Source organism: Pleurodeles waltl, chromosome 9 (assembly GCF_031143425.1).
Source record: "Pleurodeles waltl isolate 20211129_DDA chromosome 9, aPleWal1.hap1.20221129, whole genome shotgun sequence".
Taxonomy (NCBI): domain Eukaryota; kingdom Metazoa; phylum Chordata; class Amphibia; order Caudata; family Salamandridae; genus Pleurodeles; species Pleurodeles waltl.
Window position 1 is genome coordinate 415,843,977 of NC_090448.1, and position 288,358 is coordinate 416,132,334.

General features: G+C 44.9%; 1 protein-coding gene across 1 annotated transcript; it reads right to left on the minus strand.

The window, feature by feature from the left end:
* Nucleotides 1-90,670: 90,670 nt before the first annotated feature.
* Nucleotides 90,671-230,015, minus strand: LOC138259451 (estrogen-related receptor gamma-like). Its single transcript, XM_069207202.1, has 7 exons — nt 229,858-230,015; nt 183,166-183,548; nt 146,809-146,925; nt 135,593-135,712; nt 131,142-131,303; nt 118,801-119,070; nt 90,671-95,536 (listed from the first exon to the last, which is right to left on the minus strand). The coding sequence occupies exons 1-7, from the start codon at nt 229,893-229,895 to the stop codon at nt 95,292-95,294; spliced, it is 1,335 nt and encodes a 444-aa protein (XP_069063303.1). The 5' UTR covers nt 229,896-230,015; the 3' UTR covers nt 90,671-95,291.
* Between the last annotated feature and the right edge of the window lie 58,343 nt (nt 230,016-288,358).

Genomic DNA, 288,358 nt, shown 5'->3' on the forward strand with positions numbered 1-288,358 from the left:
GAGAATGACAACGTTCTAAAAGTATAATTTCAAAATAGTGATATATAATCCAACTTTACAATTAAGGTGTACTTCATATTACTGTTACTGGAAGCCCTTGAATTATGTTTCTAGCTGCTCTCAAATCAAAATTAAGCATTATAGGTTGTTCTGAAATTAAGCATTACAAGTTGTTATAATGTAACCCAGTGTTCCCATATGGAAGAGCCAGCCTTGCTACAATGAAAACAACTTTAGAGGGTTTTCAATAGCAGTAGATGTAAAACTTTAAATGTACGTGTCCTCATTTTTAAATACCATGCACCATGCTCATGTCTATGAGGGCCTACCTTTGGGGTGACCTTGGGCCTGGAAAAAAGTTTCTTTTGCCAGGTTGAAACAACAGTTCAAAACTGCCAAACCCAGGCTGCAGTGGCCGACCTGTAGACATGTTTTACATTGCTACTCTACTGGGCGGCAACAAGAATTCTGAAGTCCACTAGTAGTGTTGAATTTACATGCCATAGGTACAAATAATACCATAACCTAGTGACTTATAAGTAAATTAAATCTGCCAATTAGAAATATGCCAATGTTGTCATGTTTAAAAGGGAGAGCATGAGCACTTTACCACTGGTTAGGAGGAGTAAAATGTGCAGAGTCCTATGGCCAACAAATGTGATTTCAGCTAAAGAAAGCAAAAAAGCAAAAATCTGGGAAAATAGCACGCAAAAGATGGTCATTCTCAACAGAACGTAATTATAGTTTTGGTCTCGATTGTCAGATTAAGTTCCAAATTGAACTTTAGTAAAATGTAAGTTAAAGTTTGAATTGATTAGCATGTAAAGAAACACGTTTGTGATTAATAGATGTTGAAGTGATAACTTTTTTGTTATTCTAAAACCCACTTCGAACTTGAAAAAAACCGTTGAGCGTTAATAACTAAGGGGCGTATTTACAACAAAGCTGCTCCTACTGTTGCTTTTATTACTTTTCCTTTTCTCTACTGATAACTTATGTTTCTGTCATGTCTTCTGCTTCAAAAAAAAGTACATAATGCTGCTCTAAGCAAAAAACAAGTTTGCCTGGAGACAATGATCACTGTACTTGACATTTCCTCAAAAAAACTGTCTTTCCTGATTGAGAATGCGCAAATTAAATTCATGGTTTCCTCTGACACCAAGGGAAGGGGCATATTTATTCTTTGTTTGTGTTGAATTAGCATCATTTTTTTTACACTAATTCAGCACAAACCCAACGCCATATTTATATTTTGACGCTAGACCCGTCTAGCATCAAAATATTGCTGTTAACGTCATTTTTTGGATGCGTGAAACCTCCTTGCACTAATGAGATGCACGGTAGGCGTTCCTGTCCAAAACAATGACTCAAACACCCTAGCGCCATATTTAACCACTGGGGCAAAAAAGGTGCACGGGTGGGAGGCGGACTCAAAAAATGACATTAACATCGATTTGTATAAAAAGTTAATGCCTGGGTCAGGGCCGGCATTAAAATGAGGCAAACACACCACTACTTAAGGAAAACACACAGAAGCAATATTACAACCCACAGGAGAAGATGGAGGTGATACTGATACATCTTACAAGACGGCACAGAAGACAGTAACACTCCAGCAATCACCAGCACGACAGCGCGGCCCACAAAGGCAATGCAGAAGGCAGGAGAATGTCTTCAGAACCAGGACAACCCTCCTTGGCTTCAGGGGCCTGGAAATAATTCATACTTATAGACTCAACCGGCAAGCCATACTACACCTGCTGCACCTCACTGAGCCACAAATTGGAGCCAGCCTGCAGACCCCACACAACATACCACCTATTACAAAGCTGCTCACTGTCCTGCACATGCTGGCAAGTGGCTCATTCCAAACAACAGGTGCACTGGTTGGTGGTGTCTCATAGCAGTCGTTCTCTGCATTCCTGCCAAAGGTGTTAGACACCATCATCTCCCTGACACCTGGCCACATCAGATTCCCCAAGACCCAACAAAAGCAGCAGGAGAACAAACAGGGGCTCTATCAAATCCATGGTTTCCCGCATGTGCTAGGTGCAATTGACTGCACCCATGTCCGGCTCATACCACCTGCAGCAACAGAACACCTAAACCGGAATCGCAAGCACACGCATTCCATTGACTCCTACATATTCCAGCACAGTACGATCAATGAACAATTCCAGGATGGACAATTTGGAAATGGCCTACTTGTGGGTAAGTCTACAAATCTAGTAATGTACACAGAACACCCCAACCCTCTCAGACACACAAGACATACACCACTACAGGAACATATGGCCAGGGTTACACATATGTGCAGGTGATAACACATATGCACAATGCTGCAGTACAGCACAATCAGTGCACAACACCAATACATACAGCCACATGTACGTAACACACCCGCAACTTGACAGGCACACCACAGGAAGGACAGGTGCAGACATGTACCCTTTGAAAACAACAGAACTACACAGACAACCACAAGTGCCCTCAGGTTGCCCACTATGTACACATCACACACATTACACAAAACAAACTATAGCACAGGCATGTTAAAGGCATACACCATGCCCATGTCATGTAACTTCAAAATAGGCACAGATGTCTCAAGTCATGCTGTGCATATCACTGCCAGAACAAATATCATACACAACACAACTTGCTCCTATATCAACTGCATCTCATGCATCTCATCAACACATACCTAACTTACCTGTAGTGTACACAGACATCTGCCTGACGCATTGGCTCACACACATAGGAATACAAGATCAATGCCCATCACATACCATGTGCCAGATGTGTCAGAAGTGGAACCACAGTTACTGTAGTGCAACTTCACATGCAACACTCACTGACTCACAACACCATCATGTCTGTACCAGATATAAGAAATGGCTTTACGGGGACAGAGACACAGTCAGGCTTGGTAGATCATGGATGTCATAGTGGGACCCAATAGGAGACAACAGGACAAAACTGACCTCACATGCACTGTGCCAAGGGACACATTTGCTAAGTAGCTGAGCTACATTCCATAGCCTGCACTGTGCATGTGTCAGCAGTAGAAATTCACATTAATGTTTTGGAAGATAGGAGAGACACTGCTAGTGATGTTGATCATCCTGTGACAATGGGATACACACCCTTGGACACCTCACAGCTGACACAAACATTAGCCGCCACTCAGGAACACCAAGGGAACAATGAAATAGCTCACAGTTCTATAGTCATGGCCTGCACTGTATGTACATCTTGTCAGATGACCATTTCATCATTACTTAAAGCCACATTGCATATTGGCCACCCTCCCATGCTGTATGTAGCGTGGAAGGGGTGTGCAATGTTTCTCACTGCAGGTCTGTCACCACAAGATACACTGTTTGATGGTGCACACTCCCATGTAGCTGTCCCCTACAACCTGAGGAACTGCCAACAACAAATACCACCCCAGGGGTGCAATATGCAGGTTGCGAAAAGGAAGTAAACTGTGCTATGAATTCAGATGAATGTGGCACAAGTGCATGCTACACATGGCTGCACACACAGAAAGAGGAAATTAGCCATCAAAAAATCATATGTCCAGGGCGGTGTACCGTCCTGCACAGATACATCCACCTCCACAAGGCAGATAGCCAAGTACCCTGGTGTAGTGTAGGTAGCTTTGTTGCACAGCTACACATGAGCAACTGGTTCAGGGGACAACAAAGGGTTGCCAAGCAACATGTCACACATGGGGCATTCTTGCATAGTTAAAATGTTGCAGGACACAGCAGCCAATTTAGGAGACATGTAGTGCATTTACACTAACCAATTTCATAGGCCCTAAGAGTCACACCCCATCTGCAATGACACATGTCAAAAGGGATGGGATGTCTAGGCGCTGGAGTGCTATGTCACTTCTCCCAAGTTAACTCCCCTCCCTCCTCTTTTTTCTAGTTTTTTGTGGGAATTAGGGGGTTAGTTGTAGGTTAGAATAGGTTAGTGGGTTAGTTAGGATAAGTAGGTTTGGGGGTGGGTTTTCTACTTCTAATGTCTTACTATGTGGGTGGGTGGGTGCGGGTGATGTTGGGGCTATTATATGTTTATAAAAAATAAATATACAAAATAATTATTTAAAAAAATAAAATACTAAAAAATATATATTTGTTTAGTCATAGTTAATAAATGTGTAGTTTAGTGTATGTTGTCCTGCATGTGTCCTGGGGTGGGCGGAAATGTTTAGAGTATGCCATTAAATGTGTTAGATAAGTGTATCATAGAGTAGTTAGGGTCTGTTGTGGGTTATGTATAGTTAGGATAGGTTAGATTAGGATAGGTGTTAATAACTACTTTTTTTTATTTATTTCACTATCATAATAAATATTATTGGGTACTCCCTTACTGTATGTGTCATATGTTTGGGTCTAAGGGTCTTCCCATGGGTGTACAGTGCAAATTGTATGTTGTCCTGGGAACTCCGTCCTGCATCCAAATCCCTCTCTTGACATGTTAAACACGTCCTTATGACTGAGCTGTCACATTGGCAGCTGCAACACATCTACTTACCTGTGCACCTGCCATCCAGTGTTCCCACCACTCGAGCTGACTATGTTGACCATGTATAGGGCAAGATATGTGTGGGAATTCAGCTGGCATTGTATGGGTTTTGTTGTGGAATGTTGGCCACTGTGAGATATTTTAACACAGCCTACATATCATTCATATCCTGCTAAACTGAGCAGTGGCAATAATTGATGAGTTTGAGTCCCTCTGTTTCACACCAATGTGTTCTACTGGTACTCCCAGATGACGATATTGCACGATTACTGTTTCACACCCATTCTTGCAGTATGTAGTGAGTGTAGCGTACATGTGTTCAACATGTATCACATATTCAGTGAATTGCTTGTAGGGGATGAGGACAATTTAGACGTACAACATGTAGGTACCATATGCATAGATATGTGCCCACATATTCATGCACTCTTGTACTGACACTCTGGGGGTCATTCTGACCCTGGCGGTCCATGACCGCCAAGGCCGGGGACCGCGGAAGCACCGCCAACAGGCTGGCGGTGCTTCCAGGGCCATTCTGACCGCGGCGGTAAAGCCGCGGTCAGAAAAGGGCAACCGGCGGTTTCCCGCCGGTTTACCCCTGGCCCAAGGAATCCGCCATGGCGGCGCTGCTTGCAGCACCGCCATGGGGATTCCGACCCCCTTACCGCCATCCTGGTCCTGGCGGTAAATACCGCCAGGAACAGGATGGCGGGAACGGGTGTCGTGGGGCCCCTGGGGGGCCCTGCACTGCCCATGCCACTGGCATGGGCAGTGCAGGGGCCCCCTTACAGGGCCCCATAATGATTTTCAGTGTCTGCATAGCAGACACTGAAAATCGCGACGGGTGCCACTGCACCAGTCGCACACCAGCAACTCCGCCGGCTGCATTCGGAGCCGGCTTCATCGTTGCTGGGGCTTTCCCGCTGGGCCGGCGGGCGGCCTTTTGGCGGTCGCCCGCCGGCCCAGCGGGAAAGCCAGAATGGCCGCAGCGGTCTTTTGAGTTCTTTCCGGGGTTGGAATGACCGCCTCTGTGACTTGAGACATGTTACATACATCACAAACAATAGGCATTTTAGAAATGTCACAACACACATAAACATGCTGGTTGTGTGGGTGATGTTAATTTACAAGTGTAACAGTGCTAAATCAAATCAAATGAAATCATTAGCATTTATAAAGCGCGCTACTCACCCGTGCGGGTCTCAAGGCGCTAGGGACAAAGGGGGTGGTTATCGCTGCTCGAACAGCCAGGTCTTTAGGAGTCTCCGGAAAGCGGAGTGGTTCTGGGTGGTCCTGAGGCTGGTGGGGAGGGAGTTCCAGGTCTTGGCCGCCAGGAAGGAGAAAGATCTCCCACCCGCCGTGGAGCGTCGGATGCGAGGGACGGCGGCGAGTGCGAGGCCAGAGGAGCGGAGGGGGCGGGTGGGGACGTAGAAGTTGAGGCGTCTGTTGAGGTATTCCGGTCCCTTGTCGTGGAGGGCTTTGTGTGCGTGGGTGAGAAGTCGGAAGGTGATCCTTTTGCTGACTGGGAGCCAATGCAGGTGTCTCAGGTGTGCGGAGATGTGGCTGCTGCGGGGTACGTCGAGGATGAGGCGGGCCGAGGCGTTTTGAATGCGTTGTAGGCGATTTTGGAGTTTGGCTGTGGTCCCGGCGTAGAGGGTGTTGCCGTAGTCCAGGCTGCTCGTGACGAGGGCGTGGGTCACGGTTTTTCTGGTGTCGGCGGGGGTCCAGCGGAAGATCTTGCGGAGCATGCGGAGGGTGAGGAAGCAGGCGGAGGACACGGCGTTGACTTGCTTGGTCATGGTGAGAAGAGGGTCCAAGATGAAGCCGAGGTTGTGGGCGTGGTCTGCGGGGGTCGGTGCGGTGCCGAGGGCCGTGGGCCACCAGGAGTCGTCCCAGGCGGACGGGGTGTTGCCGAGGATGAGGACTTCAGTTTTTTCAGAGTTCAGCTTTAGGCGGCTGAGCCTCATCCAATCTGCGACGTCCTTCATACCCTCTTGTAGGTTGGTCTTGGCGCTGGCGGGGTCCTTGGTGAGGGAGAGTATAAGTTGGGTGTCGTCGGCGTAGGAGGTGATGATGATGTCGTACTTGCGTACGATGTTGGCGAGGGGGCTCATGTAGACATTGAAGAGTGTCGGGCTGAGTGATGAGCCTTGAGGTACGCCGCAGATGATCTCAGTGGGTTCTGAGCGAAACGGAGGGAGGTAGACTCTTTGGGAGCGGTTTGCGAGGAAGGAGGCGATCCAGTCCAGGGCCTGGTCTTGGATCCCGGTGGAGCAGAGGCGGGTGATTAGGGTGCGGTGACAGACGGTGTCAAAGGTAGCTGAGAGGTCGAGAAGAATGAGGGCGACTGTTTCACCGTTGTCCATCAGGGTTCTGATGTCGTCTGTGACTGAGATGAGGGCAGTTTCAGTGCTGTGGTTGGTTCGGAATCCGGTCTGTGAGGGGTCGAGCAGGTTGTTGTCTTCCAGGAAGGTGGTCAGCTGTTTGTTGACGGTCTTCTCTATTACTTTGGCTGGGAAAGGCAGAAGGGAGATGGGGCGGAAGTTTTTCAGGTCGCTCGGGTCAGCCGTAGGTTTCTTTAGTAGGGCGTTGACTTCGGCGTGTTTCCAGCATTCGGGGAAGGTAGCAGAAGAAAAAGAAGAGTTGATGATGGTCTGGAGGTGCGGGGCGATGATGTCGTCGGCTTTGTTAAAGATGAAGTGCGGGCAGGGGTCCGAAGGGGCGCCGGAGTGGATAGAGTTCATGATGGATTTGGGTTCTTCCTTGCTGATGTGGGTCCAGTTGTTGAGGGTGATGGTCGGGGATGTGGGTTCTGTGGTGTTTGGTTGGGTCTGGTGTCCGAAGCTGTCGTGGAGGTCGATGATCTTGCGATGGAAGAAAGTGGCGAGGGATTCGCATAGATCCTGTGAGGGCGTGACGGCGTTGGCGCTGGGATTGGAGAACTCCTTGACGATGCTGAAGAGTTCTCTGCTGTTGTGGCTGTTTTTGTCCAGTCTGTCGGTGAAAAAATTCCTTTTGGCAGCGCGGATCAGGTGGTGGTGTTCGCGGGTAGCGTTCTTGAGGGCGGTCATGTGGTCAGCGGTGCGGTCCTTGCGCCAGGCTTTCTCAAGTGCGCGAGAAGTTTTCTTTGATTCTTTGAGGGTGTCAGAGAACCAGAGGGGTTTCTTGGTGTTGTTCTGTCGCTGCGAGCGTTTGAGGGGAGCAAGGTTGTCTGCGCAGTTGGAGATCCAGTTTGTGAGGTTGAGGGCTGCGTCGTTGGGGTCGGTAGTGAGGGTGGGTTGGTTGGCGGCGAGTGCGGAGAAGAGTTGCTCTTCAGGGATCTTGTTCCACTGTCGGCGAGGGATGGGTTGAGTGCGGAGGTGGCGGGTCTCGCGTCGGAATGTGAAGTGGACGCAGCTGTGGTCGGTCCAATGAAGGGCGGAGGCGTGGCTGAAGAAGACGTGTTTGCTGGCGGAGAAGATAGGGTCGAGTGTGTGTCCGGCGATGTGGGTGGCAGTGTTCACCAGTTGTTTGAGGCCGAGGTTGGCGAGGTTGTCGAGCAGGATGGTGGTGTTGGGGTCGTTGTTTTGTTCCAGATGGAAGTTGAGGTCGCCTAGGAGGATGTAGTCCGGTGAGGCGAGGGCGTGCGGGGAGATGAAGTCGGCGATGGCGTCGCTGAAAGGGGCGCGAGGTCCGGGAGGACGGTAGACGAGGGATCCTCTGAGGGTGGTCCTCGGGTCGGTGCGAATCTGAAAATGCAGGTGTTCAGCGGCGAGAGGGGAGTCTTCAGTGGAGGTGGTGACGCTGATGGAGTCTTTGAAGACGATGGCGATACCTCCTCCTACTTGGTTGGTGCGGTCTTTCCTGGAGATCTTGTAGCCTTCGGGGATGGCGGTGGCGATGTCTGGAGCAGAGGAGGCGTTCATCCAGGTCTCCGTGATGAAGGCGACGTCCGGTGCTGTGGAGTCTAGGAGGTCCCAGAGTTCAACGGCGTGTTTGTGAACGGAGCGAGCGTTGACTAGGATGCACTTGAGGTGGTTGATGGCGCGTGGGCTTGTGGTCGTAGTTGTTGCGTGGTGGAAGATGCGTTTGCAGGAGTTGCAGGCGAAGGGTCCATGGGTGCGTTTGGGGTGAGCTTGGAAGCAGGTGTTGGAGCGTCCTGGGTTGAGGGCATGGAGGGTGGTGGGGTCGTAGCGGATCAGCGGGGCTTGGGAGAGCTGGGGACCAGGGGTCGTGGCGCTGGGCGCGGGCAAGGCGCGGACGGGCGCAGACGGGCTTGCTAAGAATATAGAATGTCCAGGTCTGTGTCCCCATTCATGGAATCCATCCAATTGGAACACAACACAAGTCCAGGGTTGAGGGACATGTCATGGGACATGTTTGGGTAAAGTGTCTTTCCGTGCAGGAGAACATAAATTGCCAAATGGACAGTTAGGGACAATAGCAGTCCATAGCAGAACGGTCAACAGTGTGTTGAGGAGGAGTGCATATCTGTCAGAGTTCTAACACTGGCTTTATGTCAAGCACAGGACTAAGGAAAAGACTGCCCATGTGGCATGGACTGGTGCTACCGGGAACTCCTACAGGTGAAGATGATCTGTTCCACATCTTCATCCTACGATGTGTGAGGTGCCTTCTCTACCTGTGATGGTGGTAGTGGGAAGGTAGAGGGGACACACAACCCTCAGTGGTTGCAGATGTGGACACCCAATTCCCTGCAGCTGCCATCTGCGGCACTACATATGACATCACTGCAGCAAGGAGGAGCTGCTGGTTTTGAAGTATAGCTGCAACATCCCTGTGGTAGGCAGCCAAGTCTGCCTTGAGGGAGACCATTTACCGGTTCATGGAGTCCTTATTGTCCTCAGGCACACTGCTGCCAGTTTGGGGGAGCAGTTGTTGTGGCCTCTCCTTCATGGCAGCAGCTATGTCCCTCAGACACTCCTGGACTCCATGCATTGGGGAGTGTGTGCATCTGTTGACTGCAGTCTGTTCTGTTGCCCTGACCACACATGTTTGCATCCCCTCCAGCTGGCTGCCATCATTTGCATCCCCACCCACACCTCCTTGGCCAGCTCACGCTGGACTCCTACCACTGTCCTCTCAAAGCTGGTGTCTGGGTCCTCGGAGTCCTCTGCTGTGTCGGTGCTGGCAGGTTGTACTATTGGGGTGCTAAGTGGGGCCTGTGTGATGTCTGCTACTTCAATACTCCTCCTGGCGACTGGAGGTGGTGTCTGCAGGTTCACAAGGACTTCTTGGAGGGTCTTTTGGCTGATAGTTGCCAGCTGATCATCCAAGTCATCAGGGCACTCCAGCACAGGCAGATCCGCAGAAGAGCCATCACCCTCTGCAATGAGATGGTGTTAAATAATTCTAGCTGTGTTGTGGCAGTTGACAAGTCACGTCACTGACTTGATATTTGAGGCTTATTGTCATAATAGGCCCATGTTGATGTAAATGTAGTGCAGCACAGTGCTGTGCAAAAACGATCAGTGCTGCATTGCTTCACTTTGGTGACACAAGGATGTACTGTATGTAAGTGAATATGGGCCTCCCCTGTGTTGTCCCCCATGCAAGATTCAGCCGCCAGCGTCATCACAGGCATCCTTGCACCATCGTGCAAGGATGTATGCATTGAGGGGTGTGACTGTTTATGTGCATGAAGGTGTCCATTCCTGCACATTAAGAATCACCAATGGTGCTTTGGCACTTCTGTGTGAGCTGTAGAATGCAGCACTCTCAGAAGAGCCAATTCGTCATTTACATATGATTGTCTGTGAGCATGAAGGAACACCTTCATGCTCATAAACAATCATTTCTGGAATTTTGCTCTTCCTATGCATGCTGCAGAATGCAGCACACAGTGGAAAAGCAGAAATGAAGGAGCTATTAATATATTCCTCGTCCATGCACCTTGTTAATGCCACCCTTGGGGCTAGGGTAATAGGTTTGGCCCTACCTCAAGTTTACAATATTCCATCTGAGGCAGCATCTAAATTTAATGTGTGTTGCTGTGGCACGCCCACAGCAACACCCATTGCACCACCTTCCACGCACAGTCATGATCAGGAGGCTACGTATTTACAAGGTGACATAATGCCACAAAAAGTGGTTTAATGCTATCTTGTCAATACAGCGCAGTGCTTCGCACCACAGGAGCATTACTGAAAGTGACGCTCCATTGGCACTAGGGGCCTATGATGCACCCATTAGTTCCAAATGATTGTTCCAGTACATCATAGCTGCAGTCGACAGCCCTATGCCCCACCTGCATGTCACATGAATGGAAGCCCAGTTGCCAATATTGGCTGCGTCATATCTTCTAAGTGTGTTGTCTATTGTTAATGTGTCTTGATGCCCTCCTATCTTCTTCTACCCTCCCTTTGCATCAATTTGAAAGGTGAGGCCTTGCAATGTGTGTTGCTGTGCTCATGCCACAGCACCACACGTGGCAATTTTCACCTGTCCCAGTCTTTCATGTTTCACATACACCCATACTGTGCTGAGACCTTGCACCACCCGAGGGACGGCATAGTCAGGACACTGGGCTCTTGTTGCCATTGATGTCTCATCATGTTGTCATTTGTGTGTTGTGTGCTACTTTGCATAGCACTCATACACCTGGCAGAGTGCTGCTTCAACTCCTGTCTGTGTAGATTGTTTACCTTACTAAACACCTATGTCTTCCCCCTCAATGCCCTCTTTGCACTATGATACATGAGTGCAGCATGGTGACAGCACAGCTCATGTGACAAAAGCACAGGGTTGAGCCTAGGGTTGGGCAATATGTGTATGACATTTCTGCTGTGTACATCATTCTGTATGTGACAGTGCCTGATGGTAAATGTGTCTATGGACACTGCCAATTCACAGGGCTTGTGCTTAGGTCAGGGCCTGAGGCAAGTTCATATTTCATGTGCATCAGTGCAAGTGGCACCTAACTGCCATTGTGAAATTGTTCACCCCCTACAGCACAGGTGCTAGTGGCAACTGTTGTCAATGTGTAATGCACCATGGGCCAATGGCCTAGACATGGCAGGTTACCAGCAGCTTAAAGACTGCCTATGGCATCTGTCCTGTGATACCAGACCAGTGATACGTTCAATACTACCCTCCAGGAATGTTTACACATTTCCTCCAGCCTTTGCATGGCGGTGTAACCCCCATGAAATGGTTGTTGGTGAAGTGGTGTGGTGCGCCCCTGTGGGCCCATGCACAGCCCATGCACTTGGCATGGGCAGTGCAAGGTGTCCCATACCGTGGCCCTTTGCCCTTTCCTCTGCCTGATTTGCGGGCTTAGTAAAGCGTGTCCTGTTGCACCCAATGCAGGCCAAAACTGGCACTAACTCTGTTTAATTCATCTACAATGTCTACTAAGTGCCCCACAGAGCTACCATGTGCAGACATATTATCAGCCGCCATCCCGACGTGTGACTCATACTGCCAAGTGCAATGGCTACACTGCACTGGCAGTCTTACCAACACCGGACTTGCCCATGCACCATCCCTCACCCGTTGATATGGAATTAACCGCCATTATGTGACAGCCATACCCCATGTGTTGTACCTGTGTGTTTATTTCCCCATTCCCACGTGTCTGACATGATTGTGTCCAAATAATCGTTGGCTCAGCCTGTGACTGTTGTGACCTACTGTTTGCTATATGTGGTGCATATATTCTGTGGTGGCACATTTCAGTTCAGCATCTATATGTGTGGTTGACCACAACGTCAGTTTAGTTGGTCAAGGTAGTGGCATGTTACCAATGATACCAGTCCAGCCTGCTATTCCCCCAGCACCTGTTGAGTTAATTGTTCCATACACCCAGGGGACACCTTGACTGCGTGATGTAGGGATGGCTGCCTCATGTGGATGTGTTGTCTAAGTGTGGTGTCGTGGTGCTACTGGCACATGCCTGGGTACTGTTGGAACAGTTGCAATGACTAGTGTGCTGTCTGAAAGCCCATGGGCGAGTCCTGTGGTGCTTGTACCAAAGCCTCACTGAAAAGATGGAAAAAGGGAGATGAGGTTTTGTGTAGACTACAGAGGTCTCAATCAGGTAACAAAAACTGATGCTCACCCTATACCCAGGGCAGACGAGCTCATAGATACACTGGCATCTGCCAAGTATCTAAGCACCATTGATTTGACTGCAGGGTATTGGCAGATCAAATTGGCTGAGGATGCTAAACCTAAAACTGCATTTTCAACTATAGGAGTGCACTACCAATTTACAGTGATGCCCTTTGGTTTGAAAAATGCACCTGCCACTTTTCAGAGGTTGGTGAACACAGTCCTGCAAGGGTTGGAGGCTTTTAGTGCAGCATATCTTGATGATATAGCTGTCTTTAGCTCCACCTGGGATGAGCACCTGGTCCACCTTTGGAAAGTTTTGGAGGCCCTGCAAAAGGTAGGCCTCACTATCAATGCCTCAAAGTGCCAGATAGGGCAGGGAAAGGTGGTTTATCTGGGACACCTGGTAGGTGGAGAACAGATTGCACCACTGCAGGGGAAAATCCAGACAATCATGGATTGGGTTCCCCCTACAACACAGACCCAAGTGAGAGCCTTCTTAGGCCTCACTGGGTATTACAGGAGATTCATTAAAAACTATGGCTCCATAGCAGCCCCTCTTAATGATCTCACTAGTAAGAAGATGCCTAAAAGGGTATTGTGGACAGCTAGCTGTCAGAAAGCTTTTGAGGAGTTCAAACAGGCCATATGCTCTGCACCTGTCCTAAAAAGCCCATGTTACTCCAAGAAATTCATTGTTCAAACTGATGCATCTGAATTAGGGGTAGGGGCAGTCTTATCACAACTGAATTCTGAGGGCTAGGATCAACCAGTTGCTTTTATCAGCAGAAGGGTGACCCCTAGAGAAAAGCGTTGGTCTGCCATAGAGAGGGAGGCCTTTGCTGTGGTCTGGGCACTGAAGAAGTTGAGGCCATACCTGTTTGGCACTCACTTCATTGTTCAGACAGACCACAAACCTCTACTTTGGCTAAAACAAATGAAAAGTGAAAACCCTAAATTGTTGAGGTGGTCCATATCTCTACAGGGAATTGACTATACAGTGGAACACAGACCTGGCAGTACCCACTCCAATGCAGATGGACTCTCCAGATATTTCCACTTAGACAATGAAGACTCATCAGGTCATGGCTAGTCTTGTTGTCCTTCGTTTGGGGGGGGGGGTGGGGGGGGTGTAGGAAAGTACCATCTTGCCTGGCATGTTACCCCCATATTTCACTGTATATATGTTGTTTTAGTCTATGTGTCACTGGGACCCTGCCACCCGTGCTCATAAGTATGTACCCTGTATGTGTTCCCTGTGTGATGCCTAACTGTCTCACTGAGGCTCTGCTAACCAGAACCTCAGTGGGTATGCTCTCTCTGCTTTCCAAATTTGTCACTAACAGGCTAGTGACTAAATTTACCAATTCACATTGGCATACTGGTACACCCATATAATTCCCTAGTATATGGTACTGAGGTACCCAGGGTATTGGGGTTCCAAAAGATCCCTATGGGCTGCAGCATTTCTTTTGCCACCCTTAGGGAGCTCTGACAATTCTTACACAGGCCTGCCAGTGCAGCCTGAGTGAAATAACGTCCACGTTATTTCACAGCTATTTACCACTGCACTTAAGTAACCTATAAGTCACCTATATGTCTAACCTTCACCTGGTGAAGGTTGGGTGCAAAGCTACTTAGTGTGTGGGCACCCTGGCACTAGCCAAGGTGCCCCCACATCGTTCAGGGCAAATTCCTCGGACTTTGTGAGTGCGAGGACACCATTACACGCGTGCACTGTACATAGGTCACTACCTATGTACAGCGTCACAATGGTAACTCCGAACATGGCCATGTAACATGTCTAAGATCATGGAATTGTCCCCCCAATGCCATTCTGGCATTGGGGGGACAATTCCATGATCCCCTGGGCCAAACTGCCTTTCCGGGGTCTCCACTGCAGCTGCTGCTGCTGCCAACCCCTCAGACAGGTTTCTGCCCTCCTGGGGTCCAGGCAGCCCTGGCCCAGGAAGGTAGAACAAAGGATTACCTCTGAAAGAGGGTGTAACACCTTCTCCCTTTGGAAATAGGTGTGAAGGATGGGGAGGAGTAGCCTCCCCCAGCCTCTGGAAATGCTTTGATGGGCACAGATGGTGCCCATCTCTGCATAAGCCAGTCTACACCGGTTTAGGGATCCCTCAGCCCTGCTCTGGCGCGAAACTGGACAAAGGAAAGGGGAGTAACCACTCCCCTGACCTGCACCTCCTAGGGGAAGTGCCCAGAGCTCCTCCAGTGTGTCCCAGACCTCTGCCATCTTGGAAACAGAGGTGTTTGTGGCACACTGGACTGGCCTGAGTGGCCAGTGCCAGCAGGTGATGTCAGAGACTCCTTCTGATAGGCTCTTACCTCTCTTGGTAGCTAATCCTCCTTCCTTGGTAGCCAAACCTCCTTTTCTGGCTATTTAGGGTCTCTGCTTTGGGGAATTCTTCAGATAACGAATGCAAGAGCTCACCAGAGTTCCTCTGCATCTCCCTCTTCACCTTCTGCCAAAGGATCGACCGCTGACTGCTCAGGATGCTTGCAAAACCGCAACAAAGTAGTAAGACGACTACTAGCAACCTTGTATCGCTTCATCCTGCCGGCTTTCTCAAATGTTTCCAGGTGGTGCATGCTCTGGGGGTAGCCTGCCTCCACTCTGCACCAGGAGCTCTGGAGAAATCTCCTGTGGGTCGACGGAATCTTCCCCCCGCAACCGCAGACACCAAAAGACTGCATCACTGGCCCTCTGGGTCCCCTCTCAGCACGACGAGCGTGGTCCCTGGAACTCAGCAACTCTCTCCTAGTGACTCCCACAGTCCAGTTACTCTTCTGTCCAAGTTTGGTGGAGGTAAGTCCTTGCCTCCCCACGCTAGACTGCATTGCTGGCTACCACGTGATTTGCAGCTGCTCCAGCTCCTGTGCACTCTTCCAGGATTTCCTTCGTACACAGCCAAGCCTGGGTCCCCGACACTCCTTCCTGTAGTGCACAACCTTCTGAGTTGTCCTTCGGTGTCGTGGGACTCCCTTTTGTGACTTTGGGTGGACTCCGGCTCACTTTTCTTCTAAGTGCCTGTTCAGGTACTTCTGCGGGTGCTGCCTGCTTCTGTGAGGGCTCCCTGAGTTGCTGGGTGTCCCCCTCTGTCTCCTCCTCCAAGTGGCGACATCCTGGTCCCTCTTGGGCCACAGCAGCAGCAAAAAACCTCCACTGCGACCCTTGCAGCTAGCAAGGCTTGTTTGCGGTCTTTCTGCATGGGAGCACCTCTGCAAGCTTCATCGCAACGTGGGACATCCATCCTCCAAAGGAGAAGTTCCTAGTCCTCTTCTTTCTTGCAGAACTCCAAGCTTCTTCCAACAGGTGGCAGCTTCCTTGCACCCTCAGCTGGCATTTCCTGGGCTCCTGCCCACTCTCGACACTGTTGCGACTATTGCACTTGGTCCCCCTGTCTTACAGGTACTCAGGTCCGGAAATCCACTGTTGTAGCATTGCTGGTGTTTGTTCTTCCTGCAGAATCCCCCTATCACGACTTCTGTGCTCTCTGGGGGTAGTAGGTGCACTTTAAACCTACCTTTCAGGGTCTTGGGGTGGGCTATTTTTCTAACCCTCACTGTTTTCTTACAGTCCCAGCGACCCTCTACAAGCTCACATAGGTTTGGGGTCCATTCGTGGTTCGCATTCCACTTTTGGAGTATATGGTTTGTGTTGCCCCTATACCTATGTGCTCCAACTGCAATCTACTGTAATTCTACACTGCTTGCATTACTTTTCTTGCTATTACTTACCTAATTTTGTTTTTTGTACATATATCTTGTGTATATAACTTATCCTCATACTGAGGGTACTCACTGAGATACTTTTGGCATATTGTCATAAAAATAAAGTACCTTTATTTTTAGTACTTCTGTGTACTGTGTTTTCTTATGATATTGTGCATATGACACCAGTGGTATAGTAGGAGCTTTACATGTCTCCTAGTTCAGCCTAAGCTGCTTTGCCATAGCTACCTTCTATCAGCCTAAGCTGCTAGGAACACCTCTTCTATACTAATAAGGGATAACTGGACCTGGCACAAGGTGTAAGTACCTCTGGTACCCACTACAAGCCAGGCCAGCCTCCTACAGCAATGAGGCAAGGCTGTTGCAAAATGTTACAGCAAGGGACACAACTATGTAGTAATCAGTGCTTAATTTGTGCTTCTTGTTTCCGGTGCTGAGCACCCGTACTTATATTTGTGGGCTGGGACTTATTTTTCTGCCTCAAGCATTTGCTGCGAGCAAAAGACACATATGGGAAAGACAGAGGAAGGAAAAAACTAAAAAGCGTCATAAGGGAGAAAGTAGAAAGCTGCTAGAGTGAGCTGAAGAGAAACGGAGTGGCTTTATATGGATTGAAGAGGCCCGAGATGGCTTCAGGATTACGCTGCCTCAATATTCTGTTTTCGCGCATTTAATTGCAGCAGCCGCATGTTTAAGAGGAGGACTTTGGGCACCGGCATGTTTTTAATTTACAGATTAAGGACTGGTAGTAACCCCAGGAATTGTGTTGACTGACTACCTGGTCTCTGAGGTCTTGGTCGTGTTAGTGGTGTTGATGTGAATACATGCAAGGGATATTGCGATGTCACAACCAGTGGCACAGTGATTATACATGCCATCCATCCCATGTGCTGCATTTGTACATGTAGGTATTTAGGCCTGGTGTTCTTAAAATGTCTAGGTTGTGTATGTGTCAATGGTGCATCGCACTCCCAAGGTGAAGGTACATAGGTAAGCTTACGTTGGCATGGTGCAACTTGCTTAATGTGCATTGTATCCCTCTGCGCTCCTTTGACATACATTGTGTGAGTCCTATGTGCCTCCCCCTTCTTGCACTTGACATTTAAGCATATATTTCCCCTATGCAACTTACCAGTGCTTAATTTGTAAATAACAAAGTGCCGGTGCTCAAAGCTCTACTCTTAAACACGCGGCTGCTGCAATTATATGTGGAAACATGGAATATTGAGGTAGTGTAATCCTGAAGCCATCTCGGGCCACTTCATACCATTTAAAGCCTCTCCCTGCCACTTCGTCACACTTTTGCAGCTTTCTGCTTTCTCCCATTGTGATGCTTTTTCGTTTTTCTCGTCCTCCGTCTTTCCCATATGTGTCTTTTGCTTGCAGCAAATGCTTGGGGGCGAAGAACAAGCGCCGGCCCTCAACAATAAGTGCCGGTGCTCAGCACCGGAAACAACAAGCACAAATTAAGCACTGCAACATACCCTGCATTTGTGGTATTTCCTGATATTCTGCGCTGTCCTGTCCTTGTATCCCTGTGATGATTTCTTCCGGTATGACTGCTGCAACCATCTCGTCCATCTCAACCATGTCCTCCTGCGGTGCTGGACTCCCACTTCCTGTTTGCAGTGCTGCCTTCCTGTGCCATTTTTTCCTTGGTCCTTCTCTTGCAGTCATGCCATTGTTTCTTGCACTTAGTCACAGTTCTCCTGTCCTCTGCCACACTGTTGATCGAATCCACAATCTGCTGCCAGATGCCTCTCTCCTTCCAAGTGGCAATTTAAAGATGATGAAGAGTTAATTTTGATGCTCTGTCCCCTCTCTCACCAGTATTTCATTCTCCTCTGCACTGAAAAGACACTTCCTCTTTTTCTTCTCCCTCCCATGGATCTTGTCTGTGTCCTGCTGGCTGGTTCCCGGTTGAATGGGGTCTCTCCTGGCTTCTGGGATCCATTTTGGGGCTCCTTTGCACTGTTTTCTTCGTTAGTGTCTGATTTTGACACTACGGCGGGCAAAAATGGCGCATTTCCGTTTTGCGACGTGTTTACATGTCGCAAGCCGTACTAGAGTTATTTTTCCTCCGTAAACGTAATTTTGCCTTACGACAAGGCGCAATGGTTAATGTGGGAAAAAAATGACTCTAAACAATTTTTAGCGCCACCCAGCCTATTGCAAACAAGTTTCCATGAGAGATGAGGCAACTAACTCATCCCTAAATTCTGGGCTAAGCACCTGGGAGGAATGGCATTTATTGTTAAAGATCTCTACTAAACATCAGTTGGTCAAAGTCACTAGTTTACAACAATTGTAAAATGTAGTATGAAAACTTATGTCCACCATGAACCTTTGTATAGTGTGGGTGTGATTCGCCGACTTCACTGAAATGAAGACATGCACCGCTCAACCTAAAGACAAGGAGCAAATTCCTGAGAAATTTAAGGGATGAGTGAGAAGAAAGAAAGGGAGGGAAATGGTGTTACCATCATGCATTGGACAAGGGACACAAATAGAAAGAAAAGCAAAGAGATAACTCAAAGACAACCCTAGTTGGAAATGTTCACGGTTTAGAGACACAGAGACTCAGTGAACTTTGTCTAGGATGACCAGGCATCCCAGTTTTGCATTGAGGTCTGTCCCAGGGGTTGCCAATTTCTAATAAAAATAGACTTCAAGGCATCAAGCGTTGTTAGCCAAGCCTTTGACAATCAATGCCCTCAATTCACTACTGAACTAATTTTATTGTGTGGTACAGTAATCTCTAGGGTTTTCCCTTTCCTTTCCCAACATTTCTCATAATCTTCTCAGACTACAGTAGTAAGGAGGCATACCTTCTGCCATCATGCAAAAAGTGACAGCTATCCCGCCCCCGGAAGAGATGTCACTTCCGTAACTCGGACTTCCAGGCCCCTGCGGGCCCTCCACCGGCAGTGATGTCACTTCCTTGGGGGTCACGTGACTGTGTTGAGTCCCGTGTATTATGACAGCATCCTAACCATGCTCTAGGACAATGAGTATGGGACTAGGGCTGTGAACCAGACATCTCAATGAACCAGAGCCCCTATAGATCAAGTGACCACGATGTGTTGTAGAGGAGTATGCCCCATTTTTTAATGCTTAGAATACATATATGGAGCTCCTAAGCAGCCTATGACAAATCCAGGAACCGCTCTCCAGAAAGAGATCGCTCGATCATTATGAAGAGATACAGCCACCTCATTAAAAAGACGTCCTCTGATGGTGGTTTGAACATTATTGATAGATATTATTGTAGCCTGACACCAGTGGCAATGGAGCAGAGTGCGCAGCAGAGCAACCTTAAATAGGGTGGTCACAAAGTCACTGGTTTGATGAGGAGCTCTGCCAGGGGATGGAAACGCTCAGCCTCAAGGATTTGACACAACTGATATCTTCTGTTAAGGATTCCAGCAGCAGCAGTGAAGCCTCGAGTAACGAAGCAAATGCTGGAAACAATTTCATCAACATGGAAGATAGTGAAGAATCTATAACAGCTCCTAACTCACTGGTTTATGAAGATATGGGGTTTCTGGAGGAATCGGCTGTGGATGCTATCGTCGTGCAACAGCTGCACGCAAACTTTCACGCCATTCATGCCTCAATGGACCACAGCGACTCTCAAGATTTCAGAGCCGCCGCTGAGTCGCACGTAAATGATGAGGTTACTAAAAAAATGTATATACACTTACTTGTACCGTACATACGGCTATATTTTATTTTTAACTAATAGTCTGTCTTGTTTTTTGAAAGCATCAGCAAAAAGAGCTGTGGTAGAGGGGACATCGCCAAAGGTTAAAGCAATAAATATTTACTGCTTATGCTGTTCAAAACAGACAGTTCCACAATCCAAAACAAAAAGCTGCAAATTAATTGTGTTTTTACCCATAGTATCACAGATTTTTAAAAGGAAGCTCCAAGCGTACCCTACGAAGACATATGGGTGGTCATTCTGACCCTGGCGGTCTTTGACCGCCAGGGCGGAGGACCGCGGGAGCACCGCCGACAGGCCGGCGGTGCTCCAATGGGGATTCCGACCGCGGCGGTAAAGCCGCGGTCGGACCGGCACCACTGGCGGGGTCCCGCCAGTGTACCGCGGCCCCATTGAATCCTCCGCGGCGGCGCAGCTTGCTGCACCGCCGCGGGGATTCCGACCCCCCCTACCGCCATCCAGATCCCGGCGGTCGGACCGCCGAGATCCGGATGGCGGTAGGGGGGGTCGCGGGGCCCCTGGGGGCCCCTGCAGTGCCCATGCCACTGGCATGGGCATTGCAGGGGCCCCCGTAAGAGGGCCCCTACATGTATTTCACTGTCTGCTGCGCAGACAGTGAAATACGCGACGGGTGCAACTGCACCCGTCGCACAGCTTCCACTCCGCCGGCTCGATTCCGAGCCGGCTTCATCGTGGAAGCCTCTTTCCCGCTGGGCTGGCTGGCGGTCTGAAGGCGACCGCCCGCCAGCCCAGCGGGAAAGTCAGAATTACCGCCGCGGTCTTTCGACCGCGGAACGGTAACCTGACGGCGGGACTTTGGCGGGCGGCTTCCGCCGCCCGCCAAGGTCAGAATGAGGGCCATGGTCTGTTAAAGGTGTTGCTGTGATAGTTGTGAGTGCATGTGTCAAATGTGGCTATTATAACCTCTGTTACAGCCATAAAATTAACGATCCGGAGGGCGTGGCCAAGATGGCGCCCGGACGGGAGTGAAACTGCCGAGCTCTGCCGCCGGGCGGGGGTTTCTGGCAGGGGACGGGCCCCCTCTGCACCCCTGTGGGGACAAAAGTTACATGGAGCATTGCTGGAGGAGGGAGGAGAGCGGACAGCACCAAAAGAAGGGCACCAAGCATCTCCTACACAGCAGCTGTGACTGCATTCCACATTGCGCCATACCCTAAAACGGTGGCTGGCTGGCGGTAAGCATGATCGGAGGTCTGCTGCCACCGATGGCGTGCACCTCGCTTAGAAACAGCTCCTGAGCCTGCACACCCCTGAACACCATGGCAGGTCTGTCCTTCCAGGACCAAGCCCTAGAGAAGGCCCCTCTGAGTGGAGAAGGGCGGGCCCAGGGCGTCCAGTGACCCGAGACTTCACCGGGCGAGAGGCATCGAGGACAACTAAAAGAAATAAAGGTATCTGAGGTGGATTGAAGTCTAGTGACCAGGCTGCAGGACAGAACATGGGGGCCCACGCTCCGATAAGAAGGATGTCTCCATTAGAGACCTACTCACAAAGATGCCAATGAAGAAAACGGACCGATTAGAGGAGGCCACGCAGCCGGAGAAATTGATCGCACTAGATACCGCTGTGTCACCCAATGACACTGAACCGGATACCCGCACCTTCCTGGAGGCCCTCTTTGGAGCACTACTCTCAGATATCACTACACTTAAGCAAGACCTCACCAAAGACATCCAGGGCCTCACAAAAGACATAAACGAGCTGGGGGACCCTCGAGCGAACTGTGATGCCCAAGGGGAAGAACTGGACAGCCACAGACGTGAAATCTTGGAGCTGCAGGAAGAAAACACGGACCTTCAATATCAAGTGGAAGACCTTGAAAAACAATCCCAAAGGGCCAACATTAGAATTAAAGGAGTCCCAGTAGGAGCAGCTGGAGGGAATCTGGAGGACTATACTCGTAGACTTATCCACTCCATCGCACCGGAACTCGCACCTCAGGAGTTCACCATAGACAGAGTTTATGGGGCTGGGAGACTGGCTAAGTCCCCCGGGCAACCACAGGACATTTTAACATGCTTACATTACTATAGACGAAAAGAAATCATCAGGCCAGCAGCACGTGATCGTCAACACATAGACTTTGAGGGTAACATGATCTGGCTCTATCAATACCTCGCTCCCATGACTATACAGCGATGCTGCCAACTACGACCGGCCACGGAGTTCCTACAAAAGCAAAAAGTAACCTACAACTGGGGCCACCCCTTTCATCTCACCTTCGTCTGGGACATGGAGACCCACATCGTGCACACACTGAAAGAGGCACAAGCAATATTGCCCTTAACCAAGAATCAAAACGAGGAAGAACTGCATGTGCTGAAACGTAACTCACCCAATTAATCAGCACCCTCCAGATGCCCATCATGAAAGAAGAAGGGGAGAACAGATGGGACAACTGAACAGGAGAGCCGTGGTGAACGGGCAGCACTGTTTAGACAATTGGACTGCCAGGAGCAAACTTCCAATGACTGCGAGATACCACGGCAACACTGAACCAGCGACAGACCGAATGCGGACTGTTCCACTGCCCTGTGAACGCTATCTGAGGAGGTGGGGGGAATCTGTCTCCTGTCCTTAGGATAACATAAGATGGCGGCGGGCCTTAGACCCCATGGAGGAGGACAGTGCTTGGATGGGGATGCAGTACCATGGACCCCACCTTATTGGTTTGAAGTGGTACCGGTGAAGACAGCATTGGTTCTTATTTATGTTGACATGTTTGACCTTCTTTGCTACCTCTCTTTACCTTTCTTTCTATCCACTATGCAGTATGATTATTCATTGGTAGAACCTAGCTATACACAACACACGGTGGCTACCCTCCAGCGACCAGGGGCATACCCCACAACCACTCATTTGCACTTAGGCTCCAAAATGATACACATTATTAGTTACAACATCAAAGGGCTCAACGCACCTGAAAAACGCCTAACATTTTTATCCTTGATCTGATAATCTGGATGTAATACATGCCTAGTTCAAGAAACACACATAGTGCAAGCTTATTGGAAACAATTAAGATCTAAATGGTTTGACAGGCAATATTTCTCTGGTACGGGGACAAAAAGCTGGTGTGGCTATTTTGAAAGCCACACACTTTCCAGGAAAAGTTACCCAAGTTCAAGCTGACATCCCTGGCAGACTACTGGCACGTAACATCACATTACACTCTCACACTTTTATGGTAGCTATAATATATGTGCCTAATGACCACCAAGAGGCCTTTATACTAAAGGCCTTAGGCAAAGTGATGGTCATGACAGATAAGGCTGTGCTCATTGGAGGGGACTTTAACTTGGTGCCCTACACCAATCTGGAAGATAAGTGCAACGTGTGGGACAGACAGGGACTTTCTCTAGGCAGAGCTTGGAGACATTAGCAGATTATGGGTTAACAGATGTCTGGCAGCACTACCATCCTACAGAGAGGTACTACAGTTTTTACTCTGCAGCTCGACAAACATATGCACGCATTGACCTATACCTAGCTACACTGCAGTTTTGGCAGTTTTTCACACAAGTAGACATAGGTACAGCAGCACTATCAAGTCATGCCCCGCTACATATGACTATATCCTCTCCTGGACCAGCCTCTCTTCGACACAATTGGCGTTTCAACATCTGATGCCTCACCAGTGAAACACACATCTCCGAATTGGAAGGCATCATCATTGACTATCTAGAGCATAATGATTCCCTGACACTCCCACAGCAGTGCTTTGGGATGCCCTAATTGGAGGATGGCTCATTGCAGCAGCAGCCTGTCTTAACAGAGACCATAGGGAGAAAAGGGCAGCGCTTGAACGACAAATAAAAGACCTAGAAATGGAATATAAACGATCAGGATCCCACAAAATATGCATACACTTAAATAGGGCACACAAACAACTATGGGCACTACATATGGATAAAGCAACGTATGCTCTGATTCGCACAAACAAAAATGCTATGTGGGGAGTAATAAAGCTGGCTGTCTTTTGGCACATCACCTACGGCCCCAGGCAGCATGACAAAGGGTGGAGGCATTGATGGGACAGCGAGGAGAGCGCATACACCACAATGATCAAATAGTTCAGGCTTTTGAGCAATTCTATGCTCAGCTCTACACTGCGATCTCACGCCTCCAACCTGGCAAATCCCCTGGGAGAGATGGCTACCCCTCTGAGTTTTATAAACTATTTGCTAATTAATTGGCCCCAATCCTTACACGCTTATATAACTCTTTTAGCGATACAGGCTCACCCCACAGATACCATGAAACTTGCAGCGATTATGGTCCTACCTAAACCAGGTAAGGATCCACTGCACTGCTCATCATACAGGCCAATTTCATTAATCAACGTAGATGCTAAAATCTTTACCTCTATCCTAGCACATCGACTGGCTCCCCATATGCAGGGTATTGTAGACCCAGACCAAGCTGGGTTTATTCCTGAGCACAACTGCAGCGATAACAGAAGGAGTATATGCCATTTGCTAGATAAAACACAGCGCTCTTGCGTACCAGCACTAATGCTATCTCTAGCGCCGAGAAGGCGTTCGACAGGGTGCATTGGCCCTACTTGTTTGCAGTGTTGCAGAGGGTGGGCCTAGGTGCAATTTCTTGCCTGGATCAAGTGTAGCTACAATGGTCCTAAGGCAATGGTTGGAGTTATCAGGCTAATGTCATCTCCTTTCCCGTGACTAGAGGCACCCGGCAGGGCTGCCCACTGTCTCCACTACTTTTTGCATTATATATGGTACGCATGGCAGAGCGTATCCGACAAAACCGCCTAAGAGTGGGTATCCCAATGGGGGGACAGGAATATAAATTAGCGTTATATGCAGATGATGTAACAGTAACACTGACAAACCCCCTTCAATCCTTGCCTTCACTGTTGGCGGAACTGGAGGTATTTGAAAAGGCTTCTGAGTTTAGGGTAAATTTACAAAAGTCACAGATCCTAAATTTAACACTTACTGCAGTGATGCAGACAGATCTACAGCAACAATTTTTGTTTGCCTGGACCACGGGGGTGTGGGGTACTTGGGGCTATGCATTCACTCCACTATGGTCCAAACTGCTGTCTCCAGTTACAGCGCCTTATTAGTGAAAACACGCACTGACTTACTAAATTGGAAGACTTACGCACTTTTCTGGTTGGGCCACATCGCAACAATAACAAGCATTTACAATGCAATGGGTCTTGCGTTTGCTCATGTTAGAGCTGATCGCGTTGTAAACTCCTAACCCGACTTTTCACCTATCGGGCAAAAGTGCATTTATGTACATAACCCGAAAAAGTGAAATTAACTATGTAAAGCGATCGACTTCTGCCAAGCGAGATCACGCTCATAAAGTAGAGAAAAAAGAAGTCCACGAGCCCGATAGAAAACAGCGAGCCTCGCATGTTTTCTGTACTTGGTCGCTGCGCTGGAGGAGGGCTAGCCACCAGAAAAGGCATGACCTATGCATGCCATTGACTAATGAAAGCAAGCAGATTTTATTAGGCAAGCCCACGAACCAATAAAAAACACTGACGTGAAGTTGACAGGGCTCCGAGCCCTTTTCTAAATACTAAAGCGTCTCACTGCGATACGCATGCACGAGCGCATGCAACGCAGGCTCGACACTAAAAATGACCCTACTACCCAGAATCCTTTATGTGTTGCAGACATTGCCCCTGGCCTTTTCTCCTCAAATTTTAGTTAAACTACAAAGACGCATTGAAGAGTTCATATGGGAAAGGAACAAAACGCGTATAGCCAAGAAACAGACCTACTTACCAGTGGCGATGGGGAGCCTGGCGATTCCACACCTAACCCACTACTAACAAGCCACCCAACTGCGATGTTTTGTGAAGTGGAGCAGATCCCACACGGAAAAACATTGGTACTTTATCGATCAAGCAATTGCTGGTATACATATATGGAAGATACCATGGCTCCCTAAACCTCATAGGCCACCAGAAGTCTACACCTCCCCTATTTTGAGAGCCACCATCGGGGTATGGGGCAGAATACAGATAAGTAAAAGACTTTCCACACACATCTCCACTCTGACACCAATTATAAAAACCCAGAATTTCCCCCTGCATACCAGGCTTCTGGCTACCTGCAGTGGCAACAGGCAAACTGTAAAAGAATTGGGGATCTTGTGACGAATCAGGCTTACTAACCTATGCCCAACTGCAACAACATTATGGGCTGTCAGAAACTGCCCAATGGCAGCATCTTGCCATTGATCACTGGGTTGCACAGCTCTCTGTTAAGCCTCACATGAACCGTCCGCTGCTCACGTTTGAGAAATGGCTCCTAACTAGAAATTCTGATAAACGTATTCTCTCTGACATATACACCATCCTCAACAATATACCACTTTCCTCAAAACGCTCCTTTACAACTCAGGAGTGGTCAGATATTATTAAACGGACGGCTTCCTCAGCCCGAAGTGTTGCGGGACAAGAAACCTTACTAAACAATTGTGCATTATTGGTACTATACACCAGCAAGAGAGTCCAAATGGAAGAGGGATGAGGAGGTATGCTGTTGGCGGGGATGCACACAAGAGGGGACACTGATTCACCTCCACTGGAAATGCCCGAAGCTACATCGCTATTGGACCGAGGTCCTGGAAGCCCTTGATAAGATGTATAAGATACAGATACCTAGGTTTCTAAGCTATATTCTTCTAGGCATACCAGATGTCCTACACTACCCATTGGAATCAACGCAGGGACAAGACATTATGCTAGCCCTATGTGCAGCCAAACAGGTGTTATTAGCACGATGGGGCACAGACAATGTGCCCACACAGTTGGACTGACTGCACCGATTATGGGACCTCTAGCATGGAAAAATTAACAGTTACAACTGAACAAAGAGTCCCACAATTTGACAAAACATGGGGACCCTGTCTGTCATTCCTCTCACAAGAATTTGTAGAACTTACCTACGTGGTACTCCGCCTCACTCCTATAAATCCAGTTTCACCTTAGCTCCACTTACATCAGATTGAGACCCTGGATATATACATACTATGACACGAGCACTAGTCACATGGTCCTAGTTAACAGCTCTACAGCATAGACACCGCATCCTCTACTTTTCTCTCTATTACCAGTGTTCTCATTCTCTCCTGTTCCTCATCGGCATGCGGTTGTAGGCGACTGTTTTGTATTGTTATATAATCTACATAACATAAATAAAAAAGATTTAAACCTAAAAATTAATGATCCACAACAGACTCATACATTTCAAGAACAATCCATCATATATGTAGTTTGCTAGACCTGAACAAAATATATAAACTTTTAAGGCTGGTGTAAGGTATGTGAGAGGAAAAGAAAAATGTCCACCCTGATATGATTAAGGTCTTGTCGAACACGCTCAAAGGGATCCGATGTTCGAGTGAGCCATGCTCAAAATTCAGTTGTATACATCGTTTGTGTACGTAGTAGCAGTAATAACTTTATTTTGACTATAAGCCATAAAAGTTATACACACAATCAGCAAAATATTATAATAATATATATATATATAAAAATTAAACATTTTTAAATAAAACAATATATACATAAAAGATAATCTTCCAACGATTACTGCAGGAGCCTTGCTTAAGTTTGATGTTGTCTTATAAGACAACTTTTAAATAATTAAAAGTATATATCAATTCATATCGACCATAGGAATCGTCAGATATCAATAATTTACATTATATCTGACCGTATAGCTTGCATTATGCCAGAAGTATTTACAGATTAAAATTGTACAGGCGTGACTACTTAATAATCGTATCTCGTGGGCAGAAGACTTTTGCTCATAAGTTCCATGTCTAAAGTAAATAGCATGAGATGGAAAACACTATTTGCTCCTTTGTGTTACTTTTTAAGATCCTCATTGACTCCCAATATTGTCTGACACCCACAAGTTTGCAAACTGCGATGATCCATTTAGTCTGTGCTAGTCGGTAGTGGGGGCAAAAGAGAAAGAAGTGAATCTCCGTCTCTTCGACTTATGGGCAATGGCTTGTTGAGAAGCCTGAACTATCCCACCATCCTTGATGGGAGAATACGACATCCGATTTGGACATATAAATACTTTGCTTGAAAGAGAAGTATTCTTTTAATGTAGGGTTCAAAATCGTGTAGATAAAAACTGTTATACTCCCTTCCGAACAATCTTTCCAAAACTGTTGTACCACATTTTCCCAAAACAATTGCTTCACTCTCTGAGTATCGGTTTTCATTATCTCTCCTGAGGCAGTCCACAATTCACTTATTCCCAGCTCAACAAACAAATCTCTAAAATGCTTCAACCAGAGGGTTCGGGCTTCCTTGTCAAAGGCAAGTAGCTCCTTTAATGATTACAGATAAGGAGCTAACTTCACAGTTGATCACAGCTGAATCTAGTATGTCAAGGGTTTGAGCAAGGTAATCAGGTAAATGTGGTTCAAAGCTAGATCAAATCTTACAGGTATAAGAGGGGTACTCACTGGTAGATTAAAAAGGGCCCTAATTAATTTGTTTTTGGCCTTTATAAGAATATCTCCATCCACATAGCCCCAGATCCCTACCCTATAAACAGACACTGACACCACTGCAGCTTTATATACAGCACGGGCAGAGGACACTGAGACCCCTTACATTTCCTCCCAAATGGAGATACCTTCGCAGATATCTTCTGATTCGGAATAGTAACACTTTTCTTCAGTCGGGCACCCCACAACAGGTCATCAGTCAGTCTAACACCCAAATAATCTAAGTGTTTGACCTGCTCAAAGGGGACTCCATCTACTAGCATTTTCCCTCTGAAAGATCGATGGGGATTGATTGACATAAAGTTAGATTTAGCTGAAATTAGGTTCTAAGCCCCTATCTACACAGAAAGCTGAAAAAGCTTCCAATTCTGACTGCAAACCTAGTGGAGTCCTGGATAGCAGTAAGGTGTCATCAGCAAACATTTATATAGAGACTGGAGTTCCAGTGGACTTGGAAGCGTCATGTCTGCATTTATATAACCATTAGACCACTCCATTAATATAGAAGCTAAAAAGCGTGGGGGTAAGGATGCAGCCTTGCTTTACTCCTTGATTAATGCTAATCTGTCGGTCAGTTCTCCTCCTGCATTCCATCTCACCCTAGCTTAAGTTTCAACATGCAGAACCCTCAATTTCCGAAGTAGATCACTTGGAATCCCAAAGTCTTCTGGGACCCTCCATAAACTTTCCCTTGGCACCAGGTCAAATGCTGCCCTTAAGTCAACAAAAGTGACTTAAACATAGTCCTGTTTCAAGTTCACATACTTCCAGCATATAGTCTTGAAGCTCAGGACCTAGTCAAGGGTGATAACCTTCTTCCTGAAACCTGCCTGCATATTATCAAGTATATGGTTCTCGCTAATTCACTCATGGAGGCTGATAACGACCTGGCGACAGAATTTTTGTGACTGTTATCAAAGAGACTTATAGACCTGTAATTTGAGGGAACATCCCTAGGACTCTTTTTGTAAATGGGAATGATGATGGGTGCAGCCCATGAGGGAGGAACAGGTGCACATTCTAGGGATGGCATTACTCAAAGTATTTAGATACTGGACCTCTATATCTGGCTTGGCTAAATAAAGGTCTCCTAGAATGCCATCTAATCCTGGTGGCTTCTCTCGCTTCATCAGTTTAAGCCGTATCAGCTAAACTAAAATATCTAATCCCACAAGGTCCTATATTTGGACCAAGTTGCCACTGGAGGTAAATTCCTCTGTACTCCTTCCAAGACCCCCAACAGCAGATTAGAGAGGCTCATTTTGGTGTCCTGCTGCTTATAGAGATTCTGAAAGTGCTGTATGCAGCAATCCGGTGAGATTACTGCTTCTAAATGATTGTCATTTACACGTTTGTGTACATATTTTGCCAGAAGAATGACTGAAAGGGCTGTAGTAAGACGTATGTGTGATATTTATTTTAAAAATAGATGATTCGGCTCTTTAGCCCCTCCAAAATTGTTTTGAAAATTATGAGTCCCCCGGTATTGTGTCATTATTGTATTATTTATTGTTACGTACTTAATCACTTTTAGGCCAAGCATCAGAATGTCGGTGTGCATGATGCTTCTGAGTTACGTCCAGGATACATATGTATTTCAGATTGGTATATGTGTTACTTAAAGAAAGAATAGCTGAAATACAACCTCTAACTTTGTACTTTCTGAAGTTTGGTGAGCCACCCATGGCGATGCAGTGTGACAGTTCTACGTGCACAGCCAACTGGTGTATCAGTGTGTGGCTACCTACAACAGATAAATGCTGGAGCACGTACAAAAGCCATCTAAAGGAGTTAATACTATCACAATGACCAGTTTACATATCGCCGTGGAGCTTCTGACCGAAGATTATTGCAGAAATAAAGGTTTTGTATTGTACGAAAGGGAATTGTACGATCTTTTGAATGCCGTTAGTATCCTGAGTGTACAAAGTTATAGGAGGGGTGAGCGGGAAGTCCTTTCTAAAGCCTTTGAGTTTATAGCTGTAAAAATATCAAAAGTTGTGACGCAGAGCCCCTGGTAATGTATGTAGCATGTGTCATATTATGTATACTTAGTGAAAAGCCAGCATGCTGTCCAACAACAATAACAAGACATGTATCATGAAACTGTAAAGTATACTTTGTTTATGTGTTGCTAACATTCTTTATTTTTAATAAAATGCCCTTACACAAAACTACTGTCTTTGATTACATGGGATGCAAGAGCTGATAACATGTCAGGTGGGATAAGGAAGCTTTATTACAATACAAGCGGGGTCGCAAGCTTCAGAAGCATTGAAACTCTGTTTAGAAGTGCTATAGTTGAAAATGAGCCGGTAAACAGAGTACAGGTGAAGAGCTGGTCACTCCACAAGCCAGCCAGGAGGCATTTTAGTAGGGCTAATAGACAACCCTTTGTCAAATGGGAAGGGTAGCCTGAGAAATTTTACAGTTGGGTGCTGGACAGCTCACTGCAGGGTGTGTGAGTACGGGGGGGGCTCTCTGAAGGCTGCAATATGGAGGCAACGTCATTTTACATTACCTTGCCATCCAACGACTCAAAGGACATGTTCCTGGGCAATCAAATTTCTAATTAAACCATGAAACTGGCTAAACCTGCAGACCTAAAACGGGGCTCTAAGGTAGCCCTCACCTAAATCCAATACCCGAGAACATGGGATACATTTACAATGCTCGAGGCCAAATTTACTATAAAACATGATCAGGACCCTTTGATCATCCACACTGGCTTTCCTCATGGCTATTATCCCAGCGTTGCTACAGTGGTCGAAGCCATCAACAAATCCATAGCCAGCATAGAAACTTATTGGAATTTTCAGCTAGTATTAGATGATCTTAGAAGGAAGGTGTTTCTTAGAGTCCAATTGCAAAACACAGTTTAGCTGTGTGGGTAAATTAAGAAAGGTTTTAGGCACAGTACAACATATAAGAAGCCAAGTAGAGCCAGACACTACGTGCCCCTATATTAAAGGAGGGTTCTATACTCTCTATGTATATAGCAATATTGCAGAGCCACAGAAGGCTGGGGTATCTATGTACCATTGTTAAGATGGGTCCAGGTGGAGGGGGAAAATAACATGGTGATTAATATTCAATATATCAAACCCGACTATGTTGCAATTTCTAAAAAAACATTTTTACACTATGTCGGTCACGACCTTCGGCAATAAATCTGAGCTGGTGTCCTTTAAATACAGGAAAGTTATTGTTAAGCTTCATTTAAGACCATGACGGGACAGCGAATATTAGGAAGTCATTATAGTGATCATAAAAACATACAGCAACCTCGCTCTGTACAGGGACTATTACAGACACGAGGCATGCTATGGAGGGCCACTATTCTTTCAAAGGGGCCCTGTTATGTATGGGGCAGGGCTTGTTTTTTTTACGTAGTTTGTTTAGAAGAGCTATGCCTTTCTTGAAAAGAGGCTACAAAAATGCAAACCCCCACGTTAAAGGGGCAGCCTCGAACATTGTACAGAATGTGGTGGAATCCGTGACTTCTGCTGTCGCTAAGTGCATGAACAAACAATCCCAAGAAGGAGCGGGACTCATCTACTGGCTAAGCACAAGTATTATAAGGAAGCAAATGTATTTGAGGCATAAAGATCTGCCTGCACCCCATAAAAAAGAGGCACTCTTCAAAAAGCGCTCACAAAAGAAGATCCGTAAGACGGAAGAGAGCCTTGAAGAACAAGAGAACACTGAATAGTATAAATATTTTTTTAAACACTAAAACCTGAAACATGGTCTTCATAAATTGCGCATCATGAGAACAGATAACTTGAAGGGTGTTTTACGGGTGATTGTGCTCACTGATTCCCACCAAAGTCATATACCCAAATTCTTGGAAGGGGAGATCACCCTATTCCTCCAATCCCCCAAAGGGGTATTCAATTAGAATATAAACCAAGGCACAAATTCCAAATCAAAGTCAGTTCAGTAAAATAAATAGTACGTAGTTCAATTACAGCTTTTGTTTATTTCAAGCTTGTGGTGTTCTCTTCTGGCAAACAATTCACATTCCTCACAGTTGTCATTAACGTTCCAGCCAACACGTGTTTGGTCAAGCGAACATAATCGCTGCAACTTCTTCAGGGCTGAAAGGTGAACATAAATATTTCCCATTGTAACTTTCCAGACATGTACATTTAATTTGCTCCATTTCTCAGTCCTGTGTCAGAAGTATGAAAAAGTGCAGCCATGTGTGGAAACCCGAACATTTAATCAAACCAAAGCATAACACAATAAAAGCATTCAGTAAGTCATGTGCATGCGTTGTGCCCAATTTACAAAAAATATCCATTTGAGTATACAGAGCATCCAATTTTAAAGGATGGGATGAGTCGCAATCGGAAGAAAAAAGATAAAGTAAAGAAAAGAACAAAACTCCTAATGTGCTAGACCCATTTGGGAAAGACAAAAAACAATCACCATTTATCCGCATGTGCTAACATGCAAATATCATCACTGATAGTGACAACCACCAAAACTTTACTTGCCTACTCAATGTATCTTCTAAGATCATTAGTCCTTAATATGCATTTTGCCATGTGTGTTGCCTCCTTTCCTTATTTGTGTAAGTCATAACCAATAAATGGAGAAAACAGAAAGAAAGTAAATCAACCATAAGAAAAGCTTTAATCATTACAACCATCTTAATATAAAACCAAAAGTGTTTATTATGTACAGCCACACTGGCAGCAGTAAGCACTTGTATGTACATATGCAACACTTATTAAGTCCAAAAATATACTCAAATCGCTAGTGCTGATGATACCTGCTAACCAATATCCAACATAAGCAATCACTTAAACCAACGCTTGTACACACACGCTATTCCATGTCACTACATAAGTCTACAGATCACACGTTAATTGCTAGTACTACTGATGGCTACTCCCCGACATCCAATATGATCACTCCCTTGATCCAACGAGTGTGCGCCAACGTTATTGAAAAGAAAAAGCACCCATTTATACTTCCTTGTCAACTCTAGCGGAACTGTGCTCCAAAAATCAGTCACAACTGCTACATTCCATTTATATCCTCAGTGGACTCTATAAGAGATTACGGTCCCCGAAATAATATTGGCATCCCAAAACAGGCGCATACGGGCGCCGTTTTTGTCCTCATTTAGCCCAGTAGATAAAGAGGAAGGACAACAAACCGGCATAATCATCCGTCATATTGAAAGTATGTCATTCCGGGCCTCTCCCCACAATATCCATGTATAATAGCCCCAACAAACTGGCATAGTCTTATGCCATATTGAAAATGCATCATTCTGAGCCTGTCCTCACAATATCTACGTATAATAGCCTCATCCTTTATAACTTAACTATCTAGTCCTAGTCCTTTGCAAATAATAAACAAATCCTTGTCCTTATTCAATCTTATGATTCCGGTCCCCGAAATATTATCTATGTACCAATGCAGTCCGTAATTATCCCAGTGGACAGTGAGAAGGTCCAACCTACCGACATAATCACCCGCCATATTAGGAGTACACCGTTCAACTAATGAAAGTCAAATTTAAACTGTCACAAAAAATTAATGGCAGTGAGCACGATCAATTTATAAAGAGCACATTAGCCCCCTAAGCATTGTTTTGGAAAATCAGTAAGGATTCAAATTATTAGTGCCCAGCGTACCCTGCTAATATGTTAATACTTAGCTGGCAAATCATCACCCATATCTATGTGCATTATCAGATATCCTGTTGGGCAAGCATAAGACGACTCCAAAGTTTGTTATACAAGATTATTATGTAAAAATTCATTCAGTTTAAACAGTGCACATTTAAGAAAAACACAAATGCATCTCCACATATTCTATTACATATTCAAGTCCTTACTCCATGAACCTTTGTTGTGGTTGTTACTTATTTCTTGTCTATCACTACACAAATTATTAACAAAATCATAATCATATTAGTAGTCTTCTCCTGAAAATAACATCCATCAGGTCCCAGGATTCTAGTCCCCCAGAAAAAAATCTAATTCATGATTAGTATTAAGACCATCCTCCACTGCACTCACTCATAGAATCCCAATGCATTCTCTTCTCCTTAAAAACAATTCCCTATTGCCCCCACGGTGGTCTATTGTTACTTGTTCTATACCAAAGAACCTGAAGTTTCTAATAGGTCCTTGTGCCAGGCATTGTTTTATATGTAAAACAATAGGGTATCTCACATCATCCCGTCTTAGGGCTCTATAATGTTCACTAATTCCCTGTCTCAAAGCCCTGATTGTGCCTCCTACATACATTCAACCACATTTCCATACAATCATATATATCACAAAATTGTTGCTGCAATTAATGTTAGAAAGAATATCAAATTTGACCTTTCTACTATTTTCGAATGTACGTATATCATCCTGTGCCCATCCGCACACTCCGCAGTGACCACATTTGGGAAAACCTCTTGTAGATGCTGTTAGCTAGTTCTTAATGGGTTTCTTATTTGAGTAACTGGGACATAACATATTTTTAAGGCTGGTGCCCTTATAGTATGTAAAGATAGGTCTATGAGAGATATGCTCCTTCAGACCTTTATCCAAAAATAACAGATGATGGATGGAATGCAGAGCAAATCAAACATTCACCCCCAGTCACAAAGATCTGGGTTTAATCCATTGTTTTGTTGCTCACCACACCACCCCAAGTTGGACCCAGCCATATGCAAATCAGTCTTGACCCTGTTCCTCAAGGGAACAGTCCAGCCTGAACTGCCAAGCCAGGTCCTCCCTGGACCGGAAACAAGCATCCTAGGACCAGTTTCAGGACATCACCCTACATCAGCTAGGCTAGCTTGAATTGAGTGGTGCTGTGAGCACGGGACCCACGTCTGGGCATACCCTTCCCACTTGGGGTGACAAATGCGAAAAGGACAGATGATGGACAGAATGTAGAGCAAATCAAACATTCACCCTCAGTCACAAAGATCTGGGTTTAATCCATCATTTTTTTGCTCACCACACCACTCCAGGTTGGACCCAGCCATATGCAAATCAGTCTTGGCCCTGTTCCCCATGGGAACAGTCCAGCCCGAACTGCCAGGCCAGGCCCTCCCCGCACAAGTGAGGTATCATTTTTATCAGGAGACTTGGGGGAACGCTGGGTGGAAGGAAATTTGTGGCTCCTCTCAGATTCCAGAACCTTCTGTCACCGAAATGTGAGGAAATTGTGTTTTTTTAGCCAAATTTTGAGGTTTGCAAAGGATTCTGGGTAACAGAACCTGGTCAGAGCCCCACAAGTCACCCCATATTGGATTCCCCTAGGTCTCTAGTTTTCAAAAATGCACAGGTTTGGTAGGTTTCCGGCTGAGCTAGGAGCCAAAATCTACAGGTAGGCACTTTGCAAAAAACACCTCTGTTTTCTGTCAAACAATGTGATGTGTCCACGTTGTGTTTTGGGGCATTTCCTGTCGCGGGCGCTAGGCCTACCCACCCAAGTGAGGTATCATTTTTATCGGGAGACTTGGGGGAACCCTGGGTGGAAGGAAACTTGTGGTTCCTCTCAGATTCCAGAACTTTCTGTCACCGAAATATGAGGAAAATTTGTATTTTTAGCCAAAGTTTGAGGTTTGCAAAGGATTTTGGGTAACAGAACCTGGTCAGAGCCCCACAAGTCCCCCCATCTTGGATTCCCATAGGTCTCTAGTTTTCAAAAATGCACAGGTTTGGTAGGTTTCCCTAGGTGTCGGCTCAGCTAGAGGCCAAAATCTACAGGTAGGCACTTTGCAAAAAACACCTATGTTTTCTGTCAAAAAATGGGATATGTTCACGTTGTGTTTTGGGGCATTTCCTGTCACGGGCGCTAGGCCTACCCACACAAGTGAGGTACCATTTTTATCGGGAGACTTGGGGGAACATAGAATAGCAAAACAAGAGTTATTGCCCCTTGCCTTTCTGTACATTTTTCCTTCCAAATATAAGAGAGTGTGTAAAAAAGACGTCTATTTGAGAAATGCCCTATAATTCACATGCTAGTATGGACACCTTGGAATTCAGAGATGTGCAAATAACCACTGCTCCTCAACACCTTATCTTGTGCCAATTTTGGAAATACAAAGGTTTTCTTGATAGCTATTTTTTACTCTTTATATTTCAGCAAATGAATTGCTGTATACCCGGTATAGAATGAAAACCCTCTGCAGGGTGCAGCTCATTTATTGGCTCTGGGTACCTCGAGTTCTTGATAAACCTACAAGTCCTATATATCCCCGCAACCAGAAGAGTCCAGCAGACGTAATGGTATATCGCTTTAAAAAATCTAACATTGCAGGAAAAAGTTACAGAGTAAAACGTAGCGAAAAATTGCATTTTTTTACCTCAATTTCAATATATACTTTTTTCAGTTGTTATTTTCTGTAGGAAACCCTTGTAGGATCTACACAAATTACCCCTTGCTGAATTCAGAATTTTGTCTATTTTTCAGAAATGTTTCGGTTTCTGGGATCCAGCATTGGTTTCACACCATTTCTGTCACTGACTGGAAGGAGGCTGAAAGCACAAAAAATCGTAAAAATGGGGTATGTCCCAGTAAAATGCCACAATTGTGTTGAAAAATTGGGTTTTCTGATTCAAGTCTGCCTGTTCCTGAAAGCTGGGAAGCTGGTGAGTTTAGCACCACAAATCCTTTGTTGATGCCATTTTCAGGGAAAAAACCACAAGCCTTCTTCTGCAGGCCCTTTTTCCCATTGTTTGAAAAAAAAAACTTTTCACTGTATTTTGGCTAATTTCTTGGCCTCCTTCTGGGGAACCCACAAAGTCTGGGTACCTCTAGAATCCCTAGGATGTTGGAAAAAAAGAACACAAATTGGCGTGGGTAGCTTATGTGAACAAAAAGTTATGAGGGCTTAAGCGTGAACTGCCCCAAATAGCCAAAAAAAATGCTCGGCAGAGGAGGGGGAAAAGGCCTGGCAGCGAAGGGGTTAAGAGTGCTTGGTCTTGGGAAGCATAAACTCAGGATTCAGAATTTAACACAGTGGTTAGAGTTGACTTTACTAATACCAGTTTATTGCTATCCAAACACACTATTTATAGCAAATTCAGGATAATCCAAGATTGGGCAAAATCATGGCTTTCTAACCTGTACCTTGCAGTTGGCATGCAGCTCTTTGAAGGCATTTCAGAGCTCACTCTGCTAGATTATGGTTGCAACTTATGAACTGCACAGTAACAAAAGGAACTATGTGACAAAAGCAGTATCCTGCTGAGCTATGCGCACAAAATGTCGTTCTGTGATCTGTATAGTACACGTTCTTTTCAGTAGGCATATTAACCTCCTATCTACCTTAGATGAATCAAAACTGCCACTAAACAAAACCTGATCTCTCTCCAGCAGGTACATTAATCAGCAGAGCTATCTTGGCAGGTTTACCATTGCCTGAAAACTGTTGGACATACAAAGAACTGTGCAGTGCTTTTAAAACTGTTGCACTGCTACAAAACCGGCCTGAGTAGCAAAAGCTTCGCCCTACCCTTCCAGCTTCCCAGGGAAATGCCCGATGCCCGGTACAGCCAGTGTGGCCTTCGAAGGAACAGATGTTGCTCCACTTTTTACACTTTTAGGTACAAATGTTTAAGACATACACATAAATCTTGCAACACAAAAATACCATCCACAATCTGGGGAGTGGAGGGCCTTAGTTTAAGGAACTGAGCACAGTTTCAGCCAGAGATCTGATAGTCTACGCTGCCAGGAGTGCATGAAGAATCTCTTCGCCTCCAAAATGCAAATGTCGCCTTCCAGATGTGGTGCTGATATTTGGTGCCTTGCTTGAGTAGGGGTAGAATGCAACGTTAGGGGTCTCCCTGTTTAGCTGCATCTAACACTGTGCTGGGAACCCAAAATGCCAAGCACATTACCCTGTGGCTGTAGGATGTGAGATCTATGGGATACACTACACCAAGTGAGCCAGCAACAGGTCCATCCCACAGCTGATTCCACAATGCTGGGACACCTGTATTAAAAACAAGATTATAAATATAAAAGATAGGTGCTTTCGACCAAAGCTTTTCTTAGAAGCATTCAGTAAGTATTGCAGAAAATGCGGGGGTTGCTCAGTACTAAGACTGCATGTCATGATTCCTCTTCACCCCTCTTGCTTCCTCTCTTTTCACTTTCTCTAGCGTTTTCTCACTTTTGCAGATTGTTTTCTATCCCTGCTTTCTCCCTTTGCCACAGGTTTCTTGGTTGCTCTCTCTCTATTTTCTGTTTTTCCTTCAATTATCAAAATCTGTCGAAAATAGATCCCAATAAATGAGTGCCAGTACCCACCACCAACTGTGACTGGCACAAATTAAGTACTGAAAGATACTGAAAGAAGAAAATGCTATGCCTCTGTTTGGATGAAATCCAGTTGCCAGATGAGAACAATTAGTTCTAAAAAGATGGCCAAAGCTGCTACACTACATTGCATGAAAGAGAAAGAGCAGATCAGCACCATATTTTCTGAGATATGGGGCTGTATCTACCATTGTGCTGGTGCCCTTCAGGCTGCCTTGAGCCATGCACACACCATCGCACTACTCGGTAAGGGTGTCCGTGTCATGTCCCGCGTATGTTTTGCACTGGAAGCCTTAGACATAGTGTAAAACATTTCCTAGTTTTATGTGTAATGTACAGAACACATGCAAAGTTGGAAACATTTGAAAATAAAACTTTTCTCCAAAGTTATTACTGCACCAAGGAGCCATACATTGTTGGCTAACCTGTCTACCTTATTTAGCAGATAGGGCCCAGCATCAAAAACCCTGTGTAGTTGCATGGGAATACCCATGTATCACCTTTGGTATGCCCCACATGACTCAAAGTAGCACATCTCTGCACCTGTCACAACCTTGCATTAATTTAAGGCTACTTTTAGGAGCAAGACAAGTTTTGTGATGGAAAGTAAATACCACTTCAAACTTTGTTCTGGTTTGTGTCACCTTTGATATGCAAACCCAGCACAATGTATAAGAACATCTGAGCCTCTGTGTTTTTTACCTCATCTAGGAAGTAACATCAGTTGTTCACATTGAGCTATAGGCTCTTATTGTTTTACAAAATGCCTACTTTCCTAAAACATGACTAGTGTAGGAAGGAAGGAACAAGTGTAAAATTAAAAGGTTCTTGACATCCTTAGATCTAAATTAGGCATTTTAAGATCTTTAAAAGAACCCTGTTCATCTCTTTTTCTATAGAAATATCCTAGAAGGATCAAAATGGCATAGCCAATCAGATAAATATTTCAGTTGCAACAGCATATAACTCCCTTTTCATTCCAGCTATTAGGAAGTAACTTGTGAACAATTTGGAGTATTAGTTAGAAGAAGTGAGAACCCACCTCAAATAATATTCACAATCCTTGCAGAGTGAACCACAAAAGTCACTAAATAAACCTGTGTTTAATCCCCTGGTATCCTGGCACAAAGCAGCCAGGCTTAACATAGAGGCAATGTGTAAAGTATTTGTGCTGCATTCAAACAGTAATAAAGGTGAAACACAAAACAAGAAAAATCACAAGCCATTTTAGAAAAATAGAAAATATTTTAACCAATAGTATAACAGCAAATGAACAAAAATTGAAACAATAGAACCAGAGTTATGAATTTGTAAAGTTTAAGATTCATGAAGCATTAAGTGCCAGCTGCGGTCAAATGGCCGAGCTTCACCGAGACAAAGTCAAAAGTTAAGGTAGACCATGATGGAGTGCAGGCCGAATCCAGGGACCAAATTAATCCCAGTGAAAAGTTTTACCTTTGGAATTAGTCTCTGGAATACAAGTCAAAAATCCTCAGTGGGGTGAGGCAGCAGGCTGTGGCTGAAGAGGGTTCCATGTCATAGGATAACAGCTGGATGCAGTAATGGTCAAGCTGTTAACATATGGCCAGAAAGCTTGAGCAGGAGAAACTTGAATTTCATGCCCAGAGAATGTTCTTCAATGGCTGGGTACTTTTTGTTCCCTTGATCAAGATTTCTGTCCTTGGACTTAGTCACTTTTTTAGGAGCTTGGATTCTTCCAGAAGGGCAAGACTGCAGTCTGTAGCCAAAGAGGACTCCACGAGGCCGGACACATTCTCTGCAAAGTCCTGCTGGATCAGATTTACTGCTGTGGAGAAAAACGTAGTGGGAGCAACCAGAATGTTTGGCCCAGTGGTGATGCACCTTCGCTGATCAGCTTGGCAAGATGGTACTGCCCCCTTGCCACCCCCAATCGATTCTCAGTGCAAAAAGTTGGCAAAACATTTCTAAGTGCTAGGTTTCAGGCAACTTTAAGAAGAGCACATTGATATCAGCCAGGGGTCCAGGACTTTGGGGACAGAACTTGGGGGTCAAGGCTCACTCCAGCACAGGCCAGCAGCAGCGTCCAGGGCAGGTCCAGTTTGAAATGGTCAGCTGGACAGTTGCAAGGAAGGCCTCTGGAAGCTTGTTGTGTCTATGTCGCTCTAATAGAAGTCACTCAATTGATTCTCGAAGTCACTTCTCGGCTCCTGGGTTCAAGGCAACAGGTACAATCTTCCTTCAGAATTCAGACAGGAGCGCATGCCTTCTTCTGATCTTCACAGGTCCAGGAGTGTACTGAGAAGGATACTGGGAATGCTACTTTTATGCCAGTGCTGATCTGCAGGCCGGCGAAACTCCTGGCCACTCCCTAAACAAAGGACTAAAAGTTCCCAGGGTTGACCCTGTCCACTTTTGCAGCTGTGTGTATTACTGTAAACTATCCCACAGAGCCCTTCTCTGCCTATATCCAACATGGTCGAACCCTTTGTTCCCTGGTCAGAACTCCCTGTACTCACCCCGAGGTGTGGCTATCATAATAAACAAACCTTCCCTTGTGGTCACTCAAAACCAGTTCTGGGGCAGCTCCCCTCTCCCACTGGGTTTGGAGTCAAGCTGTCTAGGAAGACAAAGAGAGGCAGACCTAGGTGTGAGATACATCTGCCAATGAAGGGGTAGGCATCCTCTAAATCCAGGGAAGGGACTGGGGACAACCCCCCCAGGCCATCCTGCTCAAGGAAGAATAACAGCTTTTCACCCCAAAGCCTTTGGTCCACTGTCTTGGAGCAATCCACAGTTCACCACAGGGATGCTATTCACCAGTCATGTGATACTAGACACTGGCAGAAAGACACAGTTGACTTAAGCAAGAGAATGAAAACATTCTAAATGTATAATTTCAAAATAGTGATATAAAATCCAACTTTACAATTAAGGTTTACTTCATATTACTGTTACTGGAAGCCCTTGAATTATGTTTCTAGCTGCTCTCAAACCAAAATTAAGCATTATAGGTTGTTCTGAAATTAAGCATTACAAGTTGTTATAATGGAACCCAGTGTTCCCATATGGAAGATCCAGCCTTGCTACAATGAAAAACAACTTTAGAGGGTTTTCAATACCAGTACATGTAAATTTTTAAATGTACATGTCTTCATTTTTAAATACCATGCACCATGCCCAAGTCTATTAGGGCCTACCTGAGGGGTGACTTTGGGCCTGGAAAAAGGTTTATTTTGCCAGGTTGAAACAACAGTTTAAAACTGCCAAACCCAGGCTGCAATGGCCGACCTGTAGACATGTTTTACATTGCTACTCTACTGGGTGGCAACAAGAATGCTGTAGTCCACTAGTAGCGTTTAATTTACAGGCCCTAGGTACAAATAGTACCATAAGCTAGCGACTTATAAGTAAATTAAATCTGCCAATTTGGCATATGTCAATTTTATCATGTTTAAAAGGGAGAGCACAAGCACTTTACCACTGGTTAGGAGGAGTAAAATGTGCAGAGTCCTATGGCCAACAAAAACGATTTCAGCTAAAGAAAGCAAAAATCTGGGAAAATAGCATGCAAAAGATGGTCATTCTCAACAGAACGTAATGATAGTTTTGGCCCCGATAGTCAGATTAAGTTCCAAATTGAACTTTAGTAAAATTTAAGTTAAAGTTTGAATTGATTAGCATGTAAAGAAAAACGTTTGTGATTAACAGATGTTGAAGTGATAACTTTTTTATTATTCTAAAACCCACTTGGAACTTGAAAAAAGCGTTGAGAGTGATACCGCCTCCAGCGTTAATAACTAAGGGGAGGATTTAAAACAAAGCTGCTCCTGCTGTTGCTTTTATTACTTTTCCTTTTCTCTACTGATAACTTATGTTTCTGTCATGTCTTCTGCTTCAAAAAAAGTACATAATGCTGCTCTAAGCAAAAAACAAGTTTGCATGGAGACAATGATCACTGTAGTTGACACTTCCTCCAAAAAACTGCCTTTCCTGATTGAGAATTTGTAAATTAAATTCATGGTTTCCTCTGACACCAAGAGGCATATTTACACTTTGTTTGCACTGAATTAGCATCATTCTTTTACTCCCCCTCAATGCCCTCCTTGCACTATGATACATGAGTGCAGCATGGTGACAGTACAGCTCATGTGACAAAAGCACAGGGTTGAACCAAGGGATGAGCAACATGTGTATGAAATCTCTGCTGTGTACATCATTGTGTATGTGGCAGTGCCTGATGGTAAGTGTGTCTATGGACATTGCCAATTCACAGGACTTGTACTTAGGTCAGAGCCTGAGGCAAGTTCATATTTCATGTGCAACAGTGCAAGGGGCACCTAGCTGCCATTGTGAAATTGTTTACCCCCTACAGCCCAGGTGGTAGTGGCAACTGTTGTCAATGTGTAATGCCCCAATGGTCAATGGTCTGGACATGGCAGGTTACCAGCAGCTTACAGACTGGCTATGGCATCTGTCCTGTGACACCAGACCAGTGATACGTTCGATACTACCCTCCAGGAATGTTTCCACATTTCCTCCAGCCTTTGCATGGCGGTACAACCCCCATGATATGGTTGTTGGTGAAGTGGTGTGGTGTGCCCCTGTGGGCCCCTGCACAGCCCATGCCCTTGGCATGGGCAGTGCAGGGTGTCCCATACCTTGGTCCTTTGCCCTTTCCTCTGCCTGATTTGCAGGGCTTAGTGCAGCATGTCCTGTTGCATCCAATGCAGGCCAAAACTGGCACTGACTCTATTTAATCCATCTACAATGTCTAGTAAGTGCCCCACAGAGCTACCATGTGCAGATATATTATCAGCCGCCATCCCGACGTGTGACTCATACTACCAAGTGCAATGGGTACACTGCACTGGCAGTCTTACCAACACCGGACTTGCGCATGCACCATCCCCCACCTGTTGATGTGGAATTAACTGCCATTATGTAACAGCCAGACCCCATGTGTTGTACGTGTGTGTTTATTTCCCCATTCCCACATGTCTGACATGGTTGTGTCCAAATAGTTGTTGGCACAGCCTGTGACTGTTTGCTATATGTGGTACATATTTTCTGTAGTGGCACATTTCAGTTCAGCATCTATATGTGTGGTTAACCACAACTTCAGTTTAGTTGGTCTGGGTAGTGCCATGTTACCAATGATACCAGTCAAGCCTGCTATTCCCCCAGCACCTGTTGAGTTAATTGTTCCATACACCCAAGGGACACCCTGACTGCGTGATGTAGGGATGGCTGCCTCATGTGGATGTGTTGTCTAAGTGTGGTGTTGTGGTACTACTGGCACATGCCTGGGTACTGTTGGACAGTTGCAATGACTAGTGTGCTGTGAGATGCAGCAACCATGTGTTAGGGCAATGAGGCAAGGCTGTTGCAAAATGTTACAGCAAGGGACACAACTATGTAGTAATCAGTGCTTAATTTGTTCTTGTTGTTTCCGGTGCTGAGCACCAGTATTTATTTTTGAGGGCCGGCACTTATTTTTCTGCCTCAAGCATTTGCTGCGAGCAAAAGACACATATGGGAAAGACGGAGGAAGGGAAAAATAAAAAAGTGTCATAAGAGAGAAAGTAGAAAGCTGCTAAAGTGAGCTTAAGAGGCAGGGAGTGGCTTTACATGGATTGAAGAGGCCCGAGATGGCTTCAGGATTACGCCGCCTCAGTATTCCGTGTTCCCGCATTTAATTGCAGCAGCCGCGTGTTTAAGAGGAGGACTTTGGGCACCGGCACGTTTTTATTTACAAATTAAGCACTGGTAGTAACCCTAGGAATTGTGTTGACTGACTACCTGGTCTCTGATGTCTTGGTCATGTTAGTGGTGTTGATGTGACTACATGCAAGAGATATTGTGATGTCACAACCAGTGGCATAGTGATTATACATGCCATCATCCCATGTGCTACATTTGTACATGTAGGTATTTAGGCCTGGTGTTCTTAAAATGTCCAGGTGCATGGCACTCCCAAGCTGTAGGTACATAGGTAAGCTTACGTTGACATGGTGCAACTTGCTTAATGTGCATTGTATCCATCTGCGCTCCTTTGACATATATTGTGTGAGTTCTATGTGCCTCCCCATTCTTGCACTTGACATTTAAGCATATATTTCCCCCATGCAACTTACCCTGCATTTGTGGTGTTTCCTGAAATTCTGCGCTGTCCTGTCCTTGTATCCCTGTGATGATTTCTTCCGGTATGACTTCTGCAACCATCTCCTCCGTCTCAACCATGCCCTCCTGCGGTGCTGGACTCTCACTTCCTGTTTGCAGTGCTGCCTTCCTGTTCTGTGCCATTTTTTCATTGGTCCTTCTCTTGCTGTTATGCCAGTGTTTCTTGCATTCAGTCACATTTCTCCTGTCCTCTGCCACGCTGTTGATCGTATCCACAATCTGCTGCCAGATTGCCTCTCTCCTTCCAATTGGCAATTTAGAGATGATGAAGAGTTGATTTTGTTGCTCCATCCCCTCTCTCACCAGTATTTCATTCTCCTCTGCGCTGAAACAACACTTCTTCTTTTTCTTCTCCCTCCCCTGGATTATATCTGTGTCCTGCTGGCTGGTTCCTGGTTGAATGGGGTCTCCCTTGGGTCTCTCCTGGCTTCTGCGATCCATTTTGGGCCTCTTTTGCACTGTTTTCTCCGTTAGCATCTGTTTTTGACGCTATTGCGAGCAAAATGGTGCATTTCCGTTTTGCAACGTGTTTACATGTTGTAAACCGGACTAGAGTCATTTTTCCTCCTTTAAAGTCATTTTGCCTTACGACAAGGCATAATGGCTAACATTGGAAAAATGACTCTAAACATGTTTAGCGCCACCCAGCTTCAAAGTATAAATTTGACACCTGAGTGGCGTTAAAAAATTATGCAAGTCAGCGCTAACCTTTTTGACGCAAACTGCGTTAGCGCAGTTTTGCATTAAAAGTATAAATCAGGGCACAAGTGCTCTGATAGTATGGAACCTATTGCAAACGAGTTTCCATGAGAGATGAGGCACCTAACTCACCCTCAAATTCTGAGCTAAGCACCTTGGAGGAATGGCATTTATGGTTAAAGATCTCTACTAAACATCAGTAGGTCAAAGTCACTAGTTTACAACAATTGTAAAATTTAGTATGAAAAATGATGTCCACCATAAACCAAGTGTGGGTGCAATTCGCCGACTTCACTGAAATGAAGACATGCACCATTGAACATAAACACAGGGAGCAAATTCCTGAGAAAATTAAGGGATGTGTCAGAAGCAAGAGAGGGACATGGTGTTACCATCATGCATTGGACAAGGGACACAAATAGAAAGAAGAGCAAAGAGATAACTCAGAGACAAACCTGGTTGGAAATGTTCACGGTTTAGAGACACAGAGACTCAGTGAACTTTGTCTAGGATGACCAGGCATCCTAGATTTGCATTGAGGTCTGTCCAAAGGGTTGACAATTTCTAATAAAAAAAGACTTCAAGGCATCAAGCGTTGTTAGCCAGGCCTTTGACAATCAGTGCCCCCAATTCACTACTGAACTAATTTTATAGTGTGCTACAGTAATCTCTAGGGTTTTCCCTTTCCTTTCCCAACATTTCTCATAATCTTCTCAGACTACAGTAGTAAGGAGGCATACCTTCTGCCATCATGCAAAAAGTGACAATTGTCCCTCCCCGGAAGTGATGTCACTTCCGTAACTCGGACTTCCAGGCCCCTTCGAGCCCTCCACCGGCAGTGATGTCACTTCCTTGGGGGTCACGTGACCGTGTTGGGTCACGTGTGTTATGACAGCATCCTAACCATGTTTTAGGACCATTAGCATGGGACTAGGGCTATGAACCAGACACCTCAATGAACCAGAGCCCCTATAGATCAAGTGACCATGATGTGTTGTAAGGAGTATGCCTCATTTTTTAATGCTTAAAATACATATACAGAGCTCCTAAGCAGCCTATAGCAAATCCAGGAACCGCTCTCCAGAAAGAGATCGCTTGGTCATTATGAAGAGATACAGCCACCTCATTAAAAAGACGTCCTCTGATGGTGGTTTGAACATTATTGATAGATATTATTGTAGCCTGACACCAGTGGCAATGAAGCAGAGTGCGCAGCAGAGCAACCTTAAATAGGGTGGTCACGAAGTCACTGGTTTGATGAGGAGCTTTGCCAGGGGATGGAAATGCTCAGCCCCAAGGATTTGACACAACTGATATCTTCTGTTAAGGATTCCAGCAGCAGCAGTGAAGCCTCAAGTAACGAAGCAAATTCTGGAAACAATTTAATCAACATGGAAGATGGTGAAGAATCTATAACACCTCCTAACTCACTGGAAGATATGGGGTTTCTGGAGGAATTGGCTGCGAAGGCTATCGTCGTGCAACAGCCGCACGCAAACTTTCACGCCATTCATGCCTCAATGGACCTTAGCGACTATCAAGATTTCAGAGCCACCGCCGAGTCGCACAAAAATGATGTTACTAAAAATAATTTTATATACTTACTTATACTGTACATACGGCTATATTTTACCTTTAACTAATAATCTGTCTTTTTTTTAACTGTAGAAAGCATCAGCAAAAAGAGTCGTGGTAGAGGGGACATCGCCAAAGGTTAACGTGATAAATTTTTACTGCTTATGCTGTTCAAAACGGACTGAAAGTTCCACAATCGAAATCAAAGAGCTGCAAATTAAATGTGTTTTTACCCATAGGACCACAGTTTTTGAAAAGGAAGCTCTAAGCGTACCCTACGAAGCCATATGGCCTGTTAAAGGTTTTGCTGTGATAGTTGTGAGCACATGTGTCAAATGTGACTATTATAACCTCTGTTATGGCCATAAAATTGACGATCCGGAGGGTGTGGCCAAGATGGCACCCAGACGGGAGTGAAACCGCCGAGCTCTGCCGCTGGGCAGGGGTTTCTGAAAGGGGACTGGCCCCCTCTGCACCCCTGTGGGGACGAGAGTTACCTGGATCACTGCTGGAGGAGGGAGGAGAGCGGACAGCACCAGAAGAAGCACCCCAAGCATCTCCTACACATCACCCGTGACTGCACTCCACATTGCGCCTGACCCTAAAATTGTGGCTGCCTGGCGATAAGCACGATCGGCAGTTTGCTGACGCCGATGCGATGGCGTGCACCTCACTTAGGAACAGCTCCTGAGCCTGCACAGCAATAACTCCCCTGAACACCATGGACCCCAAGCGGGAGGCAGGTCTGTCCTTCCAGGACCAAGCCCTAGAGGAGGCCTGACACAGGTCCAAGCTGGCAGTAGCCGCCGTTTGTCACCACCAGGGACCACATGGCAGAAGCGGGTCGGAGATACAGAGCAATTGAGCGGGCGCCAGAGGGGGATTCGGGCTGGTAACAGCTGCACTCCAGAACTAGCAGGAGCAGTACTGGGCATAGAGTGAGGCAACACGCACGAAAGTTGCGACCACTGCGGCATTAACCGATCCCAATGAGATCGCAGTCTTTAGGCCCCTGTGAATGAAGAAGGGCCGGACCCAGGGCCTCCAGTGACCCGAGACTTCACTGGGCGAGAGGCAGTGAGGACAAAGAAAAGATATAAAGGTTTCAGAGAAGGATTTAAGTCTAGTGACCAGGCTGCAGGACAGAACATGGGGGCCCACGCTCCAATAAGAAGGATGCCTCCATTAGAGACCTACTCACAAAGATGCCAGAGAAGAAAACAGACCAATTAGAGGAGACCACGCAGCCTGAGCAATTGATCGCACTAGATACCGCCGTGTCACCCAATGACGCTTAACCAGATACCCGCACCTTCCTAGAGGCCCTCTTTGGAGCGCTACTCTCAGATATCGCTACACTTAAGCAAGACCTCACCAAAGACATCCAGGGCTTCACAAAAGACATAAACGAACTGGGGGACCGGGTGGATATCCTCGAGCGAACTAGTGATGCCCAAAGGGAAGAACTGGACAGCCACAGACGTGAAATCTTGGAGCTGCAGAAAAAAAAACGCGGACCTTCAATATCAAGTTGAAGACCTTGAAAACCGATCCCGGAGGGCCAACATTAGAATTAAAGGAGTCCCGTTTGGAGCAGTCGGAGGGAATCTGGAGGACTATACTCATAAACTATTCCACTCCATCGCGCTGGAACCTGCAACTCAGGAGCTCACCATAGACAGAGTTCATGGGGTTGGGAGACCGGTTAAGTCCCCCGGGCAACCACAGGACATTTTAATGTGCTTACATTACTATAGACAAAAAGAAATCATCATGGCAGCAGCACATGATCGTCAACACATAGGGGCTCATTCCGAGGGGAAACCGCCCAAAGACCGCACTGCGGTCAAATGACCGCGGGGGTCATTTTTACTTTCCCGCTGGGCCGGCGGGCGCTCTCCAGAAGATCGCCCGCCGGCCCAGCGGGAAAGCCCCTTCAACGAGGAAGCCGGCTCCGAATGGAGTTGCAGGGGTGCGACGGGTGCAGTAGCACCCGTCGCGATTTTCACTGTCTGCACGACACCTGTTCCCACCATCCTGTTCCTGGCGGGTTTTACCGCCAGGAACAGGCTGGCGGGAAGGGGGTCGGAATCCCCATGGTGGCGCTGCAAGCAGCGCCGCCATGGAGGATTCCCTGGGCCAGGGGAAAACCGGCGGGAAACCGCCGGTTCCCCTTTTCTGAACGCGGCTTTACCGCCGCGGTCAGAATAGCCATGGAAGCACCGCCAGCCTGTTGGCGGTGCTTCCGTTGCCAACCGCCAGGGTCGGAATGAGGGCCATAGACTTTGAGGGTAACAAGATCTGGCTCTATCAAGACCTCTCTCCCATGACCGTACAGCGACGCTGCCAACTTCGACCAGCCACGGAGTTCCTACAAAAGCGAAAAGTATCCTTCCACTGGGGTCACCCCTTTCGTCTCACTTTCGTCTGGGAAATGGAGACCCACAGCGTGCGCACACTGGAAGAGGCACAAGCAATATTGCCCTTAACCAAGAATCAAAACGAGGAAGAACTGCATGTGCTAAAACGTGACTCACCCAATTCATCTGCACCCTCCAGACACCCAGCATGAAAGAAGAAGGGGAGAACAGCTGGGACAACTGAACAGGAGAGCTGTGGTAAACGGTCAGCACTGCTCATACAATTGAACTGCCAGGAGCAAACTTCCGATACGGACAATAACTGAGAGATACCGTGGCAACACTGAACCAGCGACAGACCATATGCGGACTGCTCCACTGCTCTCCGGATGCTACCCGGGGAGGTGGGGGGATCTGTCTCCTGTCCTTAGGATAACATAAGCTGGCGGTGGGGCCTTGGTCCCCATGGAGGAGGACAGTGCTTGGACCGGGATGCCGTGCCATTGACCCCACCTTATTGGTTTGAAGCGGTACCGGGGAACACCGCATTGGTTCTTATTTATGTTGACATGTTTGACCTTCTTTGCTACCTCTCTTTACCTTTCTTTCTAACCACTATGCAGTATGAGTATTCATTGGTACAACCTAGTTATACATAATACACTAGGTGGCTACCCTCCAGCGACCAGGGGCATACCCCACAACCACTCATTTGCGCTTAGGCTCCAAAATGATACACATTATTAGTTACAACATCCGGGGGCTCAACGTATCCACAAAACGCCTATCATTTTTATCCTCGATATGAGAATCCAGATGTGATATATGCCTAGTTCAAGAAACACACATAGTGCAAGCTGATTGGAAACGATTAAGGTCTAAATGGTTTGACAAGCAATATTTCTCTGGTACGGGGAAAAAAGCTTGTGTGGCTATTTTGATAGCCACACACTTTCCAGGAAAAGTTACCCAAGTTCAAGCTGACATCCCTGGCAGACTACTGTCATGTAACATCACATTACACTCTCACACTTTTATGGTAGCTACGATATTTGTGCCTAATGACCACCAAGAGGCCTTTAAACTAAAGGCCTTTGACAAAGTGATGATCATGACAGATAAGGCTGTGCTCATTGGAGGGGACTTTAACTTGGTGCCCTACACCAATCGGACAGATCAGTGCAACGCGAGGGACAGACAGGGGCTTTCTCGAAGCAGAGCTTGGAGACATTAGCAGAATATGGGTTAACGGATGTCTGGCGGCACTAACATCCTATAGAGAGGGGCTACACTTTTTACTCTGCAGCTCGACAAACATATGCACTCATTGACCTATACCTAGCTACACAGCAGTTTTGGCAGTTTTTCACACAAGTAGACATTGGTACAGTGGCACTATCAAGTCATGCCCCGCTACATATGACTATATCCTCTCCTGGCCCAGCCTCTCTTCGACACAATTGGCGTTTCAACGTCTGACTCCTCACCAGTGAAACACACATCTCCGAATTGGAAGGCATCATCATTGACTATCTAGAGCATAATGATTCCCCTGACACACCCACAGCAGTGCTTTGGGATGCGCTAAAATCAGTCCTTGGAGGCTGGCTCATTGCAATAGCAGCTTGTCTTACTTAACAGAGACCGTAGGGAGAAAAGGGCAGCACTTGAATGACAAATAAAAGACCTCGAAATGGAATATAAACGATCAGGATCCCACAAAATGCGCAGACACTTGAATACGGCACGCAAACAACTATGGGCTAAATATGGATCAAGCAACATATGCTCTGATTCGCACAAAACAAAAATACTATGTGGGGAGTAATAAAGCGGGCTGTCTTTTGGCACATCGCCTACGGGCCCAGGCAGCATGACAAAGGGTGGGGGCATTGATGGGACAGCGAGGAGAGCGCATAGACCACGATGATCACATAGTTCAGCCTTTTGCGCAATTCTATGCTCAGCTCTACACCGCTAACCCCCTATTAAAAGAGGACTACACGTCCTATCTGGAACGAGTGCCATTAAAAAGACTATCCAACATAGCTGCTCGACAATTGGACCAGGACATAAAATTGGATGAGGTGCCCTCAGCGATCTCACACCTCCAACCTGGCAAATCCCCTGGGAGAGATTGCTACCCCTCTGAGTTTTATAAACTATTTGCTAACCAATTGGCCCCAATCCTTACACGCTTATATAACTCTTTTAGCGACACAGGCTCACTCACAGATACCATGAAACTTGCCGTGATTACGGTCCTACCTAAACCGGGTAAGGATCCACTGCACTGCTCATCATACAGGCCAATTTCATTAATCAACGTAGATGCTAAAATCTTTACCTCTATCCTAGCACATCGACTGGCCCCCCATATGCAGGGTATTGTAGACCCAGACCAAGCTGGGTTTATTCCTGAGTGCAACTGCAGAGATAAAACGAGGTGTACATGCCATTTGCTAGGTAAAACACAGCGCTTCCGCGTACCAGCACTAATGCTATCTATAGACGTCGAGAAGCCTTTCGACAGGGTGCATTGGCCCTACTTGTTTGCAGTGTTGCGGAGGGCGGGCCTAGGTGCGATTTCTTGCCTGGATCAAGTGCAGCTACAATGGTCCTAAGGCAATGGCTGGAGTTAACGAACTAATGTCATCTCCTTTCCCGGTGACTAGAGTCACCCGGCAGGGATGCCCACTGACTCCACTACTTTTTGCGTTATATATGGTACAATGGCAGAGCGAATCCGACAAAAAACCCTAATAGCGGGTATCCCAATGGGGGGACAGGAATATAAATTAGTATTAAATGCAGATGACATCATGGTAACACTGACAAACCCCGTTCACTCCTTGCCTTCACTGATGGCGGAACTGGAGGTATTTGGAAAGGCTTCTGAGTTTAGGGTAAATTTACAAAAGTCACAGATCCTAAATTTAACACTTACTGCAGTGATGCAGACAGATCTACAGCAACAATTTTCGTTTGCCTGGACCACGGGGAGTGGTGTACTTGGCGCTATGTATTCACTCCACTGTGGTCCAAACTGCTGTCTCCAGTTACGGTGCCTTATTAGCGAAAACACGCACTGACTTACAAAATTGGAAGACTTACGCACTTTTCTGGTTGGGCCACATCACAGCAGTAAAAATTACCCTACTATCCAGAATCCTTTATGTGATGCAGATGTTGCCCCTGGCCCTTCCTCCTCAAATTTTAGTTAAACTACAAAGACGCATTGAAGAGTTCAGATGGGAAGGAAAGAAAGCGCATACAGCCAAGAAACAGAGCTACTTACCGGTGGCGATGGGGAGCCTGGGGATTCCACACCTAACCCACTACTATCAAGCCGTCCAACTGCGATGTTTTGTGAAGTGGAGCATATCCCACACGGGAAAACATTGGTGCTTTATCGATCAAGTAGTTCCTGGTATACATATATGGAAGATACCATGGCTCCCTAAATCTCATAGGCCACCAGAAGTCTATACCTCCCCTATTTTGAGAGCCACCATGGGGGTATGGGACAGAATACAGATAAGTAAAAGACTTTCCACACACATCTCCCCTCTGACTCCAATTATAAATATCCCAGACTTTCCCCCTGCATACCGGGCTTCTGGCTACCTGCAGTGGCAACAGGCAAACTGTAAGAGAATTGGGGATCTGTTTGACGAATCAGGCTTATTAACCTTCGCCCAACTGCAACAACATTATGGGCTGTCAGAAACTGCCCGATGGCAGTATGTTGCCATTGGTCACTGGGTTGCACAGCTCTCTGTTAAGCCTCATGCAAGCCGTCTGCTGCTCACGTTTGAGAAATGGCTCCTAACTAGAAGTTCTGATAAACGTATTCTCTCTGACATATACACCTTCCTCAACAATATACCACTTTCCTCAAAATCATCGGCACAACGCCGATAGGAGAAGGAATGTGAACGCTCCTTCACAACTCGGGAGTGGTCAAATATTATTAAACAGAAGGCTTCCTCAGCCTGAAGTGTTGCAGGACAAGAAACCTTACTAAAAATTCTGCATTATTTATACTATACACCAGCAAGAGAGTCTATATGGAAGAGGGATGGGGAGGTATGCTGTTGGCGGGCATGCACACGAGAGGGGACACTGATTCACCTCCACTGGAAATGCCCGAAGCTACATCGCTATTGGACCGAGGTCCTGGAAGCCCTTGATAAGATGTATAAGATACAGATACCTAGGTTTCTAAGCTATATTCTTCTAGGCCTACCAGATGTCCTACTCTACCCTTTGAAATCAATGCAGGGACAAGCCATTACGCTAGCCCTATGTGCAGCCAAACAGGTGTTATTAGCACGATGGGGCACAGACAATGTGCCCACACAGTTGGACTGACTGCACCGATTATGGGACCTCTAGCATGGAAAAATTAACAGTTACAACTGAACAAAGAGTCCCACAATTTGACAAAACATGGGGACCCTGTCTGTCATTCCTCTCACAAGAATTTGTAGAACTTACCTACGTGGTACTCCGCCTCACTCCTATAAATCCAGTTTCACCTTAGCTCCACTTACATCAGATTGAGACCCTGGATATATACATACTATGACACGAGCACTAGTCACATGGTCCTAGTTAACAGCTCTACAGCATAGACACCGCATCCTCTACTTTTCTCTCTATTACCAGTGTTCTCATTCTCTCCTGTTCCTCATCGGCATGCGGTTGTAGGCGACTGTTTTGTATTGTTATATAATCTACATAACATAAATAAAAAAGATTTAAACCTAAAAATTAATGATCCACAACAGACTCATACATTTCAAGAACAATCCATCATATATGTAGTTTGCTAGACCTGAACAAAATATATAAACTGTTAAGGCTGGTGTGTGGTATGTGAGAGGAAAAGAAAAATGTCCACCCTGATATGATTAAGGTCTTGTCGAACACGCTCAAAGAGATCCGATGTTTGAGTGAGCATTCTCAAAATTCCGTTGTACACATCGTTTGTGTACGTAGTAGCAGTAATAACTTTATTTTGGCTGTAAGCCATAAAAGTTATACACACAATCAGCAAAATATTATAATAATATATATATAAAATTTTAAAATTTAAATACAACAATATATACATAAAAGATAATCTTCCAGCGATTACTGCAGGAGCCTTGCTTAAGTTTGATGTTGTCTTATAAGACAACCTTTATAAAATAAAAGTATATATCAATTCATATCGACCCTACGAATCGTCAGATATCAATAATTTACATTATATCTGACTGTATAGCTTGCATTATGCCAGAAGTATTTACAGATTAAAATTGTACACGTGTGACTACTTAATAATCTTTTCTTGTGGGCGGAAGACTTTTGCTCATAAATTCGATGCCTAAAGTAAATAGCATGAGATGGCAAACACTATTTGCTCCTTTGTGTTACTTTTTAAGATCCTCATTGACTCCCAATATTGTCTGACGCCCACAAGTTTGCAAACTGCGATGATCCATTTAGTCTGTGCTAGTCGGTAGTGGGGGCAAAAGAGAAAGAAGTGAACCTCCGTCTCACCGACTTATGGGCAATGTGGGCAATGGTTGGTTGAGCAGCCTGAACTATCCCACTTTGAAGTATGCATCCTTGGTGGGAGAATACGACATCCGAGTTGGACATATAAGCACTTTGCTTGAAAGATAAGTATTCTTTTCATGTAGGGTTAAAAACTGGGTAGATAAAAACTGTTATACTTCCTTCCGAACAATCTTTCCAAAACTGTTGTACCACATTTTCCCAAAACAATTGCTTCACTCTCTGAGTATCAGTTTTCATTATCTCTCCTGAGGCAGTCCATAATTCACTTATTCCCAGCTCAACAAACAAATCTCTAACATGCTTCAACCATTGGGCTCGGGACTTCCTTGTCACAGGCAAGTAGCTCCTTTAATGATTACCGATAAGGAGCTAACTTCACAGTTGACCACAGCTGAATCTAGTATGTCAAGGGTTTGAGCAAGGTAATCATGTAAATGTGGTTCAAAGCTAGATCAAATCTTACAGGTATAAGAGGGGTACTCACTGGTAGATTAAAAAGGGCCCTAATTAATTTGTTTTTGGCCTTTATAAGAATATCTCCATCCACATAGCCCCAGATCCCTACCCTATAAACAGACACTGACACCACTGCAGCTTTATATACAGCACGGGCAGAGGACACTGAGCCCCCTTACTTTTCCTCCCAATTGCACATACCTTCGCAGATATCTTCTGATTCGGAATAGTAACACTTTTCTTCAATCGGGCACCCCACAACAGGTCATCAGTCAGTCTAACACCCAAATAATCTAAGTATGTGACCTGCTCTAAAGGGACTCCATCAGCATTTTCCCTCTGAAAGATCGATGGGGATTGATTGACATAAAGTTAGATTTAGCTGGAATTAGGTTCTAAGCCCCTATCTACACAGAAAGCTGAAAAAGCTTCCAATTCTGACTGCAAACCTAGTGGAGTCCTGGATAGCAGTAAGGTGTCATCAGCAAACATTTATATAGAGACTGAAGTTCCAGCGGACTTGGAAGCGTAATGTCTGCACTTAGATAACCATTAGACCACTCCATTAATATGGAAGCTAAAAAGCGTGGGGGTAAGAATGCAGTCCTGCCTTACTCCTTGATTAATGCTAATTTGTCAGTCAGTTCTCCTCTCACCCTAGCTTAAGTTTCAACATGCAGAACCCTCAATTTCCGAAGTAGATCACTTGGGATCCCAAAGTCTTCTGGGACCCTCCATAAACTTTCCCTTGGCACCAGGTCAAATGCCGCTCTTAAGTCAACAAGAGTGACTTAAACATGGTCCTGTTTCAAGTTCACATACTTCCAGCATATAGTCTTGAAGCTCAGGACCTAGTCAAGGGTGCTAACCTTCTTGCTGAAACCTGCCTGCGTATTATCAAGTATATGGTTCTCGCTAATTCACTCAAGGAGCCTGATACCGACCTGGCGACAGCATTTTTGTGACTATTATCAAAGAAACTTATAGACCTGTAATTTGAGGGAACATCCCTAGAACTATTTTTGTAAATGGGAATGATGCCGGGTGCAGCCCATGAGGGAGGAACAGGTGTGCATTCTAGAATGGCATTACTCAAAGTATTTAGATACTGGACCCATATATCTGGCTGGGCTAAATAAAGGTCTCCTAGAATGCCATCTAATCCTGGTGGCTTCTCTCGCTTCATCAGTTTAAGCCATATCAGCTAAACTAAAATATCTAATCCCACTAGGTCCTATATTTGGACCATTTCCCACTGAAGGTAAATTCCTCTGTGCTCCTTCCAAGACCCCCAGCAGCTTAGACGGGCTCATTTTGGTGTCCTGATGCTTATAGAGATTCTCAAAATGCTGTACACAGCAAACCGGTGAGATTACTGCTTCTAAATGATTGTCATTTACATGTTTGTGTACATATTTTGCCAGAAGAATGACAGAAAGGGCTGTAGAAAGACGTATGTGTGATATTTATCTTAAAAATAGATGAGTCAGCTCTTTAGCCCCTCCAAAACTGTTTTGAAAATTATGAGTCCCCCGGTATTGTGTCATTATTGTATTATTTAATGTTACGTACTTACTCACTTTTAGGCCAAGCATCAGAATGTTGGTGTGCAAGATGCTTCTGAGTTACTTCCAGGATACATATGTATTTCAGATTGGTATATGTGTTACTTAAAGAAAGAATAGCTGAAATACAACCTCTAACTTTGTGCTTTCTGAAGTTTGGTGAGCCGCCCACGGCGATGCAGTGTGACAGTTCTATGTGCACAGCCAACTGGTGTATCGGTGTGTGGCTACCTACAACAGATAAATGCTGGAGCACGTACAAAAGCCATCTGAAGGAGTTAATACTATCACAATGACCAGCTTACATATCGCCTTGGAGCTTCTGACCGAAGATTATTGCAGAAATAAAGGTTTTGTATTGTACGACAGGGAATTGTACGATCTTTTGAATGCTGTCAGTATCCTGAGTGTACAAAGTTATAGGAGGGGTGAGTGGGAAGTCCTTTCTAAAGCCTTTGAGTTTATATCTGTAAAAATATCAAAAGTTCTGACGCTGAGCCCCTGGTAATGTATGTCGCATGTGTCATATTATGTATACTTAGTGAAAAGCCAGCAAGCTGTCCAACAACAATAACAAGACATGTATCATGAAACTGTAAAGTATACCCTGTTTATGTGTTGCTAACATTCTTTATTTTTAATAAAATGCCCTTACACCAAACTACTGTCTTTGATTTCATGGGATGCAAGAGCTGATAACATGTCAGGTGGGATAAGGAAGCTTTATTACAATACAAGCGGGGTCGCAAGCTTCAGAAGCATTGAAACTCTGTTTAGAAGTGCTATAGTTGAAAATGAGCCGGTAAACAGAGTACAGGTGAAGAGCTGGTCACTCCACAAGCCAGCCAGGAGGCATTTTAGCAGGGCTTATAGACAGCCCTTTGTCAAATAGGAAGGGTAGCCTGAGAAATTTAACAGTTGGGTGCTGGACAGCTCACTGCAGGGTGTGTGAGTACGGGGGGGGCTATTTGAAGGCTGCAATATGGAGGCAACGTCATTTTAAATTACCTTGCCATCCAACGACTCAAAGGACATGTTCCTGGGCAATCACATTTCTAATTAAACCATGAAACTGGCTAAACCTGAAGACCTAAAAGGGGGCTGGGAGGTAGCCCTCACCTAAATCCAATACCCGAGAACATGGGATACATTTACAATGCTCGAGGCCAAATTTACTATGAAACATGATCAGGACCCTTTGATCATCCACACTGGCTTTCCTCGTGGCTATTATCCCAGCGTTGCTACAGTGGTCGAAGCCATCAACAAATCCATAACCAGCATAGAAACTTATTGGAATTTTCAGCTAGTATTAGATGATCTTAGAAGGAAGGTGTTTCTTAGAGTCCAATTGCAAAACACAGTTTAGCTGTGTGGGTAAATTAAGAAAGGTTTTAGGCACAGTACAACATATAAGAAGCCAAGTAGAGCCAGACCCTAAATGCCCCTATATTAAAGGAGGGTTCTATACACTCTATGTATATAGCAACATTGCAGAGCCACAGAGGGCCGGGGTATTTACGCACCATTGTTAAGATGGGTCCAGGTGGAGGGGGAAAATAACATGGTGATTAATATTCAATATATCAAACCTGACTACATTGCAATTTCTATAAAACATTTTGACACTATGTCGGTCATGATCTTCGGCAATAAATCTGAGCTGGTGTCCCTTAAATACAGGAAAGTTATTGTTAAGCTTCATTTAAGACCATGACGGGACAGCGAATACTAAGAAGTCATTATAGTGATCATGAAAACATACAGCAACCCCGCTCTGTACAGGGACTATTACAGACACGAGGCATGATATGGAGGGCCACTATTCTTTCAAAGGGTCCCTGTTATGTATGGGGCGGGGCTTGTTTTTTTTTCCGTAGTTTGTTTAGAAGAGCTATGCCTTTCTTGAAAAGAGGCTACAAAAATGTAAACCCCCACGTTAAAGGGGCAGCATCGAACATTGCACAGGATGTGGTGGAATCCGTGACTTCTGCTGTCGCTAAGTGCATGAACAAACAACCCCAAGAAGGAGCGGGACTCATCTACTGGCTAAGCACAAGTATTATAAGGAAGCAAATGTATTTGAGCCATAGAGATCTGCCTGCACCCCATAAAAAAGAGGCACTCTTCAAAAAGCGTTTACAAAAGAAAATCCGTAAGACGGAAGAGAGCCTTGAAGATCAAGAGAACACCGAAGAGCATAAATATTTTTTAAAATGCTAAAACCTGAAACATGGTCTTCATAAATTGCACATCATGAGAACAGAAAACTTGAAGGGTGTTTTACGGGTGATGGTGCTCACTGATTCCCACCAAAGTCATATACCCAAATTCCTGGATGATTGTTTCTGTTCCGGGGAGGACCTGGCCTGGCAGTTCGGGCTGGACCGTTCTCATGGAGAACAAGGTCAAGACTGATTTGCATATGGCTGGGTCCAAACTGGAATGGCATGGCAAGCAAAAAAAACTGATGGATTAAACCCAGATCTGTGACTGGGGGTGAATGTTTGATTTGCTCTGCATTCCGTCCACCATCTGTTGTTTTTGCATTTGGTGCCCCAAGTGGGAAGGGTATGTCCAGACGTGGGTCCCGTGCTTGCTGTGCCACCAGATTCAAGCTAGCCTGGCTGATGAAGGGTGATACCCTGAAACCGGTCACAGGATGCTTGTTTCTGGTCCGGGGAGGACCTGACCTGGCAGTTCGGGCTGGACTGTGCCCATGGGGAACAGGGTCAAGAATGATTTGCATATGGCTGGGTCCAAACTGGAATGGCATGGAAAGCAAAAAAACTGATGGATTAAACCTAGATCTTTGACTGGGGGTGAATGTTTGATTTGCTCTGTATTCCGTCCATCATCTGTTGTTTTTGCATTTGGTGCCCCAAGTGGGAAGGGTATGCCCAGACGTGGGCCCCGTGCTTGCTATGCCACCAGATTCAACCTACCTGGCTGATGAAGGGTGATACCCTGAAACCAGTTCCAGGATGCTTGTTTCTGGTCCGGGGAGGACCTGGCCTGGCAGTTCGGGCTGGACTGTTCCAATGGGGAACAGGGTCAAGACTTATTTGCATATGGCTGGGTCCAAACTGGAATGGCATGGCAAGCAAAAAAACTGATGGATTAAACCCAGATCTGTGACTGGGGGTGAATGTTTGATTTGCTCTGCATTCCGTCCATCATCTGTTGTTTTTGTATTTGTTGTCCCTATTGGGAAGGGTATACCCAGACTTGGGCCCGGTGCTTGCTATGCCACCAGATTCAAGCTAGCCTGGCTGATGAAGGGTGATACCCTGAAACCGGTCCCAGGATGCTTGTTTCTGGTCCGGGGAGGACCTGGCCTGGCAGTTCCGGCTGGTCTGTTCCCATGGGGAACAGGGTCAAGAATGAATTGCATATGGCTGGGTCCAAACTGGAATGGCATGGTGTAGGAGGCTGGACTGGCTTGTAGTGAGTACCAAGGGGTACTTACACCTTGCACCAGGCCCAGGTATCCCTTATTAGTGTAGAGGGGTCTCTAGCAGCTTAGGCTGATAGAAAAGGTAGCTTAGCAGAGCAGCTTAGGCTGAACTAGGAGACGAGTGAAGCTCCTACAGTACCACTAGTGTCATATGCAAAATATCATAAGAAAACACAATACACAGATATGCTAAAAATAAAGGTACTTTATTTTTATGACAATATGCCAAAGTATCTCAGTGAGTACCCTCAGTATGAGGATAGCAAATATACACAAGATATATGTACACAATACCAAAATATGCAGTAATAGCAATAGAAAACAGAAAACCTGTGGAACAAGGGGACCAAGTCCAAAAGTCACGATCAAGTCGGGAGTGGGCAGATGCCCAGGAAATGCCAGCTGTGGATGCAAAGAAGCTGCCACTGGATGGTAGAAGCTGAGGATTCTGCACGAACGACAAGGGCTAGAAACTTCCCCTTTAGAGGATGGATGTCCCACGTCGTGAAGAGTCGTGCAGAAGTGTTTTCCCGCAGGAAGATCGCAAACAAGCCTTGCTAGCTGCAAGGGTCACGGTTAGGGTTTTTGGATGCTGCTGTGGCCCAGGAGGGACCAGGATGTCGCCAATTGCGTGAGGAGACAGAGGGGGCGCCCAGCAAAAGAAGGAGTCCACTCAGAAGCAAGCAGCACCCGCCGAAGTGCCGGAACAGGCACTACGAAGTGGAGTGAATCAGTGCTCACCCGAAGTTGCACAAGAGAGTCCCACGCCGCCGGAGGACAACTCAGGAGGTCGTGCAATGCAGGTTAGAGTGCCGGGGACCCAGGCTTGGCTGTGCACGAAGGAAATCCTCGGTGAGTGCACAGGAGCCGGAGTAGCTGCAAAACACGCAGTTCCCAGCAATGCAGCCTGGCGTGGGGAGGCAAGGACTTACCTCCACCAAACTTGAACTGAAGAGTCACTGGACTGTGGGAGTCACTTGGACAGAGTTGCTGAGTTCAAGGGACCTCGCTCGTCGTGCTGAGAGGAGACCCAGAGGACCGGTGATGCAGTTCTTTGGTGTCTGCGGTTGCAGGGGGAAGATTCCGTCGACCCACTGGAGATTTCTTCGGAGCTTCTAGTGCAGAGAGGAGGCAGACTACCCCCACAGCATGCACCACCAGGAAAACAGTCGAGAAGGCGGCAGGATCAGCGTTACAAGGTCGCAGTAGACATCTTTGCTACTTTGTTATAGTTTTGCAGGCTTCCAGCGCGGTCAGCAGTCGATTGCTTGACAGAAGGTGACGAGAGAGATGCAGAGGAACTCTGATGAGCTCTTGCATTCGTTATCTGAGGAATTCCCCAAAGCAGAGACCCTAAATGGCCAGAAAAGGAGGTTTGGCTACTTAGGAGAGAGGATAGGCTAGCAACACCTGAAGGAGCCTATCAGAAGGAGTCTCTGACGTCACCTGCTGGCCCTGGCCACTCAGAGCAGTCCAGTGTGCCAGCAGCACCTCTGTTTCCAAGATGGCAGAGGTCTGGAGCACACTGGAGGAGCTCTGGGCACCTCCCAGGGGAGGTGCAGGTCAGGGGAGTGGTCACTCCCCTTTCCTTTGTCCAGTTTCGCGCCAGAGCAGGGCTGAGGGATCCCTGAACTGGTGTAGACTGGCTTATGCAGAGATGGGCACCATCTGTGCCCATCAAAGCATTTCCAGAGGCTGGGGGAGGCTACTCCTCCCCAGCCCTGACACCTTATTCCAAAGGGAGAGGGTGTAACACCCTCTCTCTGAGGAAGTCCTTTGTTCTGCCTTCATGGGCCAAGCCTGGCTGGACCCCAGGAGGGCAGAAACCTGTCTGAGGGGTTGGCAGCAGCAGCAGCTGCAGTGAAACCCCGGGAAAGGCAGTTTGGCAGTACCCGGGACTGTGCTAGAGACCCGGGGAATCATGGGATTGTCTCCCCAATACCAGGATGGCATTGGTGGGGCAATTCCATGATCTTAGACATGTTACATGGCCATATTCGGAGTTACCATTGTGAAGCTACACATAGGTAGTGACCTATATGTAGTGCACGCGTGTAATGGTGTCCCCGCACTCACAAAGTCCGGGGAATTGGCCCTGAACAATGTGGGGGCACCTTGGCTAGTGCCAGGGTGCCCACACACTAAGTAACTTGGCACCCGACCTTTACCAGGTAAAGGTTAGACATATAGGTGACTTATAAGTTACTTAAGTGCAGTGTAAAATGGCTGTGAAATAACATGGACATTATTTCACCTAGGCTGCAGTGGCAGGCCTGTGTAAGAATTGTCAGAGCTCCCGATGGGTGGCAAAAGAAATGCTGGAGCCCATAGGGATCTCTTGGAACCCCAATACCCTGTGTACCTCAGTACCATATACTAGGGAATTATAAGGGTGTTCCAGTATGCCAATGTAAATTGGTAAAATTGGTCACTAGCCTGTTAGTGACAATTTGGAAAGAAATGAGAGAGCATAACCACTGAGGTTCTGATTAGCAGAGCCTCAGTGAGACAGTTAGTCATAACACAGGTAACACATACAGGGCACACTTATGAGCACCGGGGCCCTGGCTGGCAGGGTCCCAGTGACACATACAACTAAAACAACATATACAGTGAAATATGGGGGTAACATGCCAGACAAGATGGTACTTTCCTACACACGGCAAGCAAAAGAACTGATGGATTAAACCCAGATCTGTGACTAGGGGTGAATGTTTGATTTGCTCTGCATTCCGTCCATCATCTGTTGATTTTGCATTTGTTGCCCCAAGTGGGAAGGGTATGCCCAGACATGGGTCCCGTGCTTGCTATGCCACCAGATTCAAGCTAGCCTGGCTGAGGAAGGGTGATACCCTGAAACCGGGCCCAGGATGCTTGTTTCTGGTCCGGGGAGGACCTGGCCTGGCAGTTCGGGCTGGACTGTTCCCATGGGGAACAAGTCCAAGACAGATTTGCATATGGCTGGGACCAAACTGGAATGACATGGCAAGCAAAAAAACTGATGGATTAAACCCAGATCTGTGACTGGGGGTGAATGTTTGATTTGCTCTGCATTCCGTCCATCATCTGTTGTTTTTGCATTTGTTGTCCCTAGTGGGAAGGGTATACCCAGACGTGGGCCCGGTGCTTGCTATGCCACCAGATTCAAGCTTGCCTGGCTGATGAAGGGTGATACCCTGAAACCAGTCCCAGGATGCTTGTTTCTGGTCCGGGGAGGACCTGGCCTGCCAGTTCCGGCTGGTCTGTTCCCATGGGGAACAGAGTCAAGAATGAATTGCATATGGCTGGGTCCAAACTGGAGTGGCATGGCAAGCAAAAGAACTGATGGATTAAACCCAGATCTGTGACTGGGGGTGAATGTTTGATTTGCTCTGCATTCCGTCCATCATCTGTTGTTTTTGCATTTGTTGCCCCAAGTGGGAAGGGTATGCCCAGACGTGGGTCCCGTGCTTGCTGTGCCACCAGATTCAAGCTACCCTGGCTGATGAAGGGTGATACCTTGGAACCGGTCCCAGGATGCTTGTTTCTGGTCCGGGGAGGACCTGGCCTGGCAGTTCGGGCTGGACTGTTTCCATGGGGAACAGGGTCAAGAATGATTTGCATATGGCTGGGACCAAACTGGAATGGCATGCCAAGCAAAAAAACTGATGGATTAAACCCAGATCTGTGACTGGGGGTGAATGTTTGATTTGCTCTGCATTCCGTCCATCATCTGTTGATTTTACATTTGTTGCCCCAAGTGGGAAGGGTATGCTCAGACGTGGGTCCTGTGCTTGCTATGCCACCAGATTCAAGCTACCCTGGCTGATGAAGGGTGATACCCTGAAACCGGTCCCAGGATGCTTGTTTCTGGTCCGGGGAGGACCTGGCCTAGCAGTTCGGGATGGACTGTTCCCATGGGGAACAGGGTCAAGACTGATTTGCATATGGCTGGGACCAAACTGGAATGGCATGCCAAGCAAAAAAACTGATGGATTAAACCCAGATCTGTGACTGGGGGTGAATGTTTGATTTGCTCTGCATTCCGTCCATCATCTGTTGTTTTTGCATTTGTTGTCCCTAGTGGGAAGGGTCTACCCAGGTGTGGGCCCGGTGCTTGCTATGCCATCAGATTCAAGCTAGCTTGACTGATGAAGGGTGATACCCTGAAACCGGGCCCAGGATGCTTGTTTCTGGTCCGGGGAGGACCTGGCCTGGCAGTTCGGGCTGGACTGTTCCCATGGGGAACAAGTCCAAGACAGATTTGCATATGGCTGGGACCAAACTGGAATGACATGGCAAGCAAAAAAACTGATGGATTAAACCCAGATCTGTGACTGGGGGTGAATGTTTGATTTGCTCTGCATTCCGTCCATCATCTGTTGTTTTTGCATTTGTTGTCCCTAGTGGGAAGGGTATACCCAGACGTGGGCCCGGTGCTTGCTATGCCACCAGATTCAAGCTTGCCTGGCTGATGAAGGGTGATACCCTGAAACCAGTCCCAGGATGCTTGTTTCTGGTCCGGGGAGGACCTGGCCTGCCAGTTCCGGCTGGTCTGTTCCCATGGGGAACAGAGTCAAGAATGAATTGCATATGGCTGGGTCCAAACTGGAGTGGCATGGCAAGCAAAAGAACTGATGGATTAAACCCAGATCTGTGACTGGGGGTGAATGTTTGATTAGCTCTGCATTCCGTCCATCATCTGTTGTTTTTGCATTTGTTGCCCCAAGTGGGAAGGGTATGCCCAGACGTGGGTCCCGTGCTTGCTGTGCCACCAGATTCAAGCTACCCTGGCTGATGAAGGGTGATACCTTGGAACCGGTCCCAGGATGCTTGTTTCTGGTCCGGGGAGGACCTGGCCTGGCAGTTCGGGCTGGACTGTTTCCATGGGGAACAGGGTCAAGACTGATTTGCATATGGCTGGGACCAAACTGGAATGGCATGCCAAGCAAAAAAACTGATGGATTAAACCCAGATCTGTGACTGGGGGTGAATGTTTGATTTGCTCTGCATTCCGTCCATCATCTGTTGATTTTACATTTGTTGCCCCAAGTGGGAAGGGTATGCTCAGACGTGGGTCCTGTGCTTGCTATGCCACCAGATTCAAGCTACCCTGGCTGATGAAGGGTGATACCCTGAAACCGGTCCCAGGATGCTTGTTTCTGGTCCGGGGAGGACCTGGCCTAGCAGTTCGGGATGGACTGTTCCCATGGGGAACAGGGTCAAGACTGATTTGCATATGGCTGGGACCAAACTGGAATGGCATGCCAAGCAAAAAAACTGATGGATTAAACCCAGATCTGTGACTGGGGGTGAATGTTTGATTTGCTCTGCATTCCGTCCATCATCTGTTGTTTTTGCATTTGTTGTCCCTAGTGGGAAGGGTCTACCCAGGTGTGGGCCCGGTGCTTGCTATGCCATCAGATTCAAGCTAGCTTGACTGATGAAGGGTGATACCCTGAAACCGGTCCCAGGATGCTTGTTTCTGGTCTGGGGAGGACCTGGCCTGGCAGTTCCGGCTGGTCTGTTCCCATGGGGAACAGGGTCAAGACTGATTTGCATATGGCTGGGTCCAAACTGGAATAGCATGGCAAGCAAAAAAACGGATGGATTAAACCCAGATCTGTGACTGGGGGTGAATGTTTGATTTGCTCTGCATTCCGTCCATCATCTGTTGATTTTACATTTGTTGCCCCAAGTGGGAAGGGTATGCCCAGACGTGGGTCCCGTGCTTGCTATGCCACCATATTTAAGCTAGCCTGGCTGAGGAAGGGTGATACCCTGAAACTGGTCCCAGGATGCTTGTTTCTGGTCTGGGGAGGACCTGGCCTGGCAGTTCGGGCTGGACTGTTCCCATGAGGAACAAGGTCAAGACAGATTTGTATATGGCTGGGTGCAAACTGGAATGGCATGGCAAGCAAAAAAACGGATTGATTAAACCCAGATCTGTGACTGGGGGTGAATGTTTGATTTGCTCTGCATTCTGTCTATCATCTGTTGTTTTTGCATTTGTTGCCCCAAGTGGGAAGGGTATGCACAGACATGGGTCCCCTGCTTGCTATGCTACCAGGTTCAAGCTAGTCTGGTTGATGAAGGGTGATACCCTGAAACCTGGCCCAGGATGCTTGTTTCTTGTCCGGGGAGGACCTGGCCTGGCAGTTCCGCCTGGTCTGTTCCCATTGGGAACAGGGTCAAGACTGATTTGCTTATGGCTGGGTCCAAACTGGAATGGCATGGCAAGCAAAAGAACTGATGGATTAAACCCAGATCTGTGACTGGGGGTGAATGTTTGATTTGCTCTGCATTCTGTCCATCATCTGTTGTTTTTGCATTTTTTGCCCCAAGTGGGAAGGGTATGCCCAGGCGTGGGTCCCGTGCTTGCTGTGCCACCAGATTCAAGCTACCCTGGCTGATGAAGGGTGATACCCTGAAACCGGTCCCAGGATGCTTGTTTCTGGTCCAGGGAGGACCTGGCCTGGCAGTTCGGGCTGGACTGTTCCCATGGGGAACAGGGTCAAGAGTGATTTGCATATGGCTGGGACCAAACTGGAATGGCATGCCAAGCAAAAAAACGGATGGATTAAACCCAGATCTGTGACTGGGGGTGAATGTTTGATTTGCTCTGCATTCCGTCCATCATCTGTTGTTTTTACATTTGTTGCCCCAAGTGGGAAGGGTATGCCCAGACGTGGGTCCCGTGTTTGCTATGCCACCAGATTCAAGCTACCCTGGCTGATGAAGGGTGATACCCTGAAACCGGTCCCAGGATGCTTGTTTCTGGTCCGGGGAGGACCTGGCCTAGCAGTTCGGGATTGACTGTTCCCATGAGGAACAGGGTCAAGACTGATTTGCATATGGCTGGGACCAAACTGAAATGGCATGCCAAGCAAAAAAACTGATGGATTAAACCCAGATCTGTGACTGGGGGTGAATGTTTGATTTGCTCTGCATTCCGTCCATCATCTGTTGTTTTTGCATTTGTTGTCCCTAGTGGGAAGGGTCTACCCAGACGTGGGCCCGGTGCTTGCTATGCCACCAGATTCAAGCTAGCCTGGCTGATGAAGGGTGATACCCTGAAACCGGTCCCAGGATGCTTGTTTCTGGTCTGGGGAGGACCTGGCCTGGCAGTTCCGGCTGGTCTGTTCCCATGGGGAACAGGGTCAAGACTGATTTGCATATGGCTGGGTCCAAACTGGAATAGCATGGCAAGCAAAAAAACTGATGGATTAAACCCAGATCTGTGACCGGGGGTGAATGTTTGATTTTCTCTGCATTCCGTCCATCATCTGTTGATTTTACATTTGTTGCCCCAAGTGGGAAGGGTATGCCCAGACGTGGGTCCCGTGCTTGCTATGCCACCATATTTAAGCTAGCTTGGCTGAGGAAGGGTGATACCCTGAAACTGGTCCCAGGATGCTTGTTTCTGGTCTGGGGAGGACCTGGCCTGGCAGTTCGGGCTGGACTGTTCCCATGAGGAACAAGGTCAAGACAGATTTGTATATGGCTGGGTGCAAACTGGAATGGCATGGCAAGCAAAAAAACGGATTGATTAAACCCAGATCTGTGACTGGGGGTGAATGTTTGATTTGCTCTGCATTCTGTCTATCATCTGTTGTTTTTGCATTTGTTGCCCCAAGTGGGAAGGGTATGCACAGACATGGGTCCCCTGCTTGCTATGCTACCAGGTTCAAGCTAGTCTGGTTGATGAAGGGTGATACCCTGAAACCTGGCCCAGGATGCTTGTTTCTTGTCCGGGGAGGACCTGGCCTGGCAGTTCCGCCTGGTCTGTTCCCATGGGGAACAGGGTCAAGACTGATTTGCATATGGCTGGGTCCAAACTGGAATGGCATGGCAAGCAAAAGAACTGATGGATTAAACCCAGATCTGTGACTGGGGGTGAATGTTTGATTTGCTCTGCATTCCGTCCATCATCTGTTGTTTTTACATTTGTTGCCCCAAGTGGGAAGGGTATGCCCAGACGTGGGTCCCGTGCTTGCTATGCCACCAGATTCAAGCTACCCTGGCTGATGAAGGGTGATACCCTGAAACCGGTCCCAGGATGCTTATTTCTGGTCCGGGGAGGACCTGGCCTAGCAGTTCGGGATGGACTGTTCCCATGAGGAACAGGGTCAAGACTGATTTGCATATGGCTGGGACCAAACTGGAATGGCATGCCAAGCAAAAAAACTGATGGATTAAACCCAGATCTGTGACTGGGGGTGAATGTTTGATTTGCTCTGCATTCCGTCCATCATCTGTTGTTTTTGCATTTGTTGTCCCTAGTGGGAAGGGTCTACCCAGACGTGGGCCCGGTGCTTGCTATGCCACCAGATTCAAGCTAGCCTGGCTGATGAAGGGTGATACCCTGAAACCGGTCCCAGGATGCTTGTTTCTGGTCTGCGGAGGACCTGGCCTGGCAGTTCCGGCTGGTCTGTTCCCATGGGGAACAGGGTCAAGACTGATTTGCATATGGCTGGGTCCAAACTGGAATAGCATGTCAAGCAAAAAAACTGATGGATTAAACCCAGATCTGTGACCGGGAGTGAATGTTTGATTTTCTCTGCATTCCGTCCATCACTTTTGATTTTGCATTTGTTGCCCCAAGTGGGAAGGGTATGCCCAAACATGGGTCCCGTGCTTGCTATGCCACCAGATTCAAGCTAGCCTGGCTGAGGAAGGGTGATACCCTGAAACTGGTCCCAGGATGCTTGTTTCTGGTCTGGGGAGGACCTGGCCTGCCAGTTCCGGCTGGTCTGTTCCCATGGGGAACAGGGTCAAGACTGATTTGCATATGGCTGGGTCCAAACTGGAATGGCATGGAAAGCAAAAAAACTGATGGATTAAACCCAGATCTGTGACTGGGGGTGAATGTTTGATTTGCTCTGCATTCCGTCCATCATCTGTTGTTTTTGCATTTGGTGCCCCAAGTGGGAAGGGTATGCCCAGACGTGGGTCCCGTGCTTGCTATGCCACCAGATTCAAGCTAGCCTGCCTGATGAAGGGTGCTACCCTGAAACCAGTTCCAGGATGCTTGTTTCTGGTCCGGGGAGGACCTGGCCTGGCAGTTCCGGCTGGTCTGTTCCCATGGGGAACAGGGTCAAGACTGATTTGCATATGGCTGGGTCCAAACTGGAATAGCATGGCAAGCAAAAAAACTGATGGATTAAACCCAGATCTGTGACTGGGGGTGAATGTTTGATTTTCTCTGCATTCCGTCCATCTTCTGTTGATTTTGCATTTGTTGCCCCAAGTGGGAAGGGTATGCCCAGACATGGGTCCCGTGCTTGCTATGCCACCAGATTCAAGCTAGCCTGGCTGAGGAAGGGTGATACCCTGAAACTGGTCCCAGTATGCTTGTACTATGAATCCAGTGGTCCTTTATGAACAATTCAACATCTAAAAAAACATTTTAATTGGGCTTTGTTGACATGTTAACCTTATATTAGACAAATTTAAGTTTAAATATTTGAGGAATTAATCCAGTTCCGACACACTACCGGTCCAAATCATAAGGCAATCGTCAATGTATCGTCCCCAGTATAGTATTGAGTCATTCCATTGTGCAGCTCCCAAGCCCTCAAATATGTTCCTCTTCTAAGTGCCCCATGAATGAATTTGCAGAAGACGGAGAAAATCTAGAGCCCATGGCTACTCCTTGTTGTTGTTTGTACCACTCATTGTTAAAAAGAAAGTAGTAGTTGTGTAAAATTAATTCAGTCATAGTCAATAGCATTTCTGTGTGTTCCCATAGACTTGCTGACCTTTTGTTCAGAAAATGTCTCAATGCAAAAATACCAAGATCATGTTTAATGCTAGTGTATAATGAAACAACATCTAGTGTCACCAAGATCATCCCTGGGTCCCATTGAGTATCTGCAAGAATACTCAATATGTGTTTAGTGTCCTTAATATTTGATGGGAGATTCTGCACAAGTGGTTGTAGGAAAATGTCCACAAACTCTGAAATTCTTTCTGTAGGACCTCCTATGCCCCAAACTATAGGCCTCCCTTGTGGAAAGGGCAAGTGCTTATGAATCATGGGAAGGGTATATAAACATGGATATCTGGGTTGTGTCACTCGCATATACATATATTCATCTTCATCCAATAGACCTTCCTCAAACCAGCCCTTTAATAATCTATTGATGTTACTCGTTAGATCCAGTATTGGATTGGAACACAATTTTTCATAGCACGTGGAGTCTCCTAGTTGGGTATATACTTCTCGTTCATAATCTGTCCTAGCCATGATTATAATATTACCCCCTTTGTCTGCTTCTCTACTAATTATATCATCATTACTTTGTAAGTCTTCAAAGGCAGTGTATTTCCATGAGTAAGATTTTTCTTGCGATCCTGATTCTGTGGGTTACATTTTGATTCCATTTTGTCAAGGTCTCTACAGACAAGTTTGTGACATGTGTCAATTGTGTTCCCACTTATTAGGTTTGCTGTCCATCTAGATTTTGTTTTTAAACCACTAACAATTGTGTCGGATTGTATATCCAATTCAGAAAGTACCTGAGGAATTTTGATTGAATCTTCCTGATAATCCGTGATGGACATTAAAGTAACTTTGTCATGTATGTCCTGTATGGTAAAAGGACTATATTCCATTTTAATCTTACTAGAGTTATTGTCCCTGTTAGTGGTGATATTTGTCTCAAAAACTGTTTTGTGGAAGTATGCCTGTAGCTGCTTTGATGCCGTTGGCGCTGATAGTTTGCTGTGTCAGGGTACACGGATATGTATCTGGATCTCAGCAATACTCTGCTGCATCTTGTTTGTAAAATCGTAAAAGCGAACGGTGCCAACTTTCCGTTCGCGGCTAAAGTGGCGACGATCTCTTACCCCATAGGGACCATTTTTATTCAGGGGGGCATTACCCTTGGCGATCGACTCATCATGCAAAGTGATAACATGTATGTCTATAGAGCCTACATCAAGAGTATTCTAAATTACAGCTGTGTAGCCCTGGACATGAGCTTTCGGCGTGGCTCTTCTACAAGGATAGTTAGGCACATTTTGAAGACAAGGAGCTAGATGTTAACAATCAAAGTTTTATAAAAAGAACAGGCTTTGTGGCCGATTGTAGACTGTTTGACCTCCTTGGGCATTCAGACCTTTTCTTGCAAGATAAACTGCTCATCAATGGTATCGATCTTGAGATCAAACTTAACCACAACAAGGACTCTTTCTGTCTCCTCAGCGGGGATGCGGAACAGTATAAACTGGTCATATTGTCCGCTAGTTTGTTTTTAAAGAGAATGAAAGTGTCCCCAAACGTCAGACTGGCTCACGCCAAAACTTTACTGCTATTGAATGGCAAGTACGCTTTTGAAAGAGTAGCTCTGAAGATATTCAGCATCCCAGCTGGTACCAGATTAACACAGCAGCAAAATGTATTTTGGGGGCAACTACAAAATTGTATTATAATAGGTTTTGTCGACAACACGACTTTTAGGTGTCTCTATACCTCAAACCCTTTCAATTGCAAACCCTACGACATAAACTACGTTGTGCTGATCTAAGAGGGTGCTGTTAGCTTTGGAGACGCAAATTTTATCAGCGAATATCTGGGGCTGGTTTAGATAATTGGGAAGCACCTGCATGACTCAGGAGTCGTTGTGTCAAGGTAAGGATATGGGACAGGCTACAAGCTGTTTGCTTTCGATCTGAACCTTGACATGGAAGACGGTGATGACTACAGCTTGTTCACAAATGGAAATCTTAAAGTATAAATATGTTTTACTCAGCCCTTGCGTACGAATGTGAACATAGTTGTATTCTCTGTATTCCACAACGTCATTCAGATCAACCACGCCCGGCAGATTTTGTTTGACAGTTATTAAAATATTGTAAAATGGACACAGTTTGGATTTGGGATTTCTTAAGCCATCATAAATACACTAAGAAATACCATTTGGGTGTTTTTCCAAGCTACACTTTACCTAGTGAAATAGGATCGGAAAGACCCCACATGCTCATCTTTAACCCAGATCCGCACTACATGGAAGAAACTCACTGGGTGGTACTGTTTTTAGATAAAGACAAGATTACAGTGTTTGACAGCACAGCGGCGTTCCCTGATCATAGCATCTATACAAAACATATATAAAAGTTTGTAAAAAAAAGCTGCTGCCATGTTGGAGTTACAGGATTCTCTCGCCTTCATATGTGGTGAGCGTTGTATATATTTTATTAGTAAAATATCTGAGGGTATGACGATTAGACATTTTTTTAATCTATATTTGAACAACCTAGTTAACAATGACAGTACTGTTGAAATATGTGAAAGAAAACTTTAGGTCTACATCAAACGCTGTTAAAACAGAATACGCAGTTTGTCAAAAGTGTATGGTCATGTAACACATCTTATATGTAATGGTGACTGTCTAAAATAAAAGAATTAAAACCTGAATGCAGACTCAGTATCTTTATTCTGACGCAAGGACACACATTTAAAATGTTTTTAAAAAAGGACAGACACACTTTGAAAAGTTAAAAGGTTTATTTACAAAACAGTTTTTTTCCGTAGTACAAGCATCACACTGATAAACGTCAAAATGTTAACCATACACACAAACGCAGGTACATAGGTCCAAACGTCAGAAGAATATGAGACATTTCCCACGTGTTCATTTTGGACACTGTCTTTTTTTAATATTCTAGAGGTGGAGCCGCGGTGCTCCAAGATGTGGATTGCCGGGTAAAGAAGGGGAATGCTGTCATCTTAGGGAGGGGGTTAAAAACAACAGGTGTTGGAGTATGTGGGGGGCTTTAAATCGGATCTTTCAAACTTTCAAGCAGTTGCTTGTGTTCGACATTACCAACGATCATCGAAGGAATGTTGAGTTCCGCAGAGACTCACAGAAACAGTTCCCAACCTCTAAGTACTTTCTGAAGCGATAATGTTTTGGGGTGTGTAAGACCTTAGACACAGATGGAACATTAGCTTACCACCAACTCTGTACGGCAGTACGAGGAAGTAAAACCTCTGTGGTGGGTAGACTTCACTTTTAACTAACCCAAAGTATTTATCTATGACTTTAAAGGCCCTATATATGATGCTGGGGGCCTATGGGGTATAACTTCATCTGATTCACAAATGGATACAGACTCGTGAAATAGTAGTAATGTATTTTCTCACTCTCTCCCATGGCCCTGTACAACTGTATAGCATTTGTATGACAGCCAAATAAGGTGTTGCAGGGCTCCAAAGGTTTGGGTAAGTCATTGCTCTTAATGAAGGAGCAGAGCTCTGCATCTGATGTTAACATATCTTGCCACTCATGCTCCCAGAGGGATCGCAGAACAAAACCACAGTTTTTAACATATTGTGCTTTTAATAGAGTATGGCTGTGCAAATGTTCAAATTTGGTACCCAACAGCTTATTAAACTCATGTGGTTTATAGCAGTGGGGACAACCGTGATAAAAACAACCATTGTATTCGAAGGCTGTTGGCACACCGTTAATTACAGCGTACCCACCTGGGAAATAAAGGCCCACACAGTATTCACCACCCTGTAAGGCGTGTTGGATGAAGAGGTTTTCCTTGTCAAAGTTGTTGATGAGTCATTGAATAGAGGAGGTAGAATAACTCTTCTGTTTACCGTTACTGGGGTCGGATGGCACTAGAGCTATGCTTTCAGATTGTAAAAACATGCTTATAGATAGACATACACATGGAAGCCAGCGTGACATGTTGAAAGGGTCGATGCACTCTAAGGATTTTGTCATCTTTGCGGTATTGGGTTTCATAACCTTTTCTTCTTTTGTCATCTCTACAACAACATGTCTGAAGAGATTGCAAGATTTCCTCAAGATTATTACATCTGCCTGACTCAATTTGAAAAGTAAATTTATTTTCCCAGTTTTCACCATACCACTGTAGAAAACTCTCTTTCTCCTCCGGCATCATATACTCAACACCACAGCTGTCAGGAGGAGGCATGGGACCCTCATAATTCTGATTCGCCCTGGTGTTGAAAAGTGGGGGAAATAACCTTTACAACCTGCAAAACTAAAGGCTTTTGGCAACTTTCTCAATTTCCTCAACAGAAAATTCAAAGTATCTACGAACCTTATATGTAAATGTACAGACATTAGCAGCATCAGTTTGGAGCCCTGGGTGATGAGTTCTACAGGCATCTTTTCACAAATCATATTTTGCAAAATAAAGAACGAGTCATACGCTTTTGAGCTATGGGCCATCAGGGTATACCCTTTGAATTTTGTCTGAATGGATGTGCTAAGGAACTTGTTCATGCAAGAAAGGCCCTCAAACTCCCAGTTTTCATTGGAAGTTAGATTGTGCATGAAAATATAGTTAGGCTGGTGCACTCGGGTCTCTTGGGTACACTCTATATTGAATACTTTGTAGTCCGTTTTAGTCTGTGATCGGCCTTTAGTCATGTAACACATGTGTTCTGTTTCCGGAGGAAAAGATGCCTTCCACTGGGGTGATTCAATACCTTTGCATTTGTGATCGGCGGCTGTGTAGCACCCACAACCCGCACAGTCTGTTTCTGGGATGCAGTGAATAACTCCAGTGTGTATGCTCAAGCAGTTTTGCGAGCGACAGAATAGATTACATCTAGGACATCACACCTTCTGATCATCGACTACGATGCAGCCGTCCCTTTGACACATTTTACAATGCATTTCACAATGATGAGCTGTCTTTGTGTTGTAGATGTGATCACAATGGGTGCAGATGTACTTGGCTCCTAGAAAACCCTTCACGTTCAAGATTCCATAAAAGTGATTTTCTTAATGGAAAATGTAAACTGTCTTATTTTTCACCGGCTCTCCAGATATGAAGTACTTCCACTATCCGCTGCAGTAAAGAACTTTTACCATGACTGCAAAATAGTTCTAAAAAAGACCCAGTTCTCCAAAGTTTACAGTTTTATAGGAAGTATTTCAAGCACAGCATGGGCTTCAACCGCTCTAGACAGGACCACAGCATCAGTAGTGCTGCAATCCATTAGTAACCCAGCGATGCTACCTACCAGACACATGTTGATTGCTCTGGTGTTTAAGTTAAGCAACCACTTCTGTTTTTTTTCAATTTCTTTACTGTAGGAGATACTCTTTAAAGGTTTGGAAATACCCCCCTCATGACCCCGAACAATGAGGATGACTCTTCTGAAAGTCCCAAATGTTGCTCTTCCTGCTTTACTTTGTAAAAGTTTAGAGAGGTATACTAAAAATTCATCAGTGTCAAACACATTGTGGGGCATTTGTCTGGTAAACAAGGGGATGTCAATACCCTGCCTGTGGAAACGGCCCTGAAAGAAATCATTCAAACCCACATTGTGTAATAGCCGCTCTACGAACGTTTGTACAGTCTAGTGAATAGCTGAATACCCCTGATCATATGAGTTTATGCATTCTAAGTTATCAAACTGGAATTCTTTGTAATACTCTCTAGCGTTAAATCTCTCTACATTTTGCCGGTACCTTCTGACGCTCTCTAAAAACACCATCTCTGAATCCTCAGATTGGGGGTTTGCATTGGATGTTGGTCTCTCCTGGAAATATTTTGGGGAGGAAGTCTCTGATTCAGAAGCAGCATATTTGTAAGCCTCCTTGTAGTGCAAATTCTGGCTTTCTTTAATTTACTGATTAAAAGCCTACATTGCTTAGCACTATTAGCTCACTTTTGTTTCTTACTCGTCCACCCATTTTTAGGCAGCCCCCCAGAGCTAGTTTGAACAGTCTCGGGAGTATTGGCTGAAGATGCCCTTCCCAATTCCCCAGCTACAATCTTTACCTCAAGATCGTCTTTGTGTTTGGTGTATCCGGGTCTCCCAGCTTTGACCCATGAACGCTTGAAACACCTGGAGCGCCTGCAACTCTCTCCTAAATTTGTGTTTAGGGTTCCAGTCCGTGCCATTTTAGGATGCGCTGTCATGGTATTTGGAACTTTTAGGCTCTGTCTGCGGGGTTCTAATGGCCGTGCAGACTCGAAAGAACTGTTGTGCTTCAGTAAGGATGTCATGTACCTTCTTTTTATATTTAGAACTTTGGACTTAGTTAGTAGTAAAGCAGGAACCCTGCTCTTTAGGGAGTGCCGCACACATTGTTAAGATGAAATAACCTCTACGTCTGCAACAGCTGATTTGCAAGATTGAAACACCTCTATTCTACACCTTTGTACCCTCTAGATTATCTCCCTCTGTACATCCCTCAAGGATCAGTTCTCATTTCTGTCTTCCACAGTTTTATGGCCTTAGATTTCAGATTGGATTTTAGTTTTCTGGCAACCAGGTGCCTGTCTTTTACACATGATCCTAGCACAGCTTTTTGGGCCAAAAACCCATATTCTGAGGCATTATGTGTTAAAGTAGAGGTGGGGCGTATATGTCACCCTGAACCTCCCCGAGCACCACTCTGGGGCTACCATCACTAACACCGTTCTGAAGGTCTGGAATTGGGGGGATCAAAAAAAGCAGTTGCCAATCCGAACACCCAGACGAGTATCAGACAGCTGCTTCTGAGGATGCCTCATCACTATACACTGTTTCAAAGCTCTGATTATGACATCTGTTCCATTCTGAACTACTGGCAAGGTATGTGGAGGAGGGTGATGGAGGTTTTACACTAGACACGAGGCTGTTGGGATCCTACATGCCTGGAGGTGTATCCAGTGACATAGGATATGATGAATTTAAATGTTGTTTATAATAGCTCTGCGCGTTAGAGTATTATGAAATGCTGGGGCTGGGAACAGGTGGCTGCTGCACCTCGGGTGTACATTAGAAGGGACACTGTGAACGGCTGCGGCTCCGGCTGGTGTTTCAGACTTCGCTGGCTTCCCTGTCAGACCCTTGAGAAAATGAGTATCTACATAAGGTGTGTCCGTATGGAAATAATTGTTTTCAAGCCCTTCATCAACTAGGGTTCGTAAACTTTTTATATGTGGTTGTGGCTCACCAATTAGGCACTGAGAAGCCCTACACATGCAAAATACTGGGTCGGGTCGGGTGATTGTTTTCAAGCCCTTGGTCCCAAAGGCTATGTGGGATATTTACAGTCGGTTTTGGGGATCCTCTGGGAAGCTCATCAACATTCACCCTCACAGCTTAGAACATTTATCTGCATACAATTTATGGGGACCTGGCTACGTTGTAACTGTGTTTGTAAGGATAGATCTAAAGGGATGGTTTGTAGGTCTGGGGCCATAGGTTTCTTATTCTTCTTTGAGGAAAGATGACTCGATTTTGGTTTGTTTAGTGTGAGATCTACCTCCTGGTTTTTACATGACCCTGGCTATTGTATGTCTGCGGCTGGAAGTGCGCACCCTTTGAGGTCTACACCTCTAGCCAAAAACTGGTCTTCCTGTGTGTTCACTGTGCTGGTTGTGGGTTTTGCTGGTAAAGCAGTGTAGCGGCTAGAGTAACGAGTGTCTCTAAGGCCTGCATTTGCAGAGTCCCCTCACGGTTTGTTATGACGCACTGGGCATCTCTCACTGTTTGCTGGTGTTGGGTCGTTTTGACAGATCTTAGTGATGTCCTTTAGCGGCGTCGATGTACGCTTAACCATTTGTGGTACTCCGATGCCAGTCTTTTGTGTTGGTTCTACGATGGAAACAAAAGAAATACACATTAGAAAAAAAAGCCTAAACAACTCTTTACAACCTTATGATTGTTACCGCTTGTCTTACTATTGCTTTAACTTTTTTTATTAGCCCTTACTAGATGCAGGAGGAACACGATGCTCGAGACAAAAATACATTAGGGTTCTTTTGGCACTAAATTTTGTAAAACACACCTGCTTTGCCCCTTTGTGGAACCCCTTTCTTTATAGCATGTCCGTCTATAGGCCCAGAGGACTTACTTTTTTAGAACGATGTTGCTACCTTTCCAGGACTCGTTAAGTCACAGGCCAACACTTTTTCTCAAGGATCTACGTTTTGCTGACGTTTGGCATAATTGTGAGATTCCAGGGGCACTGAAAAAATGAATCACTGCCACATTTCCAATATAATATACTGCTTTAGCACACTCTCTGAGAGCACAATGGAATCTTGGGGGGGTTTTGGAATGTGAAAAACTGTCCCCACTCCTAGGGCTCATGGGGAAATCTTGACACATCATTTATACTAGTCCACCCCATATTCACCTGTAATGGAAGGGCTATGCCGTACGCTGTCTGATGGGTATTTTAGACTCTAAGATTTGCTTTAGTGTTTCAATAGCTATTTGCACTTCCTCCTCATAACCTGTAAAAACACACACACAAGAATAGATTAAAAAAAATAATCTACGATGTTGAGACGTTAGGAATGGTCTCAGAACTATAGCGCTCTAAATATTTGTACCTTGCTGAAATTCAACCGTTTCCTCATGGCTCCATGTTAATTCTGGGAGATCCTGTTTGCAGAGCAGACAGGTTTGCTTTGAAAAAGCTGTAATAAACAGCACGTCTTGGTTGATTAAGTAATTTAAAACATAATCTAGACCTGCTGTTTTACAATAGAATAAATCTTGTAAAATTGCTGGAACTGGCATTCTTATTGAACTTTGTAGCACAAAGGACTAATGAAGGCAGGGCTTTGAAATGTTGATAAACACTTCTGGTATTTAAGCACAGGGGCTGCGCTAGATCTTAACTCAAACATTACAGAATTGTCAAAGCATATTAGAAATAATTCCTAATCAAAGCTTTCACTAAACACATACAGTTTTTCTTTCTACACCTTTGCCCCTCCTGCCCCAAGGTCCTGTTGTTGGGGCTTTTGCAAACACACTCAAGGCATGTTGCTGACCTTAACCCCTGGCAAACACTTGGTTTAAACAAAATATTTTATTTTTACTTTTTTGTAAAACAAAGATTTTCACGTAAGCAATGCACCACAATGAAACAAATGACATGGTTCAACTATCGTGCCCTCAACCGCAGCAGAGGTCCTTGAGCCATCAAGAACTGCCTTGTCAAAATTTTACACTTTTACATAAGCCTATTACAGAACTGCTCAAAGCATATTAGAAAATCAACACACATTTTACATTAGAGCAGTCTTCTGTGCAAAAAATAAAACACAGCCCTTTCATTTTTTAAATCCTTATATTTGCAGCTGTTTAGGAATGGTACATGCAGGCTGCTGTTTCTCAATCATAACTGCTCCAACCCTTAGAACTAGCTCAAATTTTACTAAAGAGTCCTATCCTGTTCAGCGCTGCCCTGAGGCCTTTGCCACAACCAGCGCCTCAAGCCGCGGCCTGTCGCAGCCAGCATTGCAGTCTGGTTCAAAGTCTGCTGCCGACTTTAACCCCTGGCAAACCGTAGTTTAAACAACAGATTTATTTTCTACCCTGCAGCCTCTTGAGTAGATGCAACACAATGAAACAAACAACATGCTGCAGTGACAGTTCCCTAAATTGCACCAGAGGTTCGTGAGCCCTCGCCATTAAAAGAAATAGCTGTCACTCTGACACCCCAATTTGTACTTGCATTATCCTAATTACAGGCTGCTACCAAGGACTGCCTTGTCACAATTTACACTTTTACATACGCCTGTTACAGAACTGCTCAAAACATATTAGAAATAACTCCTCGTCAATGCTTGCACTAAACAAATACAGTTTTCTTTCTCAATCGCCGCTCCTCCTGCTCCTAGGTCCTGTTGCTCAGGGCTTTTGAAACCACATTCACAGCATGTTGCTGACCTTAAATGCCATGACAAATCCTTGGTTTAAACAATAGATTTTATTTGTACATTTTTTATAAATGCTGATTTCCACGTGACCTGCAGCATGCTACGCTAAGCCATTAAAAGGTTAAGCTAACAAACAGTTTTTTTTCAAACCATAAAAGAAGCAGACATTTTTCAGACCAGGAAAAACAGAAATTGGGCTTCCCTATGCAACACATTGAATGAAAAAAACACAATTTAAAAGCTATATGCTATCATTATTTTTACCTGCAGCAGAAGTTGCCTTGTATCGCCCGGGTGCTCCCTGCAATTCAGCTCAAAGCTTTGCTCCATCTTGCTTGGGGCCCCTTAGCCTTATACTCAGTGTTTTCTTGCTGCTTCTGATTGTGTGTGTGTGGCCTTTGGGATGGCATTTTATACTGAGTACAGCTCGCTAATTATGTATGGGTCCACTTTGGGGAGTTGAGGAGTACCAGCCATTGGCATATTGATTCCATTTCATAGCAGTTGGATGCTCTGATTGTGTGTGTGCGGTCTTTGAATGACATTTTATACTTGGCAAAGCTTTCTAATTATGAGATGGGAGCACTCTATCTGTGTATGGGTTGCATTTCATAGCAGTCTTGATTCAGGTATGAATTTGTCTAGACATTTCTAGCAAAAGACCTTTTTGAAGTCAAATATGTACCGTCCAAAATAAGACAGATGGGCTTAGTGAGACAGTGGGACCCTGGAGGGTGATTAGAGACTCACATATTTTGCACCCCAGAGAGTGTTGCAAATTGGCCTGTGACAAAGCCCCAGACAGGGCAAAGGGGGCCCTTACCTGTAATGACAGCATCCTAACGACATTTTAGGACCATGAGCACGTGACAAGCACATGACCAGGGTGATGTCACAACACACGTGACCCAACACAGTCACATAACCCCCCCAGGAAGTGATGTCACTGCTGGGGGAGGGCCCCCATGGGCCTGGAAGTGCTGGTAACCAAAGTGATGTCAGATTGGGGACAACTGTCACTTTTTGCATGATGGCAGAGGGTATCCCTCCTTACTACTGACTTCCACACTTTCTCCATCCCATTATCTAGATTTCTTTATATGGCAGACTCTGATCAACTTACTATAAGACCCTTTTAAGAACAGACAAATAACTACTTATATTTTTAATTCACACTTTTGCTATTTTAAAGCACTTTAAATAGTGGGCACCAGTAAAACCCAAATTACCTACCTCAGATGGATGCAGGGCTGAGCGAGCTTCAGAAGGATTCAAATTTGTGACTTACAGATCACAGCAGATGTAATTTTTATCCCATATTTCTTTCATTGGTTTTCAGCTGTATTGCAACATTAAAACTTCACAGCATCTCCCTGACCTCCCCCCAGCCAAGTAAAGGACCATGCCACAGAAGTCACATTTTGTCATCTGATCAGTATGAATAACATTTAAGTTCAACTTGTAAACACTTTGCACCTCATCATTCCCAAGTCCCCATCATTCAAGTAACAATCTGCAAGTTGTGCGCCTTCCATTTCCTTCTGTAAGCAAACCTCTACCATGACCCATTCCATTCTGCCCCCTTGATCAGTCCCATTATACACCAAGCTGTGTTGTACCCCGCACTTGGCTCTTGCAGATTTCCACAGCCATTATTTTCAGGTGGGCAGTTGGTTTGGCGGCCACCTCAAAGCTATGCATTTCTTGGGTGCAGACAGCCCTAGTTATAGTACCTTCTCTGCATATTACGGGACAGTTATACGACTTTTTAGCGCAGGGCAGCTCAGCAAGTAACCTTGCTGTGCTGCTGTGCTTCAAAGGGAAAGAGCAGAAATGCGCCATATCTATGCTATACAGTGCACTCCTGTCCTTTCCCCCTGCGCTGGTGCCATTTTGGTTGCCTAGCACCAACACAGGCATCCCTGTACCATGGTGCAAGGGTGTCTACATTGCAAACAATCCTGGGAGGCTTTTTCCTCTTTGTATGTGTGCTGCAGAATGCCTTGGGAGGTGTAAAGTTTTGGTGCATTCCAGGTCAAACATGGCCTTGTAAATCTGGCGATGCGCCAAAATCCATGGATGTTGTGTGGGTACACCCACTACAAAGCAGAGTAAGGCAATGCAGAGATTTGCGCTGCCTTCCTATACAACATATCTATGAGGCCAATCAGAGCCACACAAAGTGGCTTTGCATGGCCTCATAGATATGGTTGAAAGGTTTGCGCCACCATTGCATCACTTTTAGGTGCAAGCCCCTCATAAATATGCCCCCAAGTGTGTTTGGCTCAGATCACCAAGCCCAATAAACAGAGCTGGATTGTTGTCTGTAGCAGTTGCTCAGTCAGTTGCCTCAGTGTCTTGACCACCTCCCCCAAACTTCCCCCACTCCTGGGCATGTCCACTACATGTGTATAGAAGTCTTAACTGGGATCCTGCTTTTGGGGCATTGCTCTGGTTTGGAGAAGTCTAACCTGTGTAACCACTGCGTGTGACATAGACGGTCATTCTGACCGCGACGGTCGGCGGTCGCCGCCCGCCAAGCGGTTCCCGCCGAAAGACCGCTCCTTGGTCAAAAGACCGCGGCGGCCATTCCGGCTTTCCCGCTGGGCCGGCGGGCCACCGCCAGAAGACCGCCGGCCGGCCCAGCGGGACAGCCCCTTCAACAATGAAGCCGGCTCGGAATGGAGCCGGCGGAGTTGAAGGGGTGCGACGGGTGCAGTGGCACCCGTCGCGATTTTCACTGTCTGCACAACAGACAGTGAAAATCTTTGTGGGGCCCCCAGGGGCCCCACGGCAGCCGTTCCCGCCATCCTGGTTCCGGCGGTGGACACCGCCAGAAACAGGCTGGCGGGAAGGCGCTCGGAATCCCCATGGCGGTGCTGCAAGCAGCGCCGCCATGGCGGATTCCCTGGGCCAGCGGGAAACCGCCGGCTCCCCTTTTCTGACCGCGGCTTTACCGCCGCGGGCCGAATCGCCCAGGAAGCACCGCCAGCCTGTTGGCGGTGCTTCCGCCGCCCTCCGCCATGGAGGTCATGGACCGCCAAGGTCAGAATGACCCCCATAGTCTCTATAAATACACTTGCAATGAATCAGTTTCAGTTGTGCATTGCGTGTGACCCTTCTACAGTTGCCCAATATCGATACCGAGTTGCGTTCCCTCAATTCCACACCCACATTGCCTTCCCACTGTTGCTACAACTTTGCCTTGCGAGTAGCAGTACATAGTAACAATAATGCATATATTCATGTAATGAGTTTGCCTTCTTCTCCATGCCTGACAACGTTTTGTTTAAAACTTGCTTTTCTTGCTCGTGTAGAAACCCTACCCAGGCCTTATGGATAGTCACTGCTAAACCCGCAGATGCTAGGAAGCATCCACCAGCCAGCCCCATCTGGCACAGAAGTCTGCATAACCCACCAGCTGACCATCCTCACAGAGCTCTCCTAAGATTTGTGGTATATCTCCATCTACCCTGCACCTTTAGAATACAGGCAACCTACGACTAATCCCTCTGTACTAAGGAGCCAGTTGCTGTAAGTAGATATACTAATCTCTGTCTATCTTAGATGCCTGCCCCAGACATCCAGGAAGGTCCTGACCTGCAGTGGTAAGATAAGTTTACGCTGTCCTTCCAGGTAACTAGAGGTAGCACTAGAATCCCTGCAACAGGGTCAGTGCCCACCACCCCCAAAACCACAGTACTATGTGTTGCAAGTGGGCAGCCCAGTAGTAAGACCTGAGTTAAGACTCTGCAGCCCTCATCCATCACACAGTAGTTTTAGAACCTCCAGGCTAATATGTGCCCTCCTGTGCCCCAGTAGAGCACCCTGAACAATTCGTCCAGCCGGCAAAAGCATAATTCTGGGATGTGCATTGGCATGGGTTGTAGCACATAAAGAACTCTGAGCAGCATAATAATGTTACTTATAGCTATGCGCCCCATCAGGGACATTTGAAACCGCAGCCCTTTGCACACTCTCTGCTCTAAGCCATCTCTCAGAGTACCCACATTAGAGTTATAGGTTTCAGTTCATATCAGAGCTCAAATAGACCCCCAGGGGTCATATTTATACTTTTTGGTGCAAAACTGCACTATCGCAGTTTTGCATCAAAAAGTTTTGCACCGGCTTGCACCATTCTTGTGCGCCAGCCAGGCACCATATTTATGGAATGGTGCAAGGGTACACTAGATTAAAAAAAAAATTATGTTAGCTTGGTGGGGGTGGAGGTATGGGAGAAGGGATTTTTGCACCAAAAAATGACGTTAGGCAGGTGAGAGTAAAAGAAATGACTCTAACCAGCCTAGCTTCATTTTCTGATGCCAAACCATCCATACCATATGCCTCCTGTCTTAGAAAAGATAGGAGTCATGCCCACCACCCCAATGGCCAGCACAGGGGACCAGGGCCCCCTGGGCATGGCCATTGCACCCAGTGCCATGTAGGGGGGCCCAAGTCAGTGCCCCCAATGGCACTTAAAAAACATAGTTACTAGTACTTACCTATACTTACCTGAGATGGAGTCCCCCTTCCTCCACTGTCCCTCTGGTGTGGGTGGGGGTGTCCCTGGGGCATGGAGAAGGCACCTGTGGGCTTATTCCATGGAAATAGGCCCACGGGTCCCCTAACGCCTGCCCTGACCCAGGCGTTAATTAATGGTGCAAAGCACGCTTTGCACCATTATTTGACCCCTCCTCCCCCGTGCTTGATTTTGGCACTGTGATAAATATGGCACTAAGGCCATAGGGTCATTTTTTGCAATGGAACGCCTACCTTGCATTTCGTTGACGCAAGGTAGGTGTCCACAACCAAAAAATGACTTTAACTCCATAATTCTGGTGCTAGACGGGTCTAGCTCCAAAGTATAAATATAGAGTTAGTTTTGCACCAAACTTGTGTAAATAAAATGATGCAAATTCAGCGAAAACAAGTATAAATATGCCTCCAGGTACTCAACTGGAGTCATATGAACTCTTAATTTAGGCAGATCCCAACCCTCGACCTGGGCCGCCAGCATGGAGTAAAGCACAGATTTGTCTACATTCACCTAACCCCCCTGAACATGCCCCCACCTCAGTGATTGTATTATTGATTGCATGCCATGTAACCTACGGGTTCCTCAGGGTCAGTAGGATGTCATCTGCATATAGCATCCTCATGTCTAGCATACATGGCCTGAGCCAGAAGTTTAATGACCAGAGCGAAGATCAATGGGTAGAGAGGGCACCCCTGTCAGCTGTCAGATACTCTATGATCCACTTTCACTCTCACCCTGCTATCAGTGTAGAGTAATTTTACCTATTTAAGGTAATCTGCTCTCAGATCATAACGTCTCAGCTCATTGTCCATAAACGTCCAATGGACAGTATCGAAGGCATTATGGGCATCTAAACTGGCAAGAGCACAGGGTTCCTCTTCTTTTACAGCCTGATCTATTACTAGGAGTGCCTTCTGTATGTTAGTAGAGGTAGTACAGCCCCCTACAAATCCTGCCTGATCTGTGTATTATCCCCTTGGTCACCTTTGCCAAGCGTTGGGTCAGTATTTCCCCCAGAATCTTTGCATCAACATCGATCATCGACAGTGGTCTATATGATTCACAGTCAGTGGGGTCCTTTCCTGGTTTAGGTAGGACTACTATGTTTGCTTTCCTCAGTGATGTTGGTAACACCCCAGATTCAAATGCCTCAAATGCCTCCTCATACATGGCCAGCAAATGGTGCACACAGGAGATTCACTTATTTTGGTAAAAATTCAACTGATAACCCATCATTACCTGGCGCTTTCCTTGTGATCATATGTTTAATAGCTCATCTGATATCTGCATCATCAATCGGTGTGTGTTAAAAAAAAGACCATGTATCCTCATCCACCCTCGGTAGTTGCACATCACCCAGAACTGCAGTTATGCCTGACACATTGCTCCAACCCAGTTGCTCAAACAATGCTTAATAAAACTTTACAACCGGCCTAAAGTATCCTGAGCCGTGAGGGTCACCCCATTTCCATCCCTGAGGGATACAATTGCATCTCCCCCTTCTCCCTGTTAACCTACCATGCCAGTAAACGACTAGGTGTATCACCCTGCTCATGCTGTGTTTCCAAGCATGTTCAATAGTCATGTTTCCCTAAGGTGTCCCGGGCCTCATCCAACTCATCCTGAAACCTGTGCCACGCATCCCAGGTCACAACAGTGTGTGGAGCTTGTCTATGTATGTCTGCTATCTGTCGTTCAAGGCTTGTTACTGTGTACCAATGATTTTCACACCCCATACTTTGTGGTCAGACACTTCTCTCGTATAGTCACCTTGAAGGCTTATGATACTACTCCAGTAGATTGGACCGATTCTGATTACAGTGAAAAACTCCTGCACTGTCTCCCTAATTTTTTTCCTAGATGCTTGATCATGCAGCACCCACGGTTAGAAGTGCCACTTCTGCACTGGCACCACGTAGGCCTGGCCCAGAAGCCCCTCCGCAAGTGGAGCATAATCCAACAGTGTACGGTCCAAATACTCGACTGCCTCAAAGTGTGTGGCCTGTTCTAGGTGTACAAACATGTAATTGATTCTGGAGAAGGTCCCATGCAGGGGAGGATAAAAGGAGTAACCCCTTATCTGACCGTGCCTTCTCCTCAAGAGCTCAAGTGTCCATACCCTCTAATAGTACCCTAGAGGACCTGCCCAGTGGCCTTGCAGTGAGCCTTGAGCTATCCAGGTTTCTATCTAACACACAATTTCAGTCTCCCATCCATATAATTTTGTAATGTGCCTGTGGTGTCAGTAGGCACACCACTCCCTCAAAACGGTGTGGTGTATCTATGTTGGGTTCATATGTATCAGCAGCACCGTAAGTTTGTCACAAATTTCCCCCACCACTCCCATATAGTGGCCATCAGCTGCCTTCAATTCCATGTCCACCTTCAGGGGGACACTGGCATCCACCCATAATAACACTCCGCACCCTGATTAACTGAAACTGGCATGCTCTGGTTTGCCCTCCCATTTTGAACATATTGACTCACGTTTCTGGGGTAACATGCATTTCTTGTAGGATCACTATTTGTGCCTGTTGCTTGCATACATATTGCCATACTCTCTGGTGCTTACTTAGGGTTCTGTATCCCCTTATTGTTCCAGGATAACACTTTCACCTTCATGTGTGTAAGATGTGCTCCTCTCTTTTCCAGTGCCCTGCCTGTGCTGTTGAGTTACAGTCATGCTGATAGCATAAGTTCCTCTCCTTAAAAACCAAGATCTGTACTGCCCCCACCGTGTAGCTCACTCCAACCTGGCCTCCACAAGCAACACATATGGTGTCGACCCAACCCCACCAAAGAACAGTCAAACCTCTGCAACATAGCACATTGCTCCCATGGTCCCCAGGTGTGGGGTGCCTAAAGAACAACGCTACCAGTATCTACACACACATGCTGAAGAGCTCCTCTATACCTAGACACAACCCCTACCATGTACGACTCGAGTAACATTCTCACTCAACTGATAAAAAACTCCCATCAGTTTTGTACAGATTGTCATCCACATTTCCACACCTCATTGAACGGTAGTCCTGTGTTCATATGTGTCTACCCTCCGCTGTCATTCCGTTCAATGGCTCTCGAATTGCATAGTGTCATCAGCATGGTCAAAAAAATGCCTCTTCCTCTGCAAATCCACTCTGAGACATGCTGGAGGCAACAGCGCATAGGCCAGTCTGCGATCTCTAAGTTTCCTTTTCACCTCCATGAACAACTTACATCTCTTTTGGGTTGGCACACCAGTGTCAGGGTAAAAAGAAATCCTGTTACCATTAAATTCCGCCCTCTTAACGAACACCCTCCAGTTTGCCCATTTTGTACGTATATCTGAGCAACAAAGCAATTAGCATATGTGGTGGTGTGCCAGGTTTTGGTTTGCCACCCAGGGATCTTTGAGCTATGTCTACCTGCAGACCTCCCTACCCTCCAATCCCAGCAGGATAATAGGCAGCCAGGATTCCAGAAATTTTTACACTGGCAAGGACTCTGTTCCTGTTGGTAATTCTAGTATGCGTAGATTATTTTGTTGAGACCTGTCCTCCAAGTAGGCTAGCTTGACCTCTTGCATCTGGAGACATCTCTCTTGGTCCACCAGTTGGCTAGTGTAGTACATTAAGAGCTCACCCGCACCATCTTCCCTAGTGCCCAAGTCTTTTGCACTCTCTCTCGTCATGTCCATATCTTGACGCAGCAACGCCTTGTTGACCTCCAGAATCAAGTTTTTAATATCTTGATTAGATAGGGATGAAGCATGCCCCAGCATGGTTTCCTCTCCAGGAATGGCATCCTGAGCCATCCTGGCCAATCCCTCCTCAATTGTGTGGTACCTTTTGGAGGCCGTTTCCGGTCCCCCCTGGGTTTAGGTGGCATCTGTGCCCAGTGATGAGGCACTATAAATCCTGAGGCCCAAGCGCTCCATGTTCACCCTTGCACAGCACTCCTAACCAAATGTGAGCCAATCCAGCCCCTTCAAGCTATACTTCAGACCTGGAGGCATGCCATGACCATAGGCAGAAGGTGCCAACAAGATAATTGTGGCACCGGTTGCCAGTCCTGCCTCCTCTTGTCCGGGGGGGTCAGCCCCCCTCCCTCCTACTTTGCTAAGGAGAGGGGGTAGGCACTTGCCTCTCATGGGTATCCTCCCGTGGAAAACGAACCCCTTTTACAGTTTCCCCTCAGGGGGATATCTGGGGGTAGCCCCCTGTCCATGATCAGAAGGGGGAGGAGGGAGCTTGCAATCACCTCTTCCCCTCAATTTGCACAACAGGTCCTCAGCCCCTAGGCTCCCCACCCGGACTCCTTTGCTTGCTTTGTGAAGTGGGGGGGTGGCCCCCACACATAGATGTCCTGTGTTGGGGAGAGGGCGGGTTTGGGGGCAAGACCAATAGAGTCATACATGATCGGCGGCCGCCAGACCCTACTCATGCAGCCCTCTCCAAGCACCAGGAAACCGCCAGGCTGCATCCCTCACCTCCATCTCCCAGCAAGGCAACTTCCAGTGAGCCCATCACTGTCCATGAAGCACTCCTTCCAGGCCGGCCTACCCTGGTCAACGCCCTGCTCACATTGTGGTAGTTGCCTGCTACTTAGCCCCATGGCATCCTGTGAGTGGGGCAGCCCCCACAGGGTGATGTTCAATGTTGGGAAGAGGGCGAGAGAGAGACACATCCTCTTCCCCCTGTGAAAAAAACAATGACGGATCGGCAGCTCCCAGGCCCTCTCATGTGGCCTTCTCTATGCACTGGAGAGCTGCCAGGCCACGACCGTCACACCCATCTCCCGGCAAGGGCGCTCTCTGGCCCTGGGCGTGCCCAGCACTGTTCACATTCCAGGTAGGCCGACTTCGACTGACTGTGCTTGTGTTGTGGCTGCTGCCTATTGAACTCCGAGGCATTTGGCATCACCTCTTCTAGCCACGGCAGCTCCAGGTTCTGCCTCAGCCTGTGTAGCTGCACCCCACACAGGCCACTCTCTGAGCCACTCACTTGCTCAATACGAGCACAACATCCCTGCAATTCGGTTCTGTGGGGGGCCCACTCACAGGCACTTGTCAGCCCCATGATGGCAACAGATAGGACTGAGGAGGGGTGGGGTCCTGATGCCGATAATCTGTGGGATCTGTGAGCTGGTATGTCCACTCAGGTGGCCATCTTGGCTCCTTTCTACAGCAGATGTAATTTTTAAATTCCAAAAAGTTTAATGAAATATATTAAACTAACAATGTTTACTGTTGTGATTTTTTTACATTAAACTAAAACTATTTATATTTGTAACTATTGTAAATAATGTAATTTAACATTATTTCCTATGATGTTTTATTTTAAGTTCCCGCCTCCATTATTTTCTGAGGGAGGGCTCATGTGTGAAGATGGACTTGCTCCAGCTCTTTAGCAAGAAATGCATCACTGGGTGATCTTACTGACACTGTCCTTGCATAGACAGAGAACTGCCTGACCTAGCATAACTAATTTATGAAAATACTTGACATTACCACCAACTCATTATTCAGATATGCCAATATGCCTCTGACATGGTACTAAATGTTCTACGAATTACATTAACTTAACAATGTATAACAATCTTGGACAATTCTTCTAGCATGCCCTGAGGCAGACATAAAGCTTTCTCTTGACATTGTATGTGTATACAATCTTTCCCAATTTGTAGTTGATAAAACCAATTATAGCTAGTACAGATGGGTTTTAAAACAATACACAGACACTCATCATGATTCCTGGCTTTTAATCCTATACAATTTAAAGTCACCGGTTTATGCAAACTGTACACTGTGTGAACAGATCTAGGCATCATACATTATCACTTGACTGAGCAGCAACTGGATTCAATGACACAGATATGGAATGGAACACTCTTCTCTTCTCCATCCTGCATACTGCTAACACAACAACTAAGCTGTGGAAGCAACTGTGGTGGGCTTCCAAGAAGTCTGGCAAATTCAGGGTGCTATTTCTGCAGAGTATGGAGCTGTCTTCAAAAAACTGTAGGTTTAGTATACATTGTCCAATTGTACTCTGGTATATTGTGGCATGCTAATATTGTGGACAAGCTATGGCAGAACAAAATATTTAAAGGGAAGTGCATACAAGATTATCATCCTTCACATTAGGTGTTTCGGTACTGATTAAAAGAGCTGCCAGAGACTACTATTAGGTAGGACAGATCTGTGAGTTTGATTTGCAAAACTTTTTTCTATGAGTAACCATTCCTTCCTCCTGGAAATTGGAAAAGTAGGAACACCTGAAGTAAGACACCTACTAGTCAAAGAGAAGTAGTATGAATTAGACCCAAAAGGTCTAAACAGTTAGGTTTGTGTACGATCTAAAGAGATAGGTTTGTATAACTTACCGTTGGCAAGTTGCGCACGAGGAAATACTCCACCACACATCATTTGGCAAAATTTGTCCGGAACTCCGCATAACATGCGTAATGCAGAGTGGCCCAAACTTCGCAAACTCTGCAGACGGAGCATAATTTATCAACCTCCCTTACATTAAGGGCCTCATTACGACGCTGGGGGTCAAGTTGCTGGTTGGACCGCCGCCAATGTGGCGGTCGGACAGCCACATTACGACTGTGGCAGTTTCGCCATGGTCGGACCGCGAGCAACGCCACTTCTTCTCCAGTGGAGAGGCTAGTGGTGCTGGCGGTCCTAATCCGGCAGGGCAGTGCTGCAAGCAAACGCTGCCTTGGGAATTATGAGTCCCTTCTCCTCCTGCAATTGCATGGCGGTAGCACTGTCGTGTAAAGGCTGGCGGGGACGGGGTGCACTTGGCATGGGCAGTGCAGGAGCCCCCATGGCCAGCCATTGCGTTTTTCCCTGTCCACTGCAGACAGTGAAAAGCGCAATGAGTGCTGGTGCACCCTACACACTGCAACATTTCCACTGGCTCAATTATGAGCCGGGGTCAATGTTGTGAGCTGTTTCCTGCTGGGTCAGCGGGAATCTCGTAATAGGGGGTGCGGGAAGGGGACCGAACTAACGGTAACTTAACCACGGGCCTTCGGCAGACGGCCTTTTCCGTCCGCCGAAGACGTAATTAGGGCCTCAATGTGGTTTGATGCATGTGCAGTGTGGAAGTTCGGAAAAGTCAATTTTTATGTTTTGTAGATGACTTTAAATTTCTATATCAATTTACAGTGATGACAAGACTGCGCTCACCCTGCGCAGCCGCACCCCACACAGTCCACCCTCCGAGCCACTCGCTTGCTCTTGATATTACAAGTTTAGCGCTGCATTTTGCAGCCAGACTCCAAGTACATGTGCAATATGGAAAGTTTCTTCTGATGAGTCCTTCAAATGATGGATTTTGAGGTACAGTACATGGATGACCATCTTAGCAGAGAAAGGCACCTTCATCCCGATACAGTTTGGTAAGACCAAATGATGGTTTATGGCAACAATTTACTTCTGCAACTGTAACCCGCCTTCATATCCAGAACTTCAGATTTTGTTATTGATTTATTGACCCATTTGGTGCCAGCACCACTGTAGTACTATTTGTAAGAGTGAATTGTCAAACTAAACCAACTAAGGCTGAAGTCTTTGTATGACCTCTTAGGAGGTGGCAAATTAGGGCTCCGCTTTACTGAATGAAGTCCTCATGTCTTTTCCACTTGGTGCTGATTTCATGAGCCTGACCACTACTAATGAAAGTGTTGTACCAAAAACTGTTGTGGTTGAATTATCAATCTGTAGGTATTTCATGGCAGTATTACCTAAGTTTCCTCGCTCTGCTAAGATTTTCACGCATGCACTGTACCTAACAATGTATCATTTGAAAGACTCCGCATAAGAAACTTTCCATATTGCCTGTATACTTGGACTCTGGCCCACAGCATGCAATCCTAGACTTGAAAAATGATGTGGAACTTTGAGGTCATCTGCAAAACATAAACATGGCTTAATTGAATATGATTGCTACAAGTTCCAGAGGCATTGTTAGAAAACTCTGCACTTGGATTGTAATTTTGATGGAGGGACTTTGTGACATGAGAAAGTATACTTACTTATATCTGTGCCTTAATACCATTAAATGTATTACGAAAACTCTAATGCCGATGTGTGGTTTGATATGTTCTGTTACATTTTGTTACTGAATTGCTATATCATTATTTACCAATGTACAGACCACTAAAATCCTAGTATGCCTGCTAAGTTACACGCATTTCTAACGCACTGCAGCTTTTTTACTTTGTGTTGTACAATTGCACATTTTTTGCACTGTGCAATAAGTGTAGCCTAGTTCTGAGGATTAGCACCACAAATCAAGAATGTTAAAAAATAGTGGATTCTGCACCTATCTGTCCCTTCTTGTCAGCTCTTCAAGCTCTTGCCACATTCTTTCTCAGGAGAAGATCCTGGCACCTGCTCATTAGCTAGTATCACTTAGTTGCATATTCAGTGTTGTGTCTTCCCACTTCCAATCACATATACTGAGACAAGGCTGTATAATAATGAAAAGCTAAGGTCTTGGTTTTAGGATTACGTGCTCCAAAAGATTTGGGGCCTAAGGTCTGGGCTGTTGAAATGGCATTTGCCTTGCATTTGTTTGCTTGCATACTGGCTATTTTTCATTAATCACATTAGACTTTAGAGGCTATCCTGAGTGTTGTGTTTTTCTTTTACAGTGACTTCAAGTGAATTTGACATACAGAGAATGGAACAACAGTTATCTGAAGGTCAGCCCAGCTATATTTTTATTTCAAGGTAAAAAAAGGAAATGGCTCAAAGGGAGGTGAAGCGTTAGAATATTTTGCAAAAGTGCTTCAATGTCAGAATCATGGGTAGAAAAACCAGTTGATATTGTCAATGTTAGCACACTTATAGCGGTCTAGATGGTTTGGCTAGACAACAAATCCTTTATTTTTCATCTGTAAGTCATATCTTTTGATCCTATACTGTTGTCTTTTCAGAACATCATATGTTTAAATCAACTACACATGCTGCTCCTTGTGAATTAAGGAACTGTGCTTGTTGCACAGAAGGAAGTATGGACAGACAAAGACCTTTACAGAATACTGCCGATCTCGACATCAAGACTTTGTACCTATCTGTCAATGTATTTAGTAATCGCTTTTAGTGTTCTCAGGCTCCGAATCTATAAAATGTTTTTCACCTTTCAGCCCACCATGCACTTCTTCGGGGGAGGACTCTTCTTCTTTGTTTCTGCCCATTCGTTTTTAGAGAAAGAAAGATACAAAACAGGACATACATTTACACAATTAATTCTTGGCTGAGAAGGATTGGTGACAACATTAATTGCCACACTAAAAGAAATATATGCTTAAGCACCAAATTCCATACGACAAAAAAAGAAACAACGATTTCAGATGACCGAGAAAGTGATCATGAACTTTACTACTGTGTGGCCCCCGGGATATGTGAGGCCATTCTACTATAGTCAATTTAGGTTGTAAGACACTTTTACTAATGCAGTACAGGAAAATGCCTTTATCAAGTGGTAACATTACAATACGTTGTATATATAGCTTTATAGCCCACTGGCTTTGGCTATGCTAGTATTAAGTCCCGTTTCCCCAAGTTACAGGCCCATGCGGATGCCTAAAACAAGGGAGAGGGTATTTAATGACTAGTAATTGCCCACGGCAGAGGGGCATGGCCAGCTCTTTTGCATTGTTCACGATCAGTTTGAAGAATCACCTCCTGGCTACCTGCTCACTCAGAGCTCTTGCCATATGTGTCTAACATCGGTTGTAGATGAACCTGACCTACCATATTTGTCATCACTTAAGTTACACTAATTACCTTTGTGAATACTCTGTACTTTCAAACGTACTAGGCATGGTTTCTTAAACATGTATCTCCAGTATGTGATGCATACACTTGCCTTGGATCAGGACGACTCAATAAAAAAAAATCGAATAAATAAATACATGTATAAAAAGAATGCTTTTAGAACATTCCACCCATTGATGGTAGAATGTTCACAATGGAACAAGAAGGAACAGAAAGGAAAATATTGGAATGTTGACCGAGGAGGGCTGTGTCACTCCAGTCTTAAATGATGCTCACAACATTCCAGAGTTCTTATTTAGTGTAAACCATCAGATAGAATTGGGCTTCAAGTGGTGGTCAACGGCATTGTATGTTTTGTATATCAAATAATTTAGGTTCAATTTTTCAGCAAACAGCTTCCAGTTGTGGTTGTTGTAATGGTCATTAGAGTGGAGTAAATGTCATGGAGAAAATTCACCTTCTCTTAGTATTTGTTGTTGATCTTCTCCATCTACAGTTCCAGAATGAGGGCCATAATGTCTTGAGGGTGGCTATTGCTCACCGCAGTTCCCATCCCTTTTCATCCAACAACAAAAGTCACATTTTGGCTTCGAGCATCTCCAGGAATAGTTTGTGCATAGGTACCCTCCCCTCAAGCCGGATTTGGCAAAATCCGCGGACAGCCTCATCGGCAGTCTGGCGCAGAAGTGGAAGTGTCATAAGGAGCCTGCCCCCTCGGTGGGCGTCCTCCATGTGGTGTTCCTGCTCATAGTCCAGGAGTGCTTCGTGAAGATGGTCCTGCAGGCTGAGCACTGCTTCCATACTTTCAATGGATGTTGAATCTGCGGCAGAATAAGAAAAAGATGGTGACAAGTCACTTCTGTGTTGGGCTAACGTTGTTCCTGTGGCTGCATTATGCATTTTTGAGTATCAAATACATATTAAAATGACAGTTTCTATGTACTTCCTATCTACCTTCAAATAATATTTTAGCGTTGACCATATTCTCTGTTGCGTTCATACTGAATCGGGGCCAAACAGTTGCCACAGTTAGCCAAGGGGGATTGAAATGGTTCTGCATCCCTGTTGGGAATTAGAGCATGGTCATGTTGTCCAACGGGGAGACAGCTCTATGTTCAGTGTGGTTATTCGGTCAGGCACAGAGGTGCATAATTTACCAGGGAATGGTAAATGGTAAAAGTGATGCTATTCAATTTGTAAAGATATTTTATAGTATTTATTACTGTATTATTTAGTTTGATGTACTAAGCCATATTGATGCTAATTAAGAGATTTTACCAGGCAATGCGATGGTACTCGAAGTTCGAACTTTATTCATTTTCAGCTGCACTAATGGCCAGCCAAAACTGACACCTATGGTGATGTTTTAAAGACTATACATGGCTTTGTTTGCTTTAGAATGAAATCAAAGAGGAAGATGACTGATGTTTTATTGAAAGTTATTTGTTAGCATTTTGTTATGTAGATTTTAAGGCAATCCTAATACACAAGCATGATGAACCTCAACATAAAATCAAAATAAGAGTTTTGTGAATTTCTTGAGCTTTGTAATGATTTACTTTGGCCATGACCTTTGATCAGTCAATCAGCTTGCATTAAACAAAATGCATGGCCTGTGACCATGCCTAGTAGAGGTGCACAGATCAGCTGTTTTTTGGCCATGTACTGTGCACTGACTCCCCCAGCACAACCATCAGTTCATCCCTTACAGCAGTACCCTATGAGCTCTCTTTACAGGGGCTGGCCTTCATGTACGACCTTTGTGCAGTTCATTTGAACATAAAACCTGCACGTGTGACCATACTGAGAAATCAAAGGCAAGCCCTAAAAACGTTTTTTTTTTTCAAACTGCCCTTTTGGACCCGCTTTGTTTCCCCCTCATTTTTGACAGGTTTTTGGCTCTTCCCTGTCACAGGCACTTGGCCCACCTACACAAGTGAGGTATCATTTTTATCATGAGACTGAGGGGAATGTTGGTTGGTAGGAAATTTGTGCCATTGCGGTGATCCCACATAGAAATGTGGGGAAAATTTGTTTTTTTTCCAAAATTTGAGGTTTATCGAGGATTCTGGATAAGAAAACACTGGGGGATCCACGCAGTCACACCTCCCTGGACTCCTTTGGGTGTCTAGTTTTCAGAAATCTCTAGGATTGGTAGGTTTCCCTAGATGGCTGCTGAGCCCAGGACCAAAAATGCAGATGACCCCCTGCAAAAACAAGTAGTTTTGTATTTGATAATTTTGATGTGTCCACGTAGTGTTTTGAGGCATTTCCTGTCACGGGCACTAGACCTATCCACACAAGTGAGGTACCATTTTTATCCGGAGACCTGGGGGAGCGCTGTGTAGATGGAAGTTTGTGGCTCCCCTCAGATTCCAGAACTTTGCAGCACCAAATATGAGGAAAAGTGTTTTTTTTTGCTAAATTTTGAGGTTTGCTAAGGATTCTGGGTAACAGAACCTAGTGAGAGCACCACGGGTTACCCCATCCTGGGTTCCCCTAGGTGTCTAGTTTTCAGAAATGTCCAGGTTTGTTAGGTTTTCCTAGGTGCCAGCTGAGCTAGAGGCCAAAATCCACAGCTAGGCACTTTGCAAAAAACAGGTCAGTTTTCTTTGGGAAAATGTGACGTGTCCATGTTGTGTTTTGGGGCATTTCCTGTCTCGGGCACTAGGCCTACCCACACAAGTGAGGTACCATTTTTATTGGGAGACTTGGGGAAACGCTGGGTGGAAGGAAATTTGTGGCTCCTCTCAGATTACAGAACTTTCTGTCACCAAAATGTGAGGAAAAAGTATCTTTTGCCAAATGTTAAGGTTTGCAAAGGGTTCTGGGTAACAGAACCTGGTGAGAGCCCCACAAGTTACCCCATCCTGGATTCCCCTAGGTGTCTAGTTTTAAAAAATGCACAGGTTTGTTAGGTTTCCCTAGGTGCCGGCTGAGCTAGAGGACAAAAACCACAGCTAGGCACTTTGCAAAAAACAGGTCTGTTTTCTTTGGGAAAATGTGAGGTTTCCATGTTGTATTTTGGGGCATTTCCTGATGCGGGCACAAGGCCTACCCACACAAGTGAGGTACTATTTTTATCAGGAGACTTGGGGAAATGCTGGGTGCAAGTAAATGTGTGGCTTCTCTCAGATTCCAGAACTTTCTGTCACTGAAATGTGAGGAAAAGTGTTCTTTTTGCCATATTTTGAGGTTTGCAAAGGATTCTGGGTAACAGAACCTGGTGAGAGCCCCACAAGTCACCCCATTCAGAAATCCCTTAGGGGTCTAGTTTTAAAAAATGTTTAGGTTTGCTAGGTTTCCCTAGGTGCTGGCTGAGCTAATGTCCAAAATCCACAGCTAGGCACTTTCCAAAAAACACGTCAGACTTCAATGTAAAAATGTGATGTGTCCATGTTGCGTTTCCTGTCGCAGGCATTAGTCCTACCCACGCGAGTGAGGTACCATTTTTATCGGGAGACTTGGGGGAACACAGAAAAGAAGAACAAGTGTTATTGCACCTTGATTTTCTCTAAATTCTTTCCTTCCAAATGTAAGACAGTGTGTAAAAAAGACAACTGTTTGAGAAATGCCCTGTAATTCACATTCTAGTATGGGGTCCCCAGAATTCAGAGATGTGCAAACAACCACTGCTTCTCAATACCTTATCTTGTGCCCAATTTGGAAATACAAAGGTTTCCTTGATACCTATTTTTCACTCTTCATATTTCACCAAATGAACTGCTGTATACCCGGTATCCAATGAAAACCCATTGCAAGGTGCAGCTCCTTAATTGACTCTGGGTACCTAGAGTTCTTGATGAACCTATAAGCCCTATATATATCCCCACAACCAGAAGAGTCCAGCAGACGTAACGGTATATTGCTTTTGGAAATCTGACATTCCAGGAAAAAGTTACAGAGTAAAACGTGGAGAATAATTGCTGTGTTTTTTTTACCTCAATTTGAATATTTTATTTTATTTCAGCTGTTATTTTCTGTAGGAAAACCATGTAGGATCTACGCAAATGACCCCTTGCTGAATTTGGAATTTTGCCTACGTTTTAGAAATATTTAGCTGTCTGGGATCCACCATTGGTTTCACACCCATATCTGTCACTAACTGGAAGGAGGCACAAAAATAGTAAAAATGGGGTATGCCCCAGTAAAATGCCAAAATTGTGTTGAAAAATGTGTTTTTCTGATTCAAGTCTGCCTGTTCTTGAAAGGTGGGAAGATGGTGATTTTAGCACCGCAAACACTTTGTTGATGCCATTTCCAGGGAAAAAAAACACAAGGCTTCTTCTGCAGCCCTTTTTTCCCCATTTGTTTTATAAAAAAAACAAAATTTACGCTGTATTTTGGCTAATTCCTTGGTGTCCTCCAGGGGAACCCACAAACTCTGGGTACCTCTAGAATCCCTATGGCGTTGGAAAAAAGGACGCAAATTTGGCGTGGGTAGCTTATGTGTACAAAATGTTATGAGGGCCTCAGCCCAAACTATCCCAAATAGCTAACAAAAAGCCCTGGCACCTGAGGTGGAAAAGCCTGGCAGTGAAGGGGTTAAAGATTATTCTAATGTTTGGATTTTAAATGGATTGCTGATTAAATTGTTGAGCGGGTAAATCAAAGTAAGAAGTTGGACCTTACTCAGCAAATGCCGGAAAGTCACAAGGTTTATGAAAACTTAGGGGGCGACATGGACTTTACCAGTGAATTAATTCATTCATATTATTGAGTGGCATATTTTCCTTGAATATTTTCCTTGAATATATTACACTATAGTATCATTTTACATAATGTAATCTTGTTTTGATCACAAAAGTAATGTAGTATATTTTGAAGTACCATTAATGTCATTGTTTTGGTTCCTTAGGACCTAGTCTGTTTACAATGTCTTCTTATAATGGTGTCTGGGTGAACTATTTATTTTCTAAGGGTTATAGAACCTATGCTTGAAAGAGGCTGTAGAGCTGTAATCCATTTTCGTTTACATCGTAATAAACCTGATATTTTGACTGTGAGAAGGGCCTTAGAATCTTTACTGCTTTTTTTTATAATTATAAAAAAACTGTTTATTTACTGTTGTGTTTATATGTGGGAATAAAAAAAGTAGTATACAGTTTAGTATGTTTCACTATAATATTTAGAAAATATTATTTTACAGTTTAAAATTATCTAAAAAAATCGCTATTCTTACCTTGTTTTTGATGATATTCCATTCCACAATATTTCTGTCACAACAATTTTGGAACTCCTATTACAGGAAGAATATATTTATGCTAACAATATTTTTGATAATGTTTTTGTGCGCTGATATTATTGTAGTCGATATTTTGTGATGGAACCCTCTAATCACCTGCTTCTGGTAGTAAAGAGCAAAACGGAGACATTTTTCCACGGTCTAGTTCACGAAGTATTTTTTAAACATGCGAGCTTCACATACCTGCTAAACTTTAAATTACAAGAATAAAATGCTGTGAAATTAGACTTCGCTAAAATAAGTCATCAAAAATGCATAATAGGGCCTTTATTACGAAGGTCTCTGCATTTGGGCCTGTTAATTCGTCCCACGGAGCTACCAATAGGGGGAGTAAGGGTGGTTCGGCAGGCAGATGGCAGTTAATGGAGACTACATGTGTATGGAATCCTGAGGTTCCCCTTTGAAATTGTACTACTGGGATATATGGCACAAATCACCCATTAATTCTACAGTTACCCAACGTCCCACCTGGCTATGTTGTCCACTAAAAGCAGCTGGGATTTCTAGGTGAAAGGGAAATGATCTGCGGTGTTTCCATTCTCATAAATGTTATAACTGGCCCGATCGGTAAAAAGTAATAAATAGTACAGAGAATAATCCCTCTTTGGGCCACATTTAGCATCACTCTATGCAGAAAGCAATCCTTTTTTGGCAACTTTTACCCCCCATTATTGGCAAAGTCAACAGGTCAGGCATTAAAGTGATAAACACCATTTGTGCATGCCACACATGTAAGCATCATCAGTTAATGCCTGGTTTTACCTGAGTTAGCACATTAAACCCAAACCTATCGGCTCTGCCAGTGCACGTTTTTAGGTCTCGCCTACAGACAGCTTTTAGCTGGCTGTTTGCAAATGACCTCTTGTGGACCATACCAACAACTTACAGTGGATTTAGAGACAACTAACTGCTTACGTGAACTGGCTTTCTTGTCACTCTCATTTGCTATTTTTGTAACGGCTTTCTCCTGCAGCATATCATCTTTACTATCTTTTTGTTTGGGTGGCTTGTGTCCTTCCACTGCTCAGATTCAGAGTACTATTTTTTAATTTTTCTTTAAGAACTGCATGAGGGTAGCCGGTGTTTTCTCGCTCTTGCTCCAGTGCTGCTTCCCCCAAATACCTGCCCTGTGCACTGTTTTGCTTCTTCCTCCACAAGTAGTCTCCATCGCGTGCTGCTTCTCCCATACAATACCCGCCCCAACCCAACGTGCTCTGTGTTGCAGTCTCCTCCTCACACTGTGTTTATTCCTTTCTCCACGCCACCCAAGCTTTTTTTATTCCACCCTACCCCACCTTCAAAGTTCTGTTCCGTTATTTCTTTAGTTCTTGTTTTACCACATTTCAATATACTCTTGACCGTCTTGAAGATTATGAACATTGAACAAAAAGGTCACTAGAAAAAAAAAACATTAGTACTTTCCACACTTGTAGATCCATGTGAAAATACCGCTACGAAATTGCTCCACCAGTGTGGGCAGTCTAGTAACATCACTCTCCATATAGGGAATACCTTTCCCTTCGTTGTGAGGCACAAAGTGCAAGGGGGAAGCCATGTAGGGCTGATGTGCAGGATAAGAGCTCTGGGCTGAGTACTCTAACTGATTTGATATTGCTCTGACAGACTGTGAATTGCTTCAAATGACTGAGATCCGCCTCCAATGAGACTTAATTCAAGTCTGAATCGTTCCAGGGTGGGTAACAGAATGGGCGTTGAGTGTAGGCAGGGTCGCCCCCATGCATTTTGGGCGGGTGGTGAGCTCCTCTAAGCAGAGGGTGGGACTAACAGATTAGTTTGTGGGTGGTACTTGGGAAAGGAGTTAAAGTAAGGGGTGATGTGCAGTTTATCCTCTTTTTGGCTAATATCCTTACACACCTGGGAGCTGGGCGTTGGATTGTTACAGATCAGATGATTCCATCTCGAGGGAACAGTAAGGGATAGGTGTTTGGAGAATGAAGGTTGATGAAAAGGAAAGGCTGAAGGACATGGACGACATTTGAAAGAGAGAACATCAGGAAGGTAATTGAGAAGTCTGTAGGACGATTTAGAGAGCTAAAATAATCTGACTTGGTTGTGGGCTCTTTGAGCCATTGAGTTACTGGGAGATTTAATGATTAGGGAATGTGAGGAAATCAGATGGATTAGTGAGGTAGGGAATATTAGTTGTAAGGGATGTTGCCAAGGGTTTGTAAACAAGACCTGTCCTATTAAAATTGATGTTTTTGCTTGACATCGCTGCTCTGTGGTTATTTGGCACCATCCCACTAGAAGGAAAATATTTCCCTCACTCCACTAACGTAAACTAAATTATTTGGAAGAGGAGGACCTAGCTAAAAGACTTCTCCATAGGGACCAAGGGCCAGATGCGCAACTCGCAATTTCCAATTCGCAAAATCGTATGCAGAATGGTGTCTCAGACACCATCTGCAAATCGCAAGCGGGTCGCAAAGACCCACCTCATTAATATTAATGAGGTGGGTCGCAATTGCGACCCCCTTGCGATTCCCTGCACTCACAGGGATGGTGGCCTGCTGGAGACAGCAGACCTCCATGTCTGTGACTGATTTTTTAATAAAGCAGTTTTTTTTTTTGTATTGCAGCCCGTTGTCCTTAAAGGAAAACGAGTTGCAATACAAAAGAAAAAATGAAACCATTTGGTTTCGTTTTTTCAGAGTAGGCAGTGGTCCATTGGACCACTGCCTGCTCTGAAAAAACATTTTTGCCGACATTCACAAAGGGGAAGGGGTCCCGTGGGGACCCCTTCCCTTTTGCGAATGAGTTAGCACCCACTTGAGATGTGTGCTGACTGCGAATTGCAATGCGAACCGCAAATAGGAAGGGAACACCCCTTCCTATTTGCGAGTCGCTTTTCTATTTTGCGAGTCGGTACCGACTCGCAAAATGGGAATGTGCATTGGGATGCGTGTTTTGCATGGCGCAAACTGCAAATTTCGCAGTTTGCGCCATGCAAAACGCTTTCTACATCTGGGCCCATGAGAGGGTTCCATACAGACTTTTCTTCAGGCATTCTATGCTTAAAAGGCATCAACTACTAATGCTTGACTATCCCACATCACACCTTTCTTTCAGAAGTAGAGATGAGTTGAGTGATTTTCTTATTTCTCTCTCTCTCGATCTCTTCAGCCTGGTAGAACACCTGTATTTTTTTGCCCCTTCTTCCACCTCTCCCCTCACACCAACAACAGTGCGTAATTTAAGATGGCATTGCTGCAGGATGGTTCTACTGGCACTCATTTTTGGAGACTGGTGCATATTTTTCCTCAGCAGACTTTCGTCCAGAGCAAGTCAGTGAAAAACACAAAAAGGGAAGATGAAAGATGAAGAGAAAGATGGAAAAACTGCGGCAAAGGGAGAAGCAGGGGTGAAAAAGAATCTGCAAGAGCGAGATAATGTGACATGGAATGTATGGTGGTGGATGGAATAAGGGGGAGATGGAATCAAAACTAAACAGCCTTGGTATGCGGCAGGCCTGATATTTGTGGCGCCAGTTGCAGCTTCTGAACAAAACTTTAGGCCCAACACATATGGGGGCATATTCACAAGAAAGTAGTGCATCGGTCCAGATGCGCCATTTTTCTTGTGTCGCCCCTGCCCCACCAAACGACACCATGGTTGCTCTGTATTTAGAATACTGCGCACCATGTCGGTCGTTAGAACAATAGTGTCAACCTTTTTGACGCTATTCTGGCGCTTTGTTCCACCAGTCACCAAAATGTTGACGCTAGTGCAGCAAAACACAGAGAGGTCCATTGATTAAAATGGATGTATCATTTTACAGCCTGCTCTAAGCAGGCGTTAAAAATGATGGAAAAAATGGTGCAGTGAAATGTAAATTTCACTGCGCATTTTTTTCAGGCCTCCCTGTGCCTGCATGCCCCCCTTGCATACACTATGCCTGGTGTAGGCATAATATGGTGCAGGAGAAAGGCCTCCTTAACGCCGCCTTAGAGTAAAAAAAAGCATGGCGCTATGGTGGCACAAAGTGGTAGGAGAGGCTTGTAAATATGCCCCATTATTTTACAAATTAAGCATCAGCAACGAGGAATCTTGTCACCTTTGCATCACACTGCTCTTTTCTGATTCAGTAGGAAGACTGTGAGAAGTGAAACCAATAGGCATATCCTTTAAAGCAGAGCTGGCCCTTGCTCGGATAGTGCCTTAGGCGAACAGATATGTGGCGCTCTACCTGTTGAATAAAAGGAGCCAGCAGAGGGGGCCCTTCTGTGTGCTAAATGCAGCTGTGACTGGTCTCTGAGTACGAACACTTTCCTTTCCTGCCCCAACTCACCTGAATCACCCACAGATTATCTCCATCGATCTGATGCCATGTTGTTTGTGAGGGAAGTTGGGGTTGTTGATGATGGTGGCGGCAGGAGGTGGAAGGAGATAGGAGGGCAAGGAAGGGGGACAAGAGTGTAAAATCAGCACATGCACCATGTTAAAAATGATCAAAAAGGACTTTACACCTAATAACTGGAGACGTGATAGGAGCGCTGCTGTTTGCATGCCTCCAAAGCAGGCAGCTCGGCGCGCCCCTCTGAAGATCAGCGCCTTGGGCCCGGGCCCAGCTCACCCATGCCAAAAGCCTTTAAGCAGCATAGGATGAATGCGAATCACTAGCAGAGTCTGTAACAACCACACAGGCTTCTTCAAACAAACACCCCTTAAATCTGACCGAGTACCCTTATGTCACCCCGTTCAAAATGTTCAGATTTCCTGTTTGACCCATTTAATCCTAAAGTTAAGAGATATCGTGTAGCCCCCACCGTTTCCCATGCCAATGATACTTAAAGTGTGCGTTATAGGCTAAGGGGCCAATAAGTATCCTTTGTACCCATGTTAGAGGTGCTAATACTAGTATGCCTAAGCAGGGACATGTCTTGCCTTGTGACCATTTTATTCTTCACACCAGCATGAACTTGTGAAAGCTGACTCCATGGTATCTGCAAAAAGACTGTGCTGACTTTTACGGTGCCGGCGGAGGCCAGTGCTTTTTTTTATCAAGCAGTGGGCACCATCATTCATTTTTGGGGCCCATACTCCTTTTTCATCATCAGTCTTTGACCCAGGCCACGAGAAAGGAAAGCAGAGGAGGAAGAAAGGAGGAAAGGAAAGACCCGAAAGCAGTGACAGTAAAAAAGCAGGGATGAACTAGAACCATCAAAAGTGAGATAAAGAGACAGGATGTGTAAGGTGGTGGAAGACAGAGGCGTGAGGTGAAATCAAGTCTAGGCTGCTTTGGTATTCTGCAACGCACCACTCCTCCGCAGCAGCAGTGGGCTCCTAAGAAAAAAAAATGCGTGTCCCTGCAGCAATTCCTTTTTTACTTTTTGCAACATAACACTACAGAGAGCGATAAGATAGTAAGAAATGAGACAAGAAGAGAAGCAACAAGCCCCTACCCAATTCAGATGATTTTTGATGTGCATGTGGCTTTCACTTATATTCTGAATTTGTACAAACTGACACATAGTTACTGGGTCCTCAATGATAAATGGATGTGTGAAACTCATAAAATGTATCATTTCCTCAGTTCACAATCAATTTATAAAAGAAGGTTTGAAGGAAGAAAACATGTTCTGCAGTTTTCTAAAACACTGCAGATTTTGTGACAAAGTTCAACACAGTCTTTGAGCTGCTGAGTGACAAGAACTTCTTTGGCCTGATGTGGTGGAAGAGACTATTTGTCTCTAGTTTCCCATAGTGCTCCCCTCGTCCTTATAGGTTTCTGTTAATAACACTGAGAAATTGTGTTTCGAAGAACCATACATAAACCTACTCGAGAGTCCAATCCAAATGCTGCATTAAGGTTACTAGATGACTACTTGTTCTCGGGGCTCCATGGTTTATTTCTGGCCTTGCGTTTAATAGTTCAATGCGTTCCGGACTTGTAGTCCTGCTTTAACCCAACTGAACCAAAGAGACCATAGGTCTTGATTATAGTAGCGTGGAGAGTACACCATGGGGTACCCAATGACGTGTTCTAATCTGGTAAAGTTATGCTAAACTTTGTCAACTTTAGAACATCAAGATGTTATAGAGGAGGCATTATCAACTACTACACATGTACCAGAAAAATGCTTGCCAATGACCTGGGAGGGAGGAAGAGTTTAGTAGTCACTACAATACAGTAAGGTTTTATATCACTGACAAATGCTGTCATATCTAACAAGACCATGTGACAGGAAAACAAAACAAAACAGATGAGGTCCACACCAATGGTCTATCTTGGATATCAAGATCTCGAGCTACATGGAAGTTTTGGGCTTATAAAAGCAAGCAGTTGATACCCACAGAGAGCCATATATTTTCTACCCATTCCTCTGTCCTACCGATATGTGAATGGACAACAGCCATCATTATTATATACGTAGCTCTGTGTCCAATAAAGAGGAAGTTATCAGCAGTGTTGCAAAGTCCCCCTATGTTAGGAGCTTTGATGGTGGCTGGTGCCTTCAGACACCCTACAGAGATGTCCTGGGAACTCACTATAGCATATTCTGAATTTTCTAACCAGACGTTTGCCTACTGCCAAGCTGCTGCTAAGAAAACAAGTAGTTGAGCTTAGAACTTAAAGGTGATTGTGCAAGTTCTAGGACACCTTCTGTTCAACTTTCCCTGGTATGACCTCTCTCTGCCCTGCCATGTGCTGAAGAATAATTAAAGATGCTATCTCATTAGAAAGAAGCCTATCTATCCATCAACAAGATTGATCACCTTATAATGAAAAAATCAATCTTTTAATTGCAGCTGTCGCTCCCACTTTCTGTCTTGTCGCTGGAAAAATGGTCTTGGCGCTTAAGCAGATGCACAATTGTAAAACAGCTGCAACATGCTGTTATTTCCTAAAACAATAAGGAAAGGGAATCAATTATTGTTTTGTCAAAGAAACAGAAGGAGCTTTAGAAGCAACTGAAGGAATGGAAGAACCCGATCCAAGCAATAGGGAAAAGGCTTGTTGCATGTGACTTACAACTCAATATGTCTAACACATGCAGCGGTGAAGCCATGAAGACGATGTGTGGTCTCAGGAGACTAATCTGTTATTGAACCACAAGGGCATACCTGTGAGTTCACCAGACCATTCAGCAAAAAAGGAAGCAGATTACTGCTCAATGGTGGGAGTGGGTAGAAATAAAAACCAGACATTAGCGCTTCAAGGATGTTAAAACTGGATCAGGAAAGCTCAGTCTGGGTTTTAAAGGACCAGCTTTAATCGTTGTCCAATAGAATAACAAACAACAGTCCGAAAAACAAAATGACACTGAAACTTTTGTTCCAGATTTCAACCATTAGGAAACATTTTTCGACGTTTCGACCCCAAACAAATTCAAGGGGCCTCCTCAGGATGCCGTCATCAGACTACCACACCGATGGCTAGCTTATTCTTCTTACTCTGAAGGCTGTATGTAACGGACAAAAAATGTGCAAATCGTCACTGACATAATCCAAGATGTCAGTTTGTGCTTGAAAGCTGCCACGTCAATGCAACACAGTCGGGAGCTCATAACCCTGCTCACACACCACAGGCGATCAGAGTTTGCTACAGTTGGCTGTTATGGCAGAAGCTGATTTCAGGTCCGGGGGGGGTGTGGGGGGGCGAAGGTAGGTGTTTCTGTTCAGGAGGAGGGAGCATGACCACCCTCTCGAGACCCTGAAAGTCCCTAAATCCTGGGGCTGCAGTAAAAAAAGAAGGGAGGGAGTGCCTAAAAAGGCCCAGGGACCCCATCCCCCCAGGGCCAAAATGAATAATAAATTGGGTGGGGGGGCACGGACCAAGTCCACGAGCCGAAAAAGGCCCGGGACCCCAAACCCCTGGCTAAAATGTATGATAAAAGGGGAGGGGTGTCACACAGCCCCCCTCCCTGAGCCTTAAGAAGGCCTCAGGGATCCTATCCCCGGAACTATAACAGTAACTAAAAGGGAGGGGGGCTACATGCCCCCCAGAGCCTTTAAAGGCCCCAGGACCCCATTCACCCCCAGGCCTGATCAGTTACTGTGTCCCAAGGAGCACACCCCTTGGATGAAGTTTGCTTCTGTCTGGCGGGAGCATTTTTAATTCTCTCACCAGATGGAAGCACGCATGCCATTCCTGCCTACAGAAGTGAGGCAGGGAAGGCATGTCTGCTCCCAGCAGGCAGGAGATTTAAACATGCTCCCGCCGGCTGGGAGCAGACTTCTGCTCTGTTTCTCTGCCTGCACTCTTGTGGGCAGGGAAACACAACAGATATTGCTCCCACCTCGAGGGAGCAGGCAAAAAACAGCTGCTCCTTCTGGACAGGAGCAGTGCCGGCTATTGCAGCAGGTGGGGAGCTGGCTGGGGCTGCAGAGGCCCTGGTGGCTTCCCGCAGTCCCCAATGTGTGGTTTATGGGTGTCTCGGGTGCCCACCGTGGCACCCACCTCAGGTCCTGGGAGATGGGGTCCTCAGGGCCTATTAAGGCTCAAGGAGGAGGTGGATGTCACACAGCTGTCACCCCTTTTTAGTTCAATTCGGCCCCTGGAGACGGGAGTCCCTGGGACCTAATAACACTCTGGGAGGAAGGTGGAGCTCCCCCCCCCCTTTAATATGTGTTGCTTGGTGGGTGCCCCAGATGGACACCGAGGCACCCACCTATAATTTAAAGAGGCCTTGGGTGCTTGAGCCCCCGGGGCCACAATAGGCTGAGGGAGGGGGCCACAGAGCCCCTTCCCCTTTTTAATATTAAAATTGTCAGGGTTAAATACCCTGCCGCCCTAGCCTTTCTTGTTGGGGGGGTCCCTCAGGCCCAAATTATTTTTTTTAATAGAACTGAGGTAAAAAAATGACGTCTATGTATTTTTTTAATAAAATAAATGACCCCAGGAGAGGACAAGGTCAAACAATATTTTTGTATGAATTTTCTTAAAAAGGAAACTCAAACCCTTAGTAAGTTTATGTAATATTTTCCATAATTCAAAGACATTGTTCTGTGACATCGCCTGTAAGAGAAACAAGTATTGACAAAGACAACATGTTTGATCCAGGTTCACTGGTTTGCTCAATATCTATTTTTATGAACATGAAACTACTGCCTGCACTAGGGATCACCTGGAAGGTAAATGTGAGGGAGGGTCTGCTTCAATTGACAGTGGAAGACAGAGTGTGTGTCTTGGCTAGACATATGCATGCGTGTTGAGTTTTTATTTGTCCACTGACCATTTTCCTATACCCATGGCCGATGGAGTCATGTGGCAATGGAAGGCCAAATTATGTGACACGGTTGATAAATGTATGCGCCAAAACATTTCAAATTATGTGCTATAATGCAGTACAATCGATGACTATATTATTTAATTATTTTGTCATTTCAACAACTGTCTCGGCAGTGTTGCAAATCACAGCCATTGCAAAGAACAACATTTTGGTGCTTGTTTTTATAGTAACCTTTGATCAATTTGAGGCAGAATTTGTTTTGTGAAACACACTAATGCTGCATTTGATCTTCATAATCTGCTAATAAAAAAGGCGTGAGGAGACACATGCATGTATATGTGCCATGATGCTGCAGGTGCCCATGTCATTCTGTAGGCATATGAATGCATGATGATGTGCTTTTATTTACTGTCCAAAGATGGCAAACACCACTTGGAGCAGTAGTAAAAAATTAGCCTTCATTTGCATGAAAACATATTTTTTTAAACGGAATGGCCAGGTCGCAAATGGCAGCTGATGGGCCCTCTAAGTAAAATGTTAAAATATAAAAAATAGTGTTTGTTTTTAAGAATTTCAAGTTTGAGAGAACAACAGGGAAGCAGGTGGGGGAGTGGGTGAAAGGAAGACATAAACAAAAAATCAGGAGTGTGGACAGCAATGGACAGGAGTGGGGGAGGATTGAGTAACAATGCGCAAATCGGGGTAGGGTGGGTATTTGAGGGAAGATACAGAACACAAGAGACAGAGCAAGAAAACACATGCACCTCATGGAATGCTCAAAGAAAACGAAAAATGTAGTTTCTGAATGTGATCAGTGGAAGGCTGTAAGTCATCCAATCAAAAGGATGATGAAGAAGCAGGATAGGGTCAAACACAAGAAGAGGAAGGAGAGCAATTGATTAGGTTGCAAACAAATGAGAGTAACAAGACAGCCAACCAATGGTAAGCAATGCACTGGCTCTAAGCTGTAAGGTTTTGTATGGTCTACAAGAGGTCTTTAACAAATAGAGAGCTAAATGCTGTCTGTAGGGAAGACCTAAAAATGATTGTGAGCGAAAAGCTATATGAGAGGGAAGCTAACTCAACAGCACTGTAAAGGTCTGTAGAAGTTGTAAAAGAGGACCGCCAGGAGCTGTAAGATATGCAGATACAGAAACTTCTAAGTCAACAGTGATGTGCAACAGTAGAAGAGGATCACATCTCCATTGGTTTTGCTTCCTCTTTTCTGATACAAAAAAGTTGTTTTATGTGGAGGTGGCTCAGTGTCTAAAGCCAATGGACCTGGAGTAGACCAGAGCTCTTGGGACTGATTAGGTATCAGATTTGGCACTTAAGATGGAGGCCACTGCGGAGGTCGAAAATTGATAGCCCCCATCCAGTGTATCAAGAGTCCGTCCCTCCTGAAAACAGTGATCCGGCTGAACTGGCTGCCAAGATGAGAAAGGACCATCTCCAGCAAGTGGGGAAGGTCTCCTGATTCAGTAGGGGCTGGCGGACCCCTGGACTTTGCCTTATGGATGTCTGCGAGCCTCTCAATGCAGAGAGTGCTGGTAGCAAGGAAGCCACGGCCGTGACTCTCGTCCAGGGGAGGCCCATGAGCAGCAGCCCCGGGAACAGTAAATAAGGCCGGCAGGAGTTCCTCAGGCACACAGAAAGTCGTAAGAGGACCCCCCCCAGGCCTGCGAGTGCCCGCGAGAACATTTTCTCCACAGGGCCCACTGTGTCTGTCTGCTGAAAAATGGCAGTGGCCCTCAACAGATGACGAGCGGCCCACATGGAGACCCAGACCCAGGTACTGTGGAGTGGGGGAGAGAAGAGGTCCATAAAGGGAGTTCAGAAACCCACACTGGGAGGGGGACGCCCAACTGTGGTGCTGTGGAGAGAGGCTTACCCTGTTGACCCTGGAGTGAATGCTGAGTTGGGTTCCAAGTATGAAAATGGTCTGGGGACTGTCTTCTAGTAGTAATGGGGGTGGCTTCTTCCCCCCACCAAGGAGCAGGGTACATCAACTAAACTGGAGGCCTCCACCCTGAATGACCAAAACTCTGAGTGCCTAGACCGGGGGACCTTAACTGTAACTGGGTGGCCCCCAGGTTTTATGAGAGCAAAGACAGGAGCAACAGCCGATGGAAGATCGTGCCACAAGAGGTGGGACCCCAGCCTGCAGGTTCTGACATCCTGAAGGGACAAACCAATCTCCATGGCCTGAGACCTGGGAGATGACTGCTCATCTTCGAGAAGAGGAAGGCTGAAACTAAGTAATCCACCGGGGCAATGCCCAAAGCTCGCCCAACTGTGAAAGCTGCTTCTGCCCAAAGAACCACTGCCTGATGTCAGCTGAAGGCACTTGTGCCAACTGGGGAGAAGTGGTTGGCCCCTGAAGGAGGTTCGGCTGGTGCTGCTGCGCAGGTGGGTCATCCCCAGGCTGAGGAGTCAGCCCAATAGGGGAAGGGGGCCAGAGAGGTGGGCGTCCGGAGTCTTCAGTGCCCCGTGAGACCCTGGTGCCAGGCAGTTCCCATTCTCCTCACCTGGGGAGACAGGACATTGGAGTGTGTGAAAAGCTGACCCCGAAATATAGATGGCGTGCACCAAACATACACATCTGGACCCCGCTCAGACTAAAAACAGTGATCACATAAACATGACACTACTCAGTCACCCCATGCCTACTGAGGGACTGGAAACTCACACAGCAGCAATAATAGCGGCCATAGGAGAGACCAAGTTGATACTGGAAGGGAAGACTGATGCAGAGACAGTCAACCTTGGCTTGATCGCTGTCTGGCAGAGAAACGGAGAAAGAGGTTCAGTGCTTGCAGTCCATGATCAAGGACCATGAGACATAACTGAGGCAGCTGCAACAATAAATGGGGCTGCTCAGTGACTGGGTAGAAGACACGGTGGGAATAAAATATAGCCGGGTGGAGAGTTTCTAAGTGCGCATGTCAGTTTGGCCAGCCCTGGAGGACCGACCAAACTGACATGCACACTTAGAAGCGCACCACTACTCCTTCTCCACTTGTTGACGTGGAGAAGGCTGGCCCCGCCCCACCCTATGAAAGCCCAAGAATAAACGGATAATAAAATAATTTTATTATCTTTATTTTTCTGCTTTCAGCAGTGGGGTGATGCTCCTCCACCATAGCGGAGTGGCTGCCCCTGTCTTTGCCCCTTGTGCCACTGCACCTGCTACACCATCCAAATCATGGCCCTGCAAGATAACTGCGCTTGTGACCACTTGATCAGTGGTAAGATATAGCAATAATCGGTGTTCAGTGAGTTTCCTATAGCTTTTGGCCCTTGTGCCACTGCACCTGCTACACCATCCAAATGGTGGCCCCTGGCGTCTGCAAGGTTGTTGCACTTATGACCACTTGTTCGGTGGTAACATATAGCAATAATCTGTGCTCAGTGGATGTCTGAGAGCTTTTGGGCCCTTGTGCCACTGCACCTGCTGCACCATATGAATCGCAGCCCCTAGTGCCTGCAAGGTAACTGTGCTTGTGATCACTTGTTCAGCAGTGACATATACCAATAATCGGTGCTGAGTGGGTTTCCTAGAGCTTTTGGCCCCTGTGCCACTGCACCTGCTGCACCAGCCAAATCATCGCCCTAGTGCATGCAAGGTAATTGTGCTTGGGACTGCTTATTCAGAGACAACATATAGCAATAATCAGTGCTCGGTGGGTTTTCTAGAGCTTTTGGCCTCTGTGCACTGCACCGGCTGCACCATGGAAATCATCTCCCTAGTGCCTGGAAGGTAACTGTGCTTGTGACTGCTTGCTGAGTGGTAACCTATGGCAATAATCAATGCTCAGTGGGTTTTCTGGAGCTTTTGGCCCCTGTGCCAATGCACCTGCTGCTCCATCCAAATCATGGCCCTACTGCCTGCAAGGTAACACGAGAAAATCATTTATATCTATTAATAATATATGTGTTCCAAAAAATGCACAATTGCTGACGGAATACATAATTATTTTGTACGTAAACAAACACAAAAGCATTCATAAAAAAGTGCCTTTAAACTTATCCAACTCTCCAAACCCAGTTGCCACAGATGTCATAAATAAAGCATATGCTTTACACATGAAAGTGAAAACCAAGCATTGTTAAATTGTTTTACGATGTTGCTGGCTTATTTCTGTGAAAAAGTCTAATTCTGTGCTTGACAATGAATGGGCCATAAACAGTGTAAATTGCGCAAGATCACCATATGCTTTGCTGACGCTGACACTGAAATTCAGTTTTGTACTTTGTTCCTAAAAACACAGCTTCACAAATTAAATGGTCTAAAAAAAGAATTATTTTGCAAAAAACATCTAAAAGTTTTGTGCAGATGAAGAACAAGATACCTTAGAGATAGCTATGTCTAAAATAAAATAAAGGGCACAAGCAGACTCCATAGAAAAGGCTGCATTCCACTTTCCTATAAAGCCTGTCACTTTGAAGTCATCTGAAGGCAAAACCAAATAACCAGGCTTCCAAGTAAACACAGCTTGACATTTGACACCAGTCTTTGAATGCCCAACAAACTTGACAGATAAGAACAAGATTCAAAGGCATTTTGACAGAAAAGGAGTTTGTGGAAGTATTCAGTGAACACAGAATTCTCTTCCAGCAGGAAGAACTGAATCTGGAGAGCCTAAAACAAATACAGCCATCAAATGGGAAGGAAGAAAACGTGTGTTACAAACTGCAGAGCCAATGGCAAGCGATGGACAGAATGCATTCCCTGGTCAACTTTCAGGAACTCTACAAGATGTCTTTAGCAAACCAGAGAGCTCCACTGTCTGGTAGGCTGTGACCTAAAAGGGAGCTGAATACGAGTTGCACACTGGTGGCAGAAGAAAGCTCAGCACATGTAATTGCCATTACTAAGCAGTGACACCTCATCAGTACCATGCAATTAGAAGTTACACCCCTCAGAATGGGGAATAACATTGCGGGCATGCAATTACTGTGCAATACTCCACAAGGTATTCATTTTCCAAAAGGTTTAACACACATTTAGCACCGGCTCTGAGAAATTGGCAAATGTATGTGGGGCTTCTGCGTGGTTTGAGAATCAGTGGGGTTTAGGGAAGGTATTGAAGTGAAGAAGCAGGTTAGTTCGTAGAATAAGGTCTGGCTGAGTTTGCAGTCAAAGCCTTATGCAATTTTACCGGCCGGTAAAATCAGGTCCAGTTTTCCTGTATCCGGGAAAACCAAGTGTGAGAACACCAAGCCACTTGTGATTAGGCAAACCACATCACACCCAGAACAACCGCACTGACTAACTTGTAATTAGGCCCTAAATGTGCTCAATATGGGTGGGCGACATAACAACGTTTTTTTTGTTTCCGTAATAAACATAATGTTCCTGAAAATTATGCAAATTAAATGAAATACATTTGTCGGTTGTTCGAGTGGAAACTGAATACATCTATTGCTTACAAAAAATAATGAGAGATACTAAAGAAGGCTGGTTCAAACAGCAAATGTCTCGTAGGAACAGTTCCCTGTCGTCATTTTTGTTCTTTAACCTGTCTTCTGAGGGTGAACATTATGTAAAAAACGTAACCAGGAGGAAAAAAAAAATTATGCACAAAAATGTTAAAATCGCCACTCACCGATTAGTCTCGACGAAACATATTACACTTGTAAAAATAATTCACTGGGGCCTTGAGCTTTCCAGGCCAACGTGCCATTAAAAAAGCCAAGTGGCCTTACATTACAGCCTAGTGGCCCGTCCGTGGCAAGTCCGATTCTTCACAATGAAGAAGGCTGCTCCCTAGCACTCCTGGCTGCAGGCCAACACACCCTGGCCTACTATTGATCAGCTTGCCCGGCTCTCATCGCGGCCTGTCAATATGACAAAGGCATTCACGTGCGGGGTCAGTGACAGCTGTCAATAGCCACTGAGACTCATTTAGCTCCCAAAAGCTTCCCTGCCGTTTCCTTTCTCTTGCATAGAAAAGAGAAAGAGGGGAGAAAATATAAGAAGACCGGATACAATGCCCTTCTAAAGGTCAAACTCCTTCTTGGTTGGGTTGGGGATTTACCTAAGGTGATAGGGTGAGGAATGGGTTGCACAATCGCTATGTTGCTGCTGGTTCTGGGACATCACTTTGACAATCTGGAGATTCCGCTCTTTGCTATACGGCCAAGTATCCCAAATTTGGAATCATAACCAACAAGCATTTGCACTGCAATGGGTCTCGCATTTGCTCGAGTTAGAGCTATTAGCATTGTAAACTCCTAACCGGACTTTTCTTGCCACATAAATTGAAAATTAAAAGTAATACAGTTTCACATAAGCAAGCAGATTTAAAGTGCCTTGCCATGAGCGTGAAGGAGACACACAAAAGGAAAGAGAAGTTTGCTCGCAGTCAAAGTGTCCGCAAAAGTGCAATTAGCCATGTAACAGAGTCGACGGCCAATTTGGTAACCAAGCCGCCCCAAGGAGGGACAAACTTAAAGCATTTACCAATGATAAGAAAGGATTTTTGAAGGGCAAGCCCACAAACGAGTGATAGTGTTAGGCATGCGGTGGGCGTGGTTAAAAGCCCAGATACATACCAACATGTTGGAAAAGCAGCGCATGCGTGCTGCTATGCTCGACCTAAAAAGGAGCTCACAGGCCACAACCTGTCATATCACATGTCAATTTCCTTATCACAGGTTGCATCAAGTTAGTTTGTGCATTCTCTGTTAACCTAAACGCTCACTTTTATGAAGAGAGGGTTGCAAATCCCTTCATTTCGCATATGTTTATGGAGTGGTTTGTTAAACTGTCCTTAAGCTCGGCAAGTCATGTTAACCACTACACTGGAAATTCAAGAGCAATTTTCTCCGTTTTGTGGTGATCTGGTTGGTCACTTTTCATTTCTGGAACTTGGCAAATCCATTTTGCATAAGTTATTTTTTCCTTTGTCATCACGATTTGAGGACACATTTTACTCTGCTATGCTCAGGATTGATAATATTGTTAAACGTTTTCCATTTTTCAGAAAACTTGGATCAGTTATTTTCTCCATCTGCCCAAGAATAAAGGTATTATCCTTTTCCAAAATTATCTGCCATTCAATGGCTCGTTTTCTTCTTCTAGTGCAGATTTCTAGTGTTTGTTTCCCATTCGAGGTTACTGTCTTCATTTCATTGAAGAATTGTGGTCACTGTCTCTACTTTTGTATGATTTGGTTGGTCAGGTTCTCTAATGTGGGTGTTTGATCTATAACACTGAGGGTTTAGAGACACGTTTCTTAGTTGGAAATCTTGGAGTGAAATTGTCTTCATGTTGCTGACTCAAACACACACAGCACAGACACAGCATGGCCAGGCAAGCTTCCTTAACAAACCAAACCAGGAGAGATGGAAATAGAGATGTGGGGTGCAACTAGAGAGAGTGTAAAGCAGAGAGAAAGTTGAGCTAGAGTGAGGTGGTATAGAGGTATAGATGTGAAGGTACAGGCAGAGAATTGTAGGAAGAAATACAAGCCTGTGAGAGAGGTACAGAGAAATGGGGTAGAGAGAGGTGTGTTGGAAGAGAGGAGACGTAATCAGCCTTGAAATAGACAGGGTTTATGTACATGTGGTTGAAACAACAGGTAGAGAGGATGAGGTAGAAGAAGTCCGTTGAAGTAAGGAGGAAGACATAAGACAGAAAAATGTTTTTTTAGTTTGTCACTAAATGCCTGTGAGCATGGGGCTTAGGGTTGGGGAGGCTGGCATGCACACTAACTCTCTGTAAAGCGAATACCCAGCTGCCAAAAATATTTGTTTCTTAAGGTTTTAAGCACACCATGTTTCCTAAGGGACTTCTAACTGCTCCAGGGCCTTTTCCAGGCACAGCACAGGAACACTGCTGGTAAACCAACACAAGGCAGGAAAGATCACCAGGGCTGGCGAATAGATCCAGAGAGAAGAAATGTGGTGGAGAAGCAGAGACATTTATTTCGCTTGTATCCTTGCAGTAGCTGAAAAACGTTGCAAATTAGCACACCAGTAGTGTTAATAGTGCTGCTGTGTTGCTAACAGTCACCGTCTACATGGCACAACAGCCTTAAAGTGTTAACTTCTTCTGCTATAAAGACACTATGTGAGAGAGGTTAGCGCTCTAGTTCTTTCAGCTGGCGGAGGATCAATAAAGCTGTATCTACTCGCAAAGCCCATCCGACAAAAGCTGCAGTGCCTGCCATCCCAACAGGCCAATGCCTAAGATAAATCACTATGCTGTGTTTTTACCAAGGTATGCTGCAAAGAGAGGCAGTGTTGCAGGAAGTGTTTTTACCCTGGTGTAGGCCAGCTTGCCCAGTCAGCCCTCGTCATCCCTCACTGGTACTGTTTGGATACATTTCATTATAGCGGCTCTGAGTAAGGGTGAACAATGTACCCACCCCAGAGGCAAGCGTACGGATTACTCTAGTTAGTAGACTTAAACCCGGATTAAGAGTGGCCTGTCATTTCCTATTCAGCTGGTAATCCACATTTCTCAGGGGCATGCTTGCCACAACCAGGAAATACCAATACCTTTTCTAATGGCAGTTCTTGTTGCTGGAACATCGATGAAGGGTATTTTTACACCTTCTGATGAGTGTAGAAGAGATAAATGTTTTTGAGAAAGTCCTTGCTGGTAGTCCAGACTTGACATGTTTCTTTTGTATGTGGAAAACAGTAACATTGTAGTAAAGTAATTAGGGCACTGCTAGGCAGTCCAGTGTAATGCTTTTCATTTTTTGTAGCTTCTGAGGCACTGCTTTGTACTGCTATTTGAGTAGAATGACCAGGTTTAGGTGAAGTGCAAGGGATAGATGCCAATTGTCTATGTTCTAGGTTTAGCAACTTTGATGTAACTTAGGGGCTAATTTCGACTTTGGCAGGGAGGGTACTTTGATGCAATTCCAACAGAGTGCCTTGTCCACCAAACTGAAGGTCCTCCGACCTGATTCACTCACGGGGGGACCTTAAGTATGTCAGCAACAGAGAGTACTCCATCTCGGTTGCTCACATACTCAGTTGGTTTGGCCATTAGACCTCAACATCTGTTTTAGAGTGGGTGTTCAAATGGCTAGTTTTTACGCTTACTCACCATCAGGTAAAACTTGGCAGTAAGGGGCAGTGAAAACTATAAAATAACCCACATACCATGGGATAAATCTCTCACTGTGTGGAGGCCATTAGATTTGGTATTTTCAAAAATAAAATCCACCTTTGTAATTTTGTTTTGAAAATGCAAAAACTTGTTAAAAGTTTGACGGACAAAACCGTCAGCCAAACTTTTAATGCCAAGACAGGAACCATTGTGGTGACGGCTTCTGTCAATGTTAAGAGATGCCAACTGGGCCGGCAGACATCTTTAAGTTCGGGGTATGACTGCTCTGTTAAGGTGATGAGGTATTTTATTCTATCGTCCTGACAGAGTAAATAATATACTCCAAAGTCTAAAGTAGACACTAGACCACACTGCCTTTATTAATTCCTGCTCTTGTATTGCCCTTGTGAATACTTTTACCATGCTCAGACCCATAAGCCTTGTTCATGCTCAATAACATTTTCTGGTATTATGAAAATAAATGCTTTACCCTCTCATTTCTAGTTAAGGAAGCAATTCTGCAACACTTTCACCATAAGCGCACAGTGTCCTTGAACCCACAGCAAGCTCCCTTACCAGAGTTTGCCAGGGCCATGGCTTTGAGGACGACAAACTCTTCTTTGTCTAGTTTCATCTTCCGGTACTTTCTGAGGAGCTGCTGGAGGACTGTGTAGAGGTGCAACAACCCTGAACTGCGGCACTGCTCGCGGCTCAGCAAGAAGTTCTCAGCGATCGCCAGGTCTTCGTTCAGGGCCAATGACCGAAAGACGACGCCAAGAATGAGGACTTCCATCCAGGCGCTCTGCAACAGTGACATTTGATCGGCCAAGGAGAGGATGGAGAACCCTGAAGGAGAAAACAAGGTGATTCTCAGTGGAAAATGAGTTAAATTGGCCAGCACAGCTAGGATCTGGATTGAAAACCACCACTAGGTGGCAAGCTGTTCAACCAAGGTGCAAACATAAATAAACTGAATAATCTGACTTTAGCAAGCTGGTGCAATAGCTACGTTTTTTTATTTGCAAAATCATGCCACAATAATAAATAGAAGAAAAAATATTCTGCCACCTAAATATGGCAGCTATAAACTTGAAATAAAATTGTAAATGAAAAAAATAAAATTTTAGAGCATTTTAATGCAGATGTTTCGGATATTTCCGAGCAGGCAAGTGTACTTAAAACAGGCACAGAAATCATTTTGAGTTATAATGCACATCACATCAAAGGAAAATATGTTTAAAGGTAATACTGGCTTTGAATTACTGTAAAATGAAGACAAAGTTTAATCGCACAGTAATAACAAAATAAAAAGCAATACATCTTGGACATAAAAAAACAATTTGTAATGTATTGTCCCACTAGTCCTTGCACTGAAGTGCAATTCTTTTTTAGCAGACGTGCCTATGTGACCAAGTGAAATACCATCGCTCAAAGAGAAAGACAACCAATTCCTTTAGTGGGCTGACACACTGCCCCAATGCTGTGGGAGGTGAAAGCAAAATGTGAGTTCAAGTTGAACAGTCCAAAGGATAATGAGGGTTAACCTCACACTCCTCTATGCATGTATACATACAGGTATTTTTTTGGTTTGCACAAGGCAGACAAGACAACTAAAGCTGTCTTTAGGCTGGCAACATGATAAACTTAGGGGGTTAAACCTGGGGGAAGCTCACTGCAAAACCAGACCTTCTTTGGAGAAAAATGATCATCTTGCCATCTCATTTATTCGCATTGTCAATAATACTTCAGGGGCATTTGTTAACCACTTAGGTGCCCATTATGAGTGATCTAGGTGTTTAGCTGGAATTAAAGGCTGGGTGGAATTAACCCCAAAGCAGGGTTTTTGAGATATTCATGAAGGATTCGCTATTTTCATACTAATTTCTGCACATTTTACTCCATTTTACTGCAGATTTCAACCTTGTTATTTCACCTCCTTTCATGAAATAAAAGGCCCTCATTACATGCTGGGGAGAAGGTACTCTGATGGGCCCAGTAACTGGATCACATGTTTTGCAAGAACCCTGCAGGTCCAGTGTTTTTCACCGTTCAAGCAGACCAATTCCCTGGTGTAATACTAGGCACAAACGTGAGAATCGGTGTAGGTGAAGGGTCCCAGTCAAGGATGTGGTCGTTTTTGTGAAAACACTGGATCCTACACTTTATTCCCCAAAACGTGTATTGATGTATATTTCTGCAGGAGCCTGCAGTGTTGGCACTTCTAAGAGGATCTGACTCGACTGTTTGCCCGCTCACTCCTGATGTGCCCTGCAGTGTCTAGTGGAAAAACTCAGGATCTGAACTGTCCCCATATTGTCTGCAATTCTAGTGAACTTGTAACTTAAATTACAGGCCCTTTGGGGATTAACCTGGTAATCGTATTGGCCACAGGTATACTGCGTTAGATAAATTAAAGTCCACAAATGCTATAGGATGCTGTCACGGTGACTGGATGATGTGGGTGATGTCATCAATGACATCATCAATTATATAATTTGAGATGTCAGGAGTGATGTCATTTAACATGTTGTGAGAGAGGTAATATGAGAGATCACAAGGACTGCAAAGCAAGGCGTTAAAATGTGGTTAACTCAGTAAACTATAACTTATGAATTTCCGTGTTTTTTTTGTTTTTAAACATTAGTTTTTATTATATTAGAACACCTAACTATGATGTCATGTTAACCTTTGTTTTTTCAAACAATCTATCTATCTAAGTGCAATCACATGTTTCTTTCACCTACACTACCACCAATTTTTACGGGGTGCCCTTTTCCTTTCCGGCTTGCAAATAGATTTACTCCTGCCTTTATCTGACGTGCTTATTAGGCCCTCTTAGGAGGAATTTAATCTGGGTTTGACAACTGTAATTTTGAAAATATTTGTAAAGGCATTACTGTGTGCCTGACTGCTTTGGGGGAAAGCTTGCACTCAATACAGTAGGTCTGAGTCGGTTATAATGACAAGCCACTCGTAAAAGTTATACTAGATGCCGTAGTTCTGATCAGTTTTTATCAACTTTACAATAAAGGCAAAAGGTCTTGTTTATTTATTATGAAACACATAGGTTAAAGTCAATAAGCCTTTAACGGTTGTTTGCTATTGTACTGTGTTTAGCCTACAGCCGTGTATTTTGCTCCACGATAACTCACAGATTACCTTGTATGTAAGGATTTTGGTGTTGATTGTCCCCTTTGACAAACTGGATGGCAGGCGCGGCCCATCCTTTAGGGCAGACGGGCCATGCCCCTCCACCTTTTGCCCCTCATGAAGAGTGCTAGTCAGGTTGAACAAAGGTCAGCCTGACAGACACTCTTCATGTTCAGGTCAGGCAGCCAGGAGAAGACATGCGTTATTTGCACAAACTCCTGGCTGCCTGAGCTGAACTTTGCTGGGCTGAAGCGGTCACAGCTCCTGTAGGCGTGACATCCTCAGCTCAGCAAAGGTGCCTTGAGGCCCTCCCTCGGGTGACGAGGGAAGCGTCACCCATTGGCTTCGACCTGGGCGCTTCCGGTTTATGCCCTGAAGCGCCCAGGGTGAGTGTCAATCAGTGACACCTCGTCACAGAGTGGGGTGGGGTGGGGTCAGCAGTCTCACTGACCCCATCTCACTCTGTGACATAGTTGGGATTGCTGCCTTCCCTCATTGGCTCACCTAAGGTCAGCCAATGATGTAAGGCAGCAGTCCCAACCCTCCTGGGACCTCCGAGGCTGAAGGTAAGTGTGTGTGTTTGTGTGTGATCTTATTTAATGAATGCTTGGTGCGTGCGTGCACGTTTGAATGTTGAGTGTTTTTAATGGATGTGAGTGCGTGCGTGCATGCGTGTGTGTGTGTGTGAAAGTGTGAGTATGCTTCCCGTCCGCCCCTCTGCCTCCTAAAACTGCCGGGCGTCACAGCCGGATGGGGTAAAAGATTTGCACTGTAATAATTCTTGGTTGAATCTCTGGGAGGTCTGACATACCTATTTGTTTCCCATGATCAATTAATAAAAACATTAACAATACATAATATGTACATAGGAGATATGTTGCAGATATTGGAAATAAAAAAAATGAAAGGGAAAGAAATCATATGAGAAAAAATGCTGTCACTCAGACAGCAACAGAGTGGATGCAATGGAGTCAATGTCTGAAGAACTCTGCTTGCATCCACGATAACATTCAACATGGTGCAATGGGTTAGGCTCTTCACATACTCAGGTCCTGACTTGGAACCCAAAGCAGTCCTGGCAAATGTTTTCAGACCAGCCCCCATAGGGCGCATAGCGAGCGAGCCTGACCACTACCATGAGGCTTGCAGAGTTCCCCCCAACACAAAAAAAAATGATTAAAAAATGACAAAAACACTTCATTGTACAACACATTTTTCATTGCATATTCAATTGTATTAGTTTTTAAAGCATAGTAAATGATAACCTTACAGTGCACTAGGATACAACACTCTTTATTAGGGTTCTTGTATGATTCCCTCGCCACCACACTTTAACTGTGCCTCTCATCTCTCCACAGTCCCTCACTCACATGTATTTCATTTGTTTTATAGATGCCCTATTACCAGTGAAGGCTGTTGGAGCACACATCACACACCAGTGTAGGGTGTTGTTACATTTTACATAACACACACCAGCGTAAAGTGTTGGAGCACCTTACTTTATACACACATACAAAGACAATGAAACATATGTGTGTAACTCAGTGTATAGAAAATGATGACAAATGGAACCACAAAGTGTAGGATTCACGTCATCCATACTGGTAGGCATTTTTCTAGAGTGCTTGGTCCGGGAAGCTTAAACTCAGGATTCAGAACGTTACACAGTGGTTAGCATTGACTTTACTAATAACAATGTATTTCTACCCAAACAAACCCTTTTTAGCAAGATAGGATAATCAAAGGCTGGGGAAAAAACATAACTTTCTAACCTGTACTATGCAGTTTGCATGCAGCTCTTTGATGGCAGTTCATAGCTCAGTGTGCTAGATTATGATTGTAACTAATGAACTGCACTGTTCTGTGATCTGCATAGTACACGTTCTTTGTAGCAGACATATTTACCCTCTGCACTACCTTAGGTGAGTAAAAACAGCCACTAAACAAAATCCTGATCTCTTTCCAGCAGATACATTGATCACCACAGTTATCTTGGCACTTTTATTGTTGCCTGAACACTGTTTGATATACGAGTAACTCTGCAGTGCTTTTAAAACTTGTGCGCTACTACAAAACCAGCCCCCAGGAACAAAAGCATGCCCCACGCTTCCAGCCTATTAGGGAAATGCCTGCTACGGCCAGTCTGACCTTGCACATATTGGCTATAGTGCCCCAGGCGCTGTGGCATTTTTTCTGATCATGTGCACATTCACTTGAAAATGAGTGCACTTCAGTTTCAGAACTGCTAAGCCAGTTCCTCAGCTTTATATTTTTCCTCTCATTTCTTTCCTTCTCATTTTTTTTATTTACATTATTATCAGGGCATAGTACAGCCAGACAGTGTTAACAGGCTGCATGATTGCCGTTCTTTTAATCTTCAGTGCACCACATCCCATGAGGCCACAGCCTCTAGATCATCTCACCATCATGGAACGATATTGTCCACAGTTTTGCTGGCATTCCAATATGACCAACACATTGGTTCCAAGCATGGTGGTCATGTTGAAACATTAAAAGAACAAAACACCGAGTGTAAAAATACCACTGCAAGATGTCCACCTTCTGCTATGTTTAATTTTATTTGTTATTGCAAGTATATGCCTGCCCGGTTTAGGTCCATGCATGTTTTATTTTTCAACTTTTATTCTTGTAATTTATCTTATATATGTTCTTGGGTTTGTGTGTGAATGACATGTTTTTGGGTTTGTGTGAATTTACTGTGGTTCTTTGAGTGGTTGAATGCAAGAATGAATCAGTTGTTGGGTGAATGGACGCAATGGGTGCTAACATGAGTGACAGAGTTCAAGCATGATGTCTTATTAAGTGCTTAAACCCATCATTGGCTGAGAAGGCACTCTCATTTAAAAGCGATACCTACTGCCACTGCCAACACTTATTTCATTTTTAGGCTGCATTCCACCATACAGTGCAGCTGTCTGGTTTGTCAAAGACATCTTGGCAACATTCAGAAAGTTGACCTAGGAATGCATTCTACCCATTGATTGCCATTGGCTTTGTGGTTATTAACTCACATTTTCTTGCTTTCCATTTGCTGGCTTTAGTTGCTTTAGGCTTGACAGTTTGCAATACTGTAAGGAGTGTAGGCCCTGGGAAGGCAGTATACATCATGTTTCCATAAGCCAATCAGAGGGAACAGGCCTTGCTTAACACATGTATGCGGTTAGATGTGGTGGGCATCGAAACTTTCTCTGGAGGAACGGGACTTATTTTTCAGCAGACTTTTTCAAGAGCAGGAGAAAGAAAGGCGGAAACGTGAGAAGGGGAGGAGGATAACAGCAAAATAGTGACAAGGGACAGAAAGCCGGGTTGAAAAAGAACCTGCTAGAGGGAGATAAAGCGGGAGGAAGTGTGGGGTGACAAGGAAATCGCATGAATGGAATCCAAATTAGGCCGCCTTTGTTTTCGACAGCGCAGGTAGTCGCCTCCTCAAAAATATATACTTTGGGGCTCAGGACTTAATTGTTGTACAAATTAAGCAGTGGAGGCTTCTTTCGGAAAACCTCGGTGCCATTTTTCAACCAATCCCTCTCTAGGGGCCATACCAGCCCCCACCCGCTGACGACTCCCACAGTGAAGTCGAGAAAAGACGAAAAGAGAAAGCTCAGCGTCTGTCAACTTTTCAATTCACAAACCTTTATGCCGCAGCATTTGCCAGCCGCGGGCTCGTCTGATTATCTGCTCACGAAGGTAAAGGGCGGTAATTGTTTTATTGAGTGGTCTTTTTTTGGGCCCTAATTGAGAATTATTGGAGATTCCTATCGGGCGGCAGACCGTGCGCCCGTCCTTTGAGGGTCCCGCGGTTGGGGGGTTTCTTCGAGCACATGCAGCGCAAGAATGCCGAAGTGACCCTTGATAACGGTGATTGCAAGATGGTAATCACCGCGCCTTCTGTGGGGCTGTCAATGGGCGCCACACCGGGCTGCGATGAGCAGATACCGCCATCAGGGGGCAGCCTGATTGGGTTTATTCAAACTACTGCTTTAATTGGAAAGAAGAGGTGCGGTTGGAGGTCTTTGGGAAAGGTCAGGGCGCTGTCCGCGATGGACAGGGCCTTTTTGGGCCACGACTGAGTGACAGGTAATAGGAACAACCAGAAAAGGGACAGAGGGGAAGTAAAGGAAGCGAGAGAAGGAGGCAGCCCGAGAAGAAAAGGGACGAGGGGAAGGAAGGCGGAGAGAAAAGAAGCAACGACGTGTAAGGATGGAGAATGGGGGTGAGAGTGGTAACGGGCATGCAGCTTAGGTATAAAAAGGACGAGGCGGGGAGGAAAGAGTAGAGAATGCAAAAAAGAGGGAATTAAATAGAGGTGCCCAGAGGAGAATGTGGTAGATGCCGCGGGAAAAATGGAAAACATGAGTGGTGGACAGAGAATAGATGAGAACAAGAGATGAAGATGAAAGACTGAGGACATCAAAGGGATGAAATGGGGGGTTGCGGGTATGAGTATGAAGGAAGGTAAAAGATAAACTTTTAAAACAATAAGGGAGAGAAGAAGAGAGGAGAGGGGATAAGAGGCAGCAGGGACAGGTGGGGAGGAGAGAGCGGGTGTAGAGAGAAGCGAAGCACGGGAGTGGCGAGTAGAGGAAGGCACTACCTACAAATAGTACCAGCGACGTCCTACAAGGTCAAGTGCCATTAAACTCATGACGCATTCTCCTCCCTAAAACAGTTTGATCGTTTCCTGTCTAAATCATTCAAGGCTCACCGATGCCCAAGTCGTGCATGTGCATTCATCTAAACACCCTGCACGGCCAACTCTTGGCAAATCATACGAGTTTCACCCTTGCAAAAGTTATGTTGCGTTGAACAACAGCCCGATTTATGAAGTGTTCATCCCTGTAAAAAAAATAAAAAATCATGCAGGGCCCACCTTTGCCCAAATAATAAGGGGGGGGGGGGGGCGGAGGGGGGAATGCACTAAGGTTCATGCTGGGACCTGTAAAAATCAAGATGGTTGAACAATACGGAGAGACCTCAACCCCGTAGGCACCTGCATATATATTCCTGCAGACAGTTGGGCCCAGATTTACAAATGTGTCTCACAACGTAATGGTGAACCCATAGTTACTGAGCAGCGTTGTGTGAGAGAGAGAGAGCAGGAAACACCAACTCTGCTAAAATATGGCACTATGGCACAATCAGGCTGCCTAGCGCGCACACACACATTTGCACCATAGTGCAAAGGCGTCTGTGTCAATTCTAGTATAGCTTTTTTACTGGAATGGTACTATTCCAGTTCAATATACTAAGCTTAGACTAACTTTAAAACTTTTTCCACTTCCAATGTGTGCTGTACAGAGCACAACACACAAGCAAAGTGGGAAGTTAGAGAAATAAATGCATTTCTCATTTTTAACACTTACTTCAAAGTAGCCTTTTTTTGGTGCAAATCCCTGTCTACTATTGTAAGAAGACAGGGCGTTGTATTTAAAACCATGGAAGATTGCATGAGAATGCCCAAGTACTATCCATGAAACACCCCCTTGACGCAGAGTAATACAGAGTAATGCAACTTTGCATTACTGTGACAACTTTCCACTGAAAAACACATTTTGCACTTGAACATACATTTTTAAAAAATGTGCAGGTTTACATCACTTTTGTGACACAAACCCAGCTCAAAATGTTTGTAAATGCGGGCCAAGGTTTGAAAATATCAAAGGAATCGAGAATGGAGAATCAATGTTCCTGTACCAGGAAGTACACAGTCATGGGAATGGGCAATTCCGTGTTGTGGAAGTACTGTCCCTTTTTATGACTGTCTGTGAGACATAGGCACTGGACAACTGGAATTATGCGAATCTGTGGCGTTTTTCGCATAGTTATGGATTTAATGAATTTGCCACATAACCCTTAATCGGCGACATACTTCGCAGATTTTAACAATAAAAACAAGTTATTTCTAGCTCAAAGTTAGTAAAAAAGCAGCAACATGTTTTGCCACACAGCGGAAGGACCTTCGCAAAGGTTGACTGGTCATCTTTCCAAAGCTTACTGCTGTTTTGGGGTGTTAAAGTGGTACTACCGAGGTGAAACCGTCCTAAGGCTGTGTTAACATGGCTAAAAAACGGACAATATTGAAATAGCACTGCCACAAAATGTGCCCCCATCACGCCACATAATTTGCCTTTGCCGCATTACACCACATAATTTGCCTTTTCTTGCTGCATAATTTAGTCAACTTTGCTGCTTAATCTGGCCCTCTCCAGCCGCATAAATCAAGTGGCTCTCGGCATAGAGAACATTATGGGCTTCTGGCCGATTCCCTTCTGTTATTCCCTTTTTTGGCGTTTTTTTCACCCAGGTACTTCGCCTGCTTTGCACAAACGAAATGTTCAACCGAAAAACTTGTAAAATGCGGAATTCCGGCAGCACAAGCGAAAATGAAGATCCGTTCCTAAAGGGGGTACTTTCCTTGCTTCAGTAGTTCGCATCATTCTCTCTGCGTCAGTACTTGGACGTTCCCTGCTGTGGTTAGCTCTCTCTGTAGAGCTGGACACCTGTCTGAGGGAGCCCATCTACGTCACCACGGAGACAGCTTTCTGCGGTTCAATTCCTGTCAGCACCTGGATCGTTGTCCGCGCAGTCCCAGCAAGGACTTAATTATAATATTCATTAATAGGCTGCACAACGTCCGCACCTTGACAAATCCCGGTGGTACCTAAACCGTTGTCCTCACTCGTCCAGCTCCGATCGCGTAACCATATGGAAAGCTCCATGCGGGGACAAACTGCCGGTCAGCACCTGGACAGCTACAAATGCAGTGACAACTCCCTGAGGGACGATGGACAGCTCCCTGCAGAGACTTAGGGCCATATGTACGAAAGCTTTTTCCCATAGACACAGAATGTGTAAAATCCTTTCGTACATCTGGCCCTTAATGAATGCCGCACTAGGCTTTTGCAAATGTTGATTATGCTTGCGAAATTTGCTTATTTCGCAAAATACAGCAAATTTCACTTTTGCAAAAATTCTATTTTTTTTTAACTTAACTGTGGGGTGCAGGTTCGAGCACAGACTGCCTTGCGGCAGACATTTTCTACTTGAATTGGCCCATCTGAGAGTATCTCAAAAAACGTTTGAACACGAGATTTGAACTTGATTGTAATTTTCATGTGCTATGCATCAGTGACTTTTGCGAAATTTCACATCATTTTGCACGTCTTTCGTGGCATTAAAAAAGAAATCGCAATTTTCTACAGGACTAGTAGGCTCCAGGGCAGACACGAGCAGACCCAAATTCAATGTCATCATTTGGCCGGGTGGTGCCACCATGTCACCCTCTGGGCAGAGCTCCACAGTGACCAACTCTGCCAGAACTGGGACAAGCCTCACAGAGTGACCAACAAACTGTCAGCTCTTGGTAGCCTCCTGTCCACAGCATGCCTGTCAACACCTCTACTACTAGATCTAGGTGAAAACAAACATTGGTAAAATCATAAAAGGGGAAAACATAGGTCAAAAATATAACTTCAGAAATAGTTTTACGTTCTTAAATCTAGCCATAGTCACATGTCTACCATCTGCCTCGAGTGGCATAATAGGCAAATAACAATGCAGTTGAATGCAGTTGCAGGTAATTACCAGTGCTGAGAAAAAATCAACGATTCCACCCATTAGCGCCTGGATACCCTTGGGGATGAGAAGCAGCACTCCACAAATCCACCTTATGTTACACATTACATTACATCACCTTCTGTTTCCCCCATACTCACTTCCAAGTCACTGGAGTACTGGGCCAATATGCTTATTGGGGAGCAAGTGCTTAGTAGTGGATTTAGGTGATATTAATATTTGGTAGCTCGATTGGCAGTCAGTATTTTTGCAGTCTATATTTTCAGATGCCATTACCAAGAACCACACTTCCTTTGATCACTGGGCAAAAACCACAAACAAAACAGCTTAGATCCAGTAGATTCTGCTTGAACTGAGATTGTGACAAGGGTCTCAGAAGCTGGACTGCTCACTGGAATCCACAAGGTAAATGTAATTACTCATTATGGGGGCGGAGTCTGTAGTGCATGCAAGAGCTTCTTTACTGAGGCTGGTTACAGGTTTAAATAGGATGTCGGCCCACCAGGAGCTGGGTAACCGCTCTGCCTCGTCGCACGTGATCTCTCCCACACAGACACAGGAGACATGCCCAGCATTACACACTGACCACTCACAGCACTCAACTGGCATATCAGTATTCCAGAAGGCTGAGCCGTAGCCACATATGCTAGGCTATGATGTTACATTAAACCCTTTACATAACACATGTAATTGTAAAGCACACATTCACCAATTGGGGCATCTTTTCGTTGAATAACTGATGTTCATTGTACCCTAACTCAATGGTACTCATTCTATTGATTGCAGAAGGATGGAAAGCTGAGTGATCCCACAGGGATTTGAGCCTGTGACCATGATGTCAAACACCGATTCCTTGGATGGATGTATAAGTCACTGAGCCACCAAGCTTGATAGCTCCCTACCTTCGTAGACCACAAGGAGTTGCCTCTGAGGCAGACCAAACAGTTTCTTATATTTAGAAAGGTGCTTAGGACACCTTTTTTGCACAAACTAGATTGTCAATGCTCTCTTTCCTGGATAAGGAGGTTCTTCAATACCTAGGAACTATTAGGTAGCTGCTCTATAAAAGAATAAATTATGGCATAAAGGAACAGAGAAAATAAATGTTGATCCACTTTACAAAGGTGAAATATGGGACTAAGGGCCTGATATAGAGTTTGGCAAATGGGTTAAACCGTCACAAACGTGACGTATATTCCGTCCGCCATATTATGATGTCCGTAGGGTATAGTGGAATTGTAATACGGGGGATGGGATATCCGTCATGTTTGTGACGGAGTAACCCCATCCACCATACTCTAAATCAGGCCCATAGTTTGAAACAAAATTAAATTCGCTCCATTACTATTAGCAAAAACTGTAATAATATATCAAAATCAGTTTACTTTTAGCCCACATTTTACTTCATCCCTGATTAACAGGAGCACATACATGAATAGTTTAGGAAAGATATGGACCACTTTTACCTGTCCTGGCACCATTAGACAGTGTAACCACAAGCCCAATGTGGAGGGTTTGGCTGTGTTTTTTGTGTGGGTGTTTAAGGAGAGCTTTCGATGGAAGGAGAATGCACCACAGTGCTCACTGCTGGTTTCGTTAAAGCACCAGAGGAATATACCTGACATGGATGTAGGCTTATTGTTTTACAAGGTGCAACAGCTTCCCCTGACATTTACCATTCATTCCAGTTGCATTCACTTGGTGTTCTCTTGCTAGCAGTCATGGTGTTGTATACTTATCAACAAAACTACATTAAGCAGGTGCCACCCTTATTCTGGTTCTATTAACCCACCAGACAAACAAAATGTCTTTCCAGACATAAATGGGGTTACCAGCTTTTCAAACCTATAGCACTCATCAAAAGGTGTTCATTCTCCAACCACCTTAAGAGAGCACTATCTTAAACCCCAGACTTCACTTACATTTTTGCGTTTAGAGCTTTACAGATACATGTTGCCAGTGCTGGACTGGCCTGGTGGCAGGCTGGCACTGAGAAGGGTCAGTTTAAAAGAGCAATCTGTAGACTATTGTATTGGTCCTGTCATGGCCCAGGGTTTACAAAAAAAGCCCACACACTGACTCTTTCAAGTTGGCCCATCTGGCAATGTCAAACTGCCCAACAAGGCAGTCCAACGCTGTGTTTTGACTTTGGTTAAAGCATGTCACCATACCTGGGATGTGCTTGGCCCAGCCAATGATGAGCAGCAGCTCACGGTTGATGAGCTCACAAACAGTGGTCAGTGTCCGTACGTCGTTCTCTGGCACTCCAGGGTCTGAAGTTGCGTAGATCTTCCCAGGTTCCACCAGTAGCAGATGGGACACCACTTTGTTGACTGAGAAGAAAACACAAATCAAAGTTTAGCACATGCTTCTAGAAATATTTTATGTTCCCTGTACTTTCACTAGATCACTCTCTCGCTCCCTCCATCACACCTCTCTCCTTTCTCTCTCCCTCTCTCTCTCTGTCTTTATGATGTGAGACGCTCTAGGTGGCGTATCTCTCTGCTTAAGTAGATGCTGTCTCTGACTTCCCCATTGCTCATTCTACAGAAGGATGATTCTGGATATGTTCCCTCTGTCTCCTGGACTGTTTATAGGCTGTGCTCTCTTAGGGACTATTTATGGATGTCTCTCCAACAAAAGTCACAAGGGCACTATATTTAGGCTGTTTCTCGTTAAGAGGCGGCTTTTATTCTTCCATTCTCTCCAGCAGGGGGCCTGTCTTTAGGCTGCGCTCATTTAGAAGCTGTTTAATGAAGTTTCTTTCTCTGTCCCTGATGCTGGGGCTGTCTCTAAATCTGCTAAATTATAGGAGCTTTACTCCTTTTTTCACTAACGTAGACCTGTTTCTTAACTGTGCTGGCACTCCTGCCTCTCTCTGTCTAAAAAGCTTATCTGCTCCCTCACTTCAGCTCTGACGGTCTCAAAAATCTTGTCATTAAGGAAGATTCACCATTAAAGGCCTTCCCTTGCAGAAAAGGTTGTCACTGAACTCGTACTGAGTCACTATACAGTGGAAATATAACTGCTTTCAAAATGGCACTGCTGAAAACTTGTAAACCCTGGGATGGGGAGATGCCAGAGGGGTTGGGGGAATGATAGAATGAGATGGGGGTGAGGACACAATCTCGACCCACATAGGGGCCTATACAAAACCGCATATCGTAGTATGTCTAGTAGTACAACGGTAGTACTAATAACATATTACTAAATGCTATTCAGATGCGTTGTCTTTGCCCCCACTTCCACTATTTTGTATGTTTGGAGACCTTCACACAAATAAGTATATGTTTTAGAAGTAAATGTGGGAGTGATGTTGGGAGTGGCTGGAAAAAAGGGAATATCCACAACAAAATGGGAAACGTTTTGGGAGGGGTGAGAACAGGTTAAGGTAGGGATAGTGAGGGGGTTAGAAACGGACAGACAACCACCCATAACATTCAACATACAAAAAAATGTATTTCTGAAAAACTTTAATACGCTTTTATAATTTTCCCTAAACTTTACCACAGGGAGATCCCTGCACTGAATACGGAGGTCTCTCCTGAGTGTGCGGAATATAAAAATGTAAAATACGTTTTTCTAAAGTCACTAATAGAAGTAACTTCACGGTGGTATTTGAGGTTTCTACTTAGTCCACCGACTGATACAGTGGGATGTGAACATGTAAGTCTACACTTCTGAGTAACTTTACAATTGGAAATGGTGAATGACCAAAAGTAATAAAGTTACTGTAAAATGTGTTACTTTGCACATGTAGGCTTACTCACATGTAAAGTTATCATTGTGAACAGGTACCTTTTATTTGTTAGCCTATTGCTCCTTCTGCATTAGCAACCATTTAGTAATGTAGTAAAATGCATATACTTTGAAGACTTTTTGATTTTTTAAATTCTTTTTACAACTTTCCCCCCCCCCGACATTTTTACCAGTAAGGCTTATTTCTACTTTTATACCGCAAGCTGGAATTCCTGTTGGCTCTTTTTCCTATCACTGGAAATTATTGAAAGGCTCCTTTTCCCGCACTTTGGGAAATAATTGAAAGCTTATCTGTGTGCCAATCTATTAAAAGATTTTGTAGAATTAGATTTTAAAATGTTGGTATTCTCTGTGTTCTATTTTCTTCTATAGAATTTAGCTGTTTTCGTAATTTGAATGTATACAGCCCAATGTATAATGAAGTGAATGTGGAATTCCATAGGTAATTCCTCATTTCTAAGGGAAAACGCAGGGTTCCAACTTCAATCCGTGGCAATTGTCCCTCTAGTATTAGTAACTGTGTAGGTGGGTGGAGTTTTTAGGTATGTTACCGGGGACTACAAAACAAAATGTGTCCTTTAACAGGTAGCAGTTCTTCTCTGACACTGCTCTCTGGCTGTTTGTCAACAGAGCGAGCCTCGGCACTAACACTATTATAGGGGTAGCTAAGTATCACTGAGACACACCCACGCACATGCACACACACCACACACACACACACACACTTTCCTGCATTACCAGAGCATCGGTGGGATCCACACTTCCCCGAAGGACTCACATGGCAGTTTTTTTTTGTTGAAATTCTGCACAGTTTCACAGAAATGTATAACAATGTACAAAACGCGATTCATCAGTATCTAAAGTGACGATTATATGTGAGTGCCTACCTCAAGTACAAAAGTCACTCAAGGACCCGGCCTCAGACTGCTTAGAGCAGAACATGTTTGACTGGTGTGGTTTTGCTGTTCCAATATGGCATTTCTTGTGCAATCCTGTATCCCACAGGATGTCATTATGCAAAATCAAATTATGTGAAATACACAACAGCAAATTTCACTGGCGTTAGTACAATTTTGCGTAGGCCACTGGAAAGAAGACGAGCACGTTTGCATGTGAATTTAAGAATGAAGGTTTTTTTAAAAGTATTCGTCACATGTGTTCCAAGGGTCTAACTTCCATTGATGCAGCAGGTGCAGTGGCACTGAGGCCCTGAGCCATAAGGGGCCCTTTAAAGTGTTATATTTGCTGCATTTTACTTCCCCACTAGCAGAAAAAGGGGCAATTTTCCTTGTTTGCACCAGGGCCTAAAACATCCCTGCTACACTACTGATGTCTGCACAATGAAACATGTCCGAGTTAAGGCTCTCTATTGAAGACCAACGATAACGCCATTTTGAATTGAAGGTTAAACACACATTAATGGGAAAGATCCGGAACAATGCGTCCGGAACCAAGCCTGTGTTGTTCACGCAAGCGGAATGACACTTGCCTGAACAGCGCCGGCCTTTTTCTCTGCCTTAACCACGCATGTGCTGAACAACGCACAGGTGTGGTTAAGGCAGAGAAAAAGGAAGATCCATCAGGAGAGGACGCGGTCAGGTAAGTGGGGCTGGGGCAGGGTTGGGGGTAGTTTTTAGCTGTGGGGGCAGGGGTGAAGGGGTTGAGGTGGTTAAGTTATTGTATTTTTTTTAAGGGGCGGGGTTAGGGGGTCGGTACTATGGTTTTTAGTGCGGGGTCGGGTTATTTTGTTTTTAGGGGTGGGGTCAGGTAATTTTGTATTTAGGGTGGGTGGGGGGGTCGGGTTTTTAGGGGTGGGGGTCGGGGTAATTTTGTATTTAGGGCGGGTGGGGGGCTGGGTTTTTAGGTGCGGGGTGGGGGTCAGGGTAATTTTGTGTTGGGGGTTAAGGTAATTATGTTTTTAGAGTGGGTGGGGTGAGTTTTTACGGGTGGGGTTAGGGTACTTTTGTATTTAGGGCAGGTGGAGGTCGGGTTTTTAGGGGCGGGGTAATTTTTTATTTAGGACGGGTGGGTTATTAGTGGTGGGAGTGGAGGGGGGTCAGGGTAATTTTGTATTTAGGGCGAGGGTGGGTTTTTAGGGGAGGGGGTCGGGGTAATTTTGTATTCAGGGCAGGTGAGGGGGTCGGGTATTTAGGGGTGGGGTGGGTGGTTGGGGTAATTTTGTATTCAGGGCAGGTGAGGGGGTCAGGTTTTTAGGGGTGGGGTGGGTGGTTGGGGTAATTTTGTATTCAGGGCAGGTGGGGGTCGGGTTTTTAGGGGTGGGGGTTGGGGTAATTTTGTATTTAGGGTGGGTGGGGGCGGGTTATTAGGGGTGGGGGTCGGGGTAATTTTGTATTTAGGTAGGGGGCGGGTTTGTAGGGTTGGGGGTCAGGGTAATTTTTAATTTAGGGCGGGTGGGGGTTGGGTTTTTAGGGGCGGGGTTGGGTTAATTTTGTATTCAGGGTAGGCAGGGCAGGTTTTTAGGGGTGGGGCGGGGGGTCAGGGTAATTTTGTTTTTAGGGGTTGGGTTGTTTTATTTTTGGGGTGGGGTCGGTTTTAGGGCTCAAGGTGGGTGGGGATATCGGGGTAGTTTTTAAGGGTGATGGTGTCAGAATACTTCTGTTTTTAGGTTGGTGGTGGCATACGAACAACCATGCATGCCGTTTCCACACATGCCTTTACTAGGCATGCCTTTAAATGAAAAATCGCTGTAGAGGCATGCATGGTAAAGGCATGCGTGGAAACAACGCAGTCATTGTTCTGACCGCGTTGTTCAGGCATGTGTGGTTGCTGTATGCGTGGTTCCATCATACAACCCACATTAATGCATGTGATGTCACCCATCCTCCATTACAGCTTCACTTACTTGGCTTTTTTACTGGCAGGGTGTGGTGGGCGCTCAGGAAGGAGCAGGTGCCTGAGTTGTCCAAATCCAATGGCCTCCGGTACTTTTGTCGGCCTCCACGGACACGGTCCAGTCGTACACCTGAAGATAACAGAAATCAGGATATACCCACTACCAAACACCTGTAAAAACATCTACCACTTGGAGAATATTTCATTTGTAAAAATTATAGTGCAGGGGCGCTAAAGCCCATATTTATACTTTTTGTGTGCCGCATTTGTGTCACTTTTTGATGCAAAAGCGGTGCAAACGTACAAAATATAATTGTATTTTGTAAGCTTGCGCCACTTTTGCGTCAGAAAAAGATGCAAATATGGTGCAAAAAAAGTATAAATATGGGCCTAAGTTTTTCTGATCAACTCGCTGTAGATACTTCCAAAGGCAGTGTTACCAAATGCCGAGACTGCCTCATCGCGATTCTACCTCATGCCTCTTTCTTCCACAACCCTAGACGCACTATCTTTTTATCTCACTCTTAGTGCTTTTTCCCATCCCAGCTTTTTCCTTGGTCACTTTTTACTATTTCTTTCCCTGCCTTTATCTTGCTGTGATGATGAAAAATAAATCTTGGTCACCGAAAATGAGTGCTGGAGCCCACCACCTGCAACTGCCAGCCCTGGCAAAAATTAAGGACTGTGTGGGAATATCATGAAGAGATGGTTGGTACCTCCGCAAAGATGTCAGCCCAGGCAGAGTAAATCACGCGGGAAACAATCAACCACCCCCTAGTTGGCACAGTTCGCAATAATTGGCAGCCTTCTTTTTATGACTTGAACTGAATACAGGAAACTTGCATTTTCTGCTCTCAAACTACGCTGGCTGTGGGAAGATCGTGCTATGGGCCAACCTGGGGGCTCTTTTCTTCAATGTTTAATGAACTAATGTAATTAAGCAAATACTCGCAAAGGGCCTTCTCTGCGCCGTGATAAAAGCTCTTGTGGAAAGTCCCTTTTCTCGTCTTTGACATTTTTGCATTTGCATTTTAATTAGAAGCGGGTACTTAATTAAGGGATACAGAGAGACTAATTTGTTTAATCATAAGATCATCTCTGTGGTACAAATTGGCGTGAGTACTAAATTCACTGAACAACAGTTTTTAAATTATTGACTCTTCCAGATAATAAATAATAAATATCTGGTAGCCACTGAACTAAAGAACATACACAACAGCACCTGAAGGAGGACTGTTTGCGACCACCTCGCATCTAAGGGCTAGATGTACGAACAGTAGTAATAGCAATTACCAAATAGCGTTTTTTTGCAAACCATTATATAGTAATCACTATTACTAGTGTACAAAAGGTTTATCAAGCCCTGATTTCCAAAACAGTGATACCTAGTGGGTCGAAAATAGGCCTGCCTCATGAATATTATTGAGGTAGTTCGCAATTTGTGACCCACTAGGATTCGCTGCCATCAAAATCATGGTGCTTGGTGGCCTGCCAGGGTCAGCAGCCCACCATATTTGTGATTACTTTTAAATAAAGCAATATATATATATATATATATATATATATATATATATATATATATATATACTAAAAGCAGTCCATTTTCCTTAAAGGATAAAGGGATACGTTTAAAAATAAAAATGAAATGTCTCATTTTTATTTATTAACCATTCTCAAAAGGAAAGAAGTCCCAAGGATAATTTGCGAATGGGTTAACACCAACTTTCAGTTGTTGGTAAAGTACGAATGTTTCAAGACCGCATTTTGGTCACATATCATTGTTACTTACCATTCAGATTCCCTATTTGGAAGAGACGCCCTGAACAAGTCCCTTTCAAATAGCGATTCTGTTTGTGTTAGCAAACCCAAATTACGATTCGGTAACAAGTTAGGAAATCACAATTTGAAGTTTGTATGTTACAAAAGGCATTTTTGCGCTTGCAAACATTCCAATTATGCAAATGGGCCGTTTGCAACAGCAAAAATGCTTGTACAGCTAGCCCAAAGTGCTTTTGAATTTGAAGCTTCCTTCTGCAGGTATCAGATCAGGATTACCTGCTGATCGTCCTGTAATTTTTATTGAATTGATAATTCCATGTTTTTATATTTTCTTTGAGATTGTATATGTTTCTTTTTTCATTACTTATATTTAAAGATGTACTAAATTTTGTTAATTTGTTTTCATAAAACGACCCTTCGACTTTGGGTCCTCTTAATTGTTTAAATAAATAAATACAAAGTATACTGGCTCGTATAACCTTCAGAAGGCCACATATACTACACGCCCCACAAGGGTTATAGTGTGAACTGAAAGGGGTTTGAAGCAGGGTCCCCCATTTCTGATGATAGCACCGCTTAAAAATATGCATTTGTGCTAAGTCTGTGAGACAATCTGTTCTACACAATGGTCTAAGGACAGAGATGCCTTATCTGAAGTCAGTGCTGTAGATTGTCTGGCAGCTAGGGAGTGAACCAAAGAAGCAGCCTACCATGGTTATTTTCTTGACTGCCCCCCCTCTCCGCCCTTCACCATGGAAGGGTGAAAGATCAGGAGCCACAGAAGACACCAATAACGGCTCTGAAATGTTCTTTACCATAGATAGGTAGAGGTCGTAGCCAGTCTCCTAGGGGCTGACCCAGCGTTACTTGGCACTGGGTTTACAATGACCGTTTCTGGACAGTATTTCCACCTTAGCATTAGGCAATTCCAACTTTTATGGAACATGTACCCAACCAAACCACTGACATGCATCCACCGAAAGAGTAGAGAACTAGATTGATTATAGAACATACCCTATCAGGAGTCAGAGTGCACCCACATGAATCAATCACCTTTCCCACCAAAACATTGACATGATTGCAACTAACACAATAGAATGTACTAACATGAATCAGGTAGATCTGCACAATCAATTAACTAACAAATACTCACACGGATTATCTACTAGGACAGTAGCTCCCAACCTTTTGACTTCTGTGGACCCCCACTTTATCATTGCTGGAATGCAGGGACCCCCCTGAATCATTATCGGAACCTGGGGACCCCCACCGAATCATTACTGAAAGCTGCGGACCTAATCTGCTAATATCATTTAATTTTCTAAGCAGTCGCGGACCCCCAGCGGCCCCTGGACCACAGGTTGGGAACCACTGTACTAGGATGTTCTCATATTTAATTACTCGACCTTCTCAGACCAAGTCTTATTTATTCAACCAGTGGGTATGCACTAGTGTCACCTCACAGCTACTTCAAGGTGCTTTTTAGGAGAGAACGAGAGTCCATTGTGGTGGCATGAGACAGGTTCAGTCATGTGTGGGACACGAGGTCTTGCCGATATTACCCATTTGCTGCCCCGATTTCAAAGAGCTAGTCAAAAGCTAGTCTGGGCATTTTGGTTTTACAGATATTCTCAATGCATATAGCTGAGTTCTGCACTCAAGTTTGGGTTAACAGACTTCCACATACTTGGAATTTGAACTCCTATGGATTTGACTTCATGTTTTAATTTCCTAAAACTTTCTAATGTGATGAGGCTCACTGGAGAGTCCTGATAGAGATATATTGGTGGTCTAGTGTTTGCACGTACTCCTGACTTTTTTGCCAGTCTGCTTTTTCTCCTTGTCTAACAAACTTTGATTTCATTCAGTCATTCATTTTGAAAACTTTATTTCGGCCACCAAGTCTATAAAAGTAGAACAACAATATAAATATATGTATTAACATACAAAACATTCAAGGCAATAAAATAAGCAAATAAGAAAGAAAAAATAAAATCTGCGCCAAATACACACTAATCAAAATACAACAAGTAAAATACCCAGCAACTTCAAGCATTTCGTAATGAAAGTAATATTTTCTTTCTAAAGAGCCACATAGCACCCAGACACTTGGCAACGAAAATGGCTAGGACCAGTCGAGTGTCCTTCCTAAGAATACAAAAAACAACTAAATGATTGCGGACACCTAATAACTTACAAACTGGGGCTATCCACTTCCTGCAAGGCAACATATAAGCTAGACAGGCAAACAAGACATGGGGTAAGCTCTCATTTTAGGTGTTACAAGCTGGATATACAATTGCTCCCCTACTGGACCACTTACAAGTGAATGTTCTTAGTGGCAGAACCCCTACACGAAACTGGAAATAAAGTTTCCTGTCTTTGAGTTCCAAAATCTGGTCCCAAAATGCCTCGTACCTGTTCTTTTGTTTAAAATCAATAAAGGCGCATGATAGTGTAGAAGAAGCAGCACCTCGCAATTCGTCAGCAACTACCCCCATCCAATAGCGCTTTTGTCAAATCAATCTTGGGTAGAAATGAAGCAACCTCTGGGTGATCCCACAATTCAGACAACCCAATTGAATCCAACAAGTCTTCGACACTCCTCAGCCAAGTGAGTCTGGTGAGACAGTCAGCTTTTAACACCATCTGAAGGGCTTCTACATAGTGGACAAGCTCTGGAGTAGTCCAGAAGCACCTCCAATCCAAGCGAGGATGCAATCTAGCTTTACACTCCATTCCTTCAATACCCAAATCAATAAAGAGAGGGATGAATGGGGGGCTCTTAGGAAGAGAGACTACATTCCTCACAAAGTTATTTTCTACATTGATTAATTTCTGGGTATTCAAGAAGCCCCACAATTCTGCTTTGCAAAGAGCAGAACCCAAAGCCTTAGCCTCATAGATTTGGATGGTTCGGATAGATTGGTTTAGTGTGCAAGGCAAAGTACTCCCTGACTAGAGCACCTCTGATATGTTTTTGTTTAATAACCGCCATAGTAATATGTGGCTGTGAACCCATACTCTCTGAAATCGTTATCCGAAGATAGGTGAAGGAATTCACCATATCCCAGAGCAATGTTCCTTTTAAGTGACTTGTGAGGGTTGAATGAAATTAACTTATTTGTTGAAGTGTTGATCTCCAGCCTTCGAGTGTGAGAGAACTCATCGAAAGATGTTCAGAGCTTTTCCAATTCACTCGGGGTCTTGGAGATCAACAAAGTATTGTCAGCAAATGGAAGGATTGGAACTTTGTCTTTCTCTAGGGAAGGGGCGTCTGACTCTACCTGGGCCAGGAAAGGAACAATGTCATTGATAAATAATGAAAATAGGGTGGGCGCTGGTGCACAGCTTTGACGCACTCCCCTAGAAACAAGTATGTTATCAGTTAACAGGCCTTGATCACTCCACCTAACGTGCATAATTGTCCTTGTATAAATATACAAGAATTGAAAGAACGTGAGAAGGCATTGCCGTGCCCGTAAGTACCTTCCACAGTTCAGCTCGAGGAACTAAGTCAAAAGTTGACTTTAAATCCACAAATGCTGCATAAAGGTTCCCCTTGCCAATTGTAACCGCTCTCCAAAACAGAAGCAAAAACCGAAATACTTGATCTATGGTGGAAATTTCCCTATGGAATCCAGCTTGTAAAGGATTAACGATCCCACAATCAAACATCCACTCCTGAATTTTCCCCGATACACATTGGCAGAAAAATTTCCTCAGGGAATCCATCAAACTAATAGGCCTGTAATTATTCGGTAAGGACCTGTCAACCTTTTTGTGGAGACGTACAAGAGTGGCAACCTTCCAAGAGTCCGGAATTGGAGCCCCTGCTGATATTGCATTATCTAATTTAAGAATGTAACTAGACCAAGAATCCCTGGCAGTTAAGAACAAGTCAGCTTGGGACACCGTCCAGGCTTAAGGCCCTACATCGCTTAACCACGTCAAGTGAATGCACAATATCAGAAAGTGCAAACATTTGTAAAGGAGTGGAACTGGGAGAAGAACTGGTTTGAACAGGTGTACCCAATGTTGCTCAAGGCCAGACTAGTGGGATCAACAAAATACAAATGACTAAAATGATCAACCCAGTCTGCGGAAGCGATATTCATTGTTACATCCAGTGCACTCTTGTCAGGACCTCATGCAACCAGTGTCCAGAATCTAAGGCAGTCCTTGTTAAAAGATGCATCTTTTAGCGCTATCCACCCCTGCTCATCCCTAGCGTGCTTAGCTTTATGACTAGCCGCCTTTATAGGACTTCCTAAGTGCGGGGATTAGGGCTGTGTTCTTAGCTTTGATTGCTTTGATCAAAGATGAATTTAACACACAACATTCTGTGTTGAACCAGGAATGCTTCCCTTCAACTCTGCTTCTTCCTGATTTATTATCAATGGAAAAGTGTGCCGGGACTCTCTAAAGAAAGATGATACGTGATGGTATCAATTGATCATTAGTTACTAAGTGCCCCTAATTAATGCACTACAGTAAGCATTTAGGATCAGTGTTTACAATGCTGAGCAGGTCGGGACGGCCTGCTACCTGGAGACATTTTAAATGGCGTTTGTCGTTGGTCAAACTTATATCCTTGGTGTATATGGAAGGGCCTATGTCTGTGGAACGTTTCCTGCAAAGTGCTTGCATTTGTACAGAGAGCGAATTGTGGTCACTCTCTGTCCTCTCCATTACCACCATTTCAATTATAGTTTACCACAACCTTAGATCATTAGACAATAGTCTATTCTGCTTGTGCGATTGACTTTATTATATGTATGGAAGCCCTTTAAGTCAGATCTTGTCCGTCCATTAAGGATCCTCAGCCCAAACTCAATGGTTAGGGATTTTAACTGGACTGCCACTTGTGACCACCTGTTAATAGGAGGGATATCCAGAGAAGGAACAGACTACATCATATCATCCTCATGCATGTTTAAGAAATTGTCCAAATCAAGGGGCTCAAAGGTGACATTAAAGTCATCAGCCACAATAAACTTAAAGTGCCTGGGTCACTTCTGTAAAAAAAGGTTTTGAGTGTGAGGAGAATGCAAGATACCGTACCCCCCTGACCCCTCTTGCATAGACATTGACTAAAATAAGTCCTAAATTTGGCCCACGTTTTAACTGAATGCCCAGGATGTTATGACAATGGATAGGTAATTGTTTAACATTGCTTTAACACAAGTGGTTAAACCACCCAATGGCCTGCCCCTCTGACTAGGAAGCACAGGGATAAAGAAATTAAGCTAGCCTGACCTAAAGAGTGGGCCCAAAGCCCATGTCTCCTGGAAAAGACAGATGTCATAGTTGTTAAGAAATTTAATGCAAGATGGTAGAGAGACCTTGCACCACAGACCTGCTATATCCCAGGAGACAGGCGTGGCCCAATGTATTTTGGCACCAGCAATGGCACAGGGGGAACCAGATCCTGAATAGCTTCAGCCTCCTGAATGTCATTCAAGTGAAAACAATCAGAGCTGGGCATGCCATGAGAGGCTAAATCATCGGAGGGTATAAAGCTAGAGTTAAAAACTGCCCGAGGCTCAGAATCACACAAACTGTGAGGAATGGGTAAATCACAACTAGCTGGAGCCAAAGAGGGATGGATAAAAGTCCATGGCAAAGGCAAAAGGGGATTAGACGAACAATCATATAACCCACTAAGTCAGTTGTTAGTACTTAAACATGAAGAGCAACTCACTGTACGCAATGAGGGCTGCGTCTTCTGGTGGCAAGAGGTCCTGGGGTATTTGAACTGACTATCAGAATGGATTGGTGCACAAGATCCAGCATCCAAGGCCACCAAAATATCCATCATATCCTTTCCCAATCATGTCATAATGTGAATAGGAGTCAGTTGTACAACAATAATCAATAAAGTGATTTCAATGCTCGCCCTATATAATTTGTTTTCAGAGATTTAAACATGATCTGCCAGCATGGCTCAGCTGTTGCCTTAACTCCATCACTTTTTGGTAGTCTTTTTGGTAGATTTCATTACCATGATCTAACCTTGCCATTACCAAAGATGTAAAAAGTTCCACTCTATGAGTGCATGAGAATAACAGCAGGATTTTATTGAGCAGGGATTCATACGGTTTCGGAAAGGACATAGGGCCTAGTGGCAGCTGCTGACCATGGACCATGTGGAGCTAGGTTCATAGCGTGTCCTCAGCTCAACAGCCAATGATTCTAGGCAAAGCACATAAACTCCCTATGGCTATAAAACAGAAAAATATGGAGCATAGTTGGGTTTGGCTGTAAAGTGTTCTATTAGTTTAAACTAAGTAAAACTGAAAAAAAGACCGGGAAAATATCTTCACGATTCTCCACAGAGTTGATCTGGGTTAAAAAGGCCGTGGCAACATCAAACATTACTCTCAGGTTTTGAACCTTCGTCACTTTGGTTGGTAGGCCTCCAAGTTTCTGAGGCTGTTTGAAGAACGTGTTCCACCAAATACACAGATCTCCATTTTGCCCCTTTCAGCCAGGGGAAACTTTCTTGCATCCAGTTCTGAACATTTTTAGGAAAGCTTGAGATTTTATTTTGGTCATTCTCACCCTGTTGAATGTGAAACTGCGTGACATCAGCAGACATTTGAGTGTGCCCCACATTGTCCAAGAACCCGAGCTAACAGGCACATGTACAAAGTTGAATAATATTGGCAAGAGTGACGACACTTGTGGTACTCCGAGAGACATTGTCCCTATAGATGAAGTACAGCCCCTCTCCAAATTTTCTGACTGTTGCCACTGAGTATCCAGTGGATCCAGGAAGGGGCTCTCATATAGCCTGATCATTTGTGGTTTATCCTCAATAGTACTGAGTGCTCAATTGATTTGTATGCATTAGATACATCGAGTAGAATCACAAACTATTGCTGATCTTCATTCAATGCAGTAAAGATTTCCTCTTTCTTAGGGTCTGGGTTGGACTTGGTGCGTCTTGAGCCTCTGCATCCTGACTGAGTCATTAACATTTACAAGTTGTTTTTCTTCCACATAACTGTGTAGTTGACTTACGACTTATTTTTATAAAATATAACTGTGTACGGATAAGTTGGAGATTGAGAAAAAGTTAGGCAATATCGCCCTGTCTGCTGCTGTATTCTATTCAGATGAAGTGCATTGACAGCTTGATCCAGTGATCAAAGGACTGAGTCAGTGCTAGATTTGATCTGGTGGTTGCTGGTGGGGCGCATCAGAAATCATTTTTAGAGACTGGCACATATTTTTCCTCAAGAACCTGCAAGAGTGAAATCAAGAGGCAGGAAGTGGCTAGTGGTGGAGGTGGAAGATTCTGGCGGTGGTTGAAGAGGCATGAAGTGGGATCAAGACTACTCCACCTTGGTATTGACACCCGGCATACAATAGCATTGACAGCAGGTTTCTGAACAAAACTTTCAGCTCCGGCACTTGGCAGATTAAACACTGTACTGAGCTATCGACAAGCAATGCATTAACCACACAAGTAAGGTCTGAGATGAGATGATAAATTGTTTCCTGTAGGGTGCACTGTATGGTTTAATGCAATCTTCACTATATCCTTCCCTTCCAGGACTGAGAGTTCTGTAAGCAACATTAGTAGAAACAGTAGGGCAATAGATAGGGAAAGGGATGGGCCAGTATTAGTCATAATATCCTGTTAGGTTTTTGATATTTTTGCTGTGAAGAATAACATGAGGCCATGGTAGTGTTGCAGGGGCTGCAATGAGGGTATTTTTAGAACTTCCAGCCGCATCATTTTGCAGAACTTTTCTCTGTACTCGTTGGGAGCCTCCACATTTAACTGCACTGAAGACACAATGGCTATATAGGTGAACAGTGACATCAGATGAAAACATTTTTAAATATAGAATGTGTGGGAAAATTAAAAGATGCCAAGAATCCATTAGGTTTCTACATTGATAGGGATAAATCCTATTGAGAATGAGAATCCCAAACTGTCATAAGAAGACAGTCATTCCAGCTAGATTAAAGTAAAGCGTCCTCTAATCACTCAATAGGAATCCCTTTCAATAACTCACAAGTCAAGTGTTTTCCCCATATTTCAGAACAGTGACTTCTTGACATCACTCATGATGCCAGTCTTTTTCACGTTTGCTCAATCATTCATAATCGTATGGCTTGGCAGCCCAGTCAAACCTTGCCATCACTTAATAAGATACTCTCTCCAGCTCACGCGAGGTCAGACTTTGGATGTCAAAGATGGCTGTCTCTTCATATCATTCAACATGATAGCCTAACAACAACATTACTTACATTCTTCATGATGAAGGCCTCCTGACATCAAGATTCAGTTTTTTTATATCACTCATTGTGGCAGCCCATTAACATCACACAAGATGCAAGCTTCTTTACATCACTCAAGGCGACAACCTGTTCACATCACAGTATCTTCAGAGCACTCAAGATGATTGACTCTTAGAGTCACTCAAGATGACATCCTCTTTTCATCACTCAAACTGGCATGTTCTTCTGGGCACTCTTGATGACTGCCTCTTAACATCACTTACAATGGCAGCTTCTTTTACCGCTCAAGATGATGTCAGCAATGCTTCCTAAAGATTGCAGCTTTTTCATGTCACTCCAGGTGAAAGCTTCTGTCCGTCACTTAAGATGACATTATCTTAAAATATCTCAAGACTGCTGCTTCTTCATGTCATCCAGATGGAAGCTTCCTTACATCATTAAAGATGGAGGGTTCTTTATATCACTCAACACAACAGAATGTAATCATCACTCAAGACAGTAGCTTTGTGCATCACTTGTGGTAGAAGCTTCTTTACATCGCAAAAATGGCAGCTTGTTCAGATCTATGAGAATGCAGTTTCTTCACAGAGTTGAACGTGACAGAGTAAAAAAGGCATCTTCTTCACATCACCCAGAATGACAGTTTCCTAACATCACTCAAGATGAAAATTCCCTAATATCACTTGAGGTAGCTGCCAACGGATATCACCCAAGAATCACCCAAGGTGACAGCCTCCTCATGTTAGTGGTATTGGCGTCTACTTCACATAACTTATGATGATAGTCCCTTCACATTACTAGAGATAGGTGCTTTCTCACATCACTTAAGAGAACAGTCCTTTCACCTCACTTGAGATGAGGGCCTCTTCACATCACTCAAGATGATGATCTTTTCACACCATTCAGAATAATGGTCTCTTTACGTTAATCAAGATAGCAGCCTCCTGCATTACAATTGTCACTCAGAACAAGTATCCTTTACTTGCTATACATGACAAGTGTCTCCCTCCACTTTTAGCGACGGCCTCCACTCTATCAAATGAGGATATTTCCTGACAGCATTTGTCACGCCATTTTATGCCTGATAACCTGGAGGTTGAGGGATCTGAGCTAATAGCAATACGTGATTCTAGATAAGCAACTATGTACAGCCCTTCAAGAAATATGATAACATTGCCTTATTACCGTTACCTTCTTTCAACATCCCAACTTTGAGGCACTTGCGGAAACGGCAAGCTTGGCATGACTTCCTCCTTCTCTTTGTGATCTCACAGTCGTTCACCACTGGACAGGTGTACTCGATGCTGCCTGCAGACAGAATAAAAAGACATGGGGCTTACTATACTATAGAACCAAAGTCAAAGGCATAAGGTTTGGTGCAAGGGACAGAACCCATGATAGGTCTTCCCATATTCATATTTATATTTTTAGGGTATGTGTAGAATGAGAGGATGAAGAGATTCATTGGTGTAGCTCACTTTTCTTTGGTGAGGTAAGATATTTGTTATTTTGCACCTCTGGTTTTAGGTTGATCAGGCATGTTATTGTGACTTTTGATAGATTACCATGGCACTCGTTAGGACAATAGCATCAACATTTTTGTGGTGCTTTGCTGCACTAGCGTCAAAAATGCTGCTGGTAGTGCAGCAAAGCACAGGGAGACCCATTTATTAAAATGGGAGCATCATTTTAATGCCTGCTCTGAGGTGTTAAAAATGACAGAAAAAAATGGCACAGTGAAATGTAAATTTCACTGCACCATTTTTTGGGGCCTCCTTGCGTTGAACAACCCCCTTGCATATATTATGCCTGGCGGAAGCATAATGTGGCTTAAGGGTTCACATAGTGGCACAATGCAAGCATTGCACCACTTTGTAAATATGGCGCTGAAGAAACGCCTTCTTAATGCCGCCATAGGGTAGAACAGAAATGATGCTAAGGTGGCGCTAGGGGCTTGTAAACGTGCCCTAAAGAGTGGGATGAAAGCTTGGTTGGCTAGGTTCAAAATAGGTATAACCCAAAAGAAGTGAATAAGGAAAGAGGGTTAGCCACTACTGAGTCTGAACTGGGGAGCTTTCAAGTGTCAAGGGTGGTGCAGACAAGGAAGTCAGAGCGAGAAAGAAAAAAGAAGTTCAGGGCAAAAGAGCGAAAGATTGTGGGGTAAGAAGAAGAAAGGCGGATACATGAAAAGAGGGGCATAACAAACAGAAGCTGCCAAAACATGGACATTACAAAAATACTGGGGCACACCTGAGAGTTAAGTTATTCTAGATGACACATGTAGTGATAAGGTGTAAGATAAGGTGTAAGCACAGCCTAAAAGGGAAAGACTTAAACTAGCATGACAATGCAATTACAAAGAACTCATAATTGAGGTCCAAATAGTATAATCTATCTATCTATCTATCTATCTATCTATCTATCTATCTATCTATCTATCTATCTATCTATCTATCTATCTATCTATCTATCTATCTATCTATCTATCTATCTATCTATCTATCTATCTATCTATCTATCTATCTATCTATCTATCCACACACAGACATACCCACATTCACCGATAAAAAGGTTAGTAACGATATAGTTAGGTGAAAATGTCAGTGACAATATAGGGGGTCATTCCGAAAAAAGACCGTACCGCGGTCAAATGACCGCGGCGGTCATTTTGACTTTCCCGCTGGGCAGGCGGGCGACCGCCAAAAGGCCGCCCGTCCGCCCAGCGGGAAAGCCCCAGCAACGATGAAGCCGGCTCCATTCGGAGCCGGCGGAGTTGCTGGTGTGCGACGGTTGCAGTGGCACCCGTCGCGATTTTCAGTGTCTGCTTTGCAGACACTGAAAATCTTAATGGGGCCCTGTTAGGGGGCCCCACGACACCCGTTCCCGCCAGCCTCTTCCTGGCAGTGTAAACCGCCAGGAACAGGCTGGCGGGAAGGGGGTCGGAATCCCCATGGCGGCGCTGCTTGCAGCGCCGCGGTGGAGGATTCCCTGGGGCAGGGGAAAACCGGCGGGAAACCGGCGGTTTCCCTTTTCTGACCGCGGCTTTACCGCCGCAGTCAGAATTGCCCCTGAAGCACCGCCAGCCTGTTGGTGGTGCTTCCTCCGTCCCCGGCGGAATGAGGCCCATAATGTTTTAAACGTACAAATCCACTGAAATTCACTAGGTATAGTTATCTCAAGTAACTTTAACTTGCGCCCTACAGTAACTATAAATCACACACTCACCATGCCTAGTATTCTCATCAATAATTGCATTGCAAATGTTGCAGTGATATTATCAAGGATGTCAGAGAAGTTATAATGAGTGATGTATTATAGGGGGTAATTAGCAGTGCATGGAGTGGGCACAAGTTATAAGGGCACGAGTTGAGTTGCCTCATGGTTAATATAACATTAGCTAAAAGAGATCATTTTTCATGTGGTAATTGTGGGGAAATGATTTTTGTATAAATTGCATGTATGCTCAAAAGAATAATGAAGGAAGTGAAAGTAATTCGGACCAACGATGAACAGAGCGTTTTATTTGCACCACATTTGTCCTGAAAAGACAAGTGAACAGGTGTTGCTTTAGCTGGGGCTTCCAGGGCTCTGCTGAGGACAGTGAAGCATTCCTGAGTGGGTTCCAGGTTTCATATTCTCACTTTGTTTTTGTTTTCACTAACAACTCTTTAAACAGGATTTTGATCGAAAACAACAATAATATAATGACCCTGATCTGCTGAAAGTTTTTGTCTGTATTTGGAGTTAATTTCCTTGATCCATTTTCGGAACTGCCAGAGTTTCCGATGCAGTTCTAAACTGGAAAATTGTTCAATGGGGCGACCAGGACTGACTGAAGACCCTTTGGCAGAAGGTCGCTGGCCAAAGGACTCCAGCGGCCGAGCTACCTGAAGCTCTGCTGTCGGAAACCTGACACATCCCCCAGAATCAGAATCTGAATTCAGCAAAGGAATCATGAGTTTGGTGGACAGAGCATCAGCTGCATTTCTGCAGACGCCCTGCATCCACCAAACTCTAAATATGGTCGGACTGGCCTGTAAGGCCATGGGGCATACAGAGAGGCGGGACTGACAAAGCAGAGTCTGGGCCCGGGTTTTGACTGTTCGTGGGATTACTTTACTGACTGGTGGGATGATGCTTACTGTTGATTTCCGTTATATTACCACAAACATGGCCCGCAGCAAGCAGTAACGCATGCAGTCTGCCGCACCTTGCTAAACACCTATACAGAGTGTCTTTACAATTCAAACTGGCCGGTGTATAAATGTGAGCCTCTTTTTGCAGCTGTCTGCTGGAGCTTCCCGATTTTTTGAGCCAACGAAGGATTTATTTTAGCTGCCTTCCATCTTAAAATTGCTTCTGCTTCATTTTAAGTCACCGGCAAAAATACGATTTTTTTTACAAATTGTCCCACTTTCTCTTTTAAAATGCAGGCAACTATGATGGGTGAACCTTTGTCTCTTGTTTTAACAGCTGAGCTAGGTGGCTCAGTGTGTTACAGGATTCTCAGGCGACAGAGGTAAGTCTCACAGTTCGATTGCAAGTGATGAGCTGCGCAGGCGGCTGGTGAGGCCTGTTGCGGCCGCAGCACGCACATAGATTTCTTTAGCTTTGCCTGGTATTTCATTCTTGCCTTTTCTCAGCGTCGGTGGGAGCGACTCCTCTCCCTGTCCTTTGTTGCACTGTACTGCTTACTTAATTAAAAAAATAAAATAAAAAGAGGCGGGAAATGCGACTGTGTGAGTGTTGGCAATTAGTCCCCTCGCGTCCCCCGGGGGCCCCTGTGATGATGAGCTGTCCCAGCAGCACTCAGCGCATGTAAACCCTAATGAATATTGACTGCTCTCTGCGGCTGATGGATTCCTCTCTTCCGGAGGCTCGACAGCGGATTAGCGCCTGCTGACACGCACCGGCCGCCAGGCGGGCCACTAATGAAAAGTTAGTGCAGCCGCTTTATCGATAAGTCTATTGGTGGGAGTGCGACGCTATCAAGGCGCCACGGTGAATCCGCTTGAGGCCTGCACCTCGACGGCTGAGGAGGCCCCGCGTCCATGAAGACTAAACGCGGACGCGCTCCCATTTCCGGTCAGGCGAGGTTAGGGCTGGGCAAAGTCAGTCACCCGCTGAGTGCCATTAGTTTGGGCATCAGTACCACGTCTTAATTCAGAACTGCAGAATGAGATACTATGTAACATCATTATTAATAATAGTGTTATTATTGATGCTACTTTCACCACTACGTCACACTTTGGTCATGGGTTTGAATCCTGGCGAGATTGAATTGAATATAAATCTGTGTCAGCTGCCCTCCGAGGGGAACGTGCGCCTGTTATGGTATTTATATCATTACTATTATTACTGTTGTTGTTTTTTGTAGCAATATAAAATTATTACTTATACTACCAATATATTTCAAGTAATAATAGCAATAATAATACTAGTAGGGACATTACATAATAAAGCTGTGTCAGGCTGTAAAGAGTGCCCTGTAGGGATCTCTGTTTGACACCATGGTGATAATCCTAACGAATTAACTCAGCCTTTCATCATGCCAAGGTCAATAAAATGAGTATCATTGACATGGGTGACAGCAAACGCCTGCCAATAGTTCCAAGTGACCCTCTGGTCTGAATATACACCTGGTATATTAATAGTGTTGCTGGTATTGTTAGTGTTTTATTATTATATTACAAGGCGAGCCTGATAACAGAACTCACTTGTAATAGGAAAATGACATAACACATCACCTGCAATAATATATTACAGCAAGTGGGTACATCATAATGACCCTAAAGCCACTGATGTAACACAGCTCATCACCACATTGCTTCCCAGGCATGTGCGCGCTATACAAGTCTGCTACATACATACTCATGTACAGCTCCTTGGCTTCTCTCACTAAACGAATTAAGGTTGGTGACCTTTCTTGGGGTTTCTTTTTAGGCGATACTACAAACGCTGAAATGTGTGCACATGGAGAAGAGAGAATGTTGGTAGGACTGGCACACCTGGTGACAGAGCTGCTAATCTTTTCAGAGCTGCCTCAGCAAGATCTACCAAACGTTACAATTGCGATACACCCTTCAGGCCTTTTTCTTCTATTCTACAAGTCTGTTCAAACAAGTGGGGCTTCTAACTCCCAGGTTAATTTAGATTATTCTGCTGAAAATTCTTAGGCGTCCTGATCTCTAGCAAGTGACAGTACTACAAAAATACTGTTACTTTTCCTTATCATCCTTTAACTACGACTGATATTCTCTTTAATGAAATGCTGTTTATAATAATGTTAGCAATTTATGTTTTTCCTACTGCGAGTAACATTGAACGTTTGTATAGTTCATTTATATTTTTTTATTTTATGTGTCCATTATTTAAAAACTTTTATATTATAAGGAATAAAAAGCATACAGATGTACACATGGAGGATATTGTAATTTACTTTAGAGTTAAATGAAAATATAAAGAGAGTCAACCTGTGGCCCTAGGCCTCTAAGTGCTCATGGTATTCCTTGGTGACTTGCAGTAGACCTATTATGTACAGCTGGTGGTGCTTAATACTATATACAGAGTACCTGTAGAAAAACCTGTACCATATTACCTTAATGCCAACTTTCTTGACATTAGTAGTTATTCTTAATGATAAAATTACACCTCGGTTCTAATGCAACAATTAATTACAGTTGACTTGTGGCATCACAATGCCGACAGCCAAAATGCGCTAATAGGGGTAAATCAACTCCCGAAAAAGGCTGGCAAGTGCAAAGTAACCAATTAAAGTAAACTTTGCATCTAATACTTCTGCTGTATGTAAGCGCTGCAAATAAAAAGTGTTATTGTTACAAAATTCAATAGTACTATCTTTACCAACTTTGGATGGATGGAAGGATGAGTTGGTCTTGCCAGTGTCCTGTAGTCTGAGTCACTGCCCGTAGCAAGCTTTCAACTCACCAGACTATCCCGTGGCATTAAAAAAAACTTGATTTACAGATCTCTTTCTTTTGTATTTTCTGAATCTAAAAGTTCCTATTATGTAGGTGATGACGTTAGGTTCAATAAGAGTATGGCCTAAATATTGTCTGGCTAAAATATCTTTTACAAAAAATTGTTCAATTGAAATTAATAATAGAAAATCTACATCCAACGAAACAATATTTTCGTAAATTATATTTAGTCATTGGTATTTATAATAGATAACGTGTGGATAGGATTGTCCTCTACATGTTATATATGCATGTGCCCCAGCCTCGAGTGTCTGACTTCCTGTGTTTCTGGTATCCAGTCTTTTATTTTGGCCCTGGCACCACACTAATCCAACATATGTGTACATGGATATTCCACCTCTTATCAATTCCAGAATACTGTGCTATCAAAATATTGTGGACTACATTTTGAGGACCAAAATATCAACAAGGTAAGTATAAATAGGTAAGCATGAGTTTACATTACAAACTCCATACATGTACGGTGATGATATATGGAGTCCTCCAGAGTTGAGGACTGTTCATTGCTTGCTCATCATTGGACACATACCTGTTGAGTCTAGCTGCAGCAGAGTTCTTCAGAAATCCCTTTTGTTCTTATTTATCCTTTAGCGCTGAGCAAGCAGTAGTTCATGAAGGCATGGATTAAGTTACCTTTGCATAAAAGTGTTCTTACCATGGATGTCAGTTCACGAACATGCCATGGACAGCAGGAGTGACAATGCACATCTTTTGACACTCTTCCTGTAACATCACATGGTGACTACTTGGCCTACCTGTAACCCTTCAGTATTCTCTATTTGTTAGTAAGTGGCTCATTAAAGGGTGATGACTGAGCGAATACTACTAAAAGTAACAAAAAAGGCTCAGAGAGCCTTCTTTCATTTTTTTTCCTGCCTTCATGGCCCTTGAAACCAGGGGGTATCAAGGAAAATGCTTAGGGGTACCAACGGGCAAGTGATGCGTAGTCTGTGGCACTTATATAGTTAATGCCCATGATTCTCAGTTGCTTCCTAAAAGATGATTAGTAAATCCCTGACCAGAAAATCTACAGAGCGCTCCATATCCTGTCAGTAAAAAGTACTGCCCTTGTCTTTATCATAAAAGGGATCACTGCTTTATGTCAATTGATTAATGTTTTATAATATCCCCCATTTGTGCTGTATTTTACATTTTTAAAACATTTGTTTCAGCCCCTCCGTTTCAGTGAAAAGCTTTGTCCTTCGTCTGCGATTAAGCAGAAAGCAAATGTCACTCAAAGCGCTGAAATCACTCAGTCTGTTTTGGTTGGTAATTTGAATAACCGCTTATTTAGGCCCAGGTCAACCCTCAAAGGTCCTGAAGAACAGCAAAATCCTGTAGTGATTGTCTTGTTAGGCTGAGTGTGCAAGCGCGTTCCGACCTGTTGTAAGTATTGTGGGCTTTTACCACGCCATGTCACGCCCATCAATTTCACTCGTTCGTGGGCTTGCCTTGAAAAAATCCCTTGATGCCTTACGTTTGTCCTGCCTTGGGGGGGTTTTGTAACCGCCTTGCAGACTGACCCTGTTATATGGATTATTCCACGATTGTCGATATACTTCAGTGTGGGTGAACTACTTTTTCCTTTTGTCTCTCCCCTTTGCACTTATGGAGGCCATGGTGCTGACAGCACGAACAGCACAGAAAGCGCTCTGCTCACATTGTTCACACTGTTACCTAATGAGAATCATTTCTTTTGGCTCTCCCCTAAGTACGTTCTCTCTCAGAAAGACCATTAATTGCCAGAGTTATTTTGAAATTTTTACGTTATATGTACTCTGATCTGCTTAGTCCATGTTCTTTGCAGCAGGCACATTATTCCTCTGCGCTACCTTATGATGACTCCAAGCTTCCACTCTCCAGAAAGAACATAAATTGCCAGAGTCATTTTAACATTTTTACATTGCATGCACTTTGTGGTTTGCCTAATACACGTTCTTTGCAGCAGGCACACTAACTCTATGTGCTACCTTATAATCAGGCAAGCTTCCACTAGAAAAAAGTAAGTTCTCTCTCCAGAAAGAACATTAATCACCAGAGTTATGTTGACATTTGTACATTATATGCACTCCGGTCTGCTTATTACACATTCTTTGCAGCAGGCATTTTAGCCATGTGCACTACCTTATGATGAGTCCAAGCTTCCACTAGAAAAAAGTATGTTCTCTCTCCAGAAAGAACATAAATCGCCAGAGTTATTTTGCCATTTTTACATTACATGCACTTTATGATTTGCCTTGTACATGTGCTTTGCAGCAGGCACATTAATCCTCTGTGCTACCTTATAATGAGTCCAAGCTTCAACTAGACAAAATCACGTTTTCTCTTCAGAAAGAACATTAATCACCAGAGATATTCTTACATTTTTACATTACATGCACTTTGTGGTTTGCCTAGTACACATTCTTTACAGAAGGCATAGTAAATCTCTACTCTACTTTATTACGAGTCCAAGCTTCCACTAGACAAAATTACATTCCCTCTCCAGAAAGAACATTAATTGCCAGTTATTTTGAATTTTTTACATTATATGCCCTGTGTAATTTGCCTAGTACACATTCTTTGAAGCAGATGCATTAACCCTCCGTGCTACCTTATAATGAGTCCAAGCTTCCACTAGACAAAAGTTAGTTCTCTCTCCAGAAAGAACATTAATCGCTAGAGTTATTTTTACATTTTCACATTATATGCACTCTGTGATCTGCCTAATATATGTTCTTTGCAGCAGACACATTAACCCTCTGTGCTACCTTATGATGACTCCAAGCTCAACTAGACAAAAGTACGTTCTCTATCCAGGAAGAACATACATTGCCAGAGTTATTTTGACATTTTTAGAGTACATCCTCTTTGTGATTTGCCTAGTACACGTTTTTTGCAGCAGGTACATTAACCCTCTGTGCTACCTTATGATGAGTCCAAGCTTCTACTAGACAAAAGTAAGTTTTCTCTCCAGAAAGAACATAAATGACCAGAGTTATTTTGACATTTTTACTTTAATTGCACTTTGTGATTTGTTTTGTACAGATTCTTTACAGCAGGAATATTATGTGATTAGCCTAGTACACTTACTTTACAGCAGGCATAGTAACCCACTGCAACACCTTATTTTGAGTCCAAGTATCCACTAGACAAAAGTACGTTCTCTCTCCAGAAAGAACACTAATCGCCAGAGTCATTTCAACATTTTTACATTATATGCCCTTTGTAATTTGCCTAGTACACATTCTTTGCAGCAGGTACATTAACCCTCTGTGCTACATTATAATGAGTCCAAGCTTCCACTATACAAAAGTAAGTTCTCTCTCAAGAAAGAACATCAATCACTAGGGTTATTTTGACATTTTTACATTATATGCACACTGTGATCTGCCTAGTTCATGTTCTTTGCATCAGGCACATTAACCCTCTCTGCTACCTTATGATGAGCCTAAGTATCCACTAGACTAAAGTATGTTCTCTTTCCAGAAAGAACATATATCAACAGAGTTGTTTTGGCATTTTTACATTAGATGCAAACTATGATCTGCTTAGTACAATTTCTTTTCAGCAGGCACATTAACTCTCGGCCCTTCCTTATAATGATTCTATGCTTCCACTAGACAAAAGTACAGTCTCTCTCCAGAAAGAACATAAATCACCTGAGTTATTTAGACATTTTTACATTAGATGCACTCTGTGATCTGCCTAGTACATGTTCTTGGCAGCACGCACATTAACCCTCTGTGTTACTTTATAATGAGTCCAAGCTTCTACTAGACAAAAGTATGTTCTTTCTCCAGAATGAACATTAATCACCACAGGTATTTTCCCATTTTTGCATTACATGCAATATGTGATTGCCTAGTAAACATTCTTTATAGCAGGCATATTAACCCTCCGCGCTACCTTATTTTGAGTCCAAGCTTCCACTAGACATAAGAACGTTCTCTCTCCAAAAAGAACATTAATCGTCAGAGTTATTTGGACATTTTTACATTATACGCACTTTGTGATTTGCCTAATACACGTTTTTTGCAACAGATACATTAATCATCTGCACTACCTTATAATGAAATCAAGCTTCCACCAGACAGAAGTACATTCTCTCTCCAGAAAGAACTTTAATCACCAGAGTTATTTGATATTTTTACGTTAGATGCATTCTTAACATAACAATGTCACAAATGGAAAAACACTGCTGTAACAGTGAGCTGAACGTAGCGGGAGTGGCTGGACAGAGAATATATAGTCCCAATATGGCTATGAAATTATGGTGCCTCAGTTTTTAGTGCTTTAACATTTATATGCAGCAGCCGGTGTAGTGCATAGTGCTTTAAAGCTATTTTCTGCTTTGAATAGTTTTTTTTTTAGGTCTCCAGTAATAATGAGTTATTTGAGCGCAACAATATGAGTTTACTGAACCCCCTAATGAAAACCTTTGAAATGTGTGCACTGCGTCCGCTTCCAAACCCTGTGCAAGCAGCCAACTCCAGCTCATGAGCTGTAGCTGCAGTCCGTGATGAAAATAGTCAGGTAAGGTGCTGAAATCCTGGCCTTGCCTTGCTTTTTACTGTGATACACTACTATTCAAGAGGGCATTCCAACTGTTATATCATAAAGTTGGAATCCAGCCCTTGGAGTAGTATTCATAGAGTTGGCCAGCTCCCTAGCTCAAAACATGATTCGCTCATTTAGTTTATGTTTTTGCTTTGCATTATGGGACTTGTAGTTTTATTTTTAGAACGTGATACAAGCTGCAAATACAAAGCAGAAATCTGACTACATGAACTACACACGTTTGAGTCTGTAAAACTTAAGCTGTGTGTACTTGTATTTATAAAACTAACCTCAAGGAGAGCTTACAGTTGATTATGCTGTACAATGTTCAGTATTTTATACCTAATACTTCAGTTCTAGAGTGACTGAGGATCATTAATATCATGTGAGATGGCTTTCCACAAGCATATGAAAAATCATGGGTGTTTTGTTCAACTCCCCAGGCTGCAGTAAAGGGACACTGATCCAGTAATCACGCATTCTTGGAGTACAATTATTTATCCATTGCCCAGCGGGCAATGTCGCCTGTACCAACTGACAAGTAAATATGTTTTGCACCTAGGAGTAGTTTGTGTTTTGAGGGCCTTGTTTTAAAAATATTACAGTATGCCTACTAGCCCTTTAGTTAGATGCAGGGCCAGTGGAATTATGTGGCAGGGTTGAACAATTAATGTGGCTAAAAAAGACCAGTTATGCATTTACAATGCCAATAGCAAACAACAAATCAAGTAAATGCGAGGCATAGTGCATTGCAAATGCTCGTTTTTTTAAACTTCTATATGCAAATGGCTATTGTACCAAGATGCGATCAGTCCTGCTTTAATAAGATATAGTCTAATGTTTAATATCGGAAAATTCACTTTATACCACCAAACACTAGCCTCACCACATTCAAAATACTGTGATCAGTTTTGAGCAACTTATGTTAAAAAGCATTAAAATGCAAATATTCTTGCCTTTGGTATAAAACATGCAAATAGAGGCATACAACATACATGCTCACATATACATATTTGCCATGCACTCATGTACGTAGAGGATGCATCTCAAGATAACTATTGTCGCAAAGTCCAGCAGACATACAGGAGCTGAAGGACAAAATGAAACATGGAGGCATCAGTGTACACAGATGAACAATCATACATAACCCTGATCCGCGGGGGCTCAGGACAATGTGTATCAGACGAGCACAAGATAACATTCAGTCAAAACAAAATGTGATCTGCACCTACTGGGACAGGGTGATGTTTATTAGGGAAGTACAGGATCATATGCACAAGAGGAGCACTTGTCGTGTACCTTTGTGGAGCACAAGGAAATGTGCCTCAAGGGAACACTGGGTGATATGGATCTTGGGAACAGGAGTTTTGTACCTGATGGTAACACTGGTTAGTGGGCAACAAGTGACCACATAGTGCTGTGATTGAGGACAAGACTAGATGATATGCATCAGGCGTGCACTGGGTGCTCTACAATTCAGGGAGAGAGGAACCTGTGCGAAAAGGGAGCATTAGTTAATGTACAGCAAAGGGCAGATGACAATGCACAATGGGGGCAATTTATGGTGTACACAAAATGGGAAACCCTTGTATGTGCCACACACATTTAATTTATTCACTAGTATTGTTGTTTGGCCAGAAGCATTTGCATGGTGGGATTTTTAACCTTGCGCTTATGAAGATAAGCCGTATGTTGCCTAAAAATTCAAACAGGGCTGAAAGTGCAACACATAAGGTGGGTCACTTGGGAGCCTTACACATGGACAAATGGAAAATAAGAGGCTTGCATTTATTTTTTTGATATTGCCATTTTGACCTGTTTCTGATATGGTCTTTTAAAGTAGCTCTCTTCTTTTTGTTCTGACCACATGTTGATCAAAATGGTGCCTTAGGTAAGAAATCTGATTATTTTCATTTTCATGTCTATTATCAGCCTTTTTTCAGAGCTGGTGTTTACTTTTCAGTGCAGACAGAGCATTCCGTTCAATAAACCTTTGTAATGGTTTGAGCCAAACATAAGATTCCCGATTCCCAAGGAAGTAGCTATTATCTAGCAATGCACTGCCTAGAATGAATGATTTCTATCAAGATTCATTCCTTCTTCTTAATGCCGCAATAAAAGCTAAAATGATACATGGCAAAGTAGCTAAACTCGATTCCTAAAGCATGACACATATAAATGTCACAAGGTGAACCTGGATCTTTTACTCGTTTTAAAAGGATTTGAAATATTAATGCTGGAAGCTGTTTTTATTAAGGCACATCAAAAAAGGCAGTAACAAACTGTAAAACCTCAAAGACAGGCCACCAAATTAATTTAAAAAGATGGGAAGCTTGAAGTAAAACGAAAGGTGGAAACAGTTGTAACTGTTTTCTTACGGACATGGAGAATGAGTGTGGATCAGATTCGATTGATTTTAAGCCTATGAATAAGTTATGTCAGGATGAAGTATGTTATAGCAGCCAGCCTTTTCAGGAACAGAACAATAGAGCTCAAAGGAAATAGTTTTATTAACCTTTTTAATGTAAAGGTACTTTTATAATGTTGTTGGTTATGCCATGGAATAAGCTCCTTTTAGGAGCTAATACTTGCTGGCTCTATTGCTGTTTTTAAAGCCAGGCTTAGGTCAGACTTTTCAAGCATTTGGCAAAACTGGGCACTATATTGAACATGCTAGCGCCATCACCTGATAACCAACAAAATAAGGTACAGGAAGTAGACCTCAATGCACTTCACTGTATGTAGATAAAATAATGGAACATCCACAGCATAGGGTTAGGCTCTTAAGGCTCACCAAGGAGTTCCATAGGCCTAAAAAAGAAGTATGCTGAGTGTACTTAGTAAATAATTCTGAAAAAAGGATGCTCATAGTTTTTATTTTCTAGAAGTAAGACGTACTTTGCTCTGTGTAATATGTGAAATGCTGCCTAACTATTTAGCAGACGCTTTCTTGTGTTCAAAAGCTTTATTAAACATAAAATAAAAAAGGTGTAAAAAATAACCTGGTACATTTAAAATAACTCAATTGTAACAATCTCCTGGAATAGAACAATGAAAACAGGTCATTTAGAAGTACTTTACTATGCTATGCTGCAAGTGTCATAACTGAAAGTACAAATGTGAAAGTCCATAAATATGATACAATCTCAGTCAGGCTTGAAATATTTATTTTCTTGCAGCACAAGTTCTCTAGTAATGCTGTATGTATCAGATATACATAAATAAAACGTTAACAGTGACCACAGCATGTCTCCTTCAACAGCTAGATTTACAAATGATACACTAACTCTGAAGTCTTTATTAATGATACAGTCAATACCACCAAGTTGTGGGTGCTAAATCCGTTGCAAACTCCCGGTTGCTAATAATGAGGGGCAAAGCACTGGCCAGTAGTACATCAATAAAATGGCTTTTGTTACACAGGTTTAATCATTTGTTTGATAAACTACCTAAATCCATATTTGAGAAAGATAAAGGAAGAACAGAGTTAATTTTGGACCAGACCTAAACCCACAAACATAAAAGAACAAGAACAAATGAGACCAGAGGTCCCTGTTTGTTTAGAACAGAACAATACTAACCATTGTTCAATAAAAGATGTTTGTGTAGTGTTAGAATCTCTGGAAGTAGACAGATGTTTTTTTACCGAATCTTATCCCATTCTTAAGAAGAAATATTAATATATATACTATTTTCTAAAGTAACTATATTTCTGAACTATCTCCCCTGCATTATTTAAGATTTATACATTGCCTTCATCAAGCTAACTCTGTCTTAACTTTCACGGTCTCCTTTTACACTTAGACGGTCTTATGTAACTTTTCAATTACTAACATATTGTCTGACGTAAATAATGGGTCCTAGATATCATTTACAGGAATATCATCCTGTTTCTATGATCAACTCCAATGGGGGGATATTTTGTAAGACCATAATTCGACTAAAATATTCTGGGACCATACACCCTTAAATACCCTGCCTTCTGTGTCAAGGTCTTGCCACAGTCTCATGCTTCATGACTCTTTCACTCATCCTCAATTTATACTTGTAAAACATTTAACAACACATCTTTAATAAGACAGAGTCTTCCAACAGGTGACATTTTTATGTACTATTGTTATTGTCAGACTACAGTGGTACTGGCTTAGACCATTAGAAAACGGATCCATAATGTATGTGATGTCTATTAATGTTTATTATTTTTTAATCAAAAAGTACATTATAAACACATCAAAATATTAAGATAGTGGCTACATCTCAAATCACTCCTTATATATTTTCATCAAATGCAATACCATCAGATGACGCCACATAACAAGACCCCTCGTGAGACCTTTCCCAATCATGTTGATGCTTACGATTGTTCCTTAACATCAGGTGTTTAACCACTTCACTGATACGTCTACCTACTTCCTTGTCTCCCTCCCTGAGGCCTGTCCATCCCAACCAAATAAATACAGCCCATGCACTGAAGCCCCTCTTCCCACCGTTGACTGCAGGTATCTATTTAAAGTGAAAGTAAATGCTATTAAGGTACCGTTCAAGTCTTAATCAAACAATGGAATAGTTGTGTGATGCAGATAATCAGCAGCTGCAAAACCTTATGAGGCCACTGTAAGATTTACTAATTATATTAAATAAATGTGATTTCGCTGGTAGTAACACCCGCATTCCCTTGTGAGATGAGATACAACACATTACACTCTGAAATGCACAGTGCACCTCACTAGTGTGATTACTTGCACTACTCTTGAGATCCTGAGTGACACTGCTCGTGATTTTGATAGTAAAGTGAGAGTGGACCCCAGGCACTCAAGTATATGCTCCACATAAACCTGTTGTAATCAGTATTTCTGCCTTACCAGCTGTCTACTGTAAACCACTGACAGGGCTACATGCTGTAGGCCTAAATTTAGTGGCAAGGCAAAGGACTGATCGAGTACTTGAAATAATTTTTAGGTCTATCTCAATATATCTTCAGATCATCCATGCCAGATACCTTTGGGTAATATAATAATAGAAGATGGTTTTAACTATCAGATGCATGCTTTCTTCACGTTTCTGTCCACTGGATGTGCCAGAGCTTGGTATGACAGCTATATCTACCCCACAAACGAGGCCTATATATATTCTGCCCATTTCCTTGCTTGCTGCAGCGATGTTGATCCTATTTGGACTCCAACTCTACCCTTTCTCTTTCACAGTAGATATTATGTCTAAATTTAATATGTTTATGTTAACAACAGACCATAACAAAATACCACATTCGCAGCAACATAACACAATTAAAACATAGCAGGATCACAAAAATGGAATGCCAGATAACATCTGCAGTACAAGACAACAAAACCATGTTTTAATAAAGCGGTACAAATATACAGTAGTGCAAAAAAAAACAATAGAACACATCACCACCGCAGAACGCCACACAAGCAGTGCTTAATTTGTGCTTGTTGTTTTCCGGTGCTGAGCACCAGCACTTATTTTTGAGGGCCGGCGCTTATTCTTCTGCCCCAGGTATTTGCTGCGAGGAAAATGCACATATGGGAAAGACGGAGGAAGAGAAAAACGAAAAATCATCACAATAGCAGAAAGCTGCAAGAGTAAGTTGAAGGGGCAGGGAGTGGCTTTAAATAGATTGAAGAGGCCCGAGATGGCTTCAGGATCACGCTGCCTCATTATCCCGTGCTCCCATATTTAATTGCAGCAGCTGTGTGTTTAAGAGGAGGGTTTGAGCACCGGCACATTTTTATTTACAAATTAAGCACTGCACACAAGTATACACAAAAGTGCCTGTCACACATTACCACCTCCAGAATTTTTTTCTCAGTGATGAAAGGTGTTTGGAGGAAGCACTGTCTTATTTTAAGAGCAGGGACATGATATGGCGCGAGTTAAAGATGTTATGTGATACAGCCCCTCCAGTCCCAGACCGAGGGCACTACAGCTGCACTGTCTGCGTCTTCTAACCCCCTTCAACAGGCTGAATATTCACACACCAATCAATGGGAGACCCTCTTCTTGGTCGGCAAAACACAATTTACAAAATGGGTCCTTTTTTTGTTTTTTTCCCGACAGTTTCTAAATCAATTAGGGGTCGAGCAGCAGTCCGATTCCCGGATCAATGGGAGCCCGCGATGCACTGATCAGAGCTTATTGATTAACGTGACAATCGTCTCGTTTTCTTTCATTTTGCATTTTGCCTCCAGAAGTCTAATTAAAGCGCAGAGATGCAGAAGTCGCCTTTCAGATGTAAACTGGGCCAAGCGCCTGCGGCCCGGCGTCCGTGAGCTGAGTGCTTTTAGCAAAACCAGCCTTTGCTCACTGGGAGCCATGGTGAGGTAGTGGTGGGGGAAGTTCACAAAATATAGGCCATAGCATCGCTGCTACTATACAACTACAAGCATAAACGCTCATTGGTGCCATTCAGTTGTATAATTGTTGTCTACCCACAAGGAGATAACAGATTCACCAACATTTTGTGCTGGGTGACAAGAGTGACACACGTTGGGTCAAAATGTTTATTCTGAATTTACATTCCAGCGCAAAATATGTTTTGCACCGGAAAGGTGTCTGAAAGTCATGAAAAGCAGCTTTTTGCTTTACTCTGCATCAAAGGAGCATTCAATGAGTGGAACATTGGCATTCCCTTGCAACCACCCAAGGTTCTTGACACAAAACCCTATCTACTAACAATAGTAGATGAGGTTTTGGGCCAAAAAAAGAACACCTCTTTGAGACAGGTGTAAAAAGGAGAAATGCTTTTATTTCTCCAAACTTATTCGACTTTGAATGTATGCTGCTCTGTATGCGCATCCAAAGTAGGAACAGTTTTAAAAGATTGCACATCTTGTTATCTCCTTGTTCTACTCTAAGGGCCAGATGTAGCAAGCAGTTTTGCCCATTCTATGTCTATGGGAAAATGTGTTCGTACATATGGCCCAAAGTTCCACAATAGTCTTACATTTGCTGCTGAGGACAAAAAGGGGAACTACAGAAAGTAAGCAGGGCTCTTAAATATAGTCACATTATCTACCATGCAAGAGCAAAGACACAGGCCCTCATTATGAGGGCGGTGGTCATGAGACCGCCAGCCTTGCCACAGCGGTCCTACCACTGTGGAGCCGGCGGTAAGGACTGCCATATTAAGAGTTGTAAGGCTTGGATGATGCCAAGCCTCCACAACCCCGCCTGACCCGCCGGTGCGGTCGCTCCGCACCGGTCAGCGGTGAGCACCTCCAATCTGACGGCAGGCCCCAGCCTGCCGTCCGGATTATGAGTCTGCAAACCGGCAGGCTTTCCGTGGCGGTCACCCCACCACGAAAACCCTGGCTTTCACGCACCCGGCGACAGGAATCTCTATTCCTGTCGCCGGCACACACATGCACACAGGACCCCACACATGCACACATCCCCCCACCTGTCCACACACTCACATACACCCCCCCACACCTTCACGCATACATGCATTCACATACACACCCATTCAGCATACGCATACATGCACTCAGACATCCCCACTCACATTCATCAACACAGACACCCCCACTCACATTCATTCACACAGACACCCACAGACATGTGTACATCCATGCACACACACATTCACATTCACTCGCATACACGCACGCATTCACCTCCCCCCTCCGCAGACATGCACACACGCACCCACACACACAGGCATCCTCCCCCCTTTTTCGGACGCTCACTTACCTTCTCCGTCGAGGACGATGTCCGGGAGGAGATGGGTCCTGGCAGTCCTGCATCAACAGCACAACCATGCCAGCAGGACTCCGTCAAGACGTATTACAACTTGTAATACGGCAGAAAGAGTCCTGCTGCCGTGGCGATGCTGGCGATGCACCCGCCTCTTCACTGCCAACCACCAACACGAGTGCTAGCGACTTTCCACCACAAAAATGGCAGACGGCTGCCAGCACTCGTAGTATGGCGATCTGCAGACCGCCAGCACTGGAGGTCTAGTGGCGGGTTTGGCCTAGGCGGTCAGGGAAATTGACCGCCAAAGTCAAAATGAGGGCCACAGCTGAGATCCAGGTAATCAGCATTGCAATGGGCACTGTAATGGACCAAATTAATATGCTGCCATTGTCTACTTAGTTATGTACTGCAAAATATACAAGTCTTCGCATGAAAGCTGCCCTGTAGATGTTATGTTAATACCTCATTTACTTTCTGTGACTACAGTTTCTGCAACAAGAAATACGGCTTACCAGGGTCAACGATAAATCAGCACCGGAGTAACAGTGGGCAAACCAAGGCTAGCAATTTCTACTCCTGGCAACAACAGATGGGCGTCCATGAATGAGTGATTACATGAGCAATATTTTAAAGTGCACAACGAAACTAAAATACATCCAGTATACACTGTAAATGTGTAGCATACCCTGTGTATTTGTATGATGTTGAATTCATGTGTATTAGAAGATTAACACATATGTATGCAGGATTGACTTAGGTACATCGATGGCCCTGGCCAGTGCGTTTTGTATATCAGCATAGGCTACCCATATGTTGTCCACCATCTTTTACAAATGTACAGGGAAACTTATTTCCAAGAGTATACAGGAAAGAAGGTAAGTGCTGGGTAGATGGTGCAGCAGTCCACAGCTCAAAAATGTCTCCCCTTATCCAGGTGATACAACTGCGGTGGAAACAAAAGGATGGAGCCTGCTCAGACTTCATGGAGAGCAGTGACTGATGCCGGCTTTGTCAATTGGGGCATTAGATTATTTTATTGCGATTGCTATACAGCATGAACTTGACACAAGGAAATGACAGCACTTTACAAGAGAAGCAGAGTAAATCCACACTCTTAGGCACATGAAGTTTAACTGATTAGCATGGAATCACAGGAGGTTGAGCAGAGACCAGGATCGAACCTGGCTCACCAGTTCCAATGTCAGTGGCTCTAGTCTCTGGGCCACATCTCCTCTGCTACTAAAGTGGACACGACCCAACTATAAATCACATCTCAGTTGACTCAAATCCCATTTCCAGTCACCACTGTCCCCACCCTGAAAAACACTGTGGGGGAGGGATGTGTGTATTCCAGCATTAAGAAAGTGTTTGCTTTACATACAACACGCTAACACAGTTTTGCCCTAGACTTAATATGGTGCATATTTCCTTTAATCATTTTGTAAGGGTATCAGCATCTAACCCTGCCCTTTTATGTCACTTTTGCTATTTGTCTATTTTCAATAGTGTCTCGTAAATTGTGTACCTGAAGGATATCAGGATGTGCCAGCAATTTCGGAGTAAAAATAGGTCAATTCGCAAATAAAGGTAAACCTAAACGGATTCATGCCAAGCTGGCAGCCAATGAAAAATCACTTGGAATCACCCTTGACATAGACTTCTCCTTCAAAGAACACAGAACAAACAGTATGATAGCAGGGTACAAGTTCTCAAGTCTCAAAAAGTAAAAACTCTTTCTCTCTGAAATCGACTTGAGGACACTTATTAAAGCTGTGGTCGAGGCAAAGCACTACTCCACAGCCTTCCTGAGACCACCTGGACAGGCGACTTACATGATGCTGCTTACTTCATCAGCAGCTTAAAATGTTTTGCCTCATCATTCCAAAACTGAAAGAACTTTATTGGCTCTCCATTAGAGGTCTGAATCTTCTTAAAGAACAACTGCAACACCTACAAGGCCTTCAGCAACAATACCCCTGCATTACTGGCTGAGAAACTACCTCTGGAGGACAGCACCAGACCAGGAGCACAAACATCTTCAGTGAGTGCTACCACCATAAATGATTGAAGCATACTATTTACCTGCCTCATTGTAAATATTCAGTAAACCTATCTAGACTTTTAACCCATTGTATTGCTCTCCAGTTAGGTTTGTGCTATGCGAATACTACTTCTTATGCAGAGGCATAAAATGTAATCATCATATTATTCAACAAAATGGGCTGCCATTGGTAATGCTAGCATGTCAGCTCAGTCCAGGCCTCCTAAAGAAGACTTGGTGAGTTTTTTTTTTTTGTCTGAAAAGGTTTACAATGATAATGATATTCACTCTGCAAAGTCTGCTAGGTTTCCAGCTTTCTCTAGAACTTTAGCGAAATATTTTTTCCCCGCACTTACTGTTTTGAGTTCATATCCTGCTGAGTGAAACAAGCCAACTCCTAAAGCAGCGAGTCACTCTACTTGCTTATTTGTGTCAAACGTATATGGCATACAATTAATTAAAAATTAATTCGCTACAAGTATACATTTTTGGAGCTTTTCCACAATATGGCATTGGTGCAAAGAAGAAGGCCAGAGGTTGTCATCAAGGTATATCTTTTCTAAAAATGTTTCTTTACCCCGAAAATAAGGGTATAAAATGACTACATTTTCGTAAAAGTTAAAGTTTTATGGTGTAAATCCAGTGGCAAATCTCCTGAACATCTACAAAGTTTGAAAATTCTTTCCATTCCAATCCATAGAGGTGTCTAGTGTGCATTTCAGGTCCCAACAGAGCCTTCTCTCCATCAGTATTATTCAACATATTTATTTACCCATTGGCAGACTTAATCCGAATGTGTCATTATTTCCGAAGTACATTCCAATCATAATTACCCTCAGTTCTACTTCTTTCTAGATGGAGACCTGCCTGAATCAGGTTTCCATATGTAGTTCTCCAGCCCAATTTTGAATGACACAAAATTGGGTCTCCTGCTCAAAATTGTATTGATGTGCAGTATGAGAGGATGTATGCGCATCATGTGTTTAATTACATGTTAATGTCTTGCCATAATAACGTAAGTAATGTACGCTCACCAATTGTGACTTGTGAATTCACCATGTAATTTTCCGACATTATGTTGGTGTTTTTTATTTGTAATAAATACGACCCGAGATGTTTTTAACAATCCATTAATTGTGTCTCAAGTCAATATGTTTGTTTTCTGGCTGTTTCACCAATGGCGCTTGCCTAGTCTTTGTCCTATGTAGGAATCTGTGATTGACCCTCTGGAATCAGGTTCAAATGCCCACAGAACCTTTCACCCTCGTGAAATGAATATCATTCAGTAGGGTGACATAATCTGTGCTATTTAACACCAAAAGAAGCAATGTGATAAACATGCATATTTCAAGTACATGTTATGTTTTTATCCAACATGTTGTATATTGCTTTGTCACAACTCACTTTAGGCTAGCCCCTTTTGAAAAAGAATAATTGTTATTGCATTTGACTTTGATTTTATGTATTTATAGTACAGACTTAGCACAAAGAAGCAGGGCAGCATTTTACAAAGGACACTTTAATTGTACCTAGAACATCTTGGACATGTGGTCCCATGCATAGAAGCATATGTAGATAATATTCCTAGGGTATACAAAAAAAGGGATGGATACACTGCTATAATTACTCTCAGGCACCGGTCATTACTGCGCCTCATCCCAATAAATCATTATTATGCACTCTATGCCATCTCTGTTTAGACCTAGCCATATTCCGGTCAGCCTTGACCTTGCTCCATTGGGGGGATAGTCCAACCTGAACTGCCACCAATGTCCTTCCTGAACCAGAACAGAGGCAACCTAGGAGCAGCTTTGCCCTAGTTAGGACTCATCATCCAGGAGGATCTGGCCTAGCAGTTCAGGCTGGACTGTTCCCTTTGAAGCAGGGTCAAGACTGGTTTGCATATGGCTGGGTCGAAACTGAGGTGGCATGGTGGTTGAAAAATGATGGATTGAGATGCACCCCTAAGCGATTGCCAGAGGCTGAGATTAATTCAAGCATTCCATCCATCAGCTTCATGTTCTTGCAGACAGTACACATAGGGCTACACATTTTTAGCCAAGAAGATCTGACTTGTGCTTAAATGAGGTTGCCAATGGAGGACTGCTGGTGAATGACAAAAAGTTTCAAAACCCAAGCAGATAGCAAATAAAAACCCAACAGTCACTGGTGATTGTTAGTAAGGAAGGCCGTGGTTCTGGGATTTTTTTTAAATCCTTCTGATAGACCAGAACAAAAAAAAAGCATAAACATTTTAAAAGCCTAAATAATTGAAGATTATGTAGGAGAACACTACAGTCACATGTGTGGTTTGCATAAGGTGCTCCCACCAGACCCAGAAAATAACAGTAACCATACCTGGAAACACATTGAAAAGAGGGAAAAGTATTGCTAATTGGGTGTTTACATGTGAGAGCACAATGAGGACCCTCGGCAGAACGCATTTGTATGTTTTTTGTGTGCACTACCTTGGTCCAGGGGCTTCCAAACACTACATGAACACGAGATACATTTTCGCGTTTTATTACGCACGGGGAGAGTAAGTGATTTGCTCAGAACCAGAGGAAGTTGAGGACTCGAACCTGATTTCCCAGTTAGAGTGAGACAGTAGTTCTGGGCGGTGGGCCTCATTTCCTCTTGACTAAACTGTGCACGTAGAGTTGAGTTAGGTACTCCTGGCAAACCTGCGAAGTAAAGATCCGTGGGAGCTGAGGTTTAACGGGCGTGGGAACTCAGTCCCACCTTCTGGAGCTGTGAATGAATTCTCCCGCCCCGAGAATGATGTGAGTCCGACGGTAGATGCAAACTGCCCTCGCCACTGAGTGCCTCTCTGCAGCAAGACTTAATTCATAGCAGACGCGCCAACTTTTCAGCGCCTCTAAGCATGCCTCTCTTAGCCCCAAAAGAATGTAATCTTATTTAAGCCAATAAAAGCGCTCCTTACCCTTAATACTAGACTGCGAGTTTAATCCCTGTCTAAAGCTGCCCTTACACAATGGGATTACACCACGGCCCAGCTTTCCATTCTTCGCCCTGCCACCCATCCGTACTCTTGCCTCTCCAAAACCAACCAATGGAACGCGACGTGAAACGTCACAACAGTGCTTTATTTGCTGAATACCTGAGTTACCGAATATCAAGGTTGTCCAATCTTAGCTGCATAAACGTGCTTCTTTCTCTAATCACTCTACGCTGCCGTTCTCTTTATCTCACACCTGTAGGTTTTTTTCATCCCTGCTTTCTCCCTTTATCACTGTTTTCCTGTCTTCTCTTTCTTCTTCATTCTCCGTGTCCTGATTTCTCTCGCTTTCTCTGGGCCAAAGTCTCATGATGACAAATAAGTCCCTGTCCCCACCACCTTTAATCACCAGCACAAATTAAGCACTGCAATAGCAGGAAGGTGAGATGTTTTGGTGTACGATGCATCCAATCAGATGCAACAGACAGTACCTGGAAAATTATTTGCATCTGAGTTTGCAATGTTAAACCCAAATTTTCCAGCAGAAAATCTGCTTGTTGTGCTGAATTCACCTTCGGGTTTCATTACGGTTGTCTTCATTCCGCGAATATCTCCCTCTGTTTGGAGTTCACAACAGCCCTGCTCCCTGCCTAAATCTAAATTTCTTCAGCACTCACCTAAAGAGAGGTCTCCTCAACATTCCCATATTCTGATCCTTTCCCATCATTCTTCTGGAGAGATTAGAGAGGAAGTTATATTGCCATAGGATTCTCATCTGTGGAGAATCCTCCAACAGTCAATGGGACAGCATCAGAGACCACCCGCTCAGGCACAGGGAGTCTGTGCTGTTTCCCCATCCCAGCTGTGCAATACAGCAGGGTTGGAGAAACTTAACTGCGCATGTCTGTTTGGCCGGACTAGAACTACTGTCCAAACTGACTTGCACATTTAATTGCCCACGACTACTCCACTCCTCCTCCCACCTCCCATGGCACGGCCCGCCCCTCCCCACACATGCTGGCTCAGCCAGCAGCTAAAAAATAAAATGATAATAAAATATGGTGTTTTCAGCTGCAGGCTCTGAGTCAGTGGGGCGACGCTACTCCGCCATTGCGGAGGAGCCGCCACTGGTGCAGTTTTATAGCCGGATTTCTTGTTCGGCCGCCGGGATACTGTGTCACAATGAGATGGATATCCCATCTGCCATATCACAAGTGCCATAGGCTACTATAATGCTCGTGCAATATTTTGGATGAGACATCCGTCACATTTATGATGTAGTAACCTGCTGCCAAACTCTAAATCAGGCTCATAGTGTGGTGGCCCATATTTTGCTTGATAGTTTATCACCATAATAGATGCTCAATCACTGCTTTTGTGTAAGCCCCCCTGCACTGTCATACCTCACACCTTTGCAAGTCCACATCCTTATGGCAATACTGACTCCCAGAATATGCTCTTTCTTTTTTTCATTATTTGCATCAAAAGCACAGGCTCCAATTCACTAAGACATTCACGTCTGTACACCTGTATGTACGGCTGAACATGGCTCCATACATACCTGTCAGTTATTTAGAAAAGAGACCAAGCAGTGGCAATGGTTTTGCTACCACTTTCCCCACTGTTTAAAACTACACCGTAGTAAATTCCATACTGTTTACAACGACACGTAGTAAATTCCACACAAGCAGTGGCGGTGTGGGCAGATCAAGGATTTGCTTGCTTTGACAGTCTGTGAATACCTGCAACTTGGAGTTTGTTGACATTCACAATCTCTTCTTGGTCTTTTGCCCACCCTAGAAGTACCCATCACTGCCACCATTGCTGACTCAGTCCGAAAGGTATAAATCTGGCACTGCATATATTCAAATAGCAGGAACGATGTCATTTTGAAAACTGTAGAAGACCAGGATGACTACCGCAATTGGTGATACACCACTCCTGAATGAGGAACACCCTTCTTACCAAACGTTTTATGACACTCAACAAACAAAGAAAAAAGAGAAACATGGCAAGCGGCCAATGCAAACATTGGTAAGGAGAAAACAGGGTTGGAGTGATAGAGTGCAGAGCTGGAAGACAAATTAAGAAGTAGGGAGAACTAGATCTACTAGGATAAAGACATATAGAAATACTAGGTTAGAGGCAGATGAATAGGTACCCGGGTACATGCAGCAATAGGGTTTCTTTGGATGTAGCTGTAATGAGGAATGGAGAAGGGTAGAAGCACTAGATCATAGGAAGGGGCTGAGGAATAGCTGATGAGGTGAAGAGAGGAACACAGGGAAAAAGGATAGATGAGGGAGTAGGGGCAGCTACCTGCTCAGGTATGAAAGCCATTCAGCTGAGAGATTTCTCCTCACTAGAACACCATGCATTTGGGAAATAAATGAGGAAACACGCTAGTGGAGAACATGTCTCCTAAACAGGATTTGTTTTCCTCATTATGCTCAAGAATCACACAAAATGAAAATAGGCCTTCTCTTTTTTACACTAAAACAGACAGCTACTGGCAAATTATATTTCTCAGTTATTTTTCAGTAACTGCAAATTGAGAGACTAGACAAAAGGAATTGGTATTATTCAGTTGAAGGCCTGTCTTCATTCTCACCAATGCATTTTCACAGGCAGAACCCGATGCAAAGCTGCCAGTGTCCTTTGTCACATATAAAAGAGTTGAAGCATCTGCTGTCACAAACCCACACTCCACCACTGGTCTGTATTCCTACCTGCACAAGTCCCAAGCATATGGAAAACAGGAACTTGCGTTCTAGCCTACATTGGTCCTAAAATGTGAAAGGACTGGTCGCTACACATAAGAGACTCCTCCTCACTTCTTGAATTCCACAAGAAGCTGAAAACCTGGGTTTTCAAATAGTCCTACTAGGCTCTAGATGTGGTTAGACTCACACCTGCTCAGCACAAGAATACCACCCTGGATGATCACACGCTCTACAAATCTGCATAACATAACTAGCAAGGTTCTACAGTACTTTGGGTACAGATCAAAATTGTATTTTAATTCATTTGATGCAAAATACATAGGCTTCAGTTGTGAGTGTATTGCTAAGCGTGCTTTATATCTGGTATTCTTCAGAAATGCAGTGGTAATACTGGGATGTATCCCAGTAAGACTGTTTATCTCTTCCTTCCTCACAGAGATGTCAAACAGCTACTAGAGGAATTGTGTGAAATTACATTTAATTCCAGTAGTTATTCCCCAAAATAACCGGCCTAAAGAAAAATGGTCGTAAAGATGCTGGTAACTATATATTCCATTTGTGACAGTATGATTGAGGTGGATACTAAAATATTAGACTGTAAATTAAGCTTTTATTATACAGGTATAGTGAATCATAAAAGACAAAGAGGGTAATTTAGAGTTTGGTTGATTCAGGACATCTGTGAAAAATTGGCAGATGTCCCTTTCACCTTATTTAGAGTGGATATCCATGTATGCATTCGAAATGGGACAGACCGGACATATGCTATTGATTGAGGTCCCTAATCTGTCAAACTCTAAAATACCCTTTTAATCAAGGGGACACAGTGGAGTTTGGGATTGTGGTGTGCACAATTATAATCTAAATGGAACAGTTAGGAACTATAATTGATACGTTACACACATTTACAAACTTCCTATTTTTGTCACATTGGCAAAAGTTACATTGGAACAACTTTTTTCTTTTTTTTACAAAAAAATATACGTTTTTTCTGCCAGACTTGTTATACAAAAGTAGTTTTTGTAGAAACATTTCTTCACCAAAAGGTTGAATGATGTGTTTTTGCTCTCAAAACTCCTCTATGCATGAAATTTCTTCCTTTTTTAATTTCTGAAGTTTAAAAAGTTGATGAACTTTAAAAAAGACATCATGTATAGGTAGACTTAGAACCCTAGTCTAGGTAGTGCTCAGAGTGGGCAGAAATCATGCTAAATGTGAAATAAGTGGATTTCTGTGTGTTTAAGATAATTTGGGCCTCATTACGAGGCTGGTGGTCTTGAGACCGCCAGCCTCTCGGTGGTAGGTGGACCCCTGCACTCCTGGCGGTCCGACCACCACATTACGACCCTGTCGGTTGGACCGCTGCCATCACCACCAGTAACATGGTTCCCGGTGGCATGGTGGCGTTCGGACTCGTGGCAAGCAATGGCAGTGCTGAGTTCAGCACCCCTGTGCTGATCATGACCCATTTCCACCAGCCTTTCCATGGTGGCTGCATCGCCATGGAAAGGCTGGTAGAAAGGAAGTGCAGGGGCCACCCTGCCCAGCACCCTCACAATGTGCACTGTCTGCTACGGCCAATTCCAATACCGCCACACTGTTTCCACTAGGCTGACTGGCGGAAACCTCCAACTATGGAGGTTTCCGCCAGTCAGCTCAGTGGAAACGTTGTAATCAGGCTGGGGGAAGTCCGCCAGCTCTAAGGCAGTCTCCTCCCTACGGGGTTGTCGGGCCAGTGGTCGGCCCACCAGCCTCGTAATGAGGCCCTTTGTCTTGTTACAGAAGAGGGGTATCACTACATTAAGAAATTCTGTGTGCGAAATGTTCACTTTGGGGAAAATCAGTGACAGCACTGGCAAAAAGCTGGTGCTAATATTGTTTCTACATGTTTTTCCCTATTTGAATTGAAATGTTCCATAATATCCCAACTAAGGCTTGTGGGAAGCACAGTTATTAAAATAGTGGTATTATGTTGGCCTTTACGAATTGTGGTTGCTTGTGCACATTCTTTTAAATTATTTTTTCCCTTCAAAGAAGAATGTTGAAAGGGGAAAAACAACATGGGTTAATTTTGCAGTGTGTATTTACACAGATTTACTGTATTTTTAGGTATAGAAAAGGGATATTACGCCATTGAAAAAATGTAGCAGCGCCATTTCAGGACATTCCAAAACCGTGAATGTTAGCACCAGCCAAACAAGCACTGGCAAAGCCAATAGGTCGTGGCTATACAAGAGCTATTGACAATGGATTTTTGGCATGTTGTACATCAGTGTGGCTGCTGTTCAGCATGGCTAAAGGTTATTGGCATGGAGTGTCTCAGAGTGGAGTGGAGGAGTAGAGTGTTGTAGAGTGGAATGAGGGAGTAGAGTTTCATAGAGAAGTGGAGGAGAGTGGTGTGTTCATTGTAGTGGGGTGGATTGGATTGTAGTGGGGTGGATTGGAATGGAGTGGACTGGATTTGGGTAGTGTTGATTGTAGTGAATTGGACTGGCATGGTGTGGACTGAACTGGAGGGGGTTGATTTGGATTGGATTTGGGGAGGAATGGACTAGGGTGGATTGGAATGGGGCTGATTGGATTGAGTGGGGTGGATTGGATTGTTGTGGATTGGATTGGTGTTGGGTGGATTTGATTGTTGTGGGTTGGGGTGGGGTGGACTAAGGTGGTTTGGAGTTGGGAGGATTGAACAGAAGTTGGGTGGATTAAGGTGGACTGTATTGGACTGGAGTGGGGTGGTTAAAGGTGAATTTGATTTGGAGTGGGAGGGATTAAAGTGGAGGTGGATTGGTTTGGAGAGGGAAAGACTGAACTGGGGTGGTGTAAACTGGATTGGGTTGGATTGAGGTAGAGTGGGGTGGACTGGAGCAGAGTGGGATTGGAATAGAGTGGGGGATTGGAGTAGACTGATGTGAGGTGGATTGGAGTTGAGTGGAATGGATTGGGTGAATTGGATTCAAGTGGGGTTGATGGAAATTGAGTGGACAAAATCTCTTAATTTCGACTAATAGCCATAAAAGCAAGCAAACAAACAGTAAAATCACAAATATGTAGTATCCTAAAAGCTATTTACAACTCAATAGAATAAATTGGTTTACGTTGAATTTTTCAACAGCAATGTTCCCTCTACAACAAGGTGAGTACCCTGGGCTACTGTGGACTCAATGGGGTGGATTAGAGTGGGGTGGATTGCATTTGTGTGGGGTGGATTGGACTGCAGTGTGGCAGCGTAGATTGAAGTAGGGTAGAATTTATTGAGGTGGGGTGGATTAGACTGTAGTGGGTTGAGTTGGATTGTGTGGGGAAAATTGGATTGGAGTGGCGTGGACTGGAGCGTCGTGGACAGAAATGGAGTGAGGAGGATTGGATTCAGTAGGGTGGATTGGGTGGCTTGGATTTAATTGGGGTGGATTGAACTGAAGTGGGATGGATTTAATTGGTCTGGATTGTGGTGAATTGGATTGTTGTAGATTGGGTTGGATTGGATTGGAGTGGGGTGGATTAAGGTGAACTGGATTGGACTGGGCTGGCGTGGACTGGATTGGAGTGGGATGGACTAGAGTGAGGCAGGTGGATTGGAGTGGAATGGATTGGGGTGGGTTGGGTTGGATTGAAGTGGAGTTGGGTGGATTGGAGTGGGTTGGATTGGAGTGGGCGGGTTGGATTGGAACGTGGTGGATTATAGTGGAGTGGGTTGGAATGTATTGGGGTGGGTTGGATTGAAGTAGTTTGGATTGTGGTGTATTGGGGTGGGGTAGATAAGATAGGATTAGTGTGGGGTACAGTGGATTGGGGTGGTTTGGATTGGTCTGAATTAGATTGGTGTAGGGTAGATTGTGGTGGATTGGAGTGGGGTGAATGTGGATTGAGTAGGGTGAATGGGGTGGGGTGAATTGGATTTGATGAGGTGGACTGGACTGGAGCAAGGATGTGTGGAGTGGGTGGACTGGGGTGGGAAATATTGTTCTGGATTGGAGCAGGACAGATTGTTTTTTATTGGAGTGTGGGAGATTAGAGTGGGCAGATTGTTTTGGATCAGTATGGAGCGGATTGGAGTGGGGAAGTTTGTTTTGGATTGGAGTGGGGCAGATTGTTTTGGAGTGGGGTGTGGCAGACTGTTTGGATTGGAGTGGGGCAAATGGTTTTGGATTGGAGTGGGGAGCTTGGAAGGGGGCAGATTGTTTTAGATTGGACTGGGGAAGATTGTTTTGGATTGTAATGGGGCAGATTACTTTGTATTTTTTGGATTTGAATAGGGCATATTGGAGTGGGCCACATTGTTTTGGATTGGTGTAGGGCTGATTGTTTTGAATTGGAGTGGGGCAGATTGAAGTGGAGCAGATTCTTTTGGATTGTAGTGGGGCTGATTGTTTTGGCTTGGAGTTGGGCAGGTTATTTTGAATTGGAGTGAGGCAGATTGTTTTGGATTGGAGTGGTACAGATTGGAGTGGAGCATATTGTTTTGGATTAGAGTGTGGTAGATTGAAGTGGGGCAGATTGGAGTGAGGTGGATTGGGGTGGATCAGGGGGAGGTGGATTAGATTGGAATGGGGTGGACTAGATTGAAATGGGGTGGATTGGACATGAGTGTTTTGGATTGGAGTGGGACAGATTGGAGTGGGGCTGATTGTTTTGGATTGGACTGGGGAAGATTATTTTGGATTGGAGTGGGGAGATTGTTTTGAATTGGGGTGGAGCAGATAGTTGTGGATTGGAGGGAGGCAGATTGTTTTGGATTGCTGTATTGGAATGTGGGAGATTGTTTTGGATTGAAGTGGGGCATCTTGAAGTGGGGTGGATTGGGAGGATTGGAGTGTGGCAGATTGGGATGGAATTAGGTGAATTGGATTGGAATGAGGTGGATTGATTGGACTGGAGTGTGGTGGATTGGACTGGAGTGGGTTGACTGGAGTGGGGCAGATTGTTTTGGATTGGAGTGGGGTAAACTGAATTTGGGCAGTTTATTCTGGATTGGTGTGACGGAGATTGTTTTGAACTGGAGTGGGGTAAACTGAATTTGGGCAGTTTATTTTGGATTGAGTGAGGGAGATTGTTTTGGACTGGAGTGAGGCTGATTGATTTGGAGTGGAATGAGACACCTTAGAGTGGTGTATATAATTTTGAATTGGAGCTGTGCAGATTGTTTTGGACTGCAGTTGGGCAGATTTTCTGGATTGGGGTGGGGCAGATTGTGGTATATTGCAGTGGGGCGGATTGTTTTGGATTGCTGTACAGGAGTGGGGCAATATTTTTTGGATTGGGGTGGGGTGGGTTGGGAGGATTGGAGTGTGGTAAATTGAAGTGGATTGGAGTCAGTGGTTTGGATTAGAGTGGGGCGGATTGTATTGAAGTGGGGTGGATTGGGGCATACTGCACAGTTATGTGTTAAAGCATAAGTTTGAAAATTATATATAAGAAAGAAACAATGTGGCTTTGCAATATTTAGAGCAAGATAATAGTCATCTTTTGAGAACAGCGCCAACGAACCAAAACAAAACAAGAGTGTAAAGTGAGAATAGAAGACTTGGTAAAATAGAATAAAACATTAACTACAGATAATACAACTTTGCAGTTCTGTTTGTCCTGCTGGGCACAATTTTGCCAGTCACACGCCATCTGTTTGCTGAGCACTAGCAGTTAAAAACAACAAAATGGTACCTCAATAACATCAGGAGCAGCAAACGGCACTGATTAACTGATTAAGTTGAATCAAATAGTGCTTTGGACCTGCTCCATGTACAGGAACAGAAATGATGAGATGCCAGTCGTGACCAATTACAAGACTGCAAGGAAGAGTGTCAGGCAAGCCAACAAATGATAAGCAAAGGGATTGATCCAAGCCCTTTTCTAAATACAACAGCATCTTGCAAGCAATATGCATGCACTAGCGCATGCTATCAGAGGCTCAACCCGGAAAATGGTGCTTCCTTCACTTTTGAAAGCTGGAAAACATGAAGATTATTCCACACTGAAACTGACATATGCGCTGACATCACGACAGGTGTGGTAACACAATTACTGGATTAATAGTATTACTGCAACAGTCTTTCACTAAATGTACCGTGATGGGATGTCCATTTGGAGAACATTGACAGCTGGAGTTCTGCAGCTGTTTTCATTAATTAAACATCGAACATGTAGCACAGTTCTAGTTTAAATTGCAAGAAGACTTGCAAGTAAGCATACAGTTATAAATTGCATGCTAAAGTGACTTTTTAAAATAAGTTTTATATGAAAAGGCGAGGCTGAATCAAATAGAGCAAAACGTAAAAACTAGTGGTGTTGCAGGCGGTAATTCTGAGTATTCCACAAAATAGTGCAGCCAGGGAGCATTGATGTAATCCAGGCACTAATGTGTGCAGCTGTGTTGATTTGTTTTCTCCATTGACAGTGTTTCTAGGAAGTCTCTCTCTGTGCGGTGCTGTCACTTTAAGTGTCAGGAACTGGAGGGATAGTTAGGTATGAAGACTAATCAATAAGCATTTAATCATGTAGCTGTAACCCCTGGCCCTGCCGTCACGCGCCTGTCCGACTACATTGTTCCCTGTGATGTACTAGGGCCCAGACCTCAGAACTGGATGCCTTCCAGATTGGGAGAGCTGATGTGAGGACACTAACAAATAATAGTGGTGTCTCCATGCCAGAAACCTGCCTGGTCCAAACTGACACCCCTTCCTGGTCCAGTCCAGCCATTCTGTTCTCCGTTTTCAGCACAGTAAATGACGAGTATTGGCAAAAATACTAGGGCCCAGATTTACCTAGCCCTTGAGTTGCCATTACATCATGCAGGGTAGGTCAAGACAATGCAAGGGCTTCAGTGAGATTTACTGTGTCACACAAAGCCACCCTGTGTAGCTCCGCATGATTTATTAAATCTGGAGTAACGCAAGGCAGTGCAAGTCGTCTCTTGGGTGGAGCGTTGGTGTTCCCATGCATCCACCCATGTATTTTGTGCATTCCCAGATTTACTAAGTATAGTAAACCTGGGAATGTGTCAAAATGATACACCTTCCCCGGTGTGGCGTAACAAGAAGAAACATGTTTATTTCTCCTCATGCTTTTCCTGTTTCTACATGTGATGCATTCTGCAGAACACATAAGAGGAAAAAAGCTTCAGAGGATCTTTTTGTGCAGGAAAGTGTCTCTTCCTCCTAAAAGTTGATCCTGATGGAAACGCAGACACCCTTGCACCATGGCACAAGGGTGCCTGCGTTGGTGCTAGGCTGAACTCAGTGCCTCAGAGAGAGAGCAGGAATGCACCATATCGCAATAGATATGGTGCATCCCTACCCTGTAACGCAGCGCATCAAGTTGTCTTGCTGCTTTGCGTGACTTGTTAGTAACTCTGCCCCTCAATTTGAGGTTAATGCGCTAATGTATGCAATGTTAGCCCATTAAAATGAGACACTGAAGAAGGAGCCGGCAGGATTGGACAGAGAGGGCTGTAGTTGGGAAATAGTCCCTCGTACAGTAGAGATGAAAGGAAACACTCAATTAGCTAACACCATTAGGTGAGAGAACAATAATCCACTGGGCTGAACCAGGACGTTAATGACAAAGTCTCAAGCCAATCGCTGAAAGAGGCTCATTGAAGAAAGCCAAAGCTTGAAGGTGTGGACCTAAAGCCTAGATATTGTTTTTTTCTTCTCTCCTAACTATGTTATTCAGGTTTTTATATACAAACAATCGGCAGTTTGCAAGACATATGCATTCTCAAATAGCACATGTCGGCATTTTGATTAAGGAATACAATGTACAATGTTTTTTATTGGACAGTCATATGGGTGCATCCGCTGGGAGGCCAAACATGCACACCCTGTCAGTTTGTAAACATCTCCCTGGGATCCAACCACTCCAGTGACCCCCTAGAGTTTCTGTGTGGATCTGGACTTCAAGCCATATCTACACAGTGTCTCGAATAGTAAGGTTAACTCTTATGACTGCTATGTCCAGGACAACCATGAAACTGCTAGCACCTAACTTTAGTTCCCTTCTTTTGACTCTTAAAAAAGAGCGTAAAGTGTTAGGACGCCCTTGGCAAAAAATATTTCCGTCTTTACAAAAGGAACTACAAGGAAGCAATTAAACTTTACAGCAACACCATCAGGACCACACTCGTCACATTCTATTCTTCAATAACTAAGGCCTTTAACTCGGCCAGAGAGATTTTTACAGTTGTTAAATAGATGTTAAACTCTGCCCCTGAAATTGCTGTGGTAGTTACTACCTTCATTTTATGTAATGGACTGGCACACATCTTCTGGAAATAAATTAGCGACACATACTCCGCTTTCCCTGCTGAGGCACGGGATATAATAGTTCCAGGTATCTCTGACCCTCCTATTCTATTGGGTCCCTGTCTGTGGTCCTTTAGTTCTATCCAAATAGAGGATCTTCATATCTTGGCCAAAATGGTGAAATCAGGCACTTATTTGGACCTCGCTGCACCCCATTCCATCGATAATAAGGGTGTATCTATTATCTATGTGTCTCTGGCCAATCTGCTTATTCTGTCAGGCTGCAAGGCCCAGGTCACCCTTGCGTTGAAACATGCAGTGGTTATTCCACTATTGAAAGAACCTTAATTGTACTTGGCCAGACTTGAACGTTTTTGCCCAATATCTGTTCTCCCTTTTCTACCAAGATTTTAGAAACACATATCAATTGTCAACTCTCTGCTTATCTTGAGTCTCACAATCTGCTCCACTCTTCTCTGTTGGGTTTTCGCCCTGATCAAGTAAAGATTCTGCTTTGCTATAAGTTGCAGAAGAACCTAGAATGAACCTTTGATCAAAGTGACTTGGCAGCAATCATCTTGCTTGTTTGAGCTCCACATTTAATACAGTGTCCTATAATTCGTTATTACGGAGACTCGTGGGGTGTGAAATTAACAACAAGGACCTAGAGTGGTTTTCCTCCTTTCTTAAGGAGATATGTTTTCGAGTTTATAAGAAGCCATTCTTCTATTCACTTTGCTAATTCCTTGTGGGTTGCCTCAGGGTTCTTCCTTTAGTCCACCCTTTTATAGCATTTATGTCCACTCCTTAGCTGCTGTTGTGGAATCATTTGGCTTTGCCTTCAACTCTTACATGGATGAAATCCAGAACGTAATTTCACTGTTGCCAGAGTAGGGAAATAACTTGGAGTAGTTAAGGAACTGCCTCTCTGATGTTGCACGCTGAATGGGACTTAGCTGCCTGAAGCTGAACGATGGAAAGGCAGGAGTGATGGTTGTCGGGAACCATCCAATCTTTAGACCCCTGCTTGGTGACCAGATGTTTTAGGCTCTTTTCCTTCCACCAGAGCTGGTAGTAAAAATCTGGGCTCTGGATGGATGATATATTAACCTTAGAACTCCAGATTAAAAGGCTGTCTTCCTGCTGTCATGGTCTCCTCGGGAGCCTCAAGAAGGTATTTAGGGCTTGTCAGTCTTCCACTCCAAAAAGCCATGCTCCAAGCTACTATTACATCCCGTCTGGTCTATTGGAATGTATTGTATCTGGCAGTCTCTCTGACTTAAAAAGAAATCTGGAAAAAATACAGAATGCAGTAGAATGCCTGATTCTGAATATATCCACAAACATCACTCAATCTCCTCTCACCTGTCAGAACTTCACTGATTGGCGGTAGAAAAACAAATCAAATTTAAGGCCCTCTGCTTTGCTTCCAGGCCTTCGCCAACACTGGTGCCAGCTTTCTTGGACACCTGATTTATCCCTAATTCCTAGTAGTGCTCTGAGGTCCTCCAACCTCATCCTGAACCTCCTACCAGGATTAGACAGCCAGGAAGGATGGTAGTTTTTTTCAGTTCTTTGCATCCAAACTCTGGAATTCCCTTACGCCTTTCATGTGTCACTGCTTTAACAAAGCAACCTTTAGAAAACAATGAAAGGCTTGGCATTCTTAATGGCTTTTTGCTGAATTTCTGTCTTGTAGCTTGTTCATTAAAACTGGGAAGTCCTGGTTGAAGAGCTATGCGCTGGATCAATCCTAAACAGAAACAGAACTTTAAAAGGGGCTTTCAGCCAGCTCTCTTCATCCATTGATCTGTTATTGTGCCATTCACATTTTTCAACAGCGTTCAATATGGGGCAGTGGGTAACCTAACTTTAGCCATTGGCTAAGTTAATTGTGAGTGACAGTATTCTGCCCATAAACAAGGAGCTCTTCCACTCACAAAGTAATTTCTCCCTTCAGTACCAGGGGCTACTATGGCAATGTGTGCTGCTTTTTAAGACAAAAAATATTTTAGCTTTTAGTCATTTGTTTATTCATACATAAATATTCCCCTCCCCAATGCGGTTTACCCATACTCTCATCATTCATTTGATTCCTTTCATGCTTCTATGGCCTCTCTGAGAGTTATGATTGGTTGCCTCTACTGAATTTACAGACCTGGTTGTCATTGATTTCTGTTGATTGTAGCACTGATTTAAGAGGAGGTCTAGGGGACAATTGGCCTAACTTGCTGAAGGCCCCTCTAACTTACCACTGCTTCCATCAGCTGTAAACCTAGAGAGAAATCAAATTAACTCCTCCCAAGCATCAATAGAATCCAGGCCTTACCTTGAATAGTTCGCTTGAAGAAAGCCTTGCATGCCTCGCAGGAGGCAACTCCATAATGATACCCAGAGGCTATGTCCCCACACACGAGGCACAGCCGCTTGGGCAGTGAGCTGAGCATGCACTGCATGGCTGACTCCTCCTCCATTGATATGGGGCTGTCAGCAAACTGCTTGTCTCCTGAGTCGGAGAAGCCCAGGAGTGTAGTCGGTGAGTCCAGACCCTGCGATTGGCCTCCGATAGACAGCCCGTAGCTGCTGCTTGTGTCTGACATCCCACTTGGGCTGAGATAGCCGCTAGTCTCCATTTGCAGAGGTGGACTCGAGGGCTCTGTCTTGACCTGTAGGTTGATGGTGTGACTGTCTGCAGCTATTCCACATAGAAACCTGCAAAAACATTACAATGGACATTGTTAAATTAATGTAATGGTTTAAGCTCTGCCACGATACCATACCTGTGGGTGTTGCTGTGTTCTGCACAGCAGCCATGTTAGAGTCAGGCAAACCCATGCACTTTGGTGAATGAATGATTATAATACTGGGTTACACTTCAACATTGAACCAACCTGTCCTGCAATCAGATCGCAAAGGGGCTCACGGTTATTACCAGTATTAAAGGAACTGAAAAGGAGATGCATAAAATCATAATTATTTTATGTTTAGGATAGTTTTCCACTCACCCCATCACCTTACGAGGTGCCAACATACTTTACAATAAAAACGCTGAATTATACAATGGGGACAGTGGTGGGGCACAAAGTGAAAACATTGGATAGAAGGACAGTTAGGAGTGAGTTCCACAGCTCAGGTGCTCTGAATGACAATTAAATGCTTCTTCGAATACTATATTATTGCCTCTCCTTGATAATTCCATATGCAAATATATCGTAGTACTATAAATCAGTTTTGACATGCTCATTTTCTTTAATTTTGCATTCGAACTATCTTTTCGTTTTCCCCATCAGAATAAGAGGGTCATTCTGCCACCGACCACGGGAGCACCGCCAACAGGCTGGCGGTGCTCCAATGAGCATTCTGACCGCGGCGGTTCAGCCGCGGTCAGAAGCGGAAAGTCAGCGGTCTCCCGCTGACTTTCCGCTGCTCTTTGGAATCCTCCATGGCTGCGGAGCGCGCTCCGCAGCCATGAGGATTCTGACCCCCCCTACCGCCATCCAGTTCATGGCGGGAAAGCCGCCATGAACAGGATGGCGGTAGGGGGGGTCGCGGGGCCCCTGGGGGCCCCTGCCGTGCCCATGCCAATGGCATGGGCACGGCAGGGGCCCCCGTAAGAGGGCCCCGAAAAGTATTTCAGTGTCTGCCTTGCAGACACTGAAATACGCGACGGGTGCCACTGCACCCGTCGCACCTTCCCACTCCGCCGGCTCGATTACGAGCCGGCATCCTCGTGGGAAGGTCGTTTTCCCCTGGGCTGGCGGGCGGTTTTACTGGAACCGCCCGCCAGCCCAGGGGAAAACTCGTAATACCCGCCGCGGTCTCTTGACCGCGGCGCGGTAATTTGGAGGGCGGGATCCTGGCGGGCGGCCTCCGCCGCCCGCCAGGGTCATAATGAGGCCCTAAGTGTTTATCTTTTATGGTATTACTTTTAAACTTCACAATTTGCCTTATATTTTCATTCATAATTGCTGTTTCATTGTAAATTTGATTAACAAGTTATTTTTGCTACCATATTATTGTATTTGTAAACATACGTTTACAATCCAAAAAGAAGGAAAAGAGAATGCATTGCTTTTTAAAGAATGCGGAACCCTTGAAGAAGTCAGGCATTAGCCACCTTAGGTTCTTCTGTTGTAGCTACTACCCCTGGCCCACTAGTCAAGAATGGAATTATAAAGATCTAGCGATTTGCATAGCTTTGTTTTTCAACACATCCATTTCGAACCTGACCCGGAAGAGCATAGATAGCAGGCGCAGGTAGCAGGCACAGAGCATTCAAATGGGAATTGTATCCTTCAAGCATGAAACTGATCCTTGCCTTTCAGCAAGAGCTCTGTGCATTGGTTGGTGCCTCCTGCTCAGAGGATCGACAGTTTTCCCACAAACCAAACGCGTCCACACCATGGCTTGGTTCACAACTCCATGATTTGTGTCCATCCAGTCAGAGGGACAGGGCAGTGAGCCGGACATTCACTTCTATAACAAAGCAGTGATGGGCAGATCCTGAGATTAAATCCCAGCAAAGCCCACTCAACCTTCCTCCCTCCCAAAGACAGTGAATTGATTAGCATGAGTGAGTACTGGTGACATCTGTATTTAGAAGTGCTTGGAAGCCGCAGATGTGTAGTATGAAGCGCTATATGAAAAAGTGTTATTTTTATTAGTATGCACTATTATTATTGTTGTTTTTGTATTCTTATCAGTACAATATAGAGACACAACTTGATTGCCCCAGTCCCGACCAGTATAGCTTTCGATCCTGCGTGTTGGGACAGTGGCTATCAAGGTTATACCCCGTGTCCTCTTTTCTGCTGCAAGCGTACTGCAGAGCATAAAAAAATCACTGTTTTACTGGTTTCATAACTATGACCTACAAGTCTCGCAAACATTTACAAAAATCTATTTTTCCGTGAGAGCACGACTAATACCAGTTCTTAACAAAAACCACTGCATTAATCACTAATCTTGGATTCTGGGAGTAGCATGCTACTCATTATAAAGCGCTTCAGTACCTCATTACTGGTAATAAGTGCTATATAATGCGTCCATTTTCTTGCGATAATGGCATTACTCCTAGTCCTACTCCCCCGCCTTCCTTTAAACCAATGAGGCTTCCTGCCTCCCACTAGACCCTCCCCTTCCCTTTTAAAACCCCCCCCCACCCCTACCCCCTCCTGTACAAAAACCAAGCCTAAGCAGCAACTCAGACAGTCCGTACCGGGAGGGCGGGAGGGAACGGAAAGTAAGGCGAGGGAGTAGGACTAGGAGTAATGCCATTATCGCAAGAAAATGGACGCATTACCTCCCGTCCCTCCCTCGCCTTCCTTTAAACCAATGAGACATAGCAAGAAGCACACAGGAGACGGACACTGAGTTGCAAGAAGGTCAATATCATGCACAAAGTCCACCAAAACCCCACCCCTAAGACTTCATAGAGGAGAAGACCCGGTGAACCAATACCGACTCCAAACAACCCAAGACCGACCGGCCAAAATGCCGAATGAACGCCAAAGGCGAGGCCCAAGTGGCGGCCCTGCAAACTTCCACCACTGAAATCCCCTGAGACTCTGCCACCCAAGCCGCCATACCCCAGGTAGAACGACCCCAAACCCCTTGATGAGGAACAACCCCCATCAAGGAAAAAAACAAACAGAATCAATGATCTCACCCCGACTCAAGGAAGCCGTGGAAGGCATCTCCGCTACGGGCCGGCCCAAAATTTACAAAAAGCGAATCACCCTTACGGAAAGGAGCCACCACCCTCAGGCACTCCAACAAAGCCCTGCGTACATCCAACAAAAGCAAACGAACCACCGCCACCAAAGCGGGATTCGGACAAAAGGAAGGAAGGATGACCTCCTGGCGAGCATGAAAAGAAGAATTGACTTTCGGGATAAAAGAAGGTACCGGAACCAGAACCACCCGATCCGGAAAAACATCCCAAAAAGGAAAGGAACAGGCCAAGGCCCCCACTTCTACTAAACGGCGAGCCGAAGCAATGGCCACCAAAAAGAACGTCCTTAAGGAAAGAAGACGTAAACACAGTCCCCCAGAGGTTCAAAAGGATAATCCATTAAAACCTCCAATACCAAAGAAAGATCCCCTGAAGGAAAAGAACGTACAGGGCGAGGAAACAAATGAAAAAGCCCCTGAAAAAATCCCGGCAACAAACGACCCTTAACCGGAAGGCTGCGCCACGGACCTCAAAATGCCTGAATAGCCGCCCACTGTACCAGCAGAGACACCCCAGACAACCTCAACTGTGCACCGTCCTGCAAGACCTGCATCACATCAAAGAGAGACGTGCCGGTAGGATCCAATACATGCCTCAAGCATCAAGAAGAAAAAAAAAACTACCACAGCCTACCCTAAGAAAGTAAAGTGGAACGCCGCCAGGAACCCAGTAAAGTAGAACTTAAAGCCACTGGCACCCCCAGACCCGTCAAACCTCGGCGGGCCATTCCCAGGCAGTCATGTGCAACCTCCCCAAGACCTCAACGAGAGGCCGGGAAACTCCAGGGGAGACGGACACAGAGGAAGAGGCCACATCCGACAGGATGCCCTCAGCCGCAGCAATGGGAACCAATTCGCCCTAGGCTAATGGGGAGCAATCAGGACAACCCTGGCCCCCAGAAGCCGCACCCTTAACAGCAAAGGCCTGAGTAGCTGAAACGGCGGGAACGCATACAAAAGGCCCCTCGGCCAAGGACACGACATCCCGTCCACCTCCCAGGCTTGGGGACACCGAAAACCGGGAGCCGAAGTGACCGAGCTACGCGTCTTTCTCGGACGCGAACACATCCAGCACTGGAAGACCCCAGAGCCGAACCAGATGAAGAAACAGTGAACTCTGGACGGAGAAAAGTTGAGAGGAAGTAACACAATGCCCTAACGTATGCAGCCCTGAGAGCAGAAACCCACTCCTGAGCCCACACAAAAATCTTCCAGGCCAGACCGAACAAAGCCCTAGACCAGGTCCCCCCATGAAGTATGACATAAGCCCTGGCCACTACGTTGCCCGAACAAGCACCGCAGAACCACCAAATGACCTTGCAGCCGCAATCATAGAAAAGCACGGAGGGCTGTCTGTACCACAACCATCCACACCATGGACCGGAGCACCACATACTTCTTCACTGACACTGCCACCAAGCCAAGAAGAGTCCGAAACTGAGACCCCAGAAAAACCAGATCCTGGGATGGGACTAAACCGACAGCCCCCCGTTGAATAAAAAAACCGTGGTTCTGCCGGACACCAGAACTTGGGCAACCTGCCTCCGAAATAGGGCCTGCGAGGTAGAACGGAGCAAACGTCGTCCAGATATGGATGAGTAAACACCCCTTCTGAATGTAGCAAAGCCACCAGGGGGGCCAGTACCGTCGGAAAAATCTGAGGAGAAGTCTTGCGGCCGAACGGCAGAACACAAAACGGACAGTGCACCCGATCCACTGCAAACCCCAGGAACTTTTGAGAGGATCTTGCCACAGGCACGTGTAGGTAAGCATCCTGCAGATCCAGTGACACCAGAAAGTCCCCTCGTCTGACCAATGGAAAAATAGACTGAATGGACAGCATGCGGAAATGCACTGTCCTGATCCAGGTATTCACCTCCTATAGATTGAGCACAGGCCGAAATCCCCCTGAAACTTTCTGTACAAGAAACAAGACCGAATAAGTGCCCTGACCCCGTTCGTCTAGCGGAACGCGGGAAATGGCCCCATTGACCAGTAAGCCTCGCACTCCGTTCAACAATGCTCTTCTCCGTGACCCCCCTGAAGGCAGAGGTGTGGGACGTACCCCTGAATCTGGAGGAACCACAACAAAATCTATGACATAACCACTGGTCACAATGTCTATTACCCAATGATCGTTAACACTGTCCTCCCAAGCTGACAGAAAGTGACTCAGTCTTCCCCCAACCGGCCCTCTGCCAGGCCCACAGTGATTGTCAGGACCCCTTCTTGAAACCACCCCGGGTCGCAGGAGCCGACTACTTAGGCGAAAAACGCGGCTGAAAACGTCGTTTCCTGAATGAAAAGGATTTAGCAACCCTAGTAGGAGAAGATCTGGAATGCTTCTTCCACCCTTCACCCGAAGAAGAACCCCCTTTATAAGGTAAGGCATGCTTCCTCTCCTTAAATGCCTTGGAAAGCATGGACGGCAATTGCCCACCAAATAGGTTACGGCCTTCAAATGGCAGTCTCAACAAGGCCGCCTTCTCCCCTGGATCAGCCTTCCAGGAACGCAACCAGAGGGACCTACGAGCCCCAATCAAAGCCCCAGAAGCCAGAGCCGAAGTACGGACCACATCTGAAGACACATCAGCCAACAACCAGGCCGCTGCCCCATACCAGCCAGGAGCTCCGAACACTCTGCCCCATCCTGAACAGCCACTGCCAGTCCATCCAAGTCCTGCACCAACGACTGGGCCGCGGAAGCCGAAGAAATACCTGCCCACAGAGCCAGATCCTCAGCCGCAAAAAGCCCTCTTAAGCCCTGAGTCCACCCTACGGGCCGTGGCATCAGCAGGCACACAATCCTCCGGATTGACAGCAGTTTTGCCAATCAGGGTAGCCAAACGTGAATCCAGGAGGACCGAGGGAGGCCATACCTCCTCACCCTAAAGTAAAGAACGTATCTGAATGAACCGTGGAACCTGAGCCATATCCACATCCTCCACTCCCAAAACACCATATCCTTCACAGGTTCCCGAAAAGGCATGGAAAATACAGACAGCGTCTGATATCGTGGAAATAAGTGAGAGCCAGCGTTGGCAGGACTAAACACAGGAAACCCTTACATGTGCCATCACAACCCACATCACCTTCCTGGAGCCAAAATCACCTCCAGAGGACGTAGATGGAGCATCCCCTCCCACACTCTCAGAGGAGGACTTCCCTGCAATTGCAGGAGAATGGGTAGCCCTAGCCCCACTAGGCCAGGCCATCCCCGCATGAAGAGCTCTGGAAACAGCCCCCTCGAACATCTCCCGCACCTCCTCCCTGGACATGATGGGCGCAGCACCACCCTCCTTTGAGGAGGAAGAAGAAATAATCCTCATAAGAAATTTTAAGGGTGTAGGCGGGAGTCGTACCACTGTACACAGGTAACCTGCTGCACCAAAGGTACTTGACCTTGCCACTGAGCTCTAGCACCTGGATTCCGGCCATTAACTGAATCTGTAGGCACGATCTCATCCACAGATAAAATATACAGGACCCAGGAACAATATCCCAGAACCAATCCAAATAAAGGATAAAACAAGAATTTCAGCCAAAATGCGGGCAGAACGCCCGTCTTACCCGCAGAGAAACCCAAAAACACTCTTCGGCATCCCTCCGCGGCTCCGCGGCGAAGAAAAACCGGAACTGAACGCCCCAGCCACCAAGAGCCGGCTGACCCAGTCAGCCGCCTCCCAGGACGCGACTTACGAGCAGCCCCGCCTGCTCAGAAAAGACGTGCCCGGCCGAAGAACACCTCGCGGAGCTCCGCTTCCCGAGGAGTGCATCCAACGATGACCTCCAGGCCCCGCCGTGAAGGTAAGTGAAAAGGGAAAGTCTAGCGTGGGCTAGACAAAAAGAACAGGAGGGGGTAGGGGTGGGGGGGGGGTTTAAAAGGGAAGGGGAGGGTCTAGTGGGAGGCAGGAAGCCTCATTGGTTTAAAGGAAGGCGAGGGAGGGACGGGAGGTAATTGCAATTGCAATTACAACTGCAGCAGGTGCAGTACCCCGCTGAGCTGTATCAGCAACCGCAGTAGGTCAGTGAGTGAAGTTCACTACAGTGACTAAACATTTGCAGGTCAATCGCCTCAACAAGCTATGCAGCTGAACTGGAACTTATGTGATTTACTTTCACTTTTCGATCCATCCTTGTGTAGGGTGACCAGAATTTCAAAGCCAAAAACCGGGACATTTCACAAAAATAGAAGAAGGACAACAAGTTTTCTTCAACCGAGTGCCGAGAATGACAGCGCTCATCACCACAGAATTACAGAAGAGGCACTAAGAACACAAATGAAATGCCATTTTTAAAGCCGGTATAATGCCTGTTAAAATAACACCTGCTTTGTATTTCTGCTTTAGAAAACAAAAAAATCACTTCTTACAGTTTTCAGGCGACTCTTTAAAAACCGGGACATGAGCTAAATTTCCCGAAATCTACCGGGACAGCTGGTGAAAAACCGGGACTATCCTGGCAAATCCGGGTCGCCTGGCCACCCTATCCTTGTGGTGTCCCGAGGGACAGATGAGGTGAGGAGGTAGGTCCAACGTGCTATCAAAGCCCCTTCTAACCACGTATGAAGCGAGCATGCGTACCTCGAGTAGGGAGGTGGTTGTCACATACAGCATGCTGTCCATACCTTATTGAACAATGGCATGGCGGTAAACTTAAATGAAACTGTTAGACAAAACGTGAATTTCACGAAATTCACTAACAGAAGTGTCACTTGGTTAGCGAATCTTCATGAATTTGGTGAAATTGTGTGATGCTCGCCTAATTTTCAAACTCCCTACCCTCACTTGAACCGACACGATGCTTCAAAGATCGGCACAGTTTCGTGACTGTGGAGAACTGAGGAAGATAAGTGGTTCATTTCCCATTTCATCCAGTACTTTAAGGTGGTATAAATGGAACAGCAGCTAGCGTGTCAACGCGTGTTTCCATTTGCATCAGGTGCATATAGTGCTTTAAATGAGCCGGTACTGTCCAGTACTTAGTACCGCGACTTTTTTATTTGGAGAGGGAGAGTACCTGCACTTCTCAAGGAGAACGTAATACTTTTAATTGGAGAACACCGACACTTCTCAGAAAGAAGCAAGTACTCAGGTACAGAGTACCTGCACTTTTATTTTTCCATTTCAAGCACTGGATAAGTACTAATCTTAGCTACACTGACTTCAGGGGCTCACATCTTGTCCTGTCGAGTGACTCTTATTGGATTGTCATTTGGAATATCAAATTCCCCAAGTATTTGAAGCTGTGACCTTCACAGCTCTATATAGCAGGTGCATTATCCCACTCACCTAGCTTGTAAGAAAAAAAGAAATCCATCAGTGGAATTATTGGCGCCTTGAGGAATTCATGTTTGCGTTGCCATTGGCCAGAGCATACCACTTCCGTCGATGGCCCGTGGAAACAGGATAGCACCGTGTGCCTTAGTGTCCATGCCATAATATTTAATTAATTTAATCTCTATATAAAGTGGTCATTGGGCGGTGCCTACGCCTGTCAATCCTACGCTCCTGCTGTGGCTCGTCCCGCCTACTACTTTATGCTGCATTATGTGTTCGCGAAAGAAAGTGGGCTGATCGATACATTTGGACATCCGTCAATTCACTTGCAGACCTTTCCATCCCTGATACTCTGATACAAAGAAGAATGACATGGGGGAGGGGTCAGATGTAACCAGAGGCGGTCTCCCGAATGAGATGTCCAGTGTAGATTCTGTCCCCCTGCTTGGCCCCTTGGGTTTTCTCTGGGAAAGGAAGGGCCAAATCCGAATAGGGTCCCAATTCCAACCATCACCCGGTGTCCAGGCCTTCTCAGTGGCCCCTGGGAGCGCCTGTCCGCGCGGGAAGACTGATCGTGTGTTGAAAACAAAATCGATACCACACTAGAACAAAAGAGCTTTCGAAACCTGGCAAGAGGACGAGGGACAAAGTGCCCAGATAAGAGTTGAAGAGCACAATAGATAGACACCTGCCTTTGAAGCGGAGGCTGGCAACATCACATATTTTTGCAAAAATGACACAAATTATGCATATGGCTCAGAATGTAGTTTGATGGTACCTCACTTGGCATGAGACGGAGCATAGAATCCTCTAATCAGTCTCCTGCGAGCAAAAATTACAGGAAATTGTGTAGTCCAAAACTGTGGGAACGTTGCAAATTTAATGTCACGCAAAATTCCCGAATTTTGCTAATTTTGAGAGCCTAATTAACATTTCACAAAGGCCGACCTCAAGTCGGGGTCAGACTTATTGCCCTTGGTAGGCGTGTATGGGGGCCACAATGCGTTTATACCGTAAGATTGCCCTCGGTTTCATTTCAAACGCTCTGTTTTGGGTGAGGTGGTTACTTCCAAGTTGATTGACTAAGAGGTAGATTAGCACATTCTTTGCATATCAGTGCCAGTGACTGTCTTACGATGCCCGGGCAGTGACATGCTTCTTCTAGGCAAGGTATAATTACACTTGCTCAGGAGTTTTATCTGCAACAAAGGGCTGATTCTTTCAATTGAAAAAGCTCAAAATGCGCGCTCTCTCTTCCACAAAGTCAAGAAAACCTGCGTAACTGGCAGCAAAATCGGAGCACATCTGTATCATCCCTTCACCCTCCAGGCCGGTCGCCTGACTATATTTCTTAACCAGTACACCAGTACCACAAAATTCTGCTTCAATTCAGCCCCATAAATACTCCCATTTCTTCGAGGGGCCGAGGGAATTACATTGGCTTCCTATTCAGGACCAGCACTTTCAAGTAACTGCATGCTCAGAAATAAGTCTGAAATATCATTACCAAGCTTTGAGATGTAAGATAACAGTTTCTCAAGACCTCTGTAATCAAATGATCAATCACTTTGAAATCCTTCGAGTGGAATCAAATAAACCGAATAGGGAATTTTTCCCTCTCTACATCGAAAACCTCTGAAAGTGGCCTTCTGTGGATCACTTTTGTCCCAATTTTCACTGAAGTTGTAACTAAAGTATTAACAAATGGCAAAACGTAAGAATTAGGCCTATATAGAGGTCACGTTATAATTTTTAAATCCCTCTTTCTCCTAACAGAAGCTAACCCGTGACTTAATACACACTAGTTATTAATCAATTCTGGATCACAGAACTCATCTATTTACATTTAACAAAAGTGACTGTATCACTTTTACCAAAGAAACCTCATGATGATCCAGACAACCTTTCGAACCTAGGGCCAAGCTCCAATCTGCCCCAATAGTCTAAATCTCTCAAATATTAAGTAAGAAGCAAATTACAAGTTTTCAGTGAATTAAATTCCATCTCAATGACCACCATGCTGGTTTTCGGTATGCTGTCAGCACTGAATTTGAGATCGCTTCTATCCAGGACTATCTCTGCAAATGACATATCAGTAGAAATGGTCCACCTTGTCATAGTGGTGACGAGATAGGAGAATGTGTGCTGGGATTCTTCCTTCACAGGAGATGGCAAACTGTGAAGCTGTCTCTTTGTACTTCCGGCTGCAAATAAGTAGAACGTGGCATCCCTCAATGGGGCAGCTTTATCAACCTTAAATTTTAACACAGACATGCTGTTTTGATGAGTGCAAAGATACCTCGCTTCCTCTTTAGAATGCAATTCTAAAATACCCAAAATGTGGTTCATAGCTTTATTACAATATCTGTTTATCAGTTTTGATAAAGTTGCTTAGTCGCCACTGACAACTATCAAAAAGCTTGGTTTTGTGTTGAGACCTCCTCAATTCCTTTTTGCATATTTCTTATAAACATTAGAGAACTTTATAAGGTTTGACTTAGTCTGACCTTAAAACCCTCTCACCTTTATCTTTGGTTCAAAATGTACAAGGCATGAGGGGTTGACATATACATAAAACAGATCATTCTAGTTAAAGGGTTAAAATCCATGCTAAGTTCAAAATGGAGGCCTAAGGACAACAACAAAAACTTTAGGGTTTAAAGATGGAACTTCGATGTGATTTTAAACTCAGTAATTAATAACTGTGTCAACTTTGATTGCATAGGAAGAGATGTTTGGATCTTGGTATACTTAAGCACTTATGGGTATACCTAGGGAATCCATGGCATTGCTTCCTGCCCTAGTCATATCCATTTTGGGACAGTGCTGCATGCACTTAATGTCTCAGTATGCGTTTATCTGTATTATGCTTTCACATTTCTAACTAAGCTACACATCTCAAATCCATTGGAAATAATCCAGCATTGACAGTGGGCTTGGCAAGGAAAATTTGTCTATATGTGAAATTGGGCAATGAAAACATTATTTAACTGTACGGAAAAGCCAGAATTTGAGATGGCAGACTAATATTACAAGTGAAAAAAGTATACAAACCTTGGTAGAAAAAACACTCTAGACCCCAGTTCTGATTGTGCGTGTAAATTCCAATCCCACTGGAAATCCCCATGTGTGCAGAGTTTTAAGTTGTCCAGTAAATACTGCACACCCAGCAAATTTTCCCTGGTGAATTTCGGGCAGATCAAACCTGCCAAGATTTTTCTTGAGAAAAGATGTGTGCGGGCGTTAGGGAGCAGTTTCCCGCTTGCATGAATTATTTTGGAAAATTTTTACATTGAAGAGGAAAAATTCAAGATTTTGAAGACGCTCTAACTGGAGTTACCACCACATCCTCCGTTATGGGACTTACTGCCTGAGATATTACGTCATAAATCCTGAACCTGATTCACAAAAGAATTTGTACAACTAAGGAGAACTTACATGTAGATCTCTGTAGTGGACACTGAACCCACATAGACATATAATTTCTACAAAGGGAGTGTATGAGAAGATGATGAAGACATAGCAGGGACAGTGGCGACCATGGCACAGTCTGTTCTGTAAGCATTAAAACTGTACCGTTCCTATGTGTGCCATCCAATAACAGCATATAGTAACGAGTGAATGAGTTTGTATAACATTATGCAAATGCTAATGCAAACCCTTATATGCACTTGTGTGAGTTTCAATTGATCTATTGACTAGGACACAAAGTGGCGGGTACAGCAAAATATAGGTGCCGGATTACAGAAGTGACACAGAACTCAGTATATGGATTTATACAAGGGGCCACAGTTGCTAGCTCAGTGCCTTCTGTAATACTCATTACGCAGGAACACATTTTGGTCCATATTACACAAGGTGTGCTGGTGGTGCAATGGGCCAATGTGTCTGCTTTCTGAGCCCCACAGAAGGGACCTCAGGACGGTTGTGCAGCCCCCTGTAAAGTATTGATACCACTGGTGCACATGTAGCACCAGTGCTATCATTAGAGACCATTCTCTCATTTGCATGGGGTGTGACCCCAGTGCAAATGAGGAAATCACCATGCCTCGGTGCCCGCGCCATATTAGCAACATGGGTGCACAGCCAAACATGCTCTTAGGAGTCTTACTGAAAGTGCGCTACAAAAAGTTTGTGCAATGTAGATGTGCACCCTTAGGACCACCACATTTTAATGCTGTTGTCCACATCACCATGCTAAAATGCATTAGTCAAGCGTAATAGCACCCCTGGGACCATCCGAGTGTGAGGCATGCTCCAGGAAGCTGCATTTAACAAGAAGAGCCAGGATGCTAAAATGAGGTTGCTCTGGCAGTGCTTGCTGTAGCCCAGAGCCTCCAATAGGTGATTTACATTTATTCACAGGAATGGGAGGGGTAAGCTCTGGTGCCTGTGTGAATATTACTAAATTAAAGCTGGGCGGGCTTCTTCCAATTATTAAAGCTCAGCCTCTGAGATTCTCTGGATGGACTACATGGTTTGCCCAAGGGAAGTGCTCTAAATGGACCATGTGGTTTGTCTAAGGGAAGCGCTCTGGATGGACCATGTGGTTTGTCTAAGGGAAGCTAAAAGGGGGTGAGCATTCAACAGTCGAAAATAATGACCCGGACGGCAGTGCCTCTCAATGGGCCCAGGCAGACCAAAGCAGTGAGCAATGCCTTTGTTTTATTTCTTTGCCCCGCCCACTGCGAAAGCAGACAAACAGCACCTCTCAGGTGCGACCCTCATGTTGCTCTGTGCTGTAGAGGACAGGAGGCCACGCTAGAAGGATTTTGTTTTCCCTAAGTTTAAAGCCCTGCCGGTCCCCTCAGCAATCTTTCCATGCTCAGAGGTGTGTCCCTTGCTCACTATGCCATTGGATTCAAGCTAGCCTGGTTGATGAGGGGTGATACCCTGAAACAGGTTGCAGGATGCTTGTTTTTGGTCCAGGGACGACCTGGCCTGGCAGTTCGGGTTGCAGTTCCCATGTGGAACAGGGTCAAGACTGATTTGCATATGGCTGGGTCCAAACTGGGGTGGCATGGTGAGCAAAAGAACAATGGATTTAGCCCAGATCTGTGTCTGGGGGTGAGTGTTTGTAAAGTTTCAGCACTCTGTCCATCATCTTGTTTTATTGCTATGTGTGCCCTAAGTGGTAAGGGTATGCCCAGATGTAGGTCTCTTGCTCACTGTGCCACTGGATTCAAGCTAGCATGGCTAATGAGGGATGATAACCCAAAACTGGTCACAGGATGCTTGTTTCTGGTCCAGGGAGGACCTGTCCTGGCATTTTCGGGCTGGGCTGTTTCCATGGGGAACAGAGTCAAGACTGATTTGCATGTGGCTGGGCCCAGACTGGGGTGGCATGGTGAGCAAAAGAACTATAGATTTAATCCAGATCTGTGACTGGGGGTGAGTGTTTAAAACGTTTCAGCACTCCGTCCATCATCTTGCTGTGTTGCTATGTTCACCCTAAGTGGCAAGGGTATGCCCAGATGTGGGTCCCTTGCTCACTGTGCCAGTGGATTCAAAGTAGCCAGGGTGACGAGGGGTGATACCCCAAAACCGGATCCAGAATTCATGTTTCCGGTCCAGGGAGGACCTGGCCTGGCAGTTCGGTCTGGACTGTTCCCCTGGGGAACAGGGTCAAAACTGATTTGCATATGGCTGGGTACAAACTGGGTTGGCATGGGGAGCAAAACAACAATGGATTTAACCCAGATCTGTGGCTGGGCGTGGGTGTTTGAAAAGTTTCAGCACTCCATTCATCATCTTGTTGTGTTGCAGTCTTCCTATGCTAGGCATAAATTTGGCTGGCTGCTGGATGATTAAGACTGTGTCCTACCATGCCCATAACTGCAGCGCCTAGAACTGTAGAGGAACTGGAAACACAGGGTGTTGCGCGGACTCCTCCCTTTTCTGTAGAGTGCGCCCCGTCATCAGCGATGCTGCATCAGCGAGCAGCAAGTCATTTAGGGCCTCATTTACGAGGCTTTTGCGCCACCGGAGCACCACTTTTAGCAAGGCTCGAGTGGGGCAATGCCTTGCGCCATATTTACAAGGCGGCATTAGGACACTTTTTGTGGCTAGACGGCACCTTGTAAATACTGCCCCTTCACATGCATCACTTAGCGTGGAAGGGGCGTGCAATGGGTGTTGATGTGAGCATTCCACTGCAACACCCATTGCATTTTGATGATGCCCCCGATTTACAAGGAATCGCAAACCTGAGGCAGCACCAAAAACTAACGCCACCCCAGGGGTGGCACTAGCATGGCACAACAAGGAGAAATACTTTTATTTCTCCTCATTTTTGCTTTTTTCTATGGGTGTTGCATTTTGCAGCGCACATAGAAACAGCAAAACACCATGAATGATTATTTATCTGCGGGAAGATGCCCCTTCCTGCACATAAACAATCATTAAATAATGGCAATTTACTACTTCTATAGAACTAGCAAATTGCCATTATTGATAGTTTATGTGCAGGAAGGGACACCTTCCTGCACATAAACAATCATTCCCTGCAATGCAGGAACACTTGCACTATGAGGCAAGAGTGCCTGTGTTGGCACTAGGCAGCTAAATTTAGTGCCAGTGCTAGGGGAAACACAGGGGTGCCCCGTATTTCTGTAAATATGACACATCCCTGCATTTCTGAAGTGACGCTGCCACTTTTGCCGCAGCGCCATGCTGTGCCACTTCCTCGTAAATGAAGCCCTTACTATTTTAGATGACAGACTGCTTGGTGGGTGGTTTATTACACGGGAAGATAGTAAAGTAAGCCATTATTGGATATAAGCTAGAGATTTTCTAAATGTCGTAATGTACATGGGAAGTTATTTATGGTATGTGTTCTCTAAAGAACAGCTTAGTGGACGGAAGTCCGGGGTGTAACACAGGTCCCTGCAGCCCCTCCAGCTCATGGCGGCTCCAGCCCTTTGGGGGACCCTAAATCCTTCAGGGGCCTTGCTTGGGTCCAAGACTATTGAATATCTGTGGGATATGGGAAACGTAGGGGGCCCTCATCACATTCCCCAGGGGAGCCCCAACATTTTGTGTTACTCCACTGATGCAAGTATGTTACTTTCTGTTGTCTTTTAAAAAAAAGGCCACATGCCGTTTTCATGACATTACTGGAGAGTACTTTACTCAATGAGACAAAACAATACTCCTATGGAGAGTACTTTACTCAATGAGACAAAGCAATACTCCTATAAAAAATGTTCATTAGCAGTACCCCTAACTGCATTTCTATAGCCTAAAATAACTAAGGCCAGGTTTATGATGTTGCTAACTATAGATTCAGCATTATTATGCCACTTCTGACTGATGACATGATCATAACTGCTTCTTTGACTCTCTGCATAGCGTCACACAAAGTGTCACGCGTGTGGCAGTTTAATGTCACACTTCAACGCACTGAATTAAAGGAAACTTCACATATAAGCATGCTGAAAGCTTGGCGGCAATGCTAATCCCTCTTGAAAGTACGGGCAGGCTGCGGTCTGCACAGTGAAACGCACGGCAGCTCTCAGACCGCCGCTCCGTATTTCCAGGGCAGCGGGAGTCTGTGTCTGCCCTGAGGGCAGTGCAATCTTCATAATAGGGCGCACTTTCCCTGGGTGTGCCCGGCGCACCTGTTTAAAGGTGCGCCGTAATGCAAACAGGGAAAGTGCGCCCTTTTAGTGATACAGGTCTTCGTGCCCATGCAACAAGAAGGCGGGAGGAGCATATTTGTACGGGGAGGACTAATTTAATGTAACAGAAGAAACGTTCGCTTCTGCGCCAACATCATGTTCTGGATGCTGACGCATGCGCATAGAGACTTTGCGGGTGGGGTTTTAAAACTGTTACGTTTATATTGTAATGTTTTAGTACCGTATCATTAACAGACAAAAACAAAACAAAAATATGGCTAAGAGGGTAATAGACTGAATATTTTACTCTAGGGTAAGGTAAAGAAATACAAGGGTCACAAACCTGTGGGAGGAAATCAAGTAGCCTGAAATCTACTTCTCCACTGGATAGGAACCGGGACCGAGGGACCCAGTGACTGAGTTACAGCCACTCAGCTTAAAACGCAGTCCTCTGAATTTATTTAGTTACCAACACAGTATTTAAAGCCGTTGTTTAGGCCCTGTAGGTGAATACTGACTCTTGGTTTTCTTATTATTTTACGGAGAGAGAAGTTTTGATTAAAAAAAAAGATGTGGCCTATTGCTTGGTCTTTAGAAGAAAACAACAAATATTAAACATTGAAAAACAAAGAACTTACTTATGGTGGCAAAACTCCCAGTTCCGTCCGAGGGGATAGGAGCCATGCCACACATTCAAGAAATTGATACGAGCTAAGTGTACATACAGTAACTCTTAATGAGAATTTTTAGACAATTAGGAGGGAAGACTTCAATATCGTATGGCGGGTTGCCTTACTGAGTTTTCAGCTAGAAAGAATCTTCACAGGAGCCTTAAAATCAGGTTATTTGCCACACTTTGCCATGGGGGTGGCCATTTGGAGCAGTCATTGATCCGTATATATATTTACCATAACACATTAGCAGGCGTAGTTGTAGAGCACAAGCTCTTGACAGATGAGAAATAAGATGTTCATTCCTACCCAACTCAATGGTAATTGACTTAGGAAGGATGAAAGGCTGAATGGGCCAACCACATTTATATATGTGACAATGGAGGTAAACACTGATCCCTGGAGTGGATGAATTAGTTTCCTGAGCCACCAGACCTGCCTTTAAATTAGTCTATACTGTTTTCTTTTTGTCATTACAAATCAGGCTTTAAATAAGCATAATCTCGGTTGCAGCACATTTCATTTTTTGATGGTTTTCGAAAAGATTGGTTTCCAGAGATATTCTTGTGGTGAGACTGGAGATGTTGAACAGTCAAATATAATTCTAAATGGGAGAAAATAAGCTTGCCTGTGTTTGGTAACATTTGAATACAGTGAAGGACCCGGTGACAGGATCCCTGCTGTAAAGTGGCCTTGAACACCTTGGTGTGTAGTAAAACATGACATTGACAGGTTAAAAGGAAAAAATTGGTGCATGCAAAATTCGTGGGATGGAAAAGAAAGAACGTTTTTAAATACTTGCAGACAGTACTTTAAATGGGCCGGTAATGTCAGGTACTTGCTTTCTTTAAATGGGCCAGTGTTGTCCGGTACTGAGTACCGTTACTTTTTTTTTGACAGGTAGAGTACCTGTACTTCTCAAGAAAAACGTAAACTTTTATTTGGAGAGCACCGGCACTTCGCAGAAACAAGCAAGTACACCCGCACAGAATACCTGTACTTCTATTTTTCCATTTCAAGCACTGCTTGCAGATGGCAAGGGCAGTAAGCACTGGGGCAAAAAGCCTGACACTTAGGCCTCTACAACATCTATCTAAACTTCTGTTTGCATGGGTATCACAATTATGAGTGGGTCTCGGTTTTCTGCACATTTTAAGGTTTTCCCCAGGTAAATATCTGCAGGTCAAACTGGGACATGACGATTTTGGTGTGGAAATCTAAAAAACGAAGATGTTATCACCCAAGATTAAGATGTTATTACCCAATGGAAATCAGGAAAACTTCCCTGCTGGAACCTAGGTGTTCCTGGAGTATACCTGTGCTGCGTAGATCATGCACTCTTCTTGCTCACTTAAGTATATGCATTTCACTCTTTTCCTTTTATTGTGAATGGGGCATAATTTAAGCATGTGGGCATTACAATTCGACAAGCGTGAAATTTAAATTATGTTGGTGTAATTATATGAAATTCCACTACTATGCCACTTTCTCACAATTAACAATTTACTGCAAAACGTGCAATTCACAGTAATTTATGGTACAAATGTATTAAAAAAATGCGAAGGAACAACAGTTGTTCGCAGTGCTCATATTTAATGCATCCTTGCATTAAAAAGTGACACGAATTATGCATTTCACCTAAGATGTAGCATGAAATGATAGATTTGCATTTCATGTAGTTACACAGAATTTTGTGCAATTTTGCCATAGTTTTGCGTAATTATGTGAAAGGAAATTACACAAATTTCACACACCCCCTACATTTTTTACAACTCTGGATTACCCTGTTGTATCTGCTTTTTATTTAATCATTCATACGTTTTGTAACTTACCTCTGTGTCTATTCACACATCAAGGAGTTGAATAATGTAATAGTAAACTGTTTGCTATTGCACATAATTTTGAAGATAAACAAATGCTCTCTAGTGGCTAAATGTTTAGCAACTTATATGTTAAATTTACTTTTACAATGAATCAGAAGAATTAAGTAGTCTTCTTAAAAATCCACATCCTTACTATTTGCAACACTTTGTTTGTATGTGTAGCAAACAGTAAAGCATGTTCCAGTCTTTTTAAATGTCGAGGATGAGTCAAGTCTCAGTTTCTCTTTGACTACAGTTAGATGTTTGTGTAGCACGAAAATGGTTTCCCCATATCATGTAAAATAGTATTGCATAGGCACATTGTGCAGATGGTGCTTTCAGGTAAAAGAGTATGAAATTATGCGATCAAGTGATAATTTTTGCAGCCATTAACTTCAATTTTGCTGTCTTAATTAGCATCTTAGAAAAACAAAGTCTTTCTTTGACAAACTTCATAATTTATTTCTTCAACGATTTAAATATCTAAATAGCATTTTTGCAATACTGAATTTCATTACCTATAGAAAAAATCGAGATTCGTTGCATTTTCTAAAGGACTTCCTAATTTCCCCTCTTATTTTTTCCCATAGTTTGCTACATCCAACCTTTTTATTGTGAAATAATTAATTGTGTTTTAAGGGTTGTTACTTTTTAATTATTTTACTCATATTGCTCTTACAAATTATGTAAACTTTAGCCTTAAGATAAATTTGAAAATACACCTTAAATATCACAGGTAAATTGAACTAAAAAGAGGTAAGTGGATGGTGAGAAGAGGGATTTAGAGAAAGCCGAGGTGTTTTAGGGGCTCAAATCACAATTTAAGATGTCTTAGTTTGCAACGTATCAGGCTAAATCACAATTTGATAAATCTTAATAATTAAGTTAAACAGTCTTGCTGCGTTGTGTCTGGCGACTGAAATGTGGCATGAGTGAATTGATGTATACATTTCTTTTAGGATGTGTCCTTTATCTGATTAAATGAAAATATTGTTACCTATTTCATATTCACTCCCGCCTGCAATTGTGATAGGTCAGATGAATTTACGGAATCTTATTTTATTGAATCAGTGTAGAGCCTCTTTTTTCCACTGTTTGACAAACCCCTATAAGTATTTCAATACTGCAGTAGTTTTATGTACTGTTCAAACAATCAAGTAGGTGAATGATCAAAATATTGAAGATAAAATATCGCTCAGCAAAAATAGAATGTTAAGCGTATCGAGGACAGGGATATCATAAAGGTAAGTTTCTATGGGCAAGCAAAATTTTGCGATGTTTTACTCCCAATGTTTATACCTTCATTAAATATATACCTTCAAGGTGTGCAGATGTGGAGTTAAGAATAGTAAATCTATGCTTACCAATTTGCACTTACCTTCTCAATATTCTTGTCCTCAACATATTTGCCATGACCCCTTGTCTTGGTCCCCTTATTTGGTAAAACTAGGACCAGAAACAGGCTCATCTTTTAGTTTTATAGGGCTGTACAAAATATATGTTATATATCTCCCTGTCCACACACAATCTACTATAGAAATGTAAATGACAACTCACATAATCTTTTATAGGTACATAGCATCCTTATTTGTATTTAGTTTCGATCAGGGATTTGCATACACATAACAGGCATATTTCCTGGAATGTACAGTGTACATCTCTTTTGACCTCTCCTGCACACTTTGTATCGCCGAATGTGCAGTGTACAAAGGGGATGATTTGTCAGACACATACAGCATACATTTTGGAAAATAGAATGTACATTTTATATGATGTGCTGTACAAATACAGCATACTTTCGGGAAAGTACAGTGTACAGTTCAAATGAATGCTCACGTACACCCAGCATAACTGGTTATATGTATTGGTTATGAATTTTCCAAACTCTCAGACACTCACAGCCTACTTATGGAAGGGTCTCTGACCCACTGTATCATGCGTGTATACACCGTGTGGAGCAGTCAGGATGAGTCGGGGTCATGTACACATGCCAATTTATGCGGTTCGTAAACAACAAAGGCATGTGTGGTATTAGACATGCTACTTTAATATTTGAACAGATGGGTGAGGGAGTGATTGTGAGGGTTGGTTTGGCATGTGGATAGACTGGACGGTGGCCAGATTGGATTGCCAGATGGATTATGGAAAGTGAATGGGTGAGTAGGTATGAGAATTTATGGATGGATGGATGCACTGACTGACTAACGGATTGTTGGATGGATAGTCGGATGGGTGGGTGAATGGATTGACAGATAGGTTAGGAATGATTAGGTTGAACGTATGTATGGCTTTGGGTCAGTTAATATCAGGGTGATGCCACATGAGGATGCTGGAATATATGACTGAGTCCTTCAGCATACATGTAAGGAGTGCCAGTTTTATAACAAACCGTATCTTTAGCTGGACATATAGATATATTCAGGGACACTGCACACCACCTCTGGAAGAAGGAAAGCCTGCAGAACATGGACTCCAATAACAGCATCTGGATTATCATGGTTACCGCATGACCTACCCATCAAGTGCAACCTTAAGTGCAACCCATAGCAGTATTGGGACCTCCTGCTAATCTGAGTTCACTCAGAGCCCTCACTTCTTGTCCCGTCATTAAAAGAGTTACCGACCCAATGGGATAATTCATTCTATGATAAATCAGTAACTTGGGGGGGGGGTCACCAGGAGACTTCAAGAACATGCAGGATCCACTGCAGAAACACGGATTCCAGTATGGCATTCTCAAAAAAATATAATAGGAGTATTTTTGTCCATCGTAGTAACCGGGCCTCCCTATGACACTAACTCCGGTGGTGGGGGGCAGTACCGAGCCATTAAAACTTGGAACGGGACCTGTGAGATCCAGAGGAAATGGCACTTCCTGATATAACACCGCCTACTCATCCTCTTACCATAAACAACAAACTCATGAGCGAAAGTAAATAAAACAGAACAATATGTGAAAATCAGCTTTTAAAGACCCTAAGCTCGTGGGAAAACCGATAAAAAAATAGCTCTTCCCCTGAAAAGAGATGTCTGCAGCAATTCGAAGAATAACTCAGATAACTCAGTGTTTCGAGTAGGTGAATGACATTTGTTCTACGTTGACAAGTTTGAAATCCATAGACCTGTGCTCCCACTTCTCACTTGATTAAACTGTGTGATCTTGGGCCGATAACCTCTCCTTTTTCCTGAACTTCTACAACTACGCTTGCACCGACAGTACGTAGAAAAAGGCTATTATTCTCCGTGCAAAAAAAATGGACATTTCCAAGGTCAAAGTACTTACGGCACGTCTGAGTGCTGGGCGGGGGGCATCTGATACCAGCAGAGCTCCAGGTAGTTCATGGTGGGGGTCTTCAGCGATATGAAGTCTCCACTCCTGCCGCGTCCTCACACCCTCACGTCACAACTGAGCCTGCAGCCTCCTCACATGAGGCGGAATTGACTTTTCCCTCTCTCTTTTGTATTTTTTCATTAATTAGCATATAGAGGCCGGGCTGTGCCACGAGGGAAGGGGTGGGCTGTTTGGGTGGTGGAGGGGACGGCCTGGGGAGATGAGAGGGGAAGTGAAGCGAACCCCCGCGCCCCTCACATTGATTGAGAGCATTTGATTACATGTTGAACCAAACCATACGGGGACAGTGATAATATCCTGTCCCAGCTCCCATGGGGGTCCTCGCAGCCTCCAATGTACAATTCGACCCTCGTGGAATATTTATTGGCTTATTTCACTGTACGATGCTCTACGATACACCGGAGTGCATTATTTTATTCTGAACGAATTAATTGCATTTTCCATAATATATTCCTCCGGAGACACGTTCATTAGACTAATTGTGACCGTTGAATAATATTTAAATTAATCAGAAAAGTGTCATTGGTTCAGTGGGTCAAATTCCTGTATTCGGAGCACGTTCCTAAAGGAAAGAAAGAGTGGAAGTCCAAATGGATAGATTTATCTGCGGGGACGAGGGTGGCCACTTGGAACCAGGGCTGCGCCTTAAATCTCGAAAAGCTAGACCGTGACTTTTCACGACACTTGTTGTGGAAACGTGTTGCGGGGCCAACACTTAGCTAGGCTGCCTTGGGCCCTCATGAACACAGTGACGACGAGCCCCCAACCCCACCTTCGCCCCCTCTGCATCTTCTTGGGTATTAAAAGAGAGTCACCATTAAGAGGTAGTAAGCCCCTCACTTCCATGGGCCTCAGTGCCCCTCACCTGATGCAGAAATGATGGCCATGTTACATTGACAGGGATTTGAGGGAAATGTGCGGAGGGTCTTTCCTATTGGGCCACAAATAGTGCTTCAAATGGAAATATACATTTCCAGGTACTTAACTGCTGATTCTCTCCCACTAAAAGTATTGCACTTCTGTTTAGAAGTGCTGATACTCTCCTATTCAAAGTATTGCACATCTACTGAGAACTACTGGGACTCCCCCATTAAAAGTATTGCAGTTCTGCTTAGAAGTGCTGGCACTCTCCCATTAAAAGTACTGCACTTGTGCTGAGAAGAGCTAGTACTCTCCCTTTTAAATAGAAAAACTTAGGGTACTCAGTTTTACTGAGCACCTGCCCATTTAAAGCACCAATCAAAGAGTCGGGATCGGTTGCAGAAATTAGGGCAGGGCGGGATTAGAAACCAAAATGAGCCCTGGCATTTTTTTAAGGTAACCCCCTCTAGGGTGCATAGCGAGCAAGCCTGACCACTACAATGGTGCATGGGGTTTCCCCTCCACAAGAAAATGTGGGAAAAATGACAAAAACATTGCATTCTACAACACAATCTTCATTACATATTCAATTGCATTAGTTTTTAAATCATAGTTTCCTCACCATCACCCTCTTACAGTGCCTCTCATCTCTCCATAGCCCTTCTCTCACAAGTATTTCATTTGTTTTATAGCGCCTCTCTTACCAGTGTAGGTTGTCGGAGCTCTCACACACACACACTCTCTCTCACACACACAAATAGAGACAATGAATCACACATGTGTAAATCAGTGTATAGAAAATGTTACAGAAGACAAAGAGGGCTACAAGGTGTGGGATTCACTTGCATTCATACTGGTAGGCATTTTTTAGCAGTGCTTGGTCTGTGGAAGTATAAACTCAGGATTCAGATCGTAACGCAGTGGTTTTGGTTGACTTTAATAATAACAATTTATTTCTACCCAAACAAACCCCATTTTAGCTAGATTAGAATAATCAAAGAATGGGGGAAAAACATAACTTTCTGACCTGTGCCATGCAGTTTGCATGTAGCTCTCTGATGGGAGTTCATAGCTCACTGTGCTAGATTATGATTGTAACTAATGCACTGCGCAGTAACAAAAGGATCTCTCTGACAAAAGCAGTATCCCACTGAGCATTGCACAAAAATACAGTTTTGTGATCTGCATTACATGTTGTTTGCAGCAGGCATATTAACCCTCTTCACTATCTTAGATGAATCAAAACTGCCACTAAACAAAACCCGATCTCTCTCCAGCAGGTACATTAATTACCAGAGCTGTCTTGGAACTTTGCCTGAAACTGTTTGATATACAAGGAGCTCTGCAGTGCTTTTAAAACTGCTGCACTCCTACAAAACGGTCCCCCAGTAAAAATTTACAATTATTTTTCTGTGAGTAGGTGCTGGGTACTCATGGCATACTGGTGAATTTTTATGCGTAAATCACACCTTCTTGTGGAAAAAAAGATTTGTAAGTAGGGCCCTATGAGTCCAACCACAAGAGAACTGAGGTGAGACTGATAAAACGTATCCTTTGTTGCACCCTGTCGCATAACTTTCAATGGTATGTGTCTAAGGTCCTCATTTAAAGTTTGGTGGCAGCCCTGCCGCTGATCCCCTGGCAGTAGGCCACCCATTGTAGTTAGAAATCCCTGCCTCTCAGGAGGGGTCTTCCAGCTCTAACTGCATATGTCAGTGTGGTGGGTGCACTTAAGGATTAGATGAAAGCTGAGCAGGCTGCTATACTTTATTTCTGCCCACTCAAAATTAATCCTATATTTAACAAACTATCAAAGCAGGAGTTTATTTATGAAAAAGAAAGTAACAATGAGCATGTAGCACAGGAAGATGCCTGCCTGCACATGGGGACAATTTTTAGTTTTCCCTGCCTCGTTCCACTGTTCCTCCCATGACAAAACAGACAGGGAAAGCCAGTGATAATTACCCAGCTCTACATAAGATGGGACAACCATCACTGTGACCTGGTGGCCCAGTAGCAAATGGGCTGTTAGTTGAATAGTTTCTGAAAGTCCACTAGATGAAGCCCCACAATAGGAAACCCTGTAGGTAGCCCAAGTCTAAATGACGCTGGGGAATTTTGAGTTTTTGTGGAACAGAAGGACAATCAATGTATTTCAGTACTTTTGTTCCACCAAAATTTAAATGAGGACCTAAGTGCAATAAAGTTCTTTCCTTGAGGAATGGAGCTCTTTCACACAAGCAATGTTGGCTGTTCTTTATAAATTCATGGTGGAACACTAACAGTGCCACAAAATACTTTGTCTCTTTGCTGCCTCAGCTCCAGCTGACCAGTATGGAACCTTAAAGTAGAAGCAGTGTCAACACTCTAATAATATTTTATTAAAGTTTACAACATAACAGTAAAAATGGTATATTGATTACTCTACTTATATAACTAAACCCCCCTCCCTCCCCTCATGCAATTCTAATTTTGTGATATAGTTCTCTGTTGGCGAGTCTCAGTGGTTTCAGCTGTTGTATTCTTTTTTTTTTTTTTTTTCTTCCCTTTTTTCCCTTTCTTATAATTCGCAGAGCTTTATTGTTCGGGTTCTGCATTTGAGTCTGTGTGAGCGTCCGAGGTAGTTACAGTTGCTTCTATGGTGGATGTTTCTGGTGATTTTAATTTCTCCAGAATTGAGTCCCATTGTATGGTGTCTTCCCTAGGTCTTTGTTCTCGGATTGCTTCGTGCATTAGAACTGATCCTTCCACCTCTGCCCATTTCTCGACTGTGTTTTGTCAACTGATTAGTTGTGGACCCGCTGGGGATTTCCAGTTTGAGGGGATTTCACATCTGGCTAGAATTAGGGCTAGATCTATGAACTTGTTGGATATTTTAAAAGCTGATGGCCTTGGGAAATCCCCCAATAAGGCAGCAGTTGGAGAATTATGCAGTGATCTTTCAGTGCAGGCCGATATTTTTGCAAAGATCCCTTCCCAGAATGCATTTAGGTGAGGGCAGTTCCAGAGCATATGTAGAAAGCCTGCTGTAGGTTCAGCGCATCTAGGGCATTTCGCGTTATCTGTACCATAGATTTTAAAGATCATTTGTGGTGTTAAATAAGCTCTGTGGAAGATGTACAGATTTATTAATTTGAACCTGGCATTTCTGAATACTGGGTAGATGCGTGATATGATCTGGTCCCATTGAGTTTCATCCCACGTGATGCCTAGATCTGTTTGCCACTTGGATTTAAGTTTTACTAATGGTAGGCGCGTGCTAGCTTGTAGTGTTTTATATATTCCTGATACTACTCCTTTTTGGTCCCCTATTGTACAAATGATTTTACAACTGTTATGGGCGGGGAGTTCGAGGGTCCCTGTTTTCCAAGCTTTGTGGGCAATTTTAATGATGGCATTGTGGGTGATGAATAAGCCGTGGGGAAGGTTGTATTGATTCTGTAATTCAGCGTAGGTGAGCATTTTCCCCTCATTGTATAGGTCTCCCAATTTAGTAATGTTATTAGACATCAATTTGTTGAGACCTGGCATAACTTGTTTCTCTGAAATATTAGACAAGCAAGACAGTGGGATTTCTGGTGTATATGGAGTTTTGATGTGTGCGTGTTTTAGGTATTGGGACCAGCAGTGTTTGGACGACCCCCATTCCATCTGTAGTTTATCTTTGGATTTGGATTTCCAAGGGTTCAATAGAATTCCCATTATTTTGTCTATAGGGCAGTTTAAAGGGATGCTCAGTTCGGTGGTGTTTGAGGGGGTTGCATAGCAGTTTTGCAATCCATTGTAGTTGGCCTGCCCAGTAGTACATTTCCATGTTCGGGGCTGCTAAGCCACCCTCGGCTGTGGGTCTTTGGAGAGTTTGTATTGCTATTCTATGTCTGCTCTGGCCCCATATGAAGGTGGTTGACATGGTCTCTATTTCTTTGAATGTTGATTTCGGGATTATAAGTGGGATTGTTGAGAAATAGTATTATAACCTAGGCAACACTATCATTTTGAGGAGGGCAATTCTGCCCGTGACTGTTAATGGCAGTGTTTCCCAGAAGCGCATGCTAGATCTAATCCCTCTAAGAGCTCTCTGAATGTTCCCTTCTAGTAGGTCTATACTGAGTGATAGATCCTTACTCCTAGATATTTAAAGGTGTTGGGGGACCATGGAAGACCTCTTGTGTTGGTGGGTTCTGAGGTGTTAGCGTGCAGTGGAGAGATGGCTGACTTCCTCCAGTTAATCCGGAGTCCGGAGGCAGCTCCGTAATTATCTAGCATACTCATGGCCCCTTGTTGTTCCGTCTCTAAGTTTTGTAGGAAGAGTAGCATGTCGTCTGCGTATAAAGCGATGTAATGGGTCCAGTTGTTAATTTGGATACCTTTATAATAGAAGCCGGTTCTGGCCATTTGAGCTAGTGGTTCTATTGCAATTGCAAAGAGAAGGGGTGACAGTGGGCACCCTTGCCTAGTACCCCTTCCAACCTGTAGTGGGGGGGATATATAGTTGGCAGTTCTTACTCTTGCAGAGGGATTAGTATATAGTAGTTTGGTCCATTTTAGGAACCCTTCCCCTAGTCCCATTTTCAGCATGACTTGTTCTAAGTAGTCCCACCTCAGACTATCGAATGCTTTCTCTATATCAACCGAAATGATTGCTGCTTTAGGTATGTTTGGGGGCAAGGAGTGAAGTATTGATGTAAGGAGTCTAATATTCTGGGATGTGCTGCGTTTGGGTATAAAGCCCGATTGGTCTTCATGTATCAATGAGGTCATGTGTGGGAGCAGTCTGTCTGCTAAGATACGGCTAAGTATTTTGTAGTTTATGTTAAGCATGGATAAGGGGCGGTAGGAACGGACGTCATTAGCGGGTCTGTCTGGTTTCAGCAATGGGATCATAATGGCTACGTTAGTCGATTGAGGTAGGGTATTGCTATTCCATGCTTCTGCGTATACTGTAGTGTGCAGAGGTGGGGGGCTAGCAGGTCTTGATACTGGCGGTAAAATTCTAATGGGAGTCCATCTGCTCCTGGAACTTTGCCCCTTGCCATGCTTTGGATGGCTGCTTTTATTTCGGAGATTGTTATATGTAGAGCTAGGGAAGACTTTATTTCTGGAGTTAGGCTGGGGGCAGGGAGGGCTTCCAATTCTTGTAATTGGGTGGTGGTCAATGTTTCTAAGGGGGGCGCATAGAGATTGGCATAGTAATCATGGAAGATGGCGTTTATCTCTTTTTGGGTATATATCTGTGTGCCTTGTGAATTTTCAATTTCGACTATGGTGGTTTGATTTTTGGGGGGTTGCGCAAGCCAGGCTAGTTGAGCGCTAGCTTTGTCCCCTTCTGCGTGTTGTCTAGTTAGATATTGTTTGTAGTCAAAGCGAGCAAGTTTGGTACCTGCTGCGCAGATTTTTGTCCTGGTTGTCACCAGCGTGGGGTGTAGGTCGGGTTGTGTGGGGTACCTTCTTTCTTGGTCTCTAAGAGATTCTTCCAATTGCAAAAGTTCTGTTTCTATTGATTTTCGGACGCCTATGTTTTCGACAATGCACTTGCCCCGGATCACTATTTTAAAAGTTTCCCATTCGATAGATCTAGTAGATGCGGTTCCTTCATTGATTTAAAAAAATTCTTCTATGGCTGTATGTAGTGTGTTTTTAAACGCTTCGTCTTCGAGCATTTCTGCTCTAAGGCGCCATGTTGGTATTGTGGGCTTTTCTCTGCCCCAGGATAGAGTGGTTAACAGGGGGTTGTGGTCTGATATCGTTCTACTAAGGTATTCGGCTGCAGTCATGTCGCTCTGTATTTCGGGAGACACCAAAATGGTGTCGAGTCTAACGTGTAGGTCGTGTACTGGTGAGTAGTATGAGAAATCCCTTGACTGAGGGTTAGTTGTTCTCCAGCTATCTATTAATTGCCAGTGTTGCTGCCATTCTACGAAATGCTTTGCAGTTTTCAGTGATTGGGATTGTGATATTGGAGGGTGTGATCTGTCTAAGGAGTTGTTAGTTATGCAGTTGAAGTCCCCCCCTATTATATTTTTGCCAGCCAGTAGGGGGCCTGTTTCTAGTGACAGTCTGTCCAAAAATTTACTTTGGTCATAGTTTGGCGCGTATATACTTCCTATAGTTATTTCTCTTCCCCCTAGTCTCCCCTTTATCACCGCGTACCTTCCCTCTTTGTCAATGCTCTTGTGAAGTATTTGCATGGGAACTCCAGGGCGAATCCATATCAGTGCCCCCCTGGCATAAGCAGAATAGTTAGTGGCTATTATTTGGCCCCTCCATCTTTTGTTAAGGGCTTTGACTTCTTGTTCGGTGAGGTGGGTTTCTTATAGCAGGGCTATGTGGATTCCTCTACGCTTGGGGTAGTTGTGAACTTTGTAACGTTTGGACATATTATTTAGACCTCTTACATTCCAGGTTATTATTTTATACTGTGTCGTCATCGGCTAGATTGATCTGTGTTACTGTGACAGGGTTAGATGTGTGCTCTGCAGAATGCAAGGTCATGTTTAGTGGCCTATGTTTGGTTTGAGTTCCTCCAACTATTGTGGTTGTGTGTGCATGAGTTATTCCCTCCCCGATAATAACAAAAACTTTCCCCAACTCCCTCTCCCCAGGACCGGTTATTAAAACTTTCCCCGTCCAAACCATTTAACTTGTCTTATCACCTATTGGTGGTGGGAGGTGCGCCAGAGCCGAGAGCTTACACTCTAGGTCGGTCCCGGGGCCCGGTAGAGGTATATCTATAGCCTTTGGTGGATTGTTCAAAGTTTATTATTTACTTATGGTTGCGTGACGAGTTCTTCTCGGATAAGGCCGTTTGCTATTGAAGATCAAGTGGTAGATTAAAAGTTCTGTGACCAATTCAAGAGTTACTAGATGATTTCTTCTGCTGTTCTGGGGGTGACTTTTGGGAGGTCAGTGCAGGTGTCTTGTGAAGAGACAGAGAAGCTCCCGCAGCTTGAGTCGTGGTCTGAGGCGTCTTCTGATGCTTGTGAGTCAAGTGTTTTTTTTTTGCTCAGGGTTGCTGCTATGTCTATCGCCTCACGCATTTCCTGTAAGGATTGGTGTCTGGGGGGTGTTGTAACCAATACTCTATTGGAGGACCTTCCTCGTCTCTTGCTGGCTTCGCGGGAGGGCTTACTCTGTGTGCTTGATGGTGTGAAGTTAAGAGTTTCCATCCAGTCTCCTGCTAGCTGAGGGGTTGAGAAAAAGTGTGTCTTGCCTTCATGTTCGACTCTCAGTTTAGCAGGGAATAGCATTGCATATTTAATGCCTTTTTCGCGCAGGGTGCGTTTACAGTCATTATATGAGGCCCTTAGGGACAGGGTTTCCCTGGTGAAGTCGGGAATATCATTATGCGCTGATTATTTAGTGTGATTTCCCCTATTTTGGGGGCTTGCGAGAGGATATAGTCCCTGTCTTTAAAGTGCAGTAGTTTGGCTATGATTGGGCGAGGTCTGGTTCCTGGTGGAGGGGGTCTGCCTGGGATCCCTGTGGGCTCTTTCGACTGCAAAAAAAGGTGATAAGCCTTCAGAAGGGATGGTGTCTTTGAGACAGTTTTCTAAGAAAATTTCCATGTTTGCTGTGGAAGACTCCGATCCCTCCGGCACTCCGACTAGCCTCAGGTTGTTCCTGCGGGAACGGTTTTCCGCATCCTCTGCTCTGGTCTCCAATGTTTTGATTCTAGCTGTGAGCTCGGCCGTCTCTATGGTTGATGTTTTTTGAGTTGACGTCACCAATTTTAGTGTTTTCTCTGCAGTTCCTACCCTTTCTGTTAATTTGCGATGGTCGTCTCGTAGTAGTGATAAGTCCACGGTTAGATTATCTATTTTTTGTTCGAGGGCTTCACAAGATTCTCTTATGGCCTGCAGGAGCGTGTCCAAGGTTGTTTCTTGTTGAGTTGGTGTGGTCTTGGTATCCGGATGAAGAGGTTGTCCGGGCGTCATATTGGACATCGGCTCCTCTTGGTCTTGTCCCTCTCGTTTTTTGGGTTTGCCCATTTTGCTGTCTTTATCGTTGGGTGGCATGTGGGAAGAGAAAAAAGGAAAGGTCCCCGGTCAATGCAACTGTCCAGGACCCAGGTGAATGGTTGCTGCTGCCAGGTGATTCAGTTGTGGTGTGGTTTTAGGCCAGGGACTATTGGTCAATTATTTCAATCTATGTCGGGAAGAGCGTTCTGCATCCCGTTCCTTGCCGCTGTAATCTTTGCCGTGTTCAGGCACAGTGTAGTCCGCTGGAGGAGGATAGCTTTCTGCGCGTGGGTCTCCAGTGGTCCAGTGGGCGATGGTCGCTGCGTCCCTCTGGTCTCTAGTTAATTGTTGGTGTTTGCACGTTAACTTGTTTCTTACTCGCGGAAGACCTCTGTGTGTGAGTCTCCGGTGGCCCGGGGGTGATGGTGGCTACGTCTGTCCTGCCCCGGGTTGATTGGCGAAGCTTGGCGGGTGGGTATGTGCGGGGTAGGGTTCACGCTTAAGTTTCCCTGATGTGGCTCCTTATGTGCGTTATGGAGGGCGTTTGATTATGTCAGGGCATTGACGGGGGTAAGTGTTCTTGGTTAGTGCTTTCGCTGTGCTACTTGTTCGCAGTGCGACTCTCCACCCCGGCGTTCAAACTCTTTTCCCCCTTGCTTCTGGCTCCCGATCTGCCTGATTCTGCGCTCTCACCTGGATTTCATAGTCGTTCCGTAATTCTTCTTTCGCCGTTTCTATTATTCCCCGAGTCGAGCCACCTTTCCTTATCGTTGAGCGGCGTGTGGGACGAGAAAAAAAGAAAGGCCCCCGGTCAATGCAGCTGTCCAGAACCCAGGTGAATGGGTGTTGCTGCCAGGTGACTCAATTGTGGTGTAGTTCAAGGCCAGGGACTATTGGTCAATGATTTCAATCTATGGCAGGGGGGGCTCTCTGCATCCCGTTCTTCGCCGCTGTGATCTTTGCCATATTCAGGCACAGTGCAGGCCTCTAGAGGAGGATAGCTTTCTGCGCGTGAGTCTTCAGTGGTCCAGTGGGCGATGATCACTGCGTCCCCCTGGTCTCTAGTTAATTGTTGGTGTTTGCGCGCTAACTTGGTTCTTGCTCGTGGAGGGCCTCTGTGTGTGAGTCACCGGAGGTCCGGGGGTGATGGTCGCTATGTCTTTCCTGCCCCAGGTTGAGTGGCGAAGTTTGGCGGGCAGGTATGTGCGAGGGAAGAGTTCACGCTTTAGTTTCTCTGATGTGGCTCCTTGTGTGCGTGGTGGAGGGCATTTGACTATGTCAAGGCACTGACGGGGTAAGTGTTCTTGGTTAGTGCTTTCGCTGGGCTAGTTGTTCGCAGCGCGACTCTCCGCCCCAGCGTTCGAGCTCTTTTCCCCCTTGCTTCTGACCCGATCTGCCCGACTCTGCGCTCTCACCTGGATTTCATAGTTGTTCCGTAATTCTTCTGTTGCCGTTTCTATTATTCCCCGAGTCGAACCACCTTTCCTTCTTCAGCCGGGGAGTTGATGCAATGTAAGTTTCTTGGTGCGGCCGCCATTTTGAGATCTGCGCGTGGTGTAGCTCGTAACTCTTTTCCTTTCCGTACGACTGTTCTTGGGCGATGGCACCTCTCAGACTTCTACAAAGGGGTCCCCAATTGTTGGGGCTGCTTTTAGTTAAGTTTTGGGCTTTGTTTAAGGCAGGATTCTTCCCGGGCCCCGTTCTCGGCTCCAGAGCTCTGCTATCACGCGTGAAGCTTCATCGGCTGCTGGCCACGCCCCCCGAGTGTCAACACTCTAAGTAGAAAGAGTTGGAAAGGGCAGCCTGGTACTGCTAAACATGCAAATAACTTTAAACCCACATTGAAAGCAAAAAATAACTAAGGATGGAGGTCATTTATTCAACATCTCCGATCTTTGTTCATCATCCTAAGAGGCTTTGTAGACTTATCAACTCAGCAACCTGCTGCTGAAGGAGAACCTACTTTACACAATTGTACTCTTGAATATTGAGTACAAGAATATCGAGGCTTACTAATATTGTGGACAAAATATTGAGGGACAAAATATTGAAAGGTAAGTGCACAGACGGAAGTATAGATTTATTATTCTTAACTCCACATCTACGTGTCTTGAGGACATGTATATCTTCAAGGTACGAAGATGTGGCGCTAAGTATAAAAAATCTGTACATACTTACCTTTCAGTATTTTGTTTCTCAATTTTTTGTCCACAATATTAGTGTCCCATGATATCCGGGACTCAATATTCAGGAGCCACACCACCTTACACACATTGATCCATGTTCCATGTTTGGCCATTCTCCAATAGTTCTACATTCCTACCTACTTTCATAAACATCAGTGGGTCACAAAATTTAGATAGGGTAGGGGGGCATCCTTCACATTTTAGGCCACCATGCACAGCGTGACCATAAAGTATGTAATATCAGATGTTGCAGTGATATTATCAATGATGTCATAGATCATATCATGAGTGATGCAGTATGTGGGGACATTAGCAGTGTATGGCGAGGTCACAAGTTATAGTTATCTTAGGGAATAAGTTATAATTACTAGAGATAACTATAACTGGTGAGTTTCAGTTTTTTTTAATTTTCATATGTTGTGTAGGCACTGACATTTTAACCTAACTAAAACATCACTTTAACCTTTATTTTTTTCAGGGAATTTCTAGGTTGTTTTTAACATAAAGTAATATTTTATTACCATATGTAAAGCTAACCACCTCGCTGCGCACAGCCGAAGGCCATGCATGGCCTGGGTTTGCCAGGCCAGGCCCTGCATTCAGCCTCCCTCAAGCATCCAACCCCCCGTCCCTCCCCAAGCTGTTATTGCTCCTGCAAACCCTATTCTAGAGTCTTTTGTGTTTAAAAAGTGGAAGGGGTTTGGGTGGACCCTCTCTCCAAGCTTCTAGTGGTCCGTGGACCCTATTCTCAGGAGCCTTCTTTTTTAATGAAGGAGATAGGGCATGGGGCCCTCTTCCCCCAACCACTACTGGCCCCATGATCCCCATATTATTAGGGCAGGGGGCATGCGGTCCCCCCAAGTCAAGTCCAAAGGGGCACCAGGGACCCCATCCCCAGGGCCATACTTTAACTACGGGTAAAACTGGCATGTGGCTTCCCTCCCTGAGCCTTAAGAGGCCCCAGGAACCCCATCTCCTCAGGGCCAAAACATTCCCCAAGCCATAAGAGGCCTGGGGACACTATCTCCTGGGGACAAAAACATTAATATTAGGGGAGGGGACACTCCCTCAGTCCTATTGGGCCCTGGAGACCCCATTGCTTAGAGCCATACTTTATCTACAGGGGAAAAGGACCCATGGCATCATTCCCCAAACCTTAAGAGAATCCAGGGACCCCATCACCGTGCCAAACATATTAATATTAGGGGAGATGGCACGTGTCACCCATCGCCAAGATTTAATAGATCTTGGGACCAAATTTTAATGAAAAGGTAAGGGGGGCATGCATCCCCCTTCTTCAAATCTTAATAGACTCCAGGGACCCCACCCTCTGGGGCAAAATTCTTTTTATAGGGAGAGAGGGCGCGTGGCTCCCTTCCCTAAGCCTTAATATGCCCTGGTGACCCCATCTCCCATGGACTGAATTTCATTAATAGGTGGAGAGGGGCTGCAAGTTCCCACCTGAGCCTTATTAGGCCTAAGGGACCTCATCCCCCGAGGCTGAATTCTATTTATAAGGGGAGGGTGACCACACAACCACCCCCTCAAGCCTAAATAGGACCTCCAGACTCGGGCTCTGGGGCCAAAGGAATCTTCTGGGTGGATGCCCTCCTGACACCCACCAAACAATTAGTTGGGGGCTGCAGTTGGAGCCCCAGGACACCCGTGGCACCAGCCGGCTCCCCGCTTGCGGCAGGAGCCTGGTTTGCTCCCGTTCAGGGGGAGCAGCTGTTTATGCTTGCTTCTGCCCGGCAGGAGTGATGTGTGTTTTTCTGCCCTTGCTCCAGTTTAGTCCCACCTGCTGGGAGAACTTTTAAAGCTCCTGTTGAGTGAGAGAAGATATGCCTTCCCTTCCCGCACTCCTGCCGGCAGGAAAGGCTGTCTGCTCCTACCAGGCAAGAGATTTAGAAATGCTCCTATCAGATGGGAGCAAACATATATTTCTCTGCTCGCGCTGATGTGAGCAGGCAAACAACTGTGTCTTGGGAGTGGTCTCCCCTGGACACAGTAATTTAGCTGGTCCCTGGGGCAATGGCTCAGCGAGAGGCATGCGGCCCACTCCCCTTAACGCCAAAGTTACAGGAAATCCACCAAACACACTAAAAAAGAGTGAATGGATAGCTGAAGGAATGACTACGAAGACAGTATGGAAGATGGAAACAAACCCAGACCCAACAGCCTTAAAGAAGTGTACAATCCCCGCAGTGCTCGAGGCATTGAAAATTCTGCAGACCAGCTCTCCAAAGTGCTCGGGAAAGTTGGTATTCAATAGGGATTGTATCTCGGCTGATGATCTCGCTATCTGGAGAGCATATGTCTCCTTGGCCGATGTCAACGCCACATGTTTTTGGAACAGTAACGCCTTTAGTCTGCTCAGCTTGTCAAAATGTACATTAGTAGTATCAATGTGAGGCCACATTTCTTCTACTCTTATCGCTTGTGTGGGGGGAATAAAACATGTCCACAACAAGTTACAAATTGAGACGCTGAAATTGCATAGGCGATTCCTGATCTCATTCCCAGAAGCTGTGATCATTCAGGACCTCATAACTTCCAATCAAGAGTATATGAAATGTTGGACAAATCAAAGGGCCTGCAAACCAAAGGTAAGCTAAACTCCTGAGTCCCAATAAGAACTAAAATGGATTCACCACATTTCTCTCCAACAGAAATAAATACATTTATCAGACAACATTATACATGCTATCACCATACTTTCACCGAACCACTTTTCTACCAGAATATTAAAGTTTTGATAACGACATGCGAAAATATTGTGACCAAAGTATTGACTATCACAATATCATGGAGGTATGTAGAGGTAGTAAAGTATAAAACAAAAGATACACAAACAAAACCATTATACATTATATAAAGCCTCCAAAAGGACAAGTTTGGCAATGGATTGCTTTCTGACAGCAAAACAATGTACACTATGTCAAAATTGATTGAGCAGAACTGAGGCATAATTGGCCAAAGCCAATAACATAACTGAACTGCCTAATTAGGCAGCCAAAATGGCCTATTTGTGCTGCATAACTGGCTGACTGGGCAGTCCAAACAGCAGAATTGACTTGCATAACTGGCAGACATCAGCAGCCTAATATTACTGGCAGGACCCTTAACTGTTTAAGCAGCACTTTGATCAGCACAAAACTTTCTGATCAACTAGCATAAGTGGCATCATTTTGGCATGTTAGGTTTCATGCAGTTTAATCTAGGGGGCTATGGGACAGGAAAGAAGCTGGGGGTGGGAGGGGGAAAGCAAAGAGTGATCAACTTTAATTTCAATAGGAAACTTTGCTCTCTGGTGCGGCAAAAACTGCTGAAAAGAAGTACACTAAACCAGGCATGGAACTAGAATTGTACACAGAGTTGTGCCTTTGGTAAGTTTGGTGTAAAACAGTTCAGTGGGATTTGTGAAAGTTGCATTACAGAATGGTGTTACGTGGGTTTTGAAGGGTTCAATTTCAAAATGTATGGACTGTTAATTTGTGGATCCTTCCAAGATCTGGATCCTTGAATTCTTTGAAGATGTTACATTTGAAAAATAAAAAAAAACAATTTTGTTCAGTGCAGGATTTGCAGATCCTGGAGGATTCAAGGATCTGAGCGAGTGATTGGTTGGTAGCAACTGAAATTTTTTGTTGCGATGGCTATTACTGGAAGCCAGGCACCAAATTCCTGAATATTGACTGGGGGTGGATGACCCAATGGAGGACACAAAAAACATAATACCCCTATTTTTCTCACTGATTTGAAGATCCCAATTTTGCCTCTGTGCATTTGCAAATGTTTTGAAAAATTCAGTATTCTTTCCTTTTTGAAACTCCTGAAGCAATTAAAGCAAAGATCATGCACACTAACAGTTCAGCGGGGTTTGGGTTAGTCAGCCAAGAACAGCTTGGCACAGGCTAAAGTGAACTAAGACTAAGCTTTGAGTTCAGGGTCACACTGAGATAGAAAATAAGCATGGGTGCCTAAATAAAAGTGGTCTCTATTAGCAAATCAGAGGCCAAAAAAGTGGTCTGAATTTGAAAACCGGGGTAGTTTTGAACTTGTAAAGACCCACTGTATGTGTGTTTTGCGAGGTATGAGAGTCTGCATGTATTTGTGTTTGCTTTGGACAATCAACACTAAAAGCTGCCAACCAGACCACAAAACAGGCCCACAAACAGTCAAACAACTGTCCCACACACTAACCAGTCAGACCAGATCTTCTGGCACTGCCTGATTGCACTATAGGCCAATCCAACCTTGTTTGCGACCAGCTTCTGTGCGGAGTGTGGGTTGGTTACACATAGAGATTGGGGCTCAGGGTCAACCCTTAGGGGGGGTTAATATCTGCTAGAGGGTTGGGATTTGGGCCTAGCAGTAAGCCAAGTTCTGTGGCCAGCTCCACTGCGCAAAGGTGACATAGGCTATAGGCCCTGCACAGTAAGGGGTGGCTACCCACATACAACTGGGCACAAGATCTAGCAGAAAGGGATTGATTTCATAGAAAATTAATGTACTATATCATCAAGATACCCTAGAAATTTACTGAAAAAAGTTGTAAAAGGGAAGTTATATTTTTGTTTCGTTTTCGTCTGGTGATAACAGCATAACTTGTGCCCAAAACTCTGGAATTCATTAAAAAACACATTCAATCTGCACTTATAGATCTGCAGTAAAAAAACAAAACTGAAATTGGTCATTTATGGTTAGCTACACAAGCCATAACTAGTGCCCCATCATGAAAACTATAACTGTTCTGCCAAGTGCTTTGCTTTCCACCTCAAAATAGTTATGATAAAAAATAACAGAAATATGTCATCTCACTTCATTACATTAACAACACTTTCCCAGACAGAGAAATGGTAATGTAACTAGAGGCATCATACTTAATGCCAATGCCAAGGTGATATACAATGTCACATGGCTGTTATCAGTCTCCTTAGTGGTGCTATTAATCAAACACATCCTGTGTGAGGCAGTGATCAGTGCATTTGGCGGGAAGTTTTGATTTTCATTGTAGGGGCGCAAGTGCTGGTTTGTGTTACTAACCATAACTCGCCAATGTCAGGAAGTTTTAGGTACAGAGGAACCACTACACAGAAGGGTTGGTACAAAGAAAAATGGTTTTAGGTTGTTACAACAAGTGAAATCCAATAAAAATAAAGCACTTATTTTGACATTAATTATAAAAGTTTTTTTAAAAAGTAGAGGTAGAGACACAAAGATTCCCATTCCAAGTATTGATATAACTCCTCATATCGACTTAATTGAAATTACAAGGCCCATATGCAATCCCAGCACACATTAAGTTTGACACGAGGACTACGGCTGCTGCAAGCTACCAAAACCTCTGAGGGGGAAATGATGTATTACTGAATTGTACCCAGAGTTACTGGTTTGTTCTGTAATTCCTTGCTTCCCTATGGAATGTCACGGTCTCACTTGTAATCCTCGAAAACCCTGCACTTCACAGTTACCCGTGCACTCCTTACATGGTAACTGAGGTCTGGCATGTAACTATCAGTAGAGCAACAGGTGCCGTGGCACTGGGAACCAGAGGTCTAAGGGGCCCACTCAACCCTGATTTTCTTTTATTTAAATACTTTTATTGGTGCTTTTTAAATTTGACATGTTAGTAACAACACAGACATAAAGGAAAAGGAGTGTGTTGGACTTTTTCACTTATGCAGGGTCATCCCCAGTCTTTTTGCCTCCTTCCTCCTGGTTTTTCTGACCTCTCGCTGTTGACTCTAGGACGCTGAGCACTTTATCACTGCTGACCAGTGCTAAAGTGCAGGTGCTCTCCCATCTAAAGTTGGTATGATTGGCTTATACCTAATTGGCATATTTAATTGACCTATAAGTCCCTTGTACAGTGGTATCTCTATACCCAGGGCATGTAAATTAAATACTACTAGTGGGCCTGCAGCGCTGCTTGCGCCACCCACTGAAGTAGACTTTCAAACCTGTCTCAGGCCTGCTAGCGCAGGGCCTGTGTGCGCAGTTTTCTGCCACAGGGACCTGGCATCTAAATTTACTTGCCAGGCCCAGAACTCCCCTTTTACTACATGTAAGTCACCCCTAAGGTACTCCCTAGCTAGCCCTAGGGGCAGGGTGCCATGTATGTAGAAGGCAGGACATGTGCCAGGTTACGTGGCCTGTCCTGGTAGTGACAAACAGCCTAACTTGGTGTCTCACTGCTGTGAGTGCTGCCTTCTCATAGGGTTGCATTGGAAATGCCCTGCCTTATGTTTAAGGGGTATTGTCTGATTTATGAGGGGTAGCGTAGGCGTGTTTGGTATGGTTGTGATGGTGATAATAAATGCTGCTTACTGGTGTAGGTGTATTTTTTATTACTATCACAGAAATGCCACTTCTAGAAAGTGCACATTTATCTGTGCTTATGACTCTGGTGTTTTGCAGCTTGACTGGGCAGAGTGACAGTTGGGGCTTTGTGCATACTTTTCAGACAGCCTGTACACAGGGAGGGTGGAGGTGTCACAGAGGTGCATCTGCATACTGAATAGTCTTCCTGGGCTGAGAGAAGGGAGAGGTGGGGCACACCTACATTTGTAAAGGCTGTGCCCTGGCCTCAAACAATAGGGTCGTTAACCCCCCCACTGATGTTTGGAGCCTGTACTGAAAGGAGAGGGGGCACTCCCAGAACCAGTTGTAACTGGCTGGAACCTCCTCTCCCTGCCATTGCAAAACATTGTAAGGACTGAGTATAAGTACAGGGGAATTTTCTCCACAATTTGGAGACTCTTAATCATCCTTGAACTGGACACAGAAATGCTGGAAGAACTCACCAGGAACCGCCATGGACTGCTGCTGCTGTGCTGACCTGTGACCTGCTTGGTCACTGAAGAGGACTTTTCACTTGCTGCATGCTCCTTGTGCTGGCCTGTTGTTGGGCCCTCCACCTGTGGGCCTTTTCTGGTAATTTTGCTCCCAAGGGGCAGGGTGCTGTGGCCCCTGACCCCTGCATCCATCTACAGCACGAGGAGTGCTTCCTTTTTTTACTTTATAATGCCTGGAGGGCGCTTCGCTAAAATTTTCCTGTGCACAGGAAGAGCGCTTCCTTTGGTGTCTGTTTTTGCGGTTGAAAGCGCTTTGCCGACGAAGATCACCGCCGCGACCCAGGCAGATTGCTTTATCTGCATGGAAAAGAATCATCACCACGACCCGGGCCGTCTTGGATGCTGCGCCGGAGTCGCGCTGTTGTCTGTGCCCCTGGGGCACGAAGAACATTGCCACAATAAAGAGGGGAGCTAGCACGCTCTTATTGTGCCCCCGGGGTGAAGCGCGCACCGTGGAGCGCCCCCGGGGCACAAGCAGGCACCTGCTTTGGTGCCTGCTGCTTCTACCGGCCTGAGTAGGCCGCAATGTGTGTCTTTAGCCGGGCGGGGGGAAGGAGGCCTCATCAGAGGTTCCCCCACCCCACCGGGCCCCTTTTTCCTTGTCCACGAGGGGCAGGGGAGATGGAGGACTCTCCCTGCCCCGATCGAGCCTTCTGCTGGGCCGCGGGAGGGGCGGAAGCCTCGCCGGAGGCTCCGCTGCACCACCGGTCCCTTGTTTGACCCCTTGGGGCCAGTGCTGATCTTCGGCCTCCCCCCCTCGTTGGAGGCCGCAACGATCGCAGGCCCCAGGAGGGGCCAGCTCTTGAAACGGAGGGGGTACGTGGCACCCCCGTCCTCTTAACACTTCTCCCTGGCTTTGGCCCCCCCCTCATGAGGGCCGATGGAGGGCTGGGGGGCCCCCAGTGATTGCGGGCCCCAGGAGGGGCCTGTCAGTAGTGCAGAGGGGGTGCGTGCCGCCCCCTTCTTCCCCAGAATTTTAAGGAGGCCCCCCACGTTGCGCAGAGGAGCGCCGGGGGCCCCTTCTTCGTTCTTTGGGCTTTGGAGGTGCCTTCATCTTCAACCAGGTACTCCTAAGTGACAATATATATACAATAAGTTCTTGTTAGAGACTTTATTGCATTATATGTTGCCTACCTGTTTTTAGGATGTCTCATATATGTATGCACATGTTCCTTTTATGGGCATAACATGCTAATATGTTTTTTATCACTTGCCATACGTTTTATAATGTTCCTACTATGGGCGTTTATGATATTCTTATGACAAGTGCTTTAGTGTAATAACGTGTTTCTTGACTACTGCTTATGTTGCAGAATACTGAGTAACCTGTGTGTTATATGTGACTACTGCTGGTCTGCAGAGTAACTAATGTGTAATGTTCTGATAACTGCTAAGGTAGCAGGATAGTACTGATATGTGATGTTTGGTCTAATAATTGCGTTGTGTACAATACAGTATATTTTCCTATAATCTGGTGTTGTGTTTCCTTTGTGGTGGGAATATTGCGTCACGTGTGTTGTGTGTGTTGTGCAAACGCCTTACACATTGCCTCTGGGATAGGCCTGACTGCTCGTGCCAAGCTACCAAGGGGGTGAGCAGGGGTTATCTTGAACGTGTAACTCCCTTGCCCTGACTAGAGTGGGTAGGTTCTGCCTGGCTGAGGTGCATACCCAAGCCAACCAGAAACCCCATTTCTAACAGAGTGGTACAAGGGGATAAAAGCAGTCATGGCAAGGTCTGAGTATACTTTGCAATGCATCAATAATTCATTTTCAAGTCAGCATCCACAAATCCAGCCAATACAATATGTCAAACAAATCATGCTTATATAATTCTAGTATGAGAGATGTTACAGGTGCTGATGCCTACATATCGTGTACACACCAGATTGAACCATACAATATAGGACAGGCTAAAAAAACATACCAGTCTTAAAGTACTAAATATGTATGTTTGCATAACTACTGACGTACTTGGGGGAATCCTCGACACTGATTATATTCATCCATTCATAGACATAAGATTCCATATGAGCATCTCAATAAAAAAATAATTAGATTAAGGAAAACGACATCAGTAACTGATCTCAATCCATATGTATTCAATAGCTAATAAGAATGCAGTACCTATACTAAACCCAATTAATTTCCAGACCTTCATACTTTAAAGTACTTATAATAATTAAAGTTCATAACTTGCCTAAAGTGATACGAACATACATTTACTTGAAGCAAAAAGTGCTCAGGGTGACGAACAGCCAGCATTTAGCCTAGCTTACAGCCTATCCTAGAGTATCTAAATAAGAACAGCAAGATAGGCGTAAGTCATGCAGTTTAGCAGTTTACCCAGTCTAGAAGTGGTCCCCAGATCTTCTTCCCCTGCCATCTGACCTTCTTTCCTATGTGCTCGTAAAGCGCGATCTCTAGATTAAATACTGAGAAAAACGCCCTTGCTATTTATAAAAGGATGGGGGCTGGGGATCCAGCCAGGCTGTAGCTATACAGATATGACACACAGCCATAGCCATAAATATTAAAGACTCCCCATCGGTAATACCTGTTGCCTCCAACACCCACAGGAGCATGATAATAGGTTGATATTTAGAATATCCCCCCAAATTTGGAGATCTCTCATTTAAGCGGATCCAACTTAGAGCAAGTGGAAAACATATGTATTGAATCCGTTTCCATAGCCTGACAGCGTGGACAATATGTCCCCTATGTACCACCCCACTTGGCAATCTTTGCAGGGGTAAAATATAAATCAAAAATCATTTTGTAATGCTGTGCCTGAAGCCCTGAGGAGCATAGTATAGTGCAGCTAAACTCCAAAGACTCATAAAAGCTGAGGTCACCAGAATCCAGCCTCTGTTGCCACTTGCATTGTGCTTCTCAGGTCATCCGATAAGCCAGAGCTGAGAATTGCTTAAATCTGACTGGTTGAACACTCCTCGGGTCCTAGCAATAATTCCAACAGCTAGCTCTTCGAGAAGCCAGCGGCCCCACAGGTTTTCCTATATAAACAAATGTCATGAATTTGTAGATATTTAAAAAAGTCTCTGCGGTTTAAGGCAAATCTATCCCAGAGTTCCTCAAATGGTGCCTAACTGGATCCTAGCTAGAGATCCCCTAATTGTAAAAAACCCTGTCTCTCCCATCTTGAAAACAGGCATCCTGAAATATGTCTGACAGCAACGGGTTCATGTGGACTGGTGTATACCAACTGGATCTGCCTAAACCCGTTTTTTTCTTCCAAGAACCCCGGTTTTTAACTCCTTCACTGCTATGCCTCCCCCATGATAAGCCTTTTTGTGGCTATTTGGGGGAGCTCACGCTTAGGCCTCCATAACGTTTCGTCCACATAAGGTATCCACACCAAATTTCCTTCCTTTTTTCCAATATCCTGGTACTCAGGGTAAATGTGCTGCAGACGAAAGCGTTGTTTTTTTCCCCTGCACATGGCATCAACTAAGGCATGACACTGAGAAACTTTTGTAAAAATAAAATTTGACAATATTGCAATGGCCCATGACAGACAGGTGTAGGTTATTCCATCTCCCAACGTCTTGCTTTGCCGTCCTAATTATCAGGGCCAAATTAAGCTTAACCATCTGATCTATTTTAGCACTAATGTGAATCCCTAAATAAACCACCTGTTTGACCACCCAACCATCTTGAGTGTTAGTTCGGCTATTTACTACAAGCTGTGTTTTATTACTATTCAGCGAATTACCTGAAAATTCCCCAAATTTGGTGGCTTCCTCCTCCATTGCTGGCAAAGCTCTGGCAATCGGTAGTTACAACTACCACATCATCATCAAAGGCTAAGATTTTCTTCTCCCAGCCGTATAGTTCTACTGGTAGTACGACTAGGTTGGACTCCAGATTTAGGACAAAAGGATTGATGTATAATGCAAAAAGCAGGGGGGAATAAGGGCATCCCTGTCTAGTTCCTCCTTCTATATTTATAATCCTAGACTGTCCTTCCATCAACTGCAACCTGGCCATGGGTTTATAATAGCCTGAATTGCCTTGATGTAGCACATTCCTAATCCAAACTAGCTCATGACCTGGCGCAGATAATGCCAATTCACCCTCTTGAATGCTTTTTCTGCATCCAACAAGTCCATAGCCATGGGCTCTTTTGCGACCTCGACTTCATCGAAAAACATTGTAGATTAGTGGATATGATCAGTGGTGTCCCTGCCAGGGATGAAGCCATGCTAATTAATTGACAGTAGTTCTGCAATAATGTGGCTCAGCCTGGCAGCTAAGACTTTATATTAAATCTTTGCATTACTATTTATTAACGTTATGGGTTGATAAGATGGCAGGTTGGAGGGGGCCTTTCCTTTTTTTTTTTTTAAAAAGACAATCTTGGTAGCCAACCATGACTCTGGATGCATTTGGCTCTGTTGCACTTGTAAAAAGAGTTCCAGTAAAATAAGAACTACTGTGCAAAAGACCTTATAAAGATTTAGTGGGTTTGATCGGTCCCGGCAGCCTTTCCTGATGGCAGTTCTTGAAGAGCTGCTTGTAAATCATCAGAGGTAAAGATAGCCCCCAAGAGATCTCACTCCTCCTGTGTAATTCTAACCAAAGCCACAGAGCCCAAAACTTGCTCCATATTCTGCTCCCCACCTAGAGATTGATCTCGGTAGAGTCTTTCATAGTATCTACTGAAAACTTCTCAGATACCTTCAAGATCCGAGACCACACCTCACATGAGTCTTTTAATTCACTAACATAGCCTGCTGCAACCTTCTGGCGTGTACGTACTGCTAAAAGATGCCTCAACCCTGATTATTAATGTATTTTATAACCAAACCAATGGTGAAGAGGTCCTATATTTCTTGTTTGCATTAGGGCCCATGGCACTATTGCTACTCCACAGCTGGGACCTATAAATGAAGGACCCTAATAATGAGGCCTTTAATAGAGATCTGAATCTAAGAACAAGACCTCAGGGTGGTTGGCAAGAAAGAAGAAAGAGAATACTCCTGCAGTTTCAGGAAGACGTCAGCTACATCTTTTATATCACCTGAAACCTATAAAGAATGGACAACCACCAATGATAATATTAAATAATTAGATGCTGGTTGCAGGCTGAACAAACCTTTCAGTGACACAAATTGGAAGGTTCTTGTCCAACATAGAGGAAAACAAGGGTCTCCAAGTCACCATTAGTACAGGAGCTACCAGAAGTAGAAAGATCGATGTTCATGAAAACTGGCTCCTTCTTTAACATTGATGATTGGGCTCACTAAAGGGCATGGTTGAGGAACTTTGACAGAACTGTGTTTCTTTCAGATAACAGGGGCCACCCAGTAACCATCTAACGTTCAGATAATTGGTTAACAAACCCACATGATCACTTGAGCAATGAGCATTTTTATCCTTTTTCTTAAAAAATAAATACAAATGGTATTTAGAACCATAAACTTTAAACAAAATTTCTCAGAATGGATATCAGTGTGCAGTGACCAGTTACGTGGACTATGATCATGAGAAATACCAAAAAGGAACCTGAAGAGCTTGTTGAAACCCACACACCGTGCTCCTCCCTCTCACACTTCTTCATCTATCACAGTGCTATGCCTGATAAAAGGACTGTGGTGTACCCCAAGCACGACTTGGAAAAACACTTCATAAATGATCAAACAAAGACAACACACTTCCAACCACACACCCTACACGGTGTACCATGCTACTGATGTAGGCAAGCGCTTCAACGCGAAACTTAGGGGTAGCAAGCATTACGAAAATGGTGCAATACAATTTATAGACTGGAAATTTTGAATTGTTTTTATCTGTATGGACCTTACTTTTGATTTTCCTTCAAATAATTCATTCTTATATCAATTGTATTAATGATTTATTTCTTGTAGAATCACAGTACCATTGCAGGTTTGGTTGTGCAACGAGGTACGCTTTTAGGCAACGTTTCAAGAATTTCTTTGATTGAATCTATTAGTTAATTGCAGATCAGTGCTTAATTTGAGCCGGTGGTTCCCGGTGTGGGGCACCGGCACTTATTTTTGAGGGCCGGCACTTCGTTTTCTGCATCAGGCATTTAGTGTGAGCAAAAGACACACACGGGAAAGATAAAGCAAAAGAAAAACGAAAACGTTATCACAATAGGAGAAAGCAGAAAGCTGCAAGAGTGAGCTGAAGGGGAAGGGAGTGGTTAAAATGGATTAAAGAGGCCGGAGATGACTCGCACATTTAAACGCAGCAGCCTCGTGTTTCAAAAGAGAGCTTCAGGCACCTGCACGTTTTTATCTTCAAACTAAACACTGATGCAGATTAATTGTCGCCATCTCACTGTTCTATGCTCTTTCCATACATTGGCTACTGTTGATGCTTGCTATACTTTGATGTATATATAAAAGAGCTATAACGTTGTCAACAGATGACAAGCGCTTTACAAAGGAAATAACTATATAAACTTCCGCCTGTCCTAAACAAACAAGCAGAGTTTACAGTGCCCTTCGTCCAGCACACCTAAAGCGCCTGGAGATGGAAAACTGTAGTTTGCTGCGCTTAGTAAAAACCCTAAGTAAATAAATAGAAAAATCACATTCTCAAAAACAGGCAAACATAATCCCTTTAAAAGCAGCATGCTGTAAAACACAGTTACTCACATCATAGTGATGTCTGGTGGTAAATCCGACTGAAACATAGAAAATTCCTCAAGGACCAGGGCTCAAAGGCAGGAGTGGTTGGGGAGATCTCTGCCTGCCCGTGATGCGGCTAGAGGCAGACTATCCTACCACCTGGCTCCGAGGCAGCCTCTGCAGGGGCCGAGCTGACTGTGCAGCAGCCTAGGACTCAAGCTGCACTAAATCCCCAGGTGCTTCGAATGAGGGATTAGCGCTTGGCAGGCACAGCCAATCAGCAGCTGATGCGAAGCTGGGGAGAGCCCTGCTTCTTCTGCAAGGCCCAGCCTGAGCCAAGGGTCTCTCATGGCATTATATCAGCTTCTGAAATCTGACAAAAATGGCAGAAAGGGTACATATTTTACTGCTGCATCCACCACTAGCCCTGAGAATGCTTTTGCAAACAAGTACCTTTTCTGAGTTTACCTTAGTGCAACCTCACTAGAGAAATGTATGTATATAGTATTTGTATAGTACGAACCTAGTCAAAAAGGCAGTGGAGCCCTGGACAGGTCAATGTATGCACACAGTCACAAACGATTGTAGAGGTAGCTTGGTTCTGGGATAGAGGGACACTGTTACTGTATTTTTACACAGTGTCCATTAAAGAGGTGTGTCTTCAACTCTTACATTGGAGCAGAATTGGGCAGTTCTGATGAATATTGGATATTGTTCCAGATAATGGGTGCATTGATAAAAAGAGGCCTCCCCCTCGTGTTTTCTTTTTTTACTCTTCTTATTCTATAGAATGATCGTGTCCTGGTGCGGGCGTGCTGAGAGCCACCCAAGATGGTAAGCTTGTCAGCAAGATAAGCAGGGGTGGTGGACATGACGTAATGCAGCTGGTTTTGAAGATGTTATAAGCTGTCAAGGGTTGCCAATGGAGGTCTATCATTTTGCGGGTGACATGATCATATTTCTTCCGGCTCTGGATAAGTGGTGCAGGTGCATGGAGGGCCTCAGGCAGAGTTAATGAAGTCACGGAGCTTAAATAGCTCTTCTGAAGAAACAACCTAATTTTCTTTAGAAGGGACATAGCTGGCAGTATGTTTTGGGGATTTTTTGTTGAGGGTTCCTTGAGGGTGAAGTTGGTGTTCAGGGTGAATCCAAGTGTCCTGGCATGTGATGAAAGTTGTGGTTTGAAGCTGCAAAGGTTCAAGTCAAGAGCCTGGTTTTGTACTATTTGTTGCTTGTGTTTATTGGCAAATAACCGGAATTCTGTCTTGGTTGTGTTCAGCTTCGGGTAGGTATTGACCATCTGGGGCTGGATGATGTGCAGGCAGTGTTTGAATTGTGGAATTTTTGGAGTGAAGGAGACTTTCAAGGAGATTGTTGTATCATCAGCATATATTCTAATGTTGATGTTGGTATCTGTGAATAGAGCCCCAAGGGGCTCCATGTGCAAGTTGAAGATGATAGGGAACAGTTTGGAAGATTCGGTACTCCACAGATTATAGAGTCAGTTTGAGACCTAGAGTTGTCAATGTAAACTAACTAGTGTTGGGTGGAAAGGTAGGAGAACCAGTCAAGGGCATTGCCGATAATTCCTATTCAAAACTCCAGTGTAGGGATGAGGGAAGATAGCCGACTGTGTCAAAGACAGTTGAGAGGTCCAGCAAGATAAAGAGGCAGAGGCCATCTTCATCTGTGGTCCGGATGTGTAAGTTTGTGGTCTCTGTGCTGCAGCACAGGAGTTGGTTAACTTTGATGTGATCTTGGAGATGATCTTGCTGATAAAGAGTAGATTAGTGATAAGGTGGTAGTTGGCAACATTATCAGGCTCTAGTGAAGGTTTCTGTAGATGTGGAAGAATCTAGCCTGCCTTAAGATCTTCTGGGCAGATTCCTTGGGTAAGGGTTGGCAATTGGGAGTAGGTCAGAGAGAGATTCCCCTGTGAGAGCGGGAATGAAGGTCAGTTTGGATCCTTTCCTTTCCTTTTGCAACTATGTTACCACTCCAAATTTGCAAGTGAGTAACTTTCATTGTTTTGCAACTGGATTGTGGTTGTAAAATATTTATACATGCCATACAAATTGCTATTTGGAAGGGACACCCTAAATACACCCCTTCGAAATAATGATTTGTTATGTCTTTTTAAACACATTTTATGATTTGCTCGCAAAACTGGGTTAATAGATTTTAAAAAGCCATTTTTCAGTCACAAACCCTGTGGTTTTATGGATCGTAGGCTTTGTGGCTACAAAAATGGCTTTGTACATTAGGCCTCTTAATTCTTTATGGTGTAGGAGCTAATATACTATGCTGGTGCCTTCACCAATGACACGGAAATCTACAGATGAAGTCTGGAGCTTTAACAGTAAGTCCCCATGCATAATTTGTATTAGAGTTGTGTAATCTTGTGTCTATCTCAATTATTCAGCTACCTCTTGCTTGCATCATTCTCTGCTTTTCTTACATCTGTGCCAACCACGTACCTTTTTCTTGTGTAACAGTTGGTTTGATCAGATATGATTTCATGGGGTTCATTCCCCGTTCTCATCCTAGAAATACTCCTTGAATAGATTACATTTTCTATAGGGGAAAACTACCTGAAAAGGATATATGAATGCTTACAAACTTAGAAGTTTGTGAGTGGCACCATCTTTTTCAGTTATGACCTCTTGGGAGTGTCCACAAACCGACCTCTAGCCCTACATTTGCAAATGCAGAAATCCCGTTATAGTGGTGGAGATCTCTGTATTTGCAAATACCGTTTGCAAGAATTAAATGACGCCAAACCTGATTCTGTGAATTAATAATGTGACATTACAAACTGATTTATTTACACCTCTACATTAAAGTTGGATATTCAAATAGTTTTATTACACTCACCACTAGCCAGCGAAACCAGTGCACAAAGAGTGACCAAAAAAGCATATCCCCTGAGAGAGGGGGGGCCCGGCCTGGCAGGCTTTGCTATCCATCAAAATATTTTTTTTTTATTGCAATGGCTTCTCTCAGAACATTTTGAACTTTTGTCTGTTCATAGTTACAGCTTCCACGTAATCCTTGTCACAAGAACACAGCTTTTTTTAGCCCTTTGTGGTCCATTCGCTAATCACTATTTTAAGGTGTGTGAGTCCAATTGGCTCAGTCAAACTGAGCCAAGATAATGGTCTCCGAATACACACAAATGTTAAATGAAAACCTAGAACTGGAATGAGGTGTTCTCTTCACATGAGTTCACATGATAAATCGTTGTACAGTAATGTCAGTTGCTGAAAGCTGGTTGAAATTAATAATAAGTGGATGCCTTCTCAAGGCCTGCAGTGTTGGAATTGAGCCAGTCACTTGCCACTCATCCTACTGATAGGCCCACCTCTTATAAAGTTCAACTATAGTGAAATAGCAGAGTTAATTTAATGCATGCAGAGCATAAGTGTGCATCTGATTTTTTTAAACATTGCACTGTTCATAGGACATACACTTAACTAGGAAAATCTCCCAGTTAGTACATGAGCTGCATTCAGCGCAGCACATCTTATAAACAGGAAGCCGTGGATGTCCCACAGATGGGAAAGATGGAGGAAGAGAAAACGAAAAAGCGTCAGAAAGGGGGAAAGCAGGAAGCTGCAAGAGTGTGCTGGAGGGGCAGGGAGTGGCTGTAAATGGTTTGAAGAGGCCCGACGTGGCTTCAGAATTACACTGCCTTAGTATTATGTGCTCCCACTTTTAATTGCACCAGCCGCGTGTTTAAGAGGAGAGCTTTGAGCACACACACCTTTTTATTTACAAATTAAGCACTGCCAGGCGGGTATAGCCAGTGCTTAATTTGTAAATAAAAAGGTGCTGGTGCTCAAAGCTCTCCTCTTACACAAGCGGCTGTTGCAATTAAATGTGCGAGCACATAATACTGAGGTAGCATAATCCTGAAGCCACCTCGGGCCTCTTCAATCCATTTACAGCCACTCCCTGCCCCTCCAGCTCACTCTTGCAGCTTCCTGCTGTTCCCCTTTCTGATGCTTTTTTGTCTTTCTCTTCCTCCGTCTTTCCCATATGTGTCTTTTGCTCGCAGTAAATGCTTGAGCCAGAAAACTAAGCACCTGCCCTCAGAAATAAGTGCCGGTGATCCGCACCGGAAACAACAAGCACAAATTAAGCACTGGGTATGGCACTGCAGACAGTTGAAGTCTGGCAGCGCAGAGCTGCCCGCTGCTGCCCACGCCGCGTTGTGCTGCGGTCTGATTTGGACCCGCGACTGGCCCGGAGCAATGGTGCCTGAGTCAGCAGTTGCGAGCTTGCACTGTGCACTGCAGGCGACTCTTGTCGCGTCCAGGACCGGCGCGGACGCTGCCCGTGCGCTCAGGGGGTTGTGGTGGCTGTCCCATGGAGCTCACTAGAAGACACACAGTTAAAGCCACTGACTGAGTCACTGGTATATCTGGATTCTTCTTCCCAATTTTTTATGCACTTTTGACAGTAGCACTTTGTGACTTTGAGTTAGAGACAGGGTAAGCCATTGAATTAACGCCACTGCGGTGATTTAAATGTGCCTGCTACGGGCAGTTCACTCTGCATGTTCTAGCACACAGATGGGTTAGTATGTCTGTGAAAGAACATCACTGAGCCAGTGCCTTGTCCAAAAACTGCTTATGAGGAGGGTAGCTGTGAGTTACCGCTTTTAAATTCTCACAGACCCTGCTTTTGTTTACTTGTGCAACGAACTTCTGTGGGCATGGCGGGCACGTGGTTCACACAACAATTAAAATGTCAAGATAACTCAGTGAATATATATGTTCCTTGCGAGATCAGTATTTTGCGCAGAGGGTTAATATCCCTCCTGCAAAGAACACGTACCACACATAGTCGCAGAACTGTGTATTTTATGAGAATAGCTGTGCGTCACTGCTTTTCTCACACAGATGAAATCCGTTTTGTTTACTATGGTGAATAATGGCGTGCTGGGGCAAGATCTGCATCTCGTCTAGTGACTGTTTTCACAAAAGAACATGAACCACGCATATTCGCAAAACTGTGTTTTATGAGGAGTAGATGTGAGTTACTGCTTTTTACTAGGTCAGTGCCCTTCCATGTCTTGTGCTTTGCAGCAGTTTTAAGATATTAGAGTTTTTCGTTGGCCAAATGGGTGTAATTTCTGATATTTATATGTTTTTACATTTATACGTTTCCCTCGTCTTCATTGCTTGATTTTGCTCGCGAGAAAGCATCACTCATAGTCGTAGAAGGTCACTCATAATTGCACTGAAATTAGCATTTTAAAAACAGGCAGACAGAACTGCTTTGCAGCACCGCACACATGCGTGCTATGGCTCTTCTAGCTTCTCTGGCCAAGTACGGGGTGACCTCATTGTTTCACTTTTCTGGAGAGACTTGTACATATAAAGTGCTGGTGGAGTGTAGCTCTCAGGATGAAGTCAGTGGGGGCACCCTTAGTGACAAGAGAACATCCGAGGGATTAAAGTTGCATATCCAGGCTTTGCCTGGATTCAGTTTTGCCTAGTTAGCCTTCCTCAGGCCACAAGTGGCTGTGTCATGGCTACTAGCACGATACTGGGATTTCCTGAGAGGTTTCTGTTCCGTGGATATTTCTGCAGAAATAAAAATATTTACTTTGTTAAGTTTATGTTAAATCTCCAGAAATAATTTCCAAGGGAAGGATTTCCATTAAATTATCATTTACCTAGTTTGTACACTTTTTTTATCAGCATATTCTGATTTATTTGGCACAGGCAGTAAGCATAGGGTGTCATTCAGAGTTTGGCAGACTGTCCACCGGACCACCAGGTCAGGAGAGGCGATGGTTTACAGTTCCCTTCAGAGGACCGACTCCAAAATTTGAAGAGCCCCAGTTTCTTCCTTTCTGGTATCTACATTGCTGGGCTATCGACCCTTTGCCGAACAAGCACCATTTTTGATGCAGCTGTTCTGCAAAGTTTTTAATTTTAATTATATTTCAGTTGCTATTGAAAAACAAAAAATCTATGGCTCTGGCCTACTCCAAGTTTTCGCCAAGCATGTGAGATATTATCTGTTGTTTCCTGTTTGGGACCACCAGGTTTACCATAACATTCCCAAACAGCACAAACATATATTGGAATGTCTGCCCCAAATAGTGTCTTCGTTCTGATGTACATTACCCAGCGACCTTGTGGCTGTTGGCCGGTCGGTCTAAGGTTTCTAATGGCGGAGGCACCGGAGGATCTGTGAGCAGAAACTTGGCACTTTGTCCTCTTGAAACTTGTATGTGTGGACCACAGGCTTGGCAGGCACACCCTGCACCACTTTTTTGCCACGCACCAAACTCTAAATTACAACTTAATTTCCCCATGGGCCACTCTGAACATACTATATCAGTGGTTCACAACCTTTTCACTTCGGTGGACCCCCATTTTATCAATACTGGAGCCCGGGGACCCCCACTGAATCATTATTGGAACCGGGGGACCCCCACTGAGTCAATACTGATAGCTGGGACCTAATATTATTAAATTTTTTAAGCTGCCGTGGACCCCCTGACGAGGCTTCGCGGACCCCAAGGGGTCCCCGGCCCACAGGTTGGGAACCACTGTACTATATGATAGCCCACAAATCAGGAGAGTGAAAAACTAAAAAGTATTTTTAGGGTTTCCAACAACTGTGATAATTTGTAGATTGTCTCGACAATCGTTGGAAGGAAGAGAGCGCCAAAGTATCAATTTTAGATTGAATCTGTTTGGTTTCCTCTTCCTTTGCATCAAGGGCTAGGAGGATTCAGTAAGTCTTCCTCTAAAGATCATAGAGGTTGTCTGTTATGTTGCGCTAAACTCGCATGTTAAGCACAACACACCCCCTAAGGCCAAGCAGCATGTATGCGAGCATTCAATAGAGACCCAATCCTTTATCAATATTCGCGCTCTATTAAGGGAACAGGTACGTTTTTGCCATTTTTCTAACGGATAGTTAACTATGGGGCAGATTTGAGAGCCCCTTGCGCCACCTTAGCGCCACATAGCATAATTTTTTTGATGCTATGGCAGCGCTAAAGTGGCATTTTCCCTGCGCCATATTTACAAAACATTTGTAAACCCTTACGCCACATTATGCATGCACCAGGCATAATGTATGCAAGGGGGGCATTACCCCATCGGGGGGGGGCTGAAAAAATGGTGCAAGGAAATCTAAGAGATTCCCTTGCACCATTTTTTTGTCACTTTTAACACCTGCTCAGAGCAGGATTTAAAATGTTGGCGCTACTCCTGCAGAGTACATCAATAGCGTACAAAAAAGTGATGCTATTGCCCCCTACCCTGCACCATGGTGTGCTGTATTTTAAATACAGCGCACACATGGTGGCAATAGGGGGGGGACTAAGGGGCGCAAGGAAAGTGGTGCTGCACTAGGTGCAGCACCACTTTTCCTAAATCTACCCCAATATGTTTTATGGCTATTCGAAGGAATGGAATTCTGGAGTTTAGGTGTCTGGTCTATAAACGTTCTATCCCTTTAACATTTTCTACCGAACACCACTCAGAGATTTCATGCCTTTGACCAACAGGCAGCTTCTGTATTTTCTATTGGCCATTCCCTTGTCATTATATTTTATATGTAGGGAGAATTATGCGACAATACAGGATTAATTATGCCACATTTTAGGCAATTCAAATCAAATGTATTTAGAATGTGTATAAATGCAAAACAGCCCAGAAATTATCAGCTCAGGGTGTTAAAGGCACTATCAGAAATGGAAACAAAGGATTTCTCAGTGGCTTTGGCTGGCATTACAAGGAAGACAGCAAATTATGGTGATACTCTGAAGTGTCAATATAGAGCTGAGACCTAGGGGTCTCTCCAAAGATGGAAACGCTTTTATTCTAAATAACAAGATACCTTGTGCCAGACTTAGGCAAGTGACTGGCAGGAATGTGTTGAAGGCATCTGAAGGAATGCTGTTCAAGAGCCCAGAATTTAAATTGAAATTTCTATTCGAAATATAGACCAAGGGCCTCATTACGGCCCTGGCGGCCGGCAGTACACCGGCGGTAACACCGCCAACAGGCTGGCGGTGTACCAGCAGTGTATTATGACTGTGGCGCATTAGCCACGGCCATACCGCCGGCCCCTCCAACTGACCGCCAGGCTTCCTCCAGGCGGTCATAATCCCCAGGGCAGCGGTGCAAGCACCACTGCCCTGGCGATTATGAGTCCCCAAACACCAGCCTGTCCATGGTGGTAAACACCGCTATGGAAAGGCTGGCGGTAAGGGGGACTCGGGTGCCCCTTGGGGCCCCTGCACTTGCCCATGTACTGCCGAATTTCAGGCAGTGAAATGTGCGACGGGTGCTGCTGCAATGTTGATGTGACTTTTCCACTGGGCCAGCGGACGGAAACAGCCATAATAGGGAGCAACAAATACCGCCAGCGTCTTTTTGTAAGACCGCCAAAGTTGTAATGTGGGCCTATATGCTTAACAGGAATTTGTGATTGCTGAAAATATAATTCCAAAATTGTGAACCTTGTGAACAGCCATTGGGGAGAATACATAATGTCTGGAGGGGTAGAATGGGCAAGCCAGGTGTACACACTTTTGTCAGAGTCAGTTGTGGAGCATCAAATAATTAGGAGTGGCCGGTGAACTCCGCTCGCAGAGTTTGCTGAGTTTTTCCTGCTCCGCTTAGAGCGCGGTGTTCTGAAAAACTCTACAATGGTGAGTTGGTGAGCGCAAGGAAGGAAAATCATACTCAAGACTACCACCCGGCGAGATTTCTCAACGCAGGAAGTGGCAGATGGTTGCGACAGCTCATCTTGAGAAAACTTCTGTTCGCGTTGAGGTAGCTGCCACTCAAGTAGAAAATCAGCTCGAGCTGCAGAAAAGAAGCAGTGCCCTCTTGCTCTGCGCAGGAAGCCATTCACGCAGATTTTTCAGTGCGGGACAAACACCTGGCACTAATAATCAGTGCGAATGATGCAACTTAACACACTCCGCCACTTGCGGAACTCTGCGTAGCATGGCAGAGTTTTTTGGGCACTTCGTGGAGCTCCGAGTAGCACAACTTCACAAACTCCACCCAGGCCTACAAATAAAAAACTTACTTCAGGAATTTACAAACTGTTGATTTTCTCAGGATTCCTGCTTAAGTTTAAGATAAATAGTGATAATGGTTATTATTATTTTTATTGTTATGACTAATAAAATGCCATTTTGCGGTCCAAAGATCACAAAAAATGTGGGCGCAGCCACCATGGCATCTGCTGTGATAGAAATCTGCTATAATAAGAATTCGTCAGTTGATAGGCTTTTTTTTAAAGAGCTTTGTCTGCAATACTTTTCTGAAGCGCAGATGATTCTCATTGACCTGAACGAAATCAGACAGGAAATTCAATAGTGATTTATCCTGATTTGAGAATGTAGCGCTTCTGGAGTGGGCCTTGCAATACTTTGTCATGGTCTGCCTATTCTGGTATCTCGATCTCAACTACCTTAGGTCGATATCTTCTACATACCCATGTGGCTTTCTAAGCCTCATGAAGATGCATTGTTCCAGCCTTGAGCCATGTAGGGATTTTTGGAATGGTAAGGCTCCTCTTCTTTAGCGGAGGAGCGTCGCCCCGCTGCTTTCAAGCAAAAGGGGAAGGAAAAATAAAATTATAATAATGAAGCATTTTTATAATTTTATTTTTCTTGGGGTCCGGGTTAGGGTGGGCGGGCTGGGATGGAGGGGGCCTGAGGGGGAGTTTTATGTGGACAATAAGTGCGAATGTCTGTTTGGCCTGCCGTGTTGGGCCAGCCAACAGACATGCACACTTTGCATGTTCTCTAATAGGCTGTATTGCACAGCGGAGTGGATAACATGCACAGGTTCCCACTCCCAGTCTGAGTGACGAAGCAGGCCGCTCAGACCAATCACGACGCTGCTGTCATGTTGGTGACAGAAGCCTCATGATTGGCTGGGGAGCCTGTGTGCTGCCGGGATGACGACGGAGGAGATGAATCCATCTCTGGAAGAAACAGGTAAGTGATTATTTTTTCTTTATTTATTTTTTTGACCCCTACCCTGAGCACAGCCACCCCCGTTTAGTGGCAGCTGCTACTCTTGAGTCAAAAAATATTCATAATTGTCCTTTTTCTATTTTCTGCAGCCGAGATAACTTGGTTGCTGAGATAGCTGTTTGCTGGGCTTGTGATTAATCTACACTGGAGAGGGTGATACATTGTCAGTATCACTGCCCTAAGTAGATCACAAAAAAAGAAGGCTATCTTTTGCCACGCTTAAGTGAAAATTACAGCCTTTAACCAATGCAGTAATCTGGGCACTCACAGGCATTAAAGATCCCTAAGTTCTTCATACCTGGATTTGTTGGACAGGGACATCTAGAGCTTGCAGGTTGAAAAGTGAATATCCACACCAAGGTTTAAATTCTCATTCTTACTTCCATTCAGAGCACAAATCCTCCCTTGCGCTTACTCTTGGATTTTCGATCAAACAAGTTTCCATCTACAGCGGGACTGGTCACTGTGAATCATTCTCATAGAGTTGGAAATTCAGCCCATAGGACCTGAGAAGCCAGGTTAAGGGACATGTAGTTGTAAAGAGAAGGAGAAGGAGAAGGAGCTGAGTCTGGGAAACTCCACAAGTAAGCTGCCTAACTTGGCAATAAAAAGGATCATGGTTCACTCAATCCATACATTCAGTAAGGAAAGACTTGACCAAGATCTGAACAGTCCTTCCCAAACTAAGCCCTTGGTGCCATTGCTCTGGAAGCATAGATTTGTCAACCTTGTCAAAAGCAGCCATCATATTCATTAAGATGAAGACTGCCAGCTGCCCTGATCACTGACCCACAATTATTGTTCTCTTATAGCAATAAAGAGTGATGCTTTTTTACAATTGTGGTGAAAGCCCAGCTGTCTTCCATTGGAAAGGGAGGCCAAGATCATTTGCTTCTAAAGCTGTTTGTGGAGCACTTTCTCCGAGATCATGGCCAGGAACACCCAGGTAGGATTTGACATCACATTAGTCAGATTCAGAAGCCCTCTTTTAGGTCGAGCACGCAAGTGCTTTGACATGTTGTAATCTATTGGTAGGCTTTTAACCATCACTATCACTCACTCATGGGATTGCCCTTAAAAATCGTTTGTTATCATTGGTAAATACTTTACCATTATCCCTCCTTGGGGCAGTTTTGTTACCGACTTTGCCATCGACCCTGTTACATGGATAACTGTCGCTACTTTTGACTGTGAGCAAACTTCTTTTTCCTTTTGTGCCTCTCCTTTGCGCTCACGCTCATGGTGGCACTTTAAATTGGCCTGCTTATATCAACTGTTTTACTTTCCATTTTCAATTTATTTAGGAAGATAAGTCCAGTTAGGAATTTACAACGCTAATAGCTCTAACTCGAGCAAACGCGAGACCCATTCCATTGCATATGCTTGTTTGTGCAGTAGCCTGATTACTGAATCGTTAAATTGTTTTGCACCACGCCTTTGGATTGGTATGGTTTATAAGCCAGGTGATGAGGTTGACCCTAGCATATGTCACCAACCTGTAAGGAACATATTTGCAGTTAATAGCGCAAATATGGCTGAGTTTCAGAAGCTTTTTTCTTACATTCAATGTTGTGGTTTATCTGCCTCTGCAGCAGTAGGAACCTGACTAAAAAGCAGGACTTCATGATCCCAACTCAACCACCATTCAATTTATAAAGCACAACTTTTAGTCCAAGTAACATCGGCCTAACATGTGCTTAATTGCAGTGAGGCATTTGCCAAAATAATCTTTTCACACATTGAAGTAGGAAATATCGATTCGTCTTGCCCTAGGTGACATCTGCTCTCCCTGTCCATCGAAAGGGAAAACTCTGCTCTTCTTCAGTCCACTAGTGAATTGGGCTCTTCCCTTTCACAATGTATGTGAGATGTTAAAAAGCATTTTATAGATGTTGGATTTGTTAGCGAGTTCCAGGCTCCCTCTTTGTGATAAAGAAAGAACAGTACTTCTTTTTACACAAAGGTGTAAACTATCCATGTATTTCCTCCTGTCCTCCTTTTTATGTTTCTTTAACAGCAGATGGACATGGTAAAATACTTGGAATGACTCAAAATTCTCAATTGTTATGTACAGCAATTGTTGCAAGGAAATATGGGAACATTTTCGTGGCCTCCCCTCTCAATAAAACTTATCTACCCTATAGGCTAACCTGTCATACAAAGCTAATGTATTACCTAAGCTTTCATTTTGGGTTTGGAGGGAGTCCAGCTGTCTACCAGGGAGTGGAGGTAGTTATCTCCAGTGCCCTGGCAGAGTAATACTTGCCATTACAAGCGATCACCACCTGTATGGGTGCTATATCTATGCCTTCACGGAAACCTCCTCCATGGCTGCTCCTCTGAAGGCACTGACAGATAATTGCGCGGCCGCCATGTTGCATGTGACCCAGTGCTTAATTTGTGCCTGTTGTTTCCGGTGCTGAGCACCGGCACTTGTTTGTGAAGGGCCGGGGCTTATTCTTATGCCTCAAGCATTTGCTGCGAGCAAAAGACACATATAGGAAAGACGGGTGAAGGGAAAAACGAAAAGCGTCACAAAGAGAGAAAGTAAAAAGCTGCAAGAGTGAGCTGAAGGGGCAGGGAATGGCTTTATATGGATTGAAGCGGCCCGAGATGGCTTCAGGATTATGCTTCCTCGTATTCCATGTTCACACATTTAATCACAGCAGCCGCATGTTTAAGAGGAGGGCTTTGGGCACCGGCACCTTCGTATTTACAAATTAAGCACTGATGTGACCACTCAGCAAACTTTTTGTTTTATGGAAGAAAATCCCAGGACCCTGAAACCTTGGAGTTTCTCTAAAGGAGTGAGGGTCAGAATTTTTTATTCTTCTGCTTGGAACCATCAGACTTTCCATGGCAGACACCCCCAAAAAACACAAATATCTACGAACATTGGTGGCCCAGAACAGGGCAAATGAACTAAGGTATGTACACCAGTGTCTAAAATCCCAACCAGGCTGTTGGTTTAAGCTTTCTGCTGGAAGAGCCATGGGCGCAACCGCTTGCACAAACGGGATGGTCTGCCCTATTTTAAACAGAGCGGGCAGAATGTCAGTTTAGCGGATGGGGTAGTTAGAGTTTGGCGGGCAGCGCATCGCCCTTGGGACGAGGGACAAAATAACCTATGCTCCCCTGCCAGACTACAGATCCCCTAGGTGGCTCACCTCAAGGCGCTGAACGTTTGCTGAGCAGCTGCCATGTTTCATGTGGATGCTCAGCAAACATTTTAGTTTTACAAACCAAATTCTCAAAGCGGGAGTTTGATTTCTAAAACAAACCAAACACACTCTGAAACCCTGGGAGATTACTACCAGGGTGCTGGAGTATTCATTTTTTTGTTTTGGACTGTCTTGCTTCCCCTAGCAGTCCTGTTCAGAACAAAGGGACCTCAGAGCGTCCTCCGTGAACGGGGAGAACGAACAAAGGTACTTACATTGATGGCCACAAGCATGTTGGGTATTCTATGAAAAGTTTCCACTGGCAGACGCAGCAGGGACATTGCCAGTGGAAACACAACAGTCTGTCTGACTCAAAGTAGAGCAGGTGGACTGTCAGTTTGGCAGAGGGGGTACTCTGCTACATTTGTGTCCCTCAATCATCTTTCTACGGGATGTGTGATGGAATACCGAATGCCATTAGAACAAATAGCTTTATAACGCAATCGCTGTAACAAAAATGCCTTTACTATGAGATTTTTTACAATGAATATGCCTTAAGAACGAAAGCCTTTACCATGAAATAGAAGTATTTAACAAGTAAGTATAAACCTTTTATGTATGTGTATATATATATGCCTATACATATATATGGGATTATTTTTAATTGTAAAATATTTATGCATCCATTGAAAAGCTAATATATATACATTTCAACAATATAAATATATATATATATATATATATATATATATATATATATATATATATATATATATATATATATCTGCACACCTTTTAACCAATAACCCCTGAGCCCTAAAGAAAAATCCTTTCCTAACCCAAAATTCCCTTACCACACAAAAACCCATAACCATCCTAAACGCTAAAAGTTCCCTTACCACCTAAAAACCCGTACCCTCCCGAAACCCAAATAATTCCTTTACCACCCAAAAGCCCGTACCCGTATATGTGTCAGTGTTTAACTTGCACAATTTTCCGCTGCTCTATCCTTGCTCTTTCCACTTCTCCCATTTAAACATAGCTAGAAGGATACTTTATTGTTTATTATTGCCAATGTTTATCTTGTTATGACAGTAAACTGATTTGTTGTCAAATACATGTGCTGTGGCTTGAAGCTGGACCACTAGCATTTGCTGCACATGAAAAAATGTGCTAGTAAATAAATAAATACCCTCGCCAAACTCTAAATGAGGGCCTTTGTAAGTTTCTACTTTGAGATCAAAAGTCTTGTGGTCTTGGCAAATCATCACCTTGATAGGGCATTCATGGGTTCGGTTCCTAATCACAAAAGTTTCCAAAGCACTACACCAAAGTGGCTATCTTTGAATTCAAGCTTCGCTGGACGTTACTAAAGCGCAATTGGTTGGTTTTGGTTCACTTCGGCAACACGAAAGCCTCAACCCATTTCTAAGTGTCTAGCACTTTCTGACTTCCGTTTAAGCTCTTGTTCCAAATTCACATTAAATTGGAGGGAGTACAGAAATCAGAGGTACAAATCGTAGTCAGTATCATATTTATTGGCAAAATCTCCCAAATTACCCACTCAGGGCCCATTTTCAAGTTTCACGGTACTGTTGGTCATTCCTTTTATACATCTTTAACACCACTTGATGACTAGATATTCTTGGACAACACATAAAAATCCCATTGAATGAGGCAGAGGTTTGGGTTGGTTCGTTTAGAAACTGGCATATGCCCTGTTTGCTAAACTCAGGCCCATATTTATGGCTTTTGATACCGGTCAGCGCAGCAAGTCACCTTGGTTCAATGGTGTCTGCATTGTAGGAAGTATTGTTTTTGTGCAGGATGGGGCACCTTCATGCAAAAAGCAGTCCCCTGAGGCGTTTTCCTCTTTCTATGTGTCTTGAGGAATGCAGGACACATAAAAAGAGGAAAAAATGAATAGAAATACAGATATTATTCCTCATTGCACCTTACCTGGGTAGGCGTGGTATATTAGCGCATCTTCAGGTTTACCAGGGTTGGTACATCTGGGGATGTGTCAAAATCCACGGGTGTTGCATGGGAACACCCATCGCAACGCCCATGGAACGCCTCCCTTGCACAGCGTAAGGCAACCAAGCGATTTGCACTACCTTGCTTTACTCCACATCTATGAGGCCATTCAAAGCCACGCAAAGTGGCTTTGCGTGGCCTCATAGATATAGTTGCAAGGTTTGCCCCGGCGCTGCATCATAAAAAGGGATGCAACAGCGGCACAAGGGGCTTATAAATATGCCCCTCACTGTTTGTGCTGCTGCGTTTAGTAGAGGGGGAACTGAAGACTTTCCAAAGGCGTAGCTTCATCTAGCTCAGTTGCCAGAAACCGTTGAACTGATGTCCCATCCACCACTAGCTGACAGGCATACGCACTGGCAGCAGGGCAGTGGGGATGCTGCAGGACCCCCAAAATAATTATGTTGTAGTTCAGAAGGTGAATAAGCAAAAAAGATAGATGCCTTTACATTTTCTTTTTATCTTATCACATTTACTGTACGTTCAAAACCAGAGGTCAAATGTCCAGCTATATCTTCTGATAAATTCCTGCTTCTACTTTTAACATAGGGACTGTGTTTATGTTTTATGCTCTGACTACAAAGTCAAATGATTTTGTAAAGCGAACTATCCGACAACCTTGCAGGAGTAGAGGGAGTGTGAAAGTAAAGAATTTGGGATGTAATTTGTTTTTCTAACGGACATTTATATACATGTAAACAAACTGTACAAATATTTTAAAATATATTAGCAGTTATGAAAACACAAATGAAGCACATTTTTTGTAGTTCTGAAGTGTGATGAAAACAACACGCCATATTTATGGCATAGTTTGCTTAGCTCTTGCACCACATAGCTCTTGCACCACGCAATGTGGTGCAAGAGGGACACAAACCTTTAGTGAGATTTATGAAGCCACGCAAGGCCACCTTTAAAGCCCTGCGTGGCTGCATATATCTTGAGCAGTGTAACACAGTGCAAATCACTGTGTTACATTATTCTGCGCCAGGGAGATATTTCCATAGGTGTTGCATGGGTGTTCCCATGCAACATCCATGGATTTTGACGCTTTCCCAGATTTACAAGAACTTGTAACCCCAGGAATGTGCTAAAAAAGATGCACCTTCCCAGGAGAGGCATAACAATGAGAAATATGTTTATTTCTCTTCACTTTTTCCTCTTTCTATGTGCGCCGCATTCTGCACACATAGAAAGAGGAGAACGCCTCTCAGGATTGTTTGTGTGCAGGTAAGTGTTCCTTCCTGCACGAAAACAATCATGCATGCAATGCATGCACCCTTGCACCATGTTGAAGGGTGCCTGCATTGGTGCTAGGCTGCCAAAAGGGTGGTAGCGCAGGGGGAAAGGACAGGAATGCTCCACACTGGATAAATACAGCACATTCCTGCCCTTTCTCCGTGATGCAGGGCAGCACAGCAAGGTGACTTGCTGCGCTGCCCTGTGCCACAAAGCCCATAAATATGGGCCAACTATTTTAATAGGGTCAAAACAAATGAAGACTCTTTGTAGTGAGAACATTTTACATCTTTGCTGATTTCTGATTTCCACACATCACCTTTTGTATGCTTTTTGATTTTGTCAGTAAAACTGATTGTCAGCATGAAGTTTGTGATCTTTTAATTGGAAAACCTGCTGTTTGTAAATAGTGTGCTACCCTAGTATGTGTTAGTGATATATTTGCGAAAGTGTGTCCCAAAAAGCACCACTGACTACATACTGCACCTTTACCACTCTCCTGCTGAATGGGCATGACTGATCTGCAATACTTGTCTGTGTGATGCTTGGATTTTTCACAATCCCTATGGCTTCAGTGATGGCAGCACCCCCACTCTGAAAATTGTTCCAGCACCACCCTGTCATATCATAGTGATGGTCGCCATGCTCTGTTTAGGTCAGGGCTTCAAAGGAAATCAGTTAATGGCCCTAGCATGCAGAGACAAACTACTTGAGCATCAGGGCCCTTTATTTCTTTTGTTTTTCAACAACATTCTCACTCTCAGAGTTTGCCATTGGAAAACAACTTTGCTAAGAGAGTGAAAAGACATGGTGCCTACTTGGCAACGTTCAATGCATTCAGTGCCACCAGCACACCAGTGGCAGCATGATAGCTTTAGAGATCTTTGCCAGGCCATAGCCACTGCTAATCCTGTGGGTCACCCACCATTCTTTCAGTGACCCCTATGTCTTCTTGTTTTTCACGTTTAACTATGTTTGTCGGTAGGTGGATAAGATTTTCTTAATGAGATTTCCACATCACAGTTGTCTCCTCAAAAGGATCGGAATAAATTATTAATTGTTTGTGTAGTTCCTATCCTATCTCTTTTTCATAGGGTATTAAATGATGAACTCTCTCTTGACTGCAAAAAAACCCATCAATAGATCTTGGAAATGTTTCTCTTTCCCCTTTTACACATGCCAAACACTTTGAGATTGACTTTGAATTTGAATGCCTGATGTTTCTCCTTCACCAAAGCAAGGGAGGGCAATATGCTAAATGTAATGTTCACCACTAGGATGGAAAAGGTTTTACATCAAATTGAACGTATCTGCCATGGAAGGATCCACATTGGTGAGGAGACCACAGGTCGGAGTTCTACTAATGTCCTTGTTGGATGGATTGATTTAATCCCCCCAAATGTGGATGTTATACATGTAGCCTGAAGCATGCCTAAATTGTCAGTGTCAATATATGTGATCTCCCTAAGGTGCTTGGAGAGAAGGATTCTTCCTGGTCAGTTTTCCACAATCTAGGGAATTCAAAAGGCGATGGATATAGTGCCTTGTTTGTGAGCATTAAGGCCCTCATTACAACATTGGCGGTAAAAGCCGCTTACCGCTGCGCAGAAGACCGCCAACACACCGCCGCGGCCGCGGAATTCCGTCACAGCTATTATGACCCACATTTCGGAATCCGCCAAAATTCAGACACCCACACAAGTCCGCCACACCAAAGGTCAGTGATAAACTGGTGAAAACAAAACCTCCACCGTCACGGCAACAGAAAAATGCCCACACCATCACAACACACGAATCCACGCGGCGGTCTTTCAACCACGGTATTCCATTGGCGGTACACACCGCCGCGCTCAAAATACACACACATTTACAAAACACAGCCACATTGGACAATTCGAAATACACACACCTGATACACATACACACACCACTCCCACACACCCATTACAATATAAAACACACACCCACATCACGCACAAACCCCTATGACAAAAAATTCCGAAAGAAGGCCAGAGAGAGACAGCACCAGCAAGAACAACAGCATTCACAGGCACACAACACCATCACCCACAGAAATTCCACGCACCTCACACAACACACCACTACATATCAGCACACTTATCACCACACACTCAACCCCACACATCACCTACACCACCCCGTGGCACGGCAAAGACACCCCAGGTTCTCGGAGTAGGAGCTCAGGGTCATGGTGGAGGAAATCGTCCGGGTAGAGCCACAGCTATTCGGATCACAGGTGCAGCACACCTTAATAGCAAGGAAGATGGAGCTATGGCAAAGAATAGTGGACAGGGTCAACGCAGTGGGACAGCACCCAAGAAATCGGGAGGACATCAGGAAGAGGTGGAATGACCTACGGGGGAAGGTGCGTTCCGTGGTCTCAAGACACCACCAGGCGGTTCAGCGGACTGGGGGCGGACCCCCACCTCCTCCCCCACAACTAACAACATGGGAGGAGCAGGTCTTGGCGATTCAGCATCCTGAGGGCCTCGCAGGAGTAGGTGGAGGAATGGACTCTGGTAAGACAAATCTTAATTATTACATCCCCCACCCTACCTGCATGCCAGCACATACCCCCACCCTCACCCTCAGCCCCAGCACCCCAACTCCTCACATATGTCCCAACATCACAAACCACCCATCCCAACACAAAGCCCTGCATGCAACAACAAAGCATGGATACCCATCACTAAAGCATGCCCACTGCACATACCCATACAACCCCCTAAACCATCATCACACAAAGTCCCACACAGGAATGCAAGCACTGGGGTACACGGTCACCCACCCATTGCACACCATGGCACACACAGATGTAATAACCATCCATTTATACCCCTGCAGGACCCCTACCCAACGTCACCGGACAGGAGGGTCCACACATGTCCACACCACCAACAGAAGAGGCCCACAGTGATGACAGCAGCTCTGTCCAACTGGATCTAGATGTCCAGCCCGGCCCATCGGGGACCTCGGGACAGTCGGTTCCCCTCACCCAGTCACAGGCCACCACAGACCTTCCCCCCTCTGGAAACACCAGCACAGCACCCACCCAGCGGGCCCATACCTCCGTCCCCAGGACACGTCAATCAGCTGTGTGTCCACCACTACAGTGAACCCAGGCTAACCCACCAGCCCAACAACAACAGGGACATGGGGACAGTGGCAGTGGGCACACGGTCCAGGGGACGGAGGCCCAGGAACACAGGGGAACTGGGAGGGCTGCTGTGCGACAGGGGGCGGACAGGCCAAGGGAACCCACTCTCCACGAGGCCCTCTCCTCCATCATGGAAGCCTAAAACCACTCCCAGGAGACGATGGCAACCGTACTGGCCAAGTTTCAGGAGACCCAGCGTCTGCAGGAGGAACAGTATATGGGCTTCAGGGAGGAACTCAGAACCATCAGCTCCACCCTGGGCACCATCGTAGGGGTGCTGAAGGAAGTACTCAACACCAGGAGGGACACTGTGGCACCAAAAGGGGCCCCTGACACTAGCATGGACGATGAACTGCCCACCACCTCCGCTGGCGCTAGTGGACAGGACGCCCCACCACAGGACCACCACACCAGCACCCCACCCCCTGCAGAGGGAGAACCTCCCCGCAAACGGTCCCTGAGATCCAGGACAAAGACAGAGCACAATGCCAAGAACCCCGCCAGGAAATGAGACCATCCTGATTGTCATCCTACTGTCCCACTTTGTCGCCCTGTCCATACTTAAACTGCCCCAGCTCCACTTCCTATGCCCATATGGGCAATGCACCTGTGAGACTAATAGACTGGACTCTGCCATGGACATTCCTCTGCCATCACCCCTCACCATTTCACTACCCCCTCCAATATTGAGCACTTAAATAAACACACTTAAAGCACAAAACAATCTGGAGTCTGTCTGTGATTTCGAAATAGTGTATTAGCAATTACAGTGACAAAATGCTCTTTCAATTGTAATGTGAACATACCTATGTCACACAGCTCTACTCCATGAGGAATATAAGCAGATGTCACACAGTGGGACCCACATCTGTGAAATCGTAAGGGTAAGTGACAACTCAGTGACCATACACTGGGTGAAAACGACAGACAGTAGAGAGGTAGTAGTGTTAAAGTACATGTAGTAGGCAGGTCTGTACTCTTACCTGTGTCTCACTGGAAATATTGCTGGATCACTGAGTCCCTGTTGTTCATGTCTTCTTCCTCTGCTTCCTCGTCTTCACTGTCCACAGGCTCCACAGCTGCCACAACACCGCCATCTGGACCATCCTCCTGCAGAAAAGGCACCTGTTGCAAAGCCAAGTTGTGAAGCATACAGCAGGCCACGATGATCTGGCACACCTTCTTTGGTGAGTAGAATAGGGATCCACCTGTCATATGGAGTCACCGGAACCTGGCCTTCAGGAGGCCGAAGGTCCACTCGATCACCCTCCTAGTTTGCCCATGGGCCTCATTGTAGCATTCCTCTGCCCTTGTCCTGGGATTCCTCACTGGGGTCAGTAGCCATGACAGGTTGGGGTAACCAGAGTCACCTGCATATGATGAGGGACAACTGTTAGACACGCACTAACCTGGAGGGATATCCCCAGACCCAGACAACCATTCCCACTGACTTGCTTCCAGGTGCTCACCTATTAGCCACACACGGTGCCTCTGGAGTTGACCCATCACATAAGGGATGCTGCTATTCCACAGGATGTAGGCGTCATGCACTGAGCCAGGGAACATGGCATTCACATGGGAGATGTACTGGTCTGCCAAACATACCATCTGTACATTCATGGAATGATAACTCTTCCGGTTTCTGTACACCTGTTCACTCCTGTGGGGGGGGACCAAAGCCACATGGGTCCCATCAATGGCACCTATGATGTTGGGGATGTGTCCCAGGGCATAGAAATCACCTTTCACTGTAGGCAAATCCTCCACCTGAGGAAAAATGATGTAGCTCTGCATGTGTTTCAGAAGGGCAGACAACACTCTGGACAATACGTTGGAAAACATAGGCTGGGACATCCCTGATGCTATGGCCACTGTTGTTTGAAAAGACCCACTTGCAAGGAAATGGAGCACTGATAGCACCTGCACTTTAGGGGGGGTTCCTGTAGGATTGCGGATTGCTGACATCAGGTCTGGCTCCAACTGGGTACACAGTTCCTGGATTGTGGCACCGTCAATCCTGTATGTGATAATCACATGTCGCTCCTCCATTGTCGACAGGTCCACCAACGGTCGGTACACCGGATGATGCCGCCATCTCCTCACATTTCCCAGCGGACGGTGCCTATGAAGGACAACAGCGAGCACAGAGACAAACAACTTAGAGGTACGTACCCACAGTTTACACAGAACACCATTCATACACAAAAGATGGCCTGTATGTGTGTAGAGTGTAGGCCTAGGTATGTGTGACGCAGTTGAAAATGAAGCCATGTGGGCCCCTGAAATGGCGGCTGCCTGACCTGTAAAGTGGGACAATGGGATGTGAGGTAACTGCGCTGGCGTTGTACACCGTCACGGTAGGCGGTCGAAGACCGCAGCGCAATGCTGCATTGGTTAACATTGGACCCTATGGGTCCCAGGAGCCAATGACGATGTACGCTGGCGGTGACGGTACGCACCGCCGCGGACGTGACCGCCATTTTCTATCTGTTCAATCACTTGATACCTGATCTTCGACAGGAGAGGACCTACACTTCAAGTGCTGCTGTGACCTCGGTCTGGAAGAGACAATGGCTTGAGTGTCTGGGGAAAGGGCCCCTGCCTTCACATCGGAGGAGTTGGAGAAGCTTGTGGATGGGGTCCACCCCCAGTACACGCTACTCTACGGTCCTCCAGACAAACAGGTAAGTACACAGGGAGCATGTTGTATGGGCTATGCCTGTGTGGAGAGGGCTGGATGTCAGAAGGAAGGGGGGAGAGTGCTGCGTGCATGAAAGACGGTGAATGCATGTGCCACATGGCAAGGGTAGGGATGGGGGCCAATCAGTTTGACGGTGCAGTTGGTAATAACTTCTCTTTTTCCCCTGTACATTTCATGTAGGTCAGCGCCCACCAGAAAAAAGATATTTGGCGTGCCATCGCCAAGGACGTCCGGACCCTAGGGGTCTACCACAGACGGAGCACCCACTGCCGGAAAAGATGGGAGGACATTCGCCGCTGGAGCAAGAAGAGGGCGGAGGCTCAGCTGGGGATGGCCTCCCAACGTGGGAGGGGTGCCCGTCGCACCATGACCCCCCTGATGTTCAGGATCCTGGCGGTGGCCTACCCGGAGTTGGATGGGTGCTATAGGGCATCACAGCAGCCACAAGGGGGTGAGTACACTCTCATTCTGCTAACTTTGCGCGCAGTGGAGGTGTCTGGGTGGGGGAGGTGGGCTGTGGGTTTCCCTAGGCCAGGGCGAGTCCCGTAGGCAAGGCCCCTCCGTAAGGCAGGCCATGTGGCACCCCACCCCACCTCTGTAGAGTGCCAAGTACACCTAGTCATGCCCCTGTGTCATCTATGTGTGCAGATGTCGTCCATAGCCTTGTAGGCCATTTCCCAGGAATTGAACAGTGGACCCTAAGAGCGCGGCGTAGTGCATGGGGCTTCTGTGTCTGTTGTGTCCGCCAACGGTAGCGGTAATGCATGCACTCAACATGTCTTTCTTCTGTCGTCCCCCCCTTTTTGTGGTCTCCCTGTTCTTGTGTGCATTAGCATCATCAGGTGGAGGAGCAGTGGCAGCGGAGCACAAGGGAGCTGCATCCCACATGGCCCTGGAGGGCGAGACTACGGACTCAGAGTTCACCAGTGGGACGGAGGGCGAGGGGAGCTCCACGGCGGGGACAGGAGCTGACACCAGCGACACAGACTCGTCCTCTGATGGGAGCTCCCTTGTGGTGGCGGCAACATCTGTGCCACCCCGCATCTACAGGTACAGCCGCCACCCCCCCTACCAGCACCGCCCTCCCAGCAGCCCCTCATACTGTGCCCCGTGCCCGCTCACCCAGGAGGGTGGGCATCACCTTCGCCCCAGGCACCTCAGGCCCTGCCCCAGTCACCCCTGCTTCCCTCAGTGAGGAGGCCATTGACCTCCTCAGGTCTCTCACTGTTGGGCAGTCTACCAATTTGAATGCCATCCAGGGTGTAGAGAGGCAGTTGCAACAAACAAATGCATTCCTGGAGGGCATTCATTCTGGTCAGGCGGCCCTTCAGCGAGCTTTTCAGACTCTGGCCTCAGCACTGATGGCAGCCATTGTCCCCGTCTCTAGCCTCCCCCCTCCAACTTCCTCCACCCAGACCCAATCCCCTCTACCTCAGCCTATCCCAAGCACACCTACAGACCAGCATGCACACATGTCAACACACAAGGGAAGCTCTGGCAAACATAAGCACCACACATCCCACAGGCACTCACGCAAGCATCACACACATGCAGACACACCAACATCTACTGCCTCCACTGTGTCCCCCTCCTCCTCATCTCCCTCCTCCCTCCCAGTCTCGTCTACACTCAAACCTGCATGCACTACCTCTACAGCCACTATGTCCCTCTCCAGCACACCCACCACCACACCCCGCTCACGTGCAGTCACCACCCCGACTACCATCCTGTGTCCTCTCCCAGTGTGTCTGTGATGCCCCCTCCCAAGATACACAAACGCAGGCACACACCCACCCAACAGCCATCCACCTCACGACAGCCTCCAGCCCATGCACCTTCACCCAAAGTCACCAAACATACACCTCCTACAACCACCACCTCTCCCTCCACTCCCAAACCCCCTCCAGCTACCCGTCCCATTGTGTCCAAAAAACTTTTCCTGTCCACCCTTGACCTCTTTCCCACACCTCCCCCATCCCGTCCGTCTCCTAGGTCCCGAACTAGCTCCTCAGCCACAACATCTCCGGGACAAGTGGTGCCTGTAGTCACCGGAATCTGGAGTGCACTGGCTACCAGGGCAGCCAGTGTGGCACGGAGCCACAGCACAGACAGTCCCCCACCTGTGAAGCATCAGAAGTTGGCCAGTGCCCGACGGGAGAGGGGGAAGACTCCAGCCACCAAAGCCGCTCCCAGGGGTCCCGGTGGGAGTGTGGAGTCAGCTGTGACACCTTCCAAGGTGGGGAAGGGCCACAAGAAACCTGGCAAGTCTGGGAAGAGCAGCACGGCGGAGAAGACCGCCATCATCCCCGATGCCCAGGAGGCCACCTCCAGCACAAGCCCAGCTGCCCAGGACAGGACCGCCAGCACTAGCCCACCTGCCCAGGAGGGGCCCGTCAGCACCAGCCCAGCTGCCCAGGAGGCCACCACCAGCAACAGCCCACCTGCCCAGGAGGCCAGCACCAGCCCAGCTGCCCAGGAGGCCACCGCCAGCACCAGCCCACCTGCCCAGGAGGCCACCGCCAGCACCAGCCCAGCTGCCCAGGAGGCCACCGCCAGCACTAGCCCCGCTGGGCCATGAAGGACCGCCAGCAAAAGCCCCGCTGGGCCATGAAGGACCGCCAGCAAAAGCCCCGCTGGGCCATGAAGGACTGCCAGCACAAGCCCCGCTGGGCCATGAAGGATCGCCAGCAGCTGAGACCCTGCAATGGAGACCGCCATCTCAAGCACCGCTGCACAGGGCACCGCCATCTCAAGCACCGCTGAACAGGGCACCGCCGTCTCAAGCACCTCTGAACAGGGCACCGCCAACTCAAGCACCGCTGAACAGGGCACCGCCATATCAAGCACCGCTGGCCCATTAGCGGCGAGGGCACTGACGCAACTGAGTCCGTCACGGGGTGAATGATTCACTCTGGGCACCATGCCCCCTGCAGAACCAGTGGAGACTGTCATCCACTACCTCTGTCCTTAGCAGGATGAAGCACTCTGGGCACCATGCCCCCTCCAGAACCAGTGGAGAAAAGCATCCACTACCCCAATCCTTGGCAGGATGAAGCACTCTGGGCACCATTCCCCCTCCAGAACCAGTGGAGACTGTCATCCACTACCCCAATCCTTGGCAGGATGAAGCACTCTGGGCACCATGCCCCCTCCAGAACCAGTGGAGACTGTCATCCACTACCTCTGTCCTTAGCAGGATGAAGCACTCTGGGTACCGTGCCCCCTCCAGAACCAGTGGAGACTGTCATCCACTACCTCTGTCCTTAGCAGAATGAAGCACTCTGGGCACCACGCCCCCTCCAGAACCAGTGGAGAAAAGCATCCACTACCCCAATCCTTAGCAGGATGAAGCACTCTGGGCACCATGCCCCCTCCAGAACCAGTAGAGACTGTCATCCACTACCTCTGTCCTTAGCAGGATGAAGCACCCTGGGCACCATGCCCCCTCCAGAACCAGTGGAGAAAAGCATCCACTACCCCAATCCTTGGCAGGATGAAGCACTCTGGGCACCATGCCCCCTCCAGAACCAGTGGAGACTGTCATCCACTACCTCTGTCGTTAGCAGGATGAAGCACTCTGGGGACCATGCCCCCTCCAGAACCAGTGGAGACTGTTATCCACTTGTGAGACTGTGGCTTTGCACTCCACAGGATATGGCAGTGGGCAAACCACCCACTGTAGAGACTTGAGAGACTGTGGCTTTGCACTCCCCAGGATGGAACAGTGGGCATGTGGCCCCCTCGTGGATTTGGCGTCGTGCACTCAAGCGGTTGAGGTGCCCCCCTTTCCCTCCCCCTGAGGTGCCTGTTTAGTTGCTCTATGAAGCCCCTGCAGTGTTCTCTCCGTCATGGTCGGGGATCTTGTGTGGGCCTCGCCCATACCGTGTGGTCCCAGTGTTCCACGGATTTTCTTAGAGCACTACCTGGACTACTATGCTTGGTATATATTATGCACATGGTGTATATATATATTTCTGCCTACTTGCTTTTAATATATTACAATGGTTACACTCATTTTCTATTGTCTTTGCATTCTTCCGGGGGATTTTGGAGGGGTGTAACTGTGATGTATTGATGTGCATTAGTGTGTGTGTTGTAGTGGGTGAGGGCGGGGGTGTTGCGTGTGTGTGTCCCTGTTTTTTGCCTCCTCCTCCTCCCCTGTGTCGTAGGTGCAGTACTCACTGTGGTCTTCGCCGCCGGCATTCGTGCTCCTGGTAGAGGAGCAGGAAGACTATTGCAGGTAGAATTTGGAGTTCCGGGTCCATGGCGTCCTCGTTCCTCGTGGGGTGTGTAGAGGTGAGCGTTTTCCCTTAGGGATTCCTGTTTCCGCCGTGTTTTTATCCGCGGTGAATCCGCCCCGGAAAAGGTGGCGGATTGGCCTGTCATAATAGTGTGGGCGGTACATTATCTCCTGCCTGTCTGTTGGCGGTGACCGCCGCGCTGTTTGTTTGTACCGCTGTGGCGGTCAGAGTGTTAAAGTGGCTGTCTTTGTTGCCGGTTTCCGCCACGGTCGTAATTGCTAATTTTTTACCGCCGGCCTGTTGGCGGTCTTACCGCCGCTTTAACACCGACCGCCAGGGTTGTAATGACCACCTAAGTTTGCTGATTCTTGGTGGTTGGCTGATTTACTCTTGCCAATCACCAAACCCGGCTATTTATGACTGAACGATTTGCTGTTTCAACCTACTACCTCAGATCCAAAACCCTGTGTTTCTTTGCTAGTTTATAGCATCAGTTCTTTTCCTCCTTGGTGCTTTGAGAAAGGTTGCTCCTTCAGCTGGGATTTCAATTAATCAGTATTGTAACAAGTGCAGCATCATGTATTTGTCCCTTATTCCTGTACCACTCTTGGCTTCTTTAATTTTCGTGTTGTGATATTTTCGTCTACACAGGCCATAGGAGGACATCTCTTCCAATAGCAGATCACAGTTACAAATATCATCACTTGTTTGTTCTCTTCTATTCATAATTTCTTTAATGATATCCCACCTCGAAAAAGCTACCTGAAAGCAAGCAATGGACAACTGTGCACCTCAGCAGATCTGAACAAACAGCAACGTCCTTTTGGCAAATATATCCATGCAGGTCCAAAGCAGGAGCTATTCAGCCACTATGCAATATAAGCAATCATTAAAAAAATGCTAAGCTATGCTAAGCACTCACGACTTTACCCAATGTAACAACTATAAACAACACAAAAAACAACCAAATAAAACGTCAACAGACCACTCAGTCCCTCTCAATGAGTAATTTAGAACTGGTGGGGTCAGTCACACAATCACACAAATGGTAGCAACCGCTTTACAAATTCACATGACGTCACACTAAACACATGCAGGTCTTACTTTGCTAGGGTGATTTTAATTATGCAAGCAGTTTTGCAGGCGATACTACACATTTAAATGTGATTACGCATGTGATTGCCCACATAGAAGTGATTACATGACTGTGCATGCACCTACACAAACTTGCATGACATCTATGTATGACATTCCACAAATGTGTATGTGCACATATGATTGTGCTCATTGTTCACCAATTGGGATAACAATACACAAGTGTTCAATTGTTTTTTACAAATCTTCATCTAAATAGTTTAAGGTGTGCGGCACTATTGAATTATTCATTTCTTTATTCAAAAGTGCACGTGATTACCGAAATATGTATGTGATTACTCACACGAAAATGCATCTGATTACATACATTTGCATATAATTCCACAGATGTGTGAGTGCATAAATGTGCATATGATTAAACACCAAATGTGCAAGTTATAGTCCAAATTTGCATGTACAATCGATTATTTCAGTGGACATGGGGTTCGGCAAATATGTGAGTTATTGCACACATCTTCACAACTAGTCCGATGTGCACTTGATTACTGAAATGTGCATGCGATTAAATAAGTGCACATATGATTACCCCCATAGACACGTAATTACACGTATTTATGTTAGTATTCAAAGATGCAAGCATGGCAGAACTATGCACGTGACACTGCACTTCCCACTTCCGTGCTACGACGTGGCTTGACTTCACCATGTCCCGACATTTCCTGTCTGCAGCTTTTTTTCAATTGGTTTTATTTCTGTATTGTAGGGAATGGAACGCCAGCTTTCCAGGAATGTAAAATAGAGTCCACTGCGCAGGGTTTTGCTGACTCGAGCCATCGTCTCTAAGTAAGTAACTTGCTCAGGACCCCCGTGATGTCATCGCAATCCTGCCACTGAAGGCTTTGCATCAACTGGGTACAGGTGTCACGTGACCGTGTCTTCTCCGGTTGCGGATGATCCTCTTATAGCTGCAGGGATTCTCCGGAGTACATCCCATCTCGGGAGCTGACGCTGCTTGTGTATTCATCTCCCACATGCTGACTCGCAACTTGTCTCATCCCTTTTATCGCTCTCCTGTTTTAAGATTCTAGGAACCTCATTTTGACCCTTGACCGAATTGTAAATTGGACAGAGTGGAATGTAGCCCCACAAGTCACCCCATTCCGAATTTCCGAGGTGTCTAGTTTTACAAAATGTATAGGTTTGCTAGGTTTCCTTAGGTGCCAGCTAGAGGCCAAAATCCACGGCTAGGCACTTTGCAAAAAAACCTTGAACGATCTACACAAATGACCCCTTGCTGAATTCAGTATACTGTCTACTTTTCAGAAATGTTTAGCTGTCCGGCATCCAGCATTGGTTTTACACCTATTTCTGTCACTAACTGGAAGGAGGCTAAAAGCACAAAAAATAGTAGAAATGGGATATGTCCCAGTAAAATGCCCAAATTGTGTTGAAAAATGTGGTTTTCTGATTCAAGTCTGCTCGTTCCTGAAAGCTGGGAAGATGGTAATTTTAGCACCGCAAACCCTTTGCTGATGCCATTTTCATAGAAAAAAACAGATGCTTTCTTCTGCAGCCCTTTATTCCAATTTTTCTGAAAAAAATGAAATTTTCGCTGTATTTTGGCAAATTTCTTGGTCTCCTCCAGGGTCTGGGTACCCCTAGGATGTTGGTGAAAAAGGACGCAAATTTGGTGTCATTAGCTTATGCGGACAAAAAGTTATGAAGGCCTAAGTGTGAACTACCCCAAATAGCCAAATAAGGGCTCGGCACTGAAAGGAGGAGGGCAAGGCCCAGCAGCTAAGGGGTTAATGCAGCAGGTGCAGTGGCACCAGGGTCCAAAGTTGTCAGAACTTCTTTAAGCACCAAATATTGCTATATTTTACTACTAAACAGGCAGTCACAAGTCCAGTTATCTTGCAGGCACTAAGGTCATGGTTTTAATGGTGCAGCAGGTGCAGTTGCACTGGATACCAAGGTGTTAGAACCCCTCTAAACACAGATTATTGCTAAATGTTACTACTAAACAGGCAGTCACAAGTGCAGATACCTGGCATACACTAGGGTCATGATTTTAATGGTGCAGCAGGTGCAGTGGCACTGGTGCCCAAGGTGTCAGAACCTCCTAAACACAGATTATTGCTAAATGTTACTACTAAACAAGCAGTCAGAAGTGCAGATAACTTGCTTGATTTTCATGATTTTAGTGGTGCAGCAGGTGCAGTCACACCGGGGCCAAAAGCTCTAGGAACCCCTGAAAACAACAAATATTGCTATAATTTACTACTAAACAGGCAGTCACAAGTGCAGTTGTCTAGCAGGCACTAGGGATTTGATTCCACTATTGCAGCTGGTGTAGTGGCACTGAGTCCAAAAGTTGTAGGTGCACCAATAAACCCTCATCATTGCTATATTTTACTACTAAACAGGCAGTCATTAGTGCACTTACTTGCAGGCAATAGGGATATGATTCCACTAGTGCAGCAGGTGCAGTGGCACTGAGACCAAAAGCTCTAGACACACGATTAATCACTGATCATTGCTATATTTGACTACTATATAGGCAGTCACCAGTGCAGTTATCTTGCAGGCACTAGGGTCATGATTTGAATGGTGCAGCAGGTGCTATGGCACCAGGGCCAAAGGTTGTCATAACTCCTCTAAAAACCAAATATTGCTATATTTTACTACTGAACAGGCAGTCACAAATGTGGTTACCTTGCAGATAAAGGGGCATGATTTGAATGGTGCAGCAGGTGCAGTAGCACTCCACTAACTACACATTATTATATTCTAATAGAATGACATATTAAATAAGGTACACATTACGAGTTTGGAACCCTCGGATATTAATTCCACATACATCACAACATAAACAACTATTAACAGTTTATCAAATTTAAAACAAACATTATTATAACCAAACAACTCCCAAACAACCCTACTAAATTCTCCCTCACTTAACGCACCTTTAACTCATCCAAAACCCCTCCTTCTACTATGATCTCCCTAAAACTTTCCACAGACTCTTCCCTCCTCCATCCTCCCTTTACCCATCCCAAGCCTGAATCCTATTACTATAAACTCCCAATTAACACTTCTGGATTCTTCCCTCCTCCACCCCTCCATTACTCCAGTCAATCCAACTAACAAACTCACATATCCGCGACTCAAATTAACTCATAATACTACTAAAACTGTATTCATATGTCCCTATACTAATCCACCACTAATTCCTTTTGGGTTCCGGAGTAGCGTGCTACTTGCCGAAAAGCGCTAAGACGCCTCGTCAGGTGTAGTAAGTGCTATATAAATACTATTTCAATACAAAACAATACCTTCTGGGTTTGGGAACCAAAGGCCTAATGTACAAAGATCAGGTTGGCAAAAAGTGGTTTTATGAGGTTTCAGGAACAACTTCCTAAAAAATATCCACTATATTAAGTAGGTCGCAATTCTCGATCCTCTTTTATTTGGCTATAATCATAATCAAAGAGATGGTGGCCTGCAAGGTAAAACAGATAATCATCCCTCTGATTGCTTTCCAAAATGTAAAGCACATGGGCATCTATTCACCAAAATGCCAGGGGTAGCGGAAGTGACGTCATGCGCCCTTTGACCTCCACTTTCACTCACAGATACATGCTTACACATACACACAAATTCACACTTGCACACACACTCTCTCACATAAAAACATTCTCACCCGCAAGCAGCCACACAACATACATTTGGAAGCATTTTACTTACCTCAGGTGCCATGGGAGGGCATACTCACATTTTTGTTATACTAATAGTGAATAATACTTAATTATTCACTATTAGTGGAATAAAAAATGACAGAAAAACAAGAGAGCAGTGCCTCAACTGACGTCCATAAGGACGAGCTTCCACTGTATTCCTGTCACCAAAATTGCCACATCTGAAGCCAGGGGTCGCAAATACTTTGCCAGGGGTCTGAAAGGGGAAACCAGGGGTCGCAGCTAAATGAAGTCCGTGGTAAAGCATCATTTTCAAAGCAGCCTGAGTTTCTTAAATTAACCTTGGTTGCTTTAAGAAGAACAAAGTTTTTCTTTTTTGAAAAATGTAGTGACAAAAAGTAGCCACACCGATTCCCAAACGTAAAAGGCGCCAGACCCCTCCTGCCGGGACCACTGGAATTATGCGGCAGAGGAAGGCCTAATTATGTGGCAGGGTTGGCCAAATTATGTGGCAAAAAAGGCAAATTATGTGGCATAACGCAGGACATTTCATGATAATATTTTTTCATGATTGTGTCACTTTTGCACTTGTTAATACTGTCTGGGCATAGGGTGTGCCTCACTGGTTCCAGTTTAATACCTACATATAGCAATAAGCAACAGAAAGGTGACAAGTCCACCTTTACAAATGGCCTTCCACTGCACAGCAACATGTGTTGCTGCATTTTTAGTAACTTTTGAGTCATTTGAGCTAGGAACAAAGTTTTTTTGGTTAAAATCTGCACATTATGCAGCAGATGATGGATTATATGGCAAATGCAGTAAATTCATAATCATGCGAAAAACAGCAAGGATGCGTAATTCCAGTGGCCCTGCCTCCCGTATTCTGTCGGTGCTTGCCCGGTTGCATGTCATAGCATTTCTTTCTGTCCCCTGCCCACTTCCCCCATCGTTGCTTGCCCCTTACCCCTTGTTGTTGATTTATTTTTAACAAACTTCATTGTTTTTTATTGTTAATACACATTGACAACTTCAATATGCACACTGATCTCTCCCTCATATGTCTTAAATCAAATCAGTGTTTATAAAGTGCAATTACTCACCCGTAAGGATCTCAAGGCACTAAGGGGATTTGTCCTCTGAGGTTCAGTACAAGATCTAGGTTTCAAGGCCCTTCCTGAATTGGGGTACCGATGGTGACTGTCTGAGGTGCAGGGACGGGGTGTTCCAGCTCTTTGCCGCAAGATAGGCAAATCTCTCACCAGCTGAGACCTTCTGTATGTGGGGTACGTGGCTAGTGCTTGTTGAGCAGAGCAGAGAGGTCTGGTGGGGGAATAAAAGTTGATGCAGTGGTTGAGGTAGGCGGGTCCTAGGTCGTGGAGGGCCTTGTGTGCATAGACGAGGAACTTGAAGTTAGCTCTCTTCTTGATGGAGAGCCAGAGGAAGCCTCTTAGGTAAATCGAGATATGTTTGTGGTGGGCAATGTCCAGAATGAGTCTTGCGGAGGCATTTTGGATGTGCTGTAATTTCTTGAGGTTCTTCTGGGTAGTACTGCCATAGAGGGTGTTGCCATGGTCGAGTATGCTGGTAACCAAGGCATGGGTTACGGTTTTGCGGCAGTCCTTTGGGATCCATATGTGGATCTTCCGGAGAAGTCGGAGTGTATAAAAGCATGAGGATGCGTCCAAGATGACGCTGAGGTTGCGTGCGTGGTTTGTTGGGGTGGGGGGGGCGAGGATCGATGGCCACCAGGATTCATCCAAGACTGATGTGGATGATCCCAGGATGAGGATCTCTGTCTTGTCTGAGTTGAGCTTGAGGCAGCTGTCCTTCATCCAGGCGGCGGCGGCGGCTTCTATCCCATTGTGGAAATTCTTCTTGCCACTAGTGGGGTTTTCGGTCAGTGAGATGATCAGCTGGGTATCGTTGGCGTAGGAGACAATGTTCAGTCCGTGGTCCCTGATGATGGAGGCGAGAGGGGCCATGTAGATGTTGAAGAGTGTGGGGCTCAGGGAGGAGCCCTGTGGAACTTCGCAACTGATCTCTGTAGGTTCTGACAAGTAAGGTGGGAGTCTGACTCTCTGTGTTTGACCCGGCAAGAAGGAGCGTATCCATTGTAGGGCCTTTGGCAGATGCCGGCTGCATGGAGCCTGGAGCAGAGGGTGAAGTGTGAGACTGTGTCGAAGGAGGCCTATAGGTCCAGTGGAATGAGGGCTGCTGTATGGCCGCGGTCGAGGAGTGAGCGGATGTCATCTGTGGCGGCGAGGATGGTGGTCTCTGTGCTGTGAATAATCCAGGAGCCTGATTGGGAGGTGTCCAAGATGTTGTTGTCCTCGATGTGCTTATGGAGCTGAGTGTTGATGGCCTTTTCCATGATCTTGGTTGGGATAAGCAGTAGAGAGCTGGGGCGGTAATTCTTGAGGTCCAGGGGGTCGGCTGTAGGTGTCTTCCAGAGCGGGTGGTTCTCGGTGTGCTTTCATTCCTCTGGGTAGGTGGCTGTCTCTATGGAACAGTTGAGGGTGTGTCGGAGCTTGGGTGGGATGGATGTGTTGGCCTTGTTGAAAATGTGGTGAGGACAGGGGTCTGTAGGGGCTCCGGAGTGGATGCTGCTTATGATGGTGCAGTTCCTGTCTGTGGTGAGGGTGGTCCACCAGTGCAGGGTCTGTGGCGGGTAAATGGGATGGATCAGGGGGGTTGTTTGAGGGATTGGGGGGTCTTGGGATACGTAGTTGTCATTTATGTCTTTGATTTTCCAGTGGAAGAAGTTGGCTAGCCTGTCTCAGAGGTCTTGAGATGGAGGGATGCTTGCTGTTTCTGATTGAGGGTTGGCAAACTCTTTGGCCATGGCAAAGAGCTCTTTGGTGTTGTGAGCGGGGATGCTGATGCAGTCCTGAAAGGCAGCTTTTCTGGTGACTCTGATGAGGTGGTGGTGGGATTTGGTGGCTGCTTTGAAAGTCTCAAAGTCTTACAGGGACCTGCTGTTCTTCCATCTTTTTTCTAGCCATCTGCAGGTGCGTCTAGAGTCCTGAAGTGCGGGGAGAGCCAGAGGGCCTTCTTGTGGTGGTGTTTAGCTGAGATCTTACGGAGAGGTGCTAGCGTGTTGGCGCATTTGGAGATCCATTGGATATGCAGAATGCAGCACACATAGAAAAAGCAAAAACGAGGAGAAATAAAATAATTTCTCCTCTTTGGGTCACTCTAACACCACTCCTGGGGTGGCATTAGTTTTTGGACTTGCACTATGGACTTGCACTATGGCACAGGGGTGCCTGTAGGAGCGGTAGCTAGCTAATTTTAGTGCCAGCACAGGGAGAGAGGACAGAAATGTGATGTATCTTGTAAATATGGTGCAGTTCTGCTCTTTCCCTGTGATGCAGAGCGGCACAATAAGACACTTGCTGCACTGCCCTGCACCACAGGGACTTGTAAAGAAGCCCCTAAGTCCTGGAATTTACTGGTGACTTTGAGGTTTAGCCATATGTGGGAACCAGCTCAGTGGACAGTGGCCTGGCGTACATGGGTCCTTCCTGTCCACAATATCAGCAACTGTGGTAGTGACCTCTTCCCAATAAGTTGTAAGACTTAGGCAGGATCAAAACATGTGCATAAATACAGATCCCTCTTCTCCACACAGCAGACTCTTTGCATCCTCTATATGAAAACATCTATTTATCTTTACAGGCGTGTGGTATGCCCTATACAATTCATAAAGGTTTATGAGTTTAAATCAGGTATTTCTTGATATTTTGGATATCCTCTTCCTCTCTCCAATATTGGGTTCCCTTGTGGTGTGGGGGATCTACCAAACCCGCCCGCAGTGTTTACTGAGGGAAGCCATCACAGCACCATGGAGCAAAATATGGCTGAGAAGGAGATTATACTCGGTCACAACTCCTCAAACGGGAGGAGTACCTCATCTCTATACAAGTGCCTTAATAATGTCACTCCAGGGGCTACCCACTCCACTATTCCCCTCGAATTTCCCCCATGGGGGAGGACCGCCAGTGCCTCAAGTGGTATGTCAGATATATATGGGACCCTCACTCCTGTTTTATGGAAAGACATGGCCCAGCTGCACCTCAGCACTTTAAACTCTGTGGAATTGCCTCCAGAAGGATCTCTTAAGCTGAATTAGCACTTTAAGCAATTGCCGGAGTTCGGGTACCTTCCCCGCCCAGGAGTCCGCCTGCCCGCCATCCACTGTGTCAGCCACTGGAGTTGTTCGGCCAAATAATACGTTTCAAAGTCAGGGACTGCCAGGCCTCCCTCTCCCACCAGTCTCTGAATGTGGTCAGCGCCACTAGTATGTGACCCAATCCCCATATAAATGCAGTGACAGAGAGTCAATCTCACCATACCGGTAATACTCCAAAGTAGTTCAACAATCGGGGGAGTGCAACCATTTTTAACAATGCCACTCGACCTGCAACCAATAGGGGAGTGTTTTGCAGCAGTCAGTGTTGAGACAAAGTGCCTGAATCGCCATACTAATGTTTTCCTCCAGTAGAGCAGGAGGATCATGTTAGATCTGTACTCATAAGTATTGTAGGCACTGGGGTTCCCATTGTAATATCGCTAAGTCTTGTGGAGGTTCACCATTGGCTAACACTAGGAAAAGTTTCAATTTCTGACAGTTTTTCTCAGTCTGGATAGAGCTCCAAACTGGTCTAGTAGTCCCCAGGCACCCACCAGGGCCTCTGTCTTGTTTTGGATGAACATCTGGAGAATGTCCACATACATAGCTCTGTGGTGGGTTTGCCCCCCTATTTCCATACCCTGGTAGCATTGTCCAGCTCTTGCGCAGCAGGCCAGAGGTTCCACTGCCAGAGCAAACAACAGGGGTGATAAATGGGCATCTATGTCTGGTCCCTCAGCCCACCCTATAGCTCTCCGACATAAACCACCACTTTCTTACTCTGACAGTAGAGTCTGCATATAGCAACTTGGTCCAGCCTATAAGTCCCTGACCTACTTGGAAGCATTCCATGACACCGTATAGGAAGGCCTATACCAGGTTGTCGAAAGCCTTTTCTGTGTCTCCGGGGAACACCGCAGAATCTGTTCAGTTATAGGTATCAGCTTCCAAAATTGTGAGAAGGCTCTGAATATTGATTGGCATTTTGAGGCTAGGGATGAACCCCGCCTGGTTGGGGTGTTTGCACTTGGGCATGTAGGGAAGGAGTCTAGTGGCAAGAGTCCAGGTTAAGATTTTATAATTGACATTTAATATCGATAATGGTCAATACGCTCTCTTGTTATGTGCCAATTTCCCAAGTTTCAAAAGTGGTACTATCAAGGTTTCATGCGGAGTTTGCTAATGTTTCCATATCTCTAGCTGCCTTATACAGGTCCACTAGCTGAGGACTCAGATCCTCTGCATACGTGGCATATAGCTCCACTGGGAGCCCATCTGTCCCTGTTGTTTTCCCCCTGGCCATAGCCTGTGTAGATGCCTGAATCTCCTTCAGAATAATTTCCCCCTAACTATTCAGCCTTTTCAGGCAATATGGTTGGGAATTTCAGGGGTGCAGGAAAAGTATTAATGGTCTCATCACTCCCAGTAGCATCGCTCATGTAGAGGTCTGTATAGTAACTGTAGATTTCTCGATTGATATCTATTTGCCTAAAGATTCTAGTTTCCTGGTCTGTTTCAAGCTCAATTATTACTGATTCATGTTTGGTGGGGTTCACGAGCCAAACTAATAACTGGCCAGCGCAATTCCATTCTGAATGAGCTCTGGTCATATAGGCTTTATAAACAAAGCATCTAAGTTGTTCAACATGCTCTGCAACCTTCTCTTTAGCCTCTAATAGTGCAAGCTGTAGGTCTAGGTGACCCGGTCTATACTGTTCAATGCTCCCTATGAGGCTAATACCTCAGTCAATAATGTCAGCCTCACATCCACTGATTTAGCTATACATGTCTCCCTGAGCAGAACCTTAAAGGCATCGCTTGAGGGGAAGATGCCGTGCCAGTGTTGTCCTCAAAGTATTGTCTAACACCATTTCCCACCAATTCACAGAACATGGGGCCTTCAAGTGTTCTGGTTTTAGTCTCCTTAAGGGAATACAGACTAAGGGCCTCATTACAAGTGTGGCAGTGTTCAGACTGCCACACTCACAGTGGTGGTGGGACCAACACACTCCTGGAGACCCCACCCCCACATTGCGAAACTGGCGGGTGGGATCACCTAAAGACCGCCGTCACCATCAGGAATGTGGTTTCTGACGATTAGACAGCAGTCTGAGTTGTGGTCAGCCATGGCGGCGCTGAACTCAGAAACGCAGTGCAGATTACAACTCAGCTTTCTACCAGCCTTTCCATGGTGGTCACCCTGCCAGGGAAAGGCTGGCAGAAAGCCAGTGCTGGAGGTCACAAGGGGGCCCTTGCACTGCCCATGGAATGGGCAGTGCAGGGCCCCACCTGCCAGCATCCTCAGAATGCGCACTGTCTGCTTTGCAGGGTGCTGGTGTGCTACTGTATTGGCCTCGGCTCCCTGGTGGGAACGTCGTAATACAATGTTCCTGTCGGTCAGCCCTGCGGGAACATTGTTATACGACTTGGTGGGATGTCACCGGCATGGCGGTGGCCTCCCCCCTGTAGTATTGGCAGTCCCGTGGTGGGACTGTCAATTAGGCCTGGGTGGAGTTCGCAGAGTTGCGTTACGTGGAGCTCTGCAAAGTTCCCAAAAAACTTGCTGGTTTCTGCAAGCGGTGGAGTGCATTAGATTGCGCCATTCATGCTGATTTTTAGCACCAGGTGCTTGTCTCACGCTGAAAAATCAATGCAAATGGCTCCCTGCACAGCGCAAGAGGGCACCACTTCTGTTCTGCCGCTTGAGTTGATTTTCTACTCAATTGGCAGCTACCTCAATGCGAACGGAAGGTTTCTAAACGTAAGTGGTCCCAACTATAGTGCAACCGCTGGCGATGAGATATCTCGCGGGGAGATGGTCTTGAGTAAGAACTTCCTTGCTCGCGGTTACCAACTCATTGAGAAAAAAACTCTGCTCTACTCCACTACGTGGAGTTTTTCAGAACTCCACATGCAGTGCAGGGTAGGAAAAACTCTGTGAGCAGAGTTCACTGCCCACCCCTATTCCAATGTCATAATGAGGCCATAAGAGTCTGCGCTATCCCAAGTGTAGTAGGACTGGGTTATGGTCCTAGAAAGATATTCCACAGTGCAAACTGGTTCATGGACATTTGTGGTGCAGAGGAGTAGTCCTGCTCTTGCTGGTAGTGCAGCCACCAGGAGTCAACAAGTACCCATTCTGACTGCCAGTTAGAGAATAGACAGGTCACTTTAATAACTGGAGAGTCCCTCAGTGGGGGGTTGGTATTAGTCACATATGGGATTTGTCATGCAAACTCAATTCCCTCCCATAATAATAGAGCCCAGTAGGTATGGTGGCGATTTAATCCATAACTCAGCTAAACCCCTCCTTGGTCTACGTTTGGGGCATAGACACTGATCATGGCAGTGTCCCAACCATCTAGGCTGACCATCACCACGAAAAAGCGACCCTCTGGGCTAAGGAGGTCACAGTATGTTGGAAGGGGACCCCAGGAGGTACCCGTACCATGCTGCCTCTTGCAAATGCAGAGTAGGAGGTATATACCTGATCTCACTGTCTACAGTACAGCGTTACTTCTTCTTTAGCTTTCAGATGTGCTTCCTGAAGAAATACTATCTGGACCCCTCGTCTGGTAGGATATGGAAGACTTTGGGGGTCATTATGACCCCGGCGGTCGAAGATAATGTGGCAGTATTACAGCCAAGAGCCTGGCGGTACTTACTGCCACATTATGACATCGGCGGGTTGGCTGAAGCCAACCCGCCAATGTACCACTCCAACCGCCATGGCGGTTTCATGACCGCGCCTACCGCCATGGTTTCCATGACGTTCGTAACGCCACGACAACAATGACGGTAGGCCCTATGATAAGAGGCCCCCTCAACACTCCCCAGATGCCCCCATAGCCTCCTCCACCTACCCTCCCCCTCCCTTCCAGCCCTCCCATACACACACATGCAGATACACACTCATTCACACAGACATACACGCATGCATTCATTCATTCACGCACACATCCGCACACACATCCACACTTACACGCAGACACGCATTCTAATTTCCATTCATACACGCACTCACACACATGCATACACACACACAAACAACACTAAACACACACTCGCATTCACGCACACACTCACACATACATGCACACACCCCCACGCACACACACAACACCCCCAGACCCCTCCCCTGTCAGAATCCCAACTTACCTGCATCCAGGGGGTCTTCCGGCAGGGGACGGGACAGGGCGCTGCTACTGCCAGCAGCGCCCTTCAGCAGAACACTGCCAGGGCGTATTATTTTTCATAACAATGCTGGCGGCGGTCTACTGGCGTGGCGCTGCTGGTGGTAGCAGTGCCACCTTACTACCATCCGCCAGTATGGCCACAGCCAGATTTCCGCCCTTCTTGAGGCGGAACTCTGGCTGTGGTCATAATTGGGCGAATGGATGGTATCCGCGGCAACGCTCTTTTGGCGGCCGTCGCGGCGGTAGGCGGCATTTACCGCTAATGCTAAAATGAGGTCCTTTGTATCTCTTGGCTATCGTGTGCATTCTCCTTATATTCCAGAATAGTGTTTTATATCTCATGAGGGCAGCCATCACAGATGATCAGAGTGAGATACCAGACCTCCTTGGATCTTGATCACATCAGTATTACTCATCATCCCCCCACATATCATGAAAGAAATTACCACAACACATATAATCCAACCCAACCTTTGAATAATAACCACCTCAACTCCCACTCCCCAGGACAAGAAGGTGAGCAGCCCCCATCCAAACTGACATGTCTAATACAAACACTCATGGGTGAACCCACATGAAACACAAATAGAAGGGCTGGAATCAATTGAGAGCATCCCACCCGAGTCCTCTCCCGCTCAACCATCCCTATCAATAGTTATGAATAATCTGCAAACTCAAAGGGCTAATGCACCATCTGCTAACGCAATGGGATGTAACGTAGTGTACCCTTCTCAAATCATAATGGACTCCTCTCTCACGCTTTGGGTTTGTCTCTTACCACTCTTTTAACAGTTTATATAAGGTACTAAGCTATTCCGGGTGTCACTGCAGGTAACACAATGTCTGAGTCTTCAGAAGAGTGAGACCGATGATCCAGATAGGAAATATGCACATCACCTTCCCCATGTCCCAAGTGTGACTTGTTCCTCCGCTTCTCAAGACAGCCACCCCCTCTAACATCCTTTGTTGTTCCTCTTTGTTGCCTCGTCCCAAACCCAGTCCCTATTTGTTTGTTGTTTTTTTTGTTAATTAAAAAGTGAATTAATGCTGGCCGCATCATACCACTTTAAAAAAAATGATTGTTAGCCATGCTAGACAGCAGCCACACAGCATGCCTAACACTCATTTTCAAAGTCAATAGCTCTCATGGGTGAGACCTATTGGCTTTGCCAATTTTTGTTATTGAATAGGCTCACCTGTGCATGTAGGACAGAGTGCATTCCATACACTGTACAGTCTTTAATGTTCGCCTGGATAGAAATGTTAATTTCTTTCTATGGGCCACATGTACAAAATGTTTTAGTGAATTGGGCTGTTTGCGACCCCTAAATAGCCGTTTGACATGTACCAACCCTATTTTGCGATTCGGTAACCAATTATTGAATTGCAAAATAGGGTTCCGGAGTCAGTATTAGGAAGGGGTATGTTAAGGGCGTCCCTTCTTAATAGCGAATCGCAGGGGCATGTATGAATGTTTTGTGACCGGAATGCAAAACATTCATCTTTTACTGACTCCGTGAAGGAGATGGTAACCCACTCGCAAGGGACCCTTCCCTTTTGTGAATGTGGCACCACTGCCTACTCTTAAAAAATGAAAAGAACACTTTTCATTTTTCATTTTGAAATGCATCCCATTTTCCTTTAAGAAACCTCAGCAGGCCACCATCCCTGTGAGTGCAGGCCATTCCCAATGGGTCGCAAATTGTGACACGCCTCATGAATATTGATAAGGTAGGTCCATTGCAACCCATTTGGGAATAGCAAACAGTGTCTGAGGCGCAGTTGTACATCTCATTTTGCGAGTTCCTAATTACAAAAAGTGGCTTAACGCTGCCTTGTAAATATGGAAAAGGGCACAGCTCCACCGGAGCGTAGCTGAAAGTGATGCTCTGGTGTCACTAGAGACTTGTAAATGAGCCCCTTTTACATCGTCTGTAAATGCCTGTCTAAAGCATCATTTTTCTGTTATAAACATGCAATCAGTGATCTTCAGCAGGGTGGAAATTATGTTTACAACTTCATACACATCAAGAACTATCCATCAAATTGGTATAACACAAAGTTTATAAATCGGAGGAGGAGGTAATGGGAGTGGAAGAACCATTAATGATTGTTGGACTGGGCGCTAGAGGCACTAAAGACTGTGACGATTGGTATGTGACAAGATGATGTAATAGTGTGTCTTTTTTGTATTTTTGAGTGTCTTAAGAGAACATGCTGAGTGAGGGAAGAAGCGAAGGTAAGGTGACCTCTACTGTTGCAGGTATCACACACACACCCACCAGCAATTTTGTGACGATCTACCGAGGCTAGTGTTTTAGAACGACAGTTTAGCCAGTAGCAGAGATGGCATCTTGTTGGATGACTGCTGCTCAAGCCCAAGCTCGGGTTATAGAGGACAGCTCTGATGTAGGATTAGAGACTGAGACAGCAAATAATGAGACATCATCTGAGGGATAGGGCAAATGCGCAGACTCTGAGAGTGATTTTTCAGTCAGAGGAGTCCCATTCGATAACTCCTCTTCCAGTGATTATGAGGGAGGTGATGAGGACAGTCTTGCTGTCCCTTCACAAGCACAGTCTGTGCAGCGGGACAATAGTGGGTTAGCCCAACCCAGAGGGCAGGTGCATGCGGTGGCAAGCACAGAGAGAGTGCTCTCTTGGGAGCTCCCCAATTTAGTTCAGCACCAAATTCCACCGCCCAAATCGTATTGTGGAGATATCAAAATTATCTATCACAAAACAACCTGGTTTTGTAAGGCAGGCACCCGCGATTTTGGTCCTGGGCTCAGTGGCCATATAGAGAAACCTACCAAACCCAGACATTTCTGGGAACTACGCATCTGGGGGAGTCCACAGAGGTGTAACTTGTGTGGATTCCCCAAAGTTTTCTTACCTAGAATACCCTACAAAGCTGAAATGTTGGATAAAAACTCTATTTTTAATTGCATTTCTGTCAACAAACTACAGGAATATGCTGGGATCCACAAAATTCGTACCATTCAGTGTTTCCCAACCTATCCTGATAAAAACGCTACCCCACTTGAGTGCCTGTACCTAGTGCCTGCATCAGGAATGGATCACCCCAGGGTCAACAGTTCCCCTCATGTAAGGACCAACATTGACCGTTGTGTGATCTATTCCTGTCGCTGGCACTAGGCTTACCCACACAAGTTAAGTACCATTTGTATTGGGAGACTTGGGGAATGCTGGGTGGAAGGAAGTTTGTGGCTCCTCTCAGATGCTAGAACTCTGCAGCACCGAAATGTAAGGGAAAAGTGTTTTATTTGCCAAATTTTGAGGTTTGCAAAGGATTCTGGGTAACAGAACCTGATGAGAGACCCCATCCTGGATTTCCCTAGGTATCTAGTTTAAAAAAATGCACAGGTTTGGTAGGTTTCCCTAGGTGCCGGCTGAGCTAGAGGCCAAAGACCACAGCTAGGCACGTTCCAAAAAACATGTCATATTTCAATGTAAAAATGTGATGTGTCCATGCTGCGTTTCCTGTCGCGGCCAGTAGGCCATTTTTAACGTGAAACTTGGGGGAACACAGAATAGTACAACAAGTGTTATTGCCTCCTGTATTTCTCGACATTTATTCCTTCAAAATGTAAGACAGTGTGTAAAAAACATGTCTATTTGAGAAATGCCCTGGAATTCACAAGCTAGTATGGGGACCCCAGAATTCAGAGATGTACAAAAATCCACTGCTTCTCAACACCGTATCCTGTGCCCATTTTGGAAATACAAAGGTTTCCTTGATACCTATTTTTCAGTCTTTATATTTCACCAAATGATTTGCTGTATACCCGGTATACAATGAAAACCCATATCAAGGTGCAGCTCATTTATTGTCTCTGGGAACCTAGGGCTCTCGATGAGCCTACAAGCCCTATACATCCCTGCAACCAGAAGAGTCCAGCAGATGTAACAGTATATTGCTTTTTAAAATTTGACATCGCAGGAAAAAGTTACAGAGTAAAACATGGAGAAAAATGAAAGGATTTTTTTAGCTCAATTTCAATATATTTTAATTTTAGCTGTTACTTTCTGTAGGAAAACCTTAAAGGATCTACACAATTTACCCCTTGCTGAATTCAGAATGTTGTCTACTTTTCAGAAATGTTTAGCTGTCCGGGATCCATCATTGGTTTCAAACCCATTTCTGTCACTAACTGGAAGGAGGCTGAAAGCACAAAAAATAGTAAAAATGAGGTGTTAGAAATGGGGTCTTTGGTTGGCAGTCAGGTTGCTCCCTGTCCAAGCAAGGACCATCACTCTAGTCAGGGTAAAGGAGAATCACCCTCAGCTAACCCCCGCTCACCCCTTTGGTAGCTTGGCACGAGCAGGCAGGCTTAACTTCAGAGTGCTAGGTGTAAAGTATTTGTACCAACACACTCAGTAACTTAATGAAAACACTATAAAATGACACAACACAGGTTTAGAAAAATAGAAAATATTTATCTAAACAAAACAAGACCAAAACGACAAAAATCCACAATACACAAGTCAAGTTATTGATTAAGCCAAAAGAGTCTTCATGTAGTTTTAAACATAAAGCTAGCGCTGCTACCGTGAAAATGTACCTGGTGCGCATCAAAAATAACCCCGCACAGGGGAGGGAGCGTCACAAAGGTCTTGCGATGGGTTGATATCACTCACGAGCAAGACCTTGCGTCGTTTCTCCTTCAATCGAGTCAGCGTGTGTCATTTCATCTCTCCGCAGGAGAGCGATGCATCGATTCGGTCTGCACACCTGGGTCTGGGCAGTCCTTGCATTGTTTTTACACACTCAGCGGTGTTTGCACTGGAAATCCAGTCTCACGATGATCCGAAAACCATGCAGCGAGAGTTGCAATCTCACCAGCCACCGTCAGTGATGCTGCGCGTCATTTCCCCAGCTCCGGGCTTTGATCCTCCGGTCGTGTTTCCGGCGAGTGTCGATTTTCAGCCATGAAGCCAGTGGCGAGTACATTTTTCAGCCGCAGATTGGAGTCGCATCGATCTTTTCCCCGCACGGCGGTTGGTGCGTGGATTTCTCACTCTTGGGCTGCCAGCTTCTCCTTTCAGGGTCCCAGGAACTGGATGTAGACAGGAGGTCAGCAAGAGGCTCACTCTCCTCCTCCACCCCATAATCTGTTGCAAGGAGCATGGACAGTTGGGTCTGCTCAAAGTAAGGTTTGAGGCAGTTGACATGCAGGACCCTTAAAAGGTTCCTTGGAGACTGCAAGTCAACCAGGTAAGTGACTTCACTCTTACGCTTCACCACCTCAAATGGCCCAGTCCACTTATCCTGGAGCGCCCTAGGCACCACTGGCACCATCACCCACACTTTCTGACCAGGTTGAAACTTGACCAGAGTGGCATTCCGGTCATACCACCGTTTCATATCCTCCTGGCTTGCTTCTAGGTTCTCCTGTGCGAGACTCCTGAAGTGGGCAGTCTGGTTTCTCAAAGCCAGCATGTAGCTAAATACATTCTGGGGGGGTTTACTAGTTGCTTTCTCCAAAGCCTCCTTCACCAGACTCAAAGGTCCCTTCACAGGGTGGCCATAAATGAGTTCAAAGGGACTAAACCCAAGTCCCTTTTGAGGCACCTCCCTGTAAGTGAACAGAAGGCAGGGCAAGAGGACGTCCCACTTCCGCCTCAAGGGCTCTGACAGGCCCTGAATCATGCCTTTCAAGGTACGGTTGAATGTCTCAACCAGACCATTACTTTGGGGGCAGTAAGGTGTGGTGAACTTGTAGGTCACCTCACACACCTTCCACAGAGACTTCATATACGTGGATATGAAGTTGGTACCCTTATCAGATACCACTTCCTTGGGGAACCCCATGTGGGTAAAAACCCCCATCAGTGCACGACCCAGCACAGGGGAAGTGACTGACCTCAGAGGAGTGGCTTCTGGGTACCGGGTGGCATGGTCCACCAAGACCAGGATGAATCTGCTGCCCAAGGCTGTCTTGGGATCCAGAAGCCCCACAATGTCAATACCTACCCTCTCAAATGGAGTACTAACCACAGGTAAAGGTTGGAGGGGAGCCGTACATTTCCCCCCACCCTTGCCACTTGCCTGGCAAATTGGGCAAGACCTACAGTGTGCAGCAGAATGCTTGCTCATCTGGGGCCAATAGAAGTGGGAGACAAGCCTCTTATAGGACTTGTCCTGCCCCAGATGTCCTGCCAAAGACACATCATGAGAAGCCATCCCCAGTAGGAAGGCCCTGAAGCACTGGGGTACCACCAGCATACGAGCTGACCCAGGCTCAGGAACCTTAGGCTCACTATACAGGAGGCCATCCTCTCAATAGATCAGGTGAGTACTGGGCTCCTTGCCAGCTGCCTGGGCTGCAGCCTGCTGCTGCAGTCCCTCTAGAGTAGGGCAAGTTTTCTGTGCCTCACAGAATGCCTCCCTGGTGGGTCCCCCTTCCTGCTGCCACTGCGACAGTTCAGGGACCTCCCCCAGTTCAGCCACCTATTCCCCTGTAGGTTCTGGGGCGTCACCCTCAGGCTCCGCCTCCTCCCGGACCGCGGGAACATCTGGGGCCGGTTTCCCGTGCCCCCTGCCCTTCCTCTTCTTGGCAGTCCCCTGGGCCACTGTTTCAGGCTCCAGGGGCTCTTGACTACCCTGACGGGCTGCCATTGACTGGGTGGATACGCATACCCACCCAGGCAGACCCAACATCTCCAAGTGAGATCTGTGTTCCACCTCCTTCAAAGGGGAATCCTCCAGGTCATTGTCTAGCAAACAATTAACAGGCATGGTTGGACTCACAGCTACCTTCAAGGAGCCTGGGCCCCCCGTCATTCAAAGGGAACCTGCGCCACTGTGCACAGGCGCTCTGAGTTGTCCACTGCAACTACTTGGTGAAGTACCCGGGGATCAATCTGCTCTTCAGACACCAGCTGACTCCTCACTGTAGTCACACTGGCTCCTGTGTCTCTCAGAGCCTCCACCCTCTGTCCATTGATGGTCACCCACTGCCTGTACTTCGTAGTGTTCTCAGGCACGAGCGTTCTCTGGACCATCTCACTGTCCCCTAGTGGGACAAGGGTCATCTCAGCTGGCTCCCACCCACCTGGAACCAACTCCTCCCCAAGAGCTACACTGGCCAAACCTGGGACGGCGCACCGGTGGGTTCCGGTGTACTTTTGGGGCATTTGGGGTCCCCCCTCACATGACCCACCTGGTCACATGCATTACACTTACGTGGGGGACCACCTGCCACTGGCTTCCCTTTGGAGAACCATGGCTTCTTCTCACTGGGGGGTTGGGAATCCTTACCCTGGGAATCAGTTTGGGGCCCTTTAGAGAACTTCCCCTGTTTACCCTTACACCCCCCCTTTCTTCTGCCCACCCTTGGCGTGGTCTCCCCCATACCTCTTCTGGACCCTGGTGCTATCCCAGTGGTCCCCTTCCTGTGCAAGCTTCCTGGGATCAGTCAGCTTGCTGTCAATCAGGTGCTGGTGCAGCTCTGGAAAACATAAACTGTACAAGTGCTCCCAAGCAATCAGATTGTAAAGCCGCTCATACGTAGTTACCTTACTGCCCTTCACCCAACTATCCGGTGACCTGCAATAAGAATCAACAAATTCCAACCATGTTTGGGATTCTTTCTTCTTAGATGACCTAAACTTGTCCTTATACTGCTCAGGGGTGAGACCATACCTTGTGAGTAGGGCATCCTTCATGATAGTGTAGGTGAGACTCTGAGCATTCCCTAAGGCTGTCAGTGTATCCCTCCCCTCTACCTCAAAGTGCTTCCACAGAGCGGTCCCCCAATGAGCTTCAGGGACCAGATTCATGGGGAGAGCAGACTCATACCCCTTGAACCACAAGTATATGTCATCCTCCCTTTTGTAATCCTTTACTAGGTCTTTTGGGATGTGTACCCTTCTTTCAGGCTGTACTGTGCTGTTGCTGCCACCATCTCTACCAGACTGGTTCCTCTGATCTAACTCCTTTAAGCTAAGTTCATGAGCCAGTAGTATCTTCCTTTCCTCAATGGCCATCCTCCTGTCTCCCCTTTCCCTCTCCATCTTGAGCTTCTCCAGCTCCAATTGGTACTCTCTCTCTACCTGTCTGTCCTGCAACTCTTCAGGAGTCAGACCGTTGGAGGACACTCTGTTACCTGCCCTCGAGACTCTCTCCTTGGACAAAACATGCCCACCCACTACACCACTATGGAAGGATTGCACTTCCTCCTCCTCCTCCTCCTCTGTGTGCCCCTCAGCTTCTTTGGTTGCCACCCAAACCCTCAGCGCCTTTTGAAGCTCCTCCTTCTTGGATGAGCTCTTACTGGGGCAGGCCAAATCCTTACAGAGCTGCTTCAACTGAGCCACTGTGTAGCTCTCCAATTTCTCTATGTCAAATGCAGCTCTATCTGATGCATCTCCAGATTGAGACATGATGAAGAGTCAAAAACAATTGCACAGTTCCAAAGGCAGAAAAACAAGTTCCCAATGAAGTTTCAAAAGAGTCAGTCAAGGGATCAGCGAGCAATAGAACAAAAAGAAGTCCTAAAAAAGAAAAGCAAAAATCACAAGACAAGTAGTATGTGGTCACGTAGAAGTCTGAACTCAAAACAGTAGTGTACACTTAATTACTGTATGTCAAGTACAAATACATGTCCAATCCCATCTGCTGATGAACAATGTTGGAAATGGGATCTTTGGTTGGCAGTCAGGTTGCCTACTGTCCAAGCAAGGACCCTCACTCTAGTCAGGGTAAAGGAGAATCACCCTCAGCTAACCCATGCTCACTCCCTTGGTAGCTTGGCACGAACAGGCAGGCTTAACTTCAGAGTGCTAGGTGTAAAGCATTTGTACCAACACACAGAGTAACTTAATGAAAACACCACAAAATGACACAACACAGGTTTAGAAAAATTTAAAATATTTATCTAAACAAACCAAGACCGAAACAACAAAAATCCACAATACACAAGTCAAGTTATCGATTAAAAAGCAAAAAGAGTCTTCATGTAGTTTTAAACACAACGCTAGTGCTGCTAGCATGAAAATGTACCTGGTGCGCGTAAAAAAAAAACCTGCACGGACGAGGGTGCGTCAAAAAGGGCTTGCGATTCGTCGATATCACTCACGAGCGGGACCTTGAGTTGTTTCTCCTTCGGTCGAGTCAGCGTGCGTCGTTTCTTCTCTCCGCAGGAGAGCGATGCGTCGATTCGGTCCGCACACTCTGGTCCGGGCAGGCCTTGTGTTGTTTTTACACGCCCAGCGGTGTTTGCGTCAGAAATCCAGTCGCACGATGATCCGAAAACCACACAGCGCGGGTTGCGATCTCACTAGCCTCCGTCAGAGATGCTGCACGTCATTCCCCCGGCTCTGGGCATCGATCTTCCAATTGTGTTGCAGGCGTGCATCGATTTTCAGCTGTGAAGCCGGCAGCGCGTTAATTTTTCAGTTGCAGATTGGAGTTGCGTCGATCTTTTCCCTGCACAGCAGTCGGTGCATGGATTTCTCACTCTTGGGCTGCCAGCTTCTCCTTTCAGGGTCCCAGGAACTGGATGGGCACAACTTGGCAGAGTAGGAGTCTTTCCACAGACTCCAGGTGCTGGCAGAGAGAAGTCTTTGCTGTCCCTGAGACTTCAAACAACAGGAGGAAAGCTCTTAATCAAGCCCTTGGAGAGCTTGTCACAAGAAGGAAGGCAACACAAAGTCCATTCTTTGTCCTCAGCACAGGCATAAGCAGCAACTGCAGGAGGGCTCCACAAAGCACAGTCACAGGCAGGGCAGCTCTTCTTCCTCAGCTCTTCAGCTCTTCTCCAGGCAGAGGTTCCTCTTGGTTTCTAGAAGTGTTCTAAAGTCTGTGGTTTTGGGTGCCCTTCTTATAACCATGTTCTTCTTTGAAGTAGGCTTACTTCAAAGCAAAGTCTCTCTTGATTGTGAAATCCTGCCTTGCCCAGGCCAGGCCCAGACACTCACCAGGGGGTTGGAGACTGCATTGTGTGAGGGCAGGCACAGCCCTTTCAGGTGTGAGTGACCACTCCTCCCCTCCCTCCTAGCACAGATGGCTCATCAGGAAATGCAGGCTACACCCCAACTCCCTTTGTGTCACTGTCTAGTGAAAGGTGCAACCAGCCAAACTGTCAAACTGACCCAGACAAGGAATCACAAACAGGCAGAGTCAAAGAAATGGTTTAAGCAGGAAAATGCTCACTTTCTAAAAGTGGTATTTTCAAACACACAATCTTAAAATCAACTTTACTAAAAGATGTATTTTTAAATTAGCCCAGAGACCCCAAACTCCATATGTCCATCCGCTCCCAAAGGGAATCTACACTTTAATCAGATTCATAGGTAGCCCCCATGTTAACCTATGAGAGGGACAGGCCTTGCAACAGTGAAAAACGAATTTAGCAATATTTCACTGTCAGGACATATAAAACACATTACTGTATGTCCTACCTTAACCATACACTGCACCCTGCCTTTTGGGCTACCTAGGGCCTACCTCAGGGGTGCCTTACATGTAAGAATAGGAAAGGTTTAGGCCTGGCGAGTGGGTACACTTGCCAAGTCGAATTTACAGTTTAAAACTGCACACACAGGCACTGCAGTGGCAGGTCTGAGACATGATTACAGGGCTACTAATGTGGGTGGCACAACCAGTGTTGCAGGGCCACTAGTAGCATTTGATTTACGGTCCCTGGCCACCTCTAGTGCACTCTACTAGGGACTTACTAGTACATTAAATATGCCAATCATGGATATGCCAATTACATACACATTTTGTATAGGAGCACTTGCACTTAAGCACTGGTCAGCAGTGGTAAAGTGTCCAGAGTAGCAAAAACAGAGTCCAGCACACATCAACAACCTGGGAAACAGAGGCAAAAAGTTAAGGGAGACCGCACCAAGGATGAAAAGTCTAACATGAGTGATGTCCCAGTAGGATGCCAAAATTGTGTTGAAAATTGTGGTTTTCTGATTCAAGTCTGCCTGTTCCTGAAAGCTTGGAAGATGGTGATTTTAGCACCACAAACCCTTTGTTGATGCCATTTTCAGGGAAAAAACACATGCTTTCTTCTGCAGCCCTTTTTTCCCCATTTTTCTGAAAAAATAACGAACTTTGCGCTGTACTTTGGCTAATTTCTTGGTCTCCTCCAGGGGAACCCACAAACTCTGGGTACCTTTGGAATCTCTAGAATGTTGCAAAAAAGGGACGCACATTTGGCATGGATAGCTTATGTGGACAAAAAAGTTATGAAGGCCTAAGTGCGAACTACCCCAAATAGCCAAAAAAGGGCTGAGCACAGGGGGTGGGGTGGGTGTATGAGGGGGAAGACCCAGCAGTTAAGTGGTTGAGACTGTTGTACTAATATTATGATATTATTGTTTACATTCTTCATTTTAGGAGATGGTCTAGAATGACATGGTACATTATGATTCTAATATACACACTGGATACATTTGTATTGTAAAACTTTTATACAGTTTGCTTAAAGGAAGAATAGATTCACCTCTGAAGTGCCATTCTGTGTGTCATCAGACACTCTACAATTTAACAGCATAGCCAGCATTGCTAATATTTGCATCAACACATGGTTACTTGCACTCCTCAGTGAAATGGCCTTTTGTGCATTGTTAATATAAACATGAACACACGCTTGCTTACAAAAGAAGAACATAAGCATGTGTACAAGTAACATATAAAGGGCTTAACCTGTCCCTCATGGTCATAGTTCAAGGCTCTTAGAGTGGTTGTTCTAAAATTATTTCAGTAATAAAGAATATGTTATGTTATGTTACAAGGCTTTTTATCGCACATGGGCAACACAAAAGAAGCTTCCCAGTGCACCCAATAAAAAGCTAAGAAGAAGATTACATCAACCACCGCTGATAAAACAACCAGGTTATGTCCCCTGGGCATGGTCATTGGGCATAGTGGCATGTAGGGGGGCCCAATTCAGGCCCCCCTATGCCACTTAAAAAAAATAAAAATAAAAACTTACCAGAACTTACCTTTTCTTCCCTGGGATGGGTCCCTCCATCCTTGGGTGTCCTCCTGGGGTGGCCAAGGGTGGCAGGGGGTGTCCCTGGGGGGCAGGGGAGGGCACCTCTGGGCTCCTTCTGAGCCCACAGGTCCCTTAACTCCTGCCCTGACCCGGGAGTTAAAAAACGGCGCCCATCAGGCTGTGTGCTGTTTTTTAAGGCCCACCCCCTCCTGTGCATCAAAATGAAGCCAGAGTATAAATAAGGCGCACAGGCCTTAAAGTCATTTTTTGGAAGGGAACGCCTACCTTGCATATAGTTAACGCAAGGCAGGTTCCCCCCTCCAAAAAATGACGCACATGGTGGGATTTTGACGTCCGCGGGGTCGGGCGTCAAAGTATAAATACGGGGCAGGGTTTGCGCCGAATGTGCGTCAAAATTTTTGACGCACATTCAGCGCAAGCAGAGTATAAATATGCCCCACAGTGGCTTGAACTCAGTGCATTTCTCTATAGGAAGCAGTGCAAGCTCCATAGTCGATCCACTACTGAGTGAGATTCAGGTAGTTGTCCAAGGAATCTCCCAACAGCATTTTGAATGATTTGAAGTCTATTCCTGGCAGCCTTGTTAACACAAAGGCACAAGATGTTACTATAATCCAGGCTATAAATAATGAGAGCCTGAATGATTATCCTCTGGATAAAAGGGGAAAACCTCCACAAAATTTTCTTCAGTGATCTGAGCATCTCAAAGCAACAGGACGTCATGTTCCTAATTTGTGGATGGAATGCAAGATTGATATCTATCCACACCCCTACACTCCTCACTGCCAGTTGCAGAGATTGAGGCTTTCCCTGCATGCCAGGCACACACAAGAGATTATTTGTCAACTATTAGAACCTCAGGTTTAATAGTAGTAAGCTTAAGGCAGTCCTGCCTTATTCATTCTTCCACAGTGGTCATTCAGTTTCTGAATTGGCATGCACCCCTATCATTAGATGCAGCTAGGAAGAGGATCAGTTGAGTGTCATCAGAATATGAGAGACCACCGTGGGATTCAACAGTGTCAGCTAACGGGGATCATAAATGTTGAAAAGAGTGGAGGTCAAGGAGTGGGCTCCTTGAGCCCCACACTTCTCTATCAAATTTGTACTATTTGATAGAGAAATGTACAAACCCATTAATGCAGAAAGTGTCCTATGTAGACAACGTTATAGGCACAGTGAAATAAACAACATGATTTAGGCCAAAAATAGTAAAGCAGGTGATTCTAAATAAAGATGACTTTTAGAAGCAAACCGATGAATGCTTCAGGCCTCTTACTATGTTTGCCTGTTTTATACCCTGCAAAATAGCAAAATTAGATTACACAGTTCTTTTAGGGCCTGAACTAACAGATCTAATGTTCACAAGCATAACTAGTGCACATTTATTGCTTCTACATTCTAAATATAATTACGACTGGATGAGTAGTATTTATATCCCTCATGAAGTGCAGTTTGTAAAACACCTGTTGGTTGCATAAAGATTTGCTACTGTAGAAGCTGAACATGAAGTGTCCATTTATGACTGAAAATGGTGTATTCCCCCAACATCCTACTACAGTGGAAAGTGAATACAAACCGGGGCACCACCAAAGCTGAGTGGTAACCAAAATATGATTACATTTTTTTTTTTTAAATAAGTGCCAAGCGAATTTCGGAAGCAGCAAATAATTGTCACTGTTGTACTACTGATTATTAAGCCCCAGAATATCAACCTACAAGAATATTATGGCTTCTGAACATCGAGGAAAAATACATTGAAAGATAATTGCACATAGAGAAGTATCGATTTACTATTCCTAACTCCACCTTACGCACCTTAGATATATGTATGAAGCAACAGGGTGGCCTGGATTTGTGTCAATCGACCAATAAGTGCAATATATATTCATCTAATTTTAAAGGATAAGAAAAAATGTTTTTTATACGTGGTGACAAAAGACTACTCGGGATAAATATTGATATATTATTAGACTCCTATGGGGTTTAAAAAGCCTGAGTATGTGTTCCTTTCAGGAAGACATTAAAATAGACAGAGGAAGGGAGAACATATGAATATGCCACTGGAGAAATGTGAAAAAGGAAACAAACAAAGGAGGGAAACAAAGGGAAATACATACTACTTTTTCAAAAATGTTATCTGAGATGTTCTTTTTTGAGCAATGGCCTTACCTTTAGGACCGCTGACATTTGCTCTTTCTATGGTGGTCTAATGCGGCGGCAAATAAAGATGTAAATAAACCTTTAAAATCCTTTGCAGCCTTACTTCCCCAAGTTCCCCACCATGAGGCAGGGCTTCGAGGCCCTATCCAAGGGACTCGGTAGTAATTAGTATTCTCATTCACCAGCCTGTCTGTCTACTCCAAGTGCCAAACTTGCCTCGCTCCACCATCACAATCATTCACATGGGAGGGCAGGGACCACTACACTCTGGTCTGTGACGGGGATAAGGAACAAGCACCCTAACTGACTTCCCTTCCCTCCCCTTCCACAGTCTCTACAAAAACAAGCATTTGCAATGCAATAGGGTCTCGCATTTCTCCGAGTTACAGCAACTAGCAGCTGTAAACTCCCAACCGGACTTTTCATGCCACATTAAATGGAAAAAAACAGCGGGATCGCGCTCCTACAGTTCACTCGTACGGACAGTTGAAGATGGCATGCAAGTAGAAAAAAAAAAAAAGGAGCGTGATCCAGCTGCTACAGTTCATTCGCAGTGAAACCTATAGGCAAAAATGCAATTATGTAGATAACTGGCAAAAGTGCAATTAACTATGTAACAGGGTCGATGTCATGCAAAGCACTGGACTTCTGCCAAGCGAGATCGCGCAGCGAAAAAAATATAAAAAGTAGTCCACAAACCTGACGGGAAACAGCGAGCCTCGCATGTTTTCAGTACTTGGTCGCTGCGCTCGAGGAGGGCTAACCACCGGAAAAGGCATGACGTATGCGTTCCTTCCACTAATAAAAGCAAGCAGATTTTGAAAGGCAGGCCCACAAACCAATGAAAGACACTGACGTAACATGGACAGGGCTTTGACCCCTTTTCTATCTACTGAAGCGTCTTGCAAGCGAAACACATGCGCCAGCGCATGCGACGCAGGCTCGACCCTACAAAGGGCCTCTGTCAGGTCCTCTGGATCTCTGATCGCAAATGTGAATGGGACACCAGGGTGACCATCAGCCGATCTGGCCATCCTGCTCCCACATCCACAATGAGGAGCTGGAAGCATGGATGTCATGTAGCTGCAACCCCTGGCTAGCCCCTTGTGACCCCTGGCACTGTCTTTGCGACCCCTAGTTTTAGAGGTGGCAAAAGCAGTGCCAGAAACACAGCAGCAGCATGTCATATGGACGTTGGTTGGGGCTCCTTTCTCTTTGCTTTCTCTCATTTGTTTTATTACATTGATAGTGAATAATGTTTAATTATTCACTATTAGTATAATAAATAAATGGAGTACAATTAGCTGGATTAGACCCTCCCTCACTAATGAGGTAAGCAAAAAAAAATGTTTTTAAATGTATGTTGTGTGAGTGCTTGAGGGTGAGTGTGTTTAGGTGAGCGAGTGTGTGTGTGTAAGTGTGAATGTGTATATGTGTGTGTGAGTGGAATTTAAGGTCAAAAGTGTGTGACGTCACTTCCGCTACCCCTGGTATTTTGGCGAATTGACATTTATGGCTGGAGGCCCTTGAAAGCTGTCAGCTTGCAGAAGCTTTATGTGGTGGAATCAGGCCATGAGGGCAAAGCATTGGGTAGGGCCAGAGGCAAAGCTCTGCACAAAGGGGTGTCTCCACACAATGAGGCATTGCACCAGTGGATTCAGGGTTAGGAGAATTAGCTTAAGATGTGGCCAGAGGCCTTGCATTGTGTCACTGACTGCTGTGTGTGGCCTTCCACAGTGGATATAAGAAGAAGGACACCAATCCTTATCCAGTGACTTCCGCACACTACTGAAGGATATGTACAGTGCATTCAAGAGCAGTTGAACTAGGTGTAGGGTTGACCATAAACCATAACCTGTGTGCAGCAGCTGCTGTGCGTGGCCTAAGGCTATGTACAAAGAGGTCAGGAGCACAGGGCCATCCAGCATATTGTGACCTATCATATCTTAGATAGGGGCAGTGAGGGTGTTTGGGCAAACTACTGCACTTTAGATATAGAGCTATATAAATATTGAGTTTTTAATATTGTGACACATATCATGATGCAGAAATATTGTTAACAAAAATATAGATTTTTTAGGTAGTAATATCGTTTTCAATATCTGTGTTGTTAATATCATTTTAAATAATATAGTAGTAAAATATATCACTGTTTAATTATGTTCATGTGTTTTAGTTCATAATTTATTTTTATATGTTATATAGTTTTGTATAATTGTTGTTAATATTTTTAAATATAGTTTGTAATTTTACATTGTAATTTTTAATGTAATTGTTAATAGTAATTTATAGTGTTGTAGCGAGTTGTGAGGTTTACAGGGGTATTTTAATGAATATTAATTATTGAACTGATAACTAATTATGTAAATTGTGTAATTATTATATTTTTCAAGTTATATTATATGTGTGGGTTGTTGGGTTTGTTCGGGTGTTGGGTGGGAAGTTAATTAAGTAATAATTGATTCATAATTCATTTTCTATATATTATTAGTTATTAAATTGATAATTAATTATGTACATTTTGTATTTATCATATTTTTAAAGTTATATTTTAAGTGCAGGTTGTGGGGTTGGTAGCAGTATAGGGTGGGAAGTTAATTAAGTAATGGTGTTATACTATTTATTTTAATTATATTTTAATTCTGGGCTTCTAGGTTAGTGGGAGTATAGTGTGGGGATTAAATTAATGAATCAATCAATAACATTTGTTTTATTTTATATGAATTATTTAAAAATGTAATAATTATGTAATTTTTTACATTTTTTAAAAACATTATGTAAATTATTTATATATTAACAGTTTTATATTTTTGGTGACTTAATGGAGTTATTAAATTATGGTATGTGTTTGAAGTGAAATACTTTCTTTACTGCTGCACAGAGTGGAGTGGTGATAGTCAATATTATCCCTCTGAACTCCAACTCTTTGCTTACTGTTGTACCTACTGGAGTGGAATAGTACATTTTATCCCCCGGGTGTCCAACGCTTTCCTTATTGTTGCAAAGACTGGAGTGGGAATAGTATATTTTTCCCCTCCTGAGTCCAAAACGTTAACTACTGTTGTACAGACTCCAGTGGGAATAGTATATTTTACCCCTCTGGAGTCCAACGCTTTCCCTACCATTGCACAGACTGGAGTGGGAATAGTAAATGCTACCTGTCCGGAGTCCAATGCTTTGCCTAATGCTGCACAGACTTGACTGGGAATAGTAAATTTTAACCCTCCTGAGTCCAAACCTTTTCCTATTGTTGCATAGACTAGAGTAGGAATAGTAAATGCCACCCCTATGGGTCCAACACTTTCCCTACTGTTGCACAGACTGGAGTGGGAATAATAAATCTTACCCCTCCTGAGTCCAAAACTTTCCCCACTGTTGCACAGACTAGAGTAGGAATAGTAAATTTTACCCCTCCTGGGTCCAACACTTTTCCTGCTGTTGCACAGACTGGAGTGGGAAAAGCATATTTTACTCCACCTAAGTCCAGCGCTTTCCCTACCTTTGAACAGACTGGAATAAGAATCGTAAGTTTTACTACGCTTTCCCTACTGTTGTACACATTGAAGTGGAAATAGTATATCTATTTTTCACAGGCTTTACTACATTTTTAATATTGTTTAAATATATGCCATATTATTATTTGTTTAATTTTGTATTGTCTGTATATATGTCTGCATATATATTTTTTATTTTTGTAGATAATATTTTTAGTAAATGCTTCTTATTTCTTGCTTTGTTCATCTATTTAATATTTTGTATTTGATTTATTTTTGGTTATGTTTCATATATATATATATATATTTTTTTTTACAGTAATAAGATTAAAAAACACAAAACATTTAATATAATGTAAAATATATGTTTTAATACTGTTATGTTATATATATACATATATATATATATATGTATATATAAACATACAAACATATGTAATTTGTGTGTCTATATTTACGTATATATTTGTATATATTAAGTGTTAAAATTAGTATACATTATATTAATGTTATATATTAAAATATTGAGGATTTACTATTTGAAAATATATTTTTATATTAAAACCGATATTTGTGTATGTTTGTAGCGATATTAGAGTTAAACAATATTTCTTTCAATATTTTTGTACTTACCTGTATAAGTATAGGAGAAACAATATTTTTGTGATCAATATTTTTTACACAAGATTTATGTGTCATGATATTTGTGTGACCGATGTTTTTCACTGATCTGGCAGTGAGCATAGATCCTGCCCATAGGACATGTGCTGCTTCTAAAATATATTGGTAAAAGATTATATTATTTCTAAATTCAGAAACCTTTCACACTCAGTGTGAATTCATGCACATTGCAAATGCGTGAGTTATGTTTGCAGAATATATATATATTTTTGTTGCAATATCTTCCCCTACTATGACACCCCTCGTCCGCTCTTCAGTTGAAAAGTACTCTCCCAGCCTGCTTTTACCACCCACATGTTTCCATAATGTAGCGTCTGCAAATATCAACATATACTTTGTTTCACGTAATAATGTCTGCAACAAAATCTTCTTGTAGCACACACCCAATCAGATTGCTCATATTAGCAGGTCTTGAGTAGCTGACTGACGAAAATACTTCCAAAGCAAATCAGATTTGAATAGTTTTTAACATTTTCATCGTTG

Coding starts and splice junctions, on each gene's coding strand:
- LOC138259451 (XM_069207202.1), bottom strand. CDS start 229,895: ATGTTTCAGTCGGATTTACCACCAGACATCACTATGAT. Junction 146,926..183,165: donor CTTCAAGCGAACTATTCAAG/GTAAGGCCTGGA, acceptor TTCTGTCTGCAG/GCAGCATCGAGTACACCTGT. Junction 131,304..135,592: donor CCTGCCAGTAAAAAAGCCAA/GTAAGTGAAGCT, acceptor TTTTCTTCTCAG/TCAACAAAGTGGTGTCCCAT.